Source organism: Muntiacus reevesi, chromosome 21 (assembly GCF_963930625.1).
Source record: "Muntiacus reevesi chromosome 21, mMunRee1.1, whole genome shotgun sequence".
NCBI lineage: Eukaryota > Metazoa > Chordata > Mammalia > Artiodactyla > Cervidae > Muntiacus > Muntiacus reevesi.
The window spans coordinates 32,571,133-32,859,490 of record NC_089269.1 but is presented as its reverse complement, the minus strand read 5'-3'; the positions used below and the strand labels follow the sequence as shown (position 1 = coordinate 32,859,490).

The window sequence follows — 288,358 nt, the reverse complement described above, 5'->3', positions numbered from 1 at the left end:
TGAGTGAGTTTGCCCAGTTAGTCCTCTTAGGGAAAATTCCAAGAAATGCAATTTTTCATGTTGAAGAGTATTTAAATTTAATATTTTACATTATATTAATAAATTACCCTCTAGAAAAGTTGTAACAATTTATTCTCTCTTCCAGTGTCCAATATGAGCATGTTTAAATAAATTATGGTATTTCCACAGACTACAATCCTGTGTTGCAAAAATTAATGACATGGCAAACTATGCATAGGACTATATCAAGTAAGACAAGGTACAGAATAAAGCAGATCACTGATATTTTCCTACAGACATTATATATGTGGAGGAATATATACACACATATATATGGCAGAAATTGTCACAACTGAAGGAAAGAACTAGAGTAAATCTCTGAAATTTCTTTAAAACTCTTTTATATTTGTTCAATTTCCTAGAATTCCTGCATATTTCACTTGCAATCTGAAAAGCAATATGCTAAGAAAATATTGTAAACCTCCAAGCTGAAAAAACAAGTCTTCACATATTCTGCAGGTCATCTAATGTTAGACATACACTTGCATAACAGAAACTCCTAGTGAGTGCTCCGATCTGCAGTGTTTAAACATACGGCACTGAAATACTTTTGCCCAACAAAGAACTTGTTTTAACTCATGAAAATCTTTGTGCCTCATAGCAAAAAGGATAAAACCTTTCTCTTCTCCACTGAGAAAACAAATAGAAGGAACTGTGAGATCCCTGAAAACAGAAAACTATCTCTTCGAACAAGCTGTAAGTCCCTGGCTGCAGGCATTTTGGAAAGCATTTTGGAGCGGAACAAACCATTAATAAAGACTCAGTACTTACACTGACCTTTGAGCAATTCCAGATGTAGACATGGAGAATTTTCCACAAATAATAAAGAAGGGTCGGCTACAAGAGGTGACAGTCCTGAACAGGCTTGCAGGAGGTTAGAATTACACGGGACACTGAAAAGAGACTCAGCAGAAATGAAACAACGCACAAAGAATGCACATCCTTGACCAAACATAACCAGAGATTTATTCTCTCATAAGAATTTTCACCAGTTCCTTAGTGCAGAGGAAATATAGACTATATTACATTTTCTGGATATGATTAGTTTCATCAGTCTTTGTAATACACTTATTCTCCATGCTATGACTATGCTAACTTTTTATACAGAGTAACTCATTTAGTCCTCACTAAATCCAACCTGGTAGGCTGTTATTCACATTTTACAATTAGAAAAATGAGGCCTAGAAATTGAAGGAACTTGGCCAAAATCATGCTTCTCGAACAGAGGTCAGCCAGCTTTTCCTTAAAGGGCCAGAGAGTAAGTACTGTGCTTGCTAGTCACAAGGTCTGGGTCACAGATACTCGGCTCTGCTGCACTGTACAAAAACACACAGAAACATTTCAAGGAGTGAATGTGGCTATGTCACAGAAATGGGTGGTGGGTCCACTGGCTGTGGTTTACCTAGAATGTGGGAAAGCAAGATTCAAACCCAAGTCTATCTATTTAATAACTAAAGTGAAGTGAAGTCACTCAGTCGTGTCCAACATTTTGCGACCCCATGGACTGTAGCCTACCTCGCTCCTCCGTCCATGGGATTTTCCAGGCAGGAGTACTGGAGTGGGTTGCCATTTCCTTCTCCAGAATAACTAAACTGCTATACAATAATATACTGCTATACAATAATATAGCAATAATTGATATAAATGTGGATCCACTTCCATAGTGTGGGTTCACTCATTTTCCAATATTCATTTGCTTTTTTGTACAATGCTGTTCCAAAAAATCTGACCAGTCAGTAGGAATTGTCACTTATTGTGATTTGGTGAGTAGAAAGATTTGGATGCCCTGAGAGCATAAGTAAGATACAGAGCACCTACTTTGTAGTTAAACATGGGTTTAACAGCATTATAATAGGAGAGACGGGCAGATCTGAAACTTGGGCAGTACTCGCCTTCTAAAATGGAAAAATAGAAGGAGATGACTCTGGGTCCTTTTATAAATATGGCAATATTTAGTTTAACAAATCTCTGTATTTTTTAATTTCAAACTTATTAGTGAATCTCATAAGTATAATAATATTGGGCAATATAGCTACATCCATTTTAAGGTGTTCAAAATCCAAAATTGTGAGAAAAGGTATTTCAATCACATTTAGTTTTTCTTGTGTTTATAATGTAGCAATGAAAATTAAACAACAGATTGAGTCAGTTGTTTGATTCTTTTAGATCTTCACCAGAATTTGAGAGCCACATTCATGAATACAAAATGATTAAAGATGATATAATATTCCTAAAATAATTGAGAAGTTACAAACTTTGAGAAGGAGAATGAAGAGTCAGAAAATTTATGCTTCAATCTTAACATTACTATGGGCCAGTCATTTGACCTTCAACCAACTCTTTCTAAATCTGAATCTTCTTTGGAAAAATAGTAGTCATATCATCTGTTATCATTTGAGGATCACTGTGAAAGTTATATGAAAAAAAATCAATAAAGTTATCTTATAAAACACGTATTCATTAAGGCAGTCTTCTAAGACTTGCAATCTGTTTTTACAAAGAAAAAATATTTAATTTTTTCCTTCTTTTATAGACCTGTAAATACCGATAACTTCAGATATGCAGATGACACCACCCTTACGGCAGAAAGTAAAGAAGGACTAAAGAGCCTCTTGATGAAAGTGAAAGAGAAGAGTGAAAAAGTTGACTTAAAGCTCAACATTCAGAAAATTAAGATCATGGCATCTGGTCCCATCACTTCATGGCAAATAGATGGGGAAACAATGGAAACAGTGACAGACTTTATTTTCTTGGGCTCCAAAATCACTGCAGATGGTAACTGCAGCCGTGAAATTAAAAGACACTTCTTCCTTGGAAGGAAAGCTACAACCAACCTAGACAGCATATTAAAAAGTAGAGACATTACTTTACCAACAAAGGTCCATCTCGTCAAAGCTATGGTTTCTCCAGTAGCCATGTATGGATCTGAGAGTTGGACCATAAATAAAACTGAGCACTGAAGAATTGATGCTTTTTAACTGTGGTGTTGGAGAAGACTCTTGACAGTCCCTTTGACTGCAAGGAGTTCAAGCTAGTCAATCCTAAAGGAAATCAGTCTGGAATATTCATTGGAAGGACTGATGCTGAAGGTGAAGCTCCAATACTTTGGCCACCTGATGCAAAGAACTGACTCATTTGAAAAGACCCTGATGCCGGTAAAGATTGAAGGCAGGAGGAGAAGGGGACAACAGAGGATGAGATGGTTGGATGGCATCACCAACTTAATAAACATGAGTTTGAGTAAACTCCGGGAGTTGGTGATGGACAGGGAAGCCTGGAGTGCTGCAGTTCATGGAGTCACAAAGGGTCAGACATAACTGAGTGACTGAACTGAACTGAATCCCTTTTACCAGATACAGAAAGAAGAGACCCAGAGTTCAGAAATTTTGCCAGTCCATCATTGTGAGAAAGCAGAGTAAACCCATAATCCTATTACCATTTTATCTTTTAGGATCTTTAAAATTTTTTCCTTACCATTAGTAATCACTAACATTTCTAAGTATTAAATATATCAGATTCCTAAACATTTCCTTTAGAATTCTCAGTGACTAAAAAAACTAAACAATGATATTTATAGAACACAAGTTAGTTTAATAGGCAGTTTATACAAATCAAATGACTAAAATTTTGACTAAATTTCTAAGAAATATCATAAGAATACTGTAATATTGCATTATTTTTCATGATAGGTTGTGCTATTTTTCACAAATATTTGTAGTCCATCTCTTGGGAAGAATTATACTCTCCTACTCCACTGGTATTAGCCTTGGTCATATGAATTTTGTAAAGTGAAATTTACAAGTTGATATTTTAAAGGCCCTATATAGGTTATCAGGTTCTTGCAAATTGAAATTTTAAAGGCCACCAGAAATTTACCAGGTTCTTTTTTCTACTGTGCTATAAGACCAGAATATTCCAGGTATGGGCTGCTCCATCATCCTGGGGTCCAGATGAAGACAACATAAAACACCACTGAAATCAACCCACAAGACCAAACAGAATGAGTGAGAAGTATTATTTTGTTCCTGTTAGTCACTGATATTTTAAGTCACTTGCTACCACAGGATTACCTAGGCTATCATAAATGACTAATTGCAAGAATGCACAAGTCCAGTTATTCTACATATGTTGACAATTAGAATAATTAACATAAAGGTGGAGGCAGCATAAAATCTAATCGATTCAGAAAGAAACAAGCATTCCAATGTTCCTCTCGTGAACATAGCTACAACAGGATATAAAAAACAAGCTTTGCACTAAGTCACAGAGATGTTGTGCAGGATTCAGAATCCAAAGGATTTTTTTAAAGTTACTTTTAGGATAGAAAAACATAAATCCAGAGGATCACATTCAGAAACAATGTTGGCCATCATTTAGGGATTATCTATAATCCTAGAAAGTAAAGCTCTCATCATCTTTTTCTATAACCACTTTTTTCTGGTTCTATTTTTAACCAAGAAACTTCAAAATTATTTTCAAGGAGAAAAGAAATGATCTTCAAAATGCAATAGCAAAATTCAGTAGATTTCCCAAATCCAAAGATTGATAATAAATATAACATTTTCACATCTAGAAGCTATCCTAATATTACATAGGTCATATCAGGACTTGTTTGTAATTAACAGATAAATTGTGTCATTAGTGTTTTTAAGCATAAAATCTCTAATATGTGGCTTAACACATAAAACATATGATTTCAGGGATAATGTTAGATAGGCCTTGCAATTTCAGGAAATTATCAACACAGTCTCAGGGATACCCTGCCCTCTACTGTCAGCATTATGCATAATTTTGTATGTTAAAGTAAATTAGTTACATCACTTCATTTAAAATCCTAGTTTTTCCCCCTCTACATATTGGTGTTTAAATATTGGGTTTCTATTCTATTAGTGGCTTTCTTAGAAAATGTAACAAGTTTCACTTAAAAAAAAATAAGATTCATCAATCTTCTTATGCTGCTCCCGAATAAAGGAACTCAGAATGCCTTAATGCTAATTATTTCCCAACCTAAAATTTCTTATTTTTCTATACAAATTTCTCTTGGTTTTCACCTTATCAATTATAAAATGATGTGATTATTTAATATGATAAATTTGCTTAAAGTTATACAGGTATTTTCTATTTTATTTGCTCACCAGTCCTTCCTACATCTGTGATCTTCCTTTGAAATCAGTTTATCTGTAGAGCAGGTCTGCTGGTATGAAAATCTCTCCATCTGTGTCTATAAAAATCATCAGTTTGTCCTTCTTTAAAGTTTCAGTGGTATACAATTCTAGATTCACAATTATCTCCCCTCACTATTTGAAGATAAGATTCTCCTGTCTTCTACCTTCTGATGGTGTTAATACCATTCAGCTCTGTACTTCACTGGGCTCTGGTTCTCTCTAGTCCCACTTAGTTTTCCAATGTGTGCTCATTCACTCCACTTGTGTCCGATAAATGGTCCCAACAGCAGACTCCCGGTCTAGTCCAGGTCTAGTCAAGCTCTTGTCAAGGCCATTTGTGGAATTTTCCAGAGTTTGTTGAGAAATCTCACATTGTTGTTGGCGTCTTACTTTACCTATACCGTAGGTTCCTCAATTTCATTTGGTTTCCCTGTATATCTGTCATTTCTTATGGTCTTCAGAATTTTCTTACCATGTGACCTCTAAAAGTTAGCTTAAAATATATATAGATTTAGTATATATCATTTACTCATCTTCATTTATGTTAATGAGGAGAAAACATATTAACGCATCACCATGTAGTATTCCATGCCATCCTGGTATTCTGGGTATGTACTGATGGTGTTCTTTACAGTGATATTCAAATTGTTTGAACTGCATACTTTGATTTCTCAAAAAAAATGGAGTGCTCTACAATATATTATGTTTAGTAGCAAATCACATGTATATTCTCCTATCAATCCTAACATTAAATAGTATGTGAAAGTCACTTAGTTGTGTCCAACTCTTGGCAACCCCGTGGACTATATAGCTTGCCAGACTCCTCTGTCCATGGAATGCTCCAGGCCAGAATACTGGAGTGAATAGCTGTTCCCTTCTCCAGGAGGTCTTTCCAACCCAGGGATGGAACTCAGGTCTCCTGAATTGTAGGCGGATTCTTTACCATCTGAGCCACCAGGGAAGCATGGTTTTAATATAAAAACATTAAATGGTAATGAAATATATTTTTATTTTTAGACAAATAAATTTAAACAAAACATATTGGAAAGATCTTACATGTATTTTGGAATACATGTCCCACCGGATATTATAAAGGGTCTTAGAAGCTCTAACATTGGCAGGCTTGCTGTCAGAGAGCTAGCCCTGTTCTTTGAACACGCTAGATATTTTCAGAGTCTTTTAGATAATTCAAAAAATAAGTCTTAGAAAACACAACAAAGTGTCATTTTTTAAATGACTAAATATGATACTACTCAAATAACATTATGCCACAAAGAACATACAAATAAAATGGGTGCAATTTTACTACTACTCAGCATACCCCTCATTAACTCAACAAAACTTGTTTTCTAATTGTAAAATACTTGGTGCTATATTAGGTGCAAATGATAGAGCAGTGAAAAGATAGACCTGGTCTGAGATCATAGACTAAAAACTTCTTGTGTGTTCATCTGTGCTAAGTAGCTTCAGTCATGTCTGACTCTTTGTTACCCCATGGACTGTAAACCACCAGGTTCCTCAGTCTGTGGGATTCTCCAGGCAAGAATACTGGAGTGGGTTGCCATGCCCTCCTTCAAGAGATCTTCCCAATGCAAGGCTCAAACCTGCATCTCTTATGCATTGGCAAGTAGGTTCTTTACCACGAGCACCATGTGGAAAGTTCAAAAAGCCTCTTACCAGAAACTAACAATGAAAAAAACCAACCCAGTGAAGTAGGATGAATGCTACACTAGGAAGAAAAGTACAGCAGACTAAATGAGAATATAACTTCACAAACATTTTGAAAAGATTCATGTTCTTATGACTTGGCTTGAGATTATATACAGAAAAAACCTTGATAAACACCTTTGTTACTTTTTTGCCCTGACAGTTGCATCATAACTCCTTTGTTCTCCCTGCATTATTTGAAATCTTAGATGGCCACTAAAAACAGTCCATAAAAGACTAAAACTTATTAAAAACATTAGTGATGATTTAAAAACAAAGCTTGGTAAAGACAGTTGCAAGTCAATGCAATTTTGAAAGCACACCTCCTGTGATGGATGAGTTTACTCAAAGTGCAGATTATTGGACATTTGGTGAATCATACAAATACATCTGGATTCTCCGAAATCAAAATGGAATAAGAGGAAAGCAACAAAAAATAGAGAGGAGATGATATATGAACCAAATATACTTTTAAAGGTATACTGTCCCAGTTTAAAAATTGATTTGGTGTAACATGATCCTGCACAAATTTAAGGAGCATCACATGATAGAAGGTTATAATGACTGGAGACTCATTAAAATAGAGGTTCTATTTTAAGTACAACTACAAAATAAGCATCATCTTGAAATGAAGTAAAATGACTCATTTTCTTCTTCTTTGTAGTCTCTTAACACAAGGAGGTTAAGATAACAAGGAGTTGTACATATAAATACTCTAAGAGGTATATAGTTGGGAGTGATGTGTCTAGGAGTTCAGCAAGTCAGAGTAAAAATACAGCTCACCTTCCTGGCATGTAAGATTTACTTAATTGTATATAATTGAAACATTTAGACAAATTATATAGAAAAACACATTTGTATAAAAGTGTGTGACTAGATATATGATTACATGATTCACTTGTGTTTGTGGTTGTTCATATCTGATTGTAGTCTAATCTTGGAGTTACTTGATCATAGCCTATTTGGGTATATTTCAAGACATCTGAAACAACTGTTACTAGAAGGAACCCTCAGCCAGACACAGAAGGCCTGGCTTTGATGATACCTCTTACACTGAGTCCATGCCTGTGGGCGAGGCTTTGACTTTCTGGGTTTTTAATAACAGTGTCCAGATTCCTAAAATGGGATGTCTGAGGCTCTTCATATCCTCACATTCTGTGTTTCTGTGTGGTTGATGTTTATTGAGTCTCAGGCGCACAGGAAGGGACTTCCCTGGTGGTGGGGTGGATAAGAATCAGTCTGCCAATGCAGGGGGAAAGTGAAAGTGAAAGTCACTCAGTCAGTCTGTCTCTTTGTGACCCCATGGACTATAGAGTCCATGGAATTCTCCAGGCCAGAATACTGGAGTGGGTAGCCTTTCCCTTCTCCAGAGGATCTTCCCAACCCAGGAATCAAACCCAGGTCTCCTGCATTGCAGGCAGATTCTTTACCAGCTGAGCCACAAGGGAAGCCCCCGATTCAGGGGACATGGGTTCAGTCCCTGTCTGGGAAGATTCCACATGCCATGGATCAACTAAGTCCATGTGCCACAACTTAGCCCACACTCTAGAGCCCGTGAACCACAACTCTGGAAGTCTGAGGGTGGCAACTGCCAAAGCCCATGTGCGTAGAGTCTGGGCACCACAGTAAGAAAAGCCACCACAATGAGAAGTCCTCACACTGCAACGAAGAGTAGCCCCACTTGCCACAACTAGAGAAAGTCAATGTACAGCAATAAAGACCCAGTGCAACCAAATACATCAAAAATTTTAAAACACATTAAGTCCACCTTTCCAAGAAAAAAAATTTGAGTACCCTGTGTAATAATGGATCATGTTTATTCACTGCCAGCACATGTTCAAGGAATGTATAAGGTTGGTTGGTGGCAGTTGGGAAGAGTGGACTGAGGCCAATGAAGGATGCACATATATAAATATCTACCCTCAAATTGTCTTGTGTTATTTAGTTCTCTAATGTTAAGTAATGGAGAAGGCAATGGCAACCCACTCCAGTACTCGTGCCTGGAAAATCCCATGGACGGAGGAGCCTGGTAAGCTGCAGTCCATGGGGTCGCTGGGAGTCAGACATGACTGAGCGACTTCACTTTCACATTTCACTTTCATGTATTGGAGAAGGAAATGGCAACCCACTCCAGTGTTCTTGCCTGGAGAATCCCAGGGATGGGGGAGCCTGGTGGGCTGCCATCTATGGGGTCGCACAGAGTCGGACACAACTGAAGCGACTTAGTAGCAGCAGTAGCAGCAATCTTAAGTAAAATGAACATTATTTCATCCCAGACTGTAAATTTTACATTGTAGGAATTATATCATACACTTAATTCTGCTGCTCAAACAGCTATTTCTCAGTAACATCTTGATTAATATCTAAGCCAACTTTTAAAATAATCAAGTCATTGTTTGGTACATAAGGTTTTTACCTGCTTTATATCAGACAAAACTCTGAAATAAATTTCTTAAATATAAAAAAGGAGTTAAATAACATTTCTCACTTTTATTCCCATAGTAATTACTGGAAAAGAAAGATAAAGAGTGAAACATTTAAGTTCAAAATAAGAGTGGGCACAGTCTTGTTTTATTAATACAAAACCTCACCCATCATTTTCATGTTAAACATTTATTTTTAGCAAGTTGGTACATGAATTATTGGCTAGGAAATTTTTCATAAGGAAAAATGGCTTTTAAAATAAACCTCGTCTGTAAGAACATATGAATAAGGAATTGGAAGGCACCTCCCACAGGAGAAAGCTGCCTAGGCTTTTAGGTATGAATATTAAAAAAAAATAAAAAATTCTCTCCTCATTTCACCTCTTCTCTGAGGGCCAGATTGTTCTGTGAACTGAACCTATTCCAACCTGAATATACTTAATATGAATGAACATTATAGCAAAAGCTAACAAGGCCAAATTCTGCTACCGCAAAAATTTTAAAACAAATAATCACCATAAGGAAAATAGTCATAAACCCTGGCTTATAGCCCATGCATGGTTGAGATTTTTAAATATGTTATTCAAAATTATTTCACACAATTTTATCAAGTCCTTAACACCCATTACTCAGTGCCTTTTAACTTTTTACTGTGACTTCCCGTAAAAAATATATTTTATATCATGAACAAGTATATGTAAGTATCTTTCTTTTTATATATTAATATATATTTGCCTGCATGAGTGCTCAGTTGTGTCCAACTCTTTGTGACCTCATGGACTGTAGCCCACAAGTTTCCTCTCTCCATGGTATTTTCCAAAGATACTGGAGTATGTTGCCATTTCCTCCTCCAGGGGATCTTCCCAACCCAGGGATCGAACTTACATCTCCCATGACTCTTGTACTGACAGGCAGATTCAAGACTGAGCCACCTAGGAAGCTCAATTTATACACACACACACACACACACACACGCCTATATATACATATATATGTATACATATACATGCATATGTAATGTGTATACATATATGCATGTATATGTATGTATATGCATATATATGTATATATATACATATAAATGCATACTTATATACACATACATATGTTAAACTGCTTGAATCACAACAAACTGGAAAATTCTTAGAGATGGAAATATCAGACCACTTTACCTGCCTTCTGAGAAACCTGTATGCAGGTCAAGAAGCAACAGTTAGAACTAGGCATGGAACAACAGACTGGTTCAAAATTGGGAAAGGAGTACGTCAAGACTGTATATTGTCACCCTGTTTAAATGCCAAGCTGGATGAATCACAAGCTGGAATTAAAATTGCAGGGAGAAATACCAAAAACTTCAGATCCGCAGATAATACTACTCTAATGGCAGAAAGTGAAGAGGAACTAAAGAACCTCTTGATAAGGGTGAAAGAGGAGAGTGAAAAGTCTGGCTTAAAATTCAACATTGAAACAACTAAGATTATGGCCTCCAGTCCCATCACTTCATGGCAAATAGATGGAGGTAAAAGTGGAAACAGTGACAGATCTTATTTTCTTGGGCTCCAAAATCACTGTGGATGGTTAACTGTAGTCACAAAATTAAAAGACACTTGCTCCTTGGAGGAAAAGTTATGACAGACCCAGACAGCATATTAAAAACCAAAGGCATCATTTGCTGAGGAAGGGCCATATAGTCAAAGCTATGGTTTTTCCAATAGTCAGGTATGGATATGAGAGCTGTACCATAAGGAAAGGGGAGTGCCAAAGAACTCATACTTTTGAATTGCAGTGCTGGAGAAGACTCTTGAGAGTCTCTTGGACAGAAAGGAGATCAAACCAGTCAATTCTAAAGGAAATCAAACCTAAATATTCTTTAGAAGGACTGATACTGAAGCTGAAGCTCCAATACATTGGCCACCTGATGCTAAGAGTCGACTCATTGGGAAAGACCCTGATTCTGGGAAAGATTGAAGGCAGGAGGAGAAGGGGGCAACAGAGGATGAAATGGTTGGATGGCATCACTGACTCAGCAGACGTTGAGTTTATGCAGGCTCCAAGAGATAATGAAGGATGAGGAAGTCTGGTATGCTGCAGTACATAGGGTTGCAGAGTCAGACACAATTTAGTGACTGAACAACAACATGTTATACATAGCTTTATATACATACATACATACATATATATAAACTTTGTATATTTGTATGAAATTATAAAATAGAAAAAAGTGTTATAAAATAGTACCTAACCTTCTATATGCTACACAGTCTGGTATTTTATGTTTTCCTCTATTTTCTTTTTTAAAAAGCTGTTTGAGTCCTAGCTAACTGATTGTACAACTCGGTACTATATCATCAACCAATGCACAATAGAAAAAAATAGGGACAAATATTCTCTTCAATAAAATGAGAAAGAGCAAACGAAAGACAAAAGTAAACCAGGGAAGAGACAAGAAGAAGAAGAAAAGGATGAATGAACATAATAGAGAAAAGGAGTCATAGCTCTTTGGAAATTATATAGCCATCATTTTTATCAACTAAAAAAAAAGGAAAAATTACAGAAAATTGTTAGGTTTGAAAACTTCAAATAATCATAAATATTTTCCTCTCAGACATATGAAAACTAACAACTTCACAGATTAACCATGATGTTCATTAAATACATGAACTATTATATCCAAACTACAGACTAGATAAAAACCAAGGTGTGTGTTGTGTGCTAAGTCACTTCATTGGTGTCTGATTCTTTGCGAACCTATGAACTGTAGCCCATCAGGCTCCTCTGTCCATGTGATTCTCCAGGCAAGACTACTGGAGTGGACTGCCATAGCCTTCCCCAGGGGATCTTCTCCACGCAGGGACTGAACCCACGTCTCTTATGTCTCCTGATTGGCAGACAGGTTCTTTACCACTAGTGCTACCTGGGAAGCCCAAAGCCCAAGGTACCCTTGCAACTTTTTAAGTTGTGGCATATTAATTTTTGTGTAACATATTTATGATTCAAAAATCTTGAAATAACTATCATTCAATAATTCTGCCAAAGGCTTTCTTTATAAATTTCTACATCCTCAATTTATGCTTAACTTATAAGATTAGCCAACAACTGTGCAAAGAGCACAGATTTTAGAGTTCAAAGAGCAAGTTTCACGTTTGAGTCTAGGTTTCATGCTTCTGTATAAAAGGGTAAATGACAAAACATGGCAGAAATACTTTGTATACCAGATCGCCAATCCAATGTATGTAATCCTCATCCAGTTATAGTACCATTACATGTCATAGTTGTTTAGAATTAGAAGAAACTTTTTCATAGGAGAGCTATTTATAATATGAATGCTTTTCCTTTTTTTCCCAACCTTTCTAAGCTTTCCATTTAATTTTCCTGCTGCAAAATAGTCTGTCCAGAAGATTCAGATATTACCTCTTTTTATCTGTAAGAATTCGGGAAATATCACCTTAAAATCTATCATAATAAAAACAAATGCTTATTATTAGATTGTCTTTGAAATTAAATCAGAAAATGCTGTTTTAGAGCATTTTCTCTAAAATGGTATTTTAGAGAAGTGATTTTGTCTTTCTTCTATCAGGCTGAGATTTAGTTTAAAAATTCCATGCCCTAGTGCATTTTATTATCTTCATTAGTAATTATTTCTAGTTACTTTACTTCTGTAGTTCTCAAGACTAGTTTCAGATCTGAATTCCCCAGGGAACTTTTGAAACTATGGGATAATTTAGAAAACCCCATTTCTCTGCCTTGGGTGGGGGCTTGGGCATTGATTGTTTTTATGTCCCCAAGTGATTCTATGGGGCAGAAAAGATTGAGAACCACTCCTTTAGTGTGTCCCACTAATCAAAAAGCAGCTAAGAGACTCAGAATTCAGTTAAGAGATTCTAAATTGATTCAGTCAAGGGACATAAAAATTACACCCTTACATTCCAGTGGAAAAAAAATGTTATGACTGTATCAAAGATATTCTAAGAGTAATTATCCCAATTTCTGCATCAGTAATTTTTCCTTCTGAGTATTCAGAGCATAGAAACCATTATTTATTCATCTTAAAACATTTAAAAATAAAAACTGCTCCTAATTGCACAACTCTTCCTCACCACCACTTCATTTTTTCTGATTTTCTTGACAGCAGAACTCCTCAAGAAAGGATTTATACTGGCTATTTCCAATTTCTCTTCTCATTCTCTCTGGAACTTGCTCCATTTGGCCTCTCCCCACTACTAACACTTCATTTAAACTGTTCGTTGCAAAGGCACTGATAATTTATATAATCCAAAACCAAATGGTCATTCCACAGGCTTCATTTTATTGGATCCTTCAGCAGGCTTTGGCTGCAGTTGGCAGTAGTTTGATGACTTCTCCCTTCATTGCACACTAACTCACTCACTTCTAGGAATGAGCTTTCCCAGTGGCTATACCCGCTCAGTTTCTCTAGCTGGCTTCTCTGTTCCAACCACACTCCAGCAGCTGGTGCGCTCCGTGCTCAGCCAGAAGACCTCTTCTCTTTTCTCTGCTCATTCCCCTTCTGGTACTCAATCAGTCTTGGAACTTTAAATATCATCTAGATTTTGAGAACCAGCAAATTAAAATCTCCAACACTTCTCTCTTTCTCAGTGTCCTTATACTTAATTCTGCCTACTTGACATCTCAGTTAAATATCTATTAGTCATTTCAAACCTGATGTGTTTGAAAGCAAACTCGTATTATTATCCCAGACTTTCTTTGATTAGTCTTCCCCATCTCATCTCCACCATTTTTCTAGCTTTCAGTCTCCAAACCTGGGAATCATCTAGCACTACTCATTCTATTACACCCCATGTTCATTCTTTCAACAAGCCCCACTGATGCTACTTTTACAAATACACCCAGAGCTCAACCACATCACACCACCTCTACTACTACTTCTCTCGTCCGAGTTACATCATCTTTTACCTGGGTCAGGACAGCAACTTTTAAATGAATCTCTTTTCTTCGCTTACTCTTCACATCCACACAGAAGCCAAAGGAAGGATTTTTAAAACCCATGTCATATTTTGTTTCCATCACTCAAAACCATTTCATTTTATTAAAAGTAGAATTCAAAGGGTTTACCATTTTTAAGAAGGTGCTATGTGATTAAACTTCCTATTTCCTGTCTAAACACATTTCTTAAGCTTTCCCATTATACGTGCTTCTCCAGCCACACTGACCTCTGTGCTGTTCTTAGAAGCTACAGATATGATCTCACATCACGGCCTGTATATTGGGTTCTTCCATTGCTGGGAATGGTTTTGCACCTCTCCCTCTAATACACCAGGGTGTTTTCTCTCTCAGTTCCTTTAGGTCTTTCTTGCTCAGTGGTCTTCACCTGGCTGGGTTATTTAAAATTAGATTATCTCTCATAGTCTCTATACTCTTTCCCATGCAGCTGACCTATAACAGTTATCTGCTTATCACCATCTAATGTGTGTGTGTGTGTGTCTGTGTGTGTGCACGTACGCACGCTAAGTCATGTCTGACTCTTGGTGACCCCATGGACTGTAGCACACCAGGCTCCTCTGTCCATGGGATTTCCCACACAAGAATACTGGAAAGGGTTGCCATTTCCTTCTCCAGGGGATCTTGCCGATCCAGAGATTAAACCCATATGTCCTGCATTGGCAGACAAATTCTTTACTGCTGAGTCACTTGGGAAACCCACCATCTGATGTACTGTAGGTTTAATTGTGACTCTCACTCCCATTAGAATGAAAACACCATGAGAGAAGAAATTTTTGGTTTTGTTTCATTCTTTGGTTTTTCTTAAGGTTTTCACTATTATTTTCAACTTCAGTATAATTGACAAATTGTAAGATATTTAAAATGTACACATGATGATTGTATATATGAATATATTTTGAAAGGATTCCCTCCAACAAGCTAATTAACACATCCTTTACCTCACTATTTAGCTTTTTTCTGTTGTTGATGAGAACATTTAATTTCTATCTCTTAGCAAATTTCAGTTATACAATACCATGTTATCAACTTGCCAAGTATAAACTGGCACTTGCCATCTAGGTCTATAAGGATTAAATCACATGCTGCTACAGCTGCTGACCTTCAATACCCCTTGAAAGGAGTTCAGGGCAGAAAGCAGAAATGAGGCACTCTGTTCCCAGGGAAAAGCTAGCAAGACATGTCTTCAGATAATTAGATATTTTCAGGAGAAGATTTCATGATCCCCATTCTTGCATCTCCTCATATCTAAAAAAGCACTAAAATCCTGCATGGTGAAGTCTGTTCCTTGTGACTAGTGGAAAACTTCTGCAAAAAAAAAAAAAAAAGTGCTTGATTGCATATATTCCCCCTCCATCAAAATCACACGTATACTGAACTTCCTCCTGTCTCTTTGGAGTAGTTTCTCAAAGCTGAGAGGTTGCCTCCTGGTCTACAGTTCTCATTTTGCCCCAAATAAAACTTAACTTGCAACTCACACTGTGCATTTTCTTTTAGTTGACAAACTATAGCCACCATGTTATACATTAGAACCTCAAAACTTATTCATCTCAGAACTGAAAATTTGTACCCTTTTACCCACTTTATCCTATTTCTCTCACCTGCAGCCCCTGGCAACCACCTCTCTACTCTTTGTCTATGAGTTAAACATTTTTTTTAAGACTCCATGGATAAGATTTGTCTATCTTTTCAAAAATCCATCTCACAGTTTCATTGATCTTTATATTATCCTCTTCATCTCTATTATTTCCATTTTGATCTTTGTATTGCCTTCTAGCTACTAAGTTTAGGTTTCTTCTAGTTTCTTGAAGTGTAAAGTTGGCTGTTTATTTAAGACCTTTCTTTTTCCTTTATGAAGGCATTTATCATTATAAGTTGCCCTCTTAAAACTGCTTTTGCTGCATCCCATAGTTTTGGTTGTTCAATGTTTCCATTTTCATTTGTCTTAAAACATGCTTTGACTTCTCTTTTGAGTTGTTCAGGAGCATGTTGTTTAGCCTCCATATATTTGTGAATTTTCCAGTTTTCTTCCTGTATTGATTTATAGTTTCATACCATTATGGTCAAAAAAGATACTTGATGTGATTTCAACCTTCATAAATTTATTTAGACTTATTTTGTGCCTAACAATATGGTCTTTCTGGAAGGATATTTCATGTGCTTTTGAGAAGAATGTGTATTCTGCTGCTATTGGACCAAATGATCTATAAATATCTGTTAAGTCTATGTGGTCTAACATGTAGTTTAAGTCTAATGTTTCTTTATTGATTTTCTGTCTGGATGATCTATCCATTGTTAAAAGTGAGATTTTTGAAATCCCCTATTGTTGTACTGCTGTCTGTTTCTCCCTTCAAGTCTGTTAATATTTGCTTTATATATTCAGGTGCTCCTCGGTTGGTTACATAAATATTTACTGCTATATCCTCTTATGAATTGACCACTTTATCATTATACAATAAGCTTCTCTGTCTCTTGTTATATATAGTCTCTGTTTTGTCTGACACAATTATAGCTACCCCTGCTTTCTTTTGATTACTATTTTCATGGAATATCTCTTTTCAAATCTTCACTTTCAGGTGTGTGTGTTCTTAAAGCTGAAGTGAGTCTCCCATGGGCACTTGTCAGGGGCAAGTTTATGGAGAAAGTGTGTCTTGGCCTCTCCTACTCATTTTGATATAGGCATATTCTCATTTACCTGATATGTAGAAATCACTTAGCTAGTTTCTGGATGTTTCTCACAATTGGTTGCCCCATGTGTAGCTATACAGTTGGTGTGTCCTTGAGAGGAGGGACATTCAGGAGCCTCTAAGGTGATACCTCCTTAGTTCAATCAGTTTGCTTTGTCTTCTTGACAGTGTCCATCCCATTGACTAGAATTATACTAGGCATATAGTTGATAGTCACTATTTATTTGTTGAATAAGTCAATAATAAGTTTCAACTTTGTCCTGGATACTTTAAAATTTATCCTAATCTAGACCATGTGCCTGCTAAATCATTTCAGTCCTGTCCTGCTCTTTGCAACCCTGTGGACTGTAGCACAGCCAAGCTCCTCTGTCCATGGATTTTCCAGGGAAAATTACTGGAGTGAGTTGCCAGTGAGTTCTCCAGGGGATCTGACCAACCCACAGATCCAACCTGCATCTCTTATGTCTCCTGCATTGGCAGGGGGGCTCCTGATCACTACTGCCACCTGGAAAGTAGTAATCTAGATTAGGTAATCTCTAAATTACCTTCCAATTCTACAGTTTTGTGATTCTAACACAAACCTCATCTTAGTCTGATGTCTCCTTTCCTAATTCACTCAAACCAAATTAGTTCATTGCCCCCCTTGCCCTTATAGTAATCTGTTCTTGCTATATAATGTCAGCATTTATCATAATACTTTCTCCAAAATTTAACCCAGAGTTAATTAAAGGCAAGGTATGTTTCTATCTGTTTCTTCATATCCTTGTTATAACATACCATGCAATCCAACACTCAGTGTTAGGCTTTCAATAAATATTTATTGATTTAATGAATGTGATGTGTAAAAATAATGCTTTAGGGGGTGGGAATCTGAGAATATTTTGGGCGGGGGGAATATTTTTCTTCTTAAACATTTAGCTGAAGGACAAAAACTTGAGAGGAATCTCTCTAGTGGATCATTGAGGAACCTTTTAAGATTTTCTCTTTTTCCTAGTCTTAAAACCCAGGCACTGAAGCAGCAGGTTTTTTGTTTTCATTTTTATTTTTTATGATGTTTTCTTTTGGGGAAATTCAAAAGTTAGCATTGGTCTCCCGGAAAGTAAGTCTCATTAAAAGGACAGAAGCCTATCTAAATCTGCCAAGGTAAGTGAGAAACAATCTTGAAGTTTTCAGAAATAGATACTACCTGAAATGTCCATTTCCATATTTCATCACAATTTTTAAAAAAAAATGAGAAAATACCTATCATTGAACATCATTTTAACTGCAACCTGTAAATCACAACATTTAAATAAAATAAAGAGAAAGAAATAACATTGTAAAATACAAAATTTTAAAGAAATTTTATTTAATCCCATGCCTAATCTAAAGGAAAAGTCAAGGAATTCTATGTATTTACTTTAATTATACATTTACAATATGAATTTATATTTACTCATTATTATAATAAAAAAGGTCATCATTCTGTTATAAGATGTTACAATATAATACATATATTATATTTGAATCTGTCATCACTCCTTTCCTATAACTTATTTGCTGCACAAACAATAAAATAAATGTATTTGTAGTATGAATTTTCTGCTCTTTGAAAATGAAAGTGTCTCAACTTCACTGAAGTAAAACTCAGAGTTCCCTTTTTATATTTTATATATAAAATATATTATATATATATTTATATTTATTTATATATGTTTATATTTATAATATATTATTTATATTTATATAAATACTTATATACATGTTAATATTTATTTAATTTATTTAATTATAAAAATATTTATATTTATAAATATATATTTATTTATATTTATATATAAGATATAAAAGATATTTTATATATATTTATATATATAAAAGATATTTTATATATATATATAAGATATAAAAGATATTTTATATCTTATATATATATTTTGTTTTTAACTTTCCATAACCAAAGCACTGGCTCTAAGTGTATGCTCCAGATACATTCAAAAGTTAAAAAACAACAACAAATTATAGCACTGTTACCAGCAAAGTGCTACAGTCCGTGGGTTCACAAAAAAGTCAGACACGACTTAGTGACTGAATAACAACAAAAACCAGGAAGGCCCATTAACAGTCCCGGGGATAAAAATAGAATTTGAGTATCTGACCTGTTTCCTTCCTCCGCGTTTAGTCTAACGTCTCTTGCTCATGGGGTGCCATGTGCTGAGGCACCATACCAGGCCCTTCAGAGGAGAGCTCCTGGTGCCAAATGGCCGCTCTGAAACGTCAGCTCAGTGACCAGGGCAGGGGACGCACAGGAGACTGCAACTCAAGATGGCGGCGAGGGGCTTCGCCGTGCCTGAGGCTAGGCTCTGCAGCGGAGCAGCACATGAGAACCCCGCCCCCTCCCTTCACAGCTGACGAGGCTCCCTGCCGAGTAAGCCCCGCGCACTGTCTGTACGGAGCCTGCGCGCTCTAGGGCAAGCTCCCACCTTACCACTCGGCCATTCTCTGATCAGAACCAGGGAATGCTTTTGCCTTTCCCCCAAAATTGGCCTTCTTCTATTGGCGTGACTGACCTCAGACAAGGTTTCCCTGGCGGCTCACTGGTAAAGGATTCACCTGTCAATGCAGGAGTCGTGGGTTTGAATCCTGGTTCCAGAAGATAGGGCTTCCCTGTGGCTCAGCTGGTAAAGAATACACCTTTAATGCAGGAGACCTGGGTTCAATCCCTAGGTTAGGAAGATACCCTGGAGAAGGAAATGGAAACTGACTCCAGTATTCTTAACTGGAGAATATGTTTATATTTACATTTATTTATATTTAATATAAATACCAAAATCAGTTTGATTGTATTCTTTGAAGCCAAAGATGGAGAAGCTCTATACATTCAGCAAAAACAAGACCGTGAGTTGACTGTGGCTCAGATCATGATCTCCTTATTGCCAAATTCTAAACTTAAATTGAAGAAAGTAGGGAAAACCACTAGACTATTCAGTTATGGCCTAGATCAAATCCCTTATGATTATACAGTGGAAGGGAGAAATAGATTCAAGGGATTAGATCTGATAAGACAGAGTGCCTGAAGAACTATGGAAGGAGGTTCTTGACATTGTACAGGAGGCAGAGATCAAGACCATCCCCAAGAAAAGGAAAGGCAAATGGTTGTCTGAGTGTCTGAGGAGGCATTACAAATAGCTGTGAAAAGAAGAGAAGTGAAAGGTGAAGGAGAAAAGGAAAGATATACCCATTTGCATGCAGAGTTCCAAAGAATAGCAAGGAGAGATAAGAAAACCTTCCTCAGTGATCAATGGAAACAAATAGAGGAAAACAATAGAATGAAAAAGACTAGAGATCTCTTCAAGAAAATTAGAGATACCAAGGGAACATATCATACAAAATGGGCACAATAAAGGACAGAAATGGTATGGACATAACAGAAGCAGTAGATATTAAGAAGAGGTGGCAAGAATACACAGAAGAACTATACAAAAAAGATCTTCACAACTCAGATAACCATGATGGTGTGTTCACTCACCTAGAGCCAGACATCCTGGAATGTGAAGTCAAGTGAGCATTAGGAAGCATCACTACAAAGAAAGCTAGTGGATGTGATGGAATTCCAGTCATGCTATTTCAAATCCTAAAAGATGATGCTGTGAAAGTGCTGCACTCAATTTGCCAGCAAATCTGAAAAACTCAACAGTGGCCACAGGACTGGAAAAGGTCAGTTTTCATTCCAATCTCAAAGAAAGGCAATGCCAAAGAATGCTCAAACTACCGCATAATTGTGCTCATCTCACATGCTAGCAAAGTAATGCTCAAAATTCTCCAAGTCAGGCTTTAACAGTGCATGAAGTGTGAACTTCCAGATGCTCAAGCAGGATTTAGAAAAGGCAGAGGAAAAAAAAAAAAAAAGAAAGAAAAGGCAGAGGAACCAGAGATCAAATTGTTAACATCTGTTGAAACGTCAAAAAAGCAAGAGAGTTCCAGAAAAACATCTACTTCTGCTTTATTGACTATGCCAAAGCCTTTGCCTGTGTGGATCACAGCAAACTGTAGAAAATTCTGAAACAGATGGGAATAATAGAACACCTGACCTGCCTCCTGAGAAATCTGTATGCAGGTCAGGAAGCAACAGTTAGAACTGGATATGGAACAACAGACTGGTTCCAAATAGCGAAAGGAGTATATCAACAATGTACATTGTCACGCTGCTTTTTTAACCTATATGCAGAGTACATCATGAGAAACACTGGGCTGGAGGAAGCACAAGCTGGAATCAAGATTGCCGGGAGAAATATCAATAACCTCAGATGTGCAGATGACACCGCCCTTATAGCAGAAAGTGAGGAAGAACTAAAGAGCTCTTGATGAAAGTGAAAGAGGAGAGCGAAAAACCTATTTTAAAACTCAACGTTCAGAAAACTAAGATCATGGTGTCCGGTCCCATCACTTCATGGCAAATAGATGGGGAAACAATGGAAACAGTAACAGACTTTATTTTCTTGGGCTCCAAAATCACTGCAGATGATGACTGCAGCCATGAAATTAAAAGACGCTTGCTCCTTGGAAGAAAAGCTATGGCCAACCTAGATAGCATATTAAAAAGCAGAGACATTACTTTGCCAACAAAGGTTCATGTAGTCAAAGCTATGGTTTTTCCAGTAGTCATGTATGGATGTAAGAATTGGACTATAAAGAAAGCTGAGCACTGAAAAACTGATGCTTTTGTACTGTGGTGTTGGAGAAGACTCTTGAGAGTCCCTTGGACTACAAGGAGATCCAACTAGTAAATCCTAAAGGAAATCATTCCTGAATATTCATTGGAAGGACTGATGCTGAAGGTGAAGCTCCAATACTTTGGCCACCAGATGCAAAGAACAGACTCATTTGAAAAGATCCTGATGCTGGGAAAGATTGAAGGTATGAGGTGAAAGGGATGACAGTGGATGAGATGGTTGGATGATATCACCAACTCCATGGACATGAGTTTGAGTAGGCTCTAGGAGTTGGTGATAGACAGGGAAGCCTGGCATGCTGTAGTCCATGGGGTTGCAAGGAGTCGGACACAACTGAGTGACTGATCTGATTATATTTATATTTATATTTATGTTTATATATTGCGTGCCTTATCAACCTTGTCTTGTGACCCCATGGACTGTAGCCTACCAGGCTCCCCTGGGATTTTCTAGGCAATAATACTGGAGAGGGTTGCCATGCCACCCTCCGGGGGACCTTCCTGCCACAGAAATCGAACTCGCATCTCCCGTGTCTCCTGCACTGGCAGGCGGATTCTTTACCACTGAAACACCAGGGCTCCCAACAATACTAATAATATCTACATCTAAACATGTTCTTAAATTAAAGAAAGATTTTATTAGAGTTTATTTGTAATTTGGACTCAAAGTGAAAAGAAAGTTGAGATATTAGCCCTTTTGCAGTAGACATTTCTCTTCACATTCAAAATACTTACTTATGAGATAGAATTTTATGTTTTTAAACACATTGGGGAAGGTGAAATCAAGTAACTTTAAAAATGTCTTCTCTAAGCTGAGCAAACTACGCTTTCATTATAGGGTTTGATTATCTGTATTACTTAAATCAATATTTTCTAATTTTTCCAAAATGATGAATTGCTATCATATCATTACTTTCATCTAAATATGTCAATCATTTTACCAGTAAAAGCAGAGGACCCTTATAACCACCCTGAGCTTCTAAAACAATCCTTGTCAGACACTCAAACATCCCATATTCCTTTAATAAGCAATTTCTACAATTATATATCAGGTACATTGCTAGCTGGGCTTCATATGTGGTTCAGTGGTAAAGAATCTGCCTGCCAGTGCAGGAGGCACAGGCTTGAGCCCTGGAGGAAGAAATGGTAACCAAATCCAGTATTCTTGCCTAGAAAATCCCATCGACAGAGGAGCCTGGTGGGCATAGTCCATGAGGTCTCAAAAGAGTTGGACACAACTCAGCAACTCAACAATAACAACTGTGCTAGGTATACAGGTTTTAAAGATGAAAGTCCCTGCTTCCTTCCGTAAAGAGTTAACAGATAGAAAGCAAAATTAAGGTAAATGCTTACTAGAATATGAAGTATTCTGTGCAGGATGATTCAAGTTTTATAGGGCTTGAAATCTGAAGGAACTTTTTTTGTTTTTTAATTTATTTTATGAAAGTATAAATGGCAACCCATTTCCAGTATTCTTGCCTAGGAAATCCCATGGACAGAGAAGCCTGTCAGGGATCACAAAAAATTAGACTTGACTAACCAACAAGACAACAAATAGTTGAGTTACAATGTTGTGTTGACTTTCTGCTTTGTAGCAAAGTGAGTCAGTTATGCATATGTATATTCTTTCTCATATTCTTTTCCATTATGGTTAATTACAGGATATTAAATACAGTACCATATGCTTTATAGTGGGATTGTGTTGTTTATCCATTCTGTATATCATAATTTCCACTTGCAATTCCAAACTCCTAATTCATCCCTCCCACTTGACAACCACAAATGTGTTCTCTATGTTTGTGAGTCCATTTCTGTTTCATAGATAAGTTCATTTGTGTCATATTTTAGATTCACCTGTAAGTAGATAAATATCATCTGGTATTTTGTCATCTTCTGATTTACTTCGCTTAGTATGATAATTTCTAGATCTATCTATGTTGCTGCAAATGGCATTTTTGGATGAGTAGTACTCCATATAGGGCTTCCCTTTTGGCTCAGATGGTTAAAAAAAAAAAAAAAAATCTGGCTGCAATGCAGGAGACCCAGTTTCAGTCCCTGGGTTGGGAAGATCCCCAGGAGGAGGAAATGGCAACCCACTCAAGTATTCTTGCCTGGAGAATTCCATGGACAGAGGAGCCTGGTGGGCTACATATAGTCCATGGGGTTGCAAAGAGTCAGATACAATTGAGTGACTAACACATACACACACACACAGTATTCCATACTACTCACATTTTCTTTATCCATTCTCCTATCAATGGACATTTAGATTGTTTTCATGTCTTGTTTATTGTAAAGAGTGCTGCTATGAACATAGGGGTACATGTATCTTTTCAAAGTTTTATCTGGAAATATGCCCAGGAATGGGATTGCTGGATCATATGGCAACTCTAGTTTTTGAGGACCCTCCATAGCGGCTGCATCAATTCACATTCTTGAGCGAACTTCTTTGTGAAAAAGAATATAAAATGACAAGTGTAAAATTAGGCATGTATGTGAATATTTAAGATGAGAAAATAAGTCACAAAAAGTTACAAAATTTAAAAAGCTGAAAATACTACAATTTTCACAAATTTGATTGGCAAATTCTGTCTTTTCTCTGATACAATTTAATAACATTATTTTAGTATTGATATTTTAGAAAACTTTTACCTTCACAGCTTGTTATTGGTAATGTTATAAAAGTATTTAGGATTGTTATCCAGTTTGAGAAAACTTTTATTAAGTTTCTTTCATATAAATAAGATTATTGGCACTTCAAATATCCTGCACAATGACTCTCTCACATACTGAGTTGACAACACTTATGAACCAGTTTATCACAGATATCTTCATTACTTTGATGTCATTAGGAGTTTCATGTTATCTTTATCAAAGTCAATAATCTTGTCCAAACAACAAAAAATTTAAGTCATTTTCCACTGGGTTCATACGACTTTCTTATTCACTAATTTGATTACCTAACAATTTATAACTATTCAGTTCCTTGTCTCGGAAAAACATCTCTCTCTTTATTAACATGGAAATAGTTTAGGTATGATTTGAACATGTTTTGTTAAAATTTGCCTCTCATTGTCAGAGCAATTTTAATTAATTTTCTTTCTCACCATTTTCTTTTGTTTGTATATTTTATTGATTTTATGTAAAATTTCTCCCATTTAAAAAAAATGTGTCCCAAAAAGGAGTCTATAATTTCTCACTTGCTATATCAAAAACATTCCAAAAAGCATTTATTACAGCTAACATGGCTTCTCCTTAGTCTTATCCTAAAAATGCTGTAGGGACTGTGATGAGTGGAACAAGACTCAAATCATAACTACCTGCCATTGAATTATGTTTAGCTTCACAGTATATATGCATTCATGTTATGGAAATATGAAAAGGAAAACTAACTGGGTCTGGTAAATTGAAGGAAGTATGTATGTGAATCATCAGATGTATGTGAATATTACAGCTGACTTTTGCAAAATAAGTCAGCTTTCACAAGGTAGGGAAGACTTTGGGGAGGAATTTGTGCAAAAGTTCAAAGCACCGGAAACCCAAGATTCTGACCCTGAAATCGCTATCCTTCTCTTCCAGTTAGCTATGCATCATTCTCATTGTCCAATTTCCACCTACTCATATGCTGTAGCAATTATGGATTTTGTAACTCAAGGGCAATTAAAATAAGCCATGTGACAAATAAATTTCCAGGTGAAAATAGAATAAAGACAGCTTGAGATTTTTGGTTTGGAAAGGTAAAATGGAGTGCCATGCACTCCTCCAGGGGATCTACCCAATCCAGGGATCAAACCCATGTCTCCTGCATGGCAGGCAAATTCTTTACTGTTGAACCACTGGAGAAGCTCAAAGACCAGGAGAAGGATATATTTGAAACATTAAATCATGAAGGAAATGCTTGTCTTCAAGTTGTGGATATACCAAATAATGGAACACATTCTTGAAACCTGGAGGCATTTTTGGAAAATGAATGTACACTTTCACTCAGTGGGTTTCACCAACCTGAAAGATGGTAAAGATTACAATCAGGAGTTTCAAGGAAGCTTCAGTGACATCAGATGAAAGATCTTTATCAACAGGAAATTATACTACAGAGCCTCCAGCCTCTACTCTTTGTGATAAAGATCAAGAAAAAGAGCTGTCATCCTCTCTACATAAGAGGTCTTATTAAAGTCAAATACTGTGGAGTCAGGTGAGCATTTAGGGTGACCTGACCTGATGTTCTAAGTTTCCCAAACATCTTTAAAGCCTTTAAGAAAAATAAATATCAAATAGATAATCCCAAAGATTAAAGACAAATGCATATCACATATATGGTTTCCTTTTTCACTAATGTCATGGTTAATTTTATGTGTCAACTTGACTGGGCCACAAGATGTTCAGATATTTAGTCAAACATTATTAGATGTGTCTGCGAGGGTGGTTTGGATGATATTAACATTTGAATCAGTAGACTGAGTAAAGAAGATTACTTTCCCACTGTGACTGGGCCTCATCCAAAGGATTGAAGAACCCTGGATAGAACGAAAAGGCTGACTCTCCTATGAGTAATTGGAAACTCCTCCTGCTTGATGGCTTGAGATGGAATATTGGTCTTTTTCTGCCTTCAGATTCAGACTGAAACATTGCCTCTTCTTGGTCTTGAGCCTATCTATCAGTTCTCCTAGTTCTCAGACCTTCAGATTTGGACCCCTACTACACCAAAGGCTCTCCTGGGTCTCTAGCCTTCTCCGCCTCCATTATCATTCATCCACTTTCATATAATATGTATCTTCATGTATTTACATACATGTGCTACATGTGTGCTCAGTTGTGTCCAACTTTTTGCAATCCTTTGAATTATAACCGACCAGCTTCCTCTATCCATGGAATTTTCCAAACAAGAATATTCCAGTGGGTTGCCATATCCTCTTCCAGTGGATCTTCCTGGCTCAGGGATCGAACTTGCTACTCCTGTGTCTCTGGCACTACAGGCAGATTCTTTACCACTGAGCCATCAGGGAAGGTATGTGAAGATTTCAGATATGTGTGTGTGTGTGTGTGTGTGTGTGTGTGTGTTTATATATGTGGACCACTTTCATATAATATATATCTTCATATATATAAATATATGATATAGATATATACATATCATGTTGGTCCTGTTTCCCTGGAGAACCTAATACAACTAATAGAAATTAGATGAAGAATTCTGTATGATAGCTAACTTCCCTTGTGGCTCAGACAGTAAAGAATCTGCCTGCAATACAGGAGACCCAGGTTAGATCCCTAGGTGGGGAAGATCCCTTAGAGAAGGAAATGGCAATCCACTCCAGAATTCTTGCTTAGTTAGCTACAGTCCATGGGGTCACAAAGAGTCAGACACAACTGAGCAACTTCCACTTTCAAATTAGATGAAAAATTATATATGGTAGCTAAGAAGGGAATATCTCAATTAATATTTATGCTTATTTAGTCCGTACGTTTATTTGCCAGTTAAAATATGGTATAGTAAGTAAACAGACATACCCTAACCGTAAACATATATCCATCAATGTTAAGTTGGTTCACTTTAGAGATAACAAAAAAGGAACACAGTGAGATTAAACATTTTTACCAAAGACGTACAGCAAAGCAGTGGCAGGACCATCGGTAGCATACCTTTTCTGAATTCTAATCTATTGTTCCATCCTTCACACCAGACTTCTAATTCCACACTTGATTTTTCCCACATTTTAGTGGTTTAACATGTGAAACAATCTCTGAAGCTAACTCCCATCCCCCACTTCACTTACTGTGTATCATCTCTTTCTTTAAAATGAGTATGTTCAGCTGAATTAAACAGGTCCTTGGGTTGGGCAAGGAATATACTTATGCTTTAGACAAAGTATAGCAGTGAAGGGCCAGAAGAGATCATCAGAACACCTCTGGCTCATGAGGCTCAGCCAGAGAACACTCTGAAGTCCACTCCAAGAGGAGAAGAGAGTAAATATTGAACTAATGCCAAAGTACCCAACTGCAAGGAGAGTTGTGGATGGGGGAGGGGGAAGAAATGCCAAGGTCTACCGGGAAGCAGTATCCTGGAGGCTCCTTAGACACCTCATCTCCAGAGAAGGCTCTGGTAACCTGAACACGTATAAACAAAGCTGACACCAAGAAGCACAAAAATTTGCTTCAAAGAACTTTCCCTGAATATTCTTAGATGAGGTGCTCACTGTCCATTTGCTTTTGGTAAATTTCACCACTACACTTATTCAGTTTTCATACCCTTGGAAGTCTCACTCAATATTTAATGATATGCTGGCTTGGCAAAATAAAAGAAACTGTAGATTACTTTTGCAAAACACATCTGCTTGCTACAGAAGACAAGTGAGGAAAGGAAAATAAGGCATTGATTCAAATTTCCCTGGACAGCTTTTAAAGCTAACTGAAAAAAAATTATATCAAAGAATACTTCCTAATTTCTAAGAAAAGAAATAAAAGTCACTTAGAGAATGTTTATCATAACTAACTATATGGCTTTTGTCAAATCTATAATGATAGCTTTTTAATACAACTAATATGTTCAGTATATTTTCCCCTATTCTTTGATTTCAAGCAAGATTTCACTAGTTTGCATTATGGCAGATTTTTATAGTTGCTATGCATTTTGCTGTTTTGCTCTGATTAGTTTTATGTTGGGTCCTTGATGAGAAATATGACACCTGTGACACCATTACAATTGTTTCTATGAGAAAAATCAATCTTTTTTTACAATGAAACAAGTCATGACAATTTTCATGAACATCCTCTAGTGAAAAGAAAGGGTAGATTATTATATGCCTTCACTACACAGAAAGGACCAGAGGGTTAATATCCTAGAGTTTGCTTTGGATAAATCATTCTGATTTTAAGAGTCATTGTATAGATCCATTCCCTGTGTCAGAACCAGTGAGAAGTTTCTAACGGGGTTTCTTAGACCTCAGACTGCTGCTAAGCTGTAGTTCTGCCTATCCTTAAACATGAAGGTAAATGTCCAGACCTACTTATATGAAGTGTATGACATATTCTACGGTTAGTAAGCTATAAACCCTAGGATATATTCAAGAGTCAGTTATTGGTGTCTAAAACTATATACTCATTTCTGATGTTTCTGATGCCTCTATCTTTGGGGATGGATGAGGGATAAATTTGGATGTCTAATGAATGGAATTGAAGGCTTAATCTGGATGGTGGTGAGATATTTAAGAAGAAAAGCAATTCTCCACATATAAAGAAAAAACTATTTTACCTACACAAAAGTTATTTTTTAGAAGGATATGTGATTGAAAGGTGTCTGTGAGAGCTGGATATTTCTTTTCTGACCCACCACTTTCATAATGTCACAAACCATAAATAAATATATCATACAGTTTTAGCTTAAAAATTAGACTCTAATCAAAACTTTCCTTCCTATCTGATGCTAACTTTCATCTCTGCCCATCATATCAACCGTTTAATGGAAACAGTGTGTCAGTTGTCAGGAGTCATGAAAATCTGACAGTGGAAATTGATAGCCTAAGTGAAATTACAAATTTTGAAAAAAATATGGAATTCCATGAAGTTCACAAAAGTGTTTTTTTTTTTTTTTTTTTTAGGACTGCTTTTATATGCACAGAAATAATTGAAGAAAAGATGACACAAAAACAGATGACTAAGCACCTAAAGATTAAAAGAGGGTTGGGGGAAAAGTTATCTTTCCCAAAGATAATTCTCTCAATAATCATAGAAGTTAAACATGTGGGCTTTTTAAAAGGCCACATGGCCTTTACAAAATACCTGAAACCTGTTGAATTTTTGTAGTAGATGTAAATGTCGAGCTTCCCTGGTGGCTCAGATGGTAAAGAATCTGCCCGCAATGCGGGAGACCAAGGTTTGATCTCTGGGTCAGCAAGATCCCCTGGAGAAGGAAATGGCTACCCACTCCAGTATTCTTGCCTGGAGAATTCCATGGACAGAGGCTTCTGGAGGCCTACAGCCCATGGGGTCACAAAGAGTCAGATATGACTGAGGGACTAGTACCTTCCCCATTCCTGTGGTGATCTTCTTAGCCTATAACAACCTGATTTACCAAATACCTCTCCTCTATGCAGACTCTGTTTTCAGTTTCTCATCAAAAAAAAAAAAAAAAAAGAGAGGAATTTTTATTATGAAAATAGAATGAGAACAGAAATTGACTTTCTGTCCTGGAAAGAGATGATTTGCAATATAGAGCAAGGTTAAGGGCAGATACCAGACTATCAAAGTGAAAAGAAAGGGTAAGGGAGACACATGGTTTGAGAAACATATTCAGTATATCTACCTTAAATTTTACAAAGCAAACAAAAAGTACTTTGTAGTATCATAACAGTAAATAATATAACTCATAGGAAAAAAACTTATGAAATCTTCATAAGAGATAAATGCATATGATACTGTGACTTAAAGAAGGTTATTATAATTAGAAAGAAAGGAAAATTGAGAATTTTTTCTGAGGTACACATATATAGAAAAAGTGAGAGAAACACTGGTCTTTGTAAACAGACAAAAAAAATAACTTACAGGTGGGAGCAAAATTCCATTTGGTCATTTGAGGATTGATCACATCTATTTACTCTAAACTTTTCCTCTAATAAAATAATAAATGAGCTGATTTAAAGGTGGTGAATCTATTTTTACATTCTCTCTTTTCCCACCTGGACACAGACCGCTTCAGCTCCAGAACTGACTCCTTTGATGAACAAGGATGGCCAGGGGAAGGAAAACACAGACATAGCCTCTTTGCAAGCTCAGTCTGACACCCTAGTGTTAGTTAAAGGCAAGTCATATATTTGCTACTTTGGTTTTAACTTTATTTATAAAAGCAGAGTTCCTCTGTTGATTCCATAACTCATTCTGAGTTCTGAGAGGTTTGTATAAAGGTCAGCTGTCATAATTTTTCATTTATTTGGGAGTGTTTTTTAACATTTGTAATGAGATCTTGGGATTCCTGAGGTAGGGATATAGAATTTCTCTTTTCACTAAATCCTTCAGACTGACTAGGAAATCCTAGGCAACAGAATCCTAGGCAAATTCCGTTGCCTAGGATTTAAGCAACAAAATTTTAAAGCCAGAATAGACGTTAGAGATCATCAGTTTCTTTATTTTCATAAATATGAAAACCAAGGCCCTGAAACCAGAGTCTCAAACTCATGCTTACACAGTGATGTTGCAGAGTACAAAAGATTGCAGGATTTGGAAGCCAGACTTTTGAATTCAAATCCTTACTCTGCCATTTATAATTATGATATACTAGGTAAACCATTTAGCCCCGGAGGAAGATATTTTGATGTGATGGAAGTTAAATAACTTTACCATACACATCAGTTTATCTATCTATAAAATTAGGGCAGTAATACCTAGGCTTCAGGGTTATTGATAGAAATACAAATAATATATAAAAATGCTCTTAAAATGTTAACTACTTTTTTTTCTTTTGCTTTTTTATGTTTATTTAACATAGTCCTTTTGTTTTCTTTGGATAAAATTTGGCTATTAATTCATTTTATATATCACTATGCATTTCATGCTATAAGGATGATCACAGTGGACTATACTTATCAATTTGTATCCTTTACCCATAGTATGAACCATATAACACCAGCTTACTCTGGGCTGGGCCGTATGCAATGTGCTTTACAGATATCTATCTCACTGTAAGTTCATAAGGCAAAGATTGTCTCCATTTTATTACATGAAGAAATTCCAAAATCCTAGATCTCCACTCTTTGCTCTTTCTAACTAAGAGACGGTATTAGTATAAGCTTTAAAATCTGATTCAGTTTTTAAAAATTCCTTTAGTAAAAACCTATTTCATAAAAGAATATTCCAACAGTACCACAATTAGACCTAGATTAATATTTGACAAAGAATGAGTCTCAACAGTGGACTCAAAATGCTCCAAGAAGAAGGAGGCACATGGTCAGGTAGCGCTGTATATGCCATGTCTTCTTAACAGTTTCAGTCGTGTCCGACTCTACAACCCCATGGACTGTAGCCCTCCAGGCTCCTCTGTCCATGGGATTCTCCAGGCAAGGATACTGGAGTGGGTTCCCATGCCTTCCTCAATGCTATATGCTATGGCTCTAGACCAAAGAGAATACATTATAATAGGGAATATTATAATATCCCCTTGTTAATATTAATATCTAAAAGACTTCTAAAACATCCTGCAGGAAGGAAATTTATGTATACTAGCTTAACCAGTTTCTTTGGCATCCTAAATAAATATCTATTAATACCACACGGACTTGTGCCACCTGGACAAAATCCATCCCCAAAAATAACTTACAAAAGTGCTGCTAAAGGCACAAGTCGACTGAAATGAAATGGATTAAATAATGGCTTACATTCCTTCTGAATCTTAAGTAAATAAAATAGCAAGTCAACTCATTTGTTTTTACTTAAAAATGTTTATATATAGGGCTGGGGAGAGCAGGGCAAAGCCGCTGGATATACAAGGAGTTTTACCTTGGGGGATGAAAGTGTTTTGAACTAGACAGAGGTAGTGGTTGCAGAGCACTGTGAATGTAATAAATGCCATTGAATTGTTTACTTCAAAATGGTTCCATTTATTAGGCGAGTTTCAACCTCCATATATTATCTTTTAAAATTTCACACATATAAAAAGTACAATTTCAAAATGTTAGAATCTATTTCAAATGTTGTATGAGAAACCTACAAAATGTTTCAGCGTTAAAACATGTATTCCTATAAATATCGAATCAACACATCATCTACCTGAAACTAACACAATATTATGTCAGTTACACTACAATTATAAAAGAGAACAGGAATCACCAAATCAACGAGTAAGTTTTCTTAATGGCCTGTAAAATATCTGCATGTATTTGTAAAAATAAAAATCAATATTCCTTTTAAGCTCTGAAATCGCAGAAGCTATGTAATAAAGTCAATACTAGAAAAAAAAAAGGTATTTTCTACAGGTAGCTAATATTTTACAGACAGATTATAAACCATCACGAAACACATATTGACAGAGATTGACTGCGGCTGCTGTAACTTAATCTCTGCATTGGTGATCTCAAGCCTCTTGAGTCTCACTTCATGGTTTTATGATACAGTTACATCACAACCCCTCAGCAGAATTACAGCTTTGTCACTAATCTCTCCCTATCACTTATCCTGTAAGGAAGGAAGCTGGAAGGCACCATGAGAAAGAGGCAACGGCATGAATGATTGTGTTCAGGCTCTTTCCACCACAATATCTGTAAGTCTGGGAGTGATAAATGGCACCCAAGTTATAAACGAGCAACAAGGTCAGTAGCACCAAGCAGCCAAGAGTTCAAAGAAAAGTCACAATTCTGATGGGTTCAAGAAAAGGCCACATACTGCTGGCGTGCATCAGTAGAGATAAATCCTTCGAGATGCCTTACTGCAATTACAAAACAGAATTAGAAAAGCCTGTTATGGAAGAGCTAAGAATTCTGTCCAGGAATTGAACAAAGAACATTGATTAGAATAAAAGTCATTCATTTTCTGGAAAAAAAAGTCAAGAATCCTGGTGGAAAATGTCTTCAAAATGTTAAATAATTCTTCAACACTGAATGATGTATATCTGAGCAAGTCTGCTTTTCTTCTTGGTCTTCTCCCCTTAATCTCTTAAATACATCTATAAAGAATCCAGAAGAGACATGGAGGGAAGTGGCCTGACTCTCTGGAATTATTTTAGACTGAGTCGTCATCTCTTTATCAATTTCCTTAGGTGAACTGCATAAAATGAAAATGTAATCTTTTCTTATAAACTAAAACATATACCTCTCCTAAAAATATAAGGAATAAAAAACACTCAATGTTATAATGATAAGCTGACCAAGAAATAAATCCCCTTGTTTGACCATTTGTGTAATGTGTGTGTGTGTGTGCTCACTCATGTCTAACTCTTTGCAACCCTGTGGACTGTAGCCAGCCAGGCTTTGCTGTGCATGGGATTTCCCAGGCAAGAACACTGGAGTGTGTTGCCATTTCCTACTCCAGGGAATGTTCTCGACCCAGGGATCGAAACTGTGTCTTGCACCTTCTGCATTAGCAGGCAGATTCTTTACCACTGTGCCACCTAGAAACCTGAAAATGTTGAGGATTTTCCCAAAGTTGTATCATTGGTAAATGACAAATTAGGATTAAAATCACTGGACTCTTGAAACTTACTCCTGTCTTCTTTCTCCTTAATAAAAAGTCCTCTCAGATAGCTTCTGAAGTTCTTGTAGCATCTACTCTCTCATTGAAGGGACTGTAGTCCTCAAGTTTTCATGCTCTGTATATTTGTAATAGAATTCAACAATCTTTGCTATTGCCCATTTATTCATTTGTGAGAATCAGGACAAATTGTACCATATTAGAAAATTTGCTAACCATTCTGATGCAAAGCTGAAGAATACTAAAATTGAAAATCACTGAAATCTCTACTCTTCCTCAGAGAAAGAATCCTTGAAAGCATGTCTCTCCACTTTCACTCTCCTTCCTCATCAAGGAGCCTCATGTTCCACCTGTGACAGTCATAGAAATTTTCCTCCGTATTTTAAACAGCCATGTTGGAGTACAGAAAACTGCACCATGTCTCCATGAGTAATTAACATTAGGGTAATTACTTTCACAATGCTTTTGCCTTAAACAACAGAATATGAAATGTTAAAAAGCTGTTCATCGCATCCAATAATGGAAATGTAAGGTACATTTTGTTTATGGATGCTTTTAAGATTCAAATTGATGTTACAAAAGTTTCAGGATAGGACACTAATCATTAAGAAAAAATATATTTTCAACAGTGGCCTAAAACTAATTAGCATTAATCAAAGGACACAAGAGCTCCTATTGTCCAAATTGGTAGACAATTCAAGAAAGAATTACTTGTCTTTTAAGGCCATTCTTTATAGTTATTTTGTGCATGTCTAATTTTCTGAAACTACTCAAATTAAGTATTGAAATTATACCATAAAGCTTTAAAGGTTTCTTTTTTCCACTGTGTCCCCTAAATGCCTCTATAACACTTCCTAATTTGCTGTGAGAGCATTTGACTGGCATTGTGATCAGCCCCAAAGAATTTCTGCAAACTTGCTGAGTCACACCTCTCTTGAATATGTGTAATAACAGTTTTGCTTCAAAGGTATCTCTCTTCTTGCTGTGTTAAACTTGAAAAGGATAAGATGACTATTTCAATTAAGTACATCATTAAGAAGTCTAGACCATGAAAGTGAGATTTTTTTACGGGATAATGAAAAGAGGGAGTGATCAATAGACTGTTACTCAGCTTCAAACACATGTGAGAGTTATGAAGAGTTGTGCTCTGATGGGAGAGTAAGATCAATAAAAATATATATAATCACTGAAGTGTTCTGTGTACTCTAGATTCTAGAAAAATTATAGTTCAGACCAAAGCCTTCTGCAACTACTTCAAAGTGTCTGAATTCTTTCCTTGTGCTGGAATGTTCTAATTATTATGGCCAGAAAAACCAAGTTACAGGATAATTAACTACCTCCTCCATTAGAATCGGACTGAAATAAAACAGATCTCAGATGCCCTCAGACTTCCTTTGGCACCTTTATTTTCACTGGGGTAGGTTTACTTCATGAATATGCAAAATACAGAATTAGTCATTCTCTCTCTATTCCATGAATAAATTGCTCCTGCAGATTTATCCTGTAAGCAGTGCTGTGTGCCCCGTTTGGCTTTTCTCTTTTGCTGTAGGCTTCCAGAGTAGCTGTTTACCCCTCTTCACAGAAAGCACTTCCTGTATCCTTGCTGAGCCAGAAAATCTGTACTCGTTATCATGGAGGGAGATCACAAAGAGAGATATAACCTGGATAAAAGGCACATTTTAACTTAATTAAGACCGCTATTATAATGAGACCATTAAAGCACAAATAGTATTGGCAATCGGCTGGAGCTGAGGGACTTTTTTTTTAAACCTGTGGAGGATTTTATTGTTGCTATAATGGTTTTTACCATAATGAAATTTAATACATTACCAGGAAAAAGCCATGCCCTGTGGTAGGGTCCTGCTTATATTTCGAAACACGTTAGCGTGAAGCTACAGTGAGATCTAATAATAGAAATGAACTTACCTAAAGATGCATTGATTTTTATATTAGGTCATGTTGAGAATTTACAAAGAACATTGAGTCCACGAAACAAAAATCCTCTTGAGAATAGCATTGATTGCAAGAAGGGTAATATTAGAAAAATGGAAATCCTCTCCTCCCGGAATGGCGTGTGTTGGTATAATGGATTAAGTGCAGGAGGTAGTTTAGAAAAGGTCATCTTTCAGAGAAATGATAAATTTGACAAATTTCACTAGATTTAATCACCCCTGAGATTTGCTCAAAACAGCAATGAGGTAACAATACCCATATAATTTGCTTATTTATTATAACTTCTGAAATTATAAGCATTATTTCTATTAGCATGATCTAGTCAATAAAATTCCTCACAAAACAAATTCCTACCATTTTAATACATAGCCCAATCATTGTGGAGAGTGTCAGTTGTCAGCCATGTCCGACTGTTTACAACCCTGGGGACTGTAGCCCACCAGACTCCTCTCTCCATGAGATTCTCCAGGCAAGAATACTGGAGTGGGTTACCATTCCCTTCTCCGGGGGATCTTCCCAGCCCAGGAATTGAACCCAGGTCTCCTGCATTGCAGGCAGATTCATTACCATCTGAGCTACCACAGGAGCTCTAATCATTGGATGACTTCAAAGAAGTGAAGGAGACTGTCCCAGAAAGAAAGAACAGAGAAATAATGCAGGATTCAATTACATCTTTCACAAAAGCAGAGACCCCCACTCCCCACCTCCTGATACATAAGGAATTCTTATGCCTACATCATTAAACTTGAAGTCAGCATTCAACAGTTTATATATGTATTCAAAAAACACTTTGCTATCAGTTTTCTTCAGAGTAGTGTATACCTTCATTTTCATCATTCTAGTTTATGTTGTTTATCCATATTCCTTATTATAATGTATTTTGTCTTGAAATACTATATTACAGTTTTCATATCTTTGAGGGCACATCTCTTGAGAATTTTCCTAATCTGTAGGGACATTCTGGTGCTCCTTACTTTCTCTTTACCTGTATGAAATTGGTACGAGATTCAGCTCACCTTTTTCTATTGCTCAATTTTATGTAAAACGAGGGTTCCAGTCTTTTTTGAAAGAAGGAATGAACCCTGCTATCTTTCTCTACTTCATGGCTCTAGAGCGCCCTCTTTTGTTGTTTTCTCAAAGTGACTGATATAATAGAGTCCTTCGCTTTGTCATTTTCATGCAGAACAAGAGAGATAAACCACCACCTAGGGACCAGCCATGGATCTCTGGCCTATTTTTGTACTGCCTTCAAGCTAAGACTGTTCTTTCATGTTTCTAAAACATTGAAAAGAAAAAGAAAAGAAAGGAAGGAATAAAGGAAGATGATGCACAGAGATGCAGTTACCCCACAATAAAGCTAGCAGATTCACTGTCTGACCCTTTAAATAAAACATTGCCATCCCAAGTCCCAGGTCAACATTTTCCTTTGAACTTGTCATTGTCCTGCACAGTGATAATTCTGCTCCCAAAATTTTCTCCTGGTTCAACAAGACTTTGACCTGAAAGAGAGTTTCTAGTGTTTGGTCTCAACAATCTTTAGGGTCCAGATCTTACATGGGTTCCCATGCACTCACCATTAAATTCGATCCTGAGGACCCTGCCAGCTTTGCCTGATGTTTTCAGATTGCCACTATTTCCAGCTGAATTTCTTCCTCTGTATTTGTGGAAAGTTTCAGGAAGAACTGAAATTTTTGCCACTGCTTCCATCTTCCCAAAATCGAGGTTTTTTTTTTTTAACTGAATAATGAAGAGAACCTGGAAAGATTAGGAACATTTCTGCTTTCTCTCTATGAACTGTAATGTGATTTTTTAAGGACCAAGGATGTGTTCAGTAAATGCTTATTAGCTGTAGTGCTTCTTTCTTATCTCTAATAAAATATCCAATTATTTTTTTACATATGTTAATAAAGCTGATCAAATAAATAATTAAATTTCAATTTATGTACCATCCTACAATAAAATTAAATTCCCCTCAGAAAGAGCAGACTGTTTTCTCCTGGGTTAATTCTATATCTCCCCAAATAATAAAGCCACTCTCAGGGAGCTGAAGCTATCTCACTCTTTTTGTTTCAGATTTCCTTTTCAAGAAGGCAGCACAATATGAACCTTCATAATTAAATTCATTCTGTGAGAATGATGGGAGTCACTTATACTGAACCCATAACTATTCCAAATGCTAAAGAAAATATAAAAAGTAGCTCCGAGGAAACCCTGGAGAGTGAGCAAAAGCAGGAAGAACCTGGAGGGCATCTGATTCTTGGGGCTAAGAAAGGAGTCACACCAAGTGACATCCTTGTCTCCAAGGCCTTTGAATGAGAACCCCCTCCAGACAACACAGAGGGAGGGGAGGGAAGGGTGCTGACCCTCAAGCAAAGGTTCAGACTTGCTTCGTAAGTCAGAGAAGGAAGTTTGGGATTATAAGTGGCTGAAAATTGAGAAGGGAGAATCAAATTAAAAAGACCACAGTTTGTCTTCTTGAATTATGGTTTTCTCATGTATATTCCCAGTAGTGGGATTGCTGGGTCATACGGTATCTCTATTTTTAGTTTTTTGAGAAGTCTCCATACTGCTTTCCACAGTGGCTGTGGCAATTTACATCCCCACCCAGAGTACAAGAGGGCTCCCTTTTCTCCACACCCTCCCCAGTATGTATTGTTTGTAGATTTTATGATGATGGCCATTCAGACTCCTCATTATAATTCTGATTTCCATTACTCCAATAATTAGTGATGCCTCTTGGCCATCTGCATATACTCACGACGATGTGCTAGTGGGAAGCTGCCGCAGAGCACACGGAGTTCAGCTCTGGGGCTCTGTGAGGACCTAGAGGAGCAGGATGGGGGCTGCGAGGGAGGCTGAAGAGCGAGGGGATATACGTACACTTAGAGGTGATTCAGTTTATCATACAGCAGACACCAACACAATATTGTAAAGTAACCATACCCCAATAAAAAATATAATACAACTTCAACAAAAGACCTCTTTTGTGACCCCATGGACTGTAGTCCACCAGGCTCCTCTGTCCACGGCATTTCCCAGGCAAGAATACTGGAGTGGGTTGCTATTTCCTTCTTCAGGGGATCTTCCTGACCCAGGGATCAAACCCAAATCTCCTGCTCGGCAGGCAGATTCTTCACCACTGAGCCAAAAAAACAAAAAACAGGGCAATCTTCAAAGCTAAAAATCCCTGCTGATCCCTGGATGTGCCCAGAATGGGATATGAAGAATTTCTGGTTTGCAAACTTGGGAAATGCCTGGGCGAAATCTGAAACTGGCCCCAGGGCATAGCCAGGAAGGAGAGAACCAAGAAAGAGGCTTACTTGGATTCTCTTCTATGGAATTTTACCCAAGGAAATCGCCCAGTGTCTCCTCCTTTATTTATTTAATATCTTTGATGAAGACCTATAACCTGCGCTAAGATGGGCCCTGCAGGAGATACAAAGTGAATGAGACAAATCTTGGCCTCACAAAGAATGTACAATCTAGGTTAGACACTAGTGGTACGTCCGCTGTGCTGCGCTTAGTTGCTCAGTTATGTCCGGCTCTGAGACCCTATGGACTGTAGCCCGCCTGGCTCCTCTGTCCATGGGAATTCTCCAGGCTAGAATACTGAGGCAGGTAGCCTATTCCTTTTCCAGGGGATTTTCCTGACCCAGGAATCAAACCGGGGGTCTCCTGCATTGCAGGTGGATTCTTTACCAGCTGAACTACAAGTGGTACATATAAATATACAAAAAAAAAAAAAAAAGAAACAAAATAAATATAAATAATTAAGGAAGAAAAGAAATGGGGAATTGTGGTGGTTGACCTAAAAAAACATTTACTTCTAGGGTGGTTGTCTAGAGAAGAAAGTATTGTAGGCAAATTTTGAAAGTGAAAAGTACAGTCAGAGTTTTGCCAAGTGAATGTGTTTGTATAGGGCATTCTAGTGGATAAGGCCACATTCATAAATGTTCACAAATCTGTTGAAAGAACAGCTTGCAAGTTCCGATATTCTATTTTATACCATCATTATTCTGTCAAGGCTGATGCAATTTGAATTTTATGTACGTTTAAAAGCAATCTAATTTGAGACTCAGTAACAAATCTCACTACATTGTTATTAGAGTCATCCCTCAGTATTCATGGGGAGGTCATTCCAGGACCCCTGTGGATCCCAACATCTAACCTACACACAACCTCCCATATATGGTAAGTCATCTCTAGATTTCTTATAATGCCTAGTTGATGTAAATGATATGTAAATAGTTCCCATCTCTCAGCAAATTCAAGTTTTGCTTCTTGGAACATTCTGGAGCTTTTCCCTCCAAAGTATTTTCGATCTTTTGGTTGGCTGAATTCAAGGATGCAGAGGGATCACTGTATTATTACAACGAAAGAATCACGTTTTAATCCCCAGCAAATATAAGAAATTCCTCATGATTTACTCTTTTTGGAAATAAACAAAACAAATAAAATCATACAAAGACATGAAATTGTGCACATTACAATTTATGCACCCCTCCTCAATAAAAAGAAACTGAAGTGTTACTGGCCATCTTTCATATATCAGGTGTAATGGGATAACTATGTATGTGTATCATTATTTCGTGTTTATTTCCACTCTGTGCAAAACACTGTGCTAGATCTTACAGAAAAAGAAAAATAGGTATTCATTCTTTAAGGAGTTTGCACGTTAATGAGGCAAACACACATGAGCTCAGTTACCACAAATGAGGTCTATGCCTTTATCAGTTCAACGTCATAAAGATGCCTGGCTGTTCAGAAAAAGGAAGCATTTTCCCCTTACCACTGCCTGACTTACAGCTCTGTCTTCAGACTCTTCATTATTGTACTGTTCTATATTACAATACTTAACTGTATTTTAACTGTGTACTTGACTTGCTCTTTTGACACAGTAAGATATTAAAGGGAAAGACTGAGCCATCCTCTCTTTTTGCCTCAGAATCTGGGAAGTCCTGGAATGTTCCATCATTCATTAAACATTTCATTAAAGGAGGAGTAAGTAGATAATCAGTAACTTTAAAATAATTTTTTTTTAAATTGGGGTAGAGTTTCTTTATAATGTTGCGGTTACTTTCTCTTGTACAAGGAAGCGAATCAGCTATATGTATACATATATCGCCTCCCTCTGGACCTCCCTCCCACCGGCCACCTTCATTCCACCCGTCTAGGTCACCACAAAGCTTAGCTCTCTGTGCTATGGAGTCAGTTCCCAGAAGTTATCTGTTTTACCCACGGTGGTGCTCATACATCGAGCCCAATATCCCAATACATCGCCTGCCCCCATGTCTAAACGTCAGTTCTCTACATCTGCGTCTTCATTCCTGACCTGCGAATAGGTTCAAATAGCCAGGACATGGAAGCAGCCTAACTGTCCATCAACAGATGAGTGGATAAAAAAGATGTGGTATACATATACAATAGAATATTACTCAGACATAAAGAGAAAGAATATTGGGTGATTTGTAGAGACACGTGTGAACCTAGAGTCTATCATACAATGTGAAGTAGATCAGAAAGAGAAAAACAAATACTATATACTAACGCATATATGTGGACTCTAAAATAAATCATTTTTTACCGTAAAATCTTATTTAACAAAACAGTACCCTCATAACCATAGAAATTATGGAGTGATAGACTGGGATGGGACATAAAATGATCAATCTATCATTTTATTTTCTCAACCTGACTTCTGTAATCTTCTCCCAAAGCACTTTAAGCATCTGAAGTAAATATATATGCTGCAAAGGGTAACTTATAAAATATTTTGGTAGTATGTGCCAAAGTTCAATTACACACTTGGATTCATATTTAATCTAAATTCTACACATAAAAGGTTCTCATCCTTTCTCTGCAATAGAAATATATCATGTCATGGAAACTCTTTTTTTAATCATGTCCTCCTTAGAATTTAAAATAATAACACAGCTTGTGAGTTTTTACTTTTTTTGAGAAAAAAAATTTTAGAGGAATTTACAGTAAAACTGAGCCAAAGGTATAGAGATTTCCTATATACCTCTTGCCCCACATACACACTAGCCTCTCTACTGTCAGAATCCTGCACTAGAAGGAAATGTTGCAGCTAATAGACCTACATTAACACATCATTATCATCCAAAGTCCATAGTTTACCTTAGGGCTCACTGTTGGTGTGGTCGCTTCTATAGGTTTTAACAACTAGGCAATGACACATATCCACAAATATAGTATCACACAGAATAGTTTCACTGCCGTAAAAATATTTTGTGCTCTGCGTGTTCATTCTTCCGCTTCCCTAACCCTTGGCAACCACTGATTTATTTTTTAATAGACTTTATTTTTTGGAGTAATTTAAGTTTTACAGCAAAACTGAGCAGAAAGCACAGATATCCCCTTCCTATACCCCTGGCCCCACACATGCACTTTTTAATCATTTCTATTGCACAAAGGGAAGTGAATGCAGAACTAGAAGCCAAATGTTCTACTTCTAAATTCTGTGTTCTTTCTACTTTATAGCAAATACTCCTCTCTAAACAGTCTCTACTGTAACAAACTGGCTCTATGGACCCACTCTACACAAAGTTCATTCGGGGTGATTATGGCCCTAATTCCTTTACGAAAAATGCTCCTGAAAGAATCATAAAAGTTACCCTTTAAATATTAACCAACTTTTAGTGACTACAAATAATCAGAATTTGATTATTTGTGAAGGCTAATGTCTCAGAGTTTTGTGTATTCACTCTGCACTGTCCTTCAAAATTGCATTTCCTGTTAATAGCTCCATGTAAGTAAGGAGTCAAGTCACCTAAGTTCCTTTGTTTTTGACAAAAGTCCTCATGGACTAAATAAATTGTTAGTTTGTTTCCAGCAATAGAATTCAGTGATGACACAGACATTCTTTTCTGTCATAGAATTAGAATCTCTCAGAAATAGTCTATTAATTTAAAAAATGAGACTATATCACTAAATATTCTTCTATTTCCCAAAGTGACATTTTCTCTATATAAATACTGATATATTTTAAATCAGCATTTATAATAACTTAATGTTTTCCAACACACTGCAAAATTGTTCCCATATAATTTTTCTTATGATTTAACATGTGGAAAAAAATTACATGGAACCAATTTAGCAATGTGTTGGATAAATCATTATTAATAAAGTTACTGGGTTGGCCAAAAAATTTCGTTCCAGTAAATGTTACAGAAAAACTCAAATGAACTTTTTTGGCCAAACTGATATTATTTAGGTAATTATAGTTATGTAGGTGGTTATAATCACTTTATAATACTGATTACTAATAATAATTGCAAATGCTATTTATTAGAATTATTTGATGGTGATTCAGAAAATAAAAATATATCCATAAATGATATTTATATTTTGTAGAAAATGTAAGAGTGTAATTGGAATCTGCTAGGAGATAAGACATCTGAAGGAAATGTTTATCAGTACTTCTCATCAAATAACAGCCTTCTAGAAATCAAGTGGCTTGCTCAGATCTCAGCCTCTGGAGAATTACAAATTTGGAGAGGAACTTTAAAAATATTGGAGAGTGACTTTCCCTGTAAGCTGTAAAGAAGACACCTTAATAGGTATCACACCTTCCAAAACAATATATGTGACTGAAGCACAGCATCTCTACCTATAAGAGAGGGTTGTAAACTCCCTCTGTATTGTGAAGAGAAGGTGCTTAAATGCCAGGATCTCTCAGGAGTGTTCTGTTGGCAACATACTCAAGGCTGACACTCCCTTCCATATGGATTGTAGAGTCCACCTTGTTGAACTAAACCCAAACTAAATGAGAAGCCAGGGGGGTGAGGGAAGCTAACTGGAATCAGGGGCAAACAAATCTCTTTAAATTGTAAATTTTTGCCCTGAAGTGCCTTTCTTAAACTTCGTTCTCGGACATGCTGTGAAAAAGAAAGTAATATTGTAGGTTATTATCTGTCATTAGACTTTCATATATCAAGAATGCTACTTTTTCAAATTGCTTAGATTTGCTAAAAATGGATACTATCTGTAGTTTTGCTCTGTTTCCATCTGAAAAAAAAGAAGCTAAGATAAAGGACTTTACAGGTTAAATTATGCAATGAGTGATCACATTCAAGTTACCATTCCAAAAGTGAAAATGAAGATGGAACCCTTTAAAACTATAGATGAATGTCACCTAATGATTCACATGACTTCTCCAGTTTTTATTAAAACTATGAAGTGAAAAAATTAGTTTCATAGAAACTGACTTTTGATTTGTGAGTAAGATGATGCAGTGGTTCACAGTTTTATTCCTGGATAGTAAGATTTAGAAATCTGCCCCTCTAAAGTACCAGAATCATAGTAATCTCAGGAAATAAGGAAGAGACAAGAGCAGGCACTGCCTGTACTTTCAGAAGGAAATCTGACTTCTCATTTTCTTTACAGAATAACTCCTAGACATTACAGTATGACGATTTATACTTCCTTTAATTTGAAGCTAGTGAGGTTGATTAGGTGATTAAAGCAATTACCTTTGCTAAAAAAAAAAAAAAAAGTATGATGCTTGAATTCTAGTAAATGTCAAAGTGATGATCATTATTTTCTGATTCTAAAAATGCAACCTAAGTAAAGTTTGCTTCAGCCTTTGCTCCAGTAAACTATCTACACAGCTCACACATCAGTGAAGCACTCTGTTCTTTAATGATGAAAAGCAGGAAGTTCAACCAAGTTCAAATGAGGAATGTAAACAGAAAGGAGGTTCAGAATATGCATGTGTGACAGAGGAGATTCAGCTCAGAGACACATTCTCTGTGCATAAAAAGGAAAACTGATTATAAAGGTTGCATAAAAATAATTAAAAAGTTACATTGTTTTATGAACACCTATAGAGAGAGATTTTAAACTTTTGAGGGGGGTGGGGGATGTTTATCCACCAAAGAAATCTAAACAATGCTAATATTTATAGGGTCAGAGAGGAAATAATAGAATTTTTTGGAGCTGAAATGTGCCCTTACTAATCAAGTCCTCTCTTGAAATTTTAATTATTCATTGCATCTCATTTCTTCACTGAATGAAGTTATTTTAAGCAAAATACAAATCCCAATGTGAATAAAAACACCAGTTGGAAATGGAATAAACTCCTTTAGCACAGTGACCTAACTTTTTTTTAAAGATTAAGAGTTCTCAAAAGCAGGATTTGAAATCACTTGCCCCAGTTTTGAACTTATTAAAATATAGACACTATACAGCCCATCTCCATTTTACGATGGATTGATTTGTGATTTTGTGACTTTATAGTGGTTCAAAAGAGATACACATCCAGTAGGAACTGAAATTTCTGAAATTCAAATTGAATTTCAATTCAAATGTTGAATTTTGGTCTTTTCCCCAGGCTCGTGGTAAGAGGCACAGCAGTTTCATATCCATAGCTGCTACTCCGACTCAGCCATGCAATCACAAGTGTGAACAATGCACTTACAATGATTCTGCTCCCAGACAACCTGCTCTTTCTCACTTTGAGCACAACAGTCAACACATTATACGAACTTTTCAACACTTTATTATAAAAATAAGCTCTGTTGGAGGATGACTTTGCCCAAGTGTCGGCTAATGTACTTTTCTGAGCATGTTTAAGATAGGCTACACTAAGCTATGATGTCCACTAGGTATTTTAAAGGTATTTTTAACTTACAATATTTTCCACTTATGATAGTCTTATTAGAACATAACCCCATCATCAGTAAAGGAAGACCTAAATTAAAAACATTTCTTTTCTGCTGTTGCCTGTTACACTGTTGTACATGTCACCATTTACTTAATAATATTTAACACTCAAGTTATATTGCAGGATGCTGGGGTCATCTCAAAGATAATTTTTATCCCTGAGACCTGCATTATTCAATGGACTATATCCTTCAGCTACATCTACTTCACTTTACCCTATCCTGCTCTCCCACATCCATTATGTTCTATTTCCACCTCATCCATCATCACAGATGCACTTGCTTACAACTGCACTTCCTTACCCTTCACTTCTGAAATCAAAGGTTCATACAAGTTTAAGCACTTTACGTGAACTTTCTCTTCTTATCCTATTTAAACCTGGATTTCCCCTGAATATACTATTTTCTGTATAAAAATCCTATACTTATAAAAGCTACTGGATCCAGATAATCCAGGGCTTTAATATATTCCTCTTCAAGGAGTCTATAAAGACTTGAAAAGAAAACAGTAAAAGGGATTGATCATGTGATTTCTCAAACCATAGGCATATACTCCCTACGGGTATATGTGGGTATTTGATGATGATAATGATAGCTGACCAGGAAGAAGATATTTCTCCTCTGCATTTTCTTAATACCTCCTCACCCATCCTTCCTAAAGAGAATTCACATTATATCCAAATGAAAGATTAAGCTATTCTTTATTCAAAGCTGTACAGTGCCCAAGAATGGGAATATAATTAACAAAAAACAATTTGATGCAGGTACCTGAGTTTTATATACCACACATTCTCCTGGGATGTCCAATCATATCCTGAAACAATGACTAAATCCCTGTTCCTTTTGTGTATCCTGTAAATTTCACAGCCCCCAATCATTCACTTTCAAAGATTTTTCTTCTCTATTTGATTTCTGCTGGTATGCAGTGGAGATTAAGAAGCCTTGCCCTCATTGTTGGTTGGGCATATGAGGCTTTCCACTTCAGGGTGCAGCTTCTGACAAAATCTTTCCCTAAATCCACCAATGGGTTTTTCTTTTGTCTCATTTGCTGAAATTTGGTCACATGGTCTCTATTAGGTACAATAGAACCTAAAATCCCATTATACAGCCGGGGATCAACATGCCATGTGTGGTTTAGAGCAATAGCATTTTACCACTTGGGGACATGTTATCACATGAAAACATCTCCATCCTCCACACATGAGGGTTCTGGTAGCAAGGGAGAAGGTAAAATGGATATTCCACAAACCACTGTGTCTACCAGTTAGTGACTACAAATTACTCATCGTGAAAAAAGCTTAGTGTTAAAACTCATAGAAAAGAAGAAAAAACTAGAAAGTTATATGTTGTCATTAATATTTATTTATGACTACCCAACATTCTAACATTTCATTTCTTATTTATTATGTAACAATTTCATGAAATTTATGAAATGTAGCAAAATGTTTCTAATAGGATGAAACCCAAAGGAACATTGATAGAGTGGCAAGCTCTGATTTAAAAAATGTTCATCAATTTTATAAAAGGAATTGCCAAGCCTGATTTCCAATAGCTTTGGTAATTGTCTACCAGGGCAATCTAGTCCATATTGAGAATACAAACAGCAGTTATTTCTTATAATTAACCAAGTGAAAATGTGGTAATGGATATAGAGCTGTGTGTTAAGAAAGTGTCTATATTTTCTGATGGAAGGTAGAAGCACCTCTTGGTAACAGTGCTGAGATTGAATTAAAAGGACTGTAAAAAAAAAATTAACATTCATCTTTTATTCCTAAAGTATAAGAAGGGGAAAAAATGTACTATTGTAAGATTAGGGTGAGTCTTACAAATGGCAGAAAGGCACTGACATGATTGTTGATGAGGAATGAAGAGACTATGGAAGTACCAATCTCTCACATTTACCAGGAAATTCCAGCATGACAGCCCCAGATGAAACAAGTATACTAAGAAGCAGGAAGTAGGATGTTATTGTGTCTCTCTTCCCCACAACTTTAAAAAGTCATTCCATCAGAAAAAAATTCATTATATGAAGTGACAGGAACCACTTGGAAAAACAAATTAAATGAGAAACATTGTTTCTCACAATCTCATAATTATTTTTGTTTAGTTAAATCCCTGTAAAGTGTCAGGTAACTCCATGATTTGATAGACTCCATTTCTTTGGGAGCAGTTACAGCTAATGGAAAAATTTTTGAATTTTCTAGTACAATTATTTAATACAATAATTAGTGCTCAATAATTAGTAAGACAACAAATGAATAAGTTACTATAACTATTACAGAGCTTTTTTAATATGCTAAAGATCTTTGCCTACAATAGTTAAAGCTATAGTTTTCCCAGCAGTCATGTACGGATGTGAGAGCTGAACAATAAAAAGGGCTGAGCGCGAAGAATTGATGCCTTCAAACTGCTTTCCAACTGCCTTCAAACTATAGAGTTGGAAAATACTCTTGAGAATCCCCTGAACTGCAAGGAGATTAAACCAGTCAATCCTAAAGGAAATCAATCCTGAATACTCATTGGAAGGACTGACGCTGAAGCTCCAATACTTTGGCCACCTGATGCAAAGAACCGACTCATTGGAAAAGACCCTGATGCTGGGACAGATTGAAGGCAGGAGGGGAAGGGGATGACAGAGGATGAGATGGTTGGATGGCATCACCGACTCAAACATGAGTTTGAGAAAGCTCCAGGAGATGCTGAAGGATAGGGAAGCCTGGCGTGCTGTAGTCCATGTGGTCACAAAGAGTTGGACACAACCAAGAGACTGAAAACAACAACAAAGATCTCTGAAAAAAATAAGGGCTTCTCTGACTAGTATTATTGCTAGGAGCAACTGAATAAAGCATAGGAGGCCAGATTCTCCTTTTAAAGTTTCTACACAGCTCAAGACTGTACTTTCAGAGATCATTTCTGCAGTTTTAAACCCACGTCTCTACACAACTCTAAAGGTGAAAAGTATGTTCGCAGAAAAGCTACATGAAGTTTTTTAGGTAAGATCATTCATTTGCTTCTTCCTTGGTGGCTCAAATGGTAAAGAATTTGCCTGCAATGCAGGAAAACTAGGTCGATCCCTGGGTTGCGAAGATCCCCTGGAAAAGGAAATGGCAACCCACTCCAGCACTCTTGCCTGGAGAACTCCATGGGCAGAAGAGCCTGGTGGGCTACAGTCCATAGGATCGCAGAGAGTCAGACACGACTGAGCAACTAACTTTTTGTTTCATTTGCTTATAGTCTTAAGCATAGGGTTGATAGTAATGCACCTCATACTTCAGAATTATTCTAATGTAATCAACATAACCCTGGAGGAGGGCATGGCAACCTCTCCAGTACTCTTGCCTGGAGAATAACCTCTATCCAGGATAGAAGAGCCTGGCGGTCTATAGTCCATGGGGTTTCAGAGTCGGACACCACTGAAGCTGAAGTTACTTAACACACATGCATGCAGAGTCAACATATAATGACTAAATTTGGCCATATGTTAATTAATCAAACTGCTGCTGCTGCTGTTAAGTCGCTTCAGTTGTGTCCGATTCTGTGTGATCCCATAGATGGCAGCCCACCAGACTCCACCCTCCCTGGGATTCTCCAGGCAAAAATACTGGAGTGGGTTGCCATTTCCTTCTCCAATGCGTGAAAGTGAAAAGTGAAAGTGAAGTCGCTCAGTCAAGTCCGACTCTTAGCAACCCCATGGACTGCAGCCTACCAGGTTCCTCCGTCCATGGGATTTTCCAGGCAAGAGTACTGGAGTGGGGTGCCATTGCCCTCTCCGAATTAATCAAACTAAGCAAGTTTATAAATGAATGACCAAGGAGTTCACTGAAAAGTAATGTTCTAATAGAAGATGAGTCCTAGCTAGTCACTTCTATTAGGATATTCAATCAACAACTGAAATTTACTATGAACCAAATAAAAGCATCCTCAAATTTTAAAAAATATGAATGTATACATTGGACCACAATTGAAATAGTTTTATTATTAAACAAAGGAAGAGTTGAAAATTTGAGTTGAAAATAATATACAATATTATTAATATAGTTTTAAAATTATGAGTAAAATGATTTCTCAAAACAGAAACAAAAAGTTTTAAAGAGTGAAGTAAGAGACACTGGACCTGACCCAGAGTTACCCCACACTCCTTAGTAGAATCTGTCCTTAAGACACAACATCAGGGGCTTATCAGCAAGATTTTGCATGCGAGAGGAGTATTTAAAGTTCTCTTGCCCAGGATCAATCACTTATTCTGACTCTATACTCACTTAGAAAAATTGTGATTTACCTTGAGGAGCCTATAGGTAGAGAACATTATAGCCTACCACCATCATAGCTAGTCCATATGGAAATAACATTTATCTTTTAAAAGCAAATAAAAAATGGCATTTCTCTCTATGCCTTAGACACCTGTGAATTTAGCTTAGTTCAGACGCATTCTAAGTCGCTTCAGTCATGTTCGACTCTTTGCGACCCTATGGACTGTAGTCCATGAGGCTCCTCTCTCCCCAGGGATTCTCCAGGCAAGAATACTGGAGTGGGTTGCCATATCCTCCTCCAGGGGATCTTCCCAACCTGGGATCGAACCCATGTCTCTTATGTCTCCTGCTTTGACAGGCAGGTTCTTTACCACTAGCCACGTAAATAACTGACAATATATATGTATTCTGTTCCTATAAACCAGAATAAGGGGCCCCTATCAGAAAAGGGGCTGACTGCCTTGTGCTAGCTGTCCACCTCTTCTCCATCCTTTCAAACCCTACACTGTCTTCTGAATGTGAAAATTGTGTCACTATTCCACTCTTAATGAGAGGTATCTAGTAATATCTTGAGAACTTGAGCTAGATTCTGCTGAACAACAAATATAAAGCTTTTTACCAACAGAATATAAGTGAAATTAAATTTAGAGAATAAAAGTAAAATCTGTGGTCAATTATGGGAGAATGAATCTCTAGCATACTTAGCTCCTACTGTCAACTCATTGAGTTACCAACCCAGATGTTATTCAGTGAGAAGCCTGACTTGGCTGCCAAGGACAACCGAGATTCCTGGGAAATTCTAGCAATGTATCAATGAGACGACACCCCTTCTAATTCCCCCGTGTATTTTTAAAATTTAATTATTGCCTTCTTCCTGTTGTTTTTCTTCCACTTTGACTACTGGGTAAACTAATCATAATCATTGTTCCATCAATTTGGATTTGTCTTGGCAGAAATTCCAATAATCTATAGGAAAATATACAGCATTTTATGTCTATATGATGATTGAAAAGATTAGGCAGCACTAATTAGGGCATTTGTTTTCCCTTTTTCTGCTACAAATATATAGATTCAAATATGGGTCATTAAGTAACTTCCAGAGACCATTTAACAAATGAATAAAGGGAAGGTTTCCTGATGTCCTGAGACTTAACTCATATTATGGCCTGTCCATATCACAATCAGAGCAAAAGTTAGGGTAGTGAGCCAGTTGGAGGAGAACCAGACTTGAAATATGATAAACTCAGGAGGGGAGGCCCAGGACAGGAAGCTGGAAGCAGTCTGGTGCTGGCTCATGCCACACTCAATCATCTGCTAGATTAAATTCTGGCCAGGTTAGCTTGCTGCAGAAAAAAATGTGAAGCAGAAACTTGCTCGTTATAGAGGTGTAAGTTGACTAAAAACAGAGTAATACTGTTTAGTAATTATCACCTTTTCCTTCCAGCTGCTCCATGCCCCCAACACACACATCTAATAACAAATGGATATATGGCATGAAAGCCTTTGGCACAAGACAAACAGACAGAGTCCAGGAAATGTGCCCCAGGAAAGAGTTCTAAAAACAGACATTTGGAAAATCTTCACTTTGTTTCCTTAGGTTTATCGATGATGTCTTCCCCAAAAGACCAATTAAGATTCTCCTCCAAAATTCAAGAGTCCCTCTAGGTTACCAAGAGATAGTCTCTCTTTTTTTTTTTTTTTTTTTTTTTAGACTAAAAACAAATATTTTAAAGTACTTACAGCTAAGAAGGAGGGAAAATTCTTTTATCTATAAATGTCCTTTTGCATTTATATTTTGTCTCCTAAAACTCTTGAAAATGCATGGCAAAATAAACCACCAGGCATAATATAGTTTAAAGTCAATACAATAAAAGCTGGTTGAGGGATGTTGCTGTCTTAGACTTTTAAAACATAGTAAGATAATTACATTGGTATATATTAAAATAAATATGTCACTGCATTTGTGAGAGGAGAAAAGGTATATTTTCTTGACACAGAAGGACCTAGACTGGACATTTGTATTCATAGAGCACCACTGAAGAAGTGTTAGGCTTTTTTTGGGAAAATGACTTACTTCAAGTAAGAGCCAGAAATTGGTGCCCTCTGGGATTGCACACAGCCAGTTTTTTGTCCCTAAATTGCTGGAATTACATCTCTGTTTCTCTGTCTTCTCATTCTGTAACTGGCCCTATAATTTAGTTTTGACCTGTTCCCTGCCTAGGACTCCACGCTGACTCCAGCAGCCTTCCGCCACCTAAGGAACAAAGCCCTGTCCTGATCCCTAACCAGCAAGGTGGGCCTATGCCTACCAACAAGTCAGTGGTGCAAATGATGACCACCGTCTCTCTGGCTCACAGTATTCCCTGTTTTCTGGTTTACTCACTACTGATCTGACCGGAAAATGACTTTTTCTGCATTGCGAATTAGACTGCAACACTCCTCAAAGATAAACCCCTGATTCATCACCCACATCCCATCAGCGTTTATATTGAGTTACTTCCTCTATGTCAGTTCTTCCCCACAGAACAGATTTTGTGGTGCCATCTGAACCTGTAGAGGCAGGTTTTTGGCTCTGTTTCACTGTAGAAAGACATCAGTATTAGGCACGAGTCATCCCAAGATGTGATATTGTATGCAGGATTTTAAAGATGTGACGTCCCCCTACCAAGATTCCCATTCCCTGAATGTTCAAACATGTATCTAGGCACTGTTACCGTATGTAATTAAGATCATTAATCAGTTGACCTTCAAGCAAGGATATTATCCTGGTTTATCAGGGTGGATTCAGTATAGTCCTATGAAGAAAAAGATTAAAGAGTGCATCTGAGAAGTGCATTCAAAGAGGAAGATGAGCGAGACAGCAGAAAGAGGAAGCCAAAGAAATTCCAAGCCGGAAAAGGGCTCAAATGTACATCACTGCTGGCTCAGATGTGGGGGCCCATATGCAAGGACGGGCAAGGGTCTGGGAGGAGCTACAGGCAAACCCCAGCTGACAGCCAGCAAGAAAGTCTTGATTCTCCAACCACAAGGAACTGGATTCTGCCAACAATTTGAAAGATTTTTTTTTTAAATTTTATTGGATTAGAGTTGATTTACAATGTTGTGTCAGTTTCAGGTATAAGCCTGAAAGATCTCAGAAGTGGATTCTTTCCCAGAAGTTCCAGATAAGATCCAAGATCACTGACATCTTGATTTCAGTTTTGTGAGACAAAACACAGAGGAAGGAAACCAATGAAGTCATCTGGACATATGACCTGTAGAACATTGAGGTCATAAATTTGTACTGCTTTAAGCCATTGACTTTATGGAAATTTGCTTTGACAGCACTAGGAAACTGCTTACAGATGTTCAGTTGACTCATAATTTTTTTTGTGGAAAAGAATTCTTAGGTTAGGAGGGAGGAGATTATGTATACCTATGAGATGGTTAGGTAGCATCACCAACCCAATGGACATGAATTGGAGCAAATTCCAGGAGATTGTGACAGACCAGGAAGCCTGGCATGCTACAGTCCATGGGGTCACAAAGAGTCAGACACAACTGAGCGACTGAACAACATCAATAACAAGGCCAATTCATGTTACTTTATGGCAGAAACCATTACAATATTGTAGAGTAATTATTATCCTATTAAAAATAAAATCAAATTAACAAAAGATTTCTTAGGAAAAAGACACCTGGTTTACGTTAACTTCTATATTCTTTTTTATACACACAGCTAGCTCATATTTTTTGTAGTTTCACCAGGACTTTACAAGTAGAAGCTTTTTGTAACCAAACATGCCTTCATTCACTAGACATTTATTGAGCATCACCTCTGCCCAAAGGTCTTTGGCAGATATAAAGAATTCCCACCTATGGTTTCATCCTTATACAGAAGATGGGCTGACTCTACAGGACAAAGCTTAACTGTCTTAACATAGCACTCAGTGTTCAGTCATCTACCTTTTGCCTCTGATTCTCCACTTCTCCTTACGACATGATACCAGCTTCTTTCTAAACCCCCGATATCCTTTTCATGCCTTTGAAACTTGGAACTTATAGCTCCACTACCTCAACTTAGCTTTTTCCTTTGTCTAGAAGATCCCTCCCCGAGATAGCCTGATGGCTCTCCCATTCACCATCTTCAAGTCTTTGCCACATTTTGTTCTTTCCAATATCCCTACCCTGACCACTCTATTGAACACTGTAAACTACCATCACCTCCACACTCTAAATTGACCTTCTGTGTGTGTGTGTGTGTTTGTGTGTGTTAGTCGCTCAGTAATGTCTAACTCTCTGTGACTCCATGGACTGTGTCACACCAGGCTCTTCTGTCCATGGAATTCTCCAGGCAAGAATAGTGGAGTGGGTTGCCATTCTCTTCTCCAGGGGATCTTTCTGACCCAGGGATTGAACCCAGGTCTTCTGCATTTCAGGCAGATTCTTTACCATCTGAGCCACCAGGGAAGTCTGAATTGACCCCATCCTTGTACAATCTCTATTCCATAACACTTTGCAATCTCCAAAGTACTGTATTATTCATTTATTATATTCATTGGGTGCTGTCTCCTTCCTCCCCAATAAAATATAAAAATTTGCATGAGAAAGTGACTTTATCTGCTGTGTTAACTGAGTTATCCCCAGCACCCAGAACCATGCCTCACTCATGGCAAACAGACTCTTTAAAAATAGTAACAGATCAATGAATTATGATCTTACCAAGACTGATTGATCTTACCAAGATCATATATTTTCAATAGCTATCTGCAGCATGGAGTTTGCGAGAGCTCAGTGGATGTTTATGAAAAGTGGAAAACTGGCAGGTCCAAAGGTCCCCTTGCTAAGATCAGAAAGTGATCAGGGCCTCAGTTCAGTTCAGTTGCTCAGTCGTGTCCAACTCTTTGCGATACCATGAATTGCAGCATGCCAGGCCTCCCTGTCCATCACCAACCCCCAGAGTTTACTTAAACTCATGCCCATCGAGTCGGTGATGCCATCCAGTCATCTCATCCTCTGTCGCCCCCTTCTCCTCTTGCCCACAATCCCTCCCAGCATCAGGGTATTTTCATAAGAGTCAACTCTTCACATCAGGTGGCCAAAGTATTGGAGTTTCAGCTTTAGTATCAGTCCTTCCAATGAACACCCAGGACTGATCTTTAGGATGGACTGGTTGGATCTCCTTGCAGTCCAAGGGACTCTCAAGAGCCTTCTCCAACACCACAGTTCAAAAGCATCAATTTTTCGGTGCTCAGCTTTCTTCACAGTCCAACTCTCACATCCATACATGACCACTGGAAAAACAATAACCTTGACCAGACAGACCTTTGTTGGCAAAGTAATGTCTCTGCTTTTTAATATGCTATCTAGGTTGGTTATAACTTTCCTTCCAAGGAGTAAGCGTCTTTTAATTTCATGGCTGCAGTCACCATCCGCAGGACTTCACAATTGTTAAGTGGCTAGCATGTGCAACGTTCTTCTAGGATTGATCTGGGAGTAAGGGAAGCATTGCTAGACAGGTTTTGGTGAAAGTAGGGTCAACCTTACCTATACAGGATGCTACCAGGATGAATAATTCTTGAAAGAGAACAGGAGAGTTTATGAGTCTCACTCATAAATCCCTTTTCACAACTATTTCTTTATGTTTCAATAAAGGCATAAAAATAATGCTTAATTGAATGCAATATTTTTTACTTCTGCATGGCCATCCCTCTTGGCTCTCAATCTTTTTGATAAACCTTCCATTCATGACTGACATTTTCCCCTAGTCTTCAAAAAATGAAGCATTTTAACCTTTTTAGTCAAATACCTGAAATGCAAGGGTGAAAATTGTAAAGATCAGAGATTTTTTTCTCTCGTCCTACAAATACAAGTTGTTTACTTTGAGGTTATTCTTTAACATTTTCTAATTTCTGACTCATTTTCTGAAGTTGTACCCAGAAGAAAAAAGGTTGCAAAGATCTACAAGCCCCTACGAAGCCACATATGGCTCCCAACACATCAACCAAAGCCACAAATTGACATGTATAAACCTTCGAAAGTTTAAGAAAGTGCTTCTGGGATATGTGACTGAAAAGTTCTGACGCTGTCAATTCTAGTGAGGTGAATGTACCTAGAGCCCGTTTACAGAGTGAAGCAAGTCAGAGAGTGAAAAACAAATACCATATATGAATTCACACATATGGAATTTAGAAAAATGGTACTGATGAACCTATTTGCAGAGTTGGAACAGAGATTCAGATATAGAGGATGGTCTTGTGGACACTGTGGGAAAAGGAGAGGGTGGGACGAATCGAAAGAGTAGCACTGAAACAAATATATTAGCATATGTAAAATAGAGAGCTGGGGGAAAGTTGCTGCGTTAACATAGGGAGCTCAACAACCCCAGAGGGGTGGTCCGGAGGAGGGAGGTCCCAGGGGGAGGGGACATATGCATACTTATGGCTGAGTCACACTGCTGTGTGGCAGAAACAAACAGCAACATTGTAATGATATTATCCTCCAATTAAAAAAATAAAACAATTTTTAAAGGTCCTGACACTGTGAATGACAAGGAGACAGTGTGCTCCCTGGTTGGGGAAAAAAAAAAATCCTAGCCGGTGCTGGCATCGTACACTGTGCTTGAACTTGTCCACTATTTAGCAGGTTACAGCGTGCCAACTTTACAGAGGAAATGTTTATGAAGGAAAAGTTTCAGCTCTCTCTCTTTAGCCTTCTGTATCTTGTCCAAAGCTGTTTTGCCAAAGCCAAAGTTTTAAGGGCTGGGCTCAAATTCTCCATTTTAAATAGGGAGCACAAATAAAACTGTCAACCAGTAAGAATAAATGGAGTGAGCTCCTTGCCCAAAGTGGTAGACTTCATTTGACGAGCCATGCCAGAGCAAATACATCCATTGGGCTCATTCAAAGCCAGTCAGATGTGGACTTGGTCCCAACAACAGCAAGTGGAAAAACTCAGTCCTCAAATCACCTCATTGTGGGTTTGCATGTTTTAAGTTATGCCTCCTGCAACCTAAATAGCAGCTATTTCAAACATGTTTTCATCCCCCAAATCCTAAAATGGATCTAATCACATAGTTTCATTTAAGCATGTTGTGTTTTTAAGTAAACACAACAAACTTGACCAACTTTCCCTTGAAACTAGAGGCATAGCAGATAAACAAAGATAATTTAAAGCCCAACATATTTAGGTATGAAGGAGGGAAAAAAAACAGCAATTTATTTTCTGAAAAATGATGAAAATAATTTTTTTAAAGAACTTCCAACCTGCCTGGGAAATTTCAATTTTAAAGGCAATTTCAATGTCTAAAATATTTGTATTACATATTCCAAAGAATACCCACAGTAGACTGACCACCATGGCTACAAAGCCTCTGATATGTGCATGTCCTAAGGTAAACTTTGGCAATACTGTCTATTAGAATTATCTGAAGAATTTTTTTTTTAAATTAGATGACCAGGTCTGACCTTTGACCTGGAAAGAATTTCTGTGCGTTCAGGTGAATCTAAAATCCAGCCAGGGCTGTAAATTGAGAAGGTCTACAAACAAAAGGAAGGTAATAAGAATTGAGAGAAAAATGCTTTCCACACTTGCCTGATGATCCGTGTCTTCTGAAATGCTTCTGAACACCTGTTGCATGCCAATTTCTGGGGAAAAGCTTGGGAAATGTATTTTTAAATGGGAGCACAACAATCTTTATCACCAGGAGCCTGTCTCCTGGAAGGAGAAAAGTAACAATATACAAGCTTAAGCAGATATCCATGGAAAGCACTGGAGAACAAAATGTTATTTAAGTTGCCTTCCAAATCACCACCTGAGCCTTTTTCAGGTATGTCTTAAGTGTTAGTCCTCAGTTGTATCTGACTCTTTGTGACCCCATGGACTGTAGCCTACCAGGCTCCTCTGTCCATGGAATTCTCCAGGCAAGAATACTGGAGTGGGTTGTCATTTCTTTCTCCAGGGGATCGTCCCAACCCAGGGACCGAACCCAAGTCTCCTGCATTGCAGGCAGATGCTTTACCACTTGAGTGACGAGGGAAGCCATAAGGTTTAAGAGGGAAGGTACATTTAACTGAGGCATACTGCAGCGGACGTTCAAATTTCCCTTAACATTTTTCATTGAAACCCTAAGGAAAAAGCAAGGTGAAAAAGGTCAAGAGCAAGATGACATCGTCAGACACTGGGCCGTAGCTTTGGAGGACGGGGGATTTTCTAGGAAGAGCTGGATTGGGGCAGAACTTCTTATGTCATCTTCCTGTTCTCACATAGATTCACTCTCTTCACATCACACACTGTGTTCTGTTCACAGCCTTTTGTCATGTTGAGCTGGGGTCTGAACCTCCTTCAGAGGAGCAGGGATCTCTAGCTCCACAAAGCCTGATAATACATATGATTTGGCCATTTAATTGTATGCTAAAACAGTCTTTCAAGTATATCTGATTGCATTGTGCCATTTGTCTTACTAACTTTTACTATATTATTTTTAGTAACTTGTTTTGCTATTTCCTTCTTGCAATACTGGAGTATTGTGGTAGTCATTGAAAATCCCTCTATCTACAGAAGTCCCCAACCCCTGAGATCTAATGCTTGAAGATCTGATGTGAAGCTGATGTAATAATAATAGAAATAAAGTGCATAATAAATGTAATATGCCGGAATCATCTCAAAACCATCACCCCACACTCCATGGTCCATGAAAAAATTGTCTTCCACAAAACCAGTCCCTGATGCCAAAAAGACTGGGGACTAATGATTATCAAACCATAACGTACAGAGGGCAAACTCAGGCGTTCACAGTGTGCCATTGATTTCCTGCATGATTTGGCCTGTGAGACCTCATGACATCAGTGGCATGCCCAGAGGAACAACAGAGAGGCTTGATGGGCACAGAAATACTCTAGCGGGATACCTCAGTATCACCAGCAGGACATGGTGATACCAGGAACTCCATGCCAAGGAATGCAGAAGAGAATCTTAGGAACCAACAGAGTAACCACTAGAATATTCAGACAAACCTTGGGTTCAATTTGAGCATGACTTGAGGTTCTATAAAGTGAAGACCAAAGCCGAAAGACTGAAGAGGTTACCATGCCACGTGTGTGTGTACATGCGTACTATCTCTTCAGTCGTGTCTGACTCTGTGCAACCCTATGGTCTACAGACCCCGCCCCCCAGGCTCCTCTGCCCATGGGGACTTTCCAGGCAAGAATACTGGAGTGGGTTGCCATGCCCTCCACCAGGGGATCTTCCTGACCCAAGGATCAAACTTGCTTTTCTTATGTCTCCTGCATTGGCAGGGGGGTTCTTAACCGCTAGCAGCACCTGGAAAGCCCACCATGCTCACATCTCAACCCAAAGACAAAGGACGTCTAGAGATACTAACATTTAATCCATTTATTTTAAAAAGCAGGATGTAATAACATTCATGCAACAATTTGAGTTGTGTTAAGAAATTTGGGTGCATATTTTAAAACCTTAATGATATAGAAGACAAGGTTAACAGTGTTTACTTCTGGCTAGTAGGTTTGTGAGTGACTATGGGGATTTTTTTTTTTGCTTTTTGCTTAATTATACAATCAATATTCTTATAATAACACAAAGTATTAAAGTTATACAATTACAATTGTTCAAAATTTATGGTTTACTATATATGTGTGATTTAAGGAACTTGAGTTTTCAGGCATCATTATTTATTGGTTTAAGCCTTTCTCATAGCAACAGGTTGTTAAAGAAATAAATATGTATATAATGGTACTCAAATTATATATTAATCATGTCTTAAAGGAATAACAGTGTTCATGATTAAAATACAAGAATGTGTGTATTAGTCACTCAGTTGTGTCCGACTCTTTGCGACCCCATGGAATTTTGCTCACCAGGTTCCTCTGACCATGGAATTCTAAAGGCAAGAATACTGGAATGGGTTGCCATTCCCTCCTCCAGGCGATCTTTCTGACCCAGAGATAGAACCTGGGTATCCTGCATTGCAGGCAAACTCCTTACCACCTGAGCCACCAAGGAAGCCAAAAATACAAGAATATTGTAGTGTATTTTGTTATCTAATACAAATATTCTTCAATAATAGTTATTCACTGTATTGCCTAGTGTTTTTTCAATCTACCCTTATTCTGTTACTTTAGACTGTATTATGAGGAATCAATATTGTCAACATCCCTGACTATGAGGAACTGCATAACTCGGGTTCTTCAGTTCTGGGACCCAAATCCCAGCAGTAGCTCAACTGACCATCATGCTCACCAACATAGTTCTCATGAGAACAATTATTTTAGCTGAAAGTCAGATTTTTCTAAACACAGAGTAGAAAATCCATGATTCTATTTAGTTATTCCTTTAACAAAAAGCAGAATTTTATAATATGCTTAAGTACAATCCATCTCCATTTATATTAAATTTAATATATTACTCTTAACTTTAGTTAAACATAATGTATTCAACTACTAATAAGGGTTCAAAATATCCAACTATTTGTTCCATGAAGGGTCACATATGTAAAAGTGCCAAATCTTGAGGATTTTCTTTGTAATTCATATTTTCTCTTTGTTGTGCAAACATTGAAGTTTTCATAGTCACAATTCAAGATATGTTTTAAGAAAGATATAACAATACATCTGTTGAATGGCCAACAGAAACAACCACCTATAATCCTCAGACCCCAGAGTGGTGCACACCAAAATGGGGAGATAGAGTTATCACTTACTATCATTGAATTGTAAACTAACAATGAGTAAATTTACTGCCTTCCTCTCTTTCTGATGAGGTACACTCTGAAATGGAATGACCTCATATCAGACCCAGTAGAATGAAATTGCAACCCACTCCAGTACTTTTGCCAGGAGAATTCCATGGACAGAGGAGTCTGGTGAGCTACAGGCCAAGGGGTCACAAAGAGTCAGATAAGACTCAAGTGACAGAGCTCACAATGGAATAGTCTATTGATTTTTAAAAAGTATCTGATGAAAATTTAATTTAGTTAACTTTATTAAATAGAGAGCTATATAAAGGCATATCATAAATGTTGTCATCTGAAACAGTGAACTTTTATTCTGGGTGATGGATGTCTATTTATAGATGAGTTTTCATAATTTTTGCCTCTGTACTTTTGATAAAAAGAGTTTCTATCATGGCATTCAAGAACAATGTGCTTACAATAATCCTACAGCAAAAGTCATAATCATAATCAACATCAATATCATCCTAGTTATAACAAGTAAACTCTAGCCAAGAGCTGCAGTTTTAAAGCTCACCTTTGCCTAAAGTCCTGACTCTGGCATTCTCCTGCCATGCAAAACAATCTTTTAAGAAATAATATTCGAAATTAGAGGCATAAACTGACAGTAAAAATCAACTAAGATTTTTTAAAAAAACATTTCATACTTGTGCTTTAAACTATAAGAATATAAAGGTATGATGAGAGACACAATTGATATACTTTGATTTTATATTGCTCATTAAAAAGAAAAATCTCATATTGAAGCCCCTTCCTTTGTGACTTACTCAGTATCCTTGAACATGATCATTTTTAGTCTGTTATAGTGAAGCTCTTCCATTAGAAAATAAGCTACAACTATGGACTTGGATGTATAAAAATATTAGCAGTAGGATAAATTTACTTGTAGTACTGAGGTTAAAAATTGGTAAGTGTAACTAAAGAGGAAGAAAACATGCAGAGATTCACTGAAACTCTGTCATAAGCAATACATAATAAGTGGAAACTGCATGTTCTGTAGCCATAAGAAATTTTATTGAGCTGGATTTTTAAGCAGAGCCTACAGGCAAAATGTATGCCCAGGAGGCATGTTCCAGGTGTGATGGATACTTGGGTAATGACTACAGTGACAGGGAAAAGACTATAGTTATAAACCAAAGCATGATAGTTATCTGTGAAAACTGGACTTGTTAATCCTGCCTGAAACATATCAATCACACTTCCCGCTCAAGTCATGACTATAATTACAAAAATGAGAGGATAATAGAATACATTTATTATATGGGTCTAGAATATAGCTGTGTTGAACACTGTTTAAACATTAACATTACACTAATTTGTGTTAGAGGAACTAATGGGAAGAAAAAGTCAACTAAGAATATATAGTTGCAGGATCAATTAAATCAATTAAAGGATCAATATAGCAATGACTAAAACACAGAATAATGAAAGCATTAAAGAACAGGCATTACAAAGAAACCAGTCCTCCTTTGACTCAGGCATATACATGAAAAGCATTCATTAGAGAAAACAGGTAAAAAGTCAGTATCCATTGTAATACTCTCTATGTGTTTGTCTTTTCAACTTCTTAATGGTGTCATTTCAAGGTCATTTAACTTTGTTCTAGCCCAAGTTATCAAATTTTTGTTATAAATTATGCTTTTGATAGAATATTTATGAAATATTAGCTTAACCCAAGGTCATGAAGATTTTCTTCTATGTTTTATTCTAGAAGTGTCATTGTTTCACATATTGCACTTAGGTCTATGGCCCATCACTACTTACTGAGACCAGACTTTCCAGTTGGATTATCTTGGCATATTTGTCAAAAATCAATTGCTATAGATTTAATATAGTTAAGAAGACAATACTCCAAAACTTGATCTACAGATTCAACATAATCCTTATCAACATTCGAGTTGTTTTATTCTTTTTTTGACATTTGACACACTGATCATAAAATTATGTATAGCTGAAAGGAATCCAGAATATCTAAACAATTCTGAGAAAGAAGAACAAAGCTGGAGAGATCACACTTACTGATTTTACTACTTACTACAAAAGTACTGTAATTGACACAGTGTGGTATTGGCTTAAGGATGGACATATAGATCAATGAAATAGAATTGAGTGTCCAGAAATAATCCCTTACATTTATTGATTTTCAACAAGGGTGCTGAGACCACTCCATGGAGGAAGAAAAGCCTTTTCAACAGATGGTTCTGAAAAAACTGGATAGCCACACACACATACACACACAAAATAAAGTTGGAACTCTTTTTTATCCATACATAAAATTTAACTCAAAATGATCATGGGCCTAAATTTTGGATCTAAAACTATAAAATTATTTGAATAAAATATAGGAGTAAATCTTCTTGACTTTGATTATGAAAAGCCTTCAGAGACATGATACCAAAGCACAGGAGATAAAGGAAGTATTAGATAAATTGAACTTCATCAAAATTAAAAACTTTTATGCTGTGAACTATATCATCAAGAAAGCAGAAAGATAATCCGTAAGTGGGATAAAATAATTTTAAATCATATAACTGATAAGGAAATTGTAGACACAGATGTAGAGAATGGACTTGTAGACAGAGCAGGGGAAGGAGAGGGTAGGACAAAATGAGAAAGTAGCGTTGACATACATACGCTATCATTTGTAAAAGAGACAGCTATTGAGAAGCTGCTATATAACACAACGAACCCATTCTGGTGATCTGTGAGGACCTAGAGGGCTGGGATGGGGGTTGGGGAGGGAGGCAAAAGAGGGAAGGGGTATATATATAATTATATATTATATAATATAACGACAATATAATATATTGTATATATAATTATGACGGATTCGTGCAGCAAAGACCAACACAACATGGTAAAGTAATTTTCCTCTAATTAAAAAAAATTTAAAATGGGCAAAGGATCTGAAGAAGATATACAAATGACAAATAAACATGTGAAAAGATGCTCATTAGGAATATGCAAATAAAGAACATAAGGAAATACTAGTTCACATCCACTAGGATAGCCATAATGATTCATGTCAATGTATGACAAAAACCACTACAATATTGTAAAGTAATTAGCCTCCAAATAATAAAAATAAATGAAAAAATAAATAAAAGTAGCTATTGGGTTTAAAAAAAAAAAGAAAAAGACAGACAATGAGCATTGGTAAAAATGTGGAGTAACTGGAACCTTCATACATTGCTGGTCAAAATGTAATATGATACAGCTCCTTTGGAAAATTGTTTGGCAGCTCCTCAAAATATTAGAGTTACCTTGTGTATATGTGTGCTAAATTGCTTCAGTTGTGTCCAACTCTGTGCAACTCTATGGACTGCAGCCTGCTAGGCTCCTCTCTCTCTCCATGGGATTCTCCAGGCAAGAATACTGGAATGGGTTGCCAAGCCCTCCTCTGGGGATCTTCCCAACCCAGGGATCGAACAAACATCTCTTATGTTAACCTTCATTGGCAGGTGGATTTTCTACCACCAGTGCAACCTGGGAAGGCTAAGAGTTACCATAAAATCCAGCAATTTCACTCCTAAGTATCTATCCAAGAGAAATTAGAAGATATGTCCACACAAATGTTCATAGAATTATTGGTAGTAACCAAAATGCAGAACCAACTCAAATGCCCATCGACTGATGAATAGATTAATAAATACAATATACTCATACAGTGGAATATTATTCTGCCAACTGATTTTGTTTGCAAAGGTGCAAAAACAATTCAGTGGATGAGGACTTTTTAACAATGGTTTGAGAGCAATAAGACTTCCAAGGTAAAAAAAATCTGAATCTCAAACCTGAACCTCACATCTTGTACAAAAATTAAGTCAGAATAGCTCACAAATTTAAATGCAAACTTATAAAACTCTTGGGGAAAAAAAAAGTACAGAAAAATATCTTTAGCATCTAGGAGTAGACAGAGAATTCTAAGACTTGATACCAAAATAATGATGCACAAATATAAAACCTGATAATGTAGATGACATCAAAATTAAAAACTTCCCTGTGTTAAAAAACATCTATGAAAAGACAAGCTAAAGATTTGAGTGAAAATATTTGCAAAACACATATCCAACAAAAGATTAATATGTCAAGCTCAGTAATAATAAAACAATCCAGATAGTGGACAAAAGACATGAACAGACATTTCACTGAAGCGCACATATAGACAGCAAATAAAACATAAAGACGTTCAGCATCGTGAGCAATTAGGGAAATAAAAATTTAAACCAAAATGAGATACGGCAACATTACCTATCAGAGTAGATAAAATTAAAATAGTGACAACATTAAATTTTGATGAGGACCTGGGAAATCATCACCCATGTTCTGCTGGTGGGAATATGAAATAATACAGCCACTCCTGAAAACAGTTCGGCTGTCTTATGAAACTAATCATGTAACTACCACACAACTTAGAAATTGCACTTTTGGGCACTTATCTGAATGAAGTATTCATTGTATAAACACAGATTTCAATGTTAGGAATGATGCTGAAACAGAGGTTCCTCGCTGTCAGCCATCCCCAATCTACCTTTCTTCTTTAACTTCAGTTTAGCCTGAATATTTTTTATTTGAATGAGTTGGATGAAGGTATAAGGTTGGAGAGTGGGCAAGAAGAGAAGTGAGCTTTACTTTGGACTGTGAATTTAATAAACATCTGTTTTCCATCTGTTAGAACTTACTAATATATTCTAATAGTTCAATGAAGTAGAGGGGAAAATTGGGGGAGGGGCAAGATAAAGGTAGGGGGTTAAGAGGTACAAAGGACTAGATGCAGTATACAAAACATAATATTGTCAATATTTTATAATAACATTATATGGTGTATAATCTATAAAAATATCAAGCCACTGTGCTATATACCTAAAACTAACATTGTAAGTCAACTATACTTCAATAAATTAATTAAATATTACATACCAAAAAAATTAAATTTCAAAGTACCATGAATGTATATACAGATGCTGTTCTTTGTAAAAGCAATACATGCCTAAGTCCAAAATTAAGGACTTCAGTTACAAAGTATATTGCACATTAATGTTTAGTTACTGAGGTTTGCTAGTCTATTTGTAAGACATAATTTTTTTAATTACTGCAATGGCATTGTGTGTCATAATGTTATCAGCAGTGATTCTAGTAAGCTAACCTATTTGAATTATACTTTTCTGAAAAGTAAATCACTTGGGACTAAAATGCTGCATTCTATATTGCCACCCAAACAGAAGAGACCCCTAGTTCTAAAATCTGCAGACAAGGTTATGAGAAATGAGTCATTTTTGGGTGAGACAATATTTTTCCCTTTGATCACTCTTAGTTTATCTTTTGTTTAAGCTTCTGTTTCAGAATAACATACATTTCTTTTAGAAGTCTTTGTAGTGTGCATTCTAAATAAATCAGTTCTGTCACCAAATTCTGATTTCTATTGGCTTAATAAAACAATTTCCTAACAATACAGGTTTGGGGTTGAAAGTGATTGTGGATGAATTTTAACACACTTTCACATCATATTTATGAAGACATTATGTTTATCAACAGTACAGGCAATGGAAAATGGGATAACAACTAATCACCCACTTATCCATTAATTAAAATTCCTTGTCTATGGAGCTGTCATTAATTACATGTGACCATTTTGGGAACCACATCATGAACATCTTTGAAACACATCAATGCACCCTTTTTCTCTCACTATGCTTTACAAACTGCTCGTATGAAGCTGATGATCTTTTTATGTTTGATAAAATCCACAAGATATGCCCACCTTTGAACACTTGAAATGGATGGAGTTCCTTTCAAGAAGTGTGTTTTCAAAGGCAGCGGGAAGAGAAGGGCGAGCAAAACGCTCAGACTTCTGCTGTCATCTCGACCCTGGTGACCCCTTCACTCCACTTCCCTCAGCTGCAATAACACGGAGTGTGCAGCCTCACCCTTGCTTACTCCACGACATGAAAAGGAAACCATGCAACCAAAACGAGGGGAGGTCAGACCTGGCAGAGAAGTCTTGTGGAAAAAGGCAAGTCAAGAATCAGAAGACCTGGATCATTTTCCACTAATCGAGAGTATGTGGCCATAAAAAAAAAAAAAAAAAAAAAACCACCAAACTTTCACTTCCTTATCATAAAATGGCCATCATCACAATTTTTAAACAGTGAATGTTCAGACTTAAAAAAAGGAATCCTTCCAAAAGTACATTGAAATCCAAATAAACACTGCTTTCATTCGATGCGCTATAATTGCCAAATAAGTAACAGAATTAAGTCTAAACTCTTAATTCATTTTCCTAAGTTTGAATAAGAACCAAATAGTGTTTTAGTCTCACGGCAAATGTCTTTTAGTCAAAGGAGTTTCAAGGTTTTACCCAACAGGAAAACAGATTGCCAGAAAACAAATAAAAGAGTTTCTTGAGGGAATTTAGTTTTTGGATATCAACCTTTAAAAATAAGGATGTATGCTGTAATATTCTTTATCTTTCTGGCTTATTTCACTCTGTATAATGGGCTCCAGTTTCATCCATCTCATTAGAACTGATTCAAATGAATTCTTTTTAACAGCTGAGTAATATTCCATGGTGTATATGTACCACAGCTTCCTTACCCATTCATCTGCTGATGGGCACCTAGGTTGCTTCCATGTCCTGGCTATTATAAACAGTGCTGCGATGAACATTGGGGTGCACGTGTCTCTCTCAGATCTGGATTCCTCAGTGTGTATGCCCAGAAGTGCAATTGCTGGGTCATATGGCAGTTCTATTTCCAGTTTTTTAAGAAATCTCCACACTGTTTTCCATAGTGGCTGTACTAGTTTGCATTCCCACCAACAGTGTAAGAGGGTTCCCTTTTCTCCACACCCTCTCCAGCATTTATTGCTTGTAGACTTTTGGATAGCAGCCATCCTGACTGGCGTGTAATGGTACCTCATTGTGGTTTTGATTTGCATTTCTCTGATAATGATATATATGGAATTTAGAAAGATGGTAATGATAACCCTATATGCAAAACAGAAAAAGAGACACAGAAGTACAGAACAGATTTTTGGACTCTGTGGGAGAAGGCGAGGGTGGGATGTTTCGAAAGAACAGCATGTATATTATCTATGGTGAAACAGATCACCAGCCCAGGTGGGATGCATGAGTCAAGTGCTCGGGCCTGGTGGGCTGGGAAGACCCAGAGGAATCGGGTGGAGAGGGAGGTGGGAGGGGGGATCGGGATGGGGAATACGTGTAACTCTATGGCTGATTCATATCAATGTATGACAAAACCCACTGAAAAATAAAAAAAAAAAATAATAAAGCTGAAACTCCAAAAAAATAAAAAATAAATAAATAAAAATAAGGATGTGATGATATATTGAGTCAGAACTGAGTGGACTGCATTCCATCAAATGATTACAGAAAGAGAAAATGCGTGCTCAGATGTGACTGGAATTTCAGGGAAGACAAACATAGGACATATTTTATGCTCTCTTTTTGGTATTTAGAGTTTGTAGTACTGCATTGAAAGCTATTAAATAAATAAGACATGATTTTTCAAAAGATGCCACTCAAAAAATGTAACAATTACTTTCAAACAAAAAATGCCTATTAGCTAACATTAGGTAATTTCCTTTGTAATTTTTCAAACTCACAGATATTCAATGACTCTAGAAAATCAGCAGCTTAAAATACATATATTTATTTTTGCTGTTAATTCTAGCACTTAAAATCAGTAGTTAAGAACACTCTCTGATGAAGCTTAGAAATACAATACAAATACTTTCAACTCATCTGTCTCTTTCCTTGATCAGACTACAAAATGTCATCTATTTATTGGTTATTCCTTGTGAATACTGATAACAACATGATCAGAAACATCATCTTGTTTTATTCTTCTAACTACTTAAGGAGTTTTATTCTCCCAACTATATCAGGCTTTAATATTTCAATATAGATGGTGTTCTCATTATATGGGTATATTGACAAAAAATCATTTTCAGGAAGAATTTAAGTGATTTGAAGTCAAAGTAGAACTGAAAAGGAAGAAAGCAGTGCCTGTTGGTTTTCCCCACACAATCTAAAAGGTGATACTGCACTTCTCTCTTACTTGCTGAGCTGTTTGCTCTTTCATGGAAAATAAAATTATGTGAAATTACATGAAAAAGTCGGTACTGTGACTTTAAAAGGCAGGGGTAAGGGTCTGAAAAAAGCTTATGGGAAAAAGAAACTATACCAGAATATTGAAACATAGAAATCCAGAAAAAAACAATCACTATACTTCACTCAAACATTATAATGTATCTTTTACTGCAGTAATTATATCAATGGAAATCATAAACTATTTTTTGTCTAATTATACCTGATGATATAAGACACAATAATAATTTAATTTATGCCATAGTTAAGTGATTACTATTCTATCTTACACTACATCAACCAAATTATCTGAAGCACTTATTCCCAATCAATGTTAATGCTGCATGAAAGGAGGAAAAGTCCTCAGCAGGTTATTCATGCAATCTACCTCCACTGAGTGAGTTAAATGGTACCTTGGAAAGGTTTTGATACAGTACCAAAGGGTGGAATATCAAAAATGGAGCATTTATCTGGGAGTACACCATTAAATTAATAAAGACTTTAACATAATTTTTAAATATGAAACTTTTGTATCCATTTATGAGTCTGTAGAGGCAAAATCAGGATTACTTATAATCAAAATTAGCTGAAGTAGTTTTTCTATTATGCACTGGTGTCAAGGAAGGCAGGAAACTAATATTTCTGGCATCATCTACTTACAGAAACTTTCAAATGTTTTCTCACTTGGTCTTTACAACAGTCTTATGAACCAGGCTTATTATTTTTATTTTACAGCTGAGGAAATAGAAACACATAAGCAATTTTCTAAGTAAATGACAGGGCAGTGATTCAAATTCATTTAGTTCAGAGAAATTTTGTAGCAAATAACTGAGAAAGTGTGATTAAAAAAAATTATTCTTGTTCAGTCACTAAGCTGTGTTCTCTTCTTTGCAATCCCATGGACTGCAGCACAACAGGTTTCCCTGTCCTTCACCATCTCCTGGAGCTTGCTCAAACTCATGTCCATTGAATCAGTGAATATTCAGGGTTGATTTCCTTTAGGATTGTCCGGTTTGATCTCCTTGCTATCCAAGGGACTCAAGAGTCTTCTCCAGCACCACAGTTAGAAAGCATCAGTTCTTCAGTGTTCCGTCTTCTTTATGATCCAATTCTCACATGTTCATGATCACTGGAAAAACCATAGCTTTGACTAAATGCACCTTTGTTGGCAAAGTGATGTCTCTCCTTTTTAGTACGCTGTCTAGGTTTGTCATAGCCATTCTTCCAAAGAGAAGGGTCTTTTAAATTCATGGTTGCAGTTAGCACCCACAGTGATTTTTGAGACTGAGAAAATAAAGTCTGTCACTGTTTCACTGTTTCCAGTTTTTCCCCATCTATTTGCCATGAACTGATGGGACTGGATGCCATGATCTTAGTTTTTTGAATGTTGAGTTTTAAGCCAGATTTTTCACTCTCTGGTTCCTCTGCCTTTTCTAAATCCAGTTTGTAAAGTGGTATTTTTTTTCTATATTTTATAAAAAATTGTGAATGATGTTCATAATACAGTTCAGGTCACCTTAAAAAGGGCAAGCAGAAGATTTACAAAGCAATTAGTATATTTCAGAATCAGAGCAGTATGAGGAAGGATTAACCATTCCATCAGACCTTTTGAAATGATGTTCTATTAATACTGTGTGTGTGCTCAGTCACTTCAGTCATGTCCAACTCTGCGATCCAATGGACTATAGCCCACCAGGCTCCTCTGTCCATGGGATTCTCCAAGCAAGAACACTGGAATTGGTTGCCACGTCCTCCTCCTCTGTTAATATGAGCACAATCTAAACCAGTTTTGAACCACAGAGGCCTACTGAGTTCTCTAGAATATTTTAAAAATTATTTTATTTGTTGTTTTGTCATAGTGATAGTAATCTGAAAAATAGTGATTAATTGCTTAAGCATAAATACTGCCTTCTTGTCTTGATGCTTGCATTTCTTTATATGTAACCTCTAATCCTTCCCGGTACAGGATAATGAGAAAACAGAAATCAACATAATAATTTATGTCACATTTTTTTTCATGTATTTTTATTAGTTGGAGGCTAATTATTTTACAATATTGTAGTGGTTTTTGCCATACATTGACATGAATCAGCCATGGATTTACATGTGTTCCTCATCTTGAACCCCCCTCCCACATCCCTCCCCACCCCATTTATATGACATTTAAACTACCTCATTTTAGGACTCACTAGAAAGCTACAATAATTAAGACAGTATTATACTGAGAGTAAAAACAGGTAAAAAGATCAATGCTGTAGCTAGACAATATCAGTGTTAACAAGGAAGTGAAACAAAAGTTTCAAACATTTCTGGTAAAGTTGTAAAGTTGTACAGTTTTGAATTATTTGGAAACTTCTTATAAAGTTAAACATCAAACATCACTTACCATATCAGTCAATAATAAATACAAAAAGCATACATATAAAAAAGACTTCTAAATGAAAGTTTGTAACAGTTTTATTGAAAATAACAGCTTGAAACAATGCAAATGCTTGCCAATTGCTGAATAGATAAATAAATAATGGTACATGCATAAAATAGAACACCACCCAGATATTAAAAGAATAAGAGTACTGGCATGCACAACAAAATGGATGAATCTCAAAAATATTATGCTTTCAAAAGGACCCAGATACAGAAGTATATGTACTGTGCAATCTCATTCATATGAAATTCCAGAAGAGGCAAAACTAGTCTATAGTGGTAGAAAGCAGATCAGTAATTGCCTGTTGTTGGGAGTGGGCAGGGGAAAATTAACTGCAAAGGGACAGTGGGCACTTTTTTGAATAACGGAAGTGTTTTATATCTTTAACAGATTGATGTTTGCAGAAATACATGTCTCTCAAAATTCATAAAATCATATGCTTTGTATAGGTGCAATTTATTGCACATACATTATTCAATAAAGTCTATTTAAAGAACCAAAACAACTTAAAAAAAATTCAACTACATAAAGTTCCCAAGTGCCTTTCAGCCCCATCTTATAAAATGCTGCATTACAATTGTTTTATAATCTGTTTTCCAGAGTCTTAAAACATTTTTATGACCTAACTTCAAGGCAAATCAACAATAATGGTGAGGACATCTTGTACTTTACATACCAGTGTTTTCTTCTACCCAGTGTTTTCTTCTGAAACTGTGGCCTAGGAAGAACAAAAAGAGGGTTTGAAGATAAAAAAAGTCTGAGACTCCCAAGGTAATAAGATTGTCCAAACCACTTAATCCTAAAGGAAATCAACTCTAAATACTCACTGGAAGGACTGTGCTGAAGCTGAAGCTCCAATACTTTGGCCACCTGATGTGAAGAGTCAACTCATTGGAAAAGACCCTGATGCTGGGAAAGACTGAGGGCAGGAGAATAAGGAGGTGACAGAGGATGACATGGTTGGATGGCATCATCAATTCAATGGATATGATTTTGAGCAAACTCCAGGAGAGAGCGAAGGACAGGGAAGCCCGGCATACAGCAGCACATGGGGTCACGAAGAGTCGGACATGACTGAACGACTTGAACAACAAGATAGCCATAGGAACATAAATACCAGAACCAGTTTTAAATCTGTCTAAACCATCAATGACAGTTAAATGGCAATGGGAATACCAGAACTGATTTTAAATCTGTCTACTTGATTGTTGACAGTTCCCTTCAGTACATATACCTCTGCAACTAAGACCAAACATCACCATACTTTAGCTTCTATTTGCATGGCAAAATATGCTTCTAAGATTGACTTCAATCCACTCCTTCCTGTGCAACTAGCGTGACCCAAAACAAGGTCTTCCTAAAGATTTTGTCAATATTCTTTGCTCTACAAGATTAACCTTAGTCATAAGAGCTCTCCTTTCCTTATGCTGTCACTTCAGCACTTACCTTGCAGATACTGAAAGTGAAAGAAAGTGAAAATGTCAGTTGCAAAGTCATGTCTGACTCTCCGCAACCCCATGGACTGTAGCCCGCCAGGCTCCTCTGTCCGTGGAATTCTCCAGGCAAGAATACCGGAGTGGGTTGCCAGTCTCTTCTCCGGCTCTTCCTGACCCAGGGAAGATACTGAATAATAGTCAAATTCTTTGACCATTCTCAGATCTCATTTTACAGATGGTGAGAATGTGGCATGGAAAAATTAAAGGCTTTGTTTTTAATATAATTAATGATTGTATAACTAATATAATCCCATGGAAACTAAATATCACTCTATTAATAACAGGTCTGCAATTTTTTCCTGCCAGCATTCACATATAAATACATACAAACATGCACATACATCACAGACATAAAATTTTTTTAAGGCAATAGATGCCATATAAATTAGTTTCATGGTTACTCAGTCTTTTTTGACTTATACTTTAGGGATTTGAAGATGAATACATGCTTCCTAATACCAAGGGGGTATGATTTACTAAATGAGACATTCAGGTAAGAAATAGTAGGTATGTGGTAAACAGAAACAAAATAAACTAGATTCATATTCTAGACTCACTGCTTATTTGCAACATAATGTTGGAAAAGTTAATTATTCTCTTAGAGTTTCAAGTTTTTTATCCATAAAATGGAAATAATATAACATACTTTGAAAGACTGTTGGAACATTTGAAGATTCATTATAACATAATTAAAATCACAACGCTTGAAACAAAAATAGTTGCCATGTTATTTCACCAATATCATTACTCCCAATAAAACAAGTAGAAAGTATTCTATGAACATACACGAGAGAATGGTTGTGATTTTGAAAAGAAAGTGATGTGTGGAGTGGGTTTGCAAGAATAGAAATAAGTTCAGTGGAAAGGAGTCCTGATGTGGGAGTGGAGATAGTAATGGAAGCAGTTCAGCCAGTAGCTTGTTGTTTTTCAGTCACTAAGTGATGTCCGACTCTTTGTGACCCCACGGACTAAGCATGCCAGACTTCCCTGTCCTTCACTGTCTCCCAGAGGTTGCTCAAATTCATGTCCATTGAGTCAGTGATGCTATCTAATCATCTCATCTTCTGTCACTCCCTTCTTCTCCTGCCCTCAATCTTTCTCAGCATCAGGGCCTTTTCCAATGAATTGACACTTTGCATCAGGCGGCCAAAGTACTGGAGCTTCAGCTTCAGAATCAGTCCTCCCAATGAATATTCAGGTCTGATGGTGACCTCCTTCAAAAGGTCCCATGCACACACTGCTACACTCAGTGCCCCTGAACCTTTCAGAACCCTGAAACTGCCAACCCACCCCTCTGCCGGAGACTCCTGGACACTCATGGGCAAGTCTGGGTCAGTCTCTTGTGGGGTAGTTGTTCCTTTCTCCTGGGTCCTGGTGCACATAAGGTTTTGTTTGTGCCCTCCAAGAGTCTGTTTCCCTGTCCTGTGTAAGTTCTGGCAGCTCTATGGTGGGGTTAATGGCGACCTCCTCCAAGAGGGCTTGTGCAATACCCAAATCTGCTGCACCCAAGGCCTCTGCCCCTGCAGCAGGCCACTGCTGACCCATACCTCAAACACTCAAAGGCAGGTCTGGTTCAGTCTCTGTGAGGTCTCCTGGTGCACACAAGCTTTTATTTGAGCCCTCCAAGTGTCTCCGGAGGGTAGCGTGTTTCATTCTAAAGACAATTTCACCCCTCCTACCATCTTGCTTGGGCCTCTCCTCTGCCCTAGGATGTGGAGTATTCCATTTGGTGGGATCCAACATTCTCCCATTGGCAGTTGCTTAGCAGTGAGTTGTAACCCTGGAGTTCTCCCAGGAGAAGAGTGCACATCCTTCTACTCCACCATCTTCTCACCATCAGATGAACCATCAAAAAACCAAGAGAGTTACAGAACATCTACTTCTGGTTTATTGACTATGCCAAAGCCTTTGGCTGTGTGGATCACAACAAACTGTGGAAAATTCTTAAAGAGATGGGAATATCAGACTACCTTACCTGCCTCCTGAAAAATCTGTATGCAGGTCAGGAAGAAACAGTTAGAATTGGACATGGGACAATAGACTGGTTCCAAATCTCCAAATCAGGAAATGAGTACATCAACACTGTACATTGTCACTCTGCTTATTTAACTTGTATGCAGAGAACATGGTGTGAAATGAAGGGCTGGATGAAGAGCAAGCTGGAATCGAGATTGCCAGGAGAAATATCAATAACCTCAGATATGCGGATGGCACCACCCTTACGGCAGAAAGCAAAGAAGAAATAAAGAGCCTCTTGATGAAAGTGAAAGAGGACAGTGAAAAAGTTAGCTTAAAACTCAACATTAAGAAAACTAAGATCATGGCATCTGGTTCCATCACTTCATGACAAATAGATGGGGAAATAATGGAAACAGTGGCAAACTTTATTTTGGGGGCTCCAAAATCACTGCAGATGGTGACTGCAGCCATGAAATTAAAAGATGCTTGCTCCTTGGAAGAAAAGTTATGACCAACATTGACAGCATATTAAAAAGCAGAGACTTTACTTTGCCAGCAAAGATTCATCTAGTCAATGCTATGGCTTTTCCAGTAGTCATGTATGGATGTGAGAGTTGGACTATAAAGAAAGCTGAGTACCGAAGAATTGATGTTTCTAAACTGTGGTGTTGGAGAAGACTCTTGAGAGTCCCTTGGACTGCAAGGAGATCAAACCAACCAATCCTAAAGGAAATAAGCCCTTAAGGAAATATTCGTTGGAAGGACTGATGCTGAAGCTGAAACTCCAATATTTTGGTCACCTGATGCGAAGAACTGACTCATTGGAAAAGACCCTGATGCTGGGAAAGATTGAAGGAGGGAGGAGAAGGGGATGACAGAAGATAAGATGGTTGGATAGCATCACCAACTCGATGGACATGAGTTTGAATAAGCTCTGGGAGTTGGTGATAGCCAGGGAAGCCTGGCCTGCTGAAGTCCACAGGGTCACAAAGAGTCAGACACAACTGAGAAACTGAACTGAACTTCCTTTAGGATTGACTGGTTCGAGCTAAAACAGACTTAAATCTCTAGAAGTATAAATAAGTACAAGTGATATTTTTACAAGATACATACTTTCTACCTGGCATTGTCATTAATACATTACTTCATTCCATTCTCCCAGCAGTCCTAAGAATTAGATACTTCAATATTGTCATTTTACAGATGAGAAAACAGGAGCACAGATATTGCAATTTCCCCAAAGTCACTAGTTATTCCATGGTATGCCTTGGAATCCTACCTGAGCAGAACATGAGGGCCTACACCCTAGTCCATTACACAATAAGTAGTGTAATTTAATCTACACAACTCCTTTATATATTTTTCAAGGCTATTCATGTCATTCAAGTCCTTCAGAAGCCAATGAAGACATTTAGAACTCCAGTATATTCAAAAAAGATTTCAGTTCAGTCACTCAGTTTTGTCCAACTCTTTGCAACCCCATGGACTGCAGCATGCCAGGCTTCCCTATCTATCACCAAATCCCAGAGTTTGTTCAAACTCATGTCCATTGAATCCGTGATGCCATCCAACTTTTGCATCCTCTGTCGTCTCCTTCTCCTCCCGCCTTCAATCATTCCCAGCATCGGGCTCTTTCCCAATGAATCAGTTCTTTGCATCAGGTGGCCAAAGTACTAGAGTTTCAGCTTCAGCATCAGTCTTTCCAATGAATATTCAAGACTGATTTTGTTTACAATTGACTGGCTTGAACTCCTTGTATTCCCAAGGACTTTAAAGAATCTTCTCCAACACAACAATTCAAAAGCATCTGTTCTTTGGCACTCAGTTTTCTTTATGGTTCAACTCTCACATCCATACATGACTACTGGAAAAACCAAAGGTTTGACTAGATAGACTGTTGTCAGAAAGTAATGTCTCTGCTATTTAATATGCTGTCTACGTTGGTCACAGCTTTTCTTCCAAGAAGCAAGTGTCTTTTAATTTCAGCTGCAGTCATCATCTGCAGTGATTTTTGAGACCAAGAAAATAAAGCCTGTCACTGTTTCCATTGTTTCCCCATCTATTTGACATGAAATGATGGGACCAGATGCCATGATCTTAGTTTCCTGAATGTTGAGTTTTAACCCAGCTTTTTCACTCTCCTCTTTCATCAAGAGGTTCTTTAGTTCTTTGCTTTCTGCCATAAGAGTGGTGTCATCTTCATAACTGAGGTTATTGATATTTCTCCCGGCAATCTTGATTCCAGTTTGTGCTTCATCCAGCCCAGCATTTCACTTGATGCACTCTACATATAAGTTAAATAAGCAGAGTGACAATATACAGCCTTGACGTACTCATTTCCCAATTTGGAACCAGTCTGTTGTTCCACGTCCAATTCTAATTGTTTCTTCTTGACCTGCATACAGGTTTCTCAGGAGGCAGATAACGTAGTCTGGTATTCCCATCTCTTTAAGAATTTTCCACAGTTTGTTGTGACCCACACAGTCAGAGGCTTTAGTATAGTCAATGAAGCAGAAGTTGATGTTTTTCTGGAACTCTCTTGCTTTTTCTCTGATCCAACAGATGTTGGCAATTTGATCTCTGTTTCCTCTGCATTTTCTAAACCCAGCTTGAACATCTGGAAGTTCTCTGTTCATGTACTTCATTCTTGAAGCCTAGCTTGGAGAATTTTCACCATTACTTTGCTAGAGTGTGAGATGAGTGCAATTGTACGGTAGTCTGAACATTCTGTGGCATTGCCCTGCTTTGGTATTGGAATGAAAACCTTTGGAATGAAAAATCTGCTGACATATTGAGTGCATCACTTTAACAGCATCATCTTTTAGGATTTGAAATAGCTTAGCTGGAATTTCATCACCTCCATTAGCTTTGTTCAAAGTGATGCTTCCTAAGACCCATTTGACTTTGCCCTGATGAATGTCTGGCTCTAGGTGAGTGATCACACCCTTGTAAGTTATCTGGATCATTAAGATGTTTTTTGTATAGTTCTGCATATTCTTGCCACCTCTTCTTAATATCTTCTGCTTCTGTTAGGTCTATAATGTTTCTGTCCTTTATTGTGCCCATCATTGCATGAAATGTTCCCTTGGTATCTCTAATTTTTTTAAAGAGATTTCTAGTCTTTCCCATTCTATTGTTTTCCTCTGTTTCTTGGCACTGGTCACCTAGAAAGGCTTTCTTATCTCTCCTTGTTATTCTTTGGATAAAAAAATAGGTACTCACAAACTGTCAGTTTTATTTTTTCATTACTCAGCTTATTTTCTCTTACAGACTTTCAAGCAGTCAGATCATAAGCATTTAATACCCATTTGCCTTATTACTGCATTTTAAATGCAGAGATAGGTAGGAGTTCCTGATATCCAGCCCTTGTCTTATTATCTGTATGTGTTGGCATCTCTTGAGATCAGCTGAGGAATCAAGAATTCATTTCAGTCCATGAATTTCTGGCTAAACAGGTCACTGTTAATCCATTGGTCCCTCCTATCCAAAAAGTTTCTTCAGACATGCAACCTCTCATGTTCTTTTCAGGTATGTAGGATTATTCTGCTATTTCTCATCACATAAGTCACAGCATGAGAAGCTGCCTAGGACCTCTCATTACTTCCTTGCTTCTCCTAGTTTAAGGAGCTATTTGTACTTATTGGGTACCAGCTAGGTACATGAGAAAAATATGACCGTAAGGTGAACAGAGATGTTTGTCTACCTAAATCCATTTTGTCTTTTTCCTGGGACAGCGATACATTCTCCCTTGCTGAGAGGTGTGACCACATGACTGGGATTTTAACTAATCGGATGTGAGCTGCTTCCAGCCTAGCTACCAAGACTTGCACACACACTCTTCTATGTTCATTCCTCCTCTGTTGTCATGACAGAGACAAATGAATCTCTAGAGGCTGAAAAAATGCCAGTTGTACAAGCTGGAAAAGACTTTGCTTCCTGAATGAGTAGACAGTCATAATCTGAAATACACACTAGGACTCCTATTGATCAAGAAATAAACTTCTGTTTCTGTCCACCCATTAGCAGTTTAAATGTGTTTCTTACCACAGGCTAGTTTATCCTAACTCTATAATAGAGAGATAGAGAAGTCACTCAGTTGTGTCCGATTCTTTGCGACCCCATGGGCTGTAGCCTACCAGGCTCCTCTGTCCATGGGATTTTCCAGGGAAGAATACTGGAGTGGGTTGCCATTTCCTTCTCCAGGAGATCTTCCTGACCTGGGGATCGAACCCAGGTTTCCTGCCTCGCAGGCAGACTCTTTACTGTCTGAGTCACCAGAGAAGTCTTTGAAACAGAGGTTTATGATCTGTAATACTGTACTGATATGCCTCCTCAAGCTGTACTTTCAGAAGGGAATAGAAGCACCACTTTCACTCCAATCCCCTAAGTTTTTCTAGAGTGTCTCAATGACTCCTTGTTCATCCAAGAGAGGGGTCATCTCTCTTTTATGAAGGCCATTCAATATTTACCTACTTACTGCTTTTCATCTCACTCTCTTCTTTCCCCAGCTCTAAGAAGCTATTAATTTAGTGGGAGGTAGAAAGTTTTGTGTTACTTATCAAGTACTCCCTTTTTAATCACGGTGAAGAGATTAGAAGATTATTAATTGTATTTTGGAAATGAATCATAGAGAAATAAGTAATGTTCTAGCTGATTAATTGAGAGAAAAGCAAAGAGGACAAAGAAAAGCAAAGGTAGGGAAATCTCTGTTAATATTTCCAAATATCACCCCACGACATCCACAGTCTCCCATCGAACAAACCCAGAACTGCATCATCCCTTAGGGACTCAGAAATTAGCTTGAGTCCTACCCAGAATTTGAGGAACTGTGACACTTAAAAATGATTATTATTTTTGATAGTGAGGAATTCAGTCCATGCAGATTTTTATTCAGTACCTACTACATATGCCAATCACTGTTCTACGTATTGACATCTCTAGAAATACAAATCCTTGTAGTGAAGGACCAACAATCTCTCCTTTCTCCCAAGATACAAGTACCCAAAAGAAGGACCATACCCCCACACCTTCATCCACTTCAAGCCACAGAGACCATGGCAAGGTTCTGTAATTCTCCACAGATGTTCTCATGAAGTTGCTCATGCAACCCTAGAAAAGGAAATGAATGCAACTCTCTTTGCATTGCTTCAAGAAAGCCGTTAGTGCCTTGAATCCCTTGAGTGCAGTTCCTGGTTTGAGATCTATTTCCTTATCTCCCTACCCTCCTCCGAGTACTCACAAAGTTTTGTGATGGAGAACTCAGAAAACTATAGAAATTGCCAACTGCCTCAAATTCTTTTAGGGCCAGCCTCACTCTTTAGTCTGGAGCAAAGAAGCACATATTCAAACTGTATCCTTGACACAGGCTTGGATAAACGACAGTTTCCTGATTAAATATGCAGAGTAAATTCCAACATGGGTCCCAGGTGATATGCTGGGTGTTAAGTTTCCTAAAATAATTTTTTTTCTCAGTCATGATTCTTATTCCATCTCAGTCAAGAGTTAATCCATATTGTACAAAGTCTCACCCCAGCTGGCTAAACTGAGAGCGTGAAATGAAAACCAGATATGAATCTCATGTAATAAATATGGGAATTGTGACTTCAATGATGGAACACTGGGGAACTGAAGGATAGGAGATTTTTAGGTTTCTGGAGAACTTTCTTCTTCTAAAAACAACTTGACTTGCCTGGGTTGAATTATTTTGAGGTTATAAACTGTGGGTTAAAATAAAGTCTCAGGGCTCACAAGTCTGGTAAAACCACAAAGTTCTGTCTTGAATGGAATTTCTGGCGCCAAACTTTGCATTGTTTTCACCTGAAACCATAATGAGAGGAGTCAAGTTTGCATGTGGGTGGAAAAAAGAGAAAGAAAACGAAGGACACTCATTTATCACGTCACCAAGCAAGTGGGCAGTCACACTGGTGCCAGATCTGCCCAGCATTTAAGCAAGAATCCTCGAGAAAGCCTAGAGAACCACTACTATTGCTTCAGCCAGTTTCTCCCCAAAGATTTGGGCACTCACGTCCCACCGTCCTTGGGGAGGGCATGGGATAAATCTGAATTTTTGTGGACAGCATGGCCAGGGTTGGGAAAAAGGTTCCCTTTGTGGGAACTTGCTGGTTACGACAGCCAAAGTGCTTTTTGTGAGGCTGCCAGTGTTAATACCATGACAGGCAGCCTGGATTAAGTTTTAGCTTCCCCCGAAATGGTAAGATTCCCTACCCCCATCAGGTAACCTGGAGCCAGCCAATCAATATGCGCCCAGTAAGAAACAAATGGAAAGCTGAAAAGCCCGCGAATGCCCAGGTTTGAAAAAGCCCGCGAAAGTCTGTACCAATAGAATTGCTTTGCAAACATGTAACCAATCCGCTTAAGCCAGCTACTAATTGCTTATGCATATCTTATAAATTTGCTAACAGCTTGGGCTCGGGGCTTTTTCTGACCCTGCACCACTGTGATGGGTGAGGCAGAAGGCCCTGGCTCGAGTCAGTAATAAACTTCCCTTTTTTGCAAGTTGCATTGTCTTGGAAGCCTTTTCTCTTCCCGCTCGGGGATTCGGACATCGGACATAACATTTGGGGGCTCGTCCGGGATCCCTTGACCGGGAGAAGAAAACGCTTACAGGACAAAGGGGAAGGATAAATAATAACACCGGTGCTCAGGAAAGACCAGAGTAAATTCAAGGCCCTGCTGGGGTGCAGGAGGGTGCGTATCTGGCGCAGAAGGAAGGCTTTCTATAAAGGGGGACTAGCCGGCGTAAGGCCGAGGCCAGCGGATGCGCTGGGAGGCAGCGGACTCTGCGGGGAAGAAAGTTCCTCTCCCGACCCCGAGTCTGGTGAACAGTGGACGCCATTCGGAAAGGTGAATCTGCTACCGGGAGGCAAGAGAATTCAGGGGGCCTGAAAACCTAGCGCTGTGTCGTCGGCCGACGTCTGTCTGTCTGTGTGTTTGTCTTCGGCTCTCCGTGTTTGTGTGTGTGCCGGCATTGTCTCTGGTCTCCCTTTTCTGGAAGCCCAGGGAAAATTCCTGTAACGCCTGGGTGTCTGCAGGTGGCAGGAGACGTCTGTAAGTCCACCCCTTTTGCCCCCTCTCCCGCCTCCTCCTCCTCCTTCTTTCAACCTGGCTTCCTTTCCTCCTTTTGAAATCTTTGAAGACATCTAAAGTTTTGTGTCTCTATAAAAGGTTTTCTGAGAGACTGTATTCTTGTATTTAAGAGAGTGTCTGATGAGGACTGCCAGGTTTATATGTGTGTGTGTCTAAATATGTTTTGGTATGTCTTTGTCTCTGGAAAATATTTTTTAGGTTAATTTGTAAATGAGCTCTATTTAATTGGCTTAAAAAAGGGGTAAGCGCTTACAAATCAAATAATTCTAAATTAAACAATAAATTCCAGGTTTAGGTGAACTGGGAAATATTCAGTACTAAATACCTGATATTAATGTTTGTTTGTTGACCTATCTAATATAGACATGTCTTAGAGTAATTAACATCGAGTAAAATATTTTCATTGTACCTAGGTTTAATATAAGTTAAATATTATACCTATTACAAGTTTGTCAACAAGAAAATTACCTCGAGTGAAAAAAAAAACTTCTAAAAAATGTAAATGAGGTATGAGTTTGTATATAAACTCTATTAAGAATAATTATTCTTTAAAAATATCTGTCTACAAGGGTCTCCCCAGATTGGCATAACTTAAATTTCTAAGGGTTGTGCTAAACTAAGTATTGGAAGTCTATTAAATAATTAGGTCATTTCCAAATAAAATAAGATTTTGAAACATTTACTACTAAACACTAATTTCCTTTTACAGAAAAACTAAAGAGATTTGGGACTATAAATGAATAATGTTCCATGCCATCCTAAAATGTTTTAAGAAAGCAAGAGTTTTAAAAATTAACACTGGTATTTATGCTCACCAATCTATAAAATGCTAATATAAAAGTTAGCTCTTGATTGCTAAAGGAAAGCAAAAAGTGTGCTTTCAGTAAAGTATGAAAAAATAGTAAAAAGAGTTACGCATGATCAGGATTTTCTAAAATTGAATTACAATTAGTTAGATAAGTGGATTTTGTTAGGAATGACCTGGTTGTAAAAAACTGCTTAGAGCCAATTAGGTCCAAGATGGCTGAGCTGACTTTCACTAGACCTTGAGCCTTGGTATTTACACCCATTGTGACATATCAACAAGCTAAATGGTACACCCATCAGCATTGACTAAATCTGACCAAATGTTCTAAAGCTCTTAATTGATCTTTTCGATAAAACTTCCTAAATTGAATTCTTTTAAAGTTCCTTTGACATCTAGCTAACTTTGGGGTGTTTCAGAGGGCCCCTGAAACATCCCAAAGAGGGATATTAAACTGTTTATTTGGTTGGTTAAATTACATAAAAAAGATTATCAAATGAGTAATAAGTCCGCTCATGTTATAATGTATGAAAAATTACTAATACAGATATCCTAGAAAGTATATAGAGTTCTTAACATTCTGATACGTCTTGGTATTCTAATAAAGAACCTGATGACTTCACAAAAGTTAACAAAGGACTGAATGAACCAGCAAATATGCTTATAACTTTTATGGTTTCTATCTGAGAAATTACAGGTTTAAATCGTGTGTTTTCTGGGAATAGGAAAAACCTTCCTCTCAAACTAGTTATAAAAATAATTTGGTCTCTTAGGTTTCCAGTAAGTTTAACAAATGAGCTAAGAAGGTTATCTCACTAACAGGTACAAAAATCTCAAGAAATTTTTGAGACCTTAAAAAAGAGTTCACCTAGATTTGTTAGGCAAAATCTGTGATAAGCCTTTGGTGTGAGTTTCCCAGCCCTGTTTTATATTAAAAGTTCAGTCTGAGATCCAATAAGTGTTTCAGCAAAATAAAAAGTCTATGCTCAACTATGGTTATATAAATCGTCAGACCAAAATTAGTGAAAACAGACCTACTTTGCAAGCAAACTAGCCTTTATTTTGTTGTACTTGATAAAAATGAGGGTAACTTTAGGGAAAAAAAGATATTTAAAAAAAATGTTAAATCCCAGTTTGTTAATGGAGGTCTGCATGTAATAAGACTCATTTCTCAGATAGTTCTTTGCTGTTATGTGATATTAATGTAAAAGTTTGTTTCTGAAGCTTATCTCAGTAATCTATCTTTGGATGAAGATCAGATGCCTCATGACCTGCAACCAGGACTGGAAAAAGACATAATTTAAGAGACTGTCTCCAACCTGGATGAAAGGACTTTTAATCAGGTACTCTTACTAGCTCATGCACAATAAAACTGAAGAGAAATTAACTCTTAGATTAATTCCCACTTCCAAAGGCTCCTACACTGGATTGGTCTATAGAGAAGACAGCTGACCTGATCTCACCTTAAAATGATGCTCAAACAAAAGATACTACACCAGGATAAAAAGACAGCAACATCAGAGGTAGACAGCTTGCCCAAGATGCTGGATCTGCTTTGTATGATCATTTATAATGTTTTCTTGACTTCTTAGACCTTTGCATATAAATCAAATGCTTTTCTAGCAGAGGCCTGATTCTATGCCAGTTTTAGAAATCAGTCCAATTGTTGGGTTTATGGCCAATTACCTATATCTAGTTCTGGGTTACCTTGGTAAATTTCTCCACTACAAGGCTCTAACTGGTTGGCCCTAAAAAAATTTAGATCCCCTCACTGGGCCAATTAATAATGCCTACTCTGACTCTGGCCATAAATTTGAGCCTTTTTCTATTCCTCAAGCTCAATCAGAGCAACAAAAAAGCTTCACCAAAGGAAAAAGAAATCTCCCACAATTATAAGAGGTTTAAAGTCTCCTCTGTGTTGAAAACAATTATATCATGCTAAAGATAATCAGTCTAGTAACAGTAAAAAAACTGGGCTATGTGCCTTATAGATGGTGTTGCCAATGTATAATTTCCCTGAAAGATAAAGATTCGTACAGAGTAGACTAATTCAGACGACCTGGGATATACTGGGCTACATCTAATGAAAGCTCTTAAGTCTTACTTGTGACTTTACTAGTACTGCTGGCTATGTTCTTTGTATTTCACCTGTTTTACAAAATTGCTATTTCTTACAGTGCCAAATGTGTGACTGAGGCCTCTGATAAAATAATATATAGTTCCCTATGAGATCAATGATGATGGCAGTGTAACTCTAGATATGAGAAAAAGCAACAAGAGGGAATGTTTTCCTGGACCAAGAGGCTAGTAAGACAGGTGGTCCAGAGAATTTTAGATACTGTTTTATGGCCTAGTCCAGTAACAGCACGTTGAGTGGCCTGTCAACAAAATCTTTGCCAAACCTGAGAATGGACATTCTCAGCACCGTGGGATAAAATGGCCTTGAAATGCCCCCCTCAAAATCATGGTCAAGTTTATGAGCAAAAAGGGGCTCTGCCAACTGAAGATTGACACTTGCCATCTACATCTACAGAGATTAAATCATGGCCACTGCAACTGCTGACTTTCAATGGCCCTGAAAGGAGTTCAGGGTAAAGGTCAGAAATGAGGCACTCCGTGCTCTGGGAAAAACTGGCAGAACAGGCCTTCAGATAGTTAGATCTTTTCAGGAGATTTTATGAGTCCCAATTCTTGCATCTTCTCATACCTAGAGAAACACTGACATCATTAATGGTGCCATCTGCTTTGGCTATTAAAGAAAAATTTTACAATCAAAAGTCAAAATAGAGTACTCAGCTATGGTTCAGACATCCTGAGAAATAACCAGGTGTTACTATGGGTATAATTTCAGATTAGACATTGTATTGCTGGACACTTGAGTTTTCTGAGTAGTGTCATGCTTAGATGCCACCATTCTCAAAACAATGTCTGCTGGAAGCTAGTAACTTCTACCTTACTTCTTATAAAACTAGGCAACTGGCCACCTGGCTACAAGTCTCCCTGAAGTGCCAGGTCCAGACTGGGTTTCAGGCCTATTCTTCTAAAAGAAAGAGATTTATTTTGTCTATTAAAACTCCAGTTATCCCTCCTCTAGCTACTACTAACTGGGTATGTTACAACAAAATGGCAGACCAAGGGATTGAGATTTTAATCATACAAGGCTCAAATCTAGGACTTGGAACTCAGGAATACTTCCAATTCAGTGTCTCTTCTCCAGGCTGAGGCAGTCCTATGCCCCATTTTGACAAGAGATTATCACAGTCATAGTTGCCCTGTTCCCTAAATTAAAGCTGAGCAGGACTCTGTGGGGTGATGACTCTGGAGTACAGACCTGCTGTACTGTAAAATATAGGCTTTATTCAGCCTCCTTGACCTTCCCTGAGTTCCAAAGCATAAATTCAAACAATTGCTAATCAAGAAAGAAAAAAAAAATACAGAAACAGAGGGAAAACAATCAAATGGTGGTACAGCCTTGAGACGGGTCCTGGTTCCGACTCAAAAAAAACATGCATAACAATGTCTTTTGAGTTCTTCTCCAGAACTGGAGCCCCTACCCAGGTAAAAGATGGTAACTTCAGACTAAACACAAGATTCCTAGAACACAGCTCTGTTGCTTGACCACCAGCAAATCACCCCAAATGTTGCCTCCTGTTTCTGGAGACCAGTGATGACCATCCTGTTAGGTCTCCTGTTTGGCCCCTGTCTATTTTATCTCTGAGAGGCGCCAACAGTTTCAAACTAAGTTGTTGTTATTACAAAAATAAAAGCTGGTTTAAGATATAAGACACCCCAACTTAGGTCAGGTATAGAGAGACTTCTGCTCTGCTAGGCAGGCCTATGCCCAGGCACAGCAGGAAGAAGTTACAGAAGAAAGAGACCTCCGCCCCAATTCCCAAAAAGCATCTTGAGTATGAAGTCTCTCTCAAGGGAGAGTTGTTAGAAAAAACACACTGCCTGTCTGTCCACCTAATGTTACTCAGATCTCAATATTCAACTGCCCCCACAGATAGATGACCCATGATTGGGCCTTCCACAGAAACAAGAAGACAGGGGGGAATGTGAGGCTGCCAGGGTTAATACCATGACAGGCAGCCTGGATTAAGTTTTAGCTTCCCCCGAAATGGTAAGATTCCCTACCCCCATCAGGTAACCTGGAGCCAGCCAATCAATATGCGCCCAGTAAGAAACAAAGGGAAAGCTGAAAAGCCCGTGAACGCCCAGGTTTGAAAAAGCCTGCGAAAGTCTGTACCAATAGAATTGCTTTGCAAACATGTAACCAATCCGCTTAAGCCAGCTACTAATTGCTTATGCATATCTTATAAATTTGCTAACAGCTTGGGCTCGGGGCTTTTTCTGACCCTGCACCACTGTGATGGGTGAGGCAGAAGGCCCTGGCTCGAGTCAGTAATAAACTTCCCTTTTTTGCGAGTTGCATTGTCTTGGAAGCCTTTTCTCTTCCCGCTCGGGGATTCGGACATCGGACATTAACACTTTTCATCGTATTCGGTCAAATAGACACCCCTCTCCCCTTTGTCGCTTCTTTTGGCTTTTTTAGTAACTTCCTTCCATCCTATTTCCATGGAGCTCATGCCTTTTTGTCTCAATACCTTTACTTGTTGTTCAGTCACCCAGTCATGTCCGACTCTTTGTGACCCCATGGCCTGCAGCACACCAGGCCTGCCTGTCCCTCACCATCTGCCACTGTTTGCCCAAGTTCATATTCATCGCATCGGTGATGATGTACAGCCATCTCACCCTCTGATGCCCTCTTCTCCTTCTGCCCTCAATCTTTCCCAGCATCAGGGACTTTTCTAATGAGTCGTCTGTTTTCATCAGATGAGCAAAACACTGGAGCTTCAGCTTGATCACTAAAACATCATTATTAGTTGGGGAAGATGGAAGAGAGCGACTTTTGGCTCAGATATCCTGCTTGCTGCATAGAAAACACACCAAAGAAGGCTCTGAATTGTGGAGGCCAGAGGATAGACTGCCTACAAAATGTGGACCCAAGGAACGACACCATGGTGAGATCTCTGGGCTTTCTTTTAGCCTCATTCACCTCGGACTTGGAGCTGAAGAAGACAGCAAGCAGGAAATGCTAATGGGCATGGACAATTAAGCCTTAATGAAAGTCTATTTTTCTCTGCGCAAAGGGCTAGGAAAGAGTCAACCTAAACAATGACACTCAACTCCAAACAAGTACCACAGATAAAACTGCTATCCCATGACCCGCCCTCCCACACCCCTTTCTGCTGATGTGTCCGAGAAGGCTGAGTGAGGGCCTGGTAAGTCCGTCTCCATGAAGCTTTAATGCACTCCCCCCCTACCCTGGAGTCAGATGCCGCAGGAGGAGTCTGGACTTCTAGCCTTGCACTGTGGTAAAGAAGCTCCCCTCCTCCGTGCTCCAGAGGCACCAGATGAAGTCCAGAAAAGGGTCAGAACTTCTACCACTGCCACCCAATCCCTGCCCCACACATCAGCAGAGGACATCTGTGCAAAATAAGCAGGCATTCTAGACACAGAGGTATCAGCAAAGTTCTAGACTAAAGCTTTAATTCAGACCCTCAACCCAAAAGCAATGAGGTGCCCCTCAACAACCCCCTCCCTTACTGAGGGGTCAATGCAGTAGGGAAACCTAGATTTACTAGGTTTACTGTAGGGAAACCTAGATTTCCACCCTCTTCTAGCAGTAAGGAAGAGGTATTCCCACATCGTTTGCCAGCTTCAGAGGAGGTCTGATAAAACAAAAGATTTAGATGAGATCTAGTTTCATAACACAATATTCAAAATGTCCAGGATACATCGCAGGTCACTCATACCAAGAACCAGTAAAAACCTCAACTCAAATCAGAAACAATTAGTAAAGCCACCACCAAGATGACATAGATGTTGACATTATCTGACAAGTGATCTAACAGAATTCTTCTTTAGCAGATTCACTGTAGCTTCTCAGTGAAGTGGGCAGCTCAATTAAAATAGGTGTAATGAATTATAATCCACATTTACTCAAATGTCTTTGTGAAAAGGATCACTCAGCACCAGCAACCATAAAGAAGCAATGACAGCAATTATAATGGCTTGTTACAAAATGAAACTGGAACATAGCTTAAGAAATTGAGAATCAAGATAAAACATTATCCATGCTTTACTTCATCCACACACATTGTAAACAAACCATTATCAAGTGAGTTACAGATTGGAATTCATTTGTCCACAAACATTTATCTCCATATCTCCATCACCATCCCTCCTGACCCCTACATATACACCCCACAATCACTTAGGAGTGCCTGCATACCTGATTGCTTATAACTTAGAATTATTCAAATATGGTCAATCATAATTATGAATATCATTTGCAAGAATGGAAACTGGTGAAAATGTATGAGTCAAAGTTCTCCAGAGAAACAGATCAATAATATTTATGTGTATAAGGTATATATTGATATATAATATATACGCAAACATATATATATGATATTAATACCTGTCTATCTACCAATAATATATATAATTATATACATATCTGGATAGATATCTACAGATGTACAGATATATACATACAGATATAGATAGGTATATAGTATGCATATATTTGTATTTACACCTATAACTATATCTATATATTGAGAGAGAGAGAGAGGTTGATTGATAGATTATGAAAAATTAGCTCACACCATTAGGGAGGCTGAGAAGTGACACAATCTGCCTTCTGCAAGCCGGAGACTCATGAAAACTGATGACACGGTTTAGTCTGAGTCTGAAGGCTGGAGAACCAGGAGCATCTGCACTCTGGGTCCCAGTCTGAGGGTAGGAGAAAAGGGTGTTCCAGCTCTGTAGTCAGGCAGAAGGGGCGATTCCTTTCTCAGCCTCTCCGTTATATCCAATGGATGGGATGATGCTCGGCTCCATATGGGGGCACAGGGGGACCATCCGCTTTACTGAGTCCAGCAATTCGAATGCTGACGTCATCCAGAAACACCCTCACCCCCACCCAGAAATGATGTTTAGCCAAAATCTGGGTTAAGCCCCATAGTCCAGTCAAGTGGATACATGTTACAAAAGACAAGTGGCCCATCTAACTTAAAGTTAAATAATTAATTTCCTATTTGCTCTGAACTACTTCCCTGGTGGCTCAGACGGTAAAGCATCTGCCTGCAATTCGGGAGACCTGGGTTCAGTCCCTGGGTCAGAAAGATCCCCTGGAGAAGGAAATGGTCACCCACTCCAGTACTCTTGCCTGGAAAATTCCATGGACGGAGGAGCCCACAGTGGGTTACAGTCCATGTGGTCGCAAAGAGTCGGACACGACTGAGCAACTTTACTTACTTTCCTTCCTTAAAGAGTTTTCAGTGCCTACTGCCTTAAGAAAACAAACCCCAACTTATTTTATTGAATCTGTTAAGTCTTTAGGATATCATTTCACTGTAAATGGTGTTTCTTCTTTCTCTCTTTTTACAGTCAGATTTTATTGAGTCTTTATTTATGAGATAATGTTATGATCCAGAAGTAATACAAGGCTTTTCATAGACTTTTTTTCCCCCCGAGATAAAAGTCTAAAAGTTCTCGTAAACACCTCTACTCTTAAAAGCAAGATTTGGCAGACCCCACTAGGGTTTCAGAATCATGGGCTATCTTTAATTGCATGGTCATCTGTCTTTACATGATATCTTTCACCTGGCATTTAATGGCAAGAGAAAAAAAGTGTGGATGACTAACTTTTCTATTTAAATAAATACAAATAGAAATATAAAAAGATAAAAAAAGATAAGTTCATCATTTTCTACTTTTACTCATTTTATTAGTGAATCTCAGGGATGGGTCCTGTTAGAGGAAAAAGCAAGATGCTATTCAATTTGAATAAAAAATAAAAGAAGGAAAGGCGGAAGGAAGAAAAGGAGGGAGGGAGGAAGTCCTTCTTTTATGTAGCATCTCTAACATGTGACCATATTTGTAAAGAATTATTCCTTATCCTAGAAATCCATTTGACTGTGCTATGAGTGAATCCTTGAAAATTTCTCAAGACACAGAAACTGGAATTTTTCTACCCAGGACTCTGCAGTATTGCGAATTATCTGAGGTAGAACACACTCGTTATAATTCTTTCCAAATTAGTAAACCACAAAAATGTAGGAAGCAGAAAATTACTTGCAAGCAAAATGAAACCAGTATTTATAGTAATTAACAGATGAGGGGTTTGGGGGAATTAGTTTAAGGAGGGGGAGAAGCTACACTGTTTAATTAGACAACAACACTATTATAGAACCTTTACACAGTACGTGCTAAGCAGCTCACATTCAACCTTCTAGTATCTGAGACATCCACCTTTCAGCTCTATAGTGTTGATGGAAATATGAGATGTAAGCACTTTATCTTTTCCCACGCAGCATTTTCCTGTTTAGATTACAATTGATTGTGCACAACTGGAGAACATGTTAAGGATTTTTGGACGTTCTTAAACCTTCATAAATTAAATCTGAGACATGGTTCATCCTTATAGCAGAGATAAACTCTGGAAATCTTAAGCTCAACTCTATAAAATATTCTTCTTGATTTTTTAGGATTTGGTCACATTTCTGTATCATTTCCTGGGAAATAGCAAACCCTTACTCCAATTGAGCTTTTCTCTGATTTTTTCTGCTACCACCCCAAAACAAACTCTGGCAATAAGGACTCAGAACATTACCAGGATGGTATGAAATGTCAGCATTTCTGGAGAAAACCTTGCGTGTGGTGGGGGGGAGCAGCTGTTTGAAGTTCTAGTAATGTTCAGGACCACTTGGGTAGGAGTTAGTTTTTCTTTAGATAACATCTACATTTGTTATTTTAGAGAAAACTCTAATTGTTACAGGCTTTTCAAGTGGTGCAGGAGCAAAGAATCCATCTGCTAATGCAGGAGACTCAAGAGAAACGGGTTCAATCTCTGGGTCAGGAAGACCCTCTGGAAGAGGAAATGGCTACTTGCTCCGCTATTCCTGCCTGGAAAATTCCACGGACAGAGGAGCCTGGTGAGCTCCTGTCCATGACGTTGCAAAGAGTCAGACATGACTGAGCACACACACCACTACCACTAATTGTCACAGATCAAAGGGTAAATTGTAAATTTGGCCAACTGATGAGCTCTGCCATGTCACTTCAAGAGTTTTTAAGATTTTATTTTTTGTAGGTATTTGGAAAAAATTTTATAGGAGTTAAGCAATGGTGACTGCAGCCATAAAATTAAAAGACACTTACTCCTTGGAAGAAAAGTTATGACCAACCTAGATAGCATATTAAAAAGCAGAGACATTACTTTGCCAACAAAGGTCTGTCTAGTCAAGGCTATGGTTTTTCCAGTGGTCATGTATGGATGAGAGAGTTAGGCTGTGAAGAAAGCTGAGCACCGAAAAATTGATGCTTTTGAACTGTGGTGTTGGAGAAGGCTCTTGAGAGTCCCGTGGACTGCAAGGAGATTCAACCAGTCCATCCTAAAGGAGATGAGTCCTGGGTGTTCATTGGAAGGACTGATGCTGAGGCTGAAACTCCAGTACTTTGGCCACCTCATGCGGAGAGTTCACTCATTGGAAAAGACTGTTTTGCTGGGAGGGATTGGGGGCAGGAGGAGAAGGGGACGACCGAGGATGAGATGGTTGAATGGCATCACCAACTCAATGGACATGGGTTTGGGTAGACTCCGGGAGTTGGTGATGGGCAGGGAGGCCTGGCGTGCTGTGATTCATGGGATCACAAAGAGTCAGACACAACTGAGCGACTGAACTGAAATGAAGTGACATTAGAAAGAGAAGACTCAAATCAGAAATCCTTCTGGAATAGCTTTACATAATACTTTATAGTTTACAATGTGTTGTACATGTAACCTCAGCTGATGGCCTACTTATTCCCATCCAATCATAGAGTACAATTCCATGTCTTAGATAATTCAGCAGTACATAAAAATCAGCTTGGCCCAAACCATGCAAATACAATCTGAACTCATTAAGAAACCACAGATATTCCCCTCAGGGAACGGCCTGTTTGTGGGCAGTCTGTCTCTTTATAAGAAAATTATTTTCCAGTGGATCATTTTCACAGGCTAAAAGTGAATTCAAGTCTTTTCACTACATAAGTGTATCTAGATATTTCAAAGAAATACTCCAAAAAACTAAACATGAACAGTTTTCTTGGTTTTTTTTTTTTTTTTTCAGTTTAAATAGCTACACGCAGCCCTATGAGCTTCCCAGGTGGCGCTAATCGTAAAGAAGCGGCCTGCCAATGCAGGAGATGTAACAGAACCGAGTTCGATCCCTGGATCGGGAAGATACCCTGCAGGAGGGCATGGCAACTCACTCCAGTATTCTTGCCTGGAGAATTCCATGGACAGAGGAGCCTGGTGGGCTGCAGTTCATGGGGTCTCAAAGAGTCAGGACAGGACTGGAGCGACTAGGCGTGCCCGCCTGCATGCACAGGAGGCCTTAAGTAAAATTCTACTCAAAGACTGATTTTTGTTATCAGATTAAACTAGTGGATTCTTAGTCTTGCAAAATCTTTCGCTTTTACTTAGGAAAAAAGAAGCAATTTCACTTACCTTGCGTCAGTTACCTATTGATTACTACCTCTCATAGTCCTCCCAATGATGCTGGAACCGGACCCGTAAATATTTCTCTTTTCACAGATGGCACAACGGTACACGTTGTCAGCAGATGGTGATAGAGAACACCGCAGGAAATAGGGGTTTTTTGTTTTCAGTGGATGTCTCTCCACTGGCTTCTATGGTGCACAGCAACCAGCAATGCACGGGGCACCAGTGCCGTTCTGATGAATGGAACCCTCCTTCCACCCTGGCAGGTTCTTCTGGCACTTCAAAGGGCAGTGTTCCAGCAAATCCCATGAAGCAATGCTTTACCACGCACAGTTTCCCAGGCTTTCCACCCAGAAGAGAGCTTCCTGGCAATTTCAGTTGGCAATATACTGCAGAGGACTTCACCATCCACTGGGCCGTGGCCATGGCCACAACCTCTCCACTGTGGGGAAAGAGTTTCTCTTCCAGATTTGGTTTTCCTCTTGGTGCTCTGCTTCTGTACTCAGAGATAGAGGCTCCTTCCTAGATGTCTTCTTCCATTATTCTTCAGAGTGTTTCTGTTGGTAAGTTAGTGGTAACAGTTATTAACGCTTTAAACTTTTCTTTGTTTAAATTATAATGTGATTTCCATCTTGTAACTGGACTCTGAATGACACATACCTTCAAACAGTTTTAAATTTAATAGTAACTGACAATACAAATACAAAGTGGTATAATAACATAGGAAATCTAAAACAGTATCTTAAAAAATATGATCCCACAATTTTCCTTTCAGTAGACATTATATTTAGAGTATCCTCTTACTGTCAACATAAATAGATTATCTAACAGAATGTGTGTGTACTTGCTAAGTCACTTTCATTGTGTTCAACTCTTTGCGACCCTATGGACTGTGGCCTGGCAGAGTCCTCTATCCATGGGATTCTCCAGGCATGAATACTGGAGTGGGTTTCCATTCCCTCCTCCAGGGATCTTCCCAAACTAGGGAACAAACCCAGGTCTCTTACATCTCTTGCCTTGACAGGCAGATTTTCACCACTAGCGCCACCAGGGAAGCCCAATCTAATAGAATAAATATTATCAAACTGATCTGCTGATCATTGATGTTTGAAAGGGAATTTCCTTTAGTGAAAAGGCAGCTGAAATATTTACACAGGTGGCTCAGTGGTAAAAAGTCCAGTTGCCAATGAAGGAGACACTGGGTTTGTTCTCTGGGTCAGGAAGATGCCCTGGAGAAGGAAATGGCAACCCACTCCAGTATTCTTGCCTGGAAAATCCCATAGACAGAGGAGCCCGGTAGGCTACAGTCCATGGGGTCACAAGGGATAGGACACAGCTGAGCAGGCAGGCACATAGGCATTCATCAGTAAGAATGTCACATGAAATGAAACCCACTATGCACTTTTAAAAAGAATTTGATTGTGTATACAGATATTTTTTGACCTGTGATGGGGAGATATCCCAATAAACTCATAATAAACTGAAAATATCTTAAGTTGAAAACTCATTTAATACATCTAACTAACCAAACATCCTAGCTTAGCCTAGTCTACCTTAACCAGAATACTTACATTAGCCTACAGTTGGCAAAACCATCCACCCCAAAGGCTAAAGTGTTGAATGTCTCATGTAGTTTATTGAAAATTGTACTAAGAGTGAAGAACAATGGTTGTACTGGGTACAGAATAGTTGTATGCGTATTAGCTGTTCACTCTCATGACCATGTGCCTGAAGAGGAGCTGTGAAATGATTCCACTGCCCAGCATCATGAGAAAACATCATGCCATCTATCACTAGCCTGGGAACAGACCAAATTTAAAAATTCAAAGTGCACTTTTACTTTCTTTTGAAATTTTGAGGCTTTATTTAATTTAAATTCAGGAAGCATTTATGACAGATATATTCCTTCCATCTTAGGCCTGTGTTTTCTTTTCATGTGAAGCATGAAAAATTCATACTCATAATATTCAAAGATACCTGCACTCAAGTCCCAAACTTTATCTCATTTTGATCTCACCCTTTTGCAGCTTATGTTAGTCATTAAATTAGTAAAGTACACAATACCCAAATCCTACTGCACACAGAGAGTGTTTTGCTTGTTGATCAGTTTCTTTATCTAGTGGTTATCAAAGTGTGGTCTAGGGCCAGCAGCATCAATAATATCTGGGAACTTATTAAAAATACTAAAGCTACTGAATACTAATGCCATGAAATTAAAAGACGCTTGCTCCTTGTAAGAAAAGCTATGACCAACCTAGACAGCATATTAAAAAGCAGAGACATTACTTTGCCGGCAAAAGTCTGTATAGTCAAAGCTATGGTTTTTCCACTAGTCATGTGTGGATTTGAGAGTTGGACCATAAAGAAGGCTGAGCACTGAGGAACTGATGCTTTCAAACTGTGGTGTTGGAGAAAATTCTTGACAGTCCCTAGGACTGCAAGGAGATCAAGCTAGTTAATCCTAAAGGAAATCAGTCCTGAATATTCATTGGAAGGGCTGATGCTGAAGCTTAAACTCCACTTCTTTGGCCAACTGATGCAAAGAGCCAACTTACTGGAAAAGACCCTGATGCTCAGAAAGAGAAAAGGCAGAAGAAAGGGATGACAGAGGATGAGGTGGTTGGATGACATCACCAACTCAATGGACATGAGTCTGAGCAATTTCCAGGAGACAGTGAAGGACAGGGAAGCCTGGAGTGCTGCAGTCCACGGGGTTGCAAAGAGTTGGACACGACTGAGGGAATGAACAACAATAATCTCAGAAACTGTGGGGCTGAGACCCAGTAATCTCTGCAAGCTTATTATGTACTGAATGCTTATCTCTGTGGCACCATGATAAACTCAAAAAGCCATAACTTGAAGTGTCTACATCAGGGACCATCTGTACATGTTAGATGACATAATTTAAAACACCACTGAACTTCCCAGAATGAAAGGCTACTCCCTAACACTAATGGATTTTACAGCCCATGGATCAAAGGAACTGAGATAATATTCAGTGATATTAGGGAACACTTTTGCCCTTAGCCAAATAAATATGTAGGTTAACATTTCTTTCCTAATTTTCTCATCAAAAGGGGCCCTCCTTCCCTCTGTCCTATGTGCCGGATACCCTTACGATATCAGAATTTAGTCTTGAAAGTTTCTGTAGATTTAAAGGTTGTTTAGTTTCAAGCAACAGAAACTTATGAGGTCCAACTACAGCAAGTATGAAATTTTTTCTTTTTTTAATGTTATTGGGCAGCTTAAAAAATTGGCAGGAAGTCTGGAGAGTTGGGCTCAGGAAAGGCTTGGGATAAGAGCTCCTCTGGAATTCCAGGCCACAGGCATACTCCATCATCCTGTCAAGGGGACCTGCGAGAGGGAACATGCTCTGAACGCTCTTCTGTCCTTAAGTCTTTCTACTCAAAAGTCAGAATCCTCAGATGTGATCCCAGTTTCTCTAGCTTAGTCATATGCCAAGCCCTTGCTTAGACAAGAGAGCATTGTGATTTTCAGTCTCACCAAAACTGCACAAATTGGGAGAGTTAATTAAGTCAATGGAAATCAGGATGATATCAGCTGAAGTAGGCTAAAAGAATACTGGAATGTCTGCACGCTTTTTTCACTGTGCAGACCACTGAGATCAAGTCTTTCATTCCGGAAGCACTGCAGCTAACATTTAAGTGACAGATGAAACACACTCAAAGAATGACTGACTGTAGTTGTTGAAAGCCTGGTAAACATCTCCTGTGGGCTGTCTGTGTGTTGGAGGAAAAGCAAGGTCACTCCAAAGAACCTTGAAGAGGCAGATCTACTTTACATGTTCCCCAGTACGTGTCTCCTGGTGACTACTCAACTTTATCCCATCAAACCAAAAATATCAGTGATGGTGATGTGGTGTTCACAGCTAAAATGTTCTTCCTTCTCCGAAAAGGAAACTAAAGGTGTAGTGACTACTTAACTTCCTTCCTTGCCCTTAAGTGAAGTTGCTCAGTCATGTCAAGCTCTTTGCGACCCCATGGACTATAGCCCACCAGGCTCCTCGGTCCATGGGATTTTCCAGGCATGAATACTGGAGTGGGTTGCCATTTCCTTCTCCAGGGGATCTTCCCGACCCAGGGACTGAACCCAGGTCTCCCCCATTGTAGGCAGACGCTTCACCATCTGAGCTACCAGGGAAGCCCTCCTTGCCCTTAGGACCCACTCAAAAAATGAAGCTCAAATGATCATGAGGAGTCCTTATCCTAGTACATTAGTTTCCTGTGGCTACCATAAAAATTGCCATGAGTCTGGCAGCTTCAAATAACAGAAATTCTCTCATAGTTCTGGAGGCCAGTACAGTATCAGTTTCCCCAAGCCAGAATCAAGGTGTTGGCAAGACCATGTTCTCCCTGGAATCTCTAGGGGAGAATTCACTCCTTGGTCTCTTCCAGCTGTGGGTAATTGCCAGTATTCCTTTGCTGTGACCACATCACTCCAGTCTCTGCATCCATCTTTATATGGTCTTCTCCTTTTCTATGTCCTTCTCTTCTAATTTCCTTCTGCCTCGCTCTTATAAAGACACTTGTGACTACATCTAAAGCTCAGGATAGATAATCCAGGATAATTTCCAGTGGCAAGATCCTTAATTTAATCATGCATACAAAGACTTTTTTCTTTATAAGGTAACATTTGTAAGTTTCAAGGAGTAGGCCCTGTCATCTGTGGGTGGCCATTATTCAGCCTAGTACATTGAGCACCAAACAAGGCACTTTGACTATTGTCTGAATGTAATAGCTGAATGACTCAGGGCTATTTTCCTTGGAGAGAAAGTAAATGTGTTCTGTGCTTGGAAAGAAAAAGTGGGTTAGGAAGAAGCTCCTCCACGATGTAGCCATGTGACTAGTGACTGTAGTGAATGGAAAGTAAGTGGAAACAATTGATGTTTGTCATTTGGGGCCAAACATATTACGAAGCTGGTGTCTCTCTACAATAGTCACTTTTTCTTTCTTCTAGCTGCATATGACTATGAAAAGTAAATTTTTGAGACACAAAATGGAAAAAGCTGAGTCTCCTAATGATTATGTGGAAGAAAGGTATCTGCCAATATATCTAAAATAGGTCAACACAAAGAAACATCCTCATAGAAACATTGTAGTGAAAATGTAAGCACCTGATAGATAAAGAAGATCTTAAAATGTCAGAGAGAAAAGACAAACCACCTACAAACACATGATGGATTAACTGATGATGCATAGGGTGTTGACAGAATTTTCAATAATAATAAGGGAAGCCAGAAGATGGGGGTGGGGAAGACTTTAAATTGTTGAGAAGTAATACGTATCAACCAAGAATGATGTATCTAGCCAAGCTTTACTACTAGAAAAAGGATAAAAGTATCTTAGAAACCAAAGTCTTTGAATGTTTATCACCTTAAGTAAAGGAACTTCAGATAGACTTGCATAAGAAGGAAACTGATCAGAAAATAACAGTGGGAACATAAAAAGTATTAAACAGATAAAATGATTAATGGGTAAATAAATATAAAATAACTAATTTGTACAAGCTGTTAATGATAGTGTGTAGTTTTGAAAGTTAAAAAGAATTTAATATCTGGGTAACTAGAGCGTGTGAATTGCAAGGTTGTTGTATTTGAGCCAGCTGGGAGCTGCAGAGGATGAGATGGTTAGATAGTATCACCAACACAATGGACATGAATTTGTGCAAACTCCAGGAGATCCTGAAGGACAGAGGAGACTGGTGTGCGATAGTTCCGGAATCACAAAGGGTTGGATATGACTTAATGACCGAACAACAACACTCTGAATTTAGATTCTGCCTCAGGTTGAGGCAGAGAATCTGCTGAGGATGTGGACTAAAAGAAATAACTAAGGAAGCTACTTATTGTTACAAAGTACATTTATTTTCATTCAAACTAATTAAGCAATCAATCAATTAAGCAAACAAGGCATGACAGATTATTACCTTATACCTATTATTTGTCCAAACACTTCATTTTATTGGCTAATTTTTATTCACAGCTGACCCTTTGTTCGTAAGTCTTCTCAACCCAAGCAGCACTAGGTGGTCATAGCAAACTCAGATAAATATCTGAAGCAAGATCAGAGTACTCCGGAGAGAGGCTTGGGAGTACAGTGTTGTTCTTTTCTGTTGGGCGGTAAGCCAGTCACTTTATGCTAACTAGGGACATGGGCATATTTGATATGTTTTATCTCCTTTTGGTTCAAATTAACATCAACCTTATCTGTCCCTTTAGGCTCAGGATAGCGTATATACAACTGATCCTACTTGGGTTTACCAAATGAAGTGTTTATTAGGTATTTATCAGTATCAACTTTCAGAACTATAGAGATTAACTAATCAGAAAGTTTCCATTAATGGTGGAATAGTGTTAGAAAAGGCAGAGAAACCAGAGATCAAATTGCCAACATCCGCTGGATCATGAACCAAGCAAGAGAGTTCCAGAAAAAACATCTATTTCTGCTTTATTGACTATGTCAAAGCCTTTGACTCTGTGGATCACAATAAACTGTGGAAAATTCTTTCCAAAGAGATGGGAATACCAGACCACCTGACCTGCGTCTTGAGTAACCTATATGCAGGTCAGGAAGCAACAGTTAGAACTGGACATGGAACAACAGACTGGCTCCAAATAGGAAAATGAGTACGTCAAGGCCATATATTGTCACCCTGCTTATTTAACTTATATGCAGAGTACATCATGAGAAATGCTGGGCTGGATGAAGCACAAGCTGGAATCAAGATTGCTGGGAGAAATATCAATAACCTCAGATATACAGATGACAACACCCTTATGGCAGAAAGTGAAGAAATAAAGAGCCTCTTGATGAAAGTGAAAGAGGACAGTGAAAAAGTTGGCTTAAAGCTCAACATTCAGAAAACTAAGATCACGGCATCCAGTCACATCACTTCATGGTAAATAGATGGGAAAACAGTGGAAACCATGGCTGACTTTATCTTTTGGGCTCCAAAATCACTGCAGATGGTGATTGCAGCCATGTAATTAAGACACTTACTCCTTGGAAGAAAAGTTATGACCAACTTAGACAGCATATTAAAAAATAGAGACATTATTTTGCCAACAAAGGTCTGTCTAGTCAAGGCTATGGTTTTTCCAGTAGTCATGTATGGATGTGAGAGTTGGACTATAAAGAAAGGTGAGAATTGATGCTTTTAAACTGTGGTGTTGGAGAAGACTCTTGAGAGTCCCTTGGACTACAAGGAGATCCAACCAGTCCATCCTAAAGGAAATCAGTCCTGGATGTTCATTGGAAGGACTGATGTTGACGCTGAAACTTCAATACTTTGGCCACCTGATGCGAAGAGCTGACTCATTTGAAAAGACTCTGATGCTGGGAAAGATTGAGGGCAGGAGGAGAAGAGGACGACAGAGGATGAGATGGTTGGATGGTATCACCAACTCAATGGACATGGGTTTGGGTAGACTCTGGGAGTTGGTAATGGACAGGGAGGCCTGGCGTGCTGTGGTTCATGGGATTGCAAAGAGTCAGACACGACTGAGCGACTGAACTGAACTGAAGTGTCTTATCAGCAGTCTTACTTCCCAGGAAGCAACTGTAAAACTTTAAGGCGCTGAAAAGGAGACTGAAGCAGACTGAGACGTGAGTATACCTTCAAGGCAAGGTCATAGAGCTGTGTGAAGTAAGCACATATTTCTGTGATTTTTAGTATAAAGTTAATTGGAGTCTTTGAGGTCACCCAGTGTATATGTGTGTGTATGTGGGGTGGGGTGGGGTGTGAAAAATCACACTGTATTTCTGGGTGGAGAAGTCCAAAAATTGATCCAAGGAAAGTACCACTAGAAAAAAAAAAAGAAAAAAAAGAAAGTACCACTAGAGAGAGGAAAGACCCTAGAAGGGAAAAAGACCAAGAAAAAACATAAAATCTACATCTTTAACCTCAGAAAATACTCAGAATGACCATCTCTCAAGTATCTTGCTGTATAAATTCCAGACACAGGCTCTCTCTACTCTAATCTCTTATCTTCTCCACTTTGCAGGACCAACATGATCTCCTTGGTCTCCTCTCTGTGAGAGATTAAGGATTTTTTGGGTCTTTTCTGACCTGGGCACACCACAGGCTTGCCTGTATGTGTGACCTTCTAGATTCTGGGAATATATCAGAACTTTAAAAAAAGCCCATATGGACATTTTACTCTCCAAATTTTTCTTTTATGTTTTTGAGCCAGCCTCTTATTTGCTCCAATTGGTATTGCTAGCTCAGCTGCTTGCATGTTAAATAATTGCTGCTGATTATTTTTCACAAAAGCCCTGGGTATAGTATCTTTCCCACTGTGCAAATGTGGAGTCAGTTTAAATAAAGCAAACCCTTGGAAGTGGGCTTTTCCACAAAACTGCCAGGCAGATGAAGTAGTAACAGTTATCTGGGGATGAAGAGTTTTCATTATTCCATCAAAGACTAACCCCATGGAGAGTATACATCTTCAGATTAATGATTACTGAGGTATCACAAGTATGAAATTACCAAAGTAATAGATCTCATAATGTGGACAACAAATCTTTATGATGCAGGGAAATTTCAAGGAGAAGTCAGTTGTTTAAATGCTTAGTAACCATTTACAGACATCTACTGCATAGCTTTCATAGTTTAAAAGGGACATTGTGGTGGTTACAAAAATCAAAAACAAAACAAAACCACCCACTAATCCATTGGTCTGATCCTCCAAGAGTATGAATCTAGGTGAAAGTGGAAATGTTGCTCAGTCGTGTCAGACTCTTTGCGACCCTATGAACTGTAGGCCACCAGGCTCCTCTGTCCATAGAGTTCTCTAAGCAACGATACCAGGGTGCGTAGCCATTGCCTTCTCCAGGGGAGCTTCCCAACCCAGGTCTCCTGCATTGCAGGCAGATTCTTTACTGTCTGAGCCACCAAGGAATTTAATAATCCAGGTGATGAGACACAAAAAACATGGACGGTTACACAGTTGTTGAGAGTCATCCACTCATAGAGACCATACTATTCACTGAGTTATAACTATCTCAGTGCATGTATTATATGGACAAAGTAAATGTAAGGATTACTGAAATGTAAGGTAGGAAGAATAAGAGTACATTGAATTCAACTATAAACAGCTGGATTTCCACAAAGCCAATCATTTATAATATAGATAGTTCAAAAGAGTAGCTAAAAGTAGAAAACATTTGAGTGCAAAATAAAGGTTATAATGGTTATAATGACAGGTCTGGCATTCCTGTTTGACTCCCAGGACAAAAACAGTTTCTTTTTTCACATGTCTAAGATATAAGAGTAAAAAAATATACTGGGAAATTTGGGAGGCAGATATTTTAGCCATCTTTCTTTTGACTATGTATTATTATATAACTATAGAGAATAAAAGAATAAAAAAGTCATCACTTACTAAATATTTTCTTATAAAAATGTGAATTACAGATTCACCATAAAGAACTAAGATGTTCATAATAGTGTCATCTTAGAGAAAAAACTTTTAAAAAGAAAGTACATAGATCTGAGCAAGCATATTAGTTCAAAAGTATTTTGTTCTTTCTCTACCTCATTAAAAAGGAAAAAATCCTATTCTCTAAATGCAGTATTATGACACCACCTACTGGGAATTTAGAAGACAACAATCAAGTTATTTCAGCGTGACCATCCCTTCATCCCTTCTTTAAACATTTTTTAAATTATCAATTCAGCCATGTTGTTGATGTTTTGAAGTCTTTCCAGCATGTTTTGTCTCCACCATTCCACTGAAATGACCCTTGTCAACATCACCTACTCTTTTGTCCTTATTTTACCCAGAAACACTTATCTTAAATGACCACTTCCTACTTTTAGAAAAATTCTTCTGCTTGGAGTAAGAGACACCAGATCTTTCTACGTCATTGGAGAGCCTTTTCTGTTTTCAGGACTGGTTTTTGTTCCAACAAAACACTTTTTAATACTCCTCAGAACTGAATCGTGGGCCTTCCTCTCTTTTCTCTACATTATTTTATTACATAACATGAATTTCCTTGACTAACTGCATCTCAGATATGATGATTGTCAAATTTATACCTCTGGAGATTAATCCTCCTCCAAACTGCAAACTTAAACTGCAAACTTTCATGCAAACTTAAATTAAAACTTATTAAATCCTACAAAATTGGAAGCAAGTCCTGAAACCTCCCAGGTGTGCCTTTCCAATCACATCTTTATCCTCCCTCCTGGAAGTAACTGTTATCCAAATTTACATGGTAACCCTTTTCTGGTTTCAGTTTACCCTTAGTGCATTCCTATATATTTCTGTTTTACTTGGGTTTTTTAAGTTAAATAAGTGGAATTAAACTGCCTATACTTTGGTCTTACTTCTTTTAGTCAGCCATATCTTTATAAGATCCTCTTTCTCCTTTTATTACTGTATGGTATTCCATTATATGAGCATATTAAAATTTATCAGTTTACGGTTAATGGATATTTGGGTTGTTTCTAGTTTTGCTGGGAGAAATATCAATAACCTCAGATGACACCAGATACACAGATGACACCACCTGTGTGGCAGAAAGAGAAGAACTAAAGAGCCTCTGGATGAAAGTGAAAAAGGAGAGTGAAAAGGTTGACTTAAAACTCATTCAGAAAACTAAATCACGGCATCCTGTCCCATCACTTCATGGTAAATAGATGGGGAAACAGTGACAGACTTTGTTTCTTTGGGTTCCAAAATCACTGCAGATGGTGACTGCAGCCATGAAATTAAAAGATGCTTGCTCCTTGGAAGAAAAGTTATGACCAACCTAGAAAGCATATTAAAAAGCAGAGACATTACTTTGCCAACAAAGGTCTGTCTAGTCAAAGCTATGGTTTTCCAGTAGTCACATATGGATGTGAGAGTTGAACTATAAAGAAAGCTGAGCGCTGAAGAATTGATGCTTTTGAACTGATGTGTTGGAGAAGACTCTTGAGAGTTCCTTGGAATGCAAGGAGATCAAACCAGTTAATCCTAAAGGAAATCAGTCCTGAATATTCAATGGAAGGACTGATGCTGAAGCTGAAGCTCCAATACTTTGGCCACCTGATCCAAAGAACTGACTCATTGGAAAAGAACCTGATGCTGGGGAAGATTGAAGGCAGGGGCAAAAGGGGACAACAGAGGATGAGATGGTTGGATGGCATCACCGACTCAGTGGACATGAATTTGAATAAGCTCTGGGAGTTGGGGATGGACTGGGAAGCCTAGCATGCTGCATTCCATGTGGTTGCAAAGAGTTAGACACGACTGAGTGACTGAACTGAACTGAGTTTTTGCTAGTATAAAAAATGCTTCCAAGAACATTTTTGTAGGTGTAAATTGATACACATATACCTAAATATCTTTAAGAAAAATACTTAGGAAAAAGAATCGGACACAACTGAGCAACTGAACTGAAAAAAAACAAAAACAAAACTGAATGATGTACTCATAGCTTTAATGTTTTAAAATATTGCTAAACATTTTCCCAAAGATGTTGCATTAATTTACATACCCACCAGTATAATTTGTGTTCCTGTTGCTACATACACATATCCACCAATATTTGACTGTTTTTTTTTTTTTTTTGCCAGTCTTGTGGGTGTTTGGTGGTATCTCATTGTGATTTTAATTCCCATTTTCCTGATTATTTATGAGGCTGAACACTTTTCTGATTATCAGTCATTTGGATATATTTTTGGTAAAGCCCCTGTTTAAGCTCACTGTTCTTATTCTCAGACATTTTTGCATTTTATATATATATATATAACATTTGTACATATATGGACATCACAGGTGGCATTAGTGGTAAAGAACCCAACTGCCAATGCAGGGGACATAAAAGACATGGATTTGATCCCTGGGTCAGGAAGATCCCCTGGAGGAGGGTATGGCCACTTACTCCAGTATTCTAACCTGGAGAATCCCATGGACAGAGAAGCCTGGCAGACTACACTCCATAGGGTTGCACAGTCAGACACAATTGAAATGACTTAGCACACATATGCATATATATAATACATAATATATACACATACAATGTATATAACAGGGCTTCCCAGGTGGCTCACTGCTAAAGAATCTGCCTGCCAACCGGGAGACACAGGTTTGATCCCTGGGTTAGGAAGATTCCCTGGGGAAGGAAATAGCAGCTGACTCCAGGAATCTTGCCTGGGAAATCCATGGACAGAGGAGCCTGGTGGGCTACAGTCCAGGGGGTTGCAGAGTCAGACACAACTTAGTGACTAAATAACAACAAATATATATATATACATATATATATATATAGAATATAATTTTTTCTCTGTGGTTATGTTTTTCTTCTATGTCTTCGTCAGAGCCTGAACCCTAGAATTCTGCAAGTCCATTTCCTAGACTCCTTCCTGTGTGGTTGCTCACTAGCATGGACAGAAGAGCTGTAAGACTAGGAAAGTATTAATAGAAGTGAATGAGCCTTTGTTCTCTGAAGGCCATTAGATGTGCTGATTGATACACACAGAGCTGCAACAGGCACTAGCTTGCACCTGTCCTCCACCCCATACCCCGCTTGGGCTTCAACTGCCAACTCTGTGACTGTAAGTTGCTTCAGGCCCATCTTCATGGCGGAGTTGTATACCGGGCATACCTTCTCTGTTAAAAAGCAGAAACATTGCTTTGCTAACAAAGGTCCATAAAATGGAAGCTATGGTTTTTCCAGTAGTCATGTATGGATGTGAGAGTTGGACCATGAAGAAGGCTGAACACCGAAGAATTGATGCTTTCAAACTGTGGTGTTGGAGAAGTTCTTGAAAGTCCCTCGGACAGCAAGGAAATCAAACCAGTCATTCCTAAAGGAAATAAACCCTGAAAATTCATTGGAAGGACTGATGCTAAAGCTGAGCTCCAATACTCTAGCCACTGATGTAAAGATTTGACTCATTGGAAGAGATCCTGATGCCGGGAAAGATTGAAGGAAGAAGGGGACAAGAGAGGGCGAGATGGTTGGATGGCATCACCGACTCAATGGACATGAGTTTGAGCAAAATCTGGGAGATGGTGAAGGACAGGGAAGCCTACATACTGCAGTCCATGGGGCTGCAAAGAGTTGGGCATGACTGAGCGGCTAAACAACATACCTTTTTGCAGATCTAGGAGCACTCTCTTCAGAGCTCCACTTCAGCAGCCGGGCATACTTGGCTTCCTAGGTTTACTGGTTAGTGACACCTCCCCTGATTTGCCAACTTCTGTCCTAGACTGTCACCTTCCAGCTCCTCCTGTAATTGTATTTAAATTATTATGAGCATCTTATCTCACAACTTACAGTTCTGCTTCCCTCATTTAACATCATAAATGTAGTTATTGGTATCAAAAGGCTCCAGAGTAACTGAATCTTGAGTACAGTAATCTACCTTCTTTATCTTCAATTTGATTAGATTAAAATGATTGATGCTGTCTGTCATAAAGAGGATGCTGGTATTCCATGGACTGCAGTGGTAAAACTGTGGGTTAGATTATCACATGAAATCACCTGTGGAAGGAGTGACTCACTAGCTACTGCCATATTTTGCTGAAAACTTGTTATATCGAGGGATTGATTGGTTACATCAAAGTGTACTGAAGAATCTGAAGAAAGAATATGATGATCTCTGGGCATTAAATTTCTATCTCAAAATCTGGGTAAAGGACAAGAAAACTAAATCTATCTTAAATGACCTTCCCAGGGGGCACTTGTGGTAAGGAACCTGCCTGCCAATGCAGGGGATCTAAGAGACTTGGATTCGATCCCTGGGTCGGGAAGAGCCCCTGGAGGAGGGCATGGCAACACACTCCAATATTCTTGCCTGGAGAATCCCATGGGCAGAGGAGCCTGGCAGGCGACAATCCATAGAGTCACAAAGAGTCGGACACAACTGAAGCAACTTAGCACACACATCTTAAATGAAAACCTTGTCTCCTATAGCCACAGGGACTTTTCTGGAAGTCTCCCCATAATGATATTTGCCCTGCAGAAGCAATTTTGATTTTGAGCATTTTTTACTTCTGTGAGGCTTAGATAGCCTCAGCCTCCTCCAATTTTTTTTACACATGTCCCTTGGTACCACCCATCCACAAATTGAAGCTAACGGAGCATTCTCCCTGTTTTAACCACTATTCTCAGACTATTTGCAGAAGATTCCAATTAGATCGAGGCTTTCTTTATGTTTATTGGCAATTTATTTTCTGGGGGTTTTAGGATGTACAGAATTTTTTCTTTTTTTTTACTCTGATACCTACTCATAGTTGCTAAACCTGTCAAAATTCTTGCCAAAATACAATAGCTGCATGCAGTTTGACTCCATCCACTAGTATTTTGTAGCTTATGAGAATGTCTGTCACTTCATTTTGTTGAAAAATGCTGTCATTGGATTTTTAACTATTTTTTTTTAATGAAAAAGGATCTGGTTACATTTTAGAAAGTATGTTATCAAAATTATCTCACCCAAGCCACAAGTCCAATCTTTATTACTGTACTGCCATCTTGCACTTTGCCAGTACCTTTTCTCACTGCATTGCCTTGTTTCTTCACACTCTTCAGAGAATCTCTGATTGACAGAATTCTGTCACGTGGTTATTAAGTTTATTAAATATTTCCTTCATGTTTAATTTCTTTTCTGTTAAGAAGTCCACTGTTGTTCCAAGACCTTAAAGATACTCCCCATGTATCATCTTCTAAAAGATTTATAGACATCTGTAATTTAGCCATCATACAACAGCAGGTATCAGAATAAGTTTCCTGACATCAATAACTATTTTTTTTTCATCAATAACTATTAAAACTGGATTTTAAAAATATGAAGCAACTCTTTTCAGTGTTAGGACAATGGACATACAAGGTGGCATTGCTTGAGAGCAGTGTAGAACATGCTTTCTTCCTGCAGACATTTTCAAAATATGGGCTATGGAAAGTGCAACCCAGACAGCATTTTTTTTATTGGGTTAAATTTCCAGGACTAGGGAAGGCACACTGAAGTTTGAAACGGTTAGATGATTCTTCTAAGAAATTAAATGCCCAGTTTGAAAAGTGATGCCTATCTTTAAAATAATCATGCTTGCTGGTCCAAATTTTAAGCTAATCCTATGTCCTGTGTAGAAGTGTGAACATAGCATAATTTTCATAATCATTTTAAGGGGTGGGGGTAGTTATAACTAGTACTTAATTTCCTCTCAAGCCTCAGGCTTGTGATTTTATGCTCACCAGACTACAAAAGAAAAACAAGGCAGAAAATTGAGCTATTTTTTTCACTTAAAATAATTTTAACACAAATGTTCTTTTTAAATCATTTTAAAATTAATATACACTTCAAAATCAATTTCTAAAATGGTAAATATCAGATATAATCTGCTCAAACAAAAACTCTTTTATGTTCTCAATAATTTTCAAGTGAGGAGACCAAAAAGTTTGAGAGCTGCTATTCTATACCAGTAATATTCAGTTATAAAGCATTTTTTTTTTAAGATGGGAAAAAGCAGCTCATTCATAACCACCACAGAAACATTAAACCATTTTAAGACACCTAGAATTAAAGTCAAGAAATAATTTTAAAACTCTTATGAGAGACATGAATTTAATAAAAGGATACACAATACTGGTTTTGGACAGGAAGATGCATCATTGTAAAGGCATCATGATTTTTCTATATGCCAATCTATGCAAGCCAATGTAATTACAATAAAAATGCCAGTAGGAATTTTATTTAAAAAGAGACTGAATAATTTAGTTTATCTGTAAGAGAGTATGGAAAACTCTGGGAAAAAATGAGTATTTAAGGGCATCTGTGTTGGGGAGTAACGTGACATATTAGATACTGTGAAAATGTATATTAGTTATAAAACAAATATTTTAAATCAATGTTAAAACAATAGTCATTAAATTAGTAATGGTAGTTGAATAGACAAAGACATTAAGTGGAACTAGAGTGTTCATAAATATCAAATATAAAAATTTATTATCTAGTGGAGATTACATTTTAGATCAGTAAGGAAAAAGAGAAAATATTTTATAGACAATTAGATAATGGCAAAAATTTGTAAATTTTTACCTCATAATTTCCAACTGCATTAAAGACTGACATAGAAAACAAAATCATAAAAATATCAGAAGAAAACATGGGTATTTTTATAATCTTGAACAAGGAAAATTCTTTCTAAACATGATATCCAAGGCAAAAATTGTAAAGTAGGTCAATAGATTTGATTACATAAAAATAAAGCTGTAAAATTGTAACATATAAGCAAGCTGAAAATAAATGACAGAATGAAAAAAATTGCAGTGTATAATAGAGAATGATTCCTAAAATGCGATACTGCAAATTTATAGACATGAACATCCAAAAGAAAAAGCGCAAAGGTCATAAGCAAGTACAAACAGCCATTAACATATTGAAATATATTCACTCTCATCAAAAATTTTAAAAATACATTTTTGGCTGTCTCTGAAAAATATTAAAAACTGATAAAAACTCTATGCTGTTGATCCTGTAAAGAAATAAACTCTCACGCACCAGTGGCAGCAGCGTAGAGGAACGGCTTGGTGAAGGACAGTTTGACAATTTAGCTCAAAATTTTATGTCTGTATACTCCGTAACTCAGAAGTAATACATCTCCAAATTTAGTGGAAAGACAGAACGGGTTAAGGTAATACACACACAGATATAAGTAGCAGCCTATATTGTATGTCCATGAATAAATATTGTACATCTTCCTTATAATCAAATACTGCAGAGCAATAAGAGACAGTTTCTGGGAACTATGTCTACACCTATTATGTTTTACAATTTTTATGAAAGTCATTTAGATACACTTGTATGTGTGTATGTATATGTGCACATGCATAGCAAGAAGTCCAAGGGAGTCAACACAAAAGTCTTAAGCTCTTTTAAGCCTAAGTGTCAAACTCTGGGTAGACATGTGAATTTTGCTGGGTTATTACTCTTGTCTAAGCTTGATAAATATACTACCTGGCAGATACTGTGGCATATGGCACACAAGCAAAACATGTGAGTGAACGGGCATGAATTCATACATCCTTCCACTACTGATTTAAACAAAATAATGCATTAAATGGCATCATTAAAAGGTCTCATCTGGTTAAAAAAAGAGAGAGCAACAAGATTTCAATCAGAACTAGCGCACTTACTCTCGAGTTCCCAGAGATAGTCTGTAGATACATTTCTGAATATCTAGGGTTTCAGTAATTAACATGTTTGGAGAAGAAGGAAATCTTTGAGAGGAAACGAGCGTGTAGGTTGTATTCCTATCGTCTCTCAGTTTCAGGCCCACCCTTTCACCCTCTGACCTGTGCCGCTGGGGTTGGGATTTTGTAATGCATTTTGCAGATCTCTGTTGCACTTCATTTAGGTTATGCACTTTATTAGAAAAGTGGGAAGGAAGAAAGAGGACAAGACCTACCTCTGTCTTTGCTTGCCAATCCTACTAGTGACCTAATAATTTCAACTGATTCGTCTTCATTCAGCTCCTTTCAGAGAGCACTTAGGTAGTGAACCTTCTCAGGGGTTTGAGCAACAACCCCAAGGAGACCCATTTTCTGGGACGCCAAGGTTCTGGGAAGCCCCCTTTCCACCTTTCGTTTTCCTACTCCTAGGAACAGTAGCTGCACCCTGCAGTTAGGTTCTCTGGGTCACCCCGAGTGCCTCCAGCACATCAGCCCTGTTGAAATACCTCGTGTGGGCTCCTTTAACTGAATACATCTCAGTAGAGGTGCTCTCTGAAGAGCAGATGTAGTAGTCATTCATGGCAGGATCAAGATAAAGAGATGTAAATGCTTAAGGCCAGTTTGCTCAGGTTGGCATTTACAGGTTGTTTTAATGTTCCAAGTGTGTTAACAGAGGAAGATGTCCGTAGCAGCAAGACTTTGAAGTACTTCTATCCATTGAAACTTCCTGCAATAATAGAAATGTTCTAAAATGTGTTGTCCAATAGATAGCCAACGTGACTGTTGAGAATTTGAAACATGGCTAGGATAACTCATTTTACTTTTATTTGGCTTAAATTTAAACAGCCGCAGCTGGCTAGTGGCTATCATGCTAGACCAGCCAGGTCTGAGGTGACCAGACAACCTGCAAGACTGCACCTCTGTTAATCTGCCAGGTATTTTAACAGACACTAGGGTTATAAAAAACAGGAGATACTATATCTCCTTCTAAAGGAGGTGAGGCCAGCAAAGGAAGATGGATATGCAAAACCACTGTGAAAGATGATTCTGCCAACACTACGTAAGATGGACCAAAGGCGCAAGGTCAAAGATAGGCCACTCAGAGCAAATGCAATTGTCCAAATTAGATGAGGAAACTCATTGACAGTAGTAAGGGGTGTATGCGCACGTGAAAATCTGACCTGTCGATGCCTGGTAATCAAGGGGAAATAAAAGTAGAGCTGAGAATAATTCCCTATTTCTGAATCAGTGTATCACTCTAAGAGAAAATAAGAGAACCAGGTTTGGGATGAAGTAGTGAATTCAGTTTTGGAGGTGCGGAATTTAAACTGCCTGTGAAACATCCAAGTCTCTGTGCTGAGCAGACACATGGACACACATGTGGATCTAAAATGTACAAAGGAAAAAAAAAGGAAAAAAAATAAAATGTACAAAGGAGTTTCAGTTAGGAACACGAACTTGTGAATCAGAAGCATTAGGCAGTACAAGAAGATAAACTAGCTGATATGACTGTCCAGGAAGCGTGAAGAGTTAGAAGTGGGCCGAGAACAGAATCTTGACAACATTTGAGTAGAAAGAAAACAAAAGAATGAGAATAATGCAAAGAAGCCTGTCTCAGGAAGGCAGATTCTGAACATTACTAGCTGAAGCCAACAACGACAAACTGTAAAATGGCTGACAATAAACTGAACACTCGCACTGTGACATATTCTCAGAGTTGTTGTTTAATACAGAAGCCCATTTCATCTTTTAAAGGAATCATATAAGGCAGTTTTTACTGTAAGAGGAGTTACAGAGTTCACTCGAGACCAACAGAGTAATCCAGACACAGGCAGCCTGGCTCTGGAGCCGGCACGCTCAGCCACTCAGGAGAGCGCGTCGAGTGAAGGGCTGAAAACCACTCGGAGCAGCTTCGGCTGGGGAGCAGGCTAAACTCGGCATGCTGCGTGGCTGAGGGGGTCATCCGAGAACTTCAGCTCCCTGCCTTTTCACCTGACTCACAACAATGCCGAGGGCAAGTTTCTCTGCCCTGCTTTAGCCAGGCTCAGTCAGCCTCGGAGGGGAAGGCCACAGGTGACCCTTGGAAAAACTAAAGCTGGAGAAGCATCTACTCAATGTTCTCAAACATCTGTCACTGTAAAAGGCTTTTAAGAATCCATATGATAAGAGAGGACCCAGACACCTTTTGGAAAGAAAGCTCCTCATGTGCTAGGGTGAAGGATATGTAACTGGCTCCAGATTATTGAAAAAGAACCATTTGCTAAAGGACAAACTTATTGTACAGGCTTTGGGATAATACAAAGCAAAAAAAGTAAGTTTTCTAATTCTGTCAAAGAGCAAATATGTCCCCCATGTAACGGATGTACTTTGAATTAAATTTATAAACTCATTCTATACAGTTTACTTATACTTTCCTTGTAACATTGGGTTATCAATAATGTCTATTCCTTATCACAACCTGGTTAACAATTAACTGTAAATTTACAAGTATGGGGGTGAAAAATTGGAAGGGGTCATACCCAAGCTCCCTAACTTTCTCGGTAAATTAAGATCCTATTTCACTGGAGCTGCGTCGAATGGGAGGTTCAAGGATGGCAGTGAAGGTGTGAGAAGAACTGTGCATGAATAAATAGGGAATCTGAAATTCTGGTGTGTGTCTGTGCAACATTCAACTGTGCATGTACATAGTTCTCTCAGTCATGACTCTTAATTTTATCTGCATACTGTTGTAAAATCTCGAAAAATAATTACACAAAGTTGTCCCTACTCACTCTTCCCAAGTATCCTGTGGGATTTTACTTTTGGAGGATGACAATAGGACTCAGAGGTCGAAGTCAACAATTCTGAATCATAAAGACACTGAACTTCTAGAGGATTAGACACAGGAGGACAGAATCCACCTTAATCTTAGTAAATCTAAAACTAAGGAAAAGAATTTTTAGTTACTTCCTTGAAGGTGTCAGTGAGAGAAATGATGACGTTTCCAGTAAACCAGGGTTCAAAAAGATGCTAGGGATTACTTAGTACAGCGGTTCTCAAACTTCAGCAGATGGCAGAATCTTCTGAAGGACTTGAAACTTGCTAACTCTTCAAGCTTAACATGGGTTAAATCACTAGTTCTGATGTGGGGCTCAAGAATTTTCAATTGTAACGTGTCCCCAGATGATGCCGAATCTGCTGGTCTGGAGACATTTTGAGAAGTAGTTATTTAGTGTAGTTAGTGTATTGTATTTTAACGAATCTGAAAAGAATTACGGGCTTTCGGGCTCAATGATGGCTGTAGTCTCCTTATCACAATCTTTATAAGTTCCTCCAAGTCTTAACTTCCATTTGAATTCTACCTTAAATTTTTACAAAATGTAATTTTTGGGGAGTGAGAAAGGAGTACTACAGTAATCAAAATGAGAGTCATTAAGTGAAAGTGAAATCTGCCATGGACAATAGTTCTATGAAGTTTTGATTTTTCAGTTACTAGCCCTAAGTTATATTTAATCCAGTATATAATGTAAGAAAACTTCACTGACCTAAACCATTAGATTAAAAGCTGATATAAAAATGAGTTGCTTCCTCAGGTCTTAAAAAATGTCACTTTTTAAAAGAAGATCTTCAGATTCAAAATTAGGAATGAATAAACTGGCTTTAACTACAGAGTAAATATAATACTTACCTGGATGTGCCTCATAAAAGAAGTAATTTCCTATGGTGTTTAGCAGATTGTGTCTCAGTAGTCAATTATACACAAACAACTTTACTGTTATGGCAGAATATCATAAAATGCTGAAGATACTTTATAAATGCTTTGATGATACACATGAAGTTTCTAAACTTTCAACAGGACTTGAAAATCGATGCGGAATACTAATTCTGCTAAGTAGAGAATTTAAAATCTAAACCAAAACACATTCTGATGGCTATAATATACAAAATCTAACTTTACAAAGAAACAGCAATTTATCATTAATACCTTAGCAGTACATTGATACCTTTATAAGGAGTATATACAATAGCTTAATATTTTCTTGTTCTTCCTCCATCCAGATCTTTTATGAGAGGCACTTATAAAAAGCACTAGTTTTGGCGACGCTGTAACAAACATACACATAGTATAATGATATATTTTACTACACTGACAAAGTGTTATTTATAAAGAAATTTTTATAAATTAAAAAATAGGTTGTTGGTAGCATGATTACCTTTAAAGCATTGGATTTCATTCACAATATTACTTCATTAATCTTAAATAGCAGTTCCCCCTATAAAATGTTCTACAATTGCTTTCCTTTTTGAAAAGGGAGTAAATAAATGCAGGGAAGATACTTATATAATTTCTAGTTCAACAATATCAACTTCCATTTCACAGCATTGATTAGTAGAGAACATTTTCATTTAAAGTAGTACACAATTTACAAAAATAGAATTATATAATGCAAACACCGTCCTCCATTATGAAGAATGTGTGTGTGTGTGTGTGTATGTATGTGTGTGTGTGTGTGTGTATATATATATATATATTTAATATATACTTATACATAGTTCTTATAAGTTCCACTATTAAATAGCCCTTATTCAAGTACTTTTTTCTGGTATCTCTTGAAATAATCACCTTGCTATATTATATGTAAATACATTAAAAAAATTTAAAGGTTAATCTAAGAAAAGGTTTAAAGTTTCAGTGTGGTTGACTTAAATATCAGCCGCTCACTACAGTTAAAACCTGATTTGAATTCAAAACAGGTTTAGGTGCCATACTAAGTATAACAACTTAGTCAAAAATATAGATATAATATTTAAGTATCAAATACTCAGTAAATTTCTACTGTGCTAACATTAGAACAAAACTAAAAGTCTGTATTAATCTGTTAATCACCCATAAACAATCCCCAGGAAAAGATTCATTTATATAACTAAAAAAATACACTAATATATAATATACCTGCTTACAAACACATAGGTAGCCATAAATAAAACTTTATTCTTTAATTTCATTTACAAGCTACCAAATATTATGTATTGTACACAGTGCTGAACACTTAAATGGCTATAGTCACGGAGGATCCAGACTGAATGGAAAGCTGCAGATCAAGAAGAGATAAAAGCAAAGTAACACTGTAACAGAAAAGTGGCAAAAGCATGGTCTTGCCATAATAAAATCAATCGGATTGGTAATTGTACATCAGTTCTGGTTAAAACACAGTCTGAGTGCCATGCGATTCTCTGCTTTATTGTTTGCAGTTTGGCTAAAGTCTGTAGAGTCAATTTGTCTTTTGCAGTTATTAAAATAAAAGTTAAAAATTATAGCAGCAACAAGCAAACCCTGTGACAGGAAGGCAAAGGCTAAGAACTAAAAACGTTTACACAGTGTGTTCAGGGGAGTATGTGCAGTTTATCTTCCGTCAGCAGGAGTCCGACTGAGGGACAGCATGATGCGGGCAAATCGCTCACAGAGTTCATGTGTGGAGTACGGAGGTAACTTCGGCGGCTCATGGAAACCTTTAATCTCCGTAGAACAATCGAGCAGCTTTGGCAGAAAATCTGTCAGCTTCTCTTGGAGGTTTGCTGCAAATACAAACAATCAGATATAACTAAAAGCTGACAGGGAGAAAAATTATCTTCAACACGATTTATTAATTTAGAGTAGGCAGCTGATGTTCTCTTTCAAAGCGTGCAAAATCATTGCCATGTAGGAGGAAGAAGTAAAACATGAATGGCAAACAGCAATATGTACAGCTTAGTCTGTAAACAAGAAAAAAAAATCATATGAATGTAACAATGTCACAAAAGATAAAAATGATAATAACTAACATCTAATTCTAACAGCTTTTAATCCCAACAACTCAGGAAGCCACTAGCATTGTTTCAACTTACATTCCATTTCTTGTCCAAGATACGAACACCATCGATTTCTCATATCTTCCACAGCAAGTATGTCTTTCTCTTCCATTTCATCCACCAATAACAGGGGCAAAAACGGGACAATAAATTCATTCATGATAATCAAACCATTGTTTACTTCTCTATCCTCTCCAGATTCAAACAGTTCTGCAGCTTGCTCATTTAATTTCTTAATGCAGTGAGAGAGAAAGAGAGAGAGAGAAAAAAAACAGGTTTGTTTCCTCTTTCAATTAAATAAAAATATCTCAGAGTGTGAATAATGAAGGCAACATAATAAGCATGTTTGCAAACAGTAATAGAACAAATGGAAATCAGAAAAAGCAACCTCAGCTTATGGAGTGAGAAAAGTTTCTTAGAAAAGGATATGCATGTTACAACAGAAACAAGAGCAAAAAAAAAAAAAAAAGTTAGAGAAACACTGCTGTCACATTTTTAAAGTTCATATTCAGTTTATTTTACTTTGATCATCACTATAGGAATCATTTTAAAATTAATTCTCTAGAGGTGAATTACCCCAATTCTAAAATACGTTAAGCACGCAAAGTAATTTTAAAAGCAAAGAAATTCAGATTCCATATTAATTTTGAAAAACTCATCTTTTCCATAAATGTCAACTGAACAGGGACTGTTATATTTCTTGATACAAAAATATAGAGGTAATCAATTAAATCGTTCGTTTCTTCAAAAAATTCTTACTCAGTACATGCAATGTGCCAGAAACTGTTTTAGTTGCAGGGGTACCCAAATGATTAGTAAGAAAACTCTAATGGAGCTTACAATCTGTTACAATATAGGGGTCAGTAAAATTTTCTCTGTAAAGGACAAAACAGGAACTATTTTAGGATCTGAGGGCTATACATAGTCTTTGTTGCAATGACATTAATATTGTTGCACCAAGACAGTCATATGTAAATGAGCAGGCAGGGCTATGTTTCAGTAAAAATTCATTTACAAAAACAAGTGGCAGGTTGGAGCAGAGGCCAAGCATGCTGACATCTAATTAAACAGAAGAAAGAAATCCATGAAATAAGAAATACAGACATGGGAGATAGAAAAAATATACAGGTATAATAAGACTTAAAACACTTTTGTAAACTGGAGAATGATTGCTTTAACAATGTTGTGTATGTGAATCAGCTATAAAAATACATATTCCTCTCTGTCATGAGCCTCCCTCCCACCTGCCCATAAGATGTTTATGTCCGAAATCTCATGTTTACAGAAGGAAGAGTATGATTTTTAAATAATCTTTATATTTTAAGAAGAATTTAAATTACAAAAATCATATTATTTCTTAGGTTTATGACATTCTTGTCCAATTCAGCCACTAAGTAATTATCTAACAGGCAGCAAACAACTAATTTCCCGGCTTCAGCGTCTTTATATGAAAAATGGCATACTATATAATGCTCCTCACATATTGGCTAAGAGGATTAAATGAGATAAGCCTTTAAGTATATAGTATAACTTTTACAATTTGCATTCAAAGACATTATTACTCTGAAATGTGATGTTATGTTTACTAAATCAAAACAGATCCTAGAAACAACTTAAGCATAGTTATGTCCAAAGCCAGCCTTATTCATCCTCTTAAAGAGTACCCAAAGCCAAAGACAGAACAGAACTAGTAAGTCATGAGGCTTTAATGCCTCTATTTCCTTCTTTCCACTCATCTAATAGTTACCAATCACTTCCTTTACCATTTATATAGCTTCTCTTTCATACTGTACCTCTTAGTTGAGACTCTTCCTCTTTTCCCTGTCTATCTTTTCTAGGGTTCTTTGTTTCAATCTTTACTCCATTCTAGTCCATATTCAAGTATACTACTGCCAGAATTATTTTCTAAAAACAAAACTGATCATGCCCAATTTATTCCAACTTTACAACCAACTCATGAGAATGGTGCATAAGCTTCTACACAGTTTGACATCAACAAACACTATTGGCTTCATCACTTCCACCTAAACTTGTTTCTCATAACTAAGCCACAATAGACTTATCTTCATTTTCTGTTGTACACTCTCCATGTCTCTTCCTATGATATTCCTTTGTCTAGAGTTTCTTGCCCCTTCTCTACAAGACACAAAATGCCTATTTATCTATCAGGATACAGATCAGTGTCTATCTTATTTCTTAAACTTCTTCCAACAATTCCAAGCATATTATGTTGCGTATTTCTCATAACAATACTTATTCTGAAATATAAAAATTACTTGTATACATCTCTCACCAGATTGAATTCTCTTAGGATATAATAATGGATCTTATCTTTGCTCCCTCAGAATCTGATACTCAGTAAACGCTCAATTAAAAAAAAAAAAACTAAAAAAGGAAAAAAGAAAACACCTAAAAGGAACACTAAAATTCTCCTGAAGCTTCATTTAAATTCCTGTGTGAAACAAAACATGCAGCTGGCTTACTAACATAAAATGATAAACACTGCTTACCATAATATAAACACTGTCTACATAATGGTAGACAGTATTTTAGTTGTGCTTATATTTAAAATAGGTTTACCAGAATATTTCAATATTCCAACACTGCAAAGTTTTACATTAAAAATTGTTTTGATTCATTCAATGCATGAATTATACACCTGAATACAATTCCTGCCAATGCAGGAGATGCAGATTTGATCCCTGGGCCGGGAAGATCCCCTAGAGAAGGAAATGGCAACCCACTCAAGTATTCTTGCCTGGAGAATTCCATGGACAGAGGAGCCTGGCGGGCTACAGTCCATGGGGTCACAAGAAAGTCAGACATGACTTAATGACTAAAGAACAACAAATTAAGAATACCATCCTTGATGGATACAAACCATCAATAATTAGTCTTAAAATATACTCAAATGCAATAAAATGAGCTAAGAGAAAAATAACAAAATCACAAGCTTCCACTGTTGCCATTCAAAAATTCTTAAGACATAATGCAGACTACAATTAACATATACTATGCAGTTCTACTGAAAGAAAACATTTCAGCAGTACACCTACTGAAAGTCTTTTTAAAGTACACGTAAACCAAGTAATCTATATTGGCTCAAAAATGATATACTCTTGCACACCTTTATGTAAAGATAAGCAAAGTCAAGAAACATTAACAGAATATTCCAGATATCCAGAAAGCAAACTGGTGGGTAAAAACAACTGCTGAAAATATTTAAGTTCATAACAGCAATATTTCAGCACATACACAGTAAAAATACTTGAGGAAAAAATTTCAATGACTAGATGGAAAAAAAACTTTATATTACAATGAATTATTTAACAATTATGTACACCACATATACTCTTTATAAAAACTCAGAAAAAATCTATACTTTTTCTGGAATAATAATAATGATAACTTATCATACCATTCAGCACCTCTTCTGCATCAAAAAAGGGAATGGTAGAATGAGAAGAAAACTAGATATAAAAATTAATTATTCTGATCTCATTTTAAGAACACTTCTTATTTATCATCTGTAAAACTTAAGATTCTTAAAGAAAATGGGATAAAGAATTGAGTGTATTCTCCCACCTCAAGGAAGCAGACCCAGAAGACAGACATCATCATGACAATTACCCCATCAGAATTTATAGTCACTTACATGAGTCTGAAAAACTGCCCAATGTAAAACAATATGATAAATACACATTATGTGGCTTCAACTTACTAGTAAACATTCTCTTCTATAATGTGATATCAATTCTTCATCATGTCCTCTGTACGGGCCTTTGGACAACAGTTCTTTATTATTCTGATAAGCACAGATAAGGAATAGCAAGGAATCTATATAACTTAAAAAACAGAAGTACAGCATTAGTATTTTATTTTTGCAAAAGAAGGGCAACTACAATTACAAAACATTTTAAGTATATATTTAAATTTTATCCAAATCAACATTAAAATAAGACATCTGAAGATACATTGTATGCCTGAGAGTATCTCTGGAGCAACAGCCACATGTGAAGGTAGTAGATAGTTGTTTTAAAACTAAAACAAAGAAAAACCCAAAAACCAAAAAAAAAATTGAGCTAGGAAGTTAGAAAAAACTGGGAGAAAAAGGTCAAACTGATTAATTCAGAGAGTTCCTTTTGTCTTCTTTGCTAATTCTTTCCATTTAGATTCAAAATTAACACTGACATGAAAGTCAACAGTCTACTTTTTTAGCAACACCATAACATTTTGTTTGAGGGTTTGATCAGGTTACTTTGCTTATCACAAACATCATTTGGTTAAATCAATGACTATTTTTAGTCACTTTTTTTTTTCCCCTATGTGAGGGCACAGTTACAGTCATTGAGAAAAATTAACAGAGGGTAGAATATCCAAAGGAGCTGGGTGAAGTAGAAAGGGAAAAATGCTTCCAAATCTGGGAAATCTACTAGGCAGACAGGGTTAGGCCTTTGTTTAATATTTAATATTGCTACAACTCTAGACCTTTTGAAGTTCAAACTAAGTTTTAAAAAGGGAATATGACACAAATATTTCAGTATTATATTTGCCTCTAAAATGAGTATTCCTCCCCTAACATGCTGTAGGACAAATATATACAGGTGTATATCTGTATGGGCTTCCCTGGTGGCCCAGTGGTAAAGAATCTGCCCGCATTAAGGAGACACAGGTTTGATCCCTTGGTAAGGAAGATCCCTTGTAGAAGGGCATGGCAACCCACTCCAGTATTCTTGCCTGGGGAATCCCATGGACAGAGAAGCCTGGCGGGCTACAGTTCACGATGTCACAAATGAGTCAGGCTTGACATAGTGACTAAAACAAAAACAATATATCTAAGATAACTGAAATATGAAAGATGTTTTAAGATATCGCCTATGAGCCAATTTTTCTACTCATAGCATATCTTACAAATTCTGAAAAATGCAACATACTAAGAAGTAAAACACTGTACAGAAACAATGCTTTATAATTCTTTAAGTAATACTGCCCATCATTGCTACTGTTTGTTAATTTCAGGTGCTCAGACACAAACAAGTCAATTACACAGTCAAAATGTTAAATGTAGAATTATGGGGAAATAAACATACTCATTCATGACAAATCAAATTACACACCTGAAACTACTTCATTAAACATATGTTCTTTTAAATATTTTTTGAAAACATCTTTTCCCAGGGATTTGTTTTTGCATAAATTTAGGGCATGAAATCTTATTTTGAAATAATATGGGTATAGTCTCAGCTAAAGCTTTTTTTGTTTAGAGACTGACAAGAGTATTAAATGCTGTCTTGTGCCACTAAGTTGAATTAGTCTGCTAGCACATCTACCTTTCCTTTTACAGCCATTAAGTTCCCAGCTGAAAGGTCTCCCTGGAATGACATCCATATCTGGCTTTCTAGAACTGAGTCATCTCTCTGAGAATAGCTCTGAAACCATGAACTTATTCCAATTTTCTAGTGAAGTACACAGAATGTTCCACATTTTATCAGCCCTTAAAGTGCTTCCGTTTCAAGTAAATCAGAATAAAATTCAGCAGTCCAGTTACAAAATCTTATTTAAGATAAATTAACGCCATGGAGCCTGGCATTACTGGAGTAAGGCGTCACAGCCTTACTGCTGTGAAATTATGGCTCCTAAAAACACGATTTCATTTCACTACTCATAGAAGTATCAATAGCCCATTAATAAATATTCAATTTATGGCTTTCAAGTGCTATGTTTTCATTAAAAAAAAAGTTTGACAGAGCATTTTGCCAACATCTTATATACTGCTAGTTATGGTAACCACTATATTTGTGGTATAATTAACATTTCTTTTTACAAAATTTGATAAATATTATTTGCCACAATCACAAATTTCCTGATATTTTCAATTTAATAATAAACATTTGCTATGCTAAGAATATTCATTTTACCAACAAGAATATATTTAAGATTAATTATGAAATTTAAACACAATTTATTGAAAGTCCTTAACAAACACTAGCTCAGAAAAGCTGAAGAGATGCAGAGAGGAAGGGAAAAAGTTTCATCTTTTTAGTTCTTACTGAGATAATGAATACATTTTGTCCTTTTCTTATATCATTAAATAATGTAAGAACACAGAGGCCTTTATTTCAATTTTTCTCTCCCTAGTCAGCTGTGTGACCTTGGCAAAGTTATTGTATCACGTTGGAACCTAGTTTCTTTATCTGTTAAATGGAAAAGCCTTTTACACGCTCTATTCTATTGTAAGGGCATATTAATATTTTTCTTAGAAATGTTAATCTCTAAAATCCTAAAGCAAATTAGAATATTCCTATTAAAGAAATAAAATGTTGACCTAAATATGATTTTATAAAAGAGAGCTATTGATCAAAATGTTTTCTACTTCAGCTGACCAAAGTGAATTATCTCAAAAGTACACAATCACTAGTACTTTAATAATTTGTCTCCAAGTATTAATATTACTTTTTACTTTTCTACTTTTACGTATTAACTTTTAAGATTTTGATGGCATTGTGCTTGGTCCAATGAACAGAGTGGCACTGTTTGGTAGAACTTCTTGCAGTAATGGAAGTGGTGTCTGTGCTGGCCAGAATGGCATCCATTAGTCAGATGTGACTACTGAGCATCTAAAATGCGGCTAGTATGACTGACAAACTGAGAAGTTTTAAAAATTTTAATTAGATTAAATTGTCCTACATGGCTTGTGAGCCACCATCTTGTACAGCGTAGCTCTAGAAGTAATACTCCATGTTGGCATTTAAAAAAAGAGCATTACTACTTCTAGTGGAGGTAAAATACACAATAAAAAAGAAAAAAGAAATCAATATCCTTTTTACTTGGTGGCAATATTACAGTGCATTTTAAACATGGCACTTAAAAAATCCCTAGTCAAGTAAATTAATTTTAAAGGATATGAGTATGTGGATAATAAATAAATGCAATTAGCTAATAATCTATAGCGCTCAATAATCAATATGCAGCCTTTCTTCTCAGTAACAATAACAATTTGGTAAGTAGAAATTCCTTTAAAATCACCTGTAATTTGTATGAGAAGTGATCTAAAATATTTACAGCTGCAATATTTAGAAGACAAGTGATCAGTTTTCTAAAGTTATATTTTTTACAGTACCTGGAATTTCAGAAAAAAGAGACACATTAGAAACATTCTCTAATTTGCAATCAAGATTAAACTCAGAAAGAACAGGAAAAAGGCTAGTGACAGGAAGTTGGATGTTGGCAAATACAAAGAATTCCACTTGCTGGCTACCAGCTGCTTTGAAAGTGAATGTGAAAGTTGCTCAGTCATGTCGGACTCTTTGCAAACCCATGGACTATAGTTCATGGAATTCTCCAGGGCAGAATACTGGAGTGCGTAGCCTTTTCCTTCTCCAGGGGATCTTCCCAACCCAGGGATCGAACCCAGGTCTCCTGCATTGCAGGTGGACTCTTTACCAGCTGAGCCACAAGGGAAGCTCAAGAATACTGGAGTGGGTAGCCTATCCCTTCTCCCAGCAGATCTTCCCGACCTAGGAATTGAACCAGGGTCTCCTGCATTGCAGGCAGATTCTTTACCAGCTGAGCCACAAGGGAATCCCAGGGGAAGAAAACCAGCTGCTTTGGTCCCTACCAAATCTAGGCTTCAATCTAATCCTATTTCATTCTAAACTTCAACTGTAGTGCCTGAGAGCTGATAAAATCAACGATAATAATGCTAACTTTACAAATTTAATTTCAAATGGAAAATATATTGTATATGGGGTATATGGGAATTCTTTGTATTAACTGTGCAATTTGCAACAGTAAATTTAAGACAGCTGTAAAATAAAGTTTATTGAAAATATATATTGTGAATAAAATCTTTGAGAGATGAGGTCACATCTGAATAGAATATAAGAATTTAGCTTTTCTTATCATGTGTGTCCATTTTGCCTTACCTTTCTCTTTGAAAATTTTCTAGCCCAATAATGAGATACATGGTTGTTTCCCTGAATTTTCTATAATCCTGATGCCACTCCTGTAGGTGAAAGAATATTAAAAGTATATAGATATTAAAACTACAATGAAAACTACTTATAATTACATTTTACGATAACTACTTGAACTAACAGAAGCAGAGAGTTCAAAATTGAAGATAAACTAGACCTAAATCAAAGCTTTAATTTCTTACATACAAACCTGGCAGTATAAAAATAAAGGTAAAAATTGTAGACACTGATGAGAGAAATTAAACAATCTCACTAGAAGACAGAAGACATAAAAGGCAAGATAATCAATAGGTAGGCCATTTGTCTCTCAAAAATTCTTCAGTGTAAAAGTTTATTAAGATATTATCAGAGAATATTTGGGGTGCATAATCTTTTCAAATTTCTGTTTTCAATTTTTTTCCAGGCATATACTCAGGAGAGAATTGCTGAATTATTTTCAGTTTTTTGAGGAACCTCCATAGTGTTACCCATGGGGAGAGGAGGAGGAGGAGGAGCACAGTACAAGTACAGAATTAGGAAACGTAAAGTATGTATAAAATAGATGAACAACAAGGACATATTGTGCAGCACAGGGAACTATAGCAATTATCTTGTAATACGTTTTAGTAGAGTATTATCTGTAACTGCACTGAACGACTATGCTGAACACCTGAAACTAGTATAATGTAAAGCAACAATACCACATTTAAAAAAATATCATAGAACCTAAATTACATTGAATGTAGAAGGTAAATGAAGCTAACTAATAGGAATCAAAGCTTGAAGACTGCTATTTGAAACAGTTTTAAGGAACTGAAAGAAAAATAAAAAATGTAATAAATTTAATCTTTTAATTTTGCAATATTTGTGATAAATTTTAAATGTGGATGCTTAGTAATCTTTTCAACTGAGATAAAGTGAAAAAGATAGAAGCATTTCACAGCTCCTCTCCAAAACACCCACAATTACTGAGCATGTCATATAACAAAATGATTCAGAATTCACAATCTACAATTCTAGAAAACACAATCTACAATTCTAAAAATTGATTCAAGGAAAATCATAACTAAAATTCAATATGTGAAAGCTTTTATACACATTTTATTGTAAATAAATGAAAGCAAGATACATATAGATCAGTTACTAGTCACTATTGATATATTCTCCTTGAATATAAATCATTTTAATTTAAAAAGGCAAAATTTTCATACTATTCATACTATTGAAAGTGACAGTGTTAGTCACTCAGTCCTGTCTGACTCTTTGCAAACCCATGGACTGTAACCCACCAGGCTTCTCTGTCCATGGAATTCTCCAGGCAAGAATACTGGAGTGGGTTGCCATTCCCTTCTCCAGGGGATCTTCCTGACCCAGGGATCAAATCCAGATCTCTTGCATTGCAGGCAGATTTCTTTACTAACTAAGCCACAGGGATAGAAGACATTAGTAACAAATAAAGGCAAAATTTATCTTTAAGCATATAGTTAGCTTTTCTGGGGGAAGTATTCAAACTGCTACTGTTATCATTAGATTCACCTTAGAAGTTTTCAGGAGGTTAGCTTCTGGTGGCTCAGAGGCTAAAGCGTCTACATGCAATGTGGGAGACCTGGGTTCGATCCCTGGGTTGGGAAGATTCCCTGGAGAAGGAAATGGCAACCCACTGCAGTATTCTTGCCTGGAGAATCCCATGGACGGAGGAGCCTGGTGGACTACAGTCCACGGGGTCGCAAAGAGTCGGACATGACTGAGTGACTTAACTTAAACTTCTTCTTTAAAGGGTTTGACAATAAATATTCTAGGCTTCGCAGGCCATGCAGTCTCTGTTGCAGTTACTCAATTCTGCGGTTGTAGTGTGAAAGTGCTTGTATTCAATATCTAAACAAATGGCCTGTGTTTCAATAAAACTTTATTTATAAAAGCAGATGATGATCTGGATTTGGTTTGCAGGCCAAGGATTACTGATATGTGACTCAGAGCAAGACAAAGATATGTGGGATATACGAAATCGAAAAACATGTCATGTAAATACCTATAAGATTTAATGGCTCTGCAATTAGAAAAAATATGAGAAATTTTCAGAATAAAAATATGCAGAATCCAATCTGAAGAAGCAAACTGGTGGAGGGACTGCAGAAGCAAATAACAATTAAAATCAAGTTCCATGTAACTTGAATCTTGGAGACAAGGGTAGAATTAGCAACCAATTTGCCTGTATCTCTGGCATGTATTATGTGTCCATTTTTTTTTGTGGCTATGTTCCCAGGTTTTCTATTTTGCTTTATAATTCAAATTTATCTGTTCTTATGATAATATTATTATAAAGTATAAAAGTTAAGATAGTTTATATTGATTTCAAGTGAAAATAGCCTTCCTACCTTGTTCTGTAAGAATGCTGAGACTAGAATGTTTGCATTTCCATAAAATTTTTGAATGAGCTTATTAAGCTCCATAAAACAACTTGCTAGAAGTTTGTTAGAAACTGAACAGTTTCAATAAACCATTCTGTGGAAAACCGACATCTTTACAACACCAAGTTTTCCAAACACATACATACATACAAACACATACATTCCAAATACATACATCCATTTACTTAGATCTTCTTTATAACATCTCCTAAAATTATGCACATCTTTTATTAAATTTGCTTTCAGGTACACCATCATTTTGGATTGGATAGAAATTCAGAATTTCTATCTGAATATTTGCTACTGCTATAAAGAAATAAAACAGATATTTGACATAGATTTGTATTTTACACAGCTCTCTTATATCTTCATTTATCTCCAATAAATTTATCTGTAGCTTTTTCTCTTTATACACAAAACATCTGCAAACAATGAGAGCTTGGTTTCGTCTCTTGCAGTCTCTTCCTTTCTGCCTTATCTTTATTGCCTCACTGCACTGCTTAAACTTCCAGTGCAGTGTTGAACAGAACTGGCGTACATCCCTGTCCTTTCTTGATCACAAAAGGAAAGTTTTCAATGTTCAGATTTCAGTATGATTTTTATGGTAGTTCTGTTAGTTTTTGTTTTCCAAGACACTCTTTAGTAGACTAAAGTAGTTACCTTGCATTCCAGGTTAGCTAAGAGTTTTGAGCAAAAATGAATGTTTTTCTGTATCCTTCCTTTTATCTGTTAAATGTAGTGAATTATACTAATTGTTTAAGGGAATATAAAGTAATCAGGCTTGCAAACGTGACCAATCACTACTCAAAGGCACTCATGAATGCAAATTAAAATTTATTCACGTAAAAATTTTTGGAAAAGCAATGTAGAAAGTTAAACTTAAAAATTTGACAAAATACTAGGTGTTTGAACTGGCAACTTAATTTTAAAGCCAACGTTAACACAAAGAGAACTTTGTGGACAAAAATTACCACAAGCACAATACAAATGCTCACATGTTTGCTCTCTCCCATACAACACTGTCCAATAATGACAAATACATAAGGCATACAATGACTGAAACAAATTTTTAACTTCCCCTCAAAATATATATATGAAGCAAAGAAAATATATAGCATGGCTTCACTGTAATACAGCATTTAAGAATGTAGTTCTGCTAAATCAAGTTGTGACATGAAGCTATGATAACTTTAGGCAGGTTACTTCACCCCTTCATGATGAATTTTCTCATGTGATTATTAGCTATGCTGAAATGAAGGAATACTGAATCAAAGAATTCCTCAACCTACAGTTCAACCTCCCAAAAGGCACATTACCTCATACTCCTCCATGTTGACTTCTTCAGGTTTTATCATTTCAATTTTAGCTTGAGCAACTTTCATTATGTTGTGACACCTTCAAATAAAAAATATTTCTAAATCAAAAGCAAAATCCATAAAAACTTAAAAAATGTGTTTTACACAAAATTAAACTACCCAACACATATGAAAATGAAATCCACTATCACTGTACAATATTTTTGAGGAAACAAATTTCAGATAACTCAAGTGAAAACTGTGGTTTTTTGGGCAATACTGGATATTTACTAAGTATATGAAGAAGACAGAAGCAATGATTTTAATTCATCATGTTATATTTACACATGAATTTTAAATTATGTTCTATTAAACATGAAAAAAGAAAGGTTTTAAAAATTGATAATGTATCTCTATTAAGCAAGCTCCATCTCACTTCTCCCAAATAATATTATTCATAAATAGTAAAAAGATATCCAAAATGTGCCTATCCTTTCAGATAGGAATGGCAACATTTCAACAGATTTTATGATCAGAACCACTGCTAAAGAAATCTCCCCAAAGTATATTTATAGTTATTACATACAGTTTACTCCATATTTCAAGCACAAGAAAAATTAGATTTCTCAAACAAACTATTTTTACTTGCCAGGGCTACCAACTTTAGAAGATTGAAAAGTCAAAGTGAATACTTCATAAATATCCTCCCCAAATTCAATAGCATATACTTGTTGGAACACAGTACACTAACCACCCAGATAAAAGAGGGTCATAATTTCTGAGTTCTTCAATTATATTTAACAAAATAAGTGATGTCAACATTTATAGCCAATACTTACTGAGTATTTACCAGATAATGCTCAAAACCATTTACTTGTATTATTTCCCTTAATCCTAAATTTCACAGCAGACACATGATGAGGCAGAAATTAATCCTAGATGCTTTGTTTTCCGTCACACTCTTCTCTACTACACATATTTTGAATTCAGTATTTTTGAGACATTCATGAAAGGATAATCATTTACTTCAGAATTAAAATGTATTTACCATGAACTCCAAGGTAGTATAAATGTTTCTACATTTTAAAACTCTTCAATACTTTGGGTGTTTACCTGAGGGCTGAATTTTTTTTTTTTAAATAGTATTTATTCTAACTAGATTAAATTTTAATTTTTAACATTAGTAAAGAGTTTTATAGGAACTTCTAAGAAAAAACTTTTTGGTAAACCAAAATTCATTGAACCATTCTAAGCCTTCTCTTTACGTCAGAAGATGTATAATTACTTTGTGCATTGTGATTGATTACTTTCCCCAACTGTTCTCAAATAAGGATGATTCTGCTCCCGGTGGGATATCTGGCAGTATCTGGAGACATTTTGGGTTATCAACACTTGAGGGGTACCACTGGCTTTAATGGGTCGAGGCCAGGAGCATCACTAAATATCTTACAGTTTATAGGACAGCCCCTATCTCCTAAACAAAAAAATCATCTGGCCCAAAATATCCATAGTGCAGAGGTTCAGAAATTCTTTATTTTTCTGAAATTTTTAGTCCCCAAAGGCCAGTGAAAATTATATTATACTCTTTTGTGTATCTTTCTATTGCTTATCGCAGTACCTTGGTTCACAATTAAAATGTAATAAAATGATCTAAATTATTTTGGGGTTAAAGTTTTAAAAGTCATGATTATAAATAAATAAATTACAAAGCAACTGAATTAAGTAAAGTCAAATTAAGTGAAGTCAAACTTTGTGCTGCATTACTGAAATATGTGTATGTGTAAAATACATATTCAAAAATTGCACTTGGAGCTATAAAAACAACACGGGCAATTTGAGCACGTGAATAAAATACTTAACATTTTGTATTTTCAAATTACCTTTCATCAAAACTCAAATTTCTATCTGCAAATTGTTCTAGCAATGTTTTCTCAATGATTTTCTTTGGAGCCTGATTCTGGATAAAGTAGACTATTACATGATGTAAACGATAGTCTGTTTCTGGTGGGGTATCTTCTTGGGCCAATTTAACCAACCTTGAATATTCCAACTTAATTGCCTAGAAAATACAACAAAATGCCAATCTTAGTTAATTATAATAATTCACATCCTTCAATATTATAATTATCCTTATATTCAAATATGCTTTTATCCTTTTAAAATATTACCAAAAAAGGTAGTAGTATATCTAAGAACACTGTCCCATGTTCCATAGTTTAAAAATATCTAAGCTTACTATGAGTTATTTTGCAAAACTTATCAGAGTTTGGTCAAAGTCTATTCAGAGGAATCAGAAGACTGAGACACTAGGTATATCTCCTAATCTATGCTCCATTTGAAGTACACCTCTAATATCTAAAATTCTAAGGTTGAGCTGTAGGTTCCTAGAATATTCGTATCTGAAAGAAAATGGCTGGCTCTTAAATGGATGATAATAATACCACCACAATTAACTTTAACTGCAGAGGTTACAAATAAGGGATAAAAAAGTAAGGTTTTTTTTTCACTATAAATTTTTGTTTCAAAAATATTTGAATTTTACCAGTGTAATGTTTATCAATGAACACTATCACTATTACTACCTTGATACTGAGCTTACCTTTTCTTTATTTGCAACTACTATTATGAGAAATAATAAATACTAATGTGTGTTCCCACACATAAGCAAATGATTTGAAAAATATTTGCTCAGAGAAATATGTATAGAGATATATATCAAGTACTGCCATATGTAAGAAGCCCATATAATTAAAGATAACTTTAATTAAAATATTTATTTATATTAGATATCATATCTAAATTATTTTCTACTAACCATAAGACATTTGGAGCTACATGCAAAATACGTTACAAACAGTCCATTCTATTGGAAAGGGCTTTTTTGCATGCGTTTCCTAAGCAATTCTTGGTTATCCAGATACTATCACCTATTTGGCTGTATTTTACAGAAGTGAGAAAATGTACCTGAAAAACAGTAAATGGAACATTCTAGTTATATGTTTTTAAACTTCATTAAGGGGGGGCTAATAAGTTCTTTCTATACAGATTAGCATTATAAATAGAATAAGATAATTACTCTATAGCTAAAATAAATTATTCCAACTTTATTTTATACATACATATGCCATTCTAAAGTTTTATTGCTGTGCTAAAAAGCAGCCATGAAAATTAACTCTTTTTGTCACGTAAGGCTATCATGACTCACTTTACTGCATGCTTTGCTTACAAACTCTTTAATCTTTCCAATTTGAAATTAAAAAATTTTCCAATTTGAAAAAAAGGCACATGGTTATTTAATAACTACACTATACTGAATTTGAGAGTAAGCGTAAAAAAAAAAAGTCATTGTTTTTCCTTGTATGACCCTTTAGACAATTATTGCCATAGGCTATCAGAAGGTTTTTGTGTATTTAAATATTTCAGATGTTATCCTTTTGGCTGAAACTGGTATGACCAAAATAAAATTCTCTCTCAAATAATAATATATGTTTAGATTATAAGACATTATAATACTAAATGATTATCCATTCTCTCACCTCCCTTCAAAATGCAGGCTGTGATTTTTTTTTTATAGATAGTAAACAGATTTCTGTTAGAGATTTAGATTATCTGTCAGCTTTAAGATGTTTACCTCTTGATTTTGCTCTATTTATGATTCTCCTAATTATAATGAGTAAATGCCAAACTCACAATTTATAGGTGTTTTATTAAACCAGTAGAGGTAGAAATGCCACTCCTAAATTTGTAGAGCAATTTTTCAAACACAAAAATACTAAATTCTATTAGCATAAATTAGCAATGAATGTTTTTGTTTATCAACTTCCTTCTCAAAAAGTTTTTCTGACTTTCAAAATATACTGCATCATATCTATTCCTTCAAATTTTCAATGAGGTGTTCCACGCCGGTATATTCAGGAGATCTCTACACAATACACAGTTAACATTTAATGGGGTCCTACTAATCAGGCTCAACATTACCTATTAGGTCTTACTTCCTGTTACTCCTCTATTTAGATCAAGCTCCACTCCTCACAAAATGAAAAGCCTTTGTTTCTTAAGTTCTCTACGTGGATGATGTCCTTGACATCTCCCATCAAGCCACACATGATCCATTCAATGAGACTGGTTAAAATCTGTTTTTTGAAATCTTCTTCCAAATGATTTCTAGTTTGACTTTTTCCTACTTTTCTGAATCACATGATAAAACATACTCTACATGTATTATTTCTTATAGAAGTTATATCTGGGCTTCCCTTGTGGTTCAGCTGGTAAAGCGGGTAAAGCTGGTAAAGCCTGTAAGGCGGGAGACCTGGGTTCAATCCCTCGGTTGGGAAGATCCCCTGAAGAAGGGAGAGGCTACCCACTCCAGCATTTGGGCCTGGAGAATTCCATGGACTGTATAGTCCATGGGGTCGCAAAGAGTCGGACACAACTGAGCGACTTTCACAGACTATTTAAAATACCAAATATACAAATATATAGTATACTCTGAAGGCAGTAAGATCTAAGGCAAGATTAGCTAGAGTAAAATTCAGAAAGCTAAATATATCATTTTATTTTAAAAATTGATAGTGTACTAAGAAATACAAAAAATCTACTTCAAATTCCAGAGGATCAGACTCACATAGGTTATAGTCTTTGACTGTATGTTATATAAATAGGAATTAAAGGTAACTCCCAAACTAAACACTTAGGAATTTAACAGTATTCTTCTATAAACTATTCTTGGACCAAAGGAATCAAAATTATAATAATATTGGGAATATGAAATCTCAAAATCTAAAGGACACAGCCAGATTGGTACAAAGGAAATTTCAACTTAAGCAATATAAAATAACATTTATTTCAAGAAGCTAGAAAAAGAAAATAAACTAAAATAAAGAGGAAAGAAAATACTGTGGCAATTAGATAAAGACCACAAAAGGCTTTTTCTTTCCAAAAATCTGAATAGAAGACCAAAAAATGGGAGAAAAACAACATCAGAAATTAGGAAAGTGGTAATACCAAAAATACAGGAAACAGTGTTAAAATTTATAAAAGAATAATACACATAACTTTATGCCAATAAACTATAACATCTTTATTAAACAGATGATCATCTAGGAAAATATAAGTTACTAGAATTACTTTACAAAGCAGAAAAACTGAAGACACCCAGCAAAACTACAGATAACTGAAAACGCTGCCTACAATCTATACCCAATAAAGGAATTAGGCTCATTTTGTATTAGAGTTGTGCTGTTATAGCAAATCTTCAAAGACCGGATGACTTCTATATCTAAACTGCTCTGAACATATAAAAAAGGGAGAAATTTCTTTATTATATAAAACTAGTATGATCTGAATATTAAAAATTGACAAATATTTTTACAAAGGCTAATTTTGCCCAGACTGACATCTAATTGTGATAAACTTCCTTGTATACATAAAATATAAGAAGAGATAGTGTTTATAATGAATTAAAAAAAGATAGATCAATGCTAAGATCCTTCCTTTGCAAGAATTAAGCATTAAGAAGAAATCTGTGCAGAATCTCTAATAGATGCATTTAAAAAAATACCTAAATTCCAATATAAATCAGTTTAAAATAAAACTTTAACTGTAAATTTAAGAAACTGTCTTTATTTTTAAATCTATAAGAGAGGAGCTATTAAAAACCAACACTACACATTCTATTTAATAATAAAACACTACAAACATTCACATTAAACTCAAGAACTAAGCAAAGGAGTTTATCACCATTATTTTATTATTTAACTATATTCTGAAAGCCTGAATATATTTCAGAAATGAAACACGAAAAAAAGTGTAACAAAGATTATTCTGGTAATGAGATAACTGGGGCTTCCCTGGTGTATCAGTGGTAAAGAATTTGCCCACCAATGCAACAGACAGGGAATAAATGATCCCTGGGTCAAGAAGATCCTCTACAGGAGGAAACAACAATTCACTCCAGTACTCTCGCCTGGGGAATCCCATGGACAGAGGAGCCTGGTGGGCTACAGTCCACAGGTTTCGCAAAAGAGTTGGACAGGACTTAGTGACTAAACAACAACAACAAATGAGATAATTACTAGCAGGCAGCTTACTGAAATAATCAAGAGAACCCACTGGAAAACTATTAGAAAAAATAAAGTAATAAAGTAATTTGATACTATATTAATAAATACAAGTAATTAGCTTTCCTACAAGATACTCTAACAATAATTTATTATTGAGGATAAGTAACTCAATTCACAGAAAAAATTTCTACACATCTAAGATTAGATTTAAAAAGAAGGTATAAGACCATGCTGAAGTAAAATAATAAAACCTTACTTAAGGACATAAGAGAGGGCCAAAGAAGTGAAGAGGCATATCTTGTTCTGAGAAGACTCAAAATACTGAGAAATATAATTATCCACCTCACTGTAATAATATGAGGTACAATCAAATTCTGAAAGGATTTGAGAACATAGGTGGCAATTAAAAATTATCAGGACAGAAAAAACGAGACCTGACAAAATTTCCTTTGGTAAAATTAAAAGGTGTTTCTCCTACAAAATGTGAAAATATAAATGGTACATAATGTAAATATGTATAATGTTCAAAAACATAAAAATCATCAATGGAATAGGGAGATCCAAAAGAACCCACTTATAAATGATACTTAATACTATGTGATAGAGATAGCATTTTAAGTCTGTGTGCAAAGAATGTATTAGTCAACATAACATAAATCATATTATGTCTGGACTATCTAGATATTTCTCTATTTGGAAAAAACTGAAATCTTATATCTGGGATTCAAGCAAATAAAAAAAAAGTGATAGAATTAAAGATAAGCATAATTTTGGAAGAGATCATATACTCTCAAATCCATAAAGGAAATATTGCTGTATTTTATAAGATAAAAAAATAGGCGCAGTTAAGATATCACAAAATATAATTTACAAGATTATAGATGATTCAAATTTCTTAGCAGATGAAATGCTCATTTAACTTAAAAGGGGAAAAAAACCCTCTATAAAATGTACAAAAATGGATAGTCAGTGAACATAAGAAATACCAACAGACAAAAAATTTCAGAAAGATACTAAGTCTCACTAAAGATTAGAGATACAAAAAATAATGTTATTAGCCTTTTCATATCATTTTGACTAACAAGCAATGAAAGTACAAACTAGTAAAAATATTTGAAGTCAACTTAAAGGTATTTTATTAATTAAAATATATTTATTTATTTAAATTAAACAAGTGAGTTAAAATTCATAAATATTTTGACTGGGTAAATCTACTATGCTATGTTCACTGTATTTTCAATAATATATTTAGGTTGGTGCAAAAGTAATTATGATTTTAGATCCTGAATTTTAAATCATTATAACTAGGCTCAAACACATCTTTTATTAATCAAAATAGGAACCATTACAATCAACACATTTTCGCCAATGAGAAATGCTTGTTTACTCCTGTAGGATAAAAATCTGTGCTCTAGGAGTCCACAAACTCTTGGAAAGCATCTTTCGCCTCCTGCTGGTTGTGGAAGCTTTTCCCCTCAAAAGGTTGTTGAGATGCTTGAAGAAGTCTCAGTTGGCGAGAGGTCTGGTGAATATGGCAGATGAAGCAAAACTTTGTAGCCCAATTCATTCAACTTCTGAAGTGTCCGCTGTGCATGACATGCGGTTGTCGTGGAGGAGAACTGGATTCCTTCTAATGATCAATGTGGTCTACAGGTGTTGCAGTTTTTGGTGCATCTCATTGATTTGCTGAGCATTCTTCTCAGATGTAATGGTTTCACCAGGATTCAGAAAGTTGAGGTGAATCACAGCAGCAGCAGCAGACCACCGGTGACCATGACCTTTTTTTGAATCAAGTATGGCTTTGGGGAGTGCTTTGGAGCTTCTTTTCGGTCCAGCCACAGCTGGTCACTGCAGTTGTCTTATAAAATCCACTTTTCATCACACGTCACAAACTGATTAGAAATGGTTTGTTACTGTTGCATAGCATCAGAGGCGATAACACACCAAAACGAGTTTTTTGATTTGTGGTCAGCTCATAAGGCACCGCTTACTGAGCTTTTTCACCTTTCCAATTTGCTTCAAATGCCAAACGACCATAGAATGGTTGATGTTGTGCTTTTGGGCAATTTCTTGAGTAGCAGGACCAGCTTCAATGATGGCTCTCAATTGGTCACTGTCAACAACCAATGGCTGGCTGCTGCATTCCTCATCTTCAAGGCTCTCTTCTAGACAAAACTTCCTAAACCACCACCGCACTGAACATCTGTTAGCAGTTACCAGGCCAAATGCATTGTTGATGTTGTGAGTTGTCTCCACTGCTTTATGACCCATTTTGAACTTGAATAAGAAAATAGTTCAAATTTGCTTTTTGTCTAATGTCATTTCTTTTTTTTTAAATGTCATTTCTATAGACTAAAATACATATAAAATAAACAGCAAGCAATGTCACTAGCAAAAAACATAAAGCAAGAAATGTGCATTAAAATGATGTACAACATAAGTCACATTTAAAAATGTACATCGAATGGCAAAGTTATACAATGCAAAATTGCAACTACTTTTGCACCAACCTAATATGTACAACCTAACATTCTCAAAAATGGGGGTGAAGCCGTCACCACAGCTTTTCCTCCACATGCCGGCTGGCAGCTGAACCACACAGACAGTGATCCATCAAACACCGACACACTGAACCTACAGAGCAGGGCCCCACCCAGGGTGCCCCTTTAAGTGACTGAGGCGCTGAACCTAGAGTAGGACCCCGCCCAGGGTGCCCCTTTAAGTGACTGAGGCGCTGAACCTAGAGTAGGACCCCGCCCAGGGTGCCCCTTTAAGGGACTGATGCGCTGAACCTACAGAGCAGGACCCCAGCCAGGGGCCCCTTTAAGTGGCAGATGCGCTGAACCTACAGAGCAGGACCCCACCCAGGGTGCCCCTTTAAGCGCCAGACACGCTGATTTACAGAGAAGGACCCCAGCTGGGGGCCCCTCAATGTGCCTGACACGGCAAACAGAGAAGGACCCCAGGCAAGGGAGCCCTCTAAGAGCCTGAATGGGCGGAGCTGTGGAGAAAGACCGCCAAAGAGGTATTCTGATCGCCAGCTACAAGACCCTTGAAAAAAGACTCTGATAGGGCCATAACTCCTGCGGAAGAGGCAGTTCGTGTCCCTGTATACTTGGCCCTGCCAGGGTCCCTGCCAGCCAAGCAGCTGTGTCACCTCCATGCGCAACTCTCACTGGGCCAGAGCTGCCATAGGCAAAAAAAAGTCTTGCATCTATGTACACAGGGTTGCTTCGGTAGTGTCCGATTCTTTGTGACCTTATAGACTGTGGCCTGCCAGGCTTCTCTGTCAGGGGTGTTCTACAGGCAAGAATATTGGAGCATATTGGCCAATACTGGTTGCCATACCCTTCTAGAGCACAGTATTTCCTGCCTCCCTAGCCTCCAACTCCCCTGAGTACCTGGTGCTGCCAGAGTCCCTGCAACCCAAGCAGCTGCACCACCTCCACACCTGGCCTTCACAGGGGCAAACCCAAGTCCTCCAGGGCAGCCTCAGGAGCAAACCCCACTGGAGGACCCACATGCAGCGGTGGAAATAAAACCACACTTGAAACCCAGGAGCAATGTGACTAAGGAAGAAGACCCCAAACCTTCCCACCAGCTGTACAAGCTGCAGATGAAATTCACACGATCTACTAGGCAGATTCTGTCTATGGAATATATAGGACATTGAGAGCCTCTACAAAAGAAAACACACTAGTTCTGATAGCTGTGGACACTGGAGGCAAGAACACATAGGAGTAGGACCACATTAGAATCTGAGCTGGCCCCACGAGTTCAGATATCAGTGTTGGACGGCATCCTGGCGAGGTGAGGTTGACTGTGACTCCCAGCGAGGGAAAGGACTCTGACAGCAGTGACTCATGAAAAACAATATTCTTATGTTTTGACTTTTGAATTTTTTTTCTTTGTCGTAGTTGTCGATTTTATTGGCACTAAAAAATCTAATTAAGCTTTTGAGTCTTTTCTTTTTTTTCTCAGTCACTTTTTTTTATTGTAGTTATAAACCTCTGCCTTTACATTGGGCTTTTGCAGTTCTGGGGAGCTTTCCTTTTTTTTTCCTTTTAATTTTAATTTTTTAAACCTATTATTATTTTTTCTATTAAACTTATTACTATCATTATACATTTGTTTTTTTGTTTGCCTTTCCTACTGTTCTTTTCCAACGCAGTTAACCTTTAATGTATAAAAAAATTCTTCATCTACTTAAATTTATATATCTATTCTTTTTTCTTTCTTCCTTTTCCTCTCAACATATTTCTTAGTTTTATTTATTTTCACTGCTTTCTTCCCCAATTGGCACCTTGCTTTAGTTTTGTTTTCCAGTTTGTGCTTTACTTTTGTTCTGGTAGATATAATTTTTGGTTTTCTTTGTCTGTCAGGTCAATATATTGTACTTTATTTTGTTGGACTATTTTGATTTTGCTTATGGGTGTATATGTACATGTGTATATTCAGTCACACTTTTTATTGTTGCTATAAACCTCTGCATCTACACTGGGCTTTTGTCATTCTGTGGACTTTTCCTTTTTCCTTCCATTTTTTCCCTCTTCTCTTTTTTATAATTTTAACTTCTAATTTTTTTAAAACTTATTATATTTTTTCTACATTTATGCCTTTGTTTGCCTTTCCTACTGATCTCTTCCCCTTGCAGATAATCTTTACTGTATATAATAAAAATCTTCTTCATCTACCTCTGTTTAACTTTGCATATCTATTCTTTCTTTCCTTTCCTTTCAACACATTTGCCAGTTTTATTTTCACTGCTTTATTCCCCACTTGGCATTTGGCTTTAGTTTTGTTTTCCAGTTTGTGCTTTAGTTTTGTTCTTAACTGGTAAATATAATTTTTTGATTTTCTTTGTTCGCCAGGTCAATCTATTGTACTTGGACTATTAAATGTAAATAGTCCAATGTATTTACACTGGACTGCTTTGACTTTGCTCACGGGTGTATATGTATATATTCCATTATTTTAATTATTATTTGCCTAACTTTGTAACTGCCATTTGGGGTTCATCTTTGTTTTCTCATTTTTTGTTGTTTTATTTATTTTTTTTTTAATTTTAATTTTTATTTTTTCAGTGCATTTTGTCATACATTGATATGAATCAGCCATAGAGTTACACGTATTCCCCATCCCGATCCCCCCTCCCACCTCCCTCTCTACCCGATTCCTCTGGGTCTTCCCAGTGCACCAGGCCCAAGCACTTGACTCATGCATCCCACCTGGGCTGGTGGTCTGTTTTACCATAGATAATATACATGCTGTTCTTTTGAAACATCCCACCCTCACCTTCTCCCACAGAGTTCAAAAGTCTGTTCTGTACTTCTGTGTCTCTTTTTCTGTTTTGCATATAGGGTCATCGTTACCATCTTTCTAAATTCCATATATATGTGTTAGTATACTGTAATGTACTTTATCTTTCTGGCTTACTTCACTCTGTATAACGGGCTCCAGTTTCATCCATCTCATTAGAACTGATTCAAATGAATTCTTTTTAACGGCTGAGTAATATTCCATGGTGTATATGTACCACAGCTTCCTTATCCATTCATCTGCTGATGGGCATCTAGGTTGCTTCCATGTCCTGGCTATTATAAACAGTGCTGTGATGAACATTGGGGTGCACGTGTCTCTTTCAGATCTGGATTCCTCAGTGTGTATGCCCAGAAGTGGGATTGCTGGGTCATATGACAGTTCTATTTCCAGTTTTTAAAGAAATCTCCACACTGTTTTCCATAGTGGCTGTACTAGTTTGCATTCCCACCAACAGTGTAAGAGGGTTCCCTTTTCTCCACACCCTCTCAGCATTTATTGCTTGTAGACTTTTGGATAGCAGCCATCCTGACTGGAGTGTAATGGTACCTCATTGTGGTTTTGATTTGCATTTCTCTGATAATGAGTGATGTTGAGCATCTTTTCATGTTTTTGTTAGTCATCTGTATGTCCTCTTTGGAGAAATATCTGTTTAGTTCTTTGGCCCATTTTTTGATTGGGTCATTTATTTTTCTGGAATTGAGCTTCAGGAGTTGCTTGTACATTTTTGAGATTAATCCTTTGTCTGTTTCCTCATTTGCTATTATTTTCTCCCAATCTGAGGGCTGTCTTTTCACCTTACTTATAGTTTCCTTTGTTGTGCAAAAGCTTTTAAGTTTCATTAGGTTCCATTTGTTTATTTTTGCTTTTATTTCCGATATTCTGGGAGGTGGGTCATAGAAGATCTTGCTGTGATTTATGTCAGAGAGTGTTTTGCCTATGTTCTCCTCTAGGAATTTTATAGTTTCTGGTCTTACATTTAGATCTTTAATCCATTTTGAGTTTATTTTTGTGTATGGTGTTAGAAAGTGTTCTAATTTCATTCTTTTACAAGTGGTTGACCAGTTTTCCCAGCACCACTTGTTAAAGAGGTTGTCTTTTTTCCATTGTATATCCTTGCCTCCTTTGTCAAAGATAAGGTGTCCATAGGTTCGTGGATTTATCTCTGGGCTTTCTATTCTGTTCCATTGATCTATATTTCTGTCTTTGTGCCAGTACCATACTGTCTTGATGACTGTGGCTTTGTAGTAGAGTCTGAAGTCAGGCAGGTTGATTTCTTCAGTTCCATTCTTCTTTCTCAAGATTACTTTGGCTATTCGAGGTTTTTTGTATTTCCATACAAATTGTGAAATTATTTGTTCTAGTTCTGTGAAAAATACCGTTGGTAGCTTGATAGGGATTGCATTGAATCTATAGATTGCTTTGGGTAGAATAGCCATTTTGACAATATTGATTCTTCCAATCCATGAACATGGTATGTTTCTCCATCTGTTTGTGTCCTCTTTGATTTCTTTCATCAGTGTTCATTTTTTGTTGCTTTAATCTCACTTAATGGCATAACAAGCCACCTGTGGAATCTCTGTTCCTGATCAGAGAACATGCCCTTAGCCTTTGAAGTGGCAGCACTGACTCTAAGACCCTAGACTACCAGAGAACTAACCCTGGGGAGTGTCAAATAGTGAGAACTCACACAAAGGAAACCACTTGAATATAAGACCCAGCATCACCCAACCACCAGTACCAACCTGTGCTGGATGCCTCATCTAAACAACAAAGAAAACAAAAATGCAAACCCAATCATCAGCAGACAGGATTACCATCTCAATCAGCCTTGCCCATCAGAGGAAAAACAAACAGAAAGACAAACACACACAGCACAAATATCACCCTACATGAAGCTTACACAACCTTAGGAGGAAAGAAACCAAAAGGAAGAATTCAACCTTGAAGCCTGGGAAAAGGAGACCTCAAACACAGTATGTTAAAAAAAAAAAAATGAGAAGGCAGAGAAATACTACACAAATGAAGGAACAAACCAGAAACACAGAAGTCCAAATAAATGAAGAGGAAATAGGCAAACTACCTGAAAAAGAATTCAGAATAACGACAGTAAAGATGATCAAAAACCTTGAAAACAAAATGGAGAAAGTACAAGAATCAATTAACAAAGGCCTAGAAGAATTAAAGAATAATCACACAGACAAAGAACACTGTTACTGAAATTAAAAATACTCTAGAAGGACTCAATAGCAGAATATCTGAAGCAGAACGAATTGGTGAGCTGGAAGATAAAATGGTAGAAATAACTTCTGAAAAGCAGAATAAGTTAAAAGAATGAAAAGAACTGAGGATAGTCTCAGAGACCTCTGGGACAATATCCAACGTATCAACATTCGAATTGTAGGGGTCACAGAAGAAGAGAAAAAGAAAGGGTATGAGAAAATTTTTGAAGAAGACTATAGTTGAAAATTTCCCCAACATGGAAAAGGAAACAGTCAGTCAAGTCCACGAGGCACAAAAAGCTGCATACAGGATAAACTCATGGAGAAACATACTAAGACACATACTAATCAAGGTAACAAAGACTAAACATGAAGAAAGAATATTAAAAGCAGCAAGGGAGAAGCAACAACTAACATACAAGGGACACTCCATATGCTCAGCAGCTGATCTTTCAGAAAAAACTCTGCAGGCCAGAAGGGAATGGCAGGATATATTTAAAGTACTGAAAGGGAAAAATCTATAATCAAGATTACTGTACCCAGTAAGGATCTCATTCAAAATTGATGGAGAAATGAAAAGCTTTTCAGACAAGCAAAAATTAAGAGAATTCAGTACCACCAAGCCATTTTTACAACAAATGTTAAAGGGACTTATATAGTCAAGAAACACAAGAGAAGAAAAAGATCTACAAAATCAACCCCAAACAAATAAGAAAATGGTAACAGGAACATATACATCAATAATTACTTTAAATGTAAATGGATTAAATGCTCCAACCAAAAGACACAGACTGGCTGAATGGATACAAAAAGAAGACCCATATACATGCTGTCTACAAGAAACCCACTTTAAAGACAAAAAGTGAGAGGATGGAAAACTACATTCCAAGGAAATCAGAAGCAAAAGAAAGCTGGAGAAGCAATCCTCATATCAGACAAAATAGATCTTAAAATAAAGAATATTACAAGAGATAAGGAAGGATACTACATGATAATCAAGGGACTAATCCAAGTAGAAGACATAACAATTGTAAATATATATGCACCCAACATAGGAGCACCTCAATATGACATATATAAAAGGAGAAACTGACAGTAACACAATAATAGTTGGAGACTTTAACACCCCACTCACACCAATGGACAAATCATCAAAACAGAAAATTAGTAAGGAAATACAAGTCTTAAATGATACATTAGATGAGATGGATCTCATTGATATTTTCAGGACATTCCATCAAAATGCAGAAGAATACACCTCTTCTCAAGTGCACATGGAACATTTTCCAGGATAGACCACAGCTTGGGTCACAAATCAAATTTAAAACAACTGAAATCGTATCAAGCATCTTCTTGACCACAACGCTATGAGACTAGATGTCAATTACTAGGAAAAAACTGTATGAAACACAAACACATGGAGATTAAAAAATGCATTTCTAAATAATCAACATGTTACTGAAGAAATCAAAAGGGAAATCAAAAAATTTTTAGAAGCAAATGACAATGAAAACAACAACCCCAAACCTATGGGCTACAGCAAATCAGTTCTAAGAGGGAAGTTTATAGCAAACAATCCTACCTCAGGAAACAAGAAAAACATCGAATAGACAACCTAACTTTACACCTAAAACAACTGGAAAAAGAAGAACAAAAAACCCCAATATTAATAGAAGGAAAGAAATTATAAGATCTGAGTAGAAATAAATGAAAAAGAAATGAAGGAAACAGCAGTGAAGATTAATATAACTAAAGGCTGGTTCTTTGAGAAGATAAACAAAATTGACAAACCTTTAGCCAGACTCATCAAGAAAAGAAGAGAGAAGAATCAAATCAATAAAATTAGAAATGAAAAAGGAGAGGTTACAACAGACAATGCAGAAATATAAAGGATTATAAGAGACTATTATGAACAACTATATGGCAATAAAATGGATAACCTGGAAGAAAGGGACAGATTCTTAGAAAAGTTCAGTCTTCCAAGAGTGAACCAGGAAGAAATAGAAATTATGTACAACCCAATTACAAGCTGAAATGGAAGCTGTGATCAAAAATCTACCAAAAAACAAAAGCCCAGGGCCAGATGGCTTCACAGGAGAATTCTATCAAACACTTAGAGAAGAGCTAATACCTATCCTTCTAAAATTCTTTCAAAAAACTGCAGAGGAAGGAACACTTCCAAACTCATTCTATGAGGCCACCATCACCCTGACACCAAAACCAGACAAAGACAACACAAAAAAATAAAACTACAGGCCAATATCACTGATGAACATAGATGCAAAAGTCCTCAACTAAATTTTAGCAAACTGAATTCAGCAACACATCAAGAAGTTCCAACACCAATGATTAAGTTGGGTTTATTCCAGGGATGCAAGGATTCTTCAATACACTCAAATCAATCAATGTGATACATCATATTAACAAACTGAAAGATCAAAACCATAAGATAATCTCAATAGATGCAGAAAAAGCCTTTGACAAAATTCAGCACCCATTTACGATTAAAACTCCTCAAAAAATGGGCACAGAAGGAACCTACCTCAACATAGTAAAGGCCATATATGATAAGCCTACAGCAAACATTACTCTCAATGGTGAAAAACTGAAAGCATTCCCCCAAAGATCAGGAACAAGACAAGGGTGTCCACTGTCAGCACTATTATTCAACATAGTTCTGGAAGTCCTAGCTACAATAATCAGAGAAGAAAAAGAAATAAAAGGAATCCAGATCAGGAAAGAAAAAGCAAACCTCTCACTATCTGCAAATGACATGATTCTGTACACAGAAAACCCTAAAGATAGTATCAGAAAATTACTAGAGCTAACCAGTGAATTTAGCAAAGTTGCAGGATACAAAATCAGCACACAGAAATCACTTGTATTTCTATATACTAACAATGAAAAATCAGAAAGAGAAGTTAAGGAATCAATCCCATTCACCACTGCAACAAAAAGAATTAAATATCTAGGAATAAACTTACCTAAGGAGACAAAAGAACTGTACACACAAAATTATAAGACACTGATGAAAGAAATCAAAGATGACATAAACATATGGAGAGATATTCCATGTTCCTGGGGAGGAAGAATCAGTTTTGTGAAAATGACTATACTACCGAATGCAATCTACAGATTCAATGTGATCCCTATCAAACTACCAATGGCATTTTTCCCAGAACTAGAACAAAAAATTTCACAATTCATATGGAAACACAAACGACCCTGAACAGCCAAAGCAGTCTTGAGAAAGAAGAATGGAGCTGGAAGGAATCAACCTTCCTGAATTCAGATTATACTACAAAGCTACAGTCATCAAGACAGTATGGTACTGGCACAAAAACAGAAATATAGACCAAAGGAATAAGAGAGAAAGCCCATAAATAAACCCATGCACCTATGGGTGCCTTATTTTTGACAAAGGAAGCAAGACTATTCAATGGGGCAAATACAGCCTCTCCAATAAATGGGGCTGGGGAAACTGAACAGCTACATATAAAAGAATGAAATTAAGACATGTAAATTAGAAATTAGAAATGTAAATCAAAACCACAATGAGACATCACCTCACACCAGTCAGAATGGCCATCATCAAAAAATCTACAAACAATAAATGCGGGACAGGGTGTGGAGAAAAGGGAATGCTCCTGCACTGTTGGTGGGAATGTAAATTGATACAGCCACTATGGAAGACGGTATGGAGATTCCTTAAAAAACTGGGAATAAAACCACCATATGACCCAGCAATCCTACTCCTAGGCATATACCCTAAGGAAACCAAAATTGAAAAAGACACATGTATCCCATTGCTCACTGTAGCACTATCTACAATAGTTAGAACATGGAAGCAACCTAGATGTCCATCGACAGATGACCTGGATAAAAAAGATGTGGTACATACACACAATGGAATATTACTCAGCATTTGAGTCAGTTCTGATGAGGTGGATGAACCTAGAACCTATTATACTGAGTGAAGTGAGTCAGAAAGAGAAAGATAAATAACTGTATTCTAACGCACATATACAGAATCTAAAAAAATGGTACTGAAGAATTTATTTACAGGGCATTAATGGAGAAATAGACATAGAGAATAGATTCCTGGACATGGGGAGAGAGGAGGAGAAGGTGAGATGTATGAAAACAGTAACGTGGAAACCTACATTACCATATGTAAAATAGACAACCAATGGGAACTTGCTGTGTGGCTCAGGAAACTCAAACAGGGGCTCTGTATCAGCCTAGAGGGGTGGGATGGGGAGGGAGATGGGAGGGAGTTTCAAAAGGGGGGGATATACGTATACCCATGGCTGATTCATGTTGAGATCTGACAGAAAACAACAAAATTCTGTAAAGCAATTATCCTTCAATAAAAAAATAAAAAAGAAAAAAAGTGAAAGAGAAATGTTTACATTCTATGTTTTGATATATGTGTGTTTTACTAGTTTAAACATCACTTCTCTAAGAAGTCCTCTAGATAACATTTCCGATTTTCCATTATATGTTCTTCTTCCAGTCAAAATGCTGCTTTATCATACTGATTGTAACTCCAATTAGTATTTACTTTCTCCTAGAAAAATAAGCTTCATTAAGGCAGAAACTTAGTCCATCATTTCCCCAGCTATATTCACTAGTACCTTGATATAAATACTTTGATATAAGCACATAATAAATACCTTTTGAATATGCCCATCAACAGAATGGGACAAAATAGTGTAGTTATTCAATGAAATACCATTAAGAAAATAAACAAATTCTAACTATATCCAGTAATGCATATGAAGCTCCAAACATATTCTTGAGTAAAAGCAGCCAGACACAACGGACCTACATTAAAAGACTCCAGGTATATAAAGTTCAACAAGAAAACTTACTTACATTGTCAGAAGTTCTGATAACATCTACTTTTGGATGGGGGAAGAGTGTAGTTCACAGGAAGGATAAACAAGGGTAGTTTCTGGAGTATTATAATGTTCTCTGTCTTGACCTGATAGGTAGTTACATGAATATGTGTACTCTGTGATAATTTACTGAGCTGTAAACTCATGAACTGTGTACTTTTCAGCAAGTTTTATAGTTTAGTAAATATATTTTCATAACTACTTAATAAACAGAGAAGTAATAATAACAGGAATTTAAAAAGAAAAAGCAAATTGATAAAGTTATATCAACTGGGAACAACTGTTATGAGGCAAGGAAAAAAGTTTCATAATATAGTAGTGTTATTGCTTCATTAAAATCCTAAGGGCACTTTAATAGGTATAAAAAAACACATAAAAGAAAATTTAAAATATCTGAAAGTAAATGAAAAAAATAATACTAATCCAACGATTTTAATTATGATAAGACCTCTCCCACTCCTACTACCATACATACACATACGAGTAACTAGTACTTTGAGAGTATTATTCCTTTCCTTTCCTTCTGGCTTTTAATTTTTCGCTTATCATAGTAGCCTTGTATTGCCTTTCTCTGGATTTTGTTTTTACATGACAGAAATTTCTGTCTTTAAGCCACTATGATTTGGGGACTTTCTGTTAACAGTGAAAACCAATCATAACAAAGTCATCTTGGGAGAAGGACTTACCTGAGTGTCTTAAGTGTCTGCCTGCATATTAACTCTTTAGTATTTGGTTTATAGAGGCAGACCCCAATGTGGGAGGGCCTGTGGTTGAAATAGTAACTGTGACTGACCAGATTGCTAATCCTTCGTAATTCAGAAGTTAAGCCTTATTGAGGACACCTACTCAGCAAGATGTAAGTTTCATTGACCAACTGATCTTTTTATCAGTAACAAAGCTAACATTTTCATCATATGGTTTTTCAACTAGCAAACATATATAACATTTAAAAAATTGTTTTAATTATAATGCATAAGGAAATCTATATTTAGAAGTACTTAAATATGCACAGAGTTGAAAAACATCTTCTCACAGCAAAAAAGCTAATATAAAAGAAATCCAACAAAGATTTTTCTTTAGTACTGTGATAGGACAGAATAAATATTAAAAAAGAAAAAAAAAACAACAAAAACCCTTTACCTTAATTTATCATAACCAAGCATTATAAAGAAAGAAAATTAAAACTATACTATATCTGATTTAGGGAATATAGGAAGACAGAAGGAATTGTCATATGTTAGATTCTGTGCTATATACATATTTTGTGATTTAACACTGAATGTCAGTAATGATTAGAATCAAATGTCAAGAATGTACAGAACAGTTAAACAGATCAATTGTTGTAAAGGGAATCAAAAACTCTGTGAAAAGATCTACAGCCACAAAAAGAGGCCAAGCTCATATGGTTATATTATGAGTTCTAGCTTACTCTTAAGGAACAGTTAATTCTTATGTAAATTACACTAGAGTTAAAGAAAACAGGACATTAAAGGAACTTAACAAGTATAACTGCAAACCTGGGAAGACAGCCCCCAAATAAAAACATAGAGCAACTTTTTATTTAATATAGAATGCAGAAAGCCCAAATACAATGCTACAGTTAAATGTAAATAGGGTATTTCTGAATTTATAAAATAAAAATTAAAAACAATGTTTTAAGAAAAATTATAGAAAATTTATAATACCTTTGTTGAAGATGACTTTTTGCATAGCAGTGAAACTCCAGAATCCAGAAAAGAGAGGAAAGATAGTATAGATACCATAGTATTTTAAAAACTGCTTTAGAGAAAAAGGTACCATAGACTAAATTCAAACAGAAATGGCAGATGGGGAAAAAATATATGTCATATGTCCAAAGAGAGGGTAATATATAATAAATGAGAGTACATCTATACCACAGAATACTAAATGCAGGTGGTATAGATAATGCAGTAGATATATTGGCCTAAGAATACTCACAATATGTTTCTGAGTTATAAAATATAAATAATTATAAAATAATATGAATAGTGAAAATTAAAAAATTCTCTATGTATGTCTTTACAAACAAAATAAAAATATCAGAAAGGCTATACAAATGTTAGAAGTAGTTACAACAGGGCAGCAGGAGAGACAGGTATTATTAGTTTCATTTGAGACACCACTATTATTACTGAATGGCTGCATTTTGTATATGTTATTTTTGTTATTTATAGGACATGTTTTCTCAAATTTTATATTATCAGCCAGAATTTTCAAAATGCTAATCATTTACCTATACCAAAAATATACACTAATTATAAACATATTCCTATATTTTATATATTTATATATATTATATATATTATATAAATATAAGTGTTATATATATTTATATATCCTTATATATATTTGTATATAAATATATATATTTTAAATACAAACATATCCCTATATTATGTATGTATATAAAACATACATATTCCTCAATTACAGATAGATGGAAATGTAGAGAAATAATCAGCTTAAGAGATTTTCTGCTGCATTAGAATCAGCAGGTAAATTTAAAAACAAATATATGAGACACAGAAAATACACAAAGAGCAAGACGCAAAGGCCATCCAGAAACTGACAGCGAAAGAAGATCTCAAGACACTAGATACATATGAAGAAGAGAGGAAAACCAATGCAGACCAGAGCAGGTCATAAAGCTTCAGAATAGACTTCTACAAAAAACACAAAAACAACAACAACAACAAAAACACACAAAAACACTAACGAAGAACAGAGCAGAAAACTAAGCAAACAACAAAAAACCAACTAATTCCAAAGAAAATGAAATCTGAGGGGGAAAAGTACAATAATAATGTTTATGACTCAGTTCAACCCTAAGTAGCACAGAAAAAGTAACAGCACAAGCTGAGAATTCTGATTTAATCAAATGACAAACTTCTGTGTGTTGACGTAGGGATAAAAATTGTATGTCTTAACGTGTGTATATGAGGCAGGAGAATAAAGAGCTTGTCAATCACATTCCATGGTCGGGAATTCAACAGGAAATAGGTAAACTCAGAATCACAAAATCACAGGCATCCTTCTTAAAGAATTAAAACCAAAAGGATTTGATGAAATAATTGAAAAGTGTTACCACTGATTGGGGGTTGGGGGGACATGGTGTGATTACCGTTGTTTATAGTATGTGTTATTAGTTGGCTCTTTGAAAGTATCCATGTATTAATAAAAGTGAAGCTTCCAGTTCAATATAAAGATACCCAAACTTGACCAAAAATGACAATGGTAGTGTAAATGACAGGTAACTCTTCCACAAAGTAGATGAAGACATATATTAGAAGACTTTAGAAGACATATATTTAGTGATTTTTAAGAAAAGAAATGTAGGTTACCTGGGAATAAGGCTAGAATTTTTAAACATAAAAGTTGTTTTTCTTTCTTTTTATGGTAAAGTAGTTTTCAAACTCTCTCATGGGATCTTAACAGAGTGAACAACTCATTTTGGGACTAGTGTGCCAGAAATTTAATCGTTTAGCATCTAAAGTCCTGTATCCCAGGAAATCCTTCTGTCCCAGGCATACCAGGATGCTTGGTCACTCTAATTCTAACCAGTCTAACGTGTTTACTGATCTAAGTCTATTATTAACAAGGCCTTTGTTTGTACTATATACTGAAAGAAATACTAAAAAGAAATTTCTTAAAGATCGAGTTGAAAGGTGGTAGAGTATAGAAAAGGGAAATTTTTAAATAGTAAATGTCAAGAAAGGGAACATAAAACTTATATGGCTTGCTGACGTGAACTACACCACAATAAAGTTTGTTTTTTGTTTTTTGTAAATAACAAACACTAAAGGGGAGGGAGGAGTGACAAAAAGTGATTATTTTTGGTTAACCTCAAGTTGGGCTTTGCTGATAGCTCAGCTGGTTAAGAATCTGCCTACAATGCATGAGACCCCCAGGAAGGTCTGCTGGAGAAGGGCTAGGCTACCCACTCCAGTGTCCTTGGGCTTCCCTTGTGGCTCAGCTGGTAAAGAACTTGCCTGCAATGTGGGAGACCTGGGTTCAATCCCTGGGTTGGGCAGATCCCCTGGAGAAGGGATAGGCTACCCATTCAAGTATTCTGGCCTGGAGAATTCCATGGACAGTATAGTCCATGGGGTTGCAAAGACTTGGACACAAGTGAGCTACTTTCACTAAAGAAAGTGAAAACCAAATGGAGTGTTTTCATCTTTCAAATATATAATAACAAATAATACTGTTATCAAAACATTGTTAACATCTGGCATAAGGGGGAAGAAAGATCTAGTCACAGAATAATGCATCAGCTTGATGGTTGCATGTTTTGAAATAACTAAGATATTAAAATTAATTATGAGGAACATAATTAAGAAACAAAATAATAAATGAATTATTTTAGAAACAACTAAATGAAGAAAGCAATTTAGTATGAAATGATAATAAAATCAAAGCCAAAATGACTAATAATATTATCAGAGGCAGATACTCAGTTCCTACTTTTGCTCATCAATACCCTGTATTTGCTTTAAATATATATACAATTCAAACTCCTAACAAACCAGAGGTGTACTATTAGGGTAACCTGGGTAAAATGCTTTGTTTTTGTTGAAGTAGCTGAATTAAAAAAATAATCAGTCTTAGATTCACATATAAAAGAAACCCCCAGAACATCAGTTGGTCATGGCTAAGATATGAAGAGAGAAATTACATAGGAAAACAAATTTAATTCAAGGAAATGCAACATTTTAAGAAGTTCACTTGTAAAAAATAAATAAAATGAAAATGTTCATTGTACCTTAAAGAACCCTGCTTCAGGGCCACACCTGTCATACACACTCCGGGATTTACCTATGGCCATGATAATACCTTGCATGTTCGGTGTCATCATGATCTGCCATAAGGGATTTAAAGTAAGAACTTTTGAATGGTTATCATAGAGGAAAAAAAAAAAAATCACAAAAACAAAATAATTCCTTTACATGCAAGTTGAAAGTCCTTTTGTTTTTTACTATAAATCAAACGTTGCACTTTTTTTGGGTAGCAAATGTGATCTGATATGCATGTAAGTATCTCTCAAAATCTTCCATACAGGGCCACAGCTAGCTGGCATGGTGCCTTTGTGCAAAGTGCAAAAAGGCATCCCGTCTGAGCTGAAGAATTTTTTAAAAGGCACCACCTTCTTGACAATTTAGAAAAATGTGCTGCTCTGTAAGAGAACCATTTAGAAAAATCAATGTTCTTTTTATTTAAAAACATGCTTCTTCTTTAAGGCTTGGTGAGCTCAGCATAGGCTAAATTCCAGCTCCACTCTGCCAGCAGGCCAGGTACCCCTGCTTGTACAACCAGACAATCTATACATCGAAGCAGCAGCCCTGTATCCATATAACTTACTTTTAAGAGTTACAAGGCACATGCACTGCTAAACTATCACTCCAATGAATTAAAACACACACATACACACACAAAACACAAAACTCTGCCAATAGCATAAGCACTTGCACAAATGATAGTGTTAAATAATTAATCACAATTCTATTTTTGTAAATGCCAGAAGGCTTACCCTAAAACAAGCACTAAGATGCTTGATCAACAAATTAACATTTTTAAAAATATTTTTAATACAACATGCCAGTTTCCATAATCTTCAAGTACCACCAACATAGAAATGGTTAAATAGAAAAAAGTACTGCTATTAAGTATTAAATATTTAAGTATTTCTTTGCTTTCACAATAGTTTATTTTGTATAATGGATTTGAGCATCTGCAGATTTTGGTATCTGCTGGGGTCAGGGAGGGTCCTGGAACCAGTCCCCCTGGATACTGAGGAATGGCTGTATTCTTAAATGTTTATATCTTAAAACATCTGAAAAATGAAAATCTCAAGACACTATGAAGCTATAATATTGGAGCAATCAAGAGACTGCATCCATTACCTCTAATTCACTAAAAGTACTGCCCGTAGCATATTTTGGATCACACACAGGTAGTTGCACTATATCTAACTATCTGCCTCAGAAAATCCTTCTGATCAATCACTAACGCACAAATCCACTTCTCAGTCTCTTGACGGCTCATGCTGTCTTACAGCGGCACAGTAATAGTAATGTCTTTATGACACCTCTGATTTTTGGGGATTAACGCATGAAAGTGAAGAGACTGATACAAGAGTGTAATTATAACCTTGAAGACAGTCTGAATAAAAGTTACTTGGAAAAAAATTAATATACATTCAGTTCTCATCCATGCCAGTAATAACTAACAAATGATAGAATTCATGATCTATCTTCTCTGTTGTTACTATTCAGAAACAGCTTTACTGGCTTCTCTCAAATATGGAAAATATCAAAATCGAAGAGTGTTAAGAAAAAAGTAGTAAAGGGGGGAAAAATCTGATGGGATCAAGACAATAGCAATTTTCACCTGGATTCCCAAGAACCATATGACAGGAAGCAAAAGTGACTCCATAATGTTAGAAAACTGAGTAGATGAAAATTAACAGTGGAGTGATAAGAAGAGGTAAGATGAGGTGCCCAGTGTACAAAATACTGACAGGTACTTAGCAATGCTGATGAATTATTCAGTTCAGTCACCCAGGAAAAAAGAAAACCAAACCAACCCCAGTCTGCCGTATTGCAGGCAGTCTCCTGCACTGCAAGCAAATTCTTTACCAACTGACCCTCCAGGGAAGCCTACCTATTTACTAATATACACCACATCAGACTGCAGGATCTCCTGGGTAGGAAATAGTGGGCAAAGTATAATTGATACTTCAAGCAAAACAGGAAAGGAGAATAAAAGTTTTAAGTGCTCAAAAAATTTTTGCTATTTAATTAAACAAACTTAATTAAAACTTACCAACCTGAGAGTAAACAAATTCTGTGTGTGAACAAAGGAACTAACTCTTGCAATACAAAGCTATTCTTTTGCCAAATTCATAAGCTTTCTAGTTACATTTTCACTTGAAATTCGAAGTGTTTAATACTGTTAGCAATTGGTAAGGTAATTTCAGACTGTGGGTGGCAAAGCTGTATGTTATGTGGCAAGAGACACAGTGTGAGGGTGCAGGCATGCCCAAAGCACTTGCATTTAAATAGCAAAAAAAACAAGTGGAAATAGTGCCAAGGGCTACAATAAAGGTACCTCATCATCATAACCCCCCTCCTTTGACTCAATCATAAATTTCCCTACATGAGGAATCTCCACCTCTACAACTTGCTGGTTAGAAGGTGGCTGGCTTGTGGTATTTTCAGGTTTCTGTAGAAAAAAATCATTAGTGTGAACATTAGAAAAGAGAACAATGGAAGCACTCAGTTTAAGTGCATAGACTCTTGATCCTTTTAAAACACCTGTATTTGTTTAGTAGAAAATAAACCATCTAAAGTTGAACATCAAAGCAAATGCACTAATTCAGTAATAACACAAGATCTCTAGCTTTTGCTTTGCATCTCAAATATTAAATTAAAAGTGTTTTTTTTTCCTCACAGAGCACCTTGGATTCCAAATTTGTAGAAACAATTAATACTCAAGTTGTATATCCTACTGCTGTCTTTACTGATGAAAGATTTATTTTTAATTCTAATAACTCTATACAGGTTTTTTTGATATTTTCATCAAAATAAGATATGACCTCCTCCAACCCCAGGAGAATATGTAAGTTTTCCTTCTCATGATTTACCATCTATCCTTTCTAATAACTAATTATATTGCCACTTAATATCCATAATCTCTTGTGCCTAACTCAGGTGCCTAGCACCTAATATAATATATTTACATCATGGGTTCTCAATGAATTCTTGTTTTTGGAAATGCTACTAGAAAGTGATATCAATTTTAACAACTCAGATTTGTTTTTTTGTTAAATTCTATATACTTCATTAAACCAATGGAGTGGAAGCCAGTGTAAAATCCAGAAAGTCCACTCAAAGACACTAATATGGTTCATTCAAAATACTGTTCAGATTTCACAAGGATCCTTTTTTACTGAATAGATGACTACCATATTCACTATTTATCTGCAAACAAATTTCAAGAATACTAACGGTGCTTAAAAGCAGATTGCTTAACTAATCTCAAATTGCACCTTTAAAGTTTTCCTATGCAAAAATCAACTTAGTTTTGACACCAAATAAACAGAAAATTTTAATGAAAACGGAATGGTCTTACTGCAGTTTAAAATACGGGTAAATTTTAGTAATGTGAAGATTTTCTGACTTTTTCAAAGTATATATGCAGAAAAAGTTTAATTAATAAAACAATAACAGTGGCCGAGACTGGACTATTTTTTAAAATGAAATGCTATTTTTAACCACGACATTTTCAGGAAAGGTTTCTTTTGCTTTGTTTGAGTCTTTGACTTTTCAGGAGGATATAACCAACCTGCATGGTTGTCATGATCAGGAGACAGTATTCAGCTAACCTGAAATCTGATACATTAATTACTGCTCTATAAATGATAGAAATTATAAACATTATACTATGATGCTTCTTGGAATTGCTTATATTTGAATAATCTTAACTCAATATACTAACACATAGCCTATAGAGATAAGCTTGGTCCATGACATTTAATTAACAATTGAGAGAGAGAAAAAATAATAAAAAAATAATTAAGAGAGAAAATATTGTCCTAGGTTTCCAGTCACAAGAGTAAAATATAAGTAGGTAAACTAAGAAATTTGTCTGGACTTTTGGTGAAAATTTTCTCACAAACAAACCAATTCAAACCAATAATATATTAAGAATAATAAATATAAATTTAAGGAAAGTATCAACCAGGAAATGCACTCCTTAGAATACTGATCTTTACATAACAACGTATTTCCTTTGAAAAAAATAATTGCACTTAGGAAAAACAAATGTTTTGTAAACCTTTCCAGTTACCACAAAACAGTTTAAACAGCATATTATTAATTATTTGGGTGAAAGTTGAAAAAAGGAAGCAGCTTTGGGCACACATTCTGTAGTATTTCTCATCAAGGTTAGATATCTTAAATTACCATAAAAATTCTCATATAAAGAATTTTAGGGTTCACTGAAATAAAGTACAAGGATATTTAGGAGCTTCCCCAGTGGCTCAGCAGTGAAGAATCTGCCTGCAATGCAGGAGCCCCATGAAACGTGGGTTCAATCCCTAGATCAGGAAGATCCCCTGGAGGAGGGTATGGCAACCCACTCCAGTATTCTTGTTTGGAGAATCCCATGGACAGGAGCCTGGTGGACTACAGTCCATAGGGTCGCAAAGAGTTGGATACAGCTGAAGAGCCCGAACACGCATGCCTAAGGATATCGTTTCCTTTTACAGTCACATCCTCTATGAACACCTTAATAAAGGCTGAACTTAAGGAGGTTAAAAATAAATTCCTCAGTTAATAAGCTGCAAAATAATTAGATCACAAAGATTTTAATTAATTGCCTAAAATCTATTAAATACCCAAATTGTTTAAAAAAAAAAAGTGGTCCCATTAAAGGGTGATTAGAAAGTTATATATTTTCAACCCCTTTGGATTCCTCAATATGCTCACAGCTTTTAACCTAATAACTCCACTATGGAAATCTAAAGAAATAACCAAAAATATAGAAGAATTTTCATTTTTTAGCAGTCTTTTTAAAATCATGTAAAAGTAGAAATAAATATATAAGAAGGGAATGAGTAAGTAAACAAGAATTTGATCACTCAATGAATTATTATTGTCATTAAACATTTTTTACAAATAATCTGCAACAGGAGGAAAGTTGTTTAGTGACAGAAACATTAAAATATAAAATTGTATATGCAGTAGTAAATCAACTACAAAAATAAATCACCAATCTGTATATAAAAATAGGAATGAACGAAAACACACTAACTTATTAAGTGATTAACTTTGGGTAGCGGAACTATGCATGATTCTTAGAGTCTATTTTTTTGTATTTTTAAATTTTCTAAAATATTTCATTAAAAATTAGAGATTCTCTTCTAAAAAGCAAGCTGTCTAAACATCTGGAGAATATCTCTTTATGGCTTCTGTGATTCTAAGCTTCTCAGGAAATTTTTCTTAACACTAGTGTCAAAACTTTATATACTGTACATTTGTGAAATGGTTAGGATTTAAGTAACAGAAGGAAATAAAGAGGTACTTAAGGTCTACACTATATGCTAGACACTTAAAAAATGATTTTAATTCATCCTATAATCACCTCCATTTTATATTTTTAAAAAACTGAGGTTTAGAAAAATTAAGCAACTTATTCAAGTTTGCATAGCTTGCAGGAAATAAAACTAATATTCAAAACCCCAGGACTATTTAACCCCCAAAACTAAAGACTCTTTGCAATTTACTTTCTTTGCTGTTATTCAGTCACTAAGTCATGCCTCAGTCTTTGCGACCCCAAGGACTGCAGCATGCCCAGGCTTCCCAGTCCTTCAATATCTCACCGAGTTTGCTCAGATTCATGTCCACCAAATCGGTGATGCTATCCAACCATCTTATCCTCTGCTGCCCTTAGTTTCTAAGGCATACCTTTAAATGAGAAAACCCAGTAATTTTAATGATCCTAAACAACTGACCATGAGACCAAGAAACACTGGTCATACAGTCATGATCAACATACTCCTAGACATGGTGCAGGATTTATACAGACAATGGGACCAGCTATTGTTTTTTTACTCCAGAAGATAAACCAAATCAAAAAATATTTATGCTAGCTAATCTATTTTCTCAATGCCATCCTTTTTCAACTAAAGGTGAAGCAGTAGACTGCTACCTTATAAGATAATAACCACATGAATAAACTATCTAAATTTAAGAGCTAATTTCTATAAATTTAAACTGCACCTGATTAGCCAAACTAAAAAAAGAAACAAAAAACCAACAACCATGATTCTACATTAAGCGAAGTAATGTTTCCACCTTTTGATATCAGTTAAAAGGATGAAACTTATCAACCATAATGCAGACTCCAACAAATAAAAATCCTAACTAGCAAAAGCCCTAGCAATAGATGTTTTTAAATCAGACAAAAATATTTCTCCCTTGTATTTACTTCTGTGCTTTATCTTCCTTCCTAAGGTGTCCTCTTCTATCATTCACTCAGATCTACTCAAAGAAACATTTTCCAGGAAGTGCTTTAGAATGAGCAGTTCCTCAAGTGTTTTATAGTCTCTAGGGTATTTGCAGAATTTGAAATAATAATAAAAAACTATATTAATACTTTTTTATGGTAAGAAGATATGTAATCAAACTTTTCAAAAAGGAAACTAAATTAAAAAATAATTTATCAATATCACTTTGCTCAGCAAGATATAATTAAAAGACTATTCTATTAATTGAACATTTTGGTTAATATGGCCTTATAATATTAAAGGCCACACTGTTATTAGAGGGTTACTGCTGAGATTAAGCTCAATAAGCAGAAACTATGTGTTGAAATGTCCTCTTTTCTTTTGTTCTCTGGGTGGGCATCTTCAATCCTAAAATTAGCCACTGTGAAACCTATATTAGAGCTGTTTGTGCTCACTAGTGAAAAATAAATACCTATTGCAACTGAATGGTTCTATAGTATGAAATCCTTGAAAAATCTCTCAGAATATCATATTCACTGAAACATAATACAATACTATTATGTTCACTTACTGTTATTAAAAGACACAGCTAAATACTTGAAAATTACACTAAAGGAGGTTAATAATGACAATTTGACACAGGGCACTTTAAATATGCATAAACTGTTTTATAATATCATATTTATCCTGCTAATATTACTCTAATCTAGACTATCTGGATTTTTGCTAAACATAGTCCATGGAGCAATGAAAATTATACCCTATATTCCCAACTATCCTAACGTAAGACTAAAGGCAGGGTGGGAGGGAGGTTGAGGGGAAAGAAAAATAATGTTAAACTCTGTACTTCTCTTTTCAAGTTCCAAATCAAATGACCATGATTGGCCTATGATTATAATTTTTCATAATTCTTTAACAGGAAGATAAAAACTATTTTTTTTTTAAAAGAAGCATTTAAAAAGGTATAGCTGAGGAAATTACAACCTGGGCAGTTAGGTGACACCTACAACCACTCATCATGTTCACGGCAGAGTCATCCCTTGGCCAGGTCTGTCTCGACTCCCAGACAGGTCACTCTCCTTACACAGCTAAGAAACCTCGTGAACATGGATGGGTATGCTCAGAGAGCTAAAAGAAAAATTCTTACCGACTGCAAAACTGTTTCAGGACTTTTATCTTCATGCTCATGTGATGCCTTGGTAATTATTCGAATGGTTTCTTCTTTCAAGTGCTTTGAGAAATCACTTCTTGATGGCTGCTCTAGATATTCTGGTTCTCCTGCTTGTGCTTCATGAGAAAAGAATCAATTGTATATCTAATATAAATCAGTGAGCCTAGACTAAGATGAATTTCTTATTTACTTCTCATTTAAAGTTACACATTAATTTTACTTTATTGACTCTAAAGTAATACATGCTTCAAACAACAGCACTTCCTCCTCCAGAGTTTACCAAAAGAAAAGAATCAAATCTCAGATAAGTCAAATAATTACTGAAGAAAGCACTCATTATAGTTTATGCTAAGAAATTTATTGTAAGTTTTTTGTTGTTGTTGCTAGGACAAGGATCAAAATCTCACTTTGGGTCATCACAGAGCACTGGGGTGAGCTCCCTGTGTCATACAACAGCTTCCCACTAGCTTTCCATTTTACACGCGGTAATACATGCTACGCTCTCAATCCACCTCGCCCTTCCTTCCCTGCTGGCCCACTAGCCTGTGTGGGATGGGGGCTGGGGTGGGAGGGAGGCTCAAGAGGGAGGGGATGTATGTACACTCATGGCTGATTCACGCTGCTGCAGGCAGAAACCGACACAGCACTGTAAAGCAATTATCCTCCAAACAAAACTAAAACCTTAACAAACACAAATCTCACTCATGTTCTGAGTTCTAAATCCACATATGCAACAATGTACTCTGAATGTCCACTGGCTATTTGACAGACAAGCCCAATATTATCCTTATGCAACCTATGAGGCTTTATTTAACTGGGCCTCTGTCCATCTCTCCATCACCTGGTGTCCTTTGCTCAAACAGAAACACACACTAGCCTTTTTCCAGTTTATCCAATACACCAGAGAGGGGGCTAACTGTCCCACTTCTGGATCTTTCCTTATTTTCTTCCCTTTGACTGTTAGGTCAACAGCCCTCACTCCTCCACCCAATAACTTCTATATATCCTTTTGCTTAAATGCTGTTTCCGCATGGAAGTATTCCCACTGACTCGGTTTCTAGGGCAGGGCTGCTCAGCCTCAGCACTGCTGACATTTAGGTCAGATGATTCTATGGTGTGGAGGGCTTTCCTGTGTACCCAGGCACCTCACCACTAAATACCAGTAGTACTGACCCCCTCTCTCAGCTGTGACAACCAGCAATGTCTCCAGGATTGTCAAATGCCCTCTGAAGGTCAAAATCACTCCCAGACAAGAATTACTGCTCTACGGTAACTTATACTTTCATTTTAATAGCACTTTCCCACAATTAGAGTTTCATTACTTTGTTTCAAGCCTATATTCCCTGCTATACTGTAAGAATCTCAAGAGCAGGGGTGTTATCTCCCTTTTGTATTCCTATTTCTTCCACACCAAGCATATAATAAGCACACAATAATTTAATGAAACAAATGAGTTAATAAACCAATGGAAGGGTAAAAGGAATAACAACGTACTCTAAAATATTGCAGTGTTACCGGGATAGGTTGAGTTCCTACTCAACCAACTGGTGGGAAACAGGACTACTGTCATCCTTTCCAATATCTGATTAATTTAAAACCTTTCTCAAAATGAAATATTATTAAAAGAGAAATACTATAATTTCAACATAGATGCATGAGTATTCATTCATCCACTGAATTTTAATTAAGTGTCTATGTGCCAGGCAGTAGGCTAGGCACTGGGACTCAGTGCTAACAAAGTGGCCAGTCCTTGTCCCCATGAAGTTTACAGTTAACTATGGAAAAAGTTACTAACCAAAGAATTACACATATGAACTGTGACATCATCATAATACATTGTAGGAATAAAATAGAGCAAGGGTAACTTCAGATTTTGGGGTATGAGATAACAAACATCTCAGTTGAAACATAATGAATGAAGTGGAAGAATGAAAAGCCCATGAAGTGATCATGAATTCAATCCCAAAAGCTTCTAGTGTGGTCGAACTACAGACTATAATATAAGAGGGGAGAAATGGCAAGAGATGACGTAGACAGGGATAAAATGGGGGCCCTTGAGTCATGAAAGTTTTAAGGGCAAAAGGAAGTAGATAAACATTCTAAATGCAATGACAACATGCTGAGTTTAAAGAAAATTATTCTGGCTACATTGTAAAGAAAATAAGATTAGAGAATAAAGTAAAACCAGAAATCAGTAAGAGTACTAAAACAGCAACATAAGCTCTTCATCTTGCTTACAGAGCAATCTTAGCAAGAAATGACTGTGCTTTTGGATAGCAGAGACAGTGAGCAAAGGAGAATTGGTTAGATTCAAGGTTTGGAGACTGACGTGCAGATGTCTTATATTTTAGATATGAGTCATTAGGATAATGGAAGTGAAATATACTCTGACAAGGAAAACTAAAGGAAGAAATGATAACAATGTTTGTGACAGGAAAAGAAGTCCAAAAGAAGTTAAATGTCTCATTTCTAGATTTCCTAAGAACTGCAATGTTCTTTCAATGTGCCTCTATGATAGATAAAGTTAAGAAAATCTCAGCCACTACAACTCCAGTTTAGCAGAGCTTCCTGAAGGTTTCATGATTAAGTGGCTTAAGTCAGCTATTTCAGGCCTTAACAGAGACAAACTTCTTGTTGCTGAAGCTTACATTACTTGTGTTTTTCCCCTCTGTCTCTTCTCATTACAACAGATAAAACATCAATGCTTGACAGTTGGATGTGAGCTTAATGCAATGTGGGTCAAGAAATTCATCTGCTAGGACACTGCGCTAAGCCAGAGAAACCTGGACAGTGCAGGTAAATAAAGGTCTTAAGAGCAGAAGCAGTTTTATCTGATCAACACAGTCAAATACACATAGGTCCCCAGGGTTAAGGTTTCCTTCCTCATAGGGATTTGAGTCCAAAAACCTTATGTGATGCTGAATGATTCTGCCTAAACGTCATACAAAACTATTTTCTCTAGAATTTTCTCTGTGCAAATATCTTCCATGGAACTTGTATGAGTGGTGCTGTAATCACAGTAGGTGAACCTACAGGGATTCAAGTTCTGGGAGTTTGGAAACAAAAGTCCAAACTTCATTCCCAACATGTTTGATGAGTATGTGGCATTTTCAGTACTATGCTAGGTATTAATAATGTTAAGAAAAAATGACATAAGATTTACTCACTTTAAGGAACTCTCAACAAAATCAAATAAACGTATACTCCAGTACAATACAAAGTGCTAAGTGCTGTAACAGACTTATGCACAAGGTCCTAGAAAAGCACTATAGACCCATACACACACTTAGAAAGATGCTGCATGCTAAGAAAGACTTCCTAGAAGAAATGCCAACTGAGCTAAGTCTTGAACAATTTGTAGAGAAGATTATCTTGGAGATGAAGATGATCATTCTAGGCAGAAGGAACAGCATAAGCAAAGGCACTGTAAGGACAGATAAAAGATTAATAAATTCCTTGCTACTGCTGCTGCTGCTGCTAAGTCGCTTCAGTCGTGTCCGACTCTGTGCGACCCCACAGATGGCAGCCCACCAGGCTCTCCCGTCCCTGAGATTCTCCAGGCAAGAACACTGGAGTGGGTTGCCATTTCCTTCTCCATCCTTGCTACTAATGAGCTTTTATAACGGTAAGCAAGACAAAAATATAACTGGTACTGAGAATAGATTGGGACTAGAATAAGGGGGGAAAGACAATAGTTGCTACAGGGGTAATTAGGGAGATTCCTAACGATTTGGGACTATTAGGGGAAAAGTGGACAAAGTTTCAAGAATAGTGAGGCTAAAAGGACATTTTTCAAATGAGGGATACTTCATGAGCAAAACCATAATGACAGGAAAAGACCCTACAAGCAAAAGTGATAGGGCACAACCCGGTTAAGATGAAACATGCTTATAGAATAATGGTCTTGGAAGAATTACAAGGGATTCAGATTTAATAGAGGGTATAATTAAAAAGAAAAGAGGTTTTAAGTTTATTTTGTCAAACCAGAAGAGTAAAAGACATGTTCACTAGAACAAACAAATAACCAGAGGAGAAAAATAAAAAGCTTATTCCACTACCCAGAAAAAAATACTTAAAGAGCACTGCTTCAAAGAACAACAGTCCATGTTCCTTATAGAAATGCATTTCAAGTCAATAATTCCCCCAAAGAAGTCTATAAAAAGTCATGCTAGGCTGGCTGGCTAGGGTATCAGAGAAACTTTTAAAGGCTTCAGATTCCTAGGTAGCACCACAAACAGAATTCTCAGTAACGTGGGAGGTAGAGGCTTAGGAGTCAAAGTTAAACCTACAATTTATCTAAGAAAAAGTCACAACAGCACCACATAGTTTCGATTTCCTTCTTAAGGTACAGCTATCTGGGCTAAACTTTTAAAATGACTGCTTTTAAACTTTTAAAATGACTCCCATACACTGAAGATCACCTCTAGGAAACTCATTATTGCAATTTCCAAAGGGAATGAAATCAAAGCTGAAAACATTTAAGGGGCATCTATCATGTGTCATTTATTAGGCTACACTCTGGAGATTTAAATAAAAACATGACTTGGTCCCTGCTTTAAAGGAACTTAAAATACTGAGGCTACTGAAAATATCCTGAAAATACTGAGAATGCTGTCCACTCTATCAGATCTTACTCTTAGGAACCAACTGTACTTTCCTGGAATATCAACTTATTTTTGACTTGTAGACCATTTTTACCTCATTTTTTCTACCCTTATTTTTTGGTTTCAGTTTCTTTTTTGCTTTCAAAATCGGAGTATGCTATATAGATATATTGTAAGGACTTCAAATAGCTTCTGAGTAGATATGAGTAACACAAGCAAAATAATAATTCAAGCAAAGTTCCCCCTTCCTCAGAATACGGTGCTATTCATATAGCCTAGAGCCATGATGCTTAACCAGAGGTACACTCAGAATTATCTGAACATCTTTTTAAAAATACATACTCTGGACCCTTCTTCCATAGATTCTGATCCCAATAAGTCTTAGCTGGTATGTTCTCCGAACAGTCTCCCAGGTAATCCTGATGTATATAACCAGTAGTAAAGAACTACTGGCTAAATCTCTAAGCATAAGTGTTAAGGTAAATATTCTTTTGCAGATTAGAGAGGAGCGTGACACGGATTGAAGACAACTTTCCTATCACTTATCACTTAGTTTCAATAAGACAATGAATCATGCTGAAGAAGTGATGCCTATGGATTTTTTTGGTTATCTGTTAGCAAAAGAGGAACAAATACTCATTTAATTAATGCTATATAAATTAATATTCTTATTTGGAATATCATTCTGAAGAAACTAGATTTTAATAGTTCTTAGGTTATAACTTTATTGAAAAGACTTTCAGGGAGAGAAGAAAAATCACTCTGATGAATTTTATGAAGAAGATCTCCTTTTATTACTTCCACTAGTCACTCATAATCCTAATGTACACCTGAGAAATAAATACAGGTTGTCTATGATATTATGAAAGTATTATATTAAATTATTTGAAAACTGTAGGGAGAAATAGGAAAAAAAAATGGCATGAACATTAAAGTAAAATTTCTCTGCTAATAAAAGAGATAAGTAATTCCAATGAACAATATAATAGATTCTCTTATTCAACTGTGTATCTTAAATTGCCCTGCAAAGGAAGATAGATTTCTTAATGTGATATATAAGATAAGATAGTGGTAGAACTCAATTTTTAACCAATAATCTCACACACATCCCAAATTTATAGATTTACAATATTCTACTTCTATTAACTCAAAGTGCCTATTTCTAGCAATTCTATAGAAGACACACAGTTTTCTACTGAGGCAGTATTGTCATTGCCTTCTAAAAACTCAGTCCTGAAGATAACTATCTTAACAGTTACATGTGAATTGACCTTTACCATCTCTTTATGTTTTAGTTATTCTGGCTCCTTTCAGCTGCATTTCTCTTCAAGTTTTTTTTTTTTTTCCCCAATATTAAAAAGAGACATGAACGCACCTGCACAATGCCCACTACTGAATTTTTTTAAACTTACAAAACAGGATATAAAGTGTGCAACAGGAAGTACTGATCAGAATAAAAAGGATATGGAGCATATAGATGTGGCCTTTTCATAGAGAGGGAATATAACAAATGTAAATGATGGGGAAAAGCTGGCAAGTCCTGTCATAGGAATATTAGTGGGGAATATGTCTTAGTTTGACTTACTAAAAATAGAATGTGTTAAGTCTGTAAATTTAGGTACTCTTGTGAGAAACAGAAAAGATGAAAAGCAGACTGTATAGAATTTAATATTGTGATAATACAAAACATAAGTGAACCAAGAACTGGATTGGAGCTTGGCCGATGCCTAGAGGACTCATCTTCATCTGAGTGCTCAGGTGCCACTAACATCTATGCCATTTATGCAGCCCTGTCCTCCCACCAATACGAGCAGTCACAAGCAAACGGAGGTGTAAAACATTAAGTGAAGAATAACAGAGTAGCTCCATCTTGGGTTAAGTGCTAGGGAGTAATTTGGAAGCAGATAAAGGATGAAATCACAGAAATGGAACTAACTCAAAAATGACAGGAACTATAACAAAGTTACTACAGTTATTTGAACTCAGAAACCTCTTGATAGCTACTGAGCTATTTTATATTCTACTAACATGGACAAGGTTACTATAATGAAACTGCACTGTTGTAAAACTATAGAGTTTCACCTGCTCTACACATTGACCTTTGATGTACGTGAAGAAAGCGCAGTCCTCATCCGGTATAGCTCACCAAAGACTACAATGGAGGTACCGAGACACACTCTACTGCACACTGCATTTATGTATCAATATGGCAGTATAACACCGTTTTCATAGTCTTTTAAAAATGCTGAATCAATGTTGCTTAAAATCAAGATCAAGGACTCAACTATTCAATTTGCATGAAGACAAGCTGCAAGTCTGGAAAGATTTGTGCATGCCTGTTCAGCAGTCACCACAACACACTGTAGTCTTACAGATCTCTCATTCAAAGACTAAATCTGTCTAAAGTTCAAAGGAGAATGCTAAGACTTATCTAGGTAAAGGTGCATAGGAATCTGTCTGTAAAAGACAAAATTAAACAAACACTGAGAATGCTTTCTTAAAAAATAAAAACAAAACACACAACCTTACAAAAAAGGGTGATTCAAAATGGTCCACTCAGGATAAATTAAAAAAAAAAAAAAGGGAAAGACAAATGAGTTTAAGGAAAAGATCTAATTTATCTCTTCTCATTTCCCTAACCACTAAACAGAAATAGTATCTTCTTTACAATACAAAATATCATCTTAAATTATATTCACAACTTAATCATAAGATGAATCTTAAAAAAATCATTGGATACTGTATTTTCAATTGTGCTAGAATGTATTTTATTTTTGTAGATCTTAATATTTTATTGATTTCATCAGCTAATAATTATAGAATTGTTAAAATATTTATATTTTTATATACTTCTCATTTGTTTCATAGATTACACAGATTTTCTTCACTTGGAATATATTAAAAATTTAGTTACTGCTAATCTGTCTTTTAAGAATTCTGAAAAGAATCAAATAAATACTCTACATTAACTAATACTATTTACCAGTAGTGTTATTTTGCTTAGCTATGAAATTACTAGAGTGCATTCTCTTGAAAGCTTTAGTGAATTGGCAGTTTCACAGTTTTTCTAGGTATCTTGCCAAGAAAAGTCAGTCAAAGTAGGCAACATACATAGACGGAGAATTAGCAAAATCATCTCATTCAGCTTAAAAATGGTATATATGTATATATAGCATTATATAGTAAAGGGGTAAACTAAGTTGTTGCCTTTTATCTCTGAGTGATGGAATTTCAGATTTTTTTAATTGGAGTCTTCAAACTTTAGGATAAAGTTTTTTGCTCTTGCTTTTTCAATAAGCATATCTTATTTTTACAATAATTATCAATAATAAATATGAAATTGATAAAATGCAATAAACATGGACTAACCTGTTGTCACAGAAGACTCGGACTCTCTCAATTTCTGAGATGCTAGAAGTTTTTCTTGTAAGGCTTTCTGAGCAAGTTGTGCATCCCATTCTTCTAGTTCTTTCTCAAATCGCTGGTTGTCTTCCTCAACAAAATCTCTTAAGTCGGGGGGTAGTGTTTCTATTCCAACAAGGGCCTGCCCAGTTTCTTTATTAAACTCCTCTGCAAATCATATTTCAAAAACTATTATAAAATTAAGGATTAAAAGAAAAATGCAAAGTTCAAAATAGAAGGTATTTCAAATTATTACCATCTAGCTAATCAATCTTACCTATATATTAAAAGAAAACTCAAACAAATGCTCAGAAAAGCAAGATGCAAATATGTGATCATCCATTATAGGTAATGTTCTCAGCTTTTATTTTTATTCTTAAGAGTAAAAAAAATGAAATAAGACATAAAGCCCAAATTGTTGCTACTCAAACACTGACACAGTACTACTTTTTCTACTATAAAATACCAGATACTTGATTATTCATGAAGTAAAACTTACCACAAAATGACAAATAACACATAACCTCAAAGCCCAAAACAGAACTAAAATTCCTTTCCATCTGAAGTATAGTAATATATTTACATACAATTTGAAATCTAATCAATATAGCAAAGTTTTTTAAAAAATCACATAAATAGAATCTAAAAAGGTTACTCAACCTCTACCACACACACATAAATTAAATTTTAGCTTTTCAGTCATAAATCCAGCAAGTTTTGCTGAATGGTTAAATATAAAAGGAAAGTTGATTTCTATCAGTCTCAACAAACCTTTATTATGTGCTTTCTTTTTATATGCAAAGTCTATATTAGAATATGAAAAGTAAGAAGATTAAGACCATGTCACAGTATGACACGGTCCCTGTCTGTAAGCAGGTCCAGAGTGAAGTGGGGAAGGCAAGCCAGCATATAATTCCAGCACAGTAAGTGCCCAATACAGGCATGCCATGAGAAGACAAGAAGGGATACTTCCTGGCAGGTTCAAGGAAAACCTGGCAAGGCAGATGACACCTGAATTGAATCTTGAGATGAGCAGGAATTAGGCAAAAGAAGAAACAAGATCATCATTGCCAAAAATAAAAAACATAAGAACATATTGACATAAATGTGTGAAATGATTTGGTGTGATCCAAAGAAGTTTAAATATCAGTCAAGTATATAAAGTTTGAAATGGAGAGTGGTTATAAATGAATCTGGAGAGACAATTAGAAGCCAGATAATGGAGGCTTTACAAGTTAGGCTAAGAAGTTTGAAGATGAGTCAATGTGTGATACAGTCATGAAAGGTATTTTAGCAAGGAGAAAAAGTCCAATTTGTATTTTATAATAGTTACTATATAGTTAACTTTGAATACAAAATATATTCCAATTCTCAGCCCTGGTCACATTACTTTTCAATTCCAGTTTTCTCACTTACAATAACCCAAAAGCATTTTCCAAATATATCCATCACCTTCTTGAGTAAACTACACTTAACTAATCACACCGGAGACCAGAATCAAATTAAAGAGCTACTTATTCAAAAATATATATTGCCCTATATATTTCATATTCTTACCTTGTATTAAGAACTGCGGTTTGTCATTTATGTACATTAAACAGTATGCACTGGCATTTCTGTAGCCACCGAAGGAGTCCCTCACTAGCTCTTCCCAGGACGATTTTGTTACAGCAATATCATTGTACTTCATCCACCTGCTCTCACGGTGATCAAAAATGTATGCCCAGTAGTGTCCGGCATTAGCTTGACCTTCATGAACTAAAACAGCGTGTAAACGATAAGGAACCTAAACACGAGGACAGAAGAGTTAAACTGCAGGTAAGTGTTCTATCACAACCACCTGTCATGAGACTCAGAAATCGTCTGACGCGAGGGTTCCCTCGAAGCATATGTTTTTTAACAAGAGTAAACTGGCTGGGATTACAGTTTTGAAAAAATTAAACTATGAAATAAAAAAAAGGCAGGGAAGAGGGAGGATAAGTAAACTAAAGACAGGTAAGGCAGCCAGGTGTGTAAATAGGATGATTTTCAAAACTCTGGAAATATATTTGTTGATTTATTTAAGCTATCTTTAGAATAAAGAATTTATATGAATATTTATACATTTAGCACATGATTTGTTTAAATTTTCATAATTATAAATTGGTCGGTAAGTTCAGCAAAATGGCATATATAAAGAGCCATTATATAAATCTCAGAAGTTTAAATGTAACTGAGCCCTTTACCTTCTCACATAATCTTTGTATCCTTAAACAACCATATAATATCTCCCATGTAATTTCTTTTTTTTCCCATATAATTTCTTAAAAATACTGAAGCACTTTGAAAAATTTTAATAAATTTTATTATAAAAGAATAAAATGGTAGGTAATACAGAGGAAAAATAACATAAAAATCTTAAAGTTCAGCAATTTTATAACACAAAGTATGAGAATTAAACTAACATAAAGATAAAATATGTAAATAATTTAGATAATGCTTACTAGCTCAAAATTCAACTTACTTGGATCATAGATTTGTCAGAGTACATTAGCTCAATTGTGCGATGGATTCTAGATATGCTTTCCTGTAAATCTAAGGACAGAAGATGCCATTTAATGATCAAAATCAAGTATGTTTCTACTGAGACTTGTAAGGTAGGGAATAAATGTTTTCCTACAAATATGCTAGAGGAGTAAGAAAAAGTTTCTAAAACTGTCCTTAAAAACATTACTATTCAGAATCTGTATAAAATGAATTCAGTTCTCCTTAATAAAAGATGCAGCACAAATGAGAAATTAAAAACCAAACAAATACAGTTTAACAACAAACAGAGCCAAAAAACCTGAATTTTGTTCAAATTTATAAAAGAAGTTTCCGATGAAAATTAAAGTTAACCCCCCACACATATTTGTATAAAACAGGAAAACTTTACAATGAAATAAAGTAACTTCATCATATATCACACACACATATACATATATATGTAACTGAATAAAAATCCACTATAATCACCAATGGAAATAAAGTTGTGAGACTCCCATTAGCTGCTATTTCTACTTCAAGTAGAAATGTATCCTACACAATTACTTATAGGCAGGGATGTGCACCACTATATTACCCATAATTATTTTTTAAAACTCAGAGACAACCTAAATATCTGTCATACAGTATAACCACATAATTCTATGAAGCTATTAAAAAGAATCAAGCAGAAAATATCAAAGCCTACCAAAAAAAAAGAAGTAACTTTAGAACAGGAAAGGCCTTTTTTTTTTTAGCTTGATAGAAAATCCAGTAACCATAAATGCAAAGACTCCTCCCCAAATTTAAACAAAATCTATAGCATAGAAACAAAAACAAAAACCAACATAAAGAAAATCAAATGACAAACTGGAAAAATATTATTTGCCACATACGCTACAGGTAACAGGTTAATAGGGCTTCCCTGGTAGCTCAGCTGGTAAAGAATCCCGCCAGCAATGAAGGAGACCCCAGTTTGATTCCTGGGTCGTCAGGAAGATCCCCTGGTGAAGGGACATGCTACCCACTCCAGTATTCTTGGACTTTCCTGGTGCGTCACACAGAAAAGAATCCACCTGCAATGCAGGAGACCTGGGTTCGATCCCTGGGTGGGGAAGATCCCCTGGAGGAGGGCATGGTAACCCACTGCGGTATTCTTGCCTGGAGAAACCCCATGGTCAGAGGAGCCTGGCGGGCTACAGTCCACAGGGTTGCAAAGAGTCGGATACGACTGACTGACTACGCACAGCACAACAGGCTAATATTCACAACATTTAAGCTTCTATTAAGCAATAAGACAAACTGCTCAATACAAAAATTGGGTAAATACCACAAATTTATTCAAAAACAGAATTTCACTCCTGATTAATGAAACTGAAATCAAGACACTGTAATACCATTTTCATTTCAACTATCAGACTACCACGAATTAAAAGGTGCCCAGGGCTAGGGAGAATACTGGGAAACAGGGTGTCTCACACAAAATTAGAGAGACTCTAAACTGGTTCATTGCTTGGAGGGGTGGGGGAATCTTTAATACCTGATCCATAGGTCCAAAACCATATGACATGTCTCTCAAGTTCCTCAATTTAAAATGACCAAAAGTGGACTCATCATATTCCTATTTCCTTCCCCAAGGTGGAGGCAACCCACCATTCTGCCCTTTTCCGTAGTACATTCTATCCATTTAGTTAACGATACCACCATGAGTAACTGAGGGAATCAACCCTGATACCCCTCTGTCTCTCACCTCCAGTCAAGGACCCACATCTGTCAGCTGTCTCCAAAGAATAAACCAAATTCATTTCTTTCTTCCCTGAATGCTACTTCCCTGGGGTCAAAAGCGTCTTAGTTTTCAGCTTTCTGACTGGAATCTTACAGAAACAAACACAACATGCCTAGTTCAGTAGAAAATTATCCAACAACCTAACACAGTATTCAGGAAAAACTATGTGCTTAAGTAATGTTCACTAATGATTTCAAATATAAAAAATTCCCTTATATATGAAAACACTAAGGAAAATCTTCACAGTAACTAATGCTGTTAGTTGCTCTCCCACCTTATTTACTCTCTATTAAGTTAGGACTGCTCTTTATTTCCATATTGTCTATAAAGCATCTAGTTGGGCTTTAAAACTAGATGTAAAACCTAACAAGTGATGTTGTTTAATGTAAGTCTAACCTTTGGATATAAAAGAGTAACTCCTAGATTTTTTCCACAGATCAAGAAAAATGATGATAAAGTCTACCATAAAATATCGACATCACTTCATTTTAGCAACACTGAAGTAGGAAGGAGATAATTTCAGAACAAGGGAGCATTCCTTCCAAGAATGGAGAGATGGCAACTTAATACCAACAAGCTCACTGCTCCTCCCCTCCCAGAGCACTGTCCTTATTTTTCTTATGCCAGTTAAAACTAGTTACATTCTGGCACTGAGTTAATAGATCATAGTTGGAAATCTGCTAGAGCAGACTGAAAATTAAAATTATCATTTCTAATTCTTCAACCTAGAGAAAATGTTTTTCACTTGAACCCAGCACAGACATCAAGAGAGGTACATAGTTGGTTATGTACAAAATCTGATGCTGGATGATGTTTCACCAATGGAGTACCTGTGAATACCAGCTTGATATAAATTTAGAGCACTAAACCAGAAAATCAGACCATCTGCTAGGTCATTAATCAGCTAAGTAATCCAAGGAAAATCTTTTGGTCTCTCTAGAACTGATAATAAGATCATACAAAAGGAAGCCAAATGAGCTCATTTTATAGAAAACACTTTGTAAGGGAGAAAGAAAAAACCAAAAAAAAACCCGTTTTTAATATTTACAAATGAAACCCATCGATGACTCCCTTCTCAATTCTAACACTAACCATGTCCATCTGAGGTGAGAGTAGCTCTGCTGAGAGAGGCGTCTTACCTCTGGTGTCATTTTCTATTTCTGTCCTCCAGCGATGTAAACAGCTTTCGAGCACAGAGAGTTCCTCTTCTGTTATGTGCCTCGGTGCTGGATGCATGGGCAAGTCTGGAGGCATCCGAGACTGCGTGAATGGCTTGTGTATTACTGATCTCGATGAAATAGCAGCTACTGGCGCGGGCGACGTGCTTGGCAGTTCTGGAGGAGGAGCTCCCTGCTGGTCTGCTGTGCTGTATTTTTAAAGCAGAGAATATTCACCATTAAACTTTCCAAACTGAAGCTCTGGACAAAGATTATGAGATAAATAAACAATATTGAGTTGGCTTATAGGCACAAGAGAAGAGCTTTCTTAAAAAAAGAAGTATGTGGATTAATGTAATATCCAAACGAGATTCCTACTACATGGAACTACATTATTATAAGGCTAAAACGGGGGCTTTATATTATAAATGGCTCAATAGTATTTATTTATACAAATCACACATATACCAGATTTATAAACCTTCCCTTGCCGATTCCATTCTTCTTTATAAAGCTCACACTACAGAAAAAAATTCTCATTTAATAGTAGTATTTTCACAGATGAAAGAAAGGCTGATATATATACCAAAACAGCCTAAAGTATAATTCTGAATGGAAAAAAAATATGAAAATTTTAATCTGCAGCCATAAAAAATCCATTGAAACAATGAGATAAGAAAGCCCCTAGAAGACCTACACAATCTTCTAAGTTCACTAAAATAAATCACAACATGCATTTTATAAAAACCTTCTCTAAAGGTGTCAATTACAATATTACATAATACAGGAACACAGCTGTCTCTTCTATCAAGAAAACTCTTTACCTTGGTAAAGTCTGTGATGGTACAGATCCACTAGATGGGGAACTAGCATCAATATCATCAACAGGAGAAGTGCAAACAGGTTTACTTGAGGCAAACTCCAGGGCATACTGCAGAACATCCACCAAGGGGAAGCGTTTGGGGCCCGAGCCATAACTTAAGTATCTGTTAACCATAAAACGCGTGAATGCTTCCATTTGTGTAAAAAAGCACATTTATTTCACTAACTGTTCTAAAACAATTTCTAAAAACACTTTAATATTCCTCAACAGTGAAATTAATTTTGCTTTCAAATGATGGTAAAACTACATGTACAAAAAAAAAAAAAAAAAAAACAACAAAAAAAAAACTACATGTACATTCAGGAAATAAGTTAAATGTTCTCTAGAGGAACAAAACCAAAGCTGAGAAGACTGAATGTGTATATACACTGTTACACATTTCAAATGCTGCTATAATCCAACAGTAAAATGTAAACTGACATTTTCATCTCCTCAGGCTTTTTATTTTTAGATCTGTCATCTGGTCTTAAGATGATGCCTAATATTATCCCCCTCCTTTTACCTCTGATTATATTCCAATATGATTATTGATACCTTTTAAGAATTAAAACTACTGAAAAATAAGATATTTTATACTAAAAGCTTTAGATTACTCATTTTCAAGTGAATAGTAAAACAAGGGGATGCAGATTAGATCAGAGGGTGCACAGGGGGATCTTTCAGACCGCATTTTAGCCTGGAGACTTCTGTCTGAACTACAGACTACTTGACAGTCTAGATTCTGGTTTCTTTTGGAAACAATCTAAAGCTCTAGACAACAGGGAGTTGATATTCACGCACGGCACTGCCTAGTATAGACAGCAGGCACCATCTCTCCACAGGGATGTGCTCTCTGACTCCCCCTGCTCACTTGACTCGCTTCCCTTCTTTATAAAGATTCCATTCTTCTTTATAAAGCTCATAGGCATCTGTGCTTGTATCTTCAGTGTTAAGCAGAAAAACTCAGTTACCATTCATTAATGGAAATCTCCAGAGTAGTATTTAACTTCACACAAGCAGAAACCTCAATCATAAGTTAGTTTAACTTTGTATTATCAGCACCATGAATATTACCTCTTGACAGTGGGAATATTTAATTTTAGGTAATAATTTTTAATGCCAACTATGAATTATTTTAGTCTAACACAACTCAAGCCTAAACTATTCAAGCAAAATATCCATCCAGAATGATTCTCTATATGTAGGACCACAAGTCATTCAAAGTAAATTTTATATTAAAATTCTAAATAGTCATTAAGAATATGAGTTCCTATAGTTACTTCATAATTTCATAAAGTTTCAATACCTTTCAAGTCTTTGTTGTAATACTGTGAGGTAATCTTTTAGTCTCTTGATCTCTTCCCTCTTAATTCTTGTTATTTCTCTGTTTCTATGCATGTATCTATCAGGAAAAAGAAATACAGCAATTAACAGTATTCCCAAGCAAGAAACAGATACAGTATTAAGTCTAGCCATCACCACAGAAGATTAACTCATCTAAAATTTTATAATAAAACATTAGAGAATACAAATTATAACATTATTGTGACATTATTCCCACTAACTACCCTTTTCTAAATAAAAAGAGAACTCCATTTTCCTTGACAAATGGTATACAAACATTATGCAAAAAGTAAAACTTTTTAAGGAAATTAAGCAAAACTTTTCCCTAAGAACAGTAACTCTTTACTTGGATACTAAATTGTTTCAAAACTAAGTCATGCTGTATACCAAGCCATACCTGTCCAGATATAAAACTTGAGGAAATTCTAATTTATTGTGAATTTTTTCTGGTCTTCCCAGTGCCTGATTAAATTCAAATCTTGACAATTCAAAGGTTAATACAGGTGGTAGTTCGGTAAACCAATGCTGAAAGAAAACAAGAAAAAACCTTAACACGACCTTTTTATTTCCTCCACTACAATTTAAGGCACAGAATGTTTGTTAGCAGTGGCATTTTTACATGCATCATCATGATGCTAACATCACAAATAACTGATTAGGTATGCAATTTAGTCAAAACTCAACTTCTTCCTAAAAGTTTTTCACACCCTTTGAAAATTCCAATAGGATAACCCACAGGAAAGAGAAAAATCTTCTAATGACTCTTCTTCATTGGTAATTCTTTACATTAGAATTTCTAACCCAAAGTGAAAAACATTGAATGAAAGTATGGCTTAGTATCTCAATTTTTACGGCTTCTTCAATCTTATGTCACAGTTATTACCAGGAAAGACACATTACTTAATATAATCAACTACACCCTCAAAAACCTCTGAGGAAGTTACTTGTAAGATGTTAACATACAAAAGAAAAAAATATTTTACAGCATAAAAGATCACAATTCTCATGATAAAGCTAGAAACTGATACTTCCTTGTTTTAAATTTAAAGTTCCTACTAGAATTTTGGCAAATTTAAGAAAGAGATCGATTACCATCAAATATAGCATTTATATTAATGATAATTACATTTAACATCTTTAAAAATTACTAGTGCTTAAAAGATTTGAATGTCTGCTTGCTATGAGGCAGCAACTCCACACACTTTGGCAACTGTTCAGTTAAGCATAAAATGCAACAGAACTTCAGAATTATTTTAATAAACAGATTCAAACTTTACATGAGTCATATTTATTTAAAGAGAAAGACAAATGAAAAAACTTGTGAATCAACAAATACAGAAGTATAAAATAATGTAACAAGTATTTTTCAAATGTTTATTTTAAGCTGTGCAGTGTCCTTCTGTAAAAAGAAATTGCGGCATACTATATTATTTATGGTATTTTCAAGGGCCACAAAATGTTACCACATAAATGCCAATAAGCTCAGTATGCTAATTTAAACATCCAAGAGAGAAAAAAAAGGAGGAAAATGCACATTTGGCAAATTGAATATGATCTTGTATGTTGCTACTTTTCACTAAACAAAATCAGTTAAAGTAAATGGTTATTCAAAGCTATTTCATACTTCCCTGGCAGCCCAGTGGTTAAGACTCACGGGTCTAGGGTTCAATTCCTAGTCAGAAATCTAAGCTTCCACATGCCAAACAGCTTGGATACGAAAAGAAATGCTAATGATTACTTGAATTGAGATTTCCTGAGTTGGAGTTGGTTGATCTTTTACGGAAAGGTGAAGTTAAAGGAATTTGTTTTACATGGATATTATCTGAAACTGACAAGAGAAAGTTATGAAAAGTCTATTATTAGAAATATCTCTTAAATTTTAAAATTTCTTGAGCAAAGTTTGCCTATCTGCTTTGGCGAGGTGTTTTTTGTTTTTGTTTTTTTCAGTTAGTTTTAATTCACACCTAAAGTTACTATTAAGAATTAAAATATACTCTACACATATCACAAGGGAAACTTTTGATGTCTTAGGATGATAGTCTCTATTCAATGTCATAATACTCGAAAAGTACTATTACCTTTATTTTTTCTTGCAGTGGTTTATATGATACTATTTAAAATTAAATATAACTATTAAGGTATCTTACTGTTCAGCTTTAAATAACAAACATACTTTAATCCATGGAAACCTGCAATGGCCAACAGAAATGAAATGACCCAGTTTGGTGGCATGCTTTTCTGTAAACCATAAACAGTCCAGGAAACTGGTTCCATATCTTATGAAAGAATGTTCATAATATGTTATGTCTCTGTGTGGATTTGTTTAATCTAACAGCAATGACAGATTTTTCCTACTACAGGAGTGCAAGGGATTCCACTTTTTCATTTTAATGCTACTCAGGACAAGAAGGGATAGCAAGACACTCCCTAAATTATTTAAAAAAAATATTATGGGTGTGTTGAGCTCTGTGATTTTTAAGGACAGCAGTATATAAAAGAGAATTTTAAATAATATAAAACAACAATACATTTTTTTCCTTTCAAAGTATTTTCCCACTTAGTAACAACCTATACTTAATTCTCTGATAAGCCATGAGCTTTGTGAAACACAGGTCACTAAAGGTAAAAATGATGCTTATATTATTGATATCTCAAAACACATAGCATCATTATTACTATTCCTATTACTACATTATATAACAAATGGACAGGGGTAATAGATTTTTGCAGTTAGTGAAAAGGAACAGTATTGGCAACAAAAGTACTCCTGAATTTATTCTAAATATAAATCTGAGCTGTTAAAATATTTTCTAGAGAGAATGTAGTCATTTCTAAGAGTTAATAGGAGATTCTTCTATTAAGATGATTTAAATATCTTGCTTTTGTGAGCTTACATGTATATTGGGGGGGGGGATAAGAAAAAACAGACTTATTACTGCAAATTCCCCACAGAACATCAAATAAAGCTAGGATGTAACTAAGCCTTAGAGGAGAAAACTTCCAATTCCAATTCAAAACTCAATTTCAGTCATTTGATTGTCTTCACTCCTTTGCCCTATTTATCTCCTATATAATGTCTACATATATCTAATATGGCACATGTAGGTATTAAATCTGTAATGTAGTTTTTAGCTAAAGCTCTGTAAAATTTCTCTCAGCATTTTGATTATAACTTGTACAACCCTGAAGGGAAATTTGGCAGCACTTACATTTCTAAACGAGTATGCCCTGTGACCTAAAGATTCCATTTCTAACTATCCTTCATTCCAAAGTGCACAAGGTTATTTATAGAAAGACATTCTTTGAAATAATTCTTTATCCGAAAGTTTCACAGAAGAATTAAATCAATTTAATTTTATAAATACTAGCTATGGTGATACTATGCAGGTTCTAAAAAGAATGATGAAAAGCTATATATTGACATGGAAGGATGTTCACAATATACTGGTAAGTAAAAAACAATGCAAGTCTCAAAATAGTATGAACAAATACAAACATTCATATGTGCACATCTAAAAGGATGTACATCATAGTACTAGCAGTAAATACCTACACCAGAAGTGAGATATTTACTCTTTGAAATTCTCATCAATAGGCAATGAAAAAATAGTTCCAGGTTTCTTGGAGAGATTAACTCATCTATAAATGGCATAACATTTAATTAATAGTTATGATTTAGAAAAAAATTTGAAAGTAATTATTTTACATATGACCTTTTTTTATTTATTCAGTTGATTCTTGGTATGTCATTAAAGAAATGTAAATTCTTATAGCCCACTGAATGTTTCACCATAGCAATTCTGGAGACAAGTTCAGTTCAGTTGCTCAGTCATGTCCGACTCTCTGCGACCCCATGAATTGTAGCATGCCAGGCCTCCCTGTCCATCACCAACTCCCGGAGTTTACTCAAATTCATGTCCACTGAGTCGGTGATGCCATCCAACCATCTCATCCTTTGTCGTCCCCTTCTCCTCCTGCCGCCAATCCCTCTCAGCATCAGGGTCTTTTCAAATGAGTCAGCCCTTCGCATCAGGTGGCTAAAGTATTGGAGTTTCAGCTTCAGCATCAGTCCTTCCAATGAACACCCAAGACTGATTTCCTTTAGGATGGACTGGTTGGATCTCCTTGCAGTCCAAGGGACTCTCAAGAGTCTTCTCCAACACCACAGTTAAAAAGCATCAATTCTTCGGCGATCAGCTTTCTTTACAGTCCAACTCCCATATCCATACATGACTACTGGAAAAACCATAGCCTTGACTAGACGGACCTTTGTTGGCAAAGTAATGTCTCTGATTTTTAATATGCTGTCTAGGTTGGTCATAACTTTCCTTCCAAGGAGTAAGTGTCTTTTAACTTGATGGCTACAATCACCATCTGCAGTGATTTTGGAGCCCAGAAAAATAAAGTCTGCCACTGTTTCCACTGTTTCCCCATCTATTTGCCATGAGTGATGGGACCAGATGCCATGATCTTAGTTTTCTGAATGTTGAGCTTTAAGCCAACTTTTTCACTTTCCTCTTTCACTTTCATCAAGAGGCTCTTTTGTTCTTCACTTTCTGCCATAAGGGTGGTGTCATCTGCATATCTGAGGTTATTGATATGTCTCCCGGCAATCTTGATTCCAGTTTGTGCTTCCTCCAGCCCAGCGTTTCTCATGATGTACTCTGCATATAAGTTAAATAAGCAGGGTGACAATATACAGCCTTGACGTACGACTTTTCCTATTTGGAACCAGTCTGTTGTTCCATGTCCAGTTCTAACTGTTGCTTCCTGACCTGCATACAGGTTTCTCAAGAGGCAGGTCAGGTGCTCTGGTATTCCCATCTCTTTCAGAATTTTCAACAGTTTATTGTGATCCACACAGTCAAAGGCTTTGTCATAGTCAGTAGAGCAGAAATAGATGTTTTTCTGGAACTCTCTTGCTTTCTCAACGATCCACGGATGTTGGCAATTTGATCTCTGGTTCCTCTGCCTTTTCTAAAACCAGCTTGAACATCTGGAAGTTCATGGTTCATGTATTGCTGAAGCCTGGCTTGGAGAATTTTAAGCATCACTTTACTAGCGTGTGAGATGAGTGCAATTGTGTGGCAGTTTGAGCATTCTTTGGCATTGCCTTTCTTTGGGATTGGAATGAAAACTGACCTTTTCCTTCCTACATTAGTTGGCCACAGGTGTCTTGCAGAAACATTTTTAAAAAAATGTTTGCTGCATCAAAGTAAAATCAGTAATTTTTCTTAAAAAATAGCGTAAGAGATAAAAGGTATTAACATCAGGGGTTATGCCAATTTAAAAACAAGCCTAAAATGCTATTCATTGGTGTTTATAGAGAAATAAAAGTTTTTTTCTGAAGGACACAATGGAATGAAACTATTATTTAAGGGCATTACTAAAAACTTTTAAGATATTCTACTCTGGTCAGTGATAGTCACTTAAACTAGGCTGACTTATTGAAACTACCATGTCCAGCAAATCTAGGCAACTGAACTAGTAATCACAGGTAATCATATTAGCCATTATTGAGTTTATTCAGTTCCTATTATCTTAACTGAATTTAAATACTAGAGAAGATGACAAGCCACTTGTATACCTTAGGCTAGGTGGGAAAATCTAGGCAGAAAATATATATTGCAGTATAGGGCAGTCAGAGTATGAAGCCAAAGACAGAAAACAAACTAAATCTTCTAAAAAATAAATGATGACATTCAGAGTCAATGTAAGAAAAATATTTTCAAAAGCTAGGAATATGTGAGAAATATTATTTAGTTATTATTACATTTACCAATAAATCATAATACGTTTCATTTATAAGTTACTTAACATTGTAAGGAAAAGGCCATTCCTGCTCTCCCTGCACAAATCCACTATTCTTCTATTTAACAGCAAACAGACTGCACTTTATAAAGCTCTGTTTTCCTGTTCCATCTTGGCATCCTTGGAAAGTTCTAATGTTTAAAGATCTGTTTCCCAATCAGTAAGATAAATAAGCTTAATTTAAGTATTCTTAATTAAAGGTCTATTATCAGAGTCACGTGTGGAGCTCTGGTGCTCATGTACCATATCCCTTCCCTAGATTCTGATTTGATAGCTTTGAGGTGGAATCTAGGCATCTGCTGAGAATCACTGAAGTAGATGATCTATGTGGTAGACACATAACGTAGGCACACCTACCATTGGCTCAGTTGGTAAAGAACTTGCCTGCAATGTAGGAGACCTGGGTTTGATCTCTGGGTTGGGAAGATCCCCTGGAGGAGGGCATGGCAACCCACTCCAGTATTCTTGCCTGGGAAATCCCATGGTCAGAGGAGCTGGTGGGCTACAGTCCATGGGGTTGCAAGAGTGGGCCATGACTTAGCAACTAAACCACATGTAGAAAGAAAAACTATTTCAAATATTTTCTCTCTCTCTCAAAAAAAGGCAAAAAATAATAATTATTTCCTTTTTGTTTGAATGTGTGAGGGAACACAAGAAGATGAGGATGGCATTAGAAATTACATCTTTTTAAAAAGCACATAATTCAAATAAAAACAATTGATTCTCAAAGATATAAGAACCTAGTCCCTCTTCAGATAAACAGAGATGCAATCACTTAATAATTATTAAGTGCCTATTCAAAGATAAGAACCTTGGAAACTTTTTTAGTATTACTGAGACGTTTCCCTCAGTCAACACACATCACGCACTCTTTCTGCTGGTAACAGGGTTACAGGACAGAGACCATACTGCCCAAGGCACACAGTGGTGGATGGCACAGACGAAGACCCTGACAGAGCTGACACGCAGACGGCTAGCAGCAACTGCTTAACGATGACTGATTTTGGAGCACATGATCTGTCCTTTCCTTTCTAATATTCTGGATGAATATATGGATAGAAGGATATACAAACTGAGCTAGAGAGATGAATCGAGAGATGAACATAGGTTACAAGACCGAGGCCAGTGGAGACAGATAAATAGGTTTGTAATATCTATTTTAATTCTCTTTTCTTGAGGAAGCAAGTTTTTCCATCTGCCCTTCAGGCAATTACACAGTAATTTTGCAAGAAAAGAAGTGTGGTGTTGCCTCCTTGGGCCTGGCACATTCCAACATATTTGATATAAGTAACATATGTCTATACAGAATTCCACTCTAACATCAGTGTTTTTCTTCCTTACTTCCAGCACTAGTATGCTGTAATGGCTGGTACCTTGACTGAAAAGTCTTAAAAGACTGAACAATGTCCTAAATGAGGATTTTAACATAAAACTTTGAGAAAACACTTTATATGAAAAGCTAACATAGATTATAGACTGTATTGATTCTGCAGTTTTCCCCCAAATGTCTAAATTACCATAATTAAATTCAAAAACATTTTCTGATTATTCTCTCAATTATTAGGTAGCTATACAGTTAAGAGCCTTACTTCACAACACTGTAGAAGAGACCTATAGGAAAGGGGAATGAAGATGCTAAACTCACCTCTTGACCGGATTTTCCTGAATTTTCTGAATGTAAAGACTCAATTTCTCCTTCAATCATAGCAGCTTCTAGGCATTCATGTAGATCTTTGAATCCATTGACCTGAAGTGGGTACTGACCAAACATTTCAGTATTTTCAAATTTTTTACCTATAAGAGAGGAGAAATTCACATTCCTCAATATGGCCTGTTAGCTTCTAAAAAGTAAATAAATGTATATATTAATTATCTCCTCAACCTAAAAACTATACCTGTTTATGTTTCAGACAAATAGATGGGGAAACAGATGTTTATGTTTCAAGCATATAGATGGGGAAACAATGGAAACAGTGACAGACTTTATTTTCCTGGGCTCCAAAATCTCTGTAGATGGTGACTGCAGCCATGAAATTAAAAAAGACACTTGCTCCTTGGAAGAAAAGCAATGGCAAACCTAGACAGCATATTAAAAAGCAGAGACATTACTTTGCCTACAAAGATCTGTATAGTTAAAAGCTATGGTTTTTCCAGTAGTCATGTATGGATGTGAGAGTTGGACCATAAAGAATGATGAGAACCACAAGAATTAATGCCTTCAAACTGTGGTGCTGGAAGAGTCTCCTGAGAGTCCCTCAGACGGCAAGGATATCAAGCTAGTCAATCCTAAAGGAAATCAACCTTGAATATCCATTAAGGACTGATGTTGAAGCTGAAGCTCCAGTATTTTGGCCACTTGATGTGAAGAACCGACTCACTGCAAAAGACTCTGATGCTGGAAAAGACTGAAGGCAGGAGAAGAAGGGGACAATAGAGGATGAGATGGTTGGATGGCAAAACCGACTCAATGGACATGAGTTTGAGCAAACTCTGGGAGATGGTGAAAGGAAAGCCTGGTATGCTGTAGTCCATGGGCTGCAAAAAGCTGGACACACTGACTGAGCAACTGAACATTTCAGACAGTTGTAGTTACTATTGTTTTCCTACTGGCTTTTACATGCATGTAAGTATATCCACATATAGCTATGCTATAGATATTAACTACACACTCATATATGTATATGTAATTATATTCATGTGTGTGTGTGTATATATGTTTATTCTTTAAAAAAGTACCTTTTAAGGGCAAGATACTGTACTAACATTGAGAATACACATAGCAGCAAACAAAAGTTATAGGGTCCCTGAGCTGAGGAAACTTTTAGCCTCTTGGAAAAATGCAATATGCACATTAATTGCACATACAGCTATGAATAAATATCATTACAGATGTCAGAAAAGGTGTGGTGAGATAGAGTGCTGTAAGAAGACATGGAAGGGGAGCAAATCTAGTCTTCAGGGCTGGAAAATGACATTTACGCTGAGACTGCAAAGGTGAACAGGAGGTGGCCAGGCCAGAATTGGAGAGCCAGAGTATTCCTGGCCAAGAACAGCACAGGCAGAAACTTTCAGGTTGCAGAGAACTTGGCACGTTTAAAGAATTAAGGGAAAGGAAGTATAGCTTAGGGGAGAAAAATGGACATGACAGTGAAGAGTTAGGTGGGAGAATCAAAACAAAATTCTTAACCAAGTCTAGGAGCCCTTGTTAAGAATTTTTTTCCCAGTATATTCTGAATATAATGGAAAATCACTGAATAATTAAGAATAGGAATAAGAGGCTCAGATTTACATTTCTGAAAAATCCTTATGGTTTCTGTTAAGTGATAAGGCTGGTATGTGACTATATAGAATCCATCTATAAATAAAAGTAGAATGGAATCGGGAGTTAATAATAAAAGTGTATAAAAACATGAAGTAACATTTATAAATATATACAAAAGGAAGCACCAATAGGACTTGATTGACTGGTTCATAGGCAGGATGGGGAATAGAAAAGAAAGGAAGGTATCGAGAATGATATTCAGATTTTGAGCATGAACAACTGAATTGATTTTTATGTACTGAAAAGGGCACCAGTGAAGGAGGAGTAGAGGATTTTTTTTTTTTTTTACTTTTATGTTAAGGCAGCAGGGAAAATCACTGGTTTAGAATGGTCCATGATATTTTATGTTGAGAAGAGCTAGACATAAATAAGTCAGTAACTAAGACTGGTGTGAAGCTATAAACTGAATAAGTAGTAGCTTATTCATAGCAGGAAATCAAGGGAGTAAATTAGATTGTCCAAGGAATTAGCAAACAAGAGGAAGAGGATCAAAGATGGGCCCCAAGGCTCTCTTACATTTAGATATAGAAAGAAACTACAAACATAATTCCTAAAAGGTAACAACAGAGGCATGAGAAAGCCAAGATAATATGGTACACTAGAAGTCAGAGAAGTATTTTCAACAAAAAGGCAGGTAAAAGGAAGAGGAGGAGAAGGATTGGAGTCAACAGCATTAATTGATAAGAATTCAATGAGAATTGAGAGGGATCCAACGGACTATCCAATGGACTAACACATTTAGGAAACTAACAACCTTCAAAAGCCCCCTTTTAGAAGAAGTCAGGAGCCAGAAATAAAAATGGGATAGGTCAAATAAATAGAGAGACAGCAGAGAAAAACAAGATCCTATCTTTAAATAAAGTAGATTACTTCTGAATAAGATTAACTGAAAAAGAACATGTGAAGGGATTTTATTTTTTTAAATTTTATAGATATGAAATACCAGATCATGTCTAAATATTGATGAGAACGACACAGTGAAATGAAGAAGCTAAAGATACAGAAATAAAAGAAAGATAAAAGACAGAAAAAGACCTGAGAGAAACCATGAAAAGATGAGATTCTTAGCACACATAGCCATTGATATTAGACAAAATAAATCCTGTAGTACCTGGAGTGACAAAGAAAAGAATGTGGTGGAGGTAGGAATGGATCCAGGTTGGGAAGCTTAAAGCTCAAAAATCTGAGGAAGTCACTTTTCAGAACTATGACAAAAAAAAATTATAAGCACAAAATTAGATCCATGGCCTTAGCCAGGATCCATGGTTAGGGTTCATAAGTTTCAACGTCAATCTATGAAATCCGAGGTAAGGACTTTTTCAGAAAATGAAGAGACAAAGAAATTATATTAAGCATAGAAAAACTGGAAATTGCTATTGCAGAAAATGGGAAAGCAGACAGTGATGAAGACAAACAAAGATGAGTGCCCGGGAGGGTTAACGGACTGGAACTAGTGAAACTTAGGGTCACTGTGACTTCATGATCCACTATCATTAGCCCATTTAAGTGACTGCCTCCTAACAACACTCAGGTTCTCAGTACATGCAGAGAGAAGAGGATAATTCCATGAGGGCCAGACTAGCCAGAGAGGGGTGCCGGAAGGGGAAGGGGGAAGGAGCTTTAGCAATGTATAAGAAGGGTCATGACGGACAAGGAAGGAAAGGAAAAGGCCGAGAACAGAATGGAGGGCCAAGGGCCTAGGAGTCTGGTAGAGCTGACTGAACTTGTGCAACAGGGGACTTTAGTACACAAACTGAGAACTACCCTACCTCAGAGCCACCAGTCTAAAAAAATGCATTAGGAAGATATATGTAAAAATGAGAAGAAAGTGCTCTAAAATGTATTGTTAACAAAGCAAATACATAGTTCACCTCGAAATGTACTGAAATCACATTTATATAGCACAGCAACATTGAAACAACATACCAAAACCAAGTACAAAGACTTCAACACTGATGGAGAAATTTAATCATCCCTTCTAAGAATCCAGGTAATAAAGGTAGAAGTGCTCATGACGAGCGTAATATTATCAACAGTGCACAGTCACAACCTGATTAGAGCTCCCCAACTTCTACAGATAGTGTTCTACTTCAAATAAAAACTAGTATGACAGTATGGACATCCTAAATAGGAACACAATTCACTACATAAAATATCCCACTATTTATATAACGAATATTTAGCATGTGAGGCAAACAAAATGTACTGACAGTCCAGTACAACCTTTAGCACATCTAAATCCCGAGTTAGTCTCTGTCTGTTTCCAAATCTCAAACTATAAAACTATATTCAAACAAAACATGGCAATCCATCACTTAAGATCTTCAAGAAAAATCAAATCCCCAAATTTTATACTTTGGGTAATCTGGGTGAACTTTCAAAAGTTGATCCATAGGACCATTTGGGAAAAACAGTTTTTCAAAAATGTATGCTTTGAAACTTCAGTGATTTTATTACTTGACGTATATTTTATGAATCAGTTTCCTGCCCTTGTTAAGAAAACCAAAGAGTAACTCTTTAGGCCTGGATTTTGACTAATAGGAATACTATCACTTTTAACTGATTTTTTTTAAAGGTAAGAGTACAACTCTTCCTTGAAAACTATATTCTAAAGAATTTTATAATCACCCCCTAAATGGGAACCCTGTAAAACCCTGACTATGCTAAATTGCTAAGTATAGGTTTTAACTTGCATAGACATGAAGCCCTCAAAAGCAGTGACCATCATACCAAGCCCCAGTATTAAACTCTAATATTATTTTTTAGAGGCACCAACTGCCAGCTTAACAATTCACAGTATCACAGAACCTTTCCCAAGGAAAGAACATCAGATCAACATTAACTGAGTGTCAATTAGCATGTGATAATATACTCTGTACTTTCCTTTATGTGCACTCAATTCTTTGCTTTCTATATAAATGATTAGCATTAGCAACGTTAACAGAAGACACTAGACAGAGGAAGTCAAATTAAAAACCATTCCACAAATACAGTCAGTACTGTGACAAAGGACCTAACAATTAATAATATGTCAGATGTAATAAGGAAGCAAATATGCAACTATACCTTCAAGCACTCCCACAGCTAGGAATCTTCCATAGAACAACTCTACCATGGGGTTCTTTGGCTTGTCTTCATCCCTAAAAATCACATTAAAATTATAAATGTGACTACAATTTTTAATTTTTAAAACTGTAACAGAGAAAAGATTAAAAGAACAATAATAGAAGCCGAGACAGTAACGTTTATGCGGTTGCTATGTATTTGGCTCTGCTACTCAGTGTTGAGCCAAGATACTTAAATTTATTCTGTTTCTTCGCATGTCAACTGAGAATATTAAACCCAAAAAGCTGCTGTAAGGGTTAAAAACTGTGTGGGACCTCACTGTAAGAAGATATGAACCCTGTTTTTATTCACAAAGTGACTGATCATTCCATTATCATTTAGAGTATGGACTTTTAGTCATATAATACATGCTTATTTGGACTTGATGGGAAAGAGGAAAAACCACTCTTGCACACTGGCCATTACCAGTGAAATAACAAAATACCAGTTTTGAACCAAGTAGCTAAAGAGGTACGCCAATCTTTTGTAAAGTTTCATGTTGCTGGTAAAGTTAGTCATCTGTGAATTTTCCAAATTCTTTAACATATAAATTTGTTTTCTTGGTTTTTTTTTGCTTGAAGCAAGTAAAAATGGACAATTTTTAACTTTTTCTTTAGTGTTTTATACCCTGTGATCTAAAAACACAAAGTTTATCTTGGCCTTGGTATATAAAAGTATGTTTTATCCACAACTGCACAGACTTCTTCGTCATAAATTTTGTGCTTAAATTAATAAAACTGATTTACTTTTTAAAATGAGAGAAAGATACTATTTGTCCCTTGAACTGTTACATGCACCCCCATTTAAACCACAGAACAAGTGGAGGGAAATACTTCACTTAAGCCTTGCAACAACTCTGAGGTAGTATAGGTGGTCATTAGTGTTGTACAAAAAGGTTTCCAGCCCTCTACTTTCAGATACATAGTAAGAAGCACTTTCCCATCTACTTTCTATTTAAATTTGAAAAAAAAAATCTGAACTGTGATAAAATACACACAATATAAAGTTTACCATCTTAACCATCTTTAAGTGTTCAGTTCTGCAATGTTAAGTACATTCACAACTGTTGCGGAACCAAGCTCTAGAACTAATTTCAGCTTGAGAAACCCATTAAACAACTCCCAAGTTCCTCCCTCCCATCAGGCCGTGGTAACCGCCATTCTGACCTTCCGTTTCTCTGTAAATGACAACTCTAAACACATTGTGTAAGTGAAATACAGTGGTTGTCTTTTTGTGACTGGTGTATTTCACTCAGCATCATGGTTTCAAGGTTCACCCGTGTTGTAGCAGGCGTCAGACTTTCCCTACTTCGTAAGGATATTCCATTGTATATGTATACCACATCTGCATTTCCATTCATCCATGGACATAATCAGTCTCTTCCAACATTTGTCTATTGTGAAGAGTGCTGCCATGAACATGAGTGTGCAGCATCTCTTTGAGACTCTGTCATAAATGCTTTTGGATTTAAATTCAGCAGTGGAATTGCTGGATCATCACGTGTTTAATTTTTGCTGTTCCGTCTTTATAAATGCAATTGACAAACAACTGTAAGATATCTGAAGTGTACAGCATAATGATTTATGTATGTATACACTGTGAAAGGATTCCCTCTATCAAATGATAATTCTATGATTAATTTTTTTAAGGAACCATCATAATGTTTTCCACAGCAGCTGCACCATTTTACATTTCCATCAACAGTGCAAGTTTCAATTTTTTTCACATTTCAATACTTTTTATTTTCTGGGTTTTTTTTCTTTTTGCTTTGCACAACAGAATGTGAGTAGAGGTAATGTGTGTCCATTTCTGGGCTGTAACTTTGCGAGTCAATATACTTTTCACTGATGTGGTGATCCCAGAAGGCTGGGATAAGATGAAGCCTCTGTCATCTGATATGGGGAGAGGAAAAATACAAAGACTGTCTCTCTTGATATAAAAGTCCATGAATCTTTAGACATGAAGATTAGTACCTCCATTTTCATGCCGTGTACTCGGGTGGTCAAAAAGTTTGTTCAGGTTTTTCCATGCCATCTTACAGAACTTTATGGCTAACCCAACAGAAAAACAACATTCCTGGTTTCTCTCCTTATTTTCACACACATACTCCACAGAAAGAGCAGTGAAATACCAGGTTGATGTCTTTGACAGAAAAAACTGTGTAAGAGAGTTGTGCTAACTCTGAATTCTCTTTCCAAGGATCTTTTCAATTCTTTGTACCTAAATTGTGGTCTTCTCTCCACTGACCTGAGGTATGCACTGACCCTCCCTAAGGAGTCAGGCTGACAAACTACCCAGAAATCCTTTACCCTGTCCTTCTTTGCAACCTCTCAGAGCTCTTACTCGTTACAGCGCGGTTAAGCTTTGAAGCTCAGGGACCCAGACTGTTGCTATCAACACAAGTGCAAGGAACACAAGTGAAGAGCAATTTAAAACACCCGAGACTTCTATAATAGAAATGATATATCCACCTCTTGCACGAAGAAAAACTGGACTGACACAAATATCAAAGGCTAAAAGAAATCATCTAAGAAAACTTGTATCAGGGACCCCTCAGCCTCAGGAATCAGGGTGGTACAAAAAGAGTTCAAAGATTAGAGCAACTGATACAGTACTCAGTGTTTCCCAATCTTTTTAACTTTAAAAAGTTTTATTTCCATAAACAGTAAAGAAAAACCAAAACTACTGAGAAATAAATGAGAAGTAAATACTTCAAGTAAGGCTTGTGATTTCAGATGAAACAGGAAAGTTCTAGATTTGTTTAAAACAGTTTTAGAAAAAGGAGAGAGAAAACTGGTTAGTTCAGTTCAGTTGCTCAGTCGTGTCCGACTCTTTGCAATCCCAGGGACTGCAGCACGCCAGGCCTCCCTGACCATCACCAACTCCCAGAGTTACTCAAACTCATGACCACTGAGTCAGTGATGTCATCTAACCATCTCATCCTCTGTCCTCCCCTTCTCCTCCTGCCCTCAATCTTTCTCAGCATCAGGGTCTTTTCAAATGCGTCAGCTCTTCACATCAGGTAACCAAAGTACTGGAGTTTCAGCTTCAGCATCAGTCCTTCCAATGAACATTCAAGACTAATTTCTTTTAGGATGGACTGGTTGGATCTCCTTGCAGTCCAAGGGACTCTCAAGAGTCTTCTCCAACACCACAGTTCAAAAGCATCAATTCTTTGGTGTTCAGCTTTCTTATAGAGTCCAACTCTCACATCCATACATGACTATTGGAAAAACCACAACCTTGACTAGATGGACTTTTGTTGGCAAAGTAATGTCTCTGCTTTTTAATATGCTATCTAGGTTGGCCCTAACTTTCCCTCCAAGGAGTAAGCGTCTTTTTATTTCATAGCTGCAGTCACCACCTGCAGTGATTTTGGAGCCCCCCAAAAATAAAGTCTGCCACTGTTTCCACTGTTTCTCCATCTGTTTGCCATGAAGTGATGGGACCAGATGCCATGATCTTAGTTTTCTGAATGTTGAGCTTTAAGCCAACTTTATCACTCACTTTTTTCACTTTCATCAAGAGGCTCTCTAGTTCTTCTTCACTTTCTGCCATAAGGGTGGTGTCATCTGCATATCTGAGGTTATTAATATTTCTCCTGGCAATCTTGATTTCAGCTTGGGCTTCATCCAGCCCAGCATTTCTCATGATGTACTCTGCATATAAGTTAAATAAGCACGTTGACAACATACAGCCTTGATGTACTCCTTTCCTGATTTGGAAACAGTCTGTTGTTCCATGTCCAGTTTTAACTGTTACTTCCTAACCTGCATACAGATTTCTGAGGAGGCAGGTCAGGAGGTCTGGTATTCCCATCTCTTGAAGAATTTTCCACAATTTATTGTGATCCACACAGAGACTTTGGCATAGACAATAAAGCAGAAATAGATGTTTTTCTGGAACTCTCTTGCTTTTTCGATGATCCAGCAGATGTTGGTAATTTGATCTCTGGTAACTCATTAGTTACTAGATCAGAAAAGTTGACACTAGAACCCAAAAGAATTTTTTAGAAGTAAAATGAGTAAAATAAGCAAAGATCTCCAAAACCAAAAAAGAATGATCCTTCCAGAAATAACGAGGATTCAGGAAACAGCCAAGTGGCAATCTAGAGAGAGACAGCAATCAGGGAGCTATCTTGAACAGAGGTTACTACATGAGGTGATTACAGAAAGTCTAGACAGATTTCAGAGGAGGAACTAGGGACTTCAGGGAAAGTACTCAAAGAATTACTGAGAGAACTCCAAAGAGACTCAGCTTCCATAGACGGGGATACAGATAGCATTCACACTCTGGGGAAACATGCTCAATAAATTCTGGGGGTTGGAACTCTAAGGAAAAGTACAAGGAACATGAATTTTACTAAAGAGGAGCCAGGGTGGACAACTGTAGATCAAGTTCACACACAGGCTGTTTGTTGGTTAGACAGGGCAGAACCCTGGTGGAATTCTGCAACACAAAAGAGGTGAAGGTGGGCAATGCCTGTGTGAATATTAAACTACTTGGGCATACTTCTAACTCATATTTCACTAACTCTCACTATGACAGACCCATTAAGACAGCATAGAGGGATAGGGCTGAAAACAAAGTCAAGCAACAAGAAAAAGAAGACATTTGGCCATCAAACAGAACTGGTCCTGTAGAAGGTAGGGGTTAAGAGGCAGGTTAAACTATTAAGAATTCAGACAAGACCGCCTTAAAAAGAATGGGGGGAAAAATGTAACTGCACCTTAAAGAACTATCCCACCCGGGGTGGGGAGGTGGGGGGGAAGGAGCAGAAAGAAATATATACTAAAGGCCTAGAACATTCAAAAGTTGAGAAAACAGCTTATCATAGAGATGATGATCTTTACTGGAGCTGGAACTCAGGTTTCAGAAAGCATCAGCGGCAGATTCAGTCCAGCATCGGGATGGGGAGATTTACCAAATGAAACTAACATAAACAAAGAAACTACCTAGAAGGCAGGTTTCACAAATCTAACCAATTTCATACCAAAATGCTATCTATGGTAGCAACCGTTGTGGCGTGAAAATATGTTATTAGAAAGACAGCTTATATTCAATGCAGCACTGAGGGCCAGCAAAGTGACATTTGTAAGAAAACTTCAACATAAGAATTTTGATGAACAGAAAAGAAGAGCACCAGACCACAGCTGTTAGCATCATAAACTTCTAAACACTCCAAAAAGGAAGCAGCTTCCAATGATACATTCTAAGTTTCCCACAACAGAACTTTTCCCTCAGATATTGTAGATTTAGTGCCATAATCTAGAGAGATTTCTTCCAACATTAAGTTTATAAGTAGTTGTCTAATAAAAAACCAATTGGCCCTTAATGATAGGCATCGTGGCAGAATTAAAACCATGATTTTCTCCATTTAAGATGTCATCTAAAGTTTCTGCTACAGTCTTTAGCAACAGTAACTTGAGTCTGGATTGAACTAAGAGCCAGGACACTAGAGCTGGACTGAAAGCTTAAGGGTTGAAGCTTCACTTTTGTTTTAAACCTCAGCATTTGTGGCCACAAATTCCAAAAAGCTTATAAAGAATACAGATAACATTTGGGTTGCCATACACTTATCTCAGATTTCTATCTCTCTGTTGACACTGAATATATAAGAGAAGAAAAAAAACAAAAAAAAACCAAAAACAGTGTTATTTATCAATCTCCTAAACCCCATAAACTAAACTTCACAGTAACTTACGTCTCTTCTTCAGCTTTCATTTGGAAGGCATCTTCTAACCAATCTAATAACTTGTGTGTAAACTCACTCACATCTTGCTGTGGGGGAAAAAAAAAAGGTCTTATTGATACTTGAGCCTACTAATGAAAACACTGCAACATAAAACTTACAGCTAGTCTTTTCTAATGTATAATTAACTGACACCTCACAAAGGTATCATATGAAATGTTTCACATCAAATGCAAGAAATATTTATAACTTAACCAGAGCATAAAATCAGTATTTGAGAAAAACAAGCATCATATTCATAATTATGTGACCGAGTTTCACTTTAGGAGGGAAAAATATATATGTACAAAAATTGATATATATATAAACTCAAACTCATGAATGAGATTTTTAAAAAGAGTTATCACCTCCCCCCAGAGTTCTCTAATGAATCTTTATAAAACAAAGGACCCACATTACCAGAGTTCTTCCTTATAAAAGACTTATTACTGGCTTCTCTCTTAGGAGGAATATGAGCTTTTAAACAATTCATTTTCTCAATTCAACTGTTAAACACCACTTTTTAAGCCATATCTAATTTTACTAAGATATCTGTTAACTTGGACAGGTTGAGTCCAATCAATCACTGACTCCCTGATTATCAAGGTCTACCACCTCTGAAGTTCAACCTGAGTCTCCAATCAGAACCAGCATAATCTTCACCTTCCACAATCCCTTTCTTTGGTTCTAGCTCCCCTGACAAAGATGAACAGGAATAAAGCAGTGGCAGTTGTACTCATCAACTACCATAAACTTCTTTCAACAATCTGACCTGGAGTACAGCAAACAGGTTTGTACAGAACCTGCATGAAGAGCGGGGTTGGGTGGGAGGATAAAGCAATTCTTACTATGACCGCCAAAAGACAGATAAGTGTAAGCAACTTGCTTTCATCAAATAGCCCTAAGTATAGAACAAACTTACTGTTACACATTTCCACAGCTAGAAGTTTTTTTGAAGAGCATCTAGGACAAGATATTTACCTTTAAAATGTTGAAACTAAGGTCTAGGAAGCATAAATAAATTGCTCCAAAGCCATATGAAGACAACGAAACTTAACACAAAAAGCTAGCTATAAACATCCATACCACCTGTAGTGGGTTAAATTGAGGCCTGTCAAAATTTATGTCCACTTGGAACCTCCGAATGTGACTGTATTTGGAATAACAGTCTTTACAGATGTAAAGAAAGCATGGATCTTAAGACGAGACCATTCTGCATTAAGACAGGCCCTGACTCCAGTGATGGGCACCCTCATAAGAGGCGGGGGGTGGAGGGGAGGAGCAGGCACACAGACATACAGGGGGCAAGGTCATATCAACAAAAGAGATTGGAACCGCAGGCCAAGGAACACCAGGAATCACCAGACGGTGGAGGCAAGGAAGGCCTATCTCTGAGGGCCACTGGAGAGAGTACAGCTCACAGGGCCAACACCTTTATTTTGAACTTGTGGCTTCTAGAACTATGGGAGAATCATGCTCTGTTGCTTTGAAATCACTCGGTTTGTGTTCATTTGTTACGGTTGTCCTAACTAATATAATGCCTTAAAACGACTTGCCATATTTTTCTATAATGTTACTTACTCTACAAGGCTATATCTGACAAGAAAGAAAAAGGTTTCCTAGTTATCCAATGCTCTTCAGAAGAAAATGTTGGCAGGGGGGTAGGGGCTAAAAATTGAAAACAACAACAAATATAAGCAAATTCTGATATGACCACCTTTTTTGTTCATTTATCTTTGCCATTTAAAACATTTTTTAAATAACACAGGGAAGGCAGTGGCAAAAATCAGACATCTTTCAGAACTCTCTGCCAAAGACCCTCTCCACACACCCAGATAACAGATATATATGCAAGTACTACAACAACTACACTGCAAATGTAGCAGAATTTTTAATATTTCAAGTATCCTCTTTATTTTCTGCCCATTACATCACTGTCATCTTATTCAACATTGCTGCTTTATCCTCTGCTACTTTCTTTGCTTCTCTTCTGCTTTCGTTCTTTAATTTCTCTAACTTCTCAAATTACATGTGAAAATTTTGGTATGTTTGCAGACATTTTCTACTTTTACAGGAAAATTTCCAATATTCTTTCTAAGAAATTGATAAAAATTAACCAGACAGCACTACATAAAGATTGGCAAATAAAAGAAACAGTGACAAAGTTAGTATCATTCAGAAACAAAGTGTAATCATTCAGAAACCTTTTCTGAGTGAGGAATTTCTGCCAGCAAAAACAGGCATATCAAAAGCATGTATACTATACTGACATTGGGTTATCACACCTTGGTGAAGATTTTTAATTACACACTTGTGAACATTTTTCATTTTACCTGTTACTTTCATTTAGTAATTTTAATTAAAATTACAGCTTGATTTATCATATACTATCAAGATTACTGTTTTTTAATTTAAAAGTAAATCTCCCAAATAGTTATATTTTAAATGGCTCCAGCTTATTCTTATAAAAATAAGAATTGTTTTGATAATAGAAATGTTATTCTCATTTATCTTTTAAAAACACTTTGCTTAAGGAAGAAAAAATAAAATAAAATAAAATAAAAATAGTTAATAAACAAGTAAGCACAAAAAAGCTACCTGCTGGGAGTCATTTGATTTGAAAGCATCTTTAAGAATCTCAACTGCTCTTGATGGATCAACATATTTCCTTTTAGTACCAACAAGAAGTGCAAAAAGATATCGAAGCTCACGCATAAAAGGCAAATTCCGATGCTCCTATTGAAAAAAAGAAAGAAAAATTCTTAAGTGAAATTAAATTTTTTACTGGTAAAGGGATACTCATTTAAAAATTAACCAGAAATTTAACTAATATAGTTTAAGAATGAGTCTGGCATCCTATTATAAAAAAAGAAGAGTGTTGGTTTCAGCGGGGAAACAGAAAGGAGTCAAGCATACAAACAGCAGAGCATCCAGCTTAAGTTCACAATTTCAGCATAAATGCCATATATTCACAGCAAATCATGTCATTACCCAGCCAAGAATATCCTCATTTATGTCTGTTTATTATAATCCTTCCCATTCAGCAAAGCCCAGCTGCTGCTGAGAACAGCAGTAACAAGAGCCAACATTCAATGAGTGTTTAATCACGTACCAGGCACTATTTAAGTACTTGACCCTCAATAAACCCATTTAAGCAAAAAATCCCTCCTCCACCATGAAGTCTTCCCAGGCCCCTCCAAGTCAATGACCTCGTCAAACTCCACATCAACTGAAATTAATGTTTTTCACTTAGGAATGAATCACTAACTGAAAGTGTTATGTAATAATCCTAATTATCAGACTGCTACTGCTAAGTCGCTTCAGTCCTGTCCGACTCGGTGCAACCCCATAGACGGCAGCCCACCAGGCTCCCCCATCCCTGGGATTCTCCAGGCAAGAACACTGGAGTGGGTTGCCATTTCCTTCTCTAAGGCATGAAAGTGAAAAGTGAAAAGTGAAGTCGCTCAGTCGTGTCTGACTCTTAGCAACCCCATGGACTGCAGCCTACCAGGCTCCTCCGTCCATGGGATTTTCCAGGCAAGAGTACTGGAGTGGGGTGCAGTTTCAAATAAGAATGTATCATCCTTCCAGGGTTCCTTTTGCAAGTTCGCTTTTATTTTTTGATAAACTGCTAAGTTTCTCAAAGACAAGAACATCTGTATATCTTTCACAATTTTTTGCTAAGCAAAACAAGCATTCAATTCTTTCTGGTTGATTAAACCAAATACTCCAGATGGAACAAAAACAATCAAATATCATAAATAATTCATTTTAAAATAAGAAGAAAATGTTTTATAAGATTGTAATTCACCTATCTTAGTGAAACTTGATAACAAATCAGACAACTAGTTGTTACTATGGTTAGCTCTTGAAATAAAAATTTTAATAAAGCTTATATATACCATTTAAATATTAGAAAAAAGTTTCAAGTTTGCAGTTTTGTAGGCATGTGTATGTGTGTACAGTTGATGCCCAGTATAATCAATTAATATAGAAACAGCTGCTCTCAAAATGCATCAAAAAAGGAGTCTTAAGAAATAGATGTAAGGAAACAAAACTGATTCCAAATATTTATCTGATTTAAAAACTATGAATCCACTACAGCAATCAGAAAGTACATAAAGTCTAACATAAAAATGCTAAGTTTTAGAAAATATTTTTAAAAGCATGGATTTTATTTAGCGTAATAAATTCTATCAACTATGATAAAGAATAAATGCAAAAGTTTTAAATAAGATAAAAAACTAATTCATGATTTTTCTGTGGTACTTACTATTTCACAACAAGGGTTTCAAGACTGTTAATACTAACAATTTTAATCCACAAAGTAATTTTCAGAAATACCCTTAATTTCTTGTGCTCAATCTCTTCATTTATCACTACAACTATGGCAAAAAAGCTTGAGACATTCCTTGCCAAGTAACAAGGATGAAAAAAAAAAATGACTTTTGAAAATTAAGTGAAATTCTGCTAAGAAGAAAATGTTGAAAGTTAAATACATTAATAAAACATTCTTGGCCAATTCAAAACATTCTCTTGGCCAATTCCTGTGGCTAGAAAAATCTTGAAATTTCAAAAGACAAAATTAGTGAATGCTGTTAAGACTAGCCACTATATGCCCCTAAATTATGAAAATACCACCACATATAGAAACTATTCAAACCTGATTTTACCAAGATATAACTGACGTACAATATACTGTATATCAGTGTACAATTTTACAAACTTCACATATGTACACACCCATGACTCTATCACCAGTCAGTACTTGCATATCACCCCCAAAACCTTCTTCATCCCTCACTCCCCTCCCTGTTCATTCCCAAGCGACCATGGTTACTCTGTATTTTCCAGAGATTTATATACATCAAAATTACACTCCATGTACTCATTTTAGTCTGCTTTCCTGCAATAGGCCTAATTATTTTGACCTTCACTCGTATGTACAATCCATTCCATTTTATTGCTGAGTGGGATCCCACTGTGTGGGCAGAACACAACTTATTTATGTATTAACCTGTTCCAGCTGCTGCAGATATTATTGGATGTGGCTTTGTGTGGACATGTGCTCTCATTCCTCTCAGTCAAGAACCGCAAGGAATTCGTGAGGCTGTATGATACACATTTTTAAGAAACAGTTTTCCAAAGGCACTACATATGCCAGTGAATATATGGAAAATCAAGGGATATGGAACAGCCATAGCAGTTTTACATGTATGTAATATTTTACATATTCAGTGGTAGTGGAATGAGAGTTCTACGTCCACATTCTAGGTTCACATTCACACTTGGATATGGGCTATACTTTTTAACTTTAGTTCTTCTAGTGGCATCTCTAGTTAAAACAGATCACCAGCCCAGGCTGGATGCATGAGACAAGTGCTCGGGCCTGGTGCACTGGGAAGACCCAGAGGAATCGGGTGGAGAGGGGGGTGGGAGGGGGGATTGGGATGGGGAATATATGTAACTCCATGGCTGATTCATGTCAATGTATGACAAAACCCACTACAATACTGTAAAGTAATTAGCCTCCAACTAATAAAAATAAATGAAAAAAATAAAAAAAATTAAAAATAAAATTCATGTTTTAAAAAAAATTAAAAAAAAATTTTTCATTAGTCCTAATTTATACCACTAACATCGAGCATCTTTTAATATAGTTATTTTCAATCTGTTTATCTTCTTTGGTGTTGCAAGCTGTTGAGATACGTTATTTGTCTTACTACTGAGCTGTACAAATTCTGTATATATTTTACATACAATTCCTTTTTGTGACACGTGTTTTATTATATTCTCCCAAACTGTGGTGTGCCTTTTTAATTTGCATGAATTTTTCAAAAACAAACTTTTCATTTTGATGAAGTCCGATTTATTAAAATTTCCTTGTTTAATTTGTGCCAGTTTGTTGTGGTACTTAAAAAAATCTTTTCTTAATTCAGAACCCTAAAATTTTCTGTTCTATCCATGAATTTTTATAGTCTCAGTTCTTTGTTTTAGGTCTACAGTTCATTACATTTTTTTTCATATATAATGTCTTATAGAGGCTGAAAAGTATTTTTCTTCCTATGACATCATTAGTTCAAAAGATTTTCCTTTGTTCACTGAATTTTTTTTAGCAACTTTGATTAAAACCAATTGCCCCTATGTGTATGTTATATTTCTGCACACTCTATTCTCTTCTAATGATCAATATGACTATCTTTTCACCAATAACGTAGTGTCTTGATCACTGTAGCCTGATAATTCCTCTAACACTGCCTTTGTTTTTAAAACTGCTATGCCTATTCCATATCCCTTGATTTTCCATATAAATTTTATAATCTGTCAACTCCTATGAAAATGCCAGCCAAAATTATAACTGTATTGCACTGATTCTATAAGCTGGGGACAAGTGATACCCTAACAATAATCAGCTTATTCATAAACACAGTATATCTCTCTACTTCTTTAATTTTTCCCAGTGATGTTTTGTAGTTTTCTGTATCTTTTATCTACTTTCCCACTAATATTCCATCTATTATGCTCTTACATAATCATTTTAAAATTTATATTTCTAATTGTGTGTTGCTGGTACTAAGAAATGTAACTGATTTTTAAAATAATTTTATTTTAAATATTTAGTTAATTTTAAATATTATTTAAATATTTAGTTATTTACTTTTGGTTGTGCTGGGGCTTTGTTGCTGCATGGACTTTTCTCTAGTTGTGGCGAGTGGGGCTACTCTCCAGTTTCAGCGCACAGGCTCTAGGGCGTGGGAGCTCAGCAGTGGGGCACTGGGGCTTTGTTACTCTGTCTGCAGCATGTGGGCTCCTCCCAGATCAGAGCTCAAACCCATGTCTCCTGCACTGGCAGGCAGATTCTTTACCACTGAGCCACCAGGGGGGTCTCTACAACTGATTTTTGCATGTGTGCCTTGTATCATGTAACACTGCTAAATGATCTGACCCCTTGATTCTGGCAACTTGTTTTTGGTAGAGTACTTAGGATTTTCTAAACAGACAGTCATACACACCAAAAGACAGCTTTGTTTCTTCCTTTCCAATTTGCCTGCGTATTTCTTTTTCTTGCCATATAGCACTGGTTGAGATCACTAATGTTTAATAAAAAAGTGGTGATGCCTGACATCCTTGCTTGTCCCTGATCTTTGAAGAAAAGGATTGTTTTTCACTATTATTAAAAATATTTGCAGGTTTCTCATAAATGAGCTTCATCAAGATAAAAAAGTTTCTATTTCTAGCTACTGAAAGAGATTTTGCCATAAATAGATACTAGCTTTTGTCAAATCCTTTTCTTCATCTACTGAGCTAGTTTTATGGCTTTTCTTGTCTAAACTGTTACTATGATGAATTATATTCATTTCCCAACACTAAACCAATCTTTCAGTCCTGGACAAATCCCACTTGTCAATGAGGTATTGTCCTTTCCATGTGTTGAATCATTCAACTTGCCCCAATTCTGACAATTTTTCCTTCTATTATTCATAAGGAATATTGATCTGTAGGTTTTCTTTTCTTAAAATATATTTTTCTACTTTTGGTTTCAGTGTAATGTTGGTCTCACAGGGTAAATTTGCAAGTTTTATCTCTTCAATTTTCTGAGAAAACTTGTAGAGAAGTGGTATTATTTCTTCCTTAAATGTGTGGTGTAACTCACCAATAAATTTTATTGCTATTGATTTTATTTTTTGGGTGCATAAGTTTGAAACTAAAAAATTAATTTCTTTAATATGAAATACACAGCTTATCTTTTCATCAGTTACATTCCATAGCCTTTGGCTTTCAAAATATTTGTCTGTTGTTTATAATATCCCACTATTCTCTTTTACTGTCTGCAGACTATGCAGTGATTTACACCTCTTTCATTTATTTGGTTATTTGTTTCTTCTCTTTTTCTTACTCAGTCTACCTAGAAGTTTATCAGTTTTACCAATATTCTTAAGCATCTTGTGATTCCATTAATTTTTCTCTATTGTTTCCCTGAAGTCTATTTCATAGATTCATGCTCTTATCTTTATTATTTCCTTTCTTCTGCTTTCAAATTAATCTTTTTTTCTAATTCTCTGACATAATCTAATGCCACTAACTTGAAACTCTATTTTCTAATAAGGCATTTAGTTCATATATTTTCCATTAGCCACTGCTTTTAGCTATATCTATCTAATTTTGATACATCATTTTAACTTTTATTCAGTTCAGAACACCCTGAAATTTCCATTTTGATTTGTTCATTGTTCCTGGGGTTTTTCAGAAGTGCAAATAATTTCCAAATAATGTGGGGATTTTCTAGATATCTTTCTGCTATTGATTTCAAACTTAATTTCACTATGGTTGAAAAATATAATCTGTATGCCTTGATTCCTTAAAAATTTGCTAAAACTTGTAAACCCTACTTGTTATACCTTCATGGCCAAAGACAAAAATTCCAGACTGTTCTGTTTTTATTTTAAAATTCAAAACTCCCTCAGATATTTGCTCAGTAATATATTTATGGTATTAACCCCAAATCATTTCCTTCTCATAAGCTTCTCACTTCTGAGTAGGGAGAATATTGTTACACTGACACCTTTCTGAAACCTGTGCCTTTTATCACTTCAATTGAATTGAGCTGTAACACTAATCAGTGGCTACCTCTAAGTCTCACATGCTAGCTTCAAAGTTGTCAAGTTACAATATATATTGCTGTCATCATGTGAAATTAAAGAAATATCCCATTTGTAGAACAATCTTTTATAAAACTGCATGGTAGTCTTGTTGAGTGATTTTTCCGAATGGCAGTAATTATTATTAAAATTATTTTAATTTCTTAAACTAAAGGGATACTTAGACATGCAGACCCTTCCATTAAGAGAAATTTCCCTAGAAAGGTGTTAAAAGATTGGATTCATACATTTCTCTAGTATTCAGCTAAACATTCTCATGACCCCAAACTCCTGTACATAGGCATTGATATCACGATTGTTTTTCAAGTAAGATTATAAAACTAAGTAGGTCTTATTCAATTATTTAAAGAATAAAAGAAAGCTAAACTCTGTAAAGTACTAAAATCCAGGAACACAAAAGAGGTTAAGAAATATATTGGGAAAACAAGATACTTATGAACATCTAACTGCAAGTAATAATTCTAAATAATCATGTAAATTATAAATATACTTCAACCAAAACATCAAAAGAAAGAACTAACCAAATCATTAACAGAGGGAGGCAACAGTCCAAAAAGTTTCATGTAAAAACTGTAATGACTGAAAGGGATTTGGTTAATTTCTTGGAAGTATAAGTAGTTGGTCAGGTGATCTTAGTTCCCTTCTGAAAATGGTTTTCAATTAGTCTGACACTTTATGGCTAAAGATTACAGCCTAAAAAGCTGGTTAAAAATAAAATTATATTTCCATCAGCTTGCATTATAAATGTTCCACATTTATAATGTGTGCAGGAAAAATTGCTTTCCAAATGACAGACTAAAAAGAAAACATAATTTAATAATGTATCATTACAACTAACAAAAGATCACACGAAGTTCAACACTTTACTGAAACCTAAAACTTCACTTCTTTGTCCTTGTCTTTATGGCTAGTTTCTTTATGATAAGATCATTAAGTCTTACAGTTAAGCATATTATCTCCATAATTAATCTTTTTCATTAAGTATGAATTTCTGAATGTGAATCAGTCCTTCTTTTGAAAAGCTAATATGAACAATATAAGTAGCAATAGCTGACACCTGGTACTGACTATTCAGAGAGTTAGTTCTTAGGTAAGTTGATGAGGAGTCTGGGCTCTCAAGGAGGAAACAGGGACAAAATGTTTTTTTCTACATGGCTTGATGTTAGTCACATGAGATGTTTTTTCTTAAACTCTGAGTTGTTATGACAACAATCTTTAAGACTAACTTTCTTTACACAATAAAACAACTCATCTTGCTCAAAGGTATGTTTTTCCTTAAGCTGTGTACTAATGATTATATAACAATGTATCTTGCTCAAGGACATGTTTCTTCTTTTTAACAAGAACCTTCTAAGTATCTTAAGACATATGTTGTGGGAGTGGGTCTGGTAAGACCTTTCTTTGTTAGTTCTAATCTTGTTAATTTAAGATGCTTGTTGTGGGAGTGAGTCTGGTAAAAGTATATAAGGCCTGGATAAGACTAGCAAGTGGGGCCCCTCTGTCCCCCTTCTGATGTCTAGGTCAGAAGCATTCTCTGTCCTTCTTCACTGTAATAAAACTTCTGCCACACAAAAGCTCTGAGTGACCAACCTTGGTCCCTGGTCCCAAAGCTAAATCTTCTTCAGGACAACTTTAACTGTAAGCTACCACTATGTACCAGGTACTTCCAAGCCCTTTATATCATTTATTTATTTATTTATTTTTGGTTAATTGCTTTGTTATCTCATTTAATTCTCACAGAAGCTCTATAAAACAGCGGCTGTCCTTATTTTCAGATAAGAAAACCGGCAGCCACGCAGTCAGGTAACCAGCCCTGGGCCAGAACCCAGGCAATGTGGCTCTGCCCTCTGCCTCCCTGTCATGTTACGCTGCCCAACAACATTACAAACTGTAGCCTCACACTGCAAAAACAAGGCGAAACTAACCTTTAAAGAATTCGTCTACAGAAATAAATGAAAAATGTTTGATTTCCACACAATTTCTGAGGAGGAAAGACCCTGAATTGTAAATGGCAGCCTATTACTCTGACATTCTAAAAGAAGAAAAAAGCAATTACTAAAGTGAAACCAAAAAAACGGCCTATTACTGACACACATGTGTAGAAAAATTCATATTTACAATATACTGACCAAGAATAGTTAAGTTACTCTTGTAGTTGAGATTAACAGGTTGACATTCAAATTTAACACTGCTTCAGATTTGATTTCACAAATATCCCAAAAGCAAACTTTCCCCCATGGATCAGCGGGTAAGAATCCACCTTTAATGCAAGAGACACAGGAGACGTGGGTTCCATCCCTGGGCTGGGAAGATCCTTTAGAATAGGACATGGCAACTGACTCCTGGAAAACTCTGTGGGCAGGTTGCAGCCTGTGGGGCTGCAAAGGGTCAGGCCCGACTAGGCACACGGCATGGCACCAGAAGCAAACACAGAAGAACATGCTCGACTTAAACGTCTTTCATAATTTTACCTTTTGGTTTCGGGGTAAATCTTGAACATTTGATGGAGGCTTGTAATTCAGAACTAATCTTCTGAATTCCAAAAGATTGAATAATGACTGAAAAAGAACAACAATTTAAGATAACCAAAGGGAAAATTCTATTAACAGAACTATAAAAATATAACTAGTCTGAGAGATTTATTTTATATACAGAATAGTTCCCACTAGCACAAGAAGGCCTATTTTCTCCCTGAGAAAAAGTCACACTTCTTTTATTTAGACATATTCTTGATCATTAACAATATTTACTGTACTGCAAAGCAGAAAATTATATCAAAAAATATAATATGTATTATTAAAAGTTTTCTATGTGCCTAAGCAGTTTCCTCAAAATTAAATGTATACAAATGCAAACAAGAACTTTTTCAACATATTATGCACAATATGAGTTTTCTAGAGGTATCAATTCTACAAAAATACAGTACAAATAAATCTAAAGGCCAGATGCCAGGTTATAGAGACTCAAAGAAATTATGTATTATCACTAATGGTCAAGGAGACACAGCTTAGGAAGGAAACAATATTTAATTAAAACAACAGCAATGTTACACAAAAATACAGTAATACTGATCACATAGAGTATAATGAAAGCATATGGAAAGATGCTCATGGAAAAGTTTCCTGGAGTTACCCTTTTAAACTATAGCTTGCAATCCATTAATGTCAAGATAAACATTAACTTTAAAAAATGAAATAAAATGTAATGGAAAATATTAGAACATGTCATAAAGAGTAAATTTACCAGAGTATTATTTATAAAATTTTCATTGGTGAAATTGTCATACATATGTATAAAGTGTTTCACAATGTAAAATGTATTCCTTTCTGAGAGTCATAGTTTATGAAGTTCGAAAATCATTGTACAAGAGGCGATGATGCATTAAAATCTTAGTAAAAGATGGGTTAGCCAACTTGCTAGGAAATAAACATAGCATCATAAGCCAATGAAAAAACAAAAATTTGTTTAGTATTGGATGTTGGGAAAACTGGTCCACTATAAATAGAGTCAGATACAGATGTACATAGATGCAAATCAAAGACCTATATATGAAACGTAAAACCATAAAACTGATAATTGTGACCTGAAGTATTTCTTTGGTAAATAATATGAACATATTTGTTTATGCATTCTTTTAACAAATATTTATGGAGCACCCACGACATGCCAGACACAAGGAAGACAGGCAGCAGAGAATAAAACACACCAAGTCGTCTCTGCCTTTCATACTATCTTGTGATTGCAATTTAAAAACAGTAAGAGCGGATGTTATAAACTAGAAAGAACGGAAATACAATAGACCAAAATCAGAAACTTAAGAAGCATTTAAAAGTCAAAGGAAAAAGAGGTATAAAACAAAATATGAATAGTAATAGAAGTGGCGAGTCTGAGGGCACAGAAGAAAAAGGAGTAGAGAAAGCTTTCAAACGTAGTAGTGCATCAGAGTAACAGCAGAGCTTTAAAAAATGTTTATGTCTGGAATTTCTCAACAAAGATATAAAGTACCAGAGATTCTGAAGTACATGAATCAATCACTGGCAAATTTCATGAAGGAGAAGATTAGTAAAGGTTGGAGGTTGCCACATCCAAATAAGGTAAGGGCAGGAAAATAATCTTTATATTTAGCAGTTGGGAAGTCGCCTTTCCAATAAAATGGTAAGATAGCAGCAATGAGTCCTAAAGAAATGGGATAAAAGTAGAGGTCAAAGTATGGACTGTTCTTATAAGGGATTTATATAGGAAAAAGAATGACAAATCTAGAGAAGCTGAATCCACTTCTATTCTCTGAGCTCCTACTGAAAAATATTTTTTCTTCTTTTTGAACACCCTTTAGATTTCCCCTGGCGTGGGTCTTTACTAGTTATAGAGTTTGAGATGGCCAGTTATCTTTTCCCAGCACGTTAAATATAGCATTTCTGTTGAGAAGCCAACTGTCTGTCTTATTTTTGCTCCTTTATTGAAGCAACAGATCTTCTTCCTACTGGCTACTTTTAGGGTTTTCTCAGTCTTGAGTTTTTTCTCTTTTACTGTGATGAGCTTTTGTGCAGTATCCTTTATGCTCATACCACTTGGTTCCTGTTGCTTCCCGAATCTGTGGCTTGATTTCTTTCATCAAGTTCAGAATATTCTTCGTCATCTCTTCTAATATTGTTTTTATCCTATTTCCTTTTTAGTTTCCCTCTGGAACCACAAACAAACTGTGTTAGTACAATTTACTCCATGTCTAAAATATCTCTTCCATGCTCTCATCTGTATTTCATGGCTTTAGTGTGAAAATGTTCCTCACAAACTGTCCAGCTGACTAATTCTCTGGTCACACCGTGTATCCTTCAGTTTTGTCTAATATACTGCAAATTTCATCCACTGATACCCTAACTTAATTTATGATATTTTTCAGCTCTAAAATTTCTTCTTTAATAGTTTTTAGTTTTCTATCAAAAATTCTGTTATGCTTCTAATTCCTTAAGCATATTAGTAGTTATATAACAAACCATTCAATTTTAACTTTTCCCTACATAGTTAGATTTCTAATTATCCATTATTTTCTCTTAATTTGGGGACATGTCTTATTTTCTGATATGACCAATTATGAATAACTGAGGGCTAGACATTGTATGTAAAAAACTGGAGAAAGTTCAAAGTTCAAGATGGTATTATCTTCCACCAAAATTTACATTTCCTTCTGGCAGGCAGCAAGACTAAAGCATTTGCAATCCTATATTACCTTGATCCAATCAATTATGAGATGATCTTAAGCTGGGATTCACAAGTTATAAAGCCTGGCCTCTACTCAATTCTCAGGTAATCCTAGAGTCTAGCCCTTTAGAATTCAACTGAAAATCTTAGGTGTTTCCAAGGCTTTCAATCTTGTGTGAAACTTTGCTTAGTTTCCAGCCAATCAGCAGCCACTTCTAAAACTGCCTCAAAGATCAGTTCACTTCAGTTGCTCAGTCATGCCAGACTCTTTCAGACCCCATGGACTGCAGCACCCCAGGCTTCCTTGTCCATCACCAACTCCCGGAGTTTACTCAAACTCATGTCCATTGAGTCGTTGTTGCCATCCAACCATCTCATCCTCTGTCGTCCCCTTCTCCTCTGGCCCTCAATCCTTCCCATCATCAGGGTCTTTTCCAATGAGTCATTTGTTCGCATCAGGTGGTCAAAGTACTGGAATTTCATCTTTAGCATCAGTCCTTCCAATGTATTCAGGACTGATTTCCTTTAGGATGGACTGGTTGGATCTCCTGGTAGTCCAAGGGACTCTCAAGAGTCTTTCTTCTCTAACACCATAGTTCAAAAGCATCAATTCTTTGGCACTCAGCTTTCTTTATAGTCCAACTCTCACATCCACATATGACTACTGGAAAACCCATATCTTTGATTAGACAGACCTTTGTTTGCAAAGTAATGTTTCTGCTTTTTAATATGCTGTCTATGTTGTTCATAGTTTTTCTTCCAAGGAGTAAGTGTCTTTTAATTTCATGTCTGCAGTCACCATCTACAGTGATTTTGGAGCCCCCCAAAATAAAGCCTTTCACTGTTTCCATTGTTTCCTCATCTATTTGCCATGAAGTGATGGGACCAGATGCCATGATCTTAGTTTTCTGAATGTTGAGCTTTAAGCCAACTTTTTCACTCTTCTCTTTCACTTTCATCAAGAGGCTCTTTAGTTCTTCTTTGCTTTCTGCCATAAGTATGGTGTCATCTGCATATCTGAGGTTATTGATATTTCTCCCAGCAATCTTGGTTCCAGCTTGTGCTTCATCCAGCCCAGTGTTTCTCATGATGTACTCTGCATATAAGTTAAATAAGCAGGGTGACAATATATAGCCTTGATGTACTCCTTCTGTGATTTGGAACCAGTCTATTATTCCATGTCCAGTTCTAATTGCTGCTTCTTGACGTGTATACAGATTTCTCAGGAGGCAGGTCAGGTGGTCTGGTATTCCCATCTCTAAGAATTTTCCACAGTTTGTTGTGATCCACACAGTCAAAGCCTTTGGTGTAGTCAATAAGGCAGAAGTAGATGTTTTCTCAAAGATAAAACAGCCCAAAAAAGAAGCTTACTGTCTGAAAATCCTGTTCTCTCAAAGTGTAGCCTCAAAATTCCTCAATGCTTTAGGGCTTACGATGCCTTCAAAACACTGGCTTCATTTTTGTTTTTAGACTGCAGCAATATATGACCAAGTGGATGACTGAAAAGAACTTAATATGCTATTACCCAAAGCAGAATTTATGACCATGAATTATCACAACAAATCACAGGAACTCATTTTAAGCCCCAATCTATACTCTAGATCGGGCATAGGAGTAGTATTGGTCAACATATTTCTTCAAAAGGGGTGGGAAAGTGTAATCGCCACTACTGTCTAAATTACATTTGTGAGTCATACACATTGAAAACAAGTATCCTTTTATTGAGCTCAAAGCCAGTATATGAATTCTGAAATCTGTTAAGAATTTGACTAAACTCGTGGGGGGTGAGTTTAAATACATAATTTATGGAAAACAAAAAAAGTGATGATAAGAGAGCAGAAGGAGATATAAACTCTCTATGATGAAAGATACTAAGGAAAACCAACATAAATTCTCCTTGGTGGATTATTAATATTTAAAAATGAAATAGTAACAGATAGTTTCAAAGTGTGAGAAAAACAGAGTGGCCTGATTAAAAGATGAAAGTCTGTATACAGAGCAATTAAATCCCTATGGCCTTCCCAGACAGAGAGGTATTAGACAACTACTCTCTCCTTCTGTGGAATATAGGAAAATTTAGACTTGGGATATAACTGAACTTAACTGACTCAGGCTCATAAACCTTATCATCCAACCCACAACTCTTCTGAGGACGAAAAAGGGCTCTACAACGAATTAATGAGTGCTGACGCATCTACAATAGGAATACACTGGGACTGTAGCAGGCAAACCAAGAAGCAGAAGCACCTTACTTCTGAGCATCTTAGAGGATTCCAAATGGGAATGGTGCTACGGGTCAGGAGAACTCATGACTTACTTGAACGTAACACCCAAACTAGAGAGAGGAACAGAGGAGAAAAAGCAGCCCCAAATAGTACCATCTGCATAAAAGTTGCTTTTGAACAGGATGAAAATAATCCTGACTAGTTAAGTGGTTGATACCCAATCTAAAGACAGGCTAATATTGTTAGCATCCAAAAGTTATGTAAGCCACTTTCTGCACAATTTCTTTTTGCCAACAATCCCTTCCTGATATTCTGTTTCTCTTTTCTTCCAAAATACTTAGGTCTCATTACCTAAAGGAGCAAGTATAACAAAGCTGTACCTTCTGTAGCTTACCCACTGTTACCTACTCTGAAGTTAGAGGTTTGTAATTCCTGTAAACTATAATCGGTAGAAATACTTTTAAAGAAGAGAATTCCCAGTTGTTTCACACTAGTCTTGCCAACTAAGTAAATTCCATCCCTGAGAAAATTTTTGTAACTGAAACTTTATAGTGCATTTATGTCACAATTTGAACAAGTTCCAACTTGCTTTGGAAAAAAAATTTAAAAACTCCCAACACTAATACAGATTTCCTACCCAAAGTTCCTTTCATAAGTGAAAGGTTCAATTAATTATGATAAACATTTTTTAGATGTCTGTTGAATTAAGTAAATGTCAAGGAATGAAAAAATAAAATATTCCAATTACTAGAAGTGAAAATTAAAAGCTACTTAAAATGGTTTAAGAGATTTTAAAGTTACATTCAAAAACAAAACAAAGTCATCACTAGACAAATTTTTTTTTTCCCATCCACAATTTCCTAAACTGAAGCTTACTGTTTTTCTATATTCCCCAAAGACAGTATCCTATTACTTCACTAGAAGCCAAAATTTTCAAGGTTATCTGTTATTTCTTCTAGATGTTTAAAGCACCAATTCTAACTAACAAATACTGATTCTCTGCAAGCACTTTCTTACATCCTACAGTTTTCTAAGAGAAGATGCTAATCAATGAGCCTCATTTACTGGCAGCAATAGTGTAAAGGTAGTATCCAAATACAGGCAGCAAAACATACTCATAAGCACTCAGATCACAGCCTTAAAATTGCGTTTCACATTTTAAAGTGACAACTAAATTATGAAATTTAAACAATGAAATGCAAAAGAATTTACTAGCAGTGCAAGCATTAAGATAACAAATAAAATTTGAGATATTGCTAGCATGTAAGTGGACAATTAATTCATACTTAAGACCAAAAACAAAAGCATTATTACAAATTCATGTTAATTCCAAGTATTCCTTAATATTTTAATAGCTTGGAAAACAAATAACATATCGTGTTATTAAATGGTGTGTACCATAGTTGAATAAAATTGAGGCACGAAACCAGAAAACCAAAGAAAACCAAATTGTGTAATACTATTTGCCAGAAGCAAAAAGACAGAAGAGAGCTGGAAATTATAACACTGAAGTAGAAAAAAAAAAATTAATCACCTAGAGAATACAATAACCTTTAGAATAGAAAAATTTAATAACCTGTTAGTTGCTTTAATATCATATGAAAGTTAATACTGTATTCAGGTTGGAAACGGACAAAATGAAGAGGTATTTTGAATGTAAAATAATGTAAATTAGAAAACATCTACTGATTTAAAAAGACACATCAGAAACACTAAATGAGCTACAGTTCAGCTATATTAGGAAATTAAGCACAAATATTAATTTTCCTAAAGAGTAATTAAAACTAAGAATATGTTATTACTCATAGGTTATTTAACTTAAGGAGATTGTTTAGTTTAAGGTTTCACAATTTGAAAGATAACATACTAATGTCTGAGAATACTAAAGAATTATGACAATAGTCATATCATGTAAGAGTTAAAAAAAAAAACCAGTCCAAATTTAAAAGATGGTTATCTACGCATACAAATATTTTTCATTTTAGAATAAGAAGCTCAATAAAAAATTCCAAGTTAGAAAGAAAATGTTATTCTTAATTGATTTTTATTCTTTCATTCTCACACATATATTAAGAATTATCTGGCAATTTATTGCCTCCTGAAATGTCCTCTTTTATTAAAAAAAAAGTACTTAAATGACTATAATTACTAAATGACATTTTCTATTATAGATAAATAAATCTGATCTGACTCACACCCACACACAAAAAAACAGTCTTGGTTTCCTATCTTGGTTATGAAGTGAAGTGTTAGTCACTCAGTTAGGTCCGACTCTTTGTGACACCATGGACTGTAGCCCACCAGGCTCCTCTATTCGAGGAATTTTCCAGGCAAGAATACTCGAGTGGGTAGCCATTACCTTCTCCAGGGGATGTTCCCAACCCACGGATCAAACCTAGGTGCTTTGACTGCAGGCAGATTTTTTTTTGTTTTTTGGTTTTTACCATCTGAGCCACCAGGGAAGCCCCATCTTGGCTATATTGTTTCCTAAATTTGCAGGGATTTATATACAAAAATATTTTCTTTTCACTCTGACAATTCCCAACAACAGAAAAGGAGGAGAAATTAATTCTGAATAAGGCATTGGCAGTGTTTTATCATGAAAAGTCCATACTGGAAATGAAGAACAAAGTGGAGTGGGGAATACTGCAATCGCCAAACTAGGTTAGTAGAAAGGCACATTAAAACCTTGTTTGCAGTGTGTGTGTGTGTGTGTGTATGTGTGTGTGTGTAACAACTAAAAAGAAACACAACTCCAACCCACTTTTCACTGCTGCCAGGCCCACCAGATAAGACCTGTATAAAGATCCTTACCTGAATAACAGCACTAAACCAGCAAGTATTGCCAACATTCTTTAGTCCAACAGGAGCTTTGTCCTGCCTTTTTCTATCGTAAGGGTTTCGAGAATCTCTCCAAACTTCAGTTGGTGTCCTCTTCAAACATGCTTTATTTTCCGCTATGCTGGCCTCAAGAACTCTTAAACGATGGGTAGAAAATAATGGTGAAAAAATACAGCATTAATTTAGCACTGTATGGCAGAAAACAGCATACTATAAACTAAGGATTTTGATAAATTAAGGTCTAGACAATGCATTTGGAAAAGGAATACTTAACACTAAATTTGCTCAAGTGGATTCTAGTTTTCTAGAACATAGCATAGTTCTAGTTTTCAAGAACATAGCAGTAGCAATGCTAATAGATCAAAACACAGGCAGCAGTTTTTCCTCAGAAAACAGATTTTAATCGCAAAAAGACAGCATTACATAATAGGAAACAGATATATTAAATTATATTTCAACAAATTAGAGGCTTAATATCAGGAATATAGTACCTAGATAAGTTTTCTAAAAAGTCATTGTACTGAAGTACATATTTACAATATACATAATGATTAGTTTTTATAAGAATTTCTTTGAATCATAAGAAAATTAAAAATGGAAAAACACTGCACTTTCATCCCTCTGATCATTAATTTCCTTTTATATTTAAAAAAAAAGTTGAGGTAAATTCTAGGGTTCCTTTCAGTTCTACAGATCTATACTCTACAACAGCTACTGAAAAATAAGGGGAGAGAATATTTATGTGTTCACTTCATTCCCCAATAGTTTGCCTAGAGAAAAATCTACTGCAATAAACACCTACATATCAGAATAATAAAAGATAAACCTCTTCAAAATAAGTACATCTACAGAATATCTAAAACATTTCTAAACATGACTAACAGTAATGCTACTCTGCTTAATGGTGTTTATCTTGCCCTTAAGCAAGAAAATGCTGAAAAACCCTAATCCCTACATATAAACTAATCATGCATTTTGCCTATTCAAGACATGTGTTACTTACTATTCCAAATTATCATGAATAACAGCCAAATATCTTAACTCATTTTATGTTCACTACAAAAATCTCAGTTAGTATGAGTTTTTTCAACTTTTTGGCTTCTTGAAAAAAAAAAATCTCATTCATGCTACACTATTTTTATCCTAAAGATTTTGCTCTATTAGATCAAAATCAAACTAATACAGCTATCTTCCTTAATTATGGAGGAGAAGCAGAATATTTTTCATCTCTAACTTTGTAATATGACCTTATATACAATGCATTAGATTCCAAATCAGTATTACTTAATATAACTTATATGAACATAGGATAGAGTTTTTCTTTGGGAATCAATTAAATCACATACTGGGTGGAGGGAGCAGAAAACATGATACATTAAAATGTAAAGGTCAAAGTAAACTCACATATTTAAAAATCTTAAATTATTTAACAATAAACAGTGCTAGAACTCCTTGGAAGGTATTTAGTTAGATGATTCGGGACTTGAGAATATCAATGTTTATCTGGAACATCCCACTCTAATCTAAAACGAGTTCTCAAGAACATAAAAGGGAAGTCAAAGAGCCAACTTGAGAGACTTTCTATTGTTCCTTGCACAATTTAGCATGACACAAGAAAAATCAACTGTACAAATTAAATTTGTACAAGGTGACCACTTCGAAAGAGAAAGGTTAACACATAGTATACAAAAGGTAAATATAACACCAAAGTCTGTTTTATATAAAAAAGGCATATTTAATCATTTATTGACTTTCATAAGTGGGAGCAATTTTCATTTGAAAAGTCTGTTCCTTTTGTTACATACGTGTATCTAGAAGTATAAATTAACGAATCTTATTTCTACATTGGTAATCAGAAAAGACCAAACTAAAACAAGCAATGGGTTCTGGGAAAAGTAGCAAATATATTACAAACAGGAAAGAATTAGTGCCAGTGGTCATTTATTAGTTGGTGCAAGAGTAACGGCAGTTTCAGACCCTGAATTTTAAATCATTCTAACAAGGTTCAAACATACCTATGCTAAATCAAAATAGGAACCATTACAATTAACACATTTTTGCCAATGAGAAAAATCTGTTTATTCCTACAGCATAAAAATCTGTGTTTTGGGATTCACCAAACTATTGGAAAGCATTTTCCACCTACTGCTGGTTGTAAAAATGTTTTCTGTGCAAAAAGATGTCAAGATGCTTGAAGAAGTGGAAGTTGGTTGGCGAGAGGTCAGACGAATATTATGAGGCAAAACTTCACGGCCCAACTTGTTCAACTTTTGAAGTTATGTGACGTGTGGTCAGGCATTGCTGTGGAGAAGAACTGGGTCTTTTCTGCTGACAAATGCCAGCTACAGCTGTTACAGATTTCAGTGCATCTCATCAATTTGCTGACCATATTTCTCAGATGTAATGGTTTCCCTGGATTCAGAAAGCTATAGTGGATCAGAGGGCAGCAGATCACCAAACAGTGGCCATGACTCTTGGTACAAGTTTGGCTTTGGGAAGTGATTTGGAGCTTCTTCCCAGTCCAACCACCGACTGGCCATGGGCACGCTGTCATCTAAAACCCGCTTTTCATCACATGTCACAGTCCGATCGAGAAACGGCTCATTGTTGTTGCATAGAATAAGAGAAGACAACACTTCAAAATGGGAATTTTTTTATTTGTTCATGAGGCGCCCACTTATCAAACTTTTTCACCTTTCCAATTTGCTTCAAATGCCACATAACCTCAAAATTGTCAACACTTGAGTTCTTGGGCAACTTCTCGTGTAGTGTTAAGAGGATCAGCTTCGATGATGGCTCTCAATTGGTCACTGTCAACTTCTGATGACCAGCAACTGAGCTCCTCATCTTCAGGGCTCTTGTCTCAAAGTTTTGCAAAACTTCTTGAACCACCACTGAACTGTACATTTCTTTAGCAGTTCCTGGGCAATATGCATTGCTCATATTGAGTTGTCTTTGCTGCTTTACTACCCATTTTGAACTCAAACAAGAAAATTGCTCGAATTTGTTTTTTTTTTTTTTCCCTAACATCATTTCCATATATAAAATATATATAAACAGCAAGTAATGTCATTAGCAAAAAAAAAAGAAATGTGCATTTTAATGACATACAACTACATTTAAGAATTTATTCCAATATCAAACAGCAAAGTTCAACAATGCAAAACCACAATTACTTTTGCACCAACCTAATATAAAAGGCAGAAGAGTCATCCAGCAACTGACTAGTACTGGTGGGCAGGTATAATAGTCATTAAAAAAAAAAAATTCTATAGTATATTCCAAAAGCATAAACTAGTCGAAAGTCAAGGAGAACCACACTCATTCATAAATCTCCTAGGTGGATGATCCTCTACCACTATATGTTTTTAAACTTCTAGTTGTAATAAAACACTAACTTAAAACTCTAGTTATAATAAAACGAAATAGAAATATCCCTTTTTAATGCCAACACATCAGATCACTTGTATCATAATGACCAGGCAACAGGTCACGTAGACATTAGTTATGGAAAACTTCAGAAGAGTTGATTTCTACAAAATACACCCAATCTACAAAAATTAAAATGTATACGTAAGTCACATGAAGTTAGTAACAAAATGAGACTGGGCCTCAAGACAACTCTGAGTAAAACGAGGTCTCCTGCTCCCCATACCTGTCAACAGCCCATTCCAAATCTACAATTCAGATTGCTCTGAGGTAACAATATTCTTCTAATTCCAGATCTAGTTAAGATTACTAAAAACTAGAAGGTATTATTTTTAAATGTTTCAATACAGTTAATTCAGTCACCCTCTCTTCAGTCCCCTCCCACCAAGAAAATACATCTCTTGATTTTTATGGTGGGACATGTATGGCCTCGAATGTATTTTCTAGGACTGAGCAGCTTACCTGAACTTTTTGTTACAAGCTAGGAGGGAAAGAAAGTCAGTAATATAAACTGAGGATACCATCTCCCCAGCATTCCCATGGATCTTTTTTTCTACAAAGGAAAAACTGGACACAAACTGTAATAACTGAATAGAGCTCAAGATACACATGTTCCCTACTTCTCAAAGTGAACCAAGATGTAAAAAATTTTCAAGTATATGTGCATGTGTGAAAGTCACTCAGTCGTGTCCGACTCTTTGTGACCCCAGGGACTACACAGGCCATGGAATTCTCCAGGCCAGAACACTGGATTGGGTAGCCTTTCCCTTCTCTATGGGATCTTCCCTACCCAGGGATCAAACCCAGGTCTCCAGCATTGCAGGCGGATTCTTTACCAGCTGAGCCATAAGGAAAGCCCTTATATGCATGTGTACACATAATTAAATGTATATAAATGTATATAATTATACATATAACTGAATTCCGTCATATGGTAAGAGATCATCATACATTATAATAAAAATATGAGTTTTAAAGATATAGACATATAATTCTCCATTTGTGTGTGTTAAGTCGTTCAGTCAAGTCCAACTCTTTGCAACCTTATGGACTGTAGACCACCAGGCTCCTCTGTCCCTGGGATTCCCCAGGCAAGAATACTGGAGTGGGTTGTCATTTCCTCTTCAAGGGGAGTAGACTATTGAGAGTCCCTTGGATAGCAAGGAGATCAAACCAGTCAATCCTAAAGGAAATCAATTCTGAATAGTCATTGGAAGGACTGATGCTGAAGCTGAAACTCCAATACTTTGGCTACCTGATGCGAAAAGCCAACTCAGTGGAGAAGACCCTGATGCTGGGAAAGACTGAAAGTAAGAGGAGAAAGGGAAGGCAGAGAATAAGATGGCTGGATGGCATCACCAATACAATGAACATGAGTTTGAGCAGACTCTGGAAGATAGTGAAGGACAAGGAAGCCTGGTGTGCTGCAGTCTACTGGGGCGCAAAGAGTCAGACATGACTGAGCGACTGACAAAAAGCACCACCACCTCCAGGGGATCTTCCAGACCCAGGGGTTGAATCCGTGTCTCTTGTGTCTCCAGCATTAGCAGGTGGGTTCTTTACCACCAGTGCTGCCTGGGAGGCCCTACAATATTCCTTAACCATGTGGTAATATGGTAGAATTATGGTACCTAGAAATGATGGATGAAAGAATGCCATGACTTTGTGATCTCCTTGATTTAGAACTTACAACATATTCAGTTTTGTAATCACTAGGGACTTACAACATGCCCCAGTAGGTTTCCTCCTATGTCTGCCCCCAGCTTTTAAAGGACCTTATAAACACATTTATTACACTGCACAAAATTATGAACCAACCAGTCTCTCCTATCAGCATCAGAGGATAGAAACAGGGATTTGTTTCATCCCTAGAGCATACTTGGTTAAAAAAAAATTGAGTTAAACAAGTGTTTGAAATATAATGTTAGATATCAGATGTTGCTCTTTGTTATTATTACTGTCATTTGCAAAAGCCCAACCTCTAGCCCAAATATGAGCCCTCCAGTCCCAAGTCCTTTTCGAGAGTCCAGTTCTGGCATTATGAATATAAATTTTATATAAACCAAGTCCTCATAAGGGTTCCTTCCTGGCCTCACCCAAGTAAAGCCAATGTTTCTACCTAGACTTTAAAGAGACAGTGAGTCAACTGCTCGGGCCTGGTGGGCTGGGAAGACCCAGAGGAATCGGGTGGAGAGGGAGGTGGGAGGGGGGATCGGGATGGGGAATACGTGTAACTCTATGGCTGATTCATATCAATGTATGACAAAACCCACTTAAAAAAAAAATAAATAAATAAATAAAATAAATAAAAAAATAAAGAGACAGTGAGAGAGAGAATAAAAAACAACACTGCAAATCTCAGAGCTCAGAAATAGCTTATAAAAAAATGCAGCATACTGAGAAAGGCAACCCCCCAAATCAACCCCAACTAGAATCACTTTACCTTCCCAACACTAGTCATGACTAAGACATTCAACAATAGAAAAAGATGACAAAACATTTTTTGCTGTCTCTTTTCCTTCTACACACAATATTGAAGGAATCTTTAAAGCACTTACTTATAGTAAATGTTCCCATTCCTAGTACCAATTTTGAGGGCTTTTGTGTGTGTGTGTGTCTGTGTATTTAAATTGCACTATAGAAAACATTCCATTTTGATCATTCAAATCCATTTTGAGCAAGCAACATACAAGAAAATTTCCAGGTCATTTAAGCTATACACATCAACCAGGAAAAAAAAAGTGAAAGAAGGTGGAAGGGAAGGATAGAGGGTGAAAGAATCATCTACATTTCCTTTAAAAAAAAAACAAAAAACAAAAAACAAAAAACCTGGGTATTTTGACTGGGATCACACTAAATCCATAAGTCAATTTAAGGAGAGCTAATCAGTTTTACAACCTTAAATCTTTCAATTTGTAAAATACAATATATTTCCAATTATTTCCATATTCATTAATATGTCTCAGTGTTATTTAATAATTCTCTTCTTAGAAGTTCTTGCACATTTCTTTTTTATTCCTGGTTTTTAATAGTTTTATGTGTTATAAATGGTAGTTTTAAACCTAGATGTCCATCAGCAGAAGAATGGATAAGGAAGCTGTGGTACATATACACCATGGAATATTACTCAGCCATTAAAAAGAATTTATTTGAATCAGTTCTAATGAGATGGATGAAACTGGAGCCCATTATACAGAGTGAAGTAAGCCAGAAAGATGAAGATCAATACAGTATACTAACGCATATATATGGAATTTAGAAAGATGGTAATGATAACCCTATATGCAAAACAGAAAAAGAGACACAAATGTACAGAACAGACTTTTAGACTCTGTGGGAGAAGGCGAGGGTGGGATGTTTAGAGAGAACAGCACCGAAACATGTATACTATCAAGGGTGAAACAGATCACCAGCCCAGGTTGGATGCATGAGAAAAGTGCTCGGGGCTGGTGCACTGGGAAGACCCAGAGGGATGGGATGGGGAGGGAGATGGGAGGGGGGATCGGGATGGGGAACACATGTAAATCTATGGCTGATTCATGTCAATGTATGGCAAAAACCACTACAATATTGTAAAGTAATTAGCCTCCAACTAATAAAAATAAATGGGAAAAAAAAATAAATGGTAGCTTTAAAATTTTTTCTCCTTGTCATTCTTTATTATACATAAAAATATAACTTTTTGTATATTATCAATTAACATAGCTAAATACATTTTTTTCCTGGTAAAAGTATTTTATTGAGAGATGGTTTGTATATAAGATACATAAAACTTAAATGTACAGTCCAGTGAAATTTTTACCAACCAATACACCTATGTAACCACCACCCAGATCAAGATATAGAAAATTTCTATCATTCCCAAAAATTCTCTCATGCCCTTTTCCCAACAAACAGTGTCCTCTCTAGTTCTCAGATAATCAGCATTCTGACCACTTCTACCGCCATAGATTAGTTATGCCTGTCCTTAAATATCACGTAAATGGATTCACAGAGCAGTTACTCTTTAGCGTCAAGTCTCTTTCACTCAGCAAGTTGCTCTGGGGATTCTTCCACATTTTTTAAAAGTATCTGGAAAATGTTTTGTATCCCATTGTTTGAATGTACCACCACTGTTCACTATTCTGCTCTTACAAATATTTGGCTGTTTACAGTTTTTAGTTCTGATCAATAAAGGCACTATGCACTCCTTCCTCAAGGGTCTAGACCGAGGAGTGCAAACATGGGCTATGCTAAGTCCAAGCATAATATATGTAGAAATACACTAGAAATCTTCAGTTTTCAAAGAGGTTATACCATTATACATTCTTACCAACAAATACGACACTTTCCAATTGCTTTACATGCTTACCAATATTTGGTATGTCAGTCTTTCTAATTTTAGTCATTTAGCCACAATATAGTTGGCTGTATTGTGATGGCTGTTCTCCAATGAGGTGACTCACCAAGCTTGCACCAGAGATTACCACTACTGCTGTAACCTATCATCATATCCCACAGGGCAACTAGTCCACAATCATTTACTGAATGCCAGTCAAAGAACTCTGTGTTTCTGCCACGGAAACTGCATATTGGATAGGTAACTCCTTCCAAAAGCAGATGTTTCTCCAGTGGTGAGCACACCTTGCCCCTTCTGCACAGACTGACTACACTGGCCCTTTGCTCACCTTCCAGTCTGCATTCTGACCCTTCTCAGGACTATCAGTGGTGCCTCATGGCTGCTGACACTTTTTTTTGAGTTACAGTTTTGCTCTCCCAGTCTGACTGGTCATCTCATGCCATACTCTTGTGGCCCTTGAAACCAATGTTTAATATTTTCCACTTTTTCAACTTGTAATCTGACAATGGTATACCTTATATTATAAGAGCCACTCAAACAAGGAATGATACTTAAAGAATTGGATGAACCTCCTACATGCTCTACCATCCATGGACATCTGTTATTGTTGAGCCTTAAAATTATCCTTACAAATTCACTTCAAAAGACTTGTAATTGCCCCCCTAATCTACTCCTGTTCCAAACATCATCTTAAGGCATTTCAATCCTCATAACTGCTTCCTAGGTACTGACCAAGATGAAAAGAGTGACAGTTACAGAAACCTATAACTTTTAGGTTAAAGGTTTTTAAAATTCAGAATCCTGCCCCAACCATTCCTGGACATGTTGCTTTTTTCTTTCCCTAATGACAACTCTAGGCTGTTCTGGTTGGTAAACCCTCCAAGTGACTCCCAATCTTAATTTCAATTCAGACACCTAGAATTCCCTGTTGGACTGAATGATCTAAGAGTGTAAAAATAATGATTACTCGGATGAGTACACTGCTCACCAGTTCCTCTACAGTGGCCCACGTAAGCTAAAGCAGGAGGTATGAAGAGGATGCGCGTACATGCGTGCGTGCTAAGTCACTCGATCATGTCTGACTCTTTGAGACCCCATGGACTGTAGCCCACCAGGCAGTTCTGACCATGGGATTCCCAGGCAAGAATACTAGAGTGGAGTGCCATGCCCCTCTCCACGGGATCTTGCCAGCCCAGGGAATGAACTCTCATTTCTTACGTCTCCCGCATTGGCAGGTGAATTCCTTACCACTCGTGCCACCTGGGAAGCCCCCAAATAAGCCAAAGCAGGAGGTACAAAGGGCCCACGTACATTTTACAGAAACGTTATTGCTCTCCTGCATCAGCCTGTCTGGGTGAAACCTCAGGGAAGTAGACAATTATTGGGGAAAAAAGGTAAAACTAGAACTATTGAAAAGGGGCACACTGATTTCGTAGCAGTGGAGGCACTACAACCCCCCCACATCTGTGAGTACAGGAGATGGTAGATCCACGAACAGGAGAAACATTAATAATTCTCTGCCTTTCAGAAATGACTTTAGAGCCCTAATGAAAAAGAAAAACACCCTGGTGAGGCTACCCCATACCACAGAATTCCGGCAGTTATTTTCTTTCCAGTCACTGAAAATTATTTTTCCAGTATTTTCATGTCTTATGGCCATATAAATTTGCAGATTTTGTCACTTTCACTGTCACTATTTTTAAGACAATTCTACCTTTTTCTCTAAGAAATTTTAAGATTTTCTATCTTAAGTGTTCTGGAGTATCACCATAAAGAATTTAGGTGTGGGTTTCTTTTAACTTTTCCTAATTGAATTTGTAGACTCATGAAATTATAAGTTATCTTTTCACTTCTAAAAAATTTTTGTGATGATCTCTTTAAATTCTGACTCTGACCCACTCCTTCCTCTCCTTCTGTAACATCAATTAATGTATGTTAGACCTACTCATTTTATTTGCCATGTCATTCAACCTTTCTCTGTATTTTTTATCTTTTCAGCTATCTTTTACATGTTGGGTAATTTCTTCTCATATAGCTTACAGACTACTAACACATTCTTTAGCTATTTCTAATATATTAAACTCGTGTTCCATTTTTTTCTTCCTTTTTTACTTAATAACTTATTTTTATTTCTAGAAGATATTTTCACAGTTCTTTTTCAAGTAGAGATTTACTGAATTACTAGTGACACAAATTTCCGCTGCACAACCATGGTACAACTTCTCAAGGGCAAACCTCATCACCTCCAACAACATTCCTCGAGCCAAGAGGACTATCCTTGCAGTATTATAGATGTTTTGGAGAGGGGTACTTCTGATTTATCCTTATGGTGAATGTCATCCACTGACATAACCGTTTTACAAGGGGAATGGTTTTCTATTAAAGCTTCCCACCTACTTACAGACAATGGCCTCTGACTTCCTTTTCTCACATTCAATAGAGATATCAAAATTGAAGCTCAAGTTTACATGTACAAGCAAATTTCATCATGTCAAAAGTGAATTTCAGCATTTCAAACTTATTTCCTTGGGTATGTTCTTTCACTTTGATTTAATCTGATTACAGCACTTACTATCTAAACAACCCTATAATACTGTCAAGAGATCTTAAAATATTTTATATCCAATAGAAACAACACATTTTGGTTGCTTATGCTAGAAAATTTGTTTTAATCTACCATATTTCCTGACACAGTTGAAGGCATGCTGTTTGTAACAATTTTAACTAGAACCTAGCCCTACTTTCTACACAACTTACTCAAAGTCATTTCACGAAGCAACCATTTTCACAACAAATATGCCTAGCGTAAGCTAGCCACATGCCATTTACTAACAAATTTCAGCTATCCATACTCGTTCCCTGTCTGAGCAGTAATAAATATATCCGATCCTGATGTTAAAAAGCAATTATATTAAGAAGTACACTTTTAAAATGTTCAACTTAAGAAACTTTACCATGAAATTTATGGGTGCTGAAACAGACGACTCTATGATGTAAAAAGACAGGTTTTAGCATATCTAGTTATACACAGTAACACAGTATTCAAAATGTGTGAATTCATATTAAAGTATATATACTGAAATAAAATCATAATAAATGACTCTGGGATTTTATTTAGTAAGATTTTGTCATCAAATAGTTAAATTCACTTTTAAAAATACTTAAAAAATATGCTTAAATATATTTTACCCTTTGAATTTAGAGCCTTAAGTCTTAATAAAATTCACTAGAATACCGTAGTTGTCAAATGTCTAACTAGCATGCTCATCTTCCCTTATTTCTAATACAATGTGATTTATAAATATGCTTATTTACTGCAGGTTGCATTTAACATTTTCTGTTACCTGATGCTATAAAATCTACACATATCGGGAGGAGCCAAGATGGCGGAGGAACAGGACGGGGAGACCACTTTCTCTCCTACAAATTCATGGAAAGAACAATTGAACGCAGAGCAAACTTCACAAAACAACTTCTGATCACTAGCTGAGGTCATCAGGCGCCCAGAAAAGCAGCCCATTGTCTTCAAAAGGAGGTAGGACAAAATATAAAAGATAATAAGAGAGACAAAAGAGCTAAGGACGGAGATCCGTCCGGGGAAAGGAGTCTTAATAGAGGAAGTTTCCAAACACCAGGAAACCCTCGCATTGGTGGGTCTGGGGGAAGTTTTTGAATCTCGGAGGGCAACCTAACTGGGAGGGGAAGAATAAATAAAACCCACAGATTACGTGCCTAAAAGCAACTCCCAGCAGAAAACTATCCCAGACGCCCGCATCCGCCACCAGCAAGTGGGGGCGGAACGGAGAGGAGCGGGCGGCATTGCTTAGGGTAAGGACGGGGCCTGAGTGCCCTGAGGACAATCGGAGGGAGCTTTTGTGAGATTCCAACTTAAACTGTGGGACAGCAAAAGAGAGAGAGAGAGAGAAAATTAACCGGCCCGAACACACTGCCGACTGTTCGCAGAACAAAGGGTCTGAGCAAGCCCGGAGAAGAGCTCGCAGGCTGCGGACCGGCCCAGCCCCGCCGGAGGCAGGAGGCAGGGGGGAGGGGAAAGGGGCAGGCTCGGCCCCAAGGACTGCATCCCCTATGTAGCACTGCAAACAGGCCTCCAGTTTCTAACCAAAGACTTCCTGAGATTCTGGATGGTCGACATCCGCCGGGAGGGTCGCTACGAGACACAGGGCGCATGCACCGACTAGCGCGGGCAGGGACTGGGGCTGGGACGCCTGGAGGGCAGAAGGCGCACGCACCCGGGGAGAGTGCCCCGTCAAGCGCCTGGCTGCCTGAGCTGCTCGGATGGGGAAGGCACAAAACGCAGGCGCAGCTGAGTCCACGCTTTTGTGGAACACCCGAGGGCTGGAACCGCGCGCAGTGCAGGGCACACTACATACAGAGCAGCCGGGAGCCTGAGCAGTGTAGACGGGGAAAGCAGCACCAGCCCCTCCCAGAAGCGCGATGGAACTAGTAACCTGAATAAGAGACCGTCTCCGCCCGTCTGTGTCAGGGCAGAAATGAGGCACTGAAGAGACCAGCAAACAGAAGCCAAATAAACAAAGGGAACCGCTTCAGAAGAGGCCTGTGCAACAGATTAAAATCCCTGGAGGTAACACCGACTACACCAGAAGGGGCCTGTAGATATCGAGAAGTGTAAGCTGGAATGAGGAGCTATCTGAAACTGAGCCGAACCCACACTGACCGCAACAGCTCCAGAGAAATTCCTAGATATATTTTTAATTTTTTTTAAATTAAAAAAAATTTTTTTCTTTTTCTCTTTTATTTTCTTTTAAAATTCCGTATTACTCCCCCATTACTCCTTAACTTTCATTTTCATAGATTTTTATGATTTTTTTAATTAGGAGAAATTTTTTTTCTTTTTTTTTTCCGTTTTCTCTTTCCTTTTTCTCTTATTTCCTTTTAAAGTTCCCTATTACTCCTCTACTACTCCTTAATTTTCATTTTCATTACACTATAACCTTGCAAAAAAAAAAAAAGAGAAGCCCTATATTTAAACCGAATTTCATACATATTTCTAAAATTTTTTGTGTTTCCATTTTTAATATTGTATTTTTGAGTCAAACCTCTACTCTAGATTTTTAATCTTTGTTTTTCAGGATGTGATATAAATTTTGGACATTTAAGAATCCAAAATTCAGTTCCCATTTTTATTCAGGAGTGTGTTGATTACTCTGTTCCACTTTTGACTCTCCGTTTTCTACCTCAGAACACCTCTATTTCCTCCTTTCCCCTTCTTTTCTCAATCCAATTCTGTGAATCTTTGTGGGTGTCTGGGCTACGGAGAACACTCTGGGATCAGACAACTTCGCAGATCTGTCTCTGTCCTCTTGAGTCCCCCTTTTTCTCCTCCTGCTCATTTCTATCTCCCTCTTCCCTCTCCTCTTCTTCATGTAACTCTGTGAACCTCTCTGGGTGTCCCTCACGGGGGAGAATCTTTCCACCACTAACCTAGAAGTTTTATTATCAGTGCTGTATAGTTGGAGAAGTCTTGAGACTACTGGAAGAATAAAACTGAAATCCAGAGGCAGGAGACTTAAGCCCAAAACCTGAGAACACCAGAGAACTCCTGACTACAGGGAACATTAAGTAATAAGAGACCATCCAAAAGCCTCCATACCTACACTGAAACCAACCACCACCCAAGAGCCAGTAAGTTTCAGAGCAAGACATAACACGCAAATTCTCCAGCAACACAGGAACATGGCCCTGAGCGTCAACATACAGGCTGCCCAAAGTCACACCTAACACACAGACCCATCTCAAAACTCATTACTGGGCACTCCATTGCACTCCAGAGAGAAGAAATCTAGTTCCATGCACCAGAACACCGACGCAAGCTTCCCTAACCAGGAAACCTTGACAAGCCAATCGTCTAACCCCACCCACGGGGTAAAAACTCCACAATAAAAAGGAACCACAGACCTCCAGAATACAGAAAGCCCACTCCAGACACAGCAATCTAAACAAGATGAAAAGGCAGAGAAATACCCAACAGGTAAAGGAACATGAAAAATGCCCACCAAGTCAAAAAAAGAGGAGGAGATAGGGAAACTACCTGAAAAGGAAGTTAGAATAATGATAATAAAAATGATCCAAAATCTTGAAAACAAAATGGAGTAAGAGATAAATAGCCTGGAGACAAAGATTGAGAAGATGCAAGAAATGTTTAGAAAAGACATAGAAAAAATAAAAAAGAGTCAATTAAAAATGAATATTGCAATAAATGAGATCAAAAACACTCTGGAGGGAACCAAGAGTAGAATAACAGAGACAGAAGATAGGATAAGTGAGGTAGAAGGTAAAATGGTGGAAATAAATGAAGCAGAGAGGAAAAAAGAATCTAAAGAAATGAAGACAACCTCAGGGACCTCTGGGACAATGTGAAACGCCCCAACATTCGAATCATAGGAGTCCCACGAGAAGAAGACAAAAAGAAAGGCCATGAGAAAATACTCGAGGAGATAAGAGCTGAAAACTTCCCTAAAATGGGGAAGGAAATAGCCACCCAAGTCCAAGAAACACAGAGAGTCCCAAACAGGATAAACCCAAGGCAAAACACCCCAAGACACATATTAATCAAATTAACAAAGATCAAACACAAAGAACAAATACTAAAAGCAGCAAGGGAGAAACAACAAAAAACACACAAAGGGATTCCCATAAGGATAACAGCTGATCTATCAACAGAAACCCTCCAGGCCGAAGGGAATGGCAGGACATACTTAAAGTAATGAAAGAGAATAAACTACAACCTAGATTACTGTACCCAGCAAGGATCTCATTCAGATATGAAGGAGAATTCAAAAGCTGTACAGACAAGCAAAAGCTGAGAGAATTCAGCACCACCAAACCAGCTCTTCAACAAATGCTAAAGGATCTTCTCTAGACAAGAAATGCAGAAAGGTTGTATAAACATGAACCCAAAACAACAAAGTAAATGGCAACGGGACCATACCTATCAATAACTACCTTAAATGTAAATGGGTTGAATGCCCCAACCAAAAGACAAAGACTGGCTGAATGGATACAAAAACAAGACCCCTATATATGCTGTCTACAAGAGACCCACCAAAAAACAAGGGACACATACAGACTAAAAGTGAAGGGCTGGAAAAAAATATTTCACGCAAACAGAGACCAAAAGAAAGCAGGAGTCGCAATACTCATATCAGATAAAATAGACTTTCAAATAAAGGCTGTGAAAAGAGACAAAGAAGGACACTACATAATGATCAAAGGATCAATTCAAGAAGATGATATAACAATTATATATATATATGCACCCAACATAGGAGCACCGCAATATGTAAGGCAAACGCTAACGAGTATGAAAGAGGAAATTAATAGTAACACAATAATAGTGGGAGACTTTAATACCCCACTCACAACTATGGATAGATCAACTAAACAGAAAATTAACAAGGAAACACAAACCTTAAATGACACAATAGACCAGCTAGACCTAATTGACATCTATAGGACATTTCACCCCAAAACAATCAACTTCACCTTTTTCTCAAGTGCATATGGAACCTTCTCCAGAATAGATCGCATCCTGGGCCATAAATCTAGTCTTGGAAAATTCAAAAAAATTGAAATCATTCCAGTCATCTTTTCTGACCACAGTGCAGTAAGATTAGATCTCAATTACAGGAAAATCATTGTTAAAAATCCAAACATATGGAGGCTAAATAACACGCTTCTGAATAACCAACAAATCATAGAAGAAATCAAAAAAGAAATCAAAATATGCATAGAGATGAAAATGAAAACACAACCACACAAAACCTATGGGACACTGTAAAAGCAGTGCTAAGGGGAAGGTTCATAGCATTACAGGCTTACCTCAAGAAACAAGAAAAAAGTCAAATAAATAACCTAACTCTACACCTAAAGCAACTAGAGAAGGAAGAAATGAAGAATACCAGGGTTAGTAGAAGGAAAGAAATCTTAAAAATTATGGCAGAAATAAATGCAAAAGAAACTAAAGAGACCATAGCAAAAATCAACAAAGCTAAAAGCTGGTTTTTTGAAAAAATAAACAAAATTCACAAACCATTAGCAAGACTCATTAAGAAACAAAGAGAGAAAAACCAAATTAACAAAATTAGAAATGAAAATGGAGAGATCACAACAGACAACACTGAAATACAAAGGATCATAAGAGACTACTACCAGCAGCTCTATGCCAATAAAATGGACAACTTGGATGAAATGGACAAATTCTTAGAAAAGTGTAACTTTCCAAAACTGAACCAGGAAGAAACAGAAGATCTAAACAGACCCACCTCAAGCAAGGAAATTGAAACTGTAATCAGAAACCTTCCAGCCAACAAAAGCCCAGGACCAGATGGCTTCACAGCTGAATTCTAACAAAAATTTAGAGAAGAACTAACACGTATCTTACTCAACTCTTCCAGAAAACTGCAGAAGAAGGTAAACTTCCAAGCTCATTCTATGAGGCCACCATCACCCTAATTCCAAAACCAGACAAAGATGCCACAAAAAAAGAAAACTACAGGCCAATATCACTGATGAACATAGATGCAAAATCCTTAACAAAATTCTAGCAAACAGAATCCAACAACATATTAAAAAAAATCATACACCATGACCAAGTGGGCTTTATCCCAGGAATGCAGGGATTCTTTAATATCTGCAAATCAATCAATGTAAAACACCACATTAACAAATTGAAAGATAAAAACCATATGAGCGTGCTAAATTGCTTCAGTGGTGTCTGACTCCTTGAAATCCCATGGACTGCATCCTTGCCAGGCTCCTCTGTGCATGGGATTCTCCACGCAACAATACTGGAGTGGGTTGCTATACTCTCAGCTAGGGAATCTTCCCGACCCAGGGATCGAACTCAAGTCTCTTATGTCTCCTGCATTGGCAAGCAGGTTCTTTACCACTAGTGCCACCTGGGAAGCCATCAGTTCAGTTCAGTTCAGTTGCTCAGTCGTGTCCGACTCTGCAACCCCATGAATCGAAGCACACCAGGCCTCCCTGTCCATCACCAACTCCCGGAGTTTACTCAGACTCATGCCCATCGAGTTGGTGATGCCATCCAGCCATCTCATCCTCTGTCGTCCCCTTCTCCTTCGGCCCTCAATCCTTCCAAACATCAGGGTCTTTTCCAATGAGTCAACTCTTCACATGAGGTGGTCAAAGTGATCAAGTTTCAGTTTCAGCATCAGTCCTTCCAATGAACACCCAGGACTGATCTCCTTTAGGATGGACTGGTTGGATCTCCTTGCAGTCCAAGGGACTCTCAAGAGTCTTCTCCAACACCACAGTTCAAAAGCATCAATTTTTCAGCACTCAGCTTTCCTCACAGTCCAACTCTCACATCCATACACGACCACTGGAAAAACCATAGCCTTGACTAGACGGATCTTTGTTGGCAAAGTAATGTCTCTGCTTTTTAATATGCTGTCTAGGTTGGTCGTAACTTTTCATCCAAGGAGTAAGCGTCTTTTAATATCATGGCTGCAGTTACCATCTGCACTGATTTTGGAGCCCCAAAAAATAAAGTCTGACAATGTTTCCACTGTCTCCCCATCTATTTTCCATGAAGTGATGGGACCAGATGCCATGATCTTAGTTTACTGAATGTTGAGCTTTAAACCAACTTTTCACACTCCTCTTTCACTTTCATCAAAAGGCTTTTTAGTTCATCTTCACTTTCTGCCATAAGGGTGGTGTCATCTGCATATCTGAAGTTATTGATATTTCTCCCAGCAATCTTGATTCCAGCTTGTGCTTCCTCCAGCCCAGCATGTCTCATGATGTACTCTGCATATAAGTTAACTAAGAAGCGTGACAATATAGAGCCTTGATGTACTCCTTTTCCGATTTGGAACCAGTCTGTTGTTCTATGTCCAGTTCTAACTGTTCCTTCTTGACCTGCATACAGGTTTCTCAAGAGGCAGGTCAGGTGGTCTGGTATTCCCATCTCTCAGGATTTCCCACAGTTTATTGTGATCCACACAGTCGAAGGCTTTGGCACAGTCAATAAAGCAGAAATAGATGTTTTTCTGGAATTCTCTTGCTTTTTCTATGATCCTGTGGATGTTGGTAATTTGATCTCTGGATTCCTCTGCCTTTTCTAAAACCAGCTTGAACATCTGGAAGTTCATGGTTCATGAATTGCTGAACCCTGGCTTGGAGAATTTTGAGCATTACTTTACTAGCGTGTGAGATGAGTGCAATTGTGCGGTAGTTTGAGCATTCTTTGGGATTGCCTTTCTTTCTTTGGGATTGGAATGAAATCTTTTTCCAGTCCTGTGACCATTGCTGAGTTTTCCAAATTTGCTGGCATGTTGAGTGCAGCACTTTCACAGCATCATTTTTCAGGAATTGAAATAGCTCAACTGGAATTCCATCACATCCACTAGCTTTGTTGGTAGTGATGCTTTCTAAGGCCCACATGACTTCACATTCCAGGATGTCTGGCTCTAGGTGAGTGATCACACCATCGTGATTATCTGGGTCGTGAAGATCTTTTTTGTATAGTTTTTCTGTGTATTCTTGCCACCTCTTCTGAATATCTTCTGCTTCTGTTAGGTCCATACCGTTTCTGTCCTTTATCGAACCCATCTTTGCCTGAAATGTTCCCTTGGTATCTCTAATTTTCTTGAAGAGATCTCTAGTCTTTCCCATTCTGTTGTTTTCCTCTATTTTTTTTGCATTGATCACTAAGGAAGGCTTTCTTATCTCTCCTGGCTAGTTTTTTGGAACTCTGCATTCAAATGGGAATATCTTTCCTTTTCTCCTTTGCTTTTCGCTTTCTTCTTTCCACAGTTATTTGTTAGGCCTTCTCAGACAACCATTTTGCCTTTTTGCATTTCGTTTCCATGGGGATGGTCTTGATCCCTGTCTCCTGTACAATGTCACCAACCTCTGTCCACAGTTCATCAGGCTCTCTGTCTATCAGATATAGTTCCTTAAATCTATTTCTCACTTCCACTGTATAGTCATAAGGGATTTGACTTAGGTCAACCTGAATGGTCTAGTGGTTTTCCCTACTTTCTTCAGTTTAAGTCTGAATTTGGCAATAAGGAGTTCATGATCTGAGTCACAGTCAGCTCCCAGTCTTGTTTTTGCTGACTGTATAGAGCTTCTCCATCTTTGGCTGCAAAGAATATAATCAATCTGATTTTGGTTTCGACCATCTGGTGATATCCATGTGTAGAGTCTTCTCTTGTGTTGTTGGAAGACGGTGTTTGCTATGATCAGTGCATTCTTTTGGCAAAACTATCTTAGCCTTTGCCCTGCTTCATTCCGTACTCCAAGGCCAAATTTGTACATTACATTTAATATTTCTTTTTCACGTAATAGATCCTCATTCCCCTTAAATATGAATTTCAACTGATATATTTCATGTTTAAAATATTTCTTACAAAGTTTAAGTATTATCAAATTTTATAGTTATTCAAGACAATTATATCAATTCCAATTCATGTTTATAAGATAATACTTAACTCTATAATTTCTCCAAATCCTTCAAAAAATCAGCCTAAATAAAATGACTGGAAATAGATATGCACTTTTGGTTTTCATTTAAAATTACTGCCATTAAATGATATTAGCTACGTTAAAGAAGAATATGAATTTTAATTAATTCTTACCATCTTAATATCTTACAAATCAGTTTCTAAAGTAACATTTAGAGACATTAAAAGGTATTACTATGATAAATTATGTGCCTTTGCTAATAAAGATAGCATTTTGAGACATCTCCTATCATATAGTAATTTCAGTTTACTTAGAAACACACTATTAAATACTGTGTCAAGGGAAATTATCTGAGAAAGCTGGTACATTCTGCTACCAAACACCTCTGTTAACAGGGAAAAGAACACTGGAGTTGTAAGACTCATCTTAGTTGTGTACCTTTGGAAAATCATTTAACCTCTTCAAAGATAAATTTCTTCCACAGTAAGATTAAACTGCCCCTGCCTCCAAAGAGTTGTGTAGATGATTATAGTCTGTTATAATTTAAAGTTTTTTTTTTTAAACCAAACTTACTTAATCCTTTGGTGGATCAAACTGTTTCAAACTAAACAGCTTTGGTAATTAAATCAAAAGATGCCTTCTATCACACTTCTTGGAATCTTGCTCATTTCTTAAAAAAAAAAACCTATGAATATACTATCATATTAAAGATCAGAAGTAGGCAAACTATGGCTCATGGGCGAAATCCAGCTGGCTGGCTATGTTTTTGTAAATCAAGATTTACTGGAACACAACTGTACTCATTAACTTATGTATTATCAGTGGCTGCCTTTATTTTACACTATAACACTAGAGTTGAGTAACTGCAACAGAAACCAGATGGCCAACAAAGCCTAAAATATTTACAACTGGCATGTTACAGATAAAGTCAGCTGATCCCTGCTATAAATGACTATAAGATGAATTGGACAATGGATCCAAAAGGAATTAGGGAAGAAAAAAAAAAATCAAAGTAATATTAAAATATATGCTTAAATTTTATGCTTCAAAATGCCACTTCAAAACTAAATCTAAGATTCACATGCAATTAGATCCAAAATATGAACATTCTGGTTACATAAAATATAACAATACTGAAGTTTACTAATAGTTTATTTAGAATAATAAAGTATATCTTTGGGCCTCTTCAAGTTAAAGTTAATTATTATTTCTATTATAAACAGTACTTATATCTATACAAATTGCATTTTTACCTGCTAATGGCTTGCTCCTCATCAGTTATTCCAGTCTCCCTGAATGCCCTGTTTGATTCCGCCAAACTCAAGGCAATTGCTCTCTGAAGATCATCTTTATCATCTCCAGTAAGATCAATCACATCTGAAAAGCAAAACTATGTTTCTCAAAATTAAGTCAAACAAAATGAAAGGTAACTTATAATGTAAATTTTATAACCAATATACCCTTTCAAATCAAACCCAGCGCCAACTTAATTCTGTACAGGAACCTCCCCAAAGAGAATGCAAACACATTTTAAATTGGTTATACTTTGAAATTTAATGTTCTTCCCTATAAAATCAAGAGCATAGATATTTTTCATTAGAGAAGACGCAGTACTATGAAGCCTCTGATTAAAAGCTAATAAGCAGAAAGACTGCTAAAAACAGGTTCTATAATAACAAAAATTGAAAGCAACAATTAAACATTTAAATTTGTGCTTTCCGAAGTTAACCCACATATACACGCTTCAGTTAGTCCATACAACCTAGACACTTATCAAAGTATGATAATTAAATGAGCTCTCAAAGTTATGTTCCAGAAACTAATTGGCCATGTTGTTTAGTCACTAAGTCATATTCAATTCTTTTGCAACCATATGGACCGTGGTCCACCAGGCTCCACTGTTCATGGGATTTCAGGTAAAAATACTGGAGTCAGTTGCCATGACCTCCTCCAGGGGATCTTCCTGACCCAAGGATCGAACCCAGGTCTCCTGCACTGCAGATGGACACTTTACTGCTGGGCCACCAGGGAAGCCCAATTGACAACAGATACTTACATACACTTTTAAAGTCTGAAAGAATGTATGAAGCTGTCAACAATGGTTAATTTTGAGAAGGAGGATTAGGGGGAAAAGAAAGTATAAGGATCCCTCACTTTCTAATTTCTGTTCTATGTTTTTTAATTATAAAAAGAAGTTTTGATTTCATAAAAACAAAATATACACTACTAAATGAAATGTTTTCTTCAGTGAGAATAAAACAGTCTTGATGCTGTAAGTATTCTTTCTCAAAAGAATAAAGTCTATAACTATTACCACATTCAGAAAAACTGCTTTGTAATCCAATTTCCCAACATCTATTGATCTATTTCCTTAACCCAAAAGAGATCAATTATACCTCTATTATCATTTAAACAATGGCAAACCATAACATGTTGCTAAGTAGGAGATTACAAAATAAAAGGATGATAAAGAGAAAGAAGTATAGCTGTCACTACCTTATCTTTGCATCGCTGGGATTATGCTGGTTAGTATTTTGGACAAGTTTTTTATTCATTTTGTTTATTCGTATTTGAGACATGTTAAATTATTTTTTTCCTTTGTAATCCGAGTATTACAAGAGTGAAACTAGAAAAAGGAGTAACGAGTGTGACATAAGGTGTCTGCATTCTACCATCTGAAAGTGAAGTGAAAGTCCCTCAGTTGTTTCTGACTCTTTGTGACCCCATGGACTACAGAGTCCATGGAATTCTCCAGGCCAGAATACTGGAGTGGGTAGCCTTTCCCTTCCCCAGGGGATCTTCCCAACTCAGAGATCAAACCCAGGTCTCCTGCATTGCAGGCAGATTCTTTACCAGCTGAGCCACAAGGGAAGCCCAAGAGTACTGAAGTGGGTAGCCTAACCCTTCTCCAGCCCATTTTCCCGACCCAGGAATCAAACCAGGGTCTCCTGAATTGCAGGCAGATGCTTTATCAATTGAGCTATCAGGAAAGCCCAAAGTGAAAGTCAAAGTCACTCAGTCGTGTCCGACTCTTTGTGACCCCATAGACGACTATACAGTCCACGGAATTCTCCAGGCCAGAATACTGGAGTGGGTAGCCCTTCCCTTCTCCAGAGGATCTTCCCAACCCAGGGATGGAACCCAGGTCTCCTGCATTGCAGGCGGATTCTTTACGAGCTGAGCCACAAGGGAAGCCCATCTAGTTAAGGATTATATGTAACTACTTAAAAAAATTTTTCACACTTAGTAATAAATAAAATACATCAATAGATTCAAAAGTCTACTTCTATTGTTACATACACTTTTTCCTCCAAACAGTAGCTTATAAGAATACTAAAAATATTAGAAATAACAGTTGACCACAGAAGATTTTTTTAATTCTTTAGACAGTACAATCAAACCTTACAAAAGTGCAATAAAGTGAAAGTCGCTCAGTCGCGTCCCAATTCTTCACGACCCCATGAACTATACAGTCCATGGAATTCTCCAGGCCAGAATACTGGAGTGGGTAGCTGTTCCCTTCTCTAGGGGATCTTCCCAACCTAGAGATCAAACCCAGATCTCCAGCAATGCAGGCAGGTCTAAAAAAATTCAACCAAGTAAAATGTGGAACAGAGTTACAGAACCACTGCAGTGATACACCTGTCAGCAGGCTATGTCTGGTTTACAAGTCCACCAAACCACAGCTGTAGATGGATGAAATCACCAGTGAGCGTCATCATTCAGTCCAGCTGAAATATTGATTAAAGAAGCTAAACTAGAGAGGCATGAAATGGCCTCATAAAAATGAGATCATGGTCATTAAAAATGACTAAAACTTGTGTGACTAAAGAGAGAACAATAAAGTAAATAACTTGAAAATCACAAAGAAGCAAACAAGTTTGGAGGACTTGATCAATTAGCCCCTCAGATTCCACCATCTCATGTTCCTAGTATGCGTTCTTCAGTGACAGAAGCCGAAAAGATTAAAACAAACCAGCCTATTTTCCTGATTCACTTGTAGTTACGGTTTTGGATAAAATTTACGTTCCACCAATCACATATACTATAGCATGAGATGTGAAAGGCAGCTATGAGGAGGAAGGCACTCTCCTGTTGCTTTTGGCTGTTTTTTTCCCAGCATGACTGAACAGATGTGAGCTGCTCCAAAGTAGCACTCCAGCTTCCAGCTTCAGGATGTCAAGAGAGACAGCAGAAGCAGTAACCAGACTCTGTGCTCCAATGTCCAGGCACAGCTTAGTCCAGTCACCTGATCCTGGCTGGCTCTCCGTGGGCAACAGCTATAAAGCTCTGTTCTCAACTGTCCCACAGGCAGTCTCCTGATTCACTGTCTCCCTGACTGTGGCAGATGGAGTAGCTTCGCTGGCTGGCCAGTCCTGCAAGAATCTGGGAGTCATTTCAGAAAGCTGAGCTAGAGATCCTTCCTTCAGTGCTCCCACCGATTTTTTTTTTTAAACAATCTAGTCCCCTGTATTAAATTTCTTCTTTGAAACTATCTAAAGTGTTTACTGTTTCACAACTGGCAAGTAAACTAAGCTGACTAGAGCAGAAACTCACTTAGAAATAGTAACAAGTTATATTTCGAGCTTTTCATAATTCAGCATCGTAACTCGAGAAACACAAAAGCAAAAAGTAAGGCAAGATGCTTTTAACCCTATTTCATAAACAAAATAACTGAAGTTGTGAGAAATGAAATCTAATATCATAAGAATAAAAGAAAGGTAGACAGACTTCAAATTTAAGTCCTCAAATTATTAAATCCAGTGGTCTCCCCTCCATTCTAGCAGTACCCAAGTGTAATCCATGGATTCTCAGGGATCCCCAGTGACTCTATAACGGAAGGGGTTCCTTAAGTAAAAAATGCTCTCATAAAAAATGTTATGATGTTATCCATCTCTCCTGCTATGGCCACATTTACAGTTATTATGCAAAACAACAGGGCATTAAACCACTGTGTCTCAGCACAAATCAAGGTAGTAGCATCAAGTTATATAAGCAATTCATTATATTACAACTATACACATTCATAATTCAAAAAAAAAGCCAATCTCTCTTAAATCCTTAATAAGAGAAAATTAATTTTATGAAATCTCAAACACTGTTTTACATGGTCTTTTACTTCTATGTGACAAAACTGGACATATGCATAGTAGTTCTGTTACATATGCAAAGTATGCTGTTGCTAAAGAAAAAAACACTAGTGCATTGCTTGAGCTGCAAGTTGAATTCAATGAATTTTTTTCATGGAGCACTATTTTTACTTGATATTACAAGTGATAAACTACAAACTATGATTAATCAGACATCAGTATTTGACAGACATTTTCTCAAAAAAAGGGGAGCCTGTCACTTGAAAAACAAATGAGACTATTTGCTGCCAATGATAACTATGGAATTTTCAAGCAGAAGTTGCAACTTCAGAAAACTTGTTTCTATCACTATGACAGTGATATCTTCCCAATACTTTAAAGGCTTTTCTGGTGAAATCAAGTGATATTAACAATTTCTATTTGTTTTGTAATGTAGATGTTCTTCAAACATTTGGAAGGAAATTTTTTCCAAATTACCAATGCATTGTGTTACTAAATGATGCATGGATTAACAAGTCAATTCAAAGAGCAAGGTAAGATCCTAGGAGAACCTTTTGTTCTAATACTTGGTCTCTGACCCAATTCCTGACAAAGAGCTCCTGTATCACTTGGCATTTTCTAGGTGACAGGAGCATCTTTTCTTCTAGAGATTACTCTTGGTGGGCTCCAGACTGACTTCAGGATGGGCCAGAAAGACTAAGTCATGATGAGAAGCTTGCAACTTGGAGCCCCATGTCCCATCCTCTAGAGAGATATATATGAGGGACTGGAGATGAAGTTAACAAACAATCAAGCCTACCTGATGAAACTGCCATAAAAATTTCCAAGTACAAGGTCTGGAGAGCTTCCAGGTGGATGAACATATCCATACACTGGGAGGGTGGTGCATCTTAACTCCACAAGGCAGAAACTTCTGGCTGGGGACTTTTCCAGACTATACAAGTGTGCTCTATACACCTCTCCATCTGGCTGTTCATCCTTTATCACAGCCTTTAATATAACAAACTAATAAAAAGTGTTTACCTGAGTTGTGAGCCATAAGAGCAAATGATCAAACTTGAGGGGGTCACGAGAACTACTGATCTGAAGCCAAGTCAAACAGAACATAGGTAACCTGGGGACCCACTACTTGTGACTGGTGTCTAAGGTAGGAGTTTTGTGGGACTGAGAATTTAGCCTGATGCTAACTCCAGGTAAATGGTGTCAGAATTGTAGAACACCCAGCTGATGTCACAGAACTGGTCGTATACAGGGAAAAAAAAACTTCACATATCTGGTATCAGCGGAATTAAGTGTGTGCAGAGGAAGAAAAAAGTAAATATAGTCTTTAAAGCTAGGAAGACTGGCTGACCAGACTATCGTTCCTTAATTGAAATTCTGAGATTTGTTCCTTTAAGCAATGGAGAAGGTTTAGTATAGTTTCACTTTAATTACAATAATTTTCTCCATGATGCTCATAAAGCTTCTTCTTTCCATAGGTTATTTTAGAACCATACAGCCATACAGCAATACTGAATTATTATAACCTACATGCATATTAAATACATATGTCCATCATCAACACCCAGAGTTTGCTCAAACTCACTCCATTCAGTCAGTGATGCCATCCAACTATCTTATCTTCTGTCATCCCCTTCTCCTCCCGCTTTCAAACTTTCCCAGCATCAGGGTCTTTCCAAATGAGTCAAGTTCTTTGCATCAGGTGGCCAAAGTATTGGAATTTCAGCTTCAACATCAATCCTTCCAATGAACATTCAGGACTGATTATCTTTAGGATGGCCTGGTTGGATCTCCTTGCAGTCCAGGGGACTCTCAAGAGTCTTCTCCAACACCACAGTTCAAAAGCATCAGTTCTTCAGCACTCAGCTTTCTTTATAGCCCAACTGTCACACCCATATATGACCACTGGAAAAACCATAGCCTTGACTAGATGGACCTTTGTTGACAAAGTAATGTCTCTGCTTTTTAATACGCTGTCTAGGTTGGTCATAACTTTCCTCCCAAGGAGTAAGCGTCTTTTAATTTCATGGCTGCAGTTACCATCTGCACTGATTTTGGAGCCCCAAAAAACAGTCAGCCACTGTTTCCCCATCTATTTGCCATGAAGTGATGGGACCAGATGCCATGATCTTAATTTTCTGAATGTTGAGTTTTAAGCCAACTTTATCACTCTCCTCTTTCACTTTTATCAAGAGGCTCTTTAGTTCCTCTTCACTTTCTGCCATAAGGGTGGTGTCATCTGCGTATCTGAGGTTATTGATATTTCTCCCGGCAATCTTAATTCCAGCTTGTGCTTCATCCAGCCCAGCATTTCTCATGATGTACACTGCATGTAAGTTAAATACGCAAGGTGATAATATACAGCCTTGACATACTCCTTTTCCAATTTGGAACCAGTCTGTTGATCCATGTCCAGTTCTAACTGTTGCTTCCTGACCTGCATACAGGTTTCTCAAGAGGCAGGTCAGGTGGTCTAGTATTCCCATCTCCTTCAAAATTTTCCACAGTTTATTGTGATCCACACAGTCAGAGCTTTTGGCATAGTCAATAAAGCAGAAACAGATGTTTTTCTGGGACTCTCTTGCTTTTTTGATGATCCAATGAATGTTGGCAATTTGATCTCTGGTTCCTCTGCCTTTTCTAAAACCAGCTTGAACATCTAGAAGTTCACGGTTCACTGAAGCCTGGCCTGGAGAATTTTGAGCGTTACTTTACTAGTATGTGAGATGAGTACAATTGTGCAATAGTTTAAGCATTCTTTGGCATTGCCTTTCTCTGGGGTTGGAATGAAAACTGACCTTTTAAACTCCTGTGGCAACTGCTGAGTTTTCCAAATTTGCTGGCATATTGAGTGCAGCACTTTCACAGCATCACCTTTTAGGATTTGAAATAGCTCAATTGTTTAGTAGTAAACAATTTCTAATTGGCAAAAGTCAATTACAAAAATTTAACCTTTGTAAAAAATTCCATCCAATGCCAAGGTACAACCTTGGTAAAACACTAAGGTTCCTTTCAACCAATCCTTCCATCAGTACTAGAAGAAATGTGAATGGAATTCAAGGACACAAGCATGTTAGTGTCAGCTGAGTAACACTGTAGAAAAATCACAGTACAAAAACCTATGAACAGTACTCTCCAACATTTCAAGACTGCCCAAAATAAAACATTTTTTTCCCTGTAAAGTCAGAAATACATACATCAAAACATAACATTCACCTTAATAAATCCTTCTAAAAATTTACACACCAAGTACCAAACATTTCTCTGCTAACTCCAAAATACAGAAAGCCATCAACTTAACAATAAATTAGACTTCAAATGTATACATCATTTATCATTCATAATTCATTTTCTCATGAAAATGGTACATAAAATGACATGAGGAGTCCAAGTAAGCTCAGAAGACTCAATTTAGCCCATAATCTAAGTGAACTACAATGTATGTAAGACTATAGTTACATCTACGATGTAAGATTTTTATTTAGGTGGGTAAAAGTTTTTTCATTATTTTCCTCACCTACATAAGGCTAATTGTAGGGGAAATACTTTTCTTTTTTTTTTTTTTAATAAGCCAAGCTTATACTTACCATCAGCAAAGATTTCCAGGCAGAGAAGTGATATGAATGGAAAGAACTGTTTGGGAAGGTAAGAATTAAAAGTGCTGGACAAGTGTTTGAGAAGAGTTGTAAAAAGAATATGTACCAGGGCAGAAAAACTGCAGGAAAAAGTAGGCGCGAAAGAAGTGACAGACAGACACTGACGGGGAAAGTGTGCTCATAGAAACCGACAGAACCGCAAACTACAGCTGGTTCTGGGAGGCGAGGCAGAGCTGGAGGGGGAATCACTGAGCCACCAGAAGGAAGGGGATGCCCTTAGAAGAAAAAAGCAAAGATGAAGAAAGAGATCATAAGCAGGTGAATGGAAATGAGGAAAAGACCACTCTCAGCCTCACTCTGCTTCAACCATGGTGGCTGTCCTCACCATTCACCTCCTGAGCCAAAAGTACTCCTGCCTCAAGGGCCCAGCCTGGGTCACACTTCCCTCAGATATTCTGGAGGTTCAGCCCCTCACTTCTTTGGGCAGCCGTATAAATGAGACATTCCCCGTCCAATCCACACCCTGTGTCTGAACTGCAAACCCATCCCAGTCACCCTCTGTCCTTCTACCCTGCTCTGTTCTTCTTCACAAACTTACTACTACCAGACAATTTTTATTTATTATTCACCATCAGTCTTCCCCCTGTGTTAATGCAGACACTTCGTGATATTTTTTAATGGCCTAAAAGAGTACTTGATTTGTAATAGGAAATCAATAAATATCTGTTAAGCAAATAAAGGTTAATATCTAGACTGGAATAGAAATAAAATTAATGAGTGATCTTCATAGTGGCACTAGCTAGAATACTTGAGAATATATACTTCATCCATCGAAAACTTTTTCCAGATAAAGGACAAATAGCATAACAAGGTGTCATGTTAAAAGAATACTTAAAAGCAAGAAGACATAATAGAAATTGTGCTGCTCACTGCACTCTCCCATTCTTTTCCAACCTTATCATTGCTAAACTCAGATTCTCCAAAACAGTGATGTCCAATAAAACTTCTTGTGATGGTGGAAATGTATTATTATCCACACAGCCCAATACAGTAGCCACTAGTTACATGTTGATGACTACTGCCCACTTTAAATGTATCTATGGCAACAGAAAAACTGAGATTCAGAATTATTTAAATTGTTGTTAAATTTAAGTTGTCACATGTAACTACTGGCAACTGTATTAACTCAGTTCTAAACGGTGTTGCTCTGTTTTTAATAGTTGCTGCTAAATTTATAACAGCAGCACTGTTAAGTAAGAAAAGGGGTAATAAAGGAGCCGTATCCTGAGTTTGTCATCTATTTCATCATGTTTTCTGACTTGGAAAAAATAAAAAATTATCATTCTGTATTAGTCCACAAAAACTGCAAATGCCACAGCTATCATTTTGTCCTAAAATTACAGAAAATAAAGTTATACAAGCAATTCTACAGTGTATGTCTAACACAGAATGTATGCCTAACTGCATCTAATCAGCTACAAGTTATTTGCATACCACTGTAGCATCTCATTTTTAGGCTTAACTGACTTTTGGTGAATCATGCATTATGCATTAGAAATCTCTACAAAAAGAGATTTAACTTCTATCTCACTTTTTTCTTTCTGCAGTTGCTTATTTAACAAATTTGGTGAATGGAAAAAATTATCAGTGTTGAATTAGTAAATCCTAAACTTCTCAACATAAGTGATTTACCCTCAGCAGGGATGAGAGCACTAGACTGGAATCTGTCTATAATTTTTGCTTTAAATCTAAAAAAAGAAAAAAAAAAATCAATTTTAGACTAGTGAAGCAATACAACCAAGACTAGAGTTCTAGGACAGAACTTAACATGCTTCTCACTTTCTGTGCAATCCTTGTCAAATAATTCAAGTTCTATAAAAAGAAATACATCAATTAAAAAAAAAAAATACAAAGCTTTTAAATTTGTGAAGGGTCTACCACTTAACACTCACTCCAGTGTGTTATATTAATTTCTCTAAAACTTAAAGTCGATATGTGGCATTATTTTCTACGTTAAAATTACCTACCCAAATCCCTCTTATCTTTTGCTCCATACTTTGATTGCACAATTGTAGCACATCTTGTTCTGGTGGGCATATACTGTTTTTTCCCTGTTTTAAAAAAGTTCAAAAGAATTTAATGGTCAAGAAAGAAAGAATATTACTATCTGGTTTCAAATTGGGCAAAAGCCTTGTATGGTCATGTCTATGACAGAGTTTGCCATGACACAAAAACCATACAATCTCTTCTCTGATTATTAAATACACCTATGATATCTCAGTATCTTGCACTGTTTCCTAGTCCCCTTTGTATTTTTAATTGCAAAATTTCTAACACAATCATTTTACTTCTCGTTTAAGCTGGAGGCAGGAGGCACTCATTTGACAATTCACAATATCCAATCTAAATGGGATAAAAGTAATTTTTAAATGTGCCTCAACTATATGCTAACAGTACTACAAAAAAGTACCCCCCCAACAGTATTTATTTATAGCTTGGAATGTTACCAAAACAATACTTCTTAATTCCTTTATGCAGAGTACAAGCTTTCCTTGAAATGTTACCTTTTCTCTCAAAAATGAAAAGTAAAAATACACTGAGGCCAATAATTGCCCTACCAACTACTGAAAATGTAATTACTTCTTCAGTATTAAAGTTCACAAACAGTGTGTTCACAAACATGTGTTCTCCTCTCAAATGACATAATTTGCTTTCTTTTCTGATGTACTTGGGTATATGAAAATTGCCCTACAACCCCAAATGTGACTTCTATGGAACATTAATTTGAAAACTGAATTTTTCTAGTCATCCAAAAAACACGTGTTTAGTTCTTCTAAAAGAGACCTTTAGTTACAAGTTTTATTCTAGTTTATAACAACAAGGAACCATTATGTGTTTAGCATTAGAGACTTTTATTTCAAAACATAAAATAAATGTCTTGTCAGCACTACAACCAACAGATGACAAAAAGTTAGCAAGGTTTGTTTATGCCTTAGCCCTGTTTATAACAGATTTTACACTTGAAAAAAAAAAAGAGAGAGAAGAAATTGAAAAAACAAAAACCCTTGCCATTATTTGAAAGAATTAAGTTCAAGTATGGCCAATTTTCAAGTAACAAGGTATTTTACATAAAATTAAGAAAATGCTCAAAAAGAGTTTTTTATCAAGAGCAATCCCTTGAAAATTTCCTCACACTCTGATCACTCCAACACTCCACACTCCTTTAGCACTTACACTTTTATTCAAGAAGAGGTCTGCATTTAAATATATATGTTCATATATATTTATTTTCTGTCCTTCCCTTATTTAACCACTTATTCCAAGAATTAAAAATAAACAAGAGATTTCTTTTTTCCTCAGCAATTATAGCATAGTAATTTAAAGAATGTGCTGAATGCATGACATTTACTTACTTTTTCAGTTTTAAACCATGTAATACTATTATGACATGACTAAATTTAAATGCTGAATCAAGACTATTTCCTAAAGGCAGTCGTATTTAAAAATCTGCAAAAAATATAATTTGTAAAATGGAAAAAAAATTATTTTTACCTCATAAGCTATACTTTTCCACTTTGACACTAATACTATTATAGTACAATCACCTCACTGTAATTTTACATTTTTCTCTCAATAATCTCAAACCAACTTTATGATTATACTATACAAATTATTCAATTATTAAATATGAGTTAGCACTCTGGTTAGAAGGATAGCTCAGTTTATCAATAAAGAAATTAAAACAACAAGCAATTTGTTCAATAAGATAATCAATGAGATGAAACCACAAACTCCATCTCTCTATCATTTCTTTCAAGGGAAATATAAAAGTACTTGGTGCATACTTTTTAAGAGCTATACATATACACACACACACACAAATTTTTTTTTCAATTAACAAATGGGACACACACTTTCTGAAATCAAGTTGCTTTCTCCCTAAGAGCACCTATTCAAATCTTTCATTTTGCCCATAATATTGTCACTACTCCTTGTCAAATTCTTGAACAGGTGTTAACATGTGGCTCAAAGAATATTTTCTAATTTTCACACAACAAATAAGGTATCTTTTTGATGACAGTCTTATAATCCTAATTCTTCCCTGCATATGTTGTCTCATGTCACAAAGTCTACCATCTATATTAAGAGTTCACAGCTATCATTCTAAAATCTTTCCATCCTTACAACTAAAACACTGAACCATGTCTACTCAATTTCCTGTTTCTTTCACTTTAACTGCCTGTCTTCAGTCAAAATCTTTTTTCCTTTTTCTACCTAACTTCATTTTCCTCCCAAGTCTCAGAACCTTAAAAGATACAAAAAGTTATTCTCACATATTAATTCCTTCTCTATTTATACCACTATCTTTTTTCTAACTTCTTGTAACAAGTTTCTCAATCTTGTTCAAGAGAACTTTCACTGGTATCAAAATAGCTTACACATATTATAAAAAATAACTCAACAAGCACTTTTTTGAGAAACCATGATATCCTAGTATAATGGTGGGACTATAGACACTCTATTGCCCTGTTAAGTTTACAGTTTGGTAAGCAAGAAAGGCACAGCAAATAACTGCAAAATAACACAGTACTCATTAAGACAGAAGTACACTCTGGGCGCTAAGAGAAGCACTCAGTTTAACATAGAAGCTAGACAAAATACTCTCAAGCCAGCAGTTCCTGAGCAATGGCTTAGAGACCCAGAAGAAATCAGACTGGTGGTAAAAGCTAGGGGGGATTCCAGACAGAAGTAACAAGTGTAACGACAGGAGAAATTAAATAGCATTGTGTGGATGAGAACTTCCAAGCTATTTTCCATTATTACAGTGTAAAGTGAGAAGAGGAAAACAGTGGAAAATGAAGTTAGAGATGTAGGTAGGAGCCAAAACACAGTGTGTCTTGAACTTGGATACAGCAATTGAGTCTGTCTTACAAAAAGCTTCTGCCATCACCTATTATCTGTGTGAGATAGGAGTTTATCCCAGCTTTGGAGACACAAGACCATTTGTGGAACAAAAATACTAAGATTACCTTGAAATTCTGAGATTAAGATATTTTATCAACAACATTAAACAGCATTTAATGCCAATCAGTAGCTATAAACAGCTGTATGAATGGAATCTTTCTGGCTGTTTCCTAACTTTAAGAACGTTTACAAACAAAACCAAAAAATTCTCTTTAAGGACAAGTTAGTAACCACACTTTTCAAATCCAGAATGCATAGAAATACCTACAGTTTATATAATGCAGTTACTACATCATAATGAAATAGAAACAAAGATTAAAAAAAAACATTCGGCTATATAAGCATAAATTATTCATATTATGAAGAAAAGTTATAGTCCTGTGTAAAATTTTCTGTATGTTCGTAAAAAAAAAAAACTCGGCTATATAAGCATAAATTATTCATATTATGAAGAAAAGTTATAGTTCTGTGTAAAATTTTCTGTATGTTCGTATGTGTACATGCATGTTTATTTATTTTGTTCGGCTGTATAAACCTTCTTCCAAGATCTTTCTTGGAGAGGGGTTGGAGTTGAGGGAAGGAGAATTCTGTTAAACAGTAAATCATACCAGTAATTAAAAAAATAGTTTATCTTCAAAAATAATACTAGGGTCTCTACCAACACTTAACATCTATAAAACAAATGACTATGCCCTATTTAAAATTCTAGAAATTTTTAATAAGCAACACCTTTAGATGTTTCATATTTTAAAACAATAGCATATGAAATGCTTTATGAAAGAATATAATCTTTTACTTCCAAAGTGGAAAAAAGTACAGCAGCTGATAAAACATGTGCGCGTTTCGCCAAGCAGAGCCACAGCCAAGGCCGCTCCTTCCCCGCCCTCCGTCCCGCTCGGCCCGCGGCCGGCGGGGCGCCCACCGCCCTCCAATGAGCCCGGGGGTGGGGTGGGGGGGGCCACTTACTCGGGTCCGCCTGGCTGCCCACACTGATGTACCTGTCGCCGCCGGGGAGCGCCGTGTGGTAGTACGCGGCCTCCTCCTGCTGGGGGGTCTGCGCATTCTTTGCGGTGAGGAAAGCCACTGCTAGCTCCAGGTTTCCATTACTGTCCTTCAAATATCAAGAACAGAACATCAAACGTTTTGTACTAAGTATACACTTGCATATGATTCATGTAATTTTCTCCATAACAGCGCTAATAGTAAAAATCATTTTCAGACTTAAAATTATACTATGTGATTCTTAATTTTACACTATAAATTCATTGTAAACACAGTATACTATATCAACAGTAATTCCTTTATTATTAATTAAAACTAATATAATGCAAAAATCGATTCTACAAATAATTTGTTTTCCATTGCTTTTTTATATCTGCTTAGCAAAAGTCCAATCATAAACTTATACTTTGAAGCAAATGAACAAACTAAAAAATGTTTTCTGGAACTTGCTATCTAAAACAGTGAAAAACAAACATTTAAAAATAGTACTTCAGCAAACAAGAACAATAACAGATATTCTCTTTAATATTTACGCTGAATGCCTACTTAGAGGCAAACTGACAAGCAAGTATCAGACTCATAAGAAGAAAACAGCATCAGTGGCCTGAAAGCTTGACAGAGAGACACACGGAACTCCAGAATACTGTGGAGAGGAAAATTCTACCCAAATTAAATACATAAACAATATTCTAAAAGTTCAGAAGAAAAACAGATGCTAAAAACACTAAGAATTTTTGACAACAAAATCATGAGAGAAACTTGCCCAGTTATCTCTATATTCTCTCTACAGTTAATAGTAAAAACAACACTAGCTCTATGACAGCTAACTGAAACCACATTATGAAATCCAGGTATTAATAATGAAGCTATCTTTGTATCAAAGGCCAGAACACATAATACTGTGGAAGCCTTCAGAAATTTAGTTTACAAAGTTTAACTGGAAGCCAGTGGAAGGTTTTGGACAGAAATGACATGGTATGACTTACATTTTAAAAGGATTACAGTCGGTATAGGTGGGGAACAGACTATAGGAGAGAATCGGCGTAAGCAGAGCCCAATATTATTTGCTATCATATTAAATGTGGGGAGGGATAAAAAGAGAAAGACCAGGATGATTCCACAATTTGATGTCTCAGCAACTGGAACAACTCACCCCAACTCCAATTCTAACAGCCTTTGAGGAGAGAAAACAGTAGGAGCGCACCGTTAAATGGCAACCCACTCCAGTACTCTTGCCTGGAGAATCCATGGATGGAGGAACCTGGTGGGCTACAGTCCACGGGGTCACAAAGAGTCGGACACGACTGAGCGACTTCACTTCACTTCACTTCATCTATCAAAACTGTTGCTAGACTCTTAAATGACTCATTCAAAATATGAGTTTAACATAGTCTATAGTTTGTAACAAATGAGACGTAAAACAATTTTAACAACGGCTACCATTTATTGAACACTGTCTAAGTGCCAGGAAATGTGCCAAATGCTTTCCATATACTCCTCCATATGATAATAATGATAAACTGAATGGAGCAGAGATCTATACAACTTGAAGGTCACCTACTTTGAACATACAAAGAGATTCTCAAAATAAAATGCTAAACTCAATCAATGACATTGTGGCTCTCAAAAGTAGACTCTGTCAGTATAATGCTGAGATAGTCAACTCATTATTAAACATTTTACAAATTAATACTGAGCAACAATTAAGATTTAAGACAATTTAAACAATTAAGACACTGTTTTCTCCCCTAGATACTGGTAACTGAAACAAGTTTAAAAAAAACAAACAAACCACCATGGTCACATAACTTACCTCAAAGGAAATGTGGACACTACTTTAATTTTTTATGTTTATTTAATTAAACATATTCTACATGTTTCCTAAGTTTTAAAAAAAATGTAAGTGAATTCCCCAAGTTTGCCCTGACAAGGTAATGGGTCTAACCCCAGACTCAGTGATACAGAATGGGAAAGGGCATTTCTGAAAACAGACATGGAATGATTGTCATATTTAGCAGAATAAAGAACGGACTGGCAATCATCTAAATGTCATAATCATAAAAATTGAGGTAAGACATTTTTCTTTCCTTTCCAGCTACTTAAGAGCGGCTTCATAAGCCATGCTTTAAAATGCTCCTAACGGTACTGGCTGATCATTTTCCTGATGGAGGAAAAAGCTGAAGCAAAGCTTCCAGTAAAAGCAGAAATTATGTGTGGTACTGGGAGCAGGCTGCTTGGTTTCTATTCCAAGCTCCTCCACATGTTAACTATGTGGTCTCCAGCAAGTCATTTTAACCTCTCTATTTCCTTACCCTTGAAACGGACCACCAGCCCAGGTGGGATACATGAGTCAGGTGCTCGGGCCTGGTGCACTGGGAGGACCCTGAGGAGTCGGGTGGGGAGGGAGGTGGGAGGGGGGATCGGGATGGGGAATACATGTAACTATATGGCTGATTCATGTCAATGTATGACAAAACCCACTGAAATGTTGTAAAGTGATTGGCCTCCAACTAATAAAATAATATTAAAAAAAAAAAAAAAAAAAAAAAAAAAAAAAAAAAAAAAAAAAAAAAAAAAAAAAAAAAAAAAAAAAAAAAGGGAGATAAAAATAACACCTACTTCAAAGTTACTGGGAGGAGGAGTTAGCCACACAAAGTACTTAGAATAGCACCTAGTACTGTAAGTGCTTAATAAGTGCTAGTTATCACCACTACATTGATGATGATTATGATTACAACCATGCAAAAGATAAATTATTTCTAGAAACAAATTAAGAACTTCTGGCTCCAAATCAGAAATAATATAATTAATGTTGTCCTTCAGAGCAACGTGCAAAGGACTGAAGCTGTGTGTGTGCCTGCAGTAGCACAACTGCTGTACTGTGACGTGAGCCTTTGGCGGTGATCTATAAATACACTGCAAGTGGAGTTCTAGTTCTTGAACATTTTCCCTTCATTCGCTCTCTTTCAATCTGCATATCTGCGTGATCTGACTCATCTGGGTGCCTCTGTGTGGCAATGAGTATATTTCACAAGAAACAACAAAAATCATGCCCTTTTTTTGTGCATAATTGAAGTTTGATGTTGAATGATCATAAATGTTCAATTAACTGAAGGTTAGCTGATTTATATTTTCTCCTTCCTGGAACAGTAAATGGGAAGCTTCTGATACTGTATTAATTTTCTCCCAACTCCTCTTTCTCTTCTATGCCACTCTACCCCTCCATCCCCAACTAAACACTAAAATCTCTCTTGAGTAAAACTGGCCATTAGTACTTGGGAGTCACATCACTCCATTTTGCACAAAAACTGTTTTATGTGGAGGGAGGTCTTCTTTCACTCCAAGGCATCATGGAACATCAGGGTGCTGAAAGCTAATGTGCTCAAAATTGCAGTATGTTATGTTAATTCAGCTCAGTTACTCAGTCATGTCTGACTCTATGTGACTCCATGGACTGCAGCACACCAGGCTCCCCTATCCATCACCAACTCCCGGAGCTTACTCAAACTCATGTCCGTTGAGTCAGTGATGCCATCCAACCACCTCACCCTCTGATGTCCCCTTCTACTTCCGTCTTCAATCTTTCCCAGCATTAAGGTTTTTGCAAATGAGTCAGTTCTTTGCATCAGGTGGTCAAAGTATTGGAGTTTCAGCTTCAGCATCAGTCCTTCCAATGAATATTCAGGACTGATTTCTTTAGGATGGACTGGCTGGATCTCCTTGCAGTCCAAGAGATTCTCAAGAGTCTTCTCCAACACCACAGATCAAAAGCATCAATTCTTCAGCGCTCAGCTTTCTTTATAGTCCAATGCTATGTTAAGTAAGGCCTTTAGTTTATAAAAGTTCTTCCCTGTATCTATGGTACTACCCACTGTATAACTAAAAAACTCAACTTTCCAATATGGTAGGCAGTGGAGATGAGGGTGTAACAGAAACTGTATCTTGTGAGAAAGAGGCCATACCTTCAAGGCTTGCTGTAGAATCTGGGCATCATTAATCCCTGTTATTTCTCGTAGCTGATTCAGAAACGTCTGCTGGTGCTGGAAGAAGGGAAAAACCGAAAGCATTATATTCTGAAATCTAAAAATGTACAAAGACAAGAAAATAAATGACCTTTGAGGAAAAGAACAGAAAACACAAAATAGAGTAAAAAACAAAAAAATATAGAACTTGAGAAAGACTGAATAAATGTAATTATTTTAGGAAGAATGTGCGTGAGTCCTTATTCCATTTTCATGTTTCTAAAAGCTGATTCTTCACTGTCTGATATATGCCGTCTAATAAGAGGAGTGATCTCTGTGACAGCTAAACCTAAGAAGAACTAAGGGAAACAGGTCTCCACTGGTGTACTTTAACTAGGGGATGAAACCCCAGAATGAAATTAAGGCAGTCCCATGAACCTCTCCCTGCCCCTAAAGTCAGACAGCATCCAGGCATTTAGGATGTATGGAAAAAACATGCCTTTGGCAAGCAAGCAGCAGGTGGATATATTACATTGGGGGATGACTAAACCACCACACCCTATTCAAGGGGGGAAAACAACACCTCATTCTCCAACCTGTCATAAAAGATCCCAAATAAAGTTGACTACTTGCCCCCATTTGCTTTGTGTGTGTGTTAGTTGCTCAGTCGTGTCCAGCTCTTTGCGACCCCATAGACTGTAGCCCACCAGGCTCCTCTGTCCATGGGATTCTCCAGGCAAGAATACTGGAGTGAGTTGCCATTCCCTTTTCCAGGGAAACTTCCCAACCCAGGTATCGAACCTGCATCTCCCAGATTTTTTTGCAGGCAGATTCTTTAATGTCTGAGTCACTTCGGCCCATTTGCTTTAGATGTGTTTACACTCTATTGATCTACCATACTCTACTAAAGAGAAAAACAGGTAGGATAGGATTCTACTACCAAAACCCTTCCCTAAACTTCCCTAATTAAGAATATGGTCCTCCGTCTATCTCTACATCTCTTAATACAAGTTCCCCAAAACTGAAGACAGAACCATGAAATAGAGAAAGCTCAATGGGTGATATGACATGGAAAGCAAGTCCCCACTAGGATAAAAGGATCCGTAAAATCCTGTCTTCCCACTAAACATTCTTACATGACATTTATTAAATGTCACTCTATACTTCCTCCTCTAGCATCCAGTCCAAGTTCTAGATAAGATACAGGGCAAAGGACAAAGAGTGTCTGCTAAATGATTCCATTCTTTAACAAGCCCCATGTGCCTCATTCACTGAGCAGAACAAAGTCATGTAATGCGGCCCTTCATGGTTGCAAAGAAGGTTGAGAAATGTATTTTTCAATTAGGCAAAAGTTCCACTTCAATCTGTTGCTAAGGAAAAAGAAAAGAACTAAGTATGTACACTGAACAGCCACTGGCAGTATCTGCTATGACATCAATAAATTTTAATTTCCATAAAATCTTACTAAAAGCAGAGATAACTTGAGACTAAAAATAAAATACATAATAAGGTATATGAACAAAGGTCATATAAACAAAATAGTTAAATAAAAGAACTGAACTGCTGAATTTAGAGTGCTGAAATATGAGAAAAGTAAAATTCTCTTTAGACATGTCAACTTTTCTACTTTTATTTAAAAATTATCAGTAGCAAGCAATGGAACCACAACTAACTTACACAATACCCAACATTACAAATTAAAGATGTATACAAATTATACAGAAATTCTCTTTATCTAATTCAACATTTTATTTTAGTGAACATAAAATACTTGAAAGATTTTACAAGCTTATTTGTAACCACCCACACCAGTACTACAAACCCTATTCTTTACACAGAATACAATTTTCCTCAACTGCAAATTATTCAATTGTTTATCAGGGAAAGATTTCTGAATACCCCAAATAAATTAATCACTTGTACAAATGATGCTGGCTATTATTTATAATGCAATTAGAATGGAAACAATGCAAATATCCTTCCACTAACGAAGAAGTTCCGAGTTGTAATGTACAAGACAATGTCCTGATAAATTTACCAATAAAGAAGATTCCCAGGCCCCACTCCCAGAGATTGTGATTCCAGAAGCATCTGGATCTGCTACGGGATCTTCATTTTTAGTAAGCATCTCAAATATTTGAGTTTGATACAGATGAGCCTAGAAGCATGGTTTAATTTAAACAAACAACTGTGTATTTTTAAACAGCAAATATATAATCTATATAGAAGTTAATCTTTACAAATCGTATTAAGCCAAGCTTAAATCATATTAAGCTAAGATTACAAAAACAGTGTGTGTGTCTATGTTAACAAATACAAGGTAAGATGTAAAAAGAATGTAAAACTCAGAAAAGCTTACAAAGCCTGCATTAGACTCCCAATTCTTCCCCCATCTCTGTATCCACACGTTTTGCCACTTCTTACTTCCTCCCACTAGCTGTTGCTGTTCAGTGGCTAAGTCATGTCCAACTCTTTGTGACCCCATGGACTGCAGCACTCCAGGCTCTCTGTCCTCCACTATCTTCTGGAGTTTGCTGAAATTCATGTCCACTGAGTTGGTAATGATACCTAACCATCTCATCCTCTGCCACTCCCTTCTCCTTTTGCTTTCAATCTTTCCCAGCATCAGGGTCTTTTCCAATGAGTTGGCTCTTTGTATCAGATGGCCAAAACACTGAAGCTTCAGAAACGTATTTCCTTGCCGCACGGATGGCTGGCTCGGCCATGAGACAAGCTTTCATCAGCGGCACATTGGCAGACATGAAATCTGCTTGCACGGTTGGGCCTGTCCTCTTGAACGCGTGCACTTCATTAAGAACAACGGGGTAGCCCACTTGTCCCCAGGAGAATGCCACCCCAACCAACCAGTCTGAACAAGGTAATACTTGGGATGTCACTGACTTTTGGTGTGGTCTGTTACAGTGATAGGTGACTGTAAGTAAATACAATAAGAACACTCATATAAGAGTATTTTATAGAGAAAAGCAAAATCTAAAATGTTATCATTTGGTGCACTTTGTCCATTCTTCACAATAATGTCAGCTAACCTAACAAAATTATTCAGCTGCATGATGTCTAGCATGGTTCTCGATCTCATGAATTTTGACTGCAAGTGAAACAATGAAAAGGATTAGGGTGGGAAAGAAGGATGAGCGGAAAAAAGAAAAGGTAAATGAATTTTCTTAACTAAGTAAGAAGTGGGAACAAGATCACTAGAGGTAAGCAATGAGAATATTCTAAGTTTATGGAAGAGAAACCACCTCATCTGTCAAGTTTTCCTATTTGTTATTGGTATCTTCCAGCTGTGCTTTTTTCTATCTTTGAAAATTTGCACCTTCACTTCCTACAATCTTATGATTTTTGTTGCTGTTATTTCTGTTGTGATTAAGAACCTGGTCTCATTTCAAAGTCTGCATCTTCTTATTTACCAAACTTCTAGTCCTTGAAACACCTGATCCTTAACCAAAAATGCCCTGCCATGTGGTTCTCTCTTCTTTGACTAATGATTTTGGATCCAAAGTGGACCTAACAGACTATCATCTCCAGAATTCCTTTTCTGAGCTGAGGTCTTCTTTAAATAAATTTCTTATCTACTACAGTATAATTGCATTCATCCCACACATTAGTAAAGTAATTCTCCAAGCCAGGCTTCAGCAATACATGAACCGTGAACTTCCAGATGTTCAAGCTGGTTTTAGAAAAGGCAGAGGAACCAGAGATCAAATTGCCAACATCCGCTGGGTCATCGAAAAAGCAAGAGAGTTCCAGAAAAACATCTATTTCTGCTCTACTGACTATGACAAAGTCTTTGACTGTGTGGATCACAATAAACTGTGGAAAATTCTGAAAGAGATGGGAATACCAGACCACCTGACCTGCCTCTTGTGAAACCTGTATGCAGGTCAGGAAGCAACAGTTAGAACTGGACATGGATCAACAGATTGGCTCCAAATAGGAAAAGGAGTGTGTCAGGGCTGTATATTGTCACCCTGCTTATTTAACTTATATGCAGAGCACATCATGAGAAACGCTCCACTGGAAGAAGCACAAGCTGGAATCAAGATTGCCAGGAGAAATATCAATAACCTCAGATATGCAGATGACACCACCCTTATGGCAGAAAAGTGAAGAAGAACTAAAGATCCACTTGATGAAAATGAAAGAGGAGAGTGAAAACGTTGGCTTAAAGCTCAACATTCAGAAAACTAAGATCATGGCATCTGGTCCCATCACTTCAAGGCAAATAGATGAGGAAACAGTGGAACCAGTGGCTGACCTTATTTTTTGGGGCTCCAAAATCACTGCAGATGGTGATTGCACAGCGATGAACTTAAAAGATGCTTGCTCCTTGGAAGGAAAGTTATGATCAACCTAGACAGCATATTAAAAAGCAGAGGCATTACTTTGTCAACAAAGGTCCATCTAGTCAAGGCTATGGTTTTTCAAGTGGTCTTGTATGGATGTGAAAGTTGGACTATAAAGAAAGCTGAGTGCCGAAGAATTGATGCTTTTGAACTGTAGTGTTGGAGAAGACTCTTGAGAGTCCCTTGGACTGCAAGGAGATCCAACCAGTCCATCCTAAGGGAAATCAGTCCTGGGTGTTCATTGGAAGGACTGATGTTGAGGTTGAAACTCCAATACTTTGGCCACCTGATGTGAAGAGCTGACTCATTTGAAAAGACCCTGATGTTGGGAAAGATTGAGGGCAGGAGGAGAAGGGGACAACAGAGGATGAGATGCTTAGATGGCATCACCGACTCAATGGACATGAGCTTGGGCAAACTCCGGGAGTTGGTGATGGACAGGGAGGCCTGCGGTTCGTGGGGTCGCAAAGAGTCAGACATGACTGGGCGACTGAACTGAACTGAACAGGATAAGGAGGAGGGTGTAACCTTCTGAATCTGCTGAATCTGAAGGGCAAGACACAATGTTCAAAGAGATTCAATGGTTTGCAAACACCACAAAAACCAGGAAGTGAACAAGCCAAGACCATATAGGCCTTCAGATTTCTTCCTTGATGTTATTTTTACTGAGTGACGATATCCTTAAGTACCTATTACGTGTAAAATCCAGTACTGTGCACTTCAAGGAGAAGAAGGCATCAGTAACTTCAATATAAAGTATGGATCAGAGTGTTTCACAGAATTCTTTCCTTCCCCTGTTGATCCTATATAATACTGGGTCTGTTTTAAATCTATTTACGTTAAAACTACAGCATATTTAATATTGGTGTAACTTCTTGAAAATGCAAAAAAGGATCACTGACTTAAGGCAAAAAAAAAGAATAGAGGCATTTATTATGCTCTTGCTGCATCATGCCAGACTGTTTTAAGTGCTTCTAGTATGTAATCTCAAATAATATGTGCGCACATGCACACATGACAAATCCTCTAGAAAATCACTCTCATCTTATAATGAATAACATATTTAAGAGACTAACAAGAACAAATGCAGAAATGATTGTCTACTTTTTCAAATTCCATAGTCCATGTGTCTCCCACATTTTCTCCATGGTATCTGATTTTGGAGATTAAAAATGCAGTAAAAAGTAAATACTCAGTCCCAAAATCCTTTACTATGTTGACATAAAACACTTTGATAGTGGTGTAAGAAAACTGGAGCACTGATGACCACGAGGCAGGAAAGCTTTCTGTGTTAAGAGGTGAGTGACTCATAAGTCAGTTTTTGGTTCCTTTGACTGAATTTCTAAATATAAATAAAACAGTTTAGTGCAAAAGGAAGAAAAGAAAGGTTTCCATCTTCAGGGGGAAAAATGGTAACTCTCTTAAGAACCTCTAAAATAAAACTTGAAACATTTCTAAGAAAAAAAAAAAACAATTTGATAAAAATTCCAAAGCATTCATCAACTTCAGAATCACACGACTTAAATTTCAGAATTAGCATTGCTAGGCACCAAATGGTAAACATTTTAAAGTTCACTGACAGATAATTTCAAGTACATAATATATCCTTCATGTAGCTCATTGTAAGACCCAAAGCTGCCTCTAGCCAGATATATAAGGAAAAAAAAGTCTTCATTTCATAAGTCTTGTATTTTAAACTGTAATTTTAAGGAGAACAACATGAGAACCTTTCACTTCTCTTCATGTATAGTATTCTACGACCTCTCTGAGGAACTTACCTACAGTATGATCCTTCTTACAGCGTAAAGGACCCGTTACATGCCCCAGCTACTTCCAGCTTGACCTTACACTGGTTTCCCTCTTGCGCCTCCTCTTCCAGTCAGGGTCTACACAGTACTACTCTGCTCCCTAACTGAAAGGTCTGAGGATATCCAGTTGCTTTCCGTTCAGGTCAGAGGTTTCTCTGACACTGACCACGGACTGTAGTAACACACAATGGCTGATCGCCGGGCTCTCCATGGAGGGAACACAGGGCATGTTCCCCTCGTCACTGTTCCTGGGGGCTAGGTAGTGCGGTGTGCGGCCTGCGGTAGGAACACAACAAACATGGACCAAATAAATGAAAACCAGCCTGCAGGGGTGAACCGGAGTAAGCCTCACAGGGCCTGAGCTCGTCCACAGCAGAGAAGTACAAACTAATAACTGGAGAAGGGACCAGAAGCACGCATAAATCACAGCCAGGTGCTCAGCAAACTTTCTACACTCCGCTACATTGCACCAAGAAGTCCACAGAAGGCTTTATTGCCCAGTTCTGGTGATGTCCATCCTGCCTGAAGGGGAGTGTACAGGACAGTACTGTTGAAATTTCCAAATTCAAATAATCTACATATTAATCTAAAAAAGAGATGTGGTATCTTTTATTTTCTACTACCATAGAATTAAGGTTCATCTCAATCTTTTTGGGTTAACAAAACTTCAGCATTAAAAGAATCACATACTTTTATGGATGTATAAATCTAAAAGTATGCTTTTTGTATTCTTCACTATTTACATTTAGCCTTAGAAATGCCAGAAATTCTGAACTTAAAGTCTTTTCCCACGTTTTTATAGAATCCAGATCTACAATCTTAAGCATTATGTAATCTTAAAAAAAAAAAAAAAAAGAATAAGGTGAAGAAATGAGATACTTTGCTCATCCTCAATAAATGTTTCCATCATTCCTCATTTCAGAGTTCATACCCCACTGCAGCCCTTTAACCAACCTAACATCTGCATGATGTCCATGCCCTGAAGAGAATCCTCCATCCTTATTAACCGGCAGACAAAAGATATGCAACAGAATTAGAAGCTAAACAGTTCCCCCCAAATATACTGTTTTGTGTGTGAGTACTTAGTCACTAAGTCATGTCCAACTCTCCGTGACCCCATGGACTGTAGCCCACCAGGCTCCTCTGTCCATGGGATTCTCCAGGCGAGAATACTGAAGTGGATAGCCATTTCCTACTCCAGGGGATCTTCCTGACCCAGAGTGATAGCTAAGTTCACACAGAGTTAAATACATTTCTAGGCCAAACAATAATCTAATACCATGAAACATGGTTTCTATGGGAACATGCATTTAGAGTTACAAAAACCCAACTTGCAAAATCTTTTGGAACAGTGTGTTTTTAAATTAGAATGCCTATATTCTGGAAAATGTGGGTAAACAAACCCACATTTCATGAATCAAACTGTATCTGTGAACTGCGATCTCTACAGTTTAAATCAAGTGTATCTTTAACTTGTTTTTGATGCTAATGATTTGATTGATTCCTAATATATCTCTCCCTTGTCCAATTAAATCTTTGTGTATCTCTTGGTTTCTGTACTTAAAAATCTTTTTATTAATTTTCAGTCCAAAAATAAAATCCCTTATACTGATATAGCAAAATTAGCATGCTCTAAGTAGAACTTTCAAACTAGAATACCACATAACTCCTAGCAGCTCTATGTGTCACAAACAATTCCTTAAAACAAATACAGTATTTGGTCATCCTAATTACAAATACAGTACATCCTATTGACTGAACTTCCCTGGTAGCTCAGATGGTAAAGAATCTGCCTGCAATGCAGGAGATGAGGGTTTGATCCCTGGGTTGGGAAGATCCCCTGGAGAAGGAAGTGGCCACCCATTCCAGTATTCTTGACTGGAGAATCCCATGGACAGACCATAGGGTCACAAAGAGTAGGACACAAATGAACCATTAACACTTTCACTATTGACTATTAGAAACTGCAGTATTCTAGATATACCGCTAGGTTTAATAAAGCATGTGCTCTATACCACTTTCTTTCCCAGGCCAATAAAAGAGTCATTTACATAAGTGTCCAGGCTCTAGCACCTCAGCACACATGTCCTCAATCATAGGCTTCAATCATAGTTTCTTCAATAAGAAGTGAATCTCAGTCTCGGGGCTCCGTGAGACCACTCCCAAACGTATTTCTTCCTCTATTCTTTAGAGTTCTTTAAATGACAACTCAAATAACACTTTGTCATTTGTTACTAGTCACTACTGTTTTGTATTAAACTTTCCCCGTTCACATTACTGTGCAGTTTCTATGTCCTAACTGGACTCTTACTCATACAATCAACTTCCTTAAAAGCATTTTTGGTATTCGCATAATATATTAATGATACAATTCTGTATTTTTAAGAGAGAAGTATCAAAAACAATCAGGAAGGGGGAAATTAACCATATATGGCTAGCTTTTTCTTAGAACCACCACTTATTGAGCACTTACTAGAAGTGTACAAGGCACTAGAGACTTCATTACGTAGGCATGATGCATTAAATCATTGGCTACTGGTGGCTGGACTCAATCTCTAGTCCCTCTTTCCTCCTTGGACAGGGGAGTGGGCTCTAATCATAGTGGTTTTTCTGAGGTACAGCCCCCATCCTGAAGCAATCTAGCCCCCCAGGAGTTATCTCATTAGCATACAAAAGACAGCAAATTTCTGTAGCAGAAACCAAGGAAGAGACTAAATATTTATTTAATCTTTCACTGTTTCATTTAGATTAAAAAAAAAAAACGCCTAAAAATATACAACAGACATTGCATTTAACTTATTCACAAAACAAGCAGACTCACAGACTTAAAGAATTGAATCCTAGGTTGCCAGGGGATAAGGATGAGAGGAAGGAGCAGCCGGAGAGCATTACACCACAGCCAGCCTGCTACCTGTAGGTACACCAAGGCACCAAATTGTTTTGTTTGTTCTACTCATGGACTTCTCTTTGCTTCAAATGATACCATCCATCTCCCTATACATCTTCGACATCACCTCCTCTGTGAGGTCTTTCCTGTTCTTAGATCCTCTCCTTCGGCCTGTATATATCTTGTACATACTTCACTTAAAGAAAGAAGTAAAAGCATCAGTCGCTCAGTCATGTCTGACTCTTCAGGATCCGTCGCACCCCAACGGGTTTCTTTGTCCTTGGAATCCTCCAGGCAAGAAAACTGGAGTGAGTAGCCATTCCCTTCTGCAGAGAATATTCTCAACCCAGGGACTGAACTCAGGACTCCTGCACGGCAGTAAGACTCTTACTGTCTGAGCCACCAGCGAAGCTCCATATGCGTCACTTACCTTCTAACATAATGCATGCATGTCTGGCTCCCACCACCACCAAACTGTAAGCCATTTTACAGTGCATTATTTATACCTATCTGCTTAAAACAAAGAATAAATGAATGGATAGATGTGATCATAAGAGATAACTGGATATCTAAGCAGAAAAGTAAAAAAGTAATTGAAACCTTGAAACAAGAGTTTATGTGAGGGTGAAAAATTTAAATCATTTTGAAAATACAAATTTGGTAGTAATCAACATATACAAATGACAAATTACATAAACACTCAAAGCTTGCAAAGTAGAAGGCAGAAAACCAAAGACTAAACCCTGAAAAACTCCTACAATTAAGTAAACACAGTCTGTGGTATTAGCAACCAAACTTTAGTATGTTGTATAGCCCAAATGTAAATACTTTAAATATATGTACTGAAAATACACAGCAAAAGCTGACAAGCTTACAAAAACCTTGCCCATACCTAGGCCTACTTGCTAATGTCTTCTTACCCATCAATTCTCAACTTCCCTGTGTTTGTAGTACGTGTTTAAATACTAAGCATTTTTGGCAGCACACTCAAAAAGATCTGAAACCATCACCACAACAAAATTCAACAACTCTTAAGGGAGATGGCAATAATTAGAATGCAATAATTCCTCCAGTACAACAATACTGTCCCATGGTGTCTGCAAAAGCAGTAATCACACTGTTCAGTAGTATCCCACCCTCCTGATTATCAAGGCACTAAGACGTGCTCATAGCAAAATACTGGCAAGTTTCAATAAATAATATGTATTCGGCATTAACTTAAAAGTAAGGTATAACTGTAACAAGTCTATTCCGCTCTACACTAAATCACAAAACCTGTTCAGAGGAGAAACTGGAATAAGTATAACACATTTACTGAAGTACAGCAAAATAAAGTTTTATATTATGATCAAACCTGGGGGCACATCTCTGAAGATTTTTGACAACAAAAAGGCTGAGGACACTACTCTAAGACAAAGGCCATCAAATAAGTACTGAGGTTACAGATGGAATGTAGATGACAACAGCAATAAAATCTATTCTGTATGTTTAATAACCATATTTTGTAAGAATAATGCTGATACATATACATTACTTTCCTTGTTTGGAGCTGCAAATACCAAGTTAGCTTCTATAAAACACTACCATCTGTCAAATTACGTTAACCTTGTTATTCTGATAGTTTTTTTAAAATTTTGGTTACATCTAAGTTATTAGTGAGCCAAAATCTGTCATACCTCTCCAACATGACCCATACATCATTCGAGATAACAAGGGAACATTTTATGCAAAGATGGGCTCAATAAAGGACAGAAATTGTATGGACCTAAGAGAAGCAGAAGATATTAAGAAGAGGTGGCAAGAATACACAGAAGAACTGTACAAAAAAGATCTTCATGACCCAGATAATCATGATGGTGTGACCACTCACCTAGAGCCAGACTTCGTGGAATGTGAAGTCAAGTGGGCCTTAGAAAGCGTCACTATGAACAAAGCTAGTGGAGGTGATGAAATTCCAGTTGAGCTATTTCAAATCCTGAAAGATGATGCTGTGAAAGTGCTGCACTCAATATGCCAGCAAATTTGGAAAACTCAGCAGTGGCCACAGGACTGGAAAAGGTCAGTTTTCATTCCAATCCCAAAGAAAGGAAATGCCGAAGAATGTCAAACTACCGCACAATTGCACTCAGCTCACATGCTAGTAAAGTAATGCTCAAAATTCTCCAAGCCAGGCTTCAGCAGTACATAAACCATGAACTTCCAGATGTTCAAGCTGGTTTTAGAAAAAGTAGAGGAACCAGAGATCAAATTGCCAACATCTGCTGGATCATTGAAAAATCAAGAGAGTTTCAGAAAAACATCTATTTCTGCTTTATCGACTATGCCAAAGCCTTTGACTATGTGGATAACAATAAACTGTGGAAAATTCTGAAAGAGATGAGAATACCAGGCCATCTGACCTGCTCTTGAGAAACCTGTATACAGGTCAGGAAGCAACAGTTAGAACTGGACATGGAAATATGTCCATGCCGGGACATGCCGGGAGATGCAGGTCAGGAAGCAACAGTTAGAACTGGACATGGAAGTATGTCCATGCCGGAAGAAATATCAATAACCTCAGATATGCAGATGACACCACCCTTATGGCAGTAAGCGATGAAGAACAAAAGAGCCTCTTGATGAAAGTGAAAGAGGAGAGTGAAAAAGTTAGCTTAAAGCTCAACATTCAGAAAACTAAGATCACGGCATCCGGTCCCATCACTTCAAGGCAAATAGATGAGGAAACAGTGGCAACAGTGGCTGACTTTATCTTTGGGGGCTCCAAAATCACTGCAGGTGGTGACTGCAGTCATGAAATTAAAAGACACTTGCTCCTTGGAAGAAAAGTTATGACCAACCTAGACAGCATATTAAAAAGCACAGACATTACTTTGTCAACAAAGGTCCACCTAGTCAAAGCTATAGTTTTTCCAGTAGTCGTGTATGGATATGAGGGTTAGACTATAAAGAAAGTTGAGCACTGAATTTCATGCTTCTGAACTGTGGTGTTGAAGAAGACTCCTGAGAATCCCTTGGACTGCAAGGCGATCCAACCAGTCTATCCTAAAGAAATCAGTCCTGAATATTCATTGGAAGAACTGATGCTGAAGCTGAAACTCCCAATATTTTGGCCACCTGATGGGAAGAACTGATTCATTTGCAAAGACCCTGATACTAGGTAAGATTGAAGGCAGGAGGAAAAGGAGAAAACAGAGGATGAGATGGTTGGATGGCATCACTGACTTAATGGACATGAGTTTGAGTAAACTCCGGGAGTTAGTGATGGACAGGGAGGCCTGGCGTGCTGCAGCAGTCCATGGAGTCACAAAGAGTTGGACACAGCTGAGTGACTGAACTGAACTGAATTACATATGAGATTAAATCAAAATGGACTCCTATTCATGGAAGAACAACATAAAGGGAGCAAGAAAAATGCTGAAAATGGAAAAAGAATCTGCAAAATATGTAAACTGAGGGAAAAAGTAGTATCTAAACTATAAAGAATTCCTTCAAATCAAAAAGGAAGAAGTAAAACAACTCCCTCTCCCACCACCCAAACATCCAGAAACAAATGTGAATTCCACAGGAAAAAAAAAAAAACAATGGTTCATAAACATATAAAAAGATAACCAATTAACCTATCAACACTAGAATGGTTAATGGTTCATAACTATAAATGTACCACCAAATATGCTCATATGCTACCTTCTCTACCCCACTGCAGCCTAAAACGCTCAGATGCACTGGTGCCCTCGCTCTGAAGCCACTAGCAGGAATGGAAATAATCAGTTGTATTAGTTCTGCAGTTTTATTACCAACTTGAAATCCTAGCCCACTGGGGAAGAAGTCTGGAATTCAGTTCTTAGAATCTGTATGGAGCAATGAGAACAGAGTTCATAACCCCAGGAGGCCTGCGCAGAAAGCTCCTTCTTCCATCCCAAACTGGTCATTTTAGACCTGAGGCAGTGGACTGACGCTGATTTCTTTTCAACGCTTTTCCTTGGCCCTGTCTTGACCCAAAGCCTTTCTTTAAAGCCTTGCGGGAAGACTTCAGGGGTCCTCTTTCTGAAGTGCCAAGACCAGCTCAGAGGCCTCCGTGGAGGATACAGAAAGACACATACCCCAGCCCAAGCTTGTTTCTGTAGCTCCATCTCAAAGAAAGGTGACATTTGATTCTGCATGCACTCTGGTTCAAATGATGATGCATAAACTTGTGTATATGCAAGTGTATGGTTGGTTCTCACATTGGTATAAGCACAGCACCAGATCCTGGCCACTAATGGTTCTTCATTCCTGGTCCCTCCCTCCATACTCCTCTCCCACATCCTTCCTCTCTACCTAGGATCTAGCTCTCAGCTCCACAGTCAATCTTGCCTTCAAAGCTAGTGCCACTCAGCCCAAATGACCCACTTCCAAGCTGGACAACACCAACAAAAACCCAATAAATAAGAAGCTTCTAGTTCAAAACAAGCTACTCTTCTGTCTTGCTCCCACATGGAGCAAAAACCATAAGAAACGTCTTTCTCTGCTTAATTGTTTACCTGTCCACAGTTCATCCCACCCCATCACTGGTACCCCAAATTCTCTCCAAACTTCCAAGCCAACTACAATGTGAAAGCATTTTTGTACCCTACGGAACAAAATAGACAGCATATTATTATTTTGTGTGCAATTAATAAAGAGATTAATTTGGTGTTAGTTTGAGGCATGAAGAAGAAAAGGCTTTTCATTCTTTAGCAGGGAGCCTTTTTATGAGGCATTATTAGAAAAAATACAAAATGAAGGAAAAATTTTGTAACTTCACTTTGTTTTGTAAGCATACAGTAGTAAAGTCAAGTCACTCAGTTGTGTCCGACTCTTTGTAAACCCAAGGACTGTAGCCTACCAGGCTTCTCCCATGGGATTTTCCAGGCAAGAGTACCGGAGTGGGTTGCCATTTCCTTCTCCAGAGGATCTTCCCCACCCAGAGATCAAACCCGGGTCTCCCTCATTGTAGGCAGATGCTTTACTGTCTGAGCCACCAGGCCCCTAAATGTTTTTACCTCTGGGAACATCTTTAACTTTTTTGCCATATTCAGACTTCGAAAAATAAGTAGCTTTTGTTATTGCTGATCCTGTGAGAATGTAAACCTGAATAATATATGAGAAACAATACTTAAAAATCATCCAAAAAATAGCCAATAAGCACATAAAAAGGTGTTCAAAACCACAATTGGGAAATATATACTGACACCACAATGAAGTACCACTGCTTACTAAAATTGCTAACATATAAAAGTTGATAACACTGTTACAAAGATATAGACAACTGAAACTCTCATACATTCCTGATGGGAAGGTACAATCACTCTGAATAACCATGTAACAATACCTTACAACAGCTATGTACATGCCCAAGAAAGTACCATTCTTCCCTGGTGGCCAATGCAGGGGACTCGGGTTTGATCCCCGGTTTGGAAAGAGTCCACATGCTGCAGAGCAACTAAGCCTGTCTGCCACAACTCCCGAGCCTTCGTGCGGCAAGCACTGAATCCTATGTGCCTAGAGCCTGCGCTCCACAACAGGAAAAGTCACTGCAGTGAGAAGCCCGTGCTCCACAACCAAGAGGAGCCCCAACTTACAGCCACAGCTAGACGAAGCTCAAGAACAGCAACAAAGACCCTGTGCAACCAAAGAGAAACAAAACTTTAATCTAAAGAAAGAAGTAGTAGTACATCAGGTACCAAAGTAAGAACTGTCCTTTTAAAATTAGCAATAGAATAGAAACATCCACCATCATCACTTCTAAACACTTATCAGACGTCTTACCTAATACAAGAAAAAATGAATTATGAGCATAAAAATCGTAAATAAAAATAAAACTGTCATGAATTATTTACACGATCTTTATATAGAAAAATCCAAAAACATCTCTGAAAAAAAATCAGAAAAAGTTTTAGCAAAGTGGCTAGATATAAAATCAATCTATGAAAATCAGTTGCATTCATACACACCAGTAACAAATAACAAACATTTTAAAGCACTTTATAATATTGTTACTGGAAAGTATCAACTATATAGGGCAAATAATGTACATGAATTCTACTGTGAAAATCATAAACCAAGTAAAAAAGATTTAAGGTGGCTTAGTGGTAAAGAATCCACCTGCAATGCAGGTGACGCAAGTTTAACCCCTGGATCAGGAAGGTTCCCTGGAGACGTAAATAGCAAACCACTCCAGTATTCTCGCTCCAGGGAAATCTCATGGACAAAGGAGCCTGGCGGGTTACAGCCCATGGGTTCGAAAAAGAGTTGGACATGACTTGGCAACTAAACAACAAAAATATTAAAGTAGAGCTTAAAAAACAACAAAAAAAGTTCGCCCTGTTCATGGATAGAAAGACTCAACATCATAAAAAATGTTAATAGTTCCAAATTGGTCTGCAGAGTCAATAAAATTGCTTAAAAAAAAAAAAAGAAAAAAAAACTCAAACAGGGTTTTTCAGAGAACTTGGTAAAACTATTCTAAACTATCTAAGGAAGATAAAGTACCAAAGCACATTGAAAGAAGAAGAGCAAACTTATTTTTTCAGTACAGAGATTATTATGAAGTCTTAACAATGAAGACAGGATGGTATTCACAAAATGAACCATGGAACAAAACAGCAAAGGGGGAAAATAAAAAAGCATTTTCCACAAAACTTTTACATAAGACAAAGATGGTATGTCAGTTCAGTGGGCGAGAGCATTAACTTTTCAATAAGGTAAGATTAACAACAAAAAAATCATGCACAGAATGAAAATTAAATTGGATCCCTAACACATCAAGGCACAAAAATTAAGTGCAGATAGTATAAGGTCTAGATGTTGTAAACACAACTTTTAAAACTCTTATTATTATACACATAAATTTCATTTATATAGCAAGGTGAAAAAAGTTTCCAAAGTTAAAATAACTAAAATTTAAAAAATATGTGCCTTTGGAATCAGAGAGGCAATAAAAAGGAAATCAAAGAGGGAATGAACACAGGATTCAAGCTGATTACAATCTCAAATGAAAATAGAGGGATGGGGTGAGGGGACTATATGGATAGATATAGGTTACTTTTAAAGTTCTCACTTTTGCCTTAAACAATGGGTTCAATGTGTGCTTATCATCAAAGATTAATATGCTATTTCATAAATAAATGAAAACATGGGCACTGATAGCTGATTATGATCCAACGTTTATGATTAATTCCATGCTGTGTACTTCAGAACCAACTAGAATATAATTAAAACAAACCTGACAAAAAGTATCTGATCACTTATGAAGGAAGCAAATACAGAACTGGCATACAAAAATAATAATTTTAGACAGAGCAAAAAGTTATTCTAGCACATAGAGCAAAGGAATATAAAAAATACATAAAATGAAATTTGAAGCAAGACAGAGAGATGAATGGAATCTAATATTCAAATAATGTCGTTTCAGAGCAGGAAGAAAAATGGAATAGAGTAACAGTAGTAACTTTTAAATATATATCTTTTTCCTGAGAAGAACACTATAGTTTTCAGATCAAAATTTTTGTCAGAATGGTTAAAAATACACACACACACACGAAATTTCTGAATTCTAAAACCAAAGAGGAAATCTTATAATCTCTTATACAGAGAGTCCTACAAGACTGAGAACACACACACAGAAAGTTAAATTATCTACCAAAAAAAAGTCAAACAGCATTAAACTACACAGAAAAGCACAGCTAAAATTAAACATCTAAATACATATATTAAAAAAATTTACTAGCTACTAATATGTAACACAATTAAGTAAAATAACATTTTTGACGTAGAGTACATTGTAAAAATTTCTTAAATCACTTAAAATTACTATTCCATATTATTCCATCAACTCAAGAAAGATGTAAGAAAAAATATGCTAAGCAGTCTTATTGAGAGCACAGGGAAGGAGAGAAAACTCTTAATTATTACACAAAAACATGTTAAATATATTTGTTTAAAATTTAAAGAGAAGAAAAAGCTCTTTAAATAAATGAAAATCAGATGGCAATAAAAAAGATTAAACATGTTATCACTATATATATGATGAAATCTTACTAAACGACCAGCAAAATCACAAATTTAGATTAGATCCTTTAGAAATACAAAGATAATTTGATGAAATTATATTAAAAGTAGAGACATCAATCTTGCTCAGAAGATATAAAGATAAAACCATGAAATATTCAAATCACACTCTAAGTGCTCATGTGATATATACAGAACTCTATAACTCAAAAAATACATATTCTTTTCACATGATTATTAAAAACCTCATGTGCTTAGTCGTAAGAAATTCTTAATAAATTTCTAAAACTGTTACAAATCACATTCTCTAAACAGAATGTTTCAAAACTAAAAACCAACAACTTTTTAAGTTCAACAAAAAAAGTAAAACAAAAAATATTTTCAAATAATGAAAGAAAAACATTTTAAGATACTAGCCAAAATTTGGAAAGCATAACTAAAACGTGCTTTAAATAAAGCAGTCAGCCTAATGAGAGTCACAGTCATCCAAACTTCAAAGTAACAAGTACTTAGGTTGAAAGAGCAAAAACAGTTAAATGCTCCAAATTTTGACTGATTTAACTTAATGCTACACTAAACAATTCCAAAAGCGTAGGAAAAAACAAAAAAAGCTTTCTAATCTTTGTATGAGCTAATCTTAGTAGCCCATACACATATAAAAACAAACCTTGTAACAAATCTCATTTAAAAACGAAGAATCTGATTTTTAGATTAAAATTTAGTGTGATGAATTCTGAGGCATCAGGACTAATCGCGAGCCAGAAAGCAATATAGATGAATGATTAATGGCAGAAGCCCCCGAGTCTCAGAGTTTAAAGCCCACCCTCAACATACACTAACAATGAAATGTTGCTTTAGTTCTCTAATACTTTTTCCTCAACCAGGATGTGAAAGTAAAAAAAGTGTCTACCTAAAAAAGTGGTTGGGAAGATGAAGTTAAAAAGAAATTATAAAATTCTTTACACTCTTTCTTAACATAGTATGTAGTAAATATGTTACGTGTTATCCATTACAATTGTGCTTATAAAATATCACCATCAGTTGTTGCCAAAAAAAGAAAAAAAGATATTTGATAAAGAGTCAACATCTAAACCTGATTTCAAAGCATTTAAAAAACTTGTAACTATAAGGACATTTCATATTACAATGAAACAATACATTACAGGCCCTACTATTGATCCTAGTAGTATTCTAGTAATAGGATACTAGTATCCTAGTACTCTTAGCTAAAATAATAACATATGGAAAAAGAGGTGCCAAAATTGACAAAGAGGAGGACAGAATGATAATTATTTGCAAATGATATGGGCTGCATACAAAGAATATTGCAGACCATCAGAATATTAGAACTAATGAAAATTCATTAAGACAATGGGATACAACCTTAGTATAGAAGTCAAAACTAGGTAGGAAAGGAGTGAAAGGGGAATAAGCAGCTGGAGCCTGCTGTCTCAGTAAACCAAGTCTTATGCTAATAACAAGATAACCAACCATTTAATACTAAACAATGTCCATTTTATATAATGTTTACAGTGATTTATATAAGGTTAACTGTCTCTTTAAATGCTATATTATATTTTTATAACTTCCAGTTCAGCTGCTCAGTCGTGTCCAACTCTTTGCAACCCCATGGACTGCAGCACGCCAGGCCTCCCTGTCCATCACCAACTCCCAGAGTTTACTCAAACTCATGTCCATTGAGTCGGTGATGTCATCCAACCATCTCATCCTCTGCCGTCCCCTTCTCCTCTCCCCTTCAATCTTTCCCAGCATCAGGTTGTTTTCAAATGAGTCAACTCTTTGCATCAGGTGGTCAAAGTATTGGAGTTTTAGCTTCAACATCAGTCCTTCCATTGAACATTCTATAACTCTAGACAATTCCTAAATTAGAAATACTACATTATTGTAACTAAGAAATTTACCCAGAATTCAGCTTGTATTATTTTTCAAGTTTCAACTCTTAATTTGGTTAGTCTGTGACTTCCTTCCCACCTAACCCCCAATATAATTAAATGAAAGCTGACTGTTGATCCATAAGATTCCTTCTGCCTCTATCCTCTTCTTTCTCTTTTTTATCCTCCCTGTCTGGAATAAACACATGCTTAGCTCCACTAAACATTCAGATCTAAAAAAGTTGCTCATATTTAATCATCTATCTTCAAGGCTTTAAAAGTAGATTCAGAGGCATTTAATGACTTGCCCGAGGTCATGGAAAGGGATTGAGATCAACCCACATCCTAGTCTTTCACTACACTGCCAATATTCTAACAGATGTCCACAATTTCAAGTTTTCATTGTTTCTCCATGTGCGCTAAGTCACTTCAGTCGTGTCCGACTCTGTGTGACCCTACGAACGGTATGTAGCCCGCCATGCTTCTTTGTCCATGGGATTCTACAGGCAAGAATACTCGAGTGGGTTGCCATGCCCTCCTTCAGGGGATCTTCCCGACCCAGGGATGGAACCCACATCTCTGATGTTGCCTAAATTGGCAGGCAGGTTCTTTACCATTAGTGCCAACGACGAAGCTCTTAACTGTTTCTCAATCATATTAAATTGTGAGATTCAGTTAAGGAACTAAAATAACCCCTGCAGTTTGCATTCCTTTTAGAAAGCACTCACTCTTTATTTCATTCATCAAATATTTACTGAAGCCTACTATGTGCAACCAGTCCATCCTAAAGGAGATCAGTCCTGAATATTCATTGGAAGGACTGATGCTGATGTTGAAGCTCCAATACTTTGGCCACCTGATGCGAAGAGTTGACTCATTGGAGAAGACCCTGATGCTGGGAAAGATTGAAGGCAGAAGGAGAAGGGAATGACAGAGGATGAGATGGTTGGATGGCATCCCTGATTCGATGGACATGAGTTTGAGCAAGCTCTGGGAGTTGGTGATGAACAGGAAAGCCTGGCGTGCTGCAGTCCATGGGGTTGCAAAGAGTCAGACAAGACTGAGCAACTAACCTGAACTATGTGCAAGGAGCTGTTTAAAGTCCTAGGGTGAAACAAAATAGGTCAAAAAAAATTTTTTTCTTTTTATTCAACTCAGGAGAATACAGTTAATGTAAATAGAATCCAGCTCACAGCTCTTCAAATTAATCTAGTCTCTGGGAGAATGCCTTTTATTGCTGTCCTAAAGAATTCTCTTTTGGGACCTGAATCAATGAACCAAATTTCTGAGATGAGAATCCTACACTTCAGGTAAATATCAAGCAGAAAGGCCAAATATACACATTCAAGACCAAATTTATGACAGGACTTAACCTTAGCTAATCTGCTGCCAACTCCAATTCACCTGTATCATCTTAAACCTCAGAAAAACAGCTCTTTGCAGTTTCACTTAATCTCACAATCCCCTGCCAGAGCCAAACTTGAGCAATCAAGCAAAGAACACATCAGAAGAAAAGACACCCCTTGCCTTATGGTACATTGTGACAAGCTACTTTGTAGGTAAACAAAAGACCTGTGAGTTTTGTGCTACTTAAAAAAAAAAAAAAAAAAAAAAAAAAAAACCTGAGTGTTGTGCTACCTTTTTTTTTTTTTTTTAAATTATAATCATACATCCTTTGGGAAGAAAAAAAAAATCTCACAAAATAGGAAACTGTTCCAACAACCAGACTATAGCTCGTCACATGAAGCTAATATTATACATGAGCATACAACACTTTTTTAAAGAGCAGAAAATAGGCTAAAATTTTGGTTATGCAATATGCACTAGACACTTCTCGTTTTACTAATAATTCAGTTTCCATTTTAAAAACAAAGAGTTTCACTTTTGTTTCTTCTAAAGTAGTTCACTTCCTAGTTACTCTTGAAGTCTACTTCCTAGTTACTAGCTTAGTGGATTTTAATGTCAGTTCATATGAAGTAGATGGTTTAAAGTATTTGAACCTGTATGAATATTTTAAAATAGTACTAATATGAGTAACAAAGTAACAGCATATTAATATGGCAAGCACATTAAATGTTTCTTTAATACATAAAGACCATGATAGAATATAAAAATAAATCCAACTGTATTGCTCTAAAAAATGTCCACAATCTCAACGAGATGATACGACACATACTAAAAACAGTGTCAAAATGATAGTATTTTAGACTAACAACTACTCCCTTTGCGTAAGGAGGGGACTCATTAAACTAGGAAACTGGACTTGATGGCTAAGATCACTTTTAGTAATTTGATTCTTGACTCAAATTTATGCATAAACCTCTGAAATGGGCAGATCTGCATTATCTAAGTACATTAGTCAAAAATCAATTTAAAAAACTCACAGATTTTTTGCCATTGCTTAAATCTGACATGTGAAAAATATGAGCTACATTTCCCACTTTGAGAAAAAAAAGAAAGGCTTTAATACTCAACACAGAAGAGAACTATAAACCCAAGCCTACTAAATATTGCTCAGTATACTACGGCCACAAGATCCTCCTCTAAGTATTAACACTTTGTCACATACTCAACATCAAAAACTAAAGTTCAAGGTATTCAAAACAGAATGGAGGGGATTGGGAGATAAACTGTTCTAAACTCCCATTATTAAACTAGGATTATTTCACTGTAAATAAACTGCAGTCTGCAACGTCTTCTAAATTAACCCAGTCACTCTTGTTTAGTTGCTAAGCGGTGTCCTACTCTTTGCCACCCCATGGCCCCATGCCACCCCAGAAACCTCCTCAGGCGTCTCTGTCCATGAGATTTCCCAGGCAAAGATACTGAAGCGGGTTGCCTTTCCTTCTCCAAGGGATCTTCCCAACCTAGGGATCGAACCAGAGTCTTCTGCAATGCAGACAGATTCTTTACCACCGAGCCACCTGGGACGCCCAAATTAACCAATAACTATTAACTAACACACAAGAGTTTCAAGACAACTTCCCCAAGGTGCCTAAAATAACAATGCAGAATGCTTGCTTTCCAAAATTCTTCAGCATCTTTAGTTACTTCAAGTACTACCATAAAATGCTAAAAATATCTCAAAGCAAAAACTTAGCATGCTGTGAGTATACACAGTCCATTTTATGACAGTAGGCCTTATTCTAAAATCAAGCACAGGTACGAAATAATGATGCCAAAAAACTACTGATATCAACACCACAGGGTGGGGCATTCACACTATCCCAGAAAAATCGAACAGTTCTAGCAGCTTTTCACAGTAAACCCTGGTCACCACCATAATTCCAAGACGAGGAAAGTAATGTCTTCCTTTTGCCCAAAATGTTTTTCACACCAATAACCCCCTCCCAAAAAATTAAGCCATAGCAAACGACTCTCCAGGATATGGTGCAATTCGTGATAATGCACTTGAGATTCCGAAAGCAAAATCGAGGGGGGAAAAGTACCACCTCTCACTTAAGTATACTTAATGGAAAAGATTTGAAGCTTCACAAACCAAGTTTGTTTTTTTTTCTTTTTTTTTTTAAGGGAGTAACCTTTTTAATGTGTGACCGAGGCAAGAGTAAACGGTGAGGATGGAACAAGGTCAAACTTAGGGGACAAAATATACCTGAAATAAGCATGGCCAGAAAGGTCTCCTTCTTAAGGGACAGTTTCTATATTTAAAAAAAAAAAAAGGAAAAAAAAAAAAAGAACAAAAAGAAAGAAAAAGGAACCAACCAAATCCTCTACTTTTACATTGAGTCCACCTGGTTCCTGTACCTGCCCCGCCAGACAAGCAACTCAATTCCGGTGGAGACTCTTTTGCAAAATAGCAGACCTGGAAGGCTCCTGTCTTGGAAAGAAAACTGGGTTCACAAGGGATGACAACCGGCTACTCCTTTTTCTTAAAAAATAAAAAAGGACGAGGAAGATAAAGTTTAATTAGGAAGTCATATAGAGGAGTGTAGGAATGTGAGGTCGCGCTCAACAAATACCCGGCACCGCCGGTTACAGGAAAACAATTGGCAAGAAGGAAGTGGACTGAAACCCGCTAACTACACCCCGCTTTCCACACGCAGCCCGGAACTGGGCACGACGCCCCCAAAGCGGGCAGGGGCGGGGGACGGCGGCGCGGGGAAAGCTGGGGCCGCGGAGGCCCGGGCGGCGGGGAGGTCCCGGCCGCGGCGGGGGAGGGCGGCACCTCGGGCGGAGGAGCGGGGCCGGGTCTCCTCACCTTCTGCGCCGCGCTCTGCTGCAGCACGTTCTGCTCCACGGTCATGGCCCCCGCCGCGCCGGCGTCCGGCTCCCCGAGCCTCCGCTGGCCCTGACTGCCACGCTCCGCCGAGCTCCAGGGAGCGGCGCGGACGGCCGGCGAGGACAGCGCCCCCGCCAGCCAGGCGCGAAGGCGACGGCGGCTGGCGTGCGCGGGCACCTCGGGCTGGCGGCGAGGCGCGGACACCGAGGGCCACGGCGGCGGCCCCACGACTTCGCGCGGCCCGCCTCAGCGCGGCTCCGCGGCCGCGGCCCGGGCCATGAGCGGGCGGTGGACGCTGGGGGGCGGGAGGGCGCTAGCAAGCCCGGACGCGTCACGCGCGCGCGCGCGCGCTCCTCCGCTGGCGGCTCGCGGGCCACTGCGGGGAAGGGAAAGGGGACAGAGGGAGCGGCCGGCTAGAATGGCGTTGTCCTCCTCCCACCGCAACTCCTCCTCCCCTCCCCTCCCCTCCCCTCCCCTCCCGTCCCTCAACCGCCGTCACCGCCCCCTCCTGGCGGCTCCTCCCCCGCCAAGCCCCGCCCTCCGGCTGCCCTAACCCTACATTGTGACCCCGCGGGGCGGCGGGGCGGGAGGCGGGGCCGCTCCGGAGCCCCGCCCCCCGTCCCGGAGTCCCAGCGGGTGGGGCGAGCTAGCGCCACGCGGGCCCGGCTTCGGAGCCGCCCCTGCGGCAGGTTGCGCGACGCGTACCCGCGGCTCCACGATGCTCCAAGCCAAGGCCCGAGGGCATCGTGCCTCTCCGTGCCCAGAATTTGTCGGATTTCCGAATCCCTCTAAGACAAACATTTTCCTCCAGGCCCCTGAACGTCCCCAAACCTCTATGGGTCCCGAATCCCTGCTTCTTTCTGAGTCTCTGGTCCTCTCCCCAGCCCTTTCTAGGAATTTCACAAGCAGTAAACTTGCCCGAAGGGAAAAGTCAACTGTGATTTAAGCAAAAGGCTGTCAGAAGGCCTTATGCTGGAATGTACTTTTCTCCGCAACTAATCATTAAGTAGTTAATATTGATAGTCTCTGTCAACTTCTTTCTTTCAAACGTGTGCCAGTCACTGGCAGGCTCTTAAGAAATAAGGTTTAGTTTCCTAAGGTTTGACATAAATGAAATACGGTCTACTCAACAGACAATGTTACAAAAATACCACTGCTTAAATGGTACAGGATACCCTAGATGCCAATTATCAATTAACCACCCTTCTTGAAATATTTGCTTATATATGGAATAGTAAGGAAAACCTAATATTGAAAAAGCAGTCTATAACTTCAAAAATATCTTGAGTTTCACAAGCTAAACTGGGGATGGGATGCAAATAGGATGTGAGGATGCCATATGCCGGGAGAGAAGAAATAATCAGTGGTTCAGTTCAGTTCAGTTCAGTCATTCAGTCATGTCCGACTCTTTGCAACCCCATGAACCGCAGCACGCCAGGCCTCCCTGCCCATCACCAAGTCCCAGAGTTTACTCAAAGGCATGTCCATTGAGTCGGTGATGCCATCCAACCATCTCATTCTCTGTCCTCCCCTTCTCCTCCTGCCTTCAGTCTTCCCCAACATCAGGGTCTTTTCAGATGAGTCAGCTCTTCACATCAGGTGGCCAAAGTATTGGAGTTTCAGCTTCAACATCAATCCTTCCAATGAACACCCAGGACCCATTTCCCTTAGGATGGACTGGTTGGATCTGCTTGCAGTCTAAGGGACTCTCAAGAGTCCTCTCCAACACCACAGTTCAAAAGCATCAATTCTTCGGTGCTCAGCTTTCTTTATAGTCCAACTCTCACATCCATACATGGCTATTGGAAAAACCATAGCCTTGACTAGATGGACCTTTTAATATGCTGTCTAGGTTGGTCATAACTTTCCTTCCAAGGAGTAAGCGTCTTTTAATTTCATGCCTGCAATCACCATCTGCAGTGATTTTGGAGCCCCAAAAAATAAAGTCAGCCACTGTTTCCACTGTTTCCCCATCTATTTGCCATGAAGTGATGGGACCAGATGCCATGATCTCAGTTTTCTGAATGTTGAGCTCTAAGTCAACTTTTTCACTCTCCTCTTTCACTTTCATCAAGACGTTCTTTTGTTCTGCTTCACTTTCTGCCAGAAGGGTGGTGTCATCTGCATATCTGAGGTTATTGATATTTCTCCCAGCAATCTTGGTTCCAGCTTGTGCTTCATCCAGCCCAGCGTTTCTCGTGATGTTTCTCCAGCCTTGACCCACTCCTTTTCCTATTTGAAACTAGTCTGTTGGTCCATGTCCAGTTCTAACTGTTGCTTCCTGACCTGCATACAGGTTTCTCAAGAGGCAGGTCAGATGGTCTGATATTCCCATCTCTTTCAGAATTTTCCACAGTTTATTGTGATCCACACAGTCAAGGCTTTGGCATAGTCAATGAAGCAGAAACAGATATTTTTCTGGAACTCTCTTGCTTTTTCGATGGTCCAACGGATGTTGGAAATTTGATCCCTGGTTCCTCTGCCTTTTCTAAAACCAGCTTGAACATCTGGAAGTTCATGGTTTGCGTATTGCTGAAGCCTGGTTTGTAGAATTTTGAGCATTACTTTACTAGCACGTGAGATGAGTGCAATTGTGTGGTAGTTTGAGCATTCTTTGGATTGCCTTTCTTTGGGATTGGAATGAAAACTGACCTTTTCCAGTCCTGTGGCCACTGCTGAATTGATATACTCACAAATACAATATACACATAAGCAAATCTGGGTATAGTTTTTAACCTGATTTTTTTTAAAAGCCAGTTTGGTATGTGGCCATTGAAATATTTGTTTTTATTTTATTTAATAATCATGAATTACTGTAACTCCTAAGGTTGTGCACTTTGCAAACCATCTTTGCTTTGCACCTTAGAGGTAGGTCTTCAACCACCTTTTGTGGTCTTTGCTTTCAGTTTTCATGTTTATTTGCTCATTTGATGTTGACAGATTACAATTTTTATTTATTGCTCTCTTACATCTTTGACAGAAGACTTTGAAAAGTTGTGAACTTGTTGGAAACTCAGAATTTTAAGGAATGATAGAACAGTTCTGATAGAATGCATTTATTTTTAATGAGAACATGCCTGGTGCTAAGCCGCTTCAGTTGTTTCTGACTTTGTGACCCTATGGGTCATAGCCTGCCCTGCTCTGCCATCCGTGGAATTCTCCAGGCAAGAATACTGGAGTATGTTGCCGTGCCCTCCTCCAGGGGATCTTCCTGAACCAGGGATCGAACCTACCACTCTTACATCTGGGCTTCTGAATTGGCAGGCAGATTCTTTACCACTAGCACCACCTGGGAAGCCCTTTTATGAGAATACTGAGTCCCGACAAGGATAACTTTTCAAGGAAAGCTTACTAGAGCCCATTTCCCCTCATTTATAAATGAAAATTCTTTCCACATATCAACTTCAAGTTTGTCTGTATTATAGATGTTCTTAAAATTTAGTCTATCTACTTCTTGACATTTGAATTTAAGAAAGTTAAATTTAACATAAAAATCTACCAATGTGGTTTCAAAAAGATATTACTAAAGTTTAGTTTCTAGATTTTGGCAATAAATGCTCCTCTGAGTTAGACTTTTTACTTCCACACACACAAAAAATTATCTTACCAGTGCTTTCTATATAATTAGCAAATAAAGCTATTTTTATGGTAGTTTGTATCTGCCCACTTTGATCATTCCCAGATTACTTCTAATGGTTTCCTATTTAAATATTTTTAAAATTTTACTTGTGGTTTTCTAGAACCTTCAGGAGCAAATTTCATGTTTCATTACAGATATTTTTTTAGAAAGCATACAATTGGAATGAATAGAGAGTGAAAATTTGAGATAAATTTACACATAAGACACATTGCCAGATATCCTAATTCTTAAAAAAAAAAAAAAAAAAAAAAAGTGTGCCCCAATGTCAGTTTTGCTGTTCATGAGTCAGCCTTAATATGGATGGTTGCTGGAATTTTATGTCTTCAGTATTTGTGTATGTATGTGCTTAGTCGCTCAGGCATGTCCAACTCTTTGCAATCCTTTGGACTGTAGCCTGCCAGGCTTCTCTGTCCATGGATTTCCCAGGCAATACTGGAGTGGGTTGGCTTTTCCCTCTCCACAGTATATTAATTAATAATTCCTAAATTATTGCATTGCTTTGGATTGTTGACACTTTGGTACACAAGTGATAAATTTCATATAAAATTAAATGTTTTATTCTTTAAATTTATTTTTCAATTGAAGTATAGTTGATTACAATGTTATGTTAATTTTCTGCTGCAAGTGACTCAGTTATACAGATATATACTTCTTTTCTATCTTCTTTTCCATTATGCTTTATCCCAGTATAATTCCCTGTGCTATACAGTAGGACCTTATTGTTTAGCCATTCTGTGTGTAGTAGTGTGCATCTGCTAACCCCAAACTCCCAGTCCAACCCTTTCCCACGCCCCTCCCCCGTGGCAACCATAAATCTGTTCTCTATCTCTTGTCTGTTTCTGTTCTGTAGATAGTCTTATTTGTGCCATATTTTGGATTCCACATAATTGTGTTACCATATTTGTAGTTGTCTTTCTGATTTATTTCACTTACTATGACAATCTCTAGCTTCATCCATTTTGCTGCAAAATAGAATTACTTCGTTCTTTCTTATGGTTGAGTAATACTCCTTTATGTATGTGTCTATATGTATCACATTTTCTTTATCTATTCAGTCATCTGTTGATGAACATTTAAGCTCAGCAGTAAAGAATCCACTTGCAACACGGGAGATGTGGGTTCACTGGGTTTGATCCCTGGGTCAGGAAGACCCACTGGAGGAAGAAATGGTAAGCCACTGCAGTATTCTTGCCAAGAAAATCCCATGGACAAGGGAGCCTGGCAGGCTACAGTCCATAGGGCTGCAAAAGTAGGATGCAACTGGGCAACAAAGCCCACAAATGTTTAGCTTCAGACACCAAGTCTGTTTTTCTATCACAGATCAATATATTGTTTCTAAGATTATTCCCGTCCACCCCCCACCCCCCCGGCCCCAGTCAGTCTCTCCCATAAGGAAGCTTCCACAAGCCTCTTATCCTTATCCATCAGAGGGCAGAAAGAATGAAAACCACAATCACAGAAAACTACCAAACTGATCACATGGATCATAGACGTCTAACTCAATGAAACTATGAGCCATGCCATGAAGGGCCACCCAGGATGGATGGGTCATGATCGAGAATTCTGACAAAACATGGTCCACTGGAGAAGGGAATGGCAAACCATTTCAGTTTTCTTGCCTTGAGAACCCCATGAACAGTATGAAAAGGCAAAAAGACATGACACTAAAAGAAAAAGAAAAAAAAAAAAAAAAAGCAAGTGAGTTCCAGAAATATATCTACTTCTGATTTATTGACTACACCAAAGTCTTTGACTGTGTGGATCACAACAAACTGTGGAAAATTCTTCAAGAGATGAGAATACCAGACTACTTTACCTGCCTCCTGAGAAATCTGTATGCAAGTCAGGCAGCAGTTAGAACTGGACATGGAACAGCAGGCTGTTCTAAATTGGGAATGGAGTACATCAAGGCTGTATATTGTCACCCTGCTTGTTTAGCTTATATGCAGAGTATATCATGCAAAATGACAGGCTGGATGAAGCACAACCTGGAATCAAGATTGCCAGAAGAAATATCAATGACCTCAGATATGCAGACGACACCAGCCTTATGGCAGAAAGTAAAGAGAAACTAAAGAGCCTCTTGATGAAAGTGAAAGAGGTGAGTGGAAAAAACTGGCTTAAAACTCAACATTCAGAAAAAACTAAGATCATGGTATCTAGTCTCATCACTTCATGGCAAATAGATGGGAAAATAATGGAAAGATTGACAGACTTTATTTTCTTGGGCTCCAAAATCACCGCAGATGGTGACTGCAGCCATGAAATTAAAAGAAATTTACTCCTGGAAGGAAAGCTATGACCAACCTAGACAGCATATTAAAAAGCAAAGACATTACTTTGCAAACAAAAGTCTGTCTACTCAAAACTATGGTTTTTCCAGTAGTCATGTATGGATGTGAGAGTTAGACCGTAAAGAAGGCTGAGCACCAAAGAACTGGTGCTTTTGAACTGTGGTGTTGGAGAAGATTCTTGAGAGTCCCTCAGACTGCAAGATCAAACCAGTCCATCCTATAGGAAATCAGTCCTGAATATTCATTGGAAGGACTGATGCTGAGGCTGGAGCTCTAATTTTAGCCAGCTGATGGAAAGAACTGCCTCATTGGAAAAGACTCTGATTCTGAGAAAGATTGAAAGCAGGAGGAGAAGGGGATGACAGAGGATGGGATGGTCAGATAGCATCACCGACTCGATGGACATGAGTTTAAGCAAGCTCTGGGAGTTGTTGATGAACAGGGAAGCCTGACATGCTGCTATAAATGGGGTCACAAAGAGTCAGACAAGACTGAGCATCTGAACTGAACTGAACGGAAGACTTTTTAATATCCTATCTTGTATGTGAACCAAGGACGTCTGTATTATTCTATTTTAACTTTTTATTTCTCTTTGTTTAGATGGGTATGAAAATCTGTTTCTGAACACCTGTTTAATATGGTGCCAAAGCACATCTATAAGACATGAACAAGGTAAATTTAAACAATTTCCACAGCAAAAGAATGTTTTAAAAATTTATTTTGAAGAGAATAGAAATTTTTTTTTTCTTTAAGTGTATTGGCATTCTAGGATAATTATGTTTCCATCAATAGGGGAACCATAAGCAATCATTCAAAGAAGAGATTTCTATGATGTCACAGTTGCATGATTCAGCAATAGAGTGTTCAGAGACTGGAACCTATAAGAGTACTTTCTGCCTAATACACACACCATAAAATGTTTATCGAATTAAATGGGCAGCCACAAAGGAGAGAAAATAAGTTTATTTATGGCTTTCCAATGCTTTTCTAACTCTAACTTCTCATTCCAGTTGGATAGATTTTCATGGTCCTAGCAGTCATATTGTTTTATATGATATAGTATCACTAGTATCTCCCAGTCATTGATGGATGGTACCTCCCACACTGATAGTCTCCAGATACTGCTCCTTTAGTAAGTGTATTAGTTTGCTAGGGCAGCCATAACAAAATGCCGTGGACTGAGTGGCTTAAACAACAGAAGTCAATTTTCTCACAGTTCTGGAGGCTGGAAATCAAACATCAACATACCAGCAGTGTTAGTTTCCTCTTGCTGCCTCTCTCCCGGTCTTGCAGATGCTGTCTCTGCATATATGGTTTACTCTCTGTACTCACACGCCCTTGGTGTCTCTTGCTCTTTTTGTTAGGACCAGACACATTTCATAGGGTCCCACTCATTTTAAACCTCATTTTAAGTTATTACATCCTTAAAGACATCATCTCTAAATATGATTATATTCTGAGCTACTCAGGTTGGGGCTTTAACATGAGAATTTTAGAGGAACACAATTCAGCTCATAGCAGCCATACTCAGTCTAGTCAATCCTATACTTCATATCTATATGCCATCAATATCCTTTTTCCTGCCCCTCTCCATAAACTCTTATATTGACAAGAGATGAACTAACACATTAAAGGATCAGTTCAGTTCAATCGTTCAGTCATGTCCCACATTTTGCGACCCCATGGACAGCAGCATGCCAGGCTTCTCTGTCCATCACCAACTTCCAGAGCTTGCTCAAACTCATGTCCATTGAGTCAGTGATACTATCCAACCATCTCATCCTGTTTTCCCCTTCTCCTCCTGCCTTCAATCTTTCCCAGCATCAGGGTCTTGTCAAATGAGTCAGTTCTTCACATCAGGTAGCCAAAGCATTGAAGTTTCAGCTTCAGCATCAGTCCTTCCAATGAATATTCAGAACTGATTTCCTTTAGGATGGACTGGTTGGATCTCCTTGCAGTCCAAGGGACTCTCAAGAGTCTTCTCCAACATCACAATTCAGAACCATCAATTCTTCAGTGCTCAGCTTTCTTTACGGTCCAACTCTCACATCCATACATGACTACTGGAAAAACCATAGCTTTGATTAGATGGACCTTTGTCGGCCATTTAAGGATATAGCTCTACATTTTCTGACAATACTGACAGTTCCAGTTGAAATAGTTTAGAAAAATTGAAAACAGGATGCATTCTAATGTGAACTGTACCTTTGCAAGGTCTATTCTGAAAGCAGGATTTATGTGGAGAAAAACCTACACTTTACCAACTGAGAGCCTGCAAGAAAGTGAAGATTTCTTGAGTGAATCACATGCTCCTCTTACCTTGGACCTGCCCAAAGGTGCATTCTGACCCTGAAAATGAAGTCCCAGACCCTTTCTCATTTCTTTCCTCTCTTCCCCAGATATAGTCGTAGGCACACACACTTTTCCCTGAAAGTATCCTATGACATATATTGGCAGAAAAAATCATGTCAGAAAGTGATTAATATCACTTCTTAAAAACCTGTATCTTCCTTATTCAAGGCATGTTCTCTGCTTAGTCACTCAGCCGTGTCTGATTCTTTGCGACCCCATGGACTGTAGCCCTCCAGGCTCCTCTGTCCATGGGGATTCTCCAGGCAAGGACACTGGAGTGGATTTCTGTGCTCTCCTCCAGGGAATCTTCCGAACCCAGGGATCAAACCCCGGGTCTCCTTCATTGCAGGCAGATTCTTTACTGTCTGAGTCACAAGGGAAGCCAAAACATATATGGGCAGAGATCATATTCAGGGTATACGATTTCTATAGATGTTCAAATCCCAAAGACCAGCTGAAAGACTGATGATCTTCGCCAAGTTACTTAAGACTTCTGCATATCCCTTGTCTATTTGCTATCAGGAAACTTCCTTGTACTTCTATTACTCTTCTCTGCATCACAGAAAGGACTATCCCTCTGTGTCCTACACTCTCAGGTCAGCTGGTTTCAGAATACATTTCACCACTGAGAAACATAGGTCGGCATCAGAGTGTGAGAGAAAGGGAGAAGCCAGGCTACTCTGTTTTTTCCTTCTCCAGCTCTCCTTCAGGGGCATCTCTTTGGGCTACATCTATTCAGTGGCTCCCATTTTCAAAAGATTGGCCTACCTGAGTTCAAGGTCCTCCATATAAGGCAGGTCCCTGAGCTCTGGATATCTTGCCTCCATCTGTCATCTGTCCAAATGAAGAGTCATAATGATTTCTTGCTGTTGCTAAACTCTGATTTAACTCATCCTCCCTTTTCAGGGTCCTCCTTCTTTACCTGTGTAACCAATACTTTAAATTATACTTTGATTTAAATATTTAGAGGGTATTGTGTTGTTTACTTATTTTTTTGATATGAACTTTACTGACATATGCTATAGAGGTCTCTGTCATTTTTGAAATGAGAGTGATAATATATGGTTATTTTGATGGTTAAATGATTTATTGCCATTGTTATTGCTCAGTCACTAGATCATGTCTGACTCTTTGCAACCCCGGGGACTGCAGCATGCCAGGTTTCTCTGGTCCTCGCTGTCTCACAGAGTTTGCTCAAATTCATGTCCATTGAGTCGGTTTTGCATTCTAACCATCTCCTCCTCGGCTGCCCCCTTCTCCGTTTGCCTTCAATCTTTCCCAGCATCAGAGACTTTTCCAATGAGTCGGCTCTTCACACCAAGTGGCTTCAAAGCATTGGATCTTTACCATCAGCATCAGTCTTTTCCAATGAACATTCAAGTTTAATTTCCTTTAGGATTGACTGATTTGATCTTCTTGCTGTCCAAGGGACTCTCAAGAGTCTTCTCCAGCACCACAGTTCAAAAGCATCAATTCTTTGGCACTTAGCCTTCTTTATGGTCCAGCTCTCACCTCCATACATGACTACTGGAAAAATAGCTTTGATTAGACGAAACTTGTCGACAAAGTGATGTCTCTGCTTTTGAATATGCTGTCTAGTTTGGTCATAGCTTTTATTCCAAGAAGCAAGTGTCTTTTAATTTCGTGCTGGCAGTCACTGTCTGCAGTGATTTTGGAGCCCAAGAAAATAAAATCTGTCACTGTTTCCAGTTTTTCCCCTTCTATTTGCCATGAAGTGATGGGACTGGATGCCATAATGTTCATTTTCTGAATGTTGAGTTTTAAGCCAGCTTTTCACTCTCCTCTTTCACCCTCATCAAGAGTCTCTTTAATTCATCTTCACTTTCTGCCATTAGTATAGTGTCATCTGTGTATCTGAGGTTGTTGATATTTCTCCTGGCAATCTTGATTCCAGTTTGTGATTCATCCAGCCTGGCATTTTGCACGATGTACTCTGCATATAAGTTAAATAATCAGGGTGACAATATACAGTCTTGTTGTACTCCTTTCCCAATTTTGAACCAATCAATTGTTCCATATACAGTTCTAACTTAATTATATGATTAAGTACATGTAAAATATTTGGAACACCATAAGGAACAAAGTATATACATAATAAATGTGAGCAAGTTTGTGTTACAATTATTATTCCTTGTGATCTACAAATTGAGAAGTTAAAAGCTCTTAGATGAGCACCAGGAAGAATTATTCAGCTGTGGCTGAATATTCTGAGAATAGGAAAATAAGGCCAGTAGCAGAGTTAAGTGAGATCAGTTTATAAAATCTGACAGTCTAAGGAGGAACTATTCTGGTGATTTCTATAGTAGTTTCATGTGTCAAATCATGTACAAAAGAACTTGTTTAGTTATTCCTGGGCAGCTACTTTACCACTAATTTCAGACTCAATGATCATTCATGTTCTCTCTTGGATGGTAAAGAAACACAAAATTCTGATATAAACACCTTTAATTTTTAAAAATACATATTATTTAGCCATGAAAAGGAGCTAAACTGTGCCATTTGCAGAAACATGGATGGACCTAGAGACTGTCATACAGAGTGAAGTAAGTCAGAAGGAGAAAAACAAATATATATTAATGCATATAGATTGGGGTCTAGGGAAAAAATGGCACAGATGAAGCTATTTGCAAACTATAAATAGAAACAAATGTATGGACACCAAAGGGGAAAGGGGAGATGGGATAAATTGGGAGATTGGGATATATATACCCTACTATGTATAAAATAGATAACTAATGAGAACTAACTGTGGAGCACAGGGTACTCTACTCAATGCTCTGTAGTGACCTAAATGGGAAGGAAATCCAAAAAAGAAGAAATATATATATATATGTATTTCATATGTGTGTGTGTGTGTGTGTGTGTGTGTGTAACTGATTAATTTTGCTGCACAGCAGAAAATAACACAGCATTGTAAAGCAAATATCCTTCAATAAAGTTTTTTTAAAAAAGCCTACTAGAGATATGGCAGGTCAGAAATTTATTTTTGCACAAACAAAGCTAATAGCAAGCAGAAACAAAACAAAAGGAAAAAACCTTAAATATTAAGCAGAAGTGTTGCTCATTTTTGGATTCTTCATAATGATGTTTATACTGAAGAAGTATTCAACAAGTGTAATTAAAATGAATTCACATAAATTTAGAAAATCTTCTTTCCTACTTTCTAGGCTTTCAGAAAATGTTTTTGTGTAATTAGTGTGAAATATCTTCTTTTAAAATGAGATACGTATTCAATAATCTGCTGTTGTCTCAGCCCATTAGTTTGGTCTGTTTTTCTTTAAGAACTAGTGGGATATTTTTTATGCAAAGGTTAGTTAGATCGTTCTGTTCAAATCTACCACAGCTTTAGTTGAGCTATCATTTTTTAAACACCCATAGTTGTGTGAGAAGATTGACTGAGAATAAACCTTGAATCAATGAAAATAGGATAGCATATTTTAAAACTAGATCCTATTGGTTTCGATTTCAGAGCCTCCTCTAAGACTGGTCTCACTGTCAGGTGAGTTGGGTTGGCTGTTCTAGGACTTCTATTTTGAGGGGAGTACAGAAAGCAGTGTATGGTACATTTCAGCCAGTGACTATTTCTTGTACACTCACTGTGCGCCAGGACCTGTGCTAAGCATTTCACAATTCAAGCAATTTAATCTTTACAACAACCCCATGATGCTGGAATGATTACACTCTTTTCACAGAGAAAGAAGTTGTGGCTTGTTGTTTAAGTAAATTGTCCTAGGACACACAGCCAAACATATGAAATTGGTTTGAACTCAGGTAAGAGGTCTGTCTGACTACAAAACTTCGGCACTTAAATCCTCTACACTGTAGATCAACCATTTTTCAAGTGTGTTTAATGGAACCTGGAAGTCCTTAAAACCCTTTTGGAGGTCTGCAAGATGTTTCCTTTTTCAGTGATATATCTATGTAAGATCAGATTTTCCTCACATACTTCAACCTGCATTATATATGTTAATGGATAGAATGTAGAAATAAATTAGAGACTTTTGTTGTATTCTGTTAAACCAGATATTAGAGATTTGCAAAATACAAAATGTCATTATCCTTTTTCTTTTGGAAAACCTGGTCATTTTTGATAAAAGTAATATTTACATTGAAATGTAATAGGTTTCTTGTTTTTAAATGAAATAAGCATTTTTTAAATTTCTCAGTTCTAACTTCTAATATAATGAAGAGTGATGGATATAGCCTACAGACATAAAATCTCATTGGGGTTCTCACTAATTTTTGAGTGTGTTAATCAGTCCTAGGACCAAAACCGCTGAAACTCATTGCTGTAGACTTCTGCTGTCATGAGGCATTTTGCAATAACTAGAAATAAAACTGATCTGACAACTCCTTATGTCTCTCAGGTAACACGTATCACTGCAGTGATCCTTTGAGAAATTGAGGCGGAAACAAATTGAATCAAAATTTGCTTATTCAAGTACCAAAAGTTGAAAAGTTCAAAAGCTGGTTGAGCTCTAGATTTAGAAATTATTATGTAGGAAAGTAGATCCCTAGAAATGTGTGGATGAAAAAATAAATCAGAGAAGTTGATTCTACATTCTCTGTTGTTGAAAGGATCAGAGATGACTTACTAGAGAGTACTCTAATAATGATAAAGAACAATTCAAATGTATGATATTGTTATAGGCTATTATCATATTTTGGTAGTATAAAATTATGTACATTAAGAATTGGTTTTGAGAGCTAGATAAAGCACTATTTAATATATATAGCTATATTATATATAACCAATTTAATAGAATAAATATAATAACTTTATCTTAAGTGCTTTACCATATATATGTATATAATTCACTTGACTATATGATGTCTCATATGATCTTTATTAATTATGCTATGAAACAAAACAGGACAGACTGTATATTCAGTATATTCATTCTACAAATATGGAAACCTAGTCTCAGAGTGGTTGAGTGACTTGCTAACAGTACACAGAATGTATATGGTTGCAATAAAACTTGTACAAGCATAATACCCCAGCAAATATCTATTATATAATAAATAAATAAATTAGATCTTCTGACTCTTAGTCCACCGTATTAGCTCTGGCATATGCCGATTTAAGAAGGTAATATATTTTGCAATACCACCTAATTTGCCAACATTATTCAAAATGAGTTCAAAAAGACACATTGCAGTATTCACTTAGCAGGTCTTTGTCAGGAGAGCAACAACAGATGAGGATGATATGCATTCTTATATTAAAGGCTTGTATTCAATCCTCAAATTTATTTTCTTTTTTTAATTTTCAAAGAGTAAGTGGTATAATGCTAACACACATACACGAATTTAATTGGAATTACAAAGTACAATGATTTGGCTAGCTACATGGAAATTTAATATATTTTGTTAATAACCAATAATAAACTTAAGACAAACCAATGATCCCACCCTATTGTCATTGCTGTTCAATCACTCAATCATTGTGAACTTACAGACTGCAGCACACCAGGCTTCCCTGTCCTTCATCATCTCCCAGAGCTTGCTCAGACTGGTGTCCATTGAGTCATCTAACCATCTCATCCTCTGTTGTCCACTTCTCCCTCTCTCTTCAATCTTTCCGAGCATCAGGGTCTTTTCCAATGAACCGGCTCTTTGCATCGGGTGGCCAAAGTGCTGGAACTTCAGCATCAGTCTTTCCAATGAATATTTAGGACTGGTTTCCTTTATGACTGATTGATTTGATCTCCTTGCAGTCCAAGGAACTCTCATGAATCTTTTCCAGCACCACAGTAAAAAAAAAGCATCAACTCCTTGGTGCTCAACCTTCTTTATGGTCCAACTCTTGCATCCATACATGACTACTGGAAAAAGCATGGCTCTACCTATGGGGACCTTTGTCAGCAAAGTAGTGTCTCTGCTTTTTAATATGCTGTCTAGGCTTATCATTGCTTTTCTTCCAAAGAGCAAGCATCTTTTAATTTCAAGGCTGTAGTCACCTTCTGCAGTGATTTTGGAGTCCAAGAAAATAAAATTTGTCACTGTTTCCATTGTTTCCCCATATATTAGCCATGAAGCATTGGGACTGGGTGCCATGATCTTCGTTTTTTGAATGTTGAGTTTTAAGCCTGCATTTTCACTCTCCTCTTTCACCTTCATCAAGAGGCTCTTTAGTTCCTCTTTACTTTCTGCCATAAGCATGGTGTCATCGGCATATCTGAGATTATTGATATTTCTCCCAGAAATCTTTATTCCAGTTTGTGCATCATCCAATCCAGCATTTCACATGATATTGTCTACATGTAACTTAAATAAGTAGGATAACAATAGCTTTGAGTACTCTGTTCCCGATTTGGAGCCAGCACATTTTTCCATGTCCGGTTCTAATTTTTGCTTCATGACCTGCATACAGGTTTCTCAGAGACAGGAAAGGTGGTCTGGTATTCCCATCTCTTGAAGGATTTTCCAGTTTGTTGTGATCCACACAGTCAAAGGCTTTGGCATAGTCAGTGAAGCAGAAGTAGATGTTTTTCTGGAATTATCTTGCTCTTTCTATGATCCAGTTGATGTTCGCAGTTTGATCTCTGGTTCATCTGCCTTTTCTAAACCCAGCTTGAACACCTGAAAGTTCACTGTTCACATACTGTTGAAGCCTGGCTTGGAGGATTTTGAGCATTACTTTACTAGCTTGTGAGATGAGTGCAATTGTGCGGTAGTTTGACATTCTTCGGCATTGCCTTTCTTTGGGATTGGAATGAAAACTGACATTTTCCAGTCCTGTGGCCACTGCTGAATTTTCCAAATTTGCTGGCATATTGAGTGCAGCACTTTAACAATATCATCTTTTAGAATTTTTAATAGCTCAACTGGAATTCCATCAACTTCATAGCTTTGTTCATCACCTTATTGACTCCTTCAAATTTCAGTACCGTGGACAAAGATGGAAGGAAAACACATGATCTCTACCCCCAAAGCCTACAGTTTCCTGGAGAGTCAGACACAGAAAGTATCTAATAGGGTACCAGGAGTAGTAGGGAGCATCTTTGTTGTTTAGTTGCAAGTCGTGTCCAATTTTCTTTGCAACCCCACAGACTGTAACCCACCAGGCTCTTCAGTCCACAGTATTTCCCAGGCAAAAATACTGGAGTGGTTTGCCCTTTTCTTCCCGAATCAGTGACTGAACATGCGTCTTCTGCATTGGCAGGTGGGTTCATTACCAGTGAGCCCCCAGGAAAGCCCACCAGGGAGCATCTAACTCTGCCTAAAGAAGATGTCTTTGCTCTGACACAGTTCACAATCAATAATGTATGAGATGCTAATAACCAAGTTTATGTACAAATTACTGGAAGTCAAAGGAAAAGGAAGTGGACTCAGTCTGAGCAAGTTTTCACAGAGAGCCTGACATTCGGTACAGGATTTGGTGGAGAAATTATGAAGTAGATATAATTGATAGCACAGGTCTTGGGTCCCAACCTACTGAATAAAGTTACTATAAACTGAAACTTTCCTTTACTTTTGGGTTCACAAAAACTTGCAATAAATGACTATGAAACTATTCTGTTTGTTTTTAACCCATTACCTGGAGAAGATGGGCAGGAAGTCCTGTAGCCATAATCTCCACTACAGTCAGACTGGTAAGTAGAAGACACTGGGTGTAAAAAAACACCCTTCAGGATGACAGCCACATTTTTTGAACACTGCAGAATCCTCATTCCAGGTAAGTGGAATTATCCACAGCTGTGCATATGAGGGAAACTTCTGGGAAGACAAGAAGTCTCCAGAACCATTTGGTGTTATCTCCTTCCTTATGTAACTACGGCCAAAAGTGGCTGTGCACTTGGCCGTTAAATAATACTCTATTGTTCCAGATTCCTCTACCCTTATTCAAGTCTTTCTTGAGACTCCTCTCTGTAGAGGAGACAATTCCATCAAACTAAGCCTATCTCCAGAAAACTCTGTTCTGGATGTGTCAGGGGGTGTGTTTTCAGTTGGAGGCAGCCCACTCTCTGGACCCCATGTTTGGACAATCGGCCATTGTGTTTTGGTGAGGGGGAAGGTCCTGTCTACTGCCACAGAAAGCAAAATGCCAGGTACCTGCTCTCAGATTCATAGAATCAACTC

General features: G+C 36.9%; 1 protein-coding gene across 3 annotated transcripts; it reads right to left on the bottom strand.

Moving 5' to 3' along the window:
• Positions 1-115,102: 115,102 nt before the first annotated feature.
• Positions 115,103-272,364, bottom strand: USP25 (ubiquitin specific peptidase 25). Of its 3 annotated transcripts, XM_065913813.1 has the most exons (26): positions 271,946-272,364; positions 248,748-248,825; positions 244,750-244,894; positions 231,386-231,509; positions 210,863-211,025; positions 203,099-203,185; positions 194,566-194,703; positions 191,941-192,017; positions 186,198-186,271; positions 181,455-181,603; positions 174,396-174,523; positions 173,961-174,056; positions 172,617-172,778; positions 171,775-172,001; positions 168,851-168,921; positions 167,905-168,133; positions 166,315-166,515; positions 158,318-158,457; positions 153,270-153,383; positions 150,925-151,020; positions 129,518-129,696; positions 127,659-127,737; positions 123,905-123,984; positions 119,701-119,824; positions 116,016-116,211; positions 115,103-115,706 (listed from the first exon to the last, which is right to left on the bottom strand). In XM_065913813.1, exons 1-26 carry the CDS (start codon positions 271,988-271,990, stop codon positions 115,534-115,536), a joined length of 3,375 nt encoding a protein of 1,124 aa, XP_065769885.1. In that variant the 5' UTR covers positions 271,991-272,364; the 3' UTR covers positions 115,103-115,533. The 3 variants fall into 3 exon arrangements, with proteins under 3 accessions (XP_065769885.1, XP_065769886.1, XP_065769887.1); XM_065913814.1 differs by lacking the exon at positions 271,946-272,364 and having other exon boundaries at positions 244,782-244,894; positions 248,748-248,827; XM_065913815.1 differs by lacking the exons at positions 150,925-151,020; positions 153,270-153,383 and having other exon boundaries at positions 271,946-272,362.
• Between the last annotated feature and the right edge of the window lie 15,994 nt (positions 272,365-288,358).

Coding starts and splice junctions, on each gene's coding strand:
- USP25 (XM_065913813.1), bottom strand. CDS start 271,990: ATGACCGTGGAGCAGAACGTGCTGCAGCAGAGCGCGGCGCAGAAG. Junction 172,779..173,960: donor TTACAACAAAGACTTGAAAG/GTATTGAAACTT, acceptor TATGGTTAACAG/ATACTTAAGTTATGGCTCGG. Junction 153,384..158,317: donor CTGAAACAGTTTTGCAGTCG/GTAAGAATTTTT, acceptor TTTTTTCTACAG/AAACCTGAAAATACCACAAG.